Genomic DNA, 263,594 nt, shown 5'->3' on the forward strand with positions numbered 1-263,594 from the left:
AGCAGTTCCTTGAAAAATTAAAAATAGAATTACTGGCCGGAGGTGGTAGCTCACGCCTGTAATCCCAGCACTTTGGGAGGCTAAGGTGGCAGATCCCTTGATCTCAGGAGTTCAAGACCAGCCTCAGTAACATAGTGAAACCCCTTCTCCACAAAAAGTACAAAAAAATTAGCCAGGAGTGGTAGCACGCGCCTATAGTCCCAGCTACCTAGGGGGCTAAGGCAAGAGAATCAATCACGAGCTTAAGAGGTCGAGGCTGCAGTGGGCGGAGATGGCCCCACTGCACTCCAGCCTGAGTGACAAAGTGAGATCCTGTCTCAAAAATAAAAAAACATAGAATCACCTTCTGATCCTGCAATTCCACTTCTGTATACCCAAAATAATTGAAAGCAGGGACTCAAACAGACTTTGTTTCTCCAGAGAGAGGGAAAGGTTTTTATAGCTTCATAAACTCCAGGAAAAAGCCCTAGGACAGCATAGCCCAGTTCCATCTCTAAGCCGAGAAACCTTAGAGAAAGTTCATGCCTCGTTTCTGCATTTATTCCACTTACAAAAACAAGAATTTCATATTATGCAACCAACACATACAAGAGGTAAGTGAAAGACAGGGCGCTGCCTACTCTCCCAGACTGGAGACTCACCGCCCAGCCCTGTTTCCTCATCTGTCCCTGCTGGGGCTCTGAATGACCCGCGGCTCCCATGGCTGGGTGGAGGAGCCATGTGACCCCAGAGACTCCCAGAGAGCCCTTCTATCAATGGATCCCGGTTCTGGGACCAGGAAGGAGAGAGCTCAGTCACTCAACACGACTCACGGCTTCAGCGGAGGCCCTCGCTAAAATGACTTTTTAATAACCTTGGCCCAGCCTGCCTAGGGGACCCCCTCTCCCCCATCTGGTGGAGGCCACTACCCAGAGCTGGGGATCTGCGGAAGAAGCCACCCTCATGGTGATGGACACACATTGCCTAGTCCCAGTGGTTGCAGTATCTTCCTTCCGCAGGTGCCAGGAGGGCAGGCTGAGAGGCCAGAGTGCCTTCTGGGCCTCAAGTGCATTAGCAGGATGGAACCAGCACACGTGGGACTCGAGCTGCAGAGCACTGAGCTTTATTTACAAACTTCCACAGAATCCCTCACCCTCCACCCCAGGGTCCTCCCTCTCTGGAACTCAGGCAGCAGACAAGCCTGGGTCCACCCACCTGCCCAACCTAGGACAGCCGGGCCTGAGCTGGGCGGGCAGGGGATTCCATCTCCTGGGTGCGCCTGCCAGAGGGGAGAGGCTGCAGGCGGTGGGAATGCTGTTCTCCCCCAGGAGTCAGTCCTCAGGGCTTCTGCCGTGGGACGTGGGGCTGAGGGACCTGGGGCACTGACCAGGTCGGGATTGGGGGCAGCACCTGCATTGGTGAGGCCTGGATGGGGAATAGGGAAGTCTCAGGGGGGCCACTTGAAAGGGACAGGTCATCCCCAGTTCCAGCCACATTCCCTCCTGCTGGATCTTGCAGTCAGGGTGGCCTTCCTGGGTGGAGCAGGGCAGGCGGCAGGGAGCAGAGGAGTTCCGAGGGATGGCTAGGGTCAGGGCTGGAGGGCTGGACCCTGCAGAGAGACACTCCCAGGCTCCATCCTCCCCACCTCAATCCTACCCCCCAGGAGGCTCTGCAGTCCCCAGGCCTGCTGCAAGGTCTCTGTCCCTCTAGGGGGCACCCCAGGCTAGGATGTGATCTGGACCGTACCGGGTGAAAAGGGCTGCTGGTGCCTGACAGCTTCTGGTGCTGGGCCTCAGCGGAGACAGAGGACCAGAGGTCCAGGTTCCTGGGGGCTGAGCTTTTCTCAGACTTCGGAGGAAAAATGTCCCAGCCCAGCAGGCAGTGCTGTGGAAGGCAAGGGGTTAAAAGTGCCTGACCTGGGACAGGCTCCCCGCTGACTGGGCACACCCCCATCAGGGAGGGACTGTGCCCCCCATTAGGAAGGAGGCCCCCACCAGGGCAGGGCCTGTGTCTACCCACAAGATTACCCCAGCTCTCCCCTTTCTTATCCTGGCAGATCCAGCCATCCCTGGGGCCCTGAGAGCTGAAATGGGAGGAGGATAGGACAGTGACAGTGACATTCACAGGGTACTTCCTGCTGTAGGCTCTCCAAGCACCCGCATGGATTGCTTCACTCAACAGCCCCACCTCACCACCAACATCCCTGAGGATGGCGCTGTTATGTCCATTTTACGGACCAGCAAACTGACTTTCCTCTGCATCCTTCTCCTCCTCTGACCCCAGCTGCCCTACTCTCAATTTAGGAGTCAGGGGGAGTTGCCACTGGCACCCCATCCCGACCTGGAGACACAGGAAAGGACATTTTTTTTTTTTTTTTTGAGATGGAGTCTCACTCTGTCACCCAGGCTGCAGTGCAGTGGCAAGATCTCAGCTCACTGCAGCCTCTGCTTCCCAGGTTCAAGTGATCCTCCCACCTCAGCCTCCCAAGTAGCTGGGACTACAGTGGAGGCTGCAGTGAGCTGAGACCGTGCCAGTGCACTCCAGCCTGGGCAGTAAGAACAAAACTCGGTCTCAAAAAAAAAAAAAAAAAGCAGCAGCAGCAGCACAGAGACCTAGGTTCGAATCCCAGCTCCTCCACCAAGGCGCCTCCCCCTCTGCTTCGGTCTCCCCACCTGCAGGGTGGGAGTACAGCAGTGCCTACACTCCTGGCTGCTGTGGGGGCTCCATGAGATAAGCCCCCTAAGGACTGTGCCTGCAGTATACAAGAGCGCAATAAACAGGACCCATTCATGTCACGCCAGCCTGCAGGCAGATCACCCTGGAAGCCCCGGGGTGCGTGGAGCGGGGGTCCTACCTCCCTTAGGTACAGGTGTGGGTGATGCAAGAGGCCCAGGCTGTGCTCCAGAGACTTGGGCGCTCACCCTTGTCGAGCCCAGTCTCGCTCTGTGACCCTCCCTGGGGACCTGGGCCAGTCTGAGCCAGCCCCGCCCTCATCGCCATCCAGCCCCACGTGGGTGCTCACCCGGGGCAGGGCCAGTGTGTCAGAGGCGTCAAAGCTCTTTCGCCGGTGGATGTGGTACCGGTGCGGGGGCTCCAGGATCGACAGCGGGATGCTCACCCTGCGGAGGGGGGCAGTGGGGGACCCCTGAGGAGCCTCCCAGCGGTTGGGGGCCCACACCCAGGCCCATCTTTTCTTAAAACCAGTGGTTCAGGCTCTGTCCCCCAAGGTGTCCCAATACTCTGGTCACTCACCTGACCTGCGCTGGCTGCGCCAGGGTCCCAGGGCCCTGCTGGTCTCGCGGTGTCCTGCACAGGCGGCAGGGGGTACCGGGATCCACAGGCACCGGGAACAGGCGCCGGTTGACACGGTAACAGTACACGCCTGCGAGGCCCATGAGAAGCCACAGCTCTCCTTGAGCCAGGAACCCAGGTCCCCAGGCTCCGTGCTGCCCTCAGCGGCCCCCAACCACACAAGCTGCCAATCCCTCTGGGAAGCCCTTTGGCCCATTTCCTCCTAACCCCTTTCCTCCCAGAACCTGGGGCCCACGCCCTAAGGGGTGGGGAGGGACATCCTCCTGGGGCTCTCAGGAGCTGGGATGGAGTCCCACCAGCACAGGGGCACTGCTGGGGAGGGTGGGATGGTGCCACACAGGGCAGCCCCTAATTCGGTGGCCAGGCCTTAGCTCACTCCACCCCTACCAGGGCTTGGCCACCCTGTCCAGACTGCAGGCCTCCCTCCATGAGTCTCAACATCTCAGGGGCCTCCCCAGGCCCCAAACCTCAAATGGGACTGCTCCGGGGCAGGGGAGGCCAGGGCAGTGCGAGGCTGGACTACTCAGCAGCCGAGGGCCCGCACTCACATTCATGGTCTTCCTCCACGCCGCTGCCACTGCTCTCACGCAGGCCTAGCAACTGGGGTCTGAGAGGGCGAGGGGGATGAGCAGGCTGGGGGATGGAGCCACTCAGCCACCCTCGCCCACCCTCGCCCGCCCCTGCTCACTCAGGATGGCTGCAGATACACTCCTCCTTGTTGGTTTCCCGAAACTCCTGCAGCTTCGAGAAGAAGGCCTCAGGCTGGCTGGTGATGGAAGAGCTGGTGTCCAGAGACCCTGGTGTGGGCAAAGCACCAGGCAGCTGACGGGAGAGGGGCTGGGGGCTGCTGTGTGGCCACCGGCCAAGGCTTGGAGAGACGATCAGCCCTGGCACCCCAGGCCACCTGCTTCATCCCTACTGTGCCTCAAACAGGCCAGGAGAGCCCCTCCAGTCACTGGGACTGTTGGTTGGTTTCAGTGTCTGTCTACCCTGATGCATAGCCAACCATCCATGGAAAAAATATCGACAGAGCCCTTATGACAGGGCTAGATGCTGTTTCATGTGCCAGGAACTAGACAGACAAAGCCCCTGGCCTTAATGAGGCTTACACTGTAAGGTGGCAAGAGATGAACTAGCCACCAAAAAAAAACCCGTGATACAAGACTGAATGCTGACACCTGCCAGAAAGCAAGAGAGCAGCGTCAGAGCCTAGTACGGCCGGGCAGCCATACCAGGGAAGGCCTCTCCGAGTGAGATGACCCTGAGCAGAGACATGGAGAAGCCACAGAGACCTCCCAGGAAGGACATTGCAGGGAGATGAAAGAGCAAGCGCAAAGGCCTCGGGGTGGGCATGTGCATGGTTCAGCTGAGGAACAGCCAGGAGGGGAAAGTGGCAGGAAGGCAGCGAGGGTGGAGGAGATGAGGTTAAGAAGCCCAAGGAGGGTCTGGGGAATGGGAGGGACACAATCACATCAGCCACATATTTTTACAGAACTCCTCCTCTGGCTGCTTCAAGTTGAGGGGAAGCAGAGGCATCGGTTAGGATTCAGCTGGGGACAGGTAGGGGCAGCCCCCAACTTACCATGATTCGACTTAGGATGTTTCTTTTTTTATTTTTTGAGACAGAATCTCACCGTGTTGCCCAGGCTGGAGTGCAGTGGAGCGACCTCGGCTCACTGCAACCTCTGCCTCCCAGGTTCAAGAGATTCTCATGTCTCAGCCACCTACAGAGCTGGAATTACAGGCGTGCGCCACCACACCCAGCTAATTTTTGTATTTTTAGTAGAGACGGGGTTTCACCACCTTGGCCAGGCTGTTCTCAAACTCCTGGCCTGATCCACCTGCCTCGGCCTCCCAAAGTGCTGGGATTACAGGCGTGAGCCACCGCACCCGGCCTAAACAGTATTTTCAACTTATGTTGGGTGTATCAGGATGTAGCTGGATGGTAAATCCAGCAAGTTTATGGCCTGACCTATTTAGTATGTGGAGTTGCCATTTATGGAGACAGGAAAGACTGCAGGAGGAGCACAGCAGTGGAAATCAGGACCTTGATTTCGGACAGAAGGTTAATAACTTCATGGTGATGTGGAGAAGACAGTGGGATATACAAGTCTGGAATTCGGAGGAGAGGTGTGGGCTAGAGATACAAATGGAGAAGTAGAGAAAGTGTCCAAACACCTCAGCGTTTGGGAGATCATAGAGGGAAGATAGAGAGGAGGAGTCAGAAGACCGAGTCCCAGGCCTAGGGGTGTAGCAGTCAGAACAAGGACCTTTCCTTCCCCAGAAGCCTGGGAAGGAGCACCAACAGAGATGGGGGAGAACCGGGAAGCAAGTGGCTGGAAGTTCAGGGGAGAAAGTGCTTCAGGGAGGGAGTGACCACTGTGTCCCCTGCTGCTCAAAGGAAGATGTGGATGAGGGCTAAGCTGGGGAGTTGGCACCACGGAGGCCACTGATGACCCAACTGAGGGCCATGTTGATGAAATGCTGGGAGCTGAAGCCTGATTTAAGAAACAGTAGTGGAGCCTGGACACAGTGGCTCATGCCTATAATCCCAGCACTTTGGGAGGCCAAGGCGGGCAGATCACCTGACATCGGGAGTTCCAGACCAGACTGGCCAAGATGGCAAAACCCTGTCTCTGGCTAAAAATACAAAAATAAGCTGAGTGTAGTGATGCATGCCTGTAATCCCAGCTACTTAGGTGGCTGAGACATGAGAATCACTTGAACCTGAGAGGCGGAGGTTGCAGTGAGCTGAGATCACTGCTCCACTGCACTCCAGCCTGGGTGAAAGAACGAGACTCCATCTCAAAAAAAAAAAAGAAAGAAAAAGAAAAGAAATAGTAGTGGAGAGAAATTGAAGTCAACGAGGCTAGACAGCCCTTTTGAAGAGGAAGTTTTGTTATCGAGAAATTAGGCAGTCACTGGAAGCAAATGTGGGCTAAAGGTAGAAATGTGGCATCGGGATGAGAAATAACAGACAGCGGCTTTACCCCGACTGGATGTGAGCTGCTGGTAAGATTCTGTCTCACCGGGCCTCAGCCTTCCCATCTGTGAATGGGCACCATGGTGGTGCCTACCTAATAAGCTTATTATGAAGGGCAAAGGAGTCAGCGGGAGGAACAGGAAGCACAGCTCAGAGCGGTGCCTGCTGCAGGGAGCATGAGATACAACCAGCTCCCAGAATGCTTCCTGCACGTTCACGCTCATGCTAAGGGGCAGGATGAGGATGCAGGACAGAGAGGGAGAGGATCACAGGAAGGAAACCCTGGAGGAGCCAGAAGCAGAGGGGCGGAGCACGCTGGAGCAGGGCCAGGGTCCAGGTGGCAGCATGGACAGTCACCTCGGCAAAGGCAGGGGAGCAGAGCGCATGGACCAAGAGCAGGTATTGGGACAGGCGCCTCCATTTTCCCAGAACCAGGAAGGAGGGCAGTGAGCTGAGAGTTCAAGAAGTACTCAAGGGCAGGGCCTGTGTCCCCGCCACCACTTGCTCTCAGCAACTCCACAGTACACCTGTCTTTGTTTTTTGAGACAGAATCTTGCTTTGTCGCCCGGGTTAGAAGGCAGTGGCTTGATCTCTGCTCACTGCAGCCTCCACTTCCTGGATTCAAATGATTCTCCTGCCTCAGCCTACTGAGTAGCTGGGTTTATGGGTGCCCGCCACCACACCTGGCTAATTTTTGTATTTTTAGTAGAGACAGAGTTTCACCACGATGCTCAGGCTGGTCTCGAACTCCTGACCTCAAGTGATTTGCCCACCTCGGCCTCCCAAATTGCTGGGATTACAGGCGTGAGCCACCATGCCTGGTCGTGGCCTCCTTTCTGGTCCTGCCATGCCTGTGGCCACTCCATTATGTGTGTAATCCCAGCACTTTGGGAGGCCAAGGCGGGCAGATCACCTGAGGTCAGGAGTTCAAGACCAGCCTGGCCAACATGGTGAAACCCCGTCTCTACTAAAAATACAAAAATAAGCCAAGCATGGTAGTGGACGTCTGTAATCCCAGCTACCTGGGAGGCTGAGGAAGAATTGCTTGAACCAAGGAAGCGGAGGTTGCGATGAGCAGAAATAACACCACTGGACTTGACTCTGGGCAACAGAGAAAAAAAATAAAAATAAAAAAGGAGGAGGCCGCGAGGCTGGAAGAAAGACGGGAGGTCACATCATGGGGCCAGTAGAGGCCAGATCATGCCTCGTAAGTCTAGGTAGGGATTTTGGATTTTACAGTAAGTGCTGGAAAAAGCCCATGGGGAGGTTTGAGTAGGGGAGTGACGTGATCTGATTCCCATGTTTAAAAATTCCCTCTGGCTGCTATGTCAAAAATGACAGTGCACAACCATGTCACCAGCAGCATTATTCCCAACAGCCAAGAGATGGAAAGCACCCAAGTGTCCATCCCTGAATGAACAGATAAACAATATGTGGCATCTACACACAACGGAATGTCACTCAGCCTTAAAAAGGAAGGGAATTCCAGCCAGGCACAGCGGCTCACACCTGTAATCCCAGCACTTTGGGAGGCCGAGGCAGGAGAATCACTTGAGTGCAGGAGTTCGAGACCAGCCTGGCCAACACAGTGAAACCCCATCTCTACTAAAAATGCAAAAATTAGCTGGGTGTGGTGGCGCACACCTGTAATCCCTGCTACTCGGGAGGCTGAGGCACAAGAACCACTCGAACCCGGGAGGTGAAGGTTGCAGTGAGCCGAGATCACACCACTGCACTCCAGCTCGGGAGACACAGTGCGACTCTCTCTCAAAACAAAAAAAAAAAACGACAAAAAAAAAAAAAAGGAAGGGAATTCTGACACACAGTACAACATGAATAAATCTTGAGGCCGTTATGTTAAATAAAATAAGCCAGTACAAGAGAACAAAGGCTATATGATTTCACTTATATGAGGTCCCTAGAGGAGTCAAATTCATAGGGACAGAAAGTAGAATGGTGACTGTCCAGGGCTGGAGGGAGGGGGAATGGGAGTAATTATTTAATGGGGAGAGAAGTTTTTGGGAAGATGAAAAAGTTCTGGAGGTGGATGGTAGTAATGAGATAGCTCAACAGTGTAGACATACTTGACGCCACTTAACAGTCCACTTAAAAAACGCTACATATGGCTGGGAGCAGTGGCTCACGCCTGTAATCCCAGCACTTTGGGAGGCTGAGGCGGGCGGATCGCCTGAGGTCAGTTCCAGACCAGCCTGGCCAACATGGTGAAACCCCTTCTCTACTAAAAATACAAAAATTAGCCGGGTGTGGTGGCAGGCACCTGTAATCCCAGCTACTCGGGACGCTGAGGCAGGTGAATCGCTTGAACCCAGGAGGCGGAGGTTGCAGTGAGCGGAGATCACGCCATTGCACTCTAGCCTGGATGACAAGAGTGAGACTTCATCTCAAAAAAAATGCTAAAGTGGTAAATTTTATGTTATGTATTTACACAAACACACATACACATGCAAAGGACAGCAATGGGACATAGGCCAGGGGGAAACCAGCCAGAAGGCAGCTGAGGTTAGGTTGCTGTCGGGGAGAGCAGGACAATAACGTGAAAAGAGCTGGCATTGGTATGAAGTTGTGCAGGGGCCTGGCACATAACAAATGTTCAAACATACGGCAGCTGGGACTCATTCATTCATTCAACAGATGCACCGTCTCAGTGCCTGAGGTTGAGAGAGCAGATACGGCTCAGAAGGTGCTCAGAGGCTGGCGTGAAGGTAGTGAGTTATCACAATTGTATACTCACAGTCAGTGACAGACCAAACTCTTTGTTCTACTCTTTCCCCCTTCTTCTCACTGCTGCTCATCTCGTTTTTTTTGTTTGCTTGTTTTTTGGAGACGGAGTCTCACTCTGTCACCCAGGCTGGAGTGCAGTGGTGCAATATCGGCTCACTGCAACCTCCGCCTCCCGGGTTCAAGCAATTCTCTTGCCTCAACCTCCCAAGTAGCTGGGATTATAGGCCCGTGCCACCACACCCGGCTAATTATTGTATTTTTAGTAGATACGGGGTTTCACCATGTTGGTCAAGCTGGTCTCAAACTCCTGACCTCGTGATCCACCCACCTCATCCTCCCAAAGTGCTGGGATTACAGGCGTGAGTCACCGTGCCCGGCCTGTCTTCTCTTAAAAAGCAAAGAAAAAAAAAAAGCCGGGCATGGTGGCTCATGCCTGTAACCCCAGCACTTTGGAAGAGCTAACTGAGGCGAGCTAACACGGTGAAATCCCGTCTCTACTAAAAAAAAAAAAAAATACAAACAAATTAGCCAGGCGTGGTGGCAGGCGCCTGTAGTCCCAGCTACTCGGGAGGCTGAGGCAGGAGAATGGTATGAACCTGGGAGGCAGGGCTTGCAGTGAGCCGAGATTGCGCCACTTCACTCCAGCCTGGGCGACAGAGCGAGACTCTATCTCAAAAATAAATAAATAAATAAATAAATAAATAAATAAATAAATAAATAAATAAAAAAACAAAGAAGGTGGCTCTGGGGGGCGGTGGCTCACTCCCGTAATCCTAGCACTTTGGGAGACCAAGGTAGGTGGATATCTTGAGCTCAGTAGCTTGAGACCAGCCTGGCCAATACGGGGAAACCCCATCTCTACTTAAAATACAAAAATTAGCCGGGCGTGGTGGTGCTCGCCTGTAATCCCAGCTACTCGGGAGGCCAAGGGATGAGAATCACTTGAACCTGGGAGGTGGAGGTTGCTGTGAGCCAACATCGCACTACTGCACTCCAGCCTGGGGGACAGAGTGAGACTCCGTCTCAAAAAAAAAAAAAAAAAAAATAAGAGGGTGCTCCCCACAGAGGATGGCACGGTCAGAGAAACAAGCAACAGCACTGGGTGGAGGCTCAGACAGGAGCATGGAGGATCCCAGGCCTCCACCTCCCACTCCCAGGCAAAGTGTGTGCAGGGCAGCAGCACGCCTTACCTGCAATCCAGTCATAGCCCAGGTATGGCCTGAGGCGCCAGCTCCTCTCTGGAACTGCAGACTCCTCAGAGAAGGTCACCCTGGGCTGAGGAAGGAAGCACAGAGGGACAAGGACTAAGCCAAGAGGCCTGGCCCAGAGGAAGCTGCAATTCGAGGGACAGAGAGACTGTGTCTTAACTTACACCTTGACTTGCAGCCCAGGGCTCAGCCAAGGGCACAAGAGCAAGAAGGGAAACGTTTGGTCCCACTTTATGTGTGGCTGTGAACAAATCCTGGCCTCTTCTCAAAGCACTGTCTGAGAAACTCACAGCTACCACCTAGCGAGCATTTAGGCTGAGCCAGACCCAACTCACAGTATCTCCCAGGAGCCTCTTATTCTGCAAGGGAGGCTGCCCACAAGCACATGTGTCAGATAGGGAAACTGAGGCCCAAGGCAGCTCCTCCCATCAGCAGATGTCCCACTCTCCCATGTTACCTTGGACAGCTTGCTCTGTTGAGCCAGGATGGACCTCAGGGCCTGTGCCTCCTGGGGTCCCAGATCACCCAGCCTCCCTGAGGGCTCTGGGTCCCTCAGGCTTGAGGTGCCCAGCGAGGGTGCTGAGTGGGGTCTCGGTCGGCCCAGGGACTCCTGGTGCTGGCATTTGGCAGGTGGGAGAGAGGCCACCCCTGATCTGGCCACATCACGGAGGTCCCCTTGGCAGGCATCTGGTGGGCCCCACACGGAGGACCGGCCCTGTGGGCAGGAGGTGCTCAAGGAAGTTGAGGACGTCTCTGGGGTCGATGGAGTCTCTGAGTTGTAGCTGCTGCTGGATTCCAGGCTTGACTGGAGAGAGGGGCCGGGTCACCCAGGGAGTGGCTGCCAGAACCTACCCACCGGGCCTACGCCAGGCACCAAGGCAAGCATCCTCATCCTGCTCCGGCCTCAGCAGTGACCAAGGCCAGTCTCTTCCCTCCCCAGCCCTCAATGTCCCATCATCAGTAAAATGGGTGTATTGAACAAGATGAGCCCAGAAGCCTGGATGCTGGCCTGAAGGTCAGGTAGCCCCTTCCTCTGGGGTTCCCAAGGCGGGCACACACCTCCGAGGCTGCCCTGGCCACTGACCGCCGCACAGCATCCTGCCCCACCCACAGCTGCCTCAGGAGCTCCAGATTGAGCAGCCGCAGCTGTGCCAGTTCCTCAGCCTCCACCATTCTGGGCCTCTCTCAGCAGGTGTCACTTGCCCCTGGGCCGCAGGATGTCCTCAGGGCTGGGTTCCAGGCCCAGCTCTTCTACCTGAAGTCAAGACAGCAGGACACGGGGCTCAGTAGGGTGCCCTGTGGTGCCAGAGACCCCCATTTGACACTCTTTAACTGTACTGCCTCAGGCAAGTTATTTAACTTCTCTGTGCCTCAGTTTCCTCATCTGCTGGACGACAACAGTATCTACCTCATACGATTGTTGTTAGAATTAAAGAAAGCATGTTAAGCCTGGACAACATTTGTAGAAACATTTTTTTTTTGTTTTGTTTTGTTTTTTTTTTGAGACGGAGTCTTGCTCTGTCGCCCAGGCTGGAGTGCAGTGGCGCAATCTCGGCTCACTGCAAGCTCCGCCTCCCGGGTTCACGCCATTTTCCTGCCTCAGCCTCCCGAGTAGCTGGGACTACAGGCGCCCGCCACCACGCCCAGCTAATTTTTTGTATTTTTAGTAGAGATGGGGTTTCACCGTGTTAGCCAGGATGGTCTCGATCTCCTGACCTTGTGATCCACTGCCTCGGTCTCCCAAAGTGCTGGGATTACAGGCATGAGCTACAGTGCCCGGCCAAAAAAAAAATTTGATTAGCTGGCCATGGTGGCACTTGTCTGTGGCCCCAGCTACTCAGGAGGATAGCTTTAGCCCAGGAGACCCAGGCTGCAGTGAGCCATGGTTGCATCACTGTAAAAAAAACAAAAAACAAAAAAACAAAAAACAGGCCAAGTGGCTCACGTCTGTAATCCCAGCACTTTGGGAGGCTGAGGCAGGAGGATCACCTGAGGTCAGGAGTTTGAGATGAGCCTAGCCAACATGGCGAGAGACCTCGTCGCTACTAAAAATGCAAAAATTAGCCGGGCGTGGTGGCACGCGCCTGTAATCCCAGCTACTCGGGAGGCTGAGGCAGGAGAATCACCTGAACCCGGGAGGCAGAGGTTGCGGTGAGCCGAGATAACACCATTGCACTCCAGCCTGGGCGACAGGGTGAGACTCCGTCTCAAAAACAGCAGCAACAACAACAAACAATTAGCCGGGTGTGGTGGTGGGCGCCTGTAATCCCAGCTACTCAGGAGGCTGCTGAGGCAGGAGAATCGCTTGAAGCTGGGAGGTGGAGGTTGTAGTGAGTGGAGATCACACTACTGCACTCCAGCCTGGGTGACAGAGCAAGACTGTCACACACACACACAAAATACAAAAAACAAAGCACTCAGTACAGTGCTTACTTAATACAGTGCTTACAGTGGTATATAGTAAGCATTCAATAAACGTCTATTATTACCAAAATGGCTGGGGCAAGGGCATGCTTCTTTTCTTGGCTCACTGCAACCTCCGCCTCCTGGGCAGTGGTTTGGACAAGCTTGCTTTATAACTGGTGAGTCCAATACAAATCAGGCTTCAAAAGGGATTCTTCCTCCTTTCCTGTCCTCCCTTCCTCCTTCACTTTCTTTTTACATATGAAGAAACCAAAGCTCAGGGAAGTTAAGCAACTTGCCCCAAGTCACACAGCTAGCAAGAGGCTAGATCTGAACCACAATTTGACTCCAGGGTCTATGAGTTCAGGGTTCTTGGAAAGCCTTTCCCTGGAAGTGTAGGGGAGCCTGGGAAAACTCCGCCTCCTCCTCCCAGCCCTTGCCCCCCACCTCCAAGGATCCTCAGGATCGGGTGCAAGGTCTGCAGCACAAAGTAGCCGACTACCCCGGAACCTCCCCACACGTATATTACCCCGCAGGGCTGGGGGGCACGGAGATGCAGTCCAGAGGGGCCAACTGTTTGATCCGCAGGACAAAGATCCCGGCCCCCACCCCTAACTGGCCAAGTGGCTCTGGGCCACACCCCTGTAGTCAGAGGGTCGCCGTTTTCGCACGGGGTCAAAGGGCACAGCTGGCCTTGCCCTCCCCTGGCCCCGGCCGCGCTTTGGAAAGGGAAAAGCTGAGCGGAGACACCGGGAAAGCGACGCTCCAGAAACACCGGGGCCGCAGAAGTAACAGAGGGCGAGCGGGCGGACGCCGAGGCGGGACCCCGGCAGAGGCAGATGCAGCCTCCCCTTCTTTTCCACTGCGGCCCCCGAGCCCCTCGCGGGAATGCACGTGGGGCCTCCTGCCGAGCCCTTCCGCCCCACCCCAGTCCTGGCGCCCAGCACTCACCCGGCGAATCCCCTAGCCTGCGCCGCCGTAGCCGCCGCAGCCGCCTGAGCGGTTCCAGGGACCTCGGCCGGCCGTCTTGATTGGTCAGGTGAGGGGCAGGGCCGGGACGCCTGGTGAGCGTTACTCGGCGATCCGAAGTGGCAGTTTCAGCGTGGGGGCGGGACTAAGAGCAGAGCTACACAACCGATTGGTCAATTTTCGAGGCCGGTGCGGAGGTCGATTCCTGGAATGGGGCGGGCCCCGGAAGGGCGGGCTCCGATTGGTCAGCTGCGGGACTGGATACGCTGAGTTCAGCAGCGGCAGTTTCAGTCAGGCTCGGCGGCCTAGGCTCGGCGCAGGGGGCAGTCCGGAGCGGCGGGGTAGGTGGGGCAGGAGGCTGGCTACTCATTGTACTCATCGTTTCATACTTTTCTTTTTTTTTTTGGAGACGGAGTCTCGCTCTGTTGCCCAGGCTGGAGTGCAGTGGCGCGATCTCGGCTCACCACAATCTCTGCCTCCCGAGTTCAAGCGATTGATTCTTCTGCCTCAGCCTCCCGAGTAGCTGGGACTACAGGCGAGCGCCACCATGCCCGGCCTTTTTTTTTTTTTTTTTTTTTTTTTTTTTTTTTTTTTTTTTGTATTTTTAGTAGAGACAGGGTTTCACTATGTTGGCCAGGTTGGTCTCGAACTCCTGACCTCGTGATCCGCCCGCCTCGGCCTCCCAAAATGCTGGGATTACAGGCGTGAGCCACCGCGCCCGGCCTCCTTTATACTTTCATTCAGGTTTTTAGCGAGTGCCCGCTTTGCGCCAGAAGATAAGGACTACGCAGTAAACAAGAAAGTGTAGTATTGGGGCCGGCCGCGGTTGCTCACGCCAGTAAACCTAAAAATACAAAAATTAGCGGGGCGAGGTGGCCGGCGCCTGTAATCCCAGCTACTAGGGAGGCTGAGGCAGGAGAATCGCTTGAACCCAGCTACTAGGGAGGCAGAGGTTGCAGTGAACAGAGATCGCGCCACTGCACTCCAGCCTGGATGACAGAGCAAGACGCAAGACTCCATCTCAAAAAAGAAAAAAAAAAAAAGATACCCAGCCTGGGCAACATGGCAAAACCCCGTCTCTACAAAAAATGAGCCAGGCACGTACCTGTAGTCCCAGCTACTCGGGAGGCTGAGATGGGAGGATCACCTGAGTCCAAGAGGCTGAGGCTGTGGTGAGCTTTGATTGCACCACTGCACTCCAGCCTGACTGAGAGACCCTGTCTCAATAAATAAATTAATTTAAAAAAGAAAGAAAGTGTGGTATTGGCGTCCAGGTAGACAAATGGATCAATGCAACAGAATAGAGTTCCGATATGTGAGCAATTAATTTTTGACAAAACTGAAAGTGCAATTCAGTGGAGAAAGGATAATGCCTTCGGCCCGGGGCGGTGGCTCACGCCTGTAATCCCAGCGCTTTGGGATGCCGAGGTGGGCAGATCGCTTGAGGTAACGAGTTACAGACCAGCGACACCCAGCACCCCCCTACAAAAAATTTATTTTATCAATAATGTGTGTGGAAACGTGGAAAAACAAGAAAAGATGGTGTCTTCAACAAATGTTGTAGGTATAATTGGATATCCACACACTCATCCTTAAAAAAAAAAAAAAGAAACCCATATGCAAAAATTAACCTAGAATGGATCATAGATCTAGTTGTGAAACCTAAACTATATAACTTAGAAAAACTGGGGCCGGGCGCAGTGGCCCACGCCTGTAATCCCAGCACTTTGGGAGGCCGACGCGGGTGGATCGCCTGAGGTCAGGAGTTCAAGATCAGCCTGGGCAACATGGCGAAACCCCGTCTCTACTAAAAATACAAAAATTGGCTGGGCGTGCTGGCTCACGTCTGTAATCCCAGCACTTTGGGAGGTCCAGGCAGGCAGATCACCTGTGGTCGGGAGTTCCAGACCAGCCTGACCAACATGGAGAAACCCCGTCTCTACTAAAAATACAAAATTAGCCGGGCATGGTGGCGCATACCTGTAATCCCAGCTACTCGGGAGGCTGAGGCAGGAGAATCGCTTGAACCCGGGAGGCAGAGGTCGTGGTGAGCCAAAATCGCACCATTGCACTCCAGCCTGGGCAACAAGAGCGAAACTCTGTCTCAAATTAAAAAAAAAAAAAAAAAAAGAATGAAAAGAAGATAGGTAGCCCCTCTACCTCCAGAAGAGTCGAGGGTGATAACACCAGGCACCGAGCTAGCAGGAAGCCCTCCGACTCAAGAAGATGGCTGATCCTTGGCAGGAATGCATGGATTATGCAGTAACTCTAGCAAGATGAGCTGGAGAGGTAGTTTGTGATGCTCTAAAAAATGAAATGAGGCCGGGCACGACGTCTCACGCCTGTAATCCTAGCACTTTGGGAGGCCGAGGCGGGCGGATCAGTTGAGGTCAGGAATTCGAAACCAGCCTGGCTAACATGGTGAAACCCCATCTCTATTAAAAATTTAAAAAAATTAGCCAGGTGTGGTGGCGGGCGCCTGTAATCCCAGCTACTCGAGAGGCTGAGGCAGGAGAATGGCTTGAACCTGGGAGGCGGAGGTTGTAGTGAGCCGCGATTGTGCCACGGCACTCCAGCCTGGGTGACAGAGTAAGACTGTCTCAAAAAAAAAAAAAAAAAAAATATATATATATATATCTATATATCTCTCTCTATATATATAGATATCTATATATATGAACCCACATTCACTACTGGTGGGGATATAAGACAGTATAAACACTTCGCAAAATCTGTAGAAGTTAAACATGAATTTACCATATGGCCCAGCAAGTCCAGCCTGAGATATCTACCTACAAAAAATGAAAACATCTGCCTACACAGAGATTTGAACACTAATGTTCCTAGCAGAAATACGCATAATGTTGTCTAGAAGATCACCAGGGTGGCTAAATAGCAGAAAGGAGCACTTTATTGTTGATACTTGTTTGCAATCCAGGAAGAGACGGTCTGCAGCATGCACTGAAGGTGCTCTCTTCCAAGAGAGAAAGGACAGGTTGGGTTTTATGCCTCACAGGGCCCATATTCATACATATTTAGCAGGTTTGAGGGAAAAGCTGTATACATATTTATGAGAGGAGGTGAGCTCATGTGCAATGGCTAAACAGGTTGTTCACAGCTTCTGTAAGCTGGCTGAAACTGGCTTAAGTTCTGCAGTTGCTTATCAGAAAAGAATGTTTATTGGCTGGGTGTGATGGCTCATGCCTGTAGTTCCGGAACTCTGGGAGGCTGAGGCAGGAGGATCACTTGAGCTTGGGAATTAGAGGCCAGCCTGGGCAACACAGTGAAATCCCATCTTTTTTTTTTTTTTTTTTTTGAGACGGGGTCTCATTCTGTTGCCTAGGTTGGAGTGCAGTGATGCAATCTCGGCTCACTGCAGCCTCCACCTCCTGGGTTCAAGTGATCCTCCTACCTCAGCCCCCGGAATAGCTGGGACTACCAGTGCACACCACCATGCTGGGCTAATTTTTGTATTTTTTGTAGAGACAGGGTTTTGCCAGATTGCCCAGGCTGGTCTCAAACTCATGAATTCAAGCGATCCTCTCACCTCAGCCTCCCAAAGTGCTGGGATTACAGGCATGAGGCACTGTGCCCAGCCAACATACATCCTCTATTTGAAAAATTAAATTAAATTAAAAAAAGAAAAAGAATATTTGTGTCCAGACATGGTGGCTCACACCTATAATCCCAGCACTTTGGGAGGCCAAGGTGTGAGGATCATTTGAGATCAGGAGTTCGAAACCAGCCTGAGTAACATAGTGAGATCCCTCGTCTCTACAAAAAACAAAAAATTATCCAGGCATGGTGGCGCACACTTTTAATCCCAGCTATTCGGGAGGCTAAGGTGAGAGGATCACTTGAGCCTGGGAGGTCAAGTCTGCAGTGAGCCGTGATTGCACCACTGCACTCCAGCCAACAAAAACCTACCTCAAAAAAAAAAAAAAAAAGTTTGTCAGACCGGTCCCCTATGTAATCAGAGGCATAAGGGTTTGGTTTGTAAATCAAGACTTGAGATAATTTGCCTGATGGCTCCTGATGTTAGGGAGTTTAGCGAGTATGTTGTTTTTCTTTGTAATTGAAAAAGGTTACTAATCAGTGAGTGAGATTTTTGTTGTTGTTGTTGTTGTTTTGAGAGGGAGCCTCCCTCTGTTGCCAGGCTGGAGCGCAATGGCATGATCTCGGCTCATTGCAACCCCCACCTCCCAGGTTTAAGCAATTCTCGTGCCTCAGCCACCCTAGTATCTGGGATTACAGGTGCACGCCACCAAGCCTGGCTAATTTTTGTATTTCTAGTAGAGATGGGGTTTCACCATGTTGGCCAGGCTGGTCTTGAACTCCTGACCTCGTGATCCGCCCACCTCCCAAAAGTGTTGGGATTACAGGTGTGAGCCATCGCGTCTGGCCCCAGAGGCAGATTTTTATCCACCTTAGTCACTGCTATATCTCCAGTGCTTAGAACCATGCTTAGCACATAGTAAGTGCACAAATATTTTGCTGAATTAATGAACTTCCTCATTTGAGGAAATTAGGGAAAATAGACCATTGGATTTTGAGATTAGGGCTCATGCGTATGAATGTCTGACATACTAAACTCTCAAAGTTCGCTGTTCTTATCTCAAGCCTAAGAGTCCCACTTAGACACAGGAAACCATCCACTTGAGGACACGGTGAACAACTTAGCTGACATCTGCGAGGAGGGCCCTGCTTCTGAAGCCACATTATGAAGCCAGATGCTCTCCGAGAGAGCTGCCTGGGCTGTCACCCCAGTGCTTGGGACACAGTGGAACATTCCTGACTACCTACTTTTTGTGATTAAATAGGGACATTGTTACCAGAGGGCTAAAACTTCCAGCCTCTCAGATTCGCCAGTGGACAGATGAGGTAGTCAGAGAAAGCACAGGAATGAGGCTGGCCTTGACTGGGAATAACTAAGCAGCATTTGCATAAGGCAAGAAGGCCCTTTTTCAAACTATGGCTCATCACCCGGGATGGTGCTGTTGTGAACAATTTAGTGGGTTGTACATAACATCTTGTTAATGACAGAAACTACTTGTTTTGTGGATTGCAAAAAAAAAAAAAAGGTAATGATTCATTTTTTTTTTGTTACCTGAGAAAGTCTTTGGCTGCTGCCTTGAAACAGCCACAAGATGGCGAGGATAGGCGGGGACAAGGCAGGAACAGGAACCTGGATCTGGGCTGATGGTTATGATGGAGGTGAGGAAACTGGGCAGGGTCAACAGACTTGGAAGACAGCAGGTGACAGATTTGGTGCAGCACGTGTGACCGTGGACTCGAGGGTGATGCCCCAAGTGTGTAGCCTGGGAATCTGGAAGGATGAGGTTGCTATCAGCTGAGCTGTGGCCTCTGTGGGCGAGCAGGGGGGACACTGGGCAGCACCAGAGCCAAGAGGACAGCTGTAGGGGCGGGGAAACTGACTGACTACCCCTGTATCTACTCCTGAGGACCCTTAAAAAAAAAAAAGAAAAAAAAAAGCGGTGGCTCACACCTGTAATGCCAGCACTTTGGGAGACCGAGGCAGGTGGGTCACAAGGTCAGGAGTTTGAGACCAGTATGGCCAAGATGGTGAAACCCCGTCTCTACTAAAATACCAAAATTAGCCAGGCCTGGTGGTCGGCGCCTGTAATCCCAGCTGCTTGGGAGGCTGAGGCAGAGAATTGCTTGAACCCGGGAGGCGGAGCTTGCAGTGAGCCGAGATCGTGCCACTGCACTCCAGCCTGGGCGACAGAGCGTGACTCCATCTCAAAAAAAAAAAAAAAAAAAAAAAGAATAGTGGCAACCAAATTCTCAGAAGGCAAAGCAGGATGGAACAGTGAGTCATTTACTTTTTAAGTGAAAAATTGTCTGGAGTTACAGAGAAATCTGTAAAGAAATCAGTCTCGATTTCCTGATCCTTAAAGATCAGTTAAACCATTTGTTCTTTTGAGAGTATCAAATTCCTTCCAAGAATAAGGAGCCAGATTATAGTGGGAACTTCCCCAAAGTTATGGTCACTTCAGAATACAGCTGGCCATGTCAAAGAGGAGTTTGTACAAGAACCCAAAAAGACAGAGATCTCACAAAGGATTTCCAACTAGGTTTTATTTTAGTTTCCAATATTATGAGCAATGATACAGGAGTAACTCAAGCAAATACATCACCTTAAATACATCAGAGAAAACTCACTGTGTCAGCACGTCTTGCGCTCCAGCAAATGAACGTAAAAACAGAACAATGTCAGCAGCATTAAAGTGCTTTTGGCCATACTTCTTTCAGAAAGGGTCTCTCCCTCAGTGGTATAAATTTAATTTTACTTATTGAAGAAGCTCAAAATTTCATTCATTCCCCAGGGGCTACATTGAAAAAAAATTCATGTTTACGCTAAAGATTTTTTTTTTTTTTCAAAAAGAGCACAAAATCCATTGGAATTGTGTGACAGTGATTTTCCCTGACATGCTGTGAAGTGGCCCCTGTCCATTCAGGCCCGGCACACACCGGGAACATCCACCCACAGCATGTCCACCTGGCAGAGTCCATCACTTCGCCCCACACAACAGGACAGACTGAGGGCTTTAAATACAAGCAGGTATGTGAACAGGACATCACCTGTGATGTGGCCACCAACCAGTGCACAGAGGCTACCAACTCATTTCCTCAAAGATGAGTGATGGCTGGGCTGCTGGGCCCCTGCCTTGTGGGCTGCTTTTTGGGAGAGGTGTTATTTGTGGGAAGCGATCCAACTTGTGCCACACAGGATCTGTCACCCAAACTGCTTTTCTCACACAGTCAACACCTTGGTGACAGGCATCTGCCCCCACTTCAACCAGTAACAATCCCAAAACTCAACATCAGCATAAAGACAAGGGGGTCAGTCGAAGGTTCTGGAGATCAGGGAGGGTGGAAAGATGGGCACTGGGTTTTCCACATTGTCCCTTGGCCAACTGCAGTCACTGGCACAGGAAATTTAGTCCAGGGCACTTGGGGGAAGGTTGGGGGTGGGGTGGAAACATGTCTCTTAAAGGGCACAACAGGGATGCAATCAAGCCTAGGGGGTGGGGGCTCTCAGACCCATGAGCCCCTCGCAGAACGAGGCCAAGTGGACGGCCCATTCTCCAGCTGTCCTGTGTGGGGCCCATGCACCTCAGCCAGCCACCAACGTCCCCACCTTCCACCATCCTTCCTTCTACTACATCCTTCAACCACCTAGACCATGCCATCTTCCAAAACAGATCTACACAAAACAGGCCTGCACAAGTCCAGGACTGACACTAAAGCAAAGGACACAATAATGAGAAGAGAGGCAAGTCCCTCCTTGTCCCAGTGACCGCCACCTGCTCTGCCAGCTCCCCATACATCCAACAGCCCTCCCCTCTGAGCTACTCCCACTCCTCCAGCTGCCTCAGCAGCATCCTTTCTACCACCCCCAGCACAGGGCCCGCCTCAGCCTAAGCCCAGGGGTAAATGAGCCTCACCACCAAGACGTGTCTGAGGCTCTGCAAATGGGATGAAGCACTGAGCCAACAGGCGAGATGGACACACACAAGCCACAGACCTTCCGGGACAGACTCTCTGGGAAGAAACTCCAATTGTCCCTTACACCTACAGGTGTGCTGGGCTGCAAGGAAGGCAGGTGCGCACAGGCTGGAGGAAGGTGGGGGTGTCTGTGTGATACCCTCAAAGGCTTCCATGAGGCATTATGCAATGCTGAGATCCTGAGGCCTTATCAAGCAATCAAATGAACCAGAGAAAGCTGGAAAAACCCTCAACTTAACTCTTTGGTACCATGCTGTCCATAGCTGTCACTGAAAGTGTCCTTTGGGGGTATGAGCCAGCTCTTCCAGCAACAGCAGGCAAAGGTGGGGGAAAATAAGTAGTGCTGGAGGGCTCAAAATGGTACGAGACTGGGTGCTTCATTCTCTTGGCAGTGGCCAGGGGGCAGGAGCCACACGTGCCCCTGGGGGAGCCCACACGGCACTTAGGGCTGGCAGCACCGCCCCTCTCCACGCAGACTCCGCCTCAGGTGCCCACTATCTGCTGGGCTGCAGGTACTGGTGTGTGAACATGTTGAGCTCACTGTCCAACCAACCGGCTTTATTCCTGCAAAGAAATGGTTCTTTTGTAACCATGATAGCTGATGACAGGCAGTATTAGGACTACCCGCCAGGCACCATCCTAAGGACACTTGACACACACCCTTACATAATCCTCCAACAATCGTGTTTATCCCCGTTTCACAGATGGGGAAAAGGAGGTCCAGAGGGGTTAAATAACTTCCCAAGGCCACACGGTTAATAAGCCAGGGAGCTACAAGTTAGGCTTTTCTGATTCTCAAGCCCTGTGTTTCCTTCACCCAGGACCATGTGCAAGTCCCTGAGCTGTCGGGAACTCAGTTTCCCTGCTTGCCAAGCAAGGGGTTGAGGTGCTGACAGGAGACCCTTTCCAGGTTCAGCTGTGTCACTGTGGCTGACAAGCAGCAGTTCCCCCCATTCCCCCTTTCTGAGAGTCCCCAGAGGGCAAGCAGTGTGTCCCTAGGAAGCAGCTGTCCCCAGGTGGGGGTGCGGGGGGGCACATCCGCAGTCGAGGGCAGGGAAAGCCCAGTGATCTGGTAAGGGTTGGAGCTGACACCCTCTGATCCATCTCCCCTCTGGCTCTGCCACCCTGCAGACTCTGACGTCAGGGGCGAGGGCAGGAAGTGCAGGGTCCCCGTGTGCTGATGCTATCATGGGCTGGGCAGGCCGAGGACTTCTGCAGGGTCCCCGTGTGCTGATGTTATCATGAGCTGGGCAGGCCGAGGACTTTTGCAGGGCACTTTTACATTCAGTCATGCAGCTGTGTCATGAAATCTTACTCCCATTTTACAGATGAAAATAATGAGACACAGGAGAGTTAAGAGCTTGGGCCAAACGTGAGTGGCCGGAGAGAACCCAGGACTCCAGACTCCTCAGACTGATGCTCTTTCCAGCAAATTATTAATGAAAGCTCCACAGAGACCCCATGGAGATCTGAGTTCCAATCCCAGCTCTGCCAGTCCCCAGCCAAGTAACCAGCTTCTCTGTGGGTAAATGGGGGGCTATGCCCTCTTCATGGGTCCAAAGAGCGGCAGGTAAGGAGAATCAGAGTGTGGGGGCTGCTGGAGCCAAGTACACCTGGGCTCCCCTCCTAGCCTGGCCATTTTCTGAGATGCCAGACAAGTTCCCCAACTTTTCTATGTAGAAAATGGAGGGATAGGGAAGACTGAGTGAAATAGCACATGTAAAGCGCTGTAGGCCCTGCGGTTCAGCACAGGGCACTGTGAACTGCAGTCTCGCAGTACTGTGATGCCATCATGCCTTCAACTGCAAGTGCCTTGAAGGCAGCGACGCTGTGTCTTGTTGAGCCTCCAGCACCATCTGGCATCCATGAGGTACATGGTACACAACCATTTTTTTTTTTTCTTTTTGAGACAGAGTTTTGCTCTTGTCGCCCAGGCTGGAGTGCAATGGCACGATCTCGGCTCACTGCAACCTCCGCCTTCTGGGTTCAAGCCATTCTCCTGCCTCAGCCTGTCGAGTGGCTGGGATTACAAGCACACACCACCACGACCAGCTAATCTTTGTATTTTTAGTAGAGATGGGGTTTCACCATGTTGGTCAGGCTAGTCTCAAACTCCTGACCTCAGGTGATCTACCTACCTCAGCCTCCCAAAGTGCTGGGATTATAGGCATCAGCCACCGTGCCCAGCCCATGGTACACATCTAACACGAATGAGCTAAATCCCCACCAGAAAAATTTGTGTCCACACCCAAGACGCAAGCCCAGCAGCTGAGCCCCAGTGTGCCTGGGCTGCACCCTGGAGCCCTAACCTTTGGCCACGCAGGCCAGCCTCACCTGAGCAGCTTTGCTTTGCTCTGAAGTGAGTCAAGAACCTCAATTTTCTTGTTCATGGCGGCAATTTCCTGCTCCAGGTTCTCCCGGGTGACGTCAACTTGCTGACACAGATGAGCAAAGGTCCCAGACAGTTCCCTGGGGAGGAGAGAGAAGGGACCAGTTGGGGTGTGTGGAGCAAGATGCCACTGGTGGCTTAACCCACCCACAGTAGGGAGCAGCTGGGCCTGTCTATATCCCTGCCAGCAGCTCTGCCCTGAGCCAGGCCTGGTTTGGCAGAATCTCATACACCCTGCTGAGACTGTGAATAATCATAACAACCAAACACACTCAGCATCACCACGGCCTGAGAAGCAACAGCACAGAGCTGTGCACCCTGGTTTGGGCACAAGAGATCCTGACTCTGCTGCTCATCAGCCGAGTAGCAGGGGACACGTCAGTATTTTTCAAATCTCAGTTTCTTGATTTTGAAAAAGGAGATGGCCCTCTCCCTCTCCTCCCTCTCCCGCTCCCTCTCCCTCTCTTTCCATGGTCTCCCTCTGATGCCGAGCCGAAGCTGGACTGTACTGCCGCCATCTCTGCTCACTGCAACCTCCCTGCCTGATTCTCCTGCCTCAGCCTGCCGAGTGCCTGCGATTGCAGGCACGCACCGCCATGCCTGACTGGTTTTCGTATTTTTTTGGTGGAGACGGGGTTTCGCTGTGTTGACCGGGCTGGTCTCCAGCTCCTAACTGGGAGTGATCTGCCAGCCTCGGCCTCCCGAGGTGCCGGGATTGCAGACGGAGTCTCGTTCACTCAGTGCTCAATGTTGCCCAGGCTGGAGTGCAGTGGCGTGATCTCGGATTGCTACAACCTCCACCTCCCAGCCGCCTGCCTTGGCGTCCCAAAGTGCCAAGATTGCAGCCTCTGCCCGGCCGCCACCCCGTCTGGGAAGTGAGAAGCATCTCTGCCTGGCCGCCCATCGTCTGGGATGTGAGGAGCCCCTCTGCCCGGCTGCCCACTCTGGGAAGTGAGGAGCGCCTCTTCCCGGCTGCCATCCCATCTAGGAAGTGAGAAGTGTCTCTGCCCGGCCGCCCATCGTCTGAGATGTGGGGAGCGCCTCTGCCCCGCCGCCCCGTCTGGGATGTGAGGAGCGCCTCTGCCCAGCTGCGACCCTGTCTGGGAGGTGAGGAGCGTCTCTGCCCGGCCGCCCCGTCTGAGAAGTGAGGAGCCCCTCCACCCGGCAGCCGCCCCGTCTGAGAAGTGAGGAGCCCCTCCGCCAGGCAGCCGCCCCCGTCTGGGAAGTGAGCGTCTCCGCCCAGCAGCCGCCCCATCCGGCAGGTGGGGGGGCAGCCCCCGCCCGGCCAGCCACCCCGTCTGGGAGGGAGGTGGGGGGTCAGCCCCCGCCCGGCCAGCCGCCCCGTCCGGGAGGGAGGTGGGGGGTCAGCCCCCGCCCGGCCAGCCGCCCCGTCAGGGAGGGAGGTGGGGGCGCCTCCGCCCGGCCGCCGCCCCGTCCGGGAGGTGGGGGGGCGCCTCTGCCCGGCCGCCCCTTCTGGGAAGTGAGGAGCCCCTCTGCCCAGCCGCCACCCCGTCTGGGAGGTGTACCCAACAGCTCATTGAGAACGGGCCATGATGACGATGGCGGTTTTGTCGAATAGAAAAGGGGGAAATGTGGGGAAAAGATAGAGAAATCAGATTGTTGCTGTGTCTGTGTAGAAAGAAGTAGACATAGGAGACTCCATTTTGTTCTGTACTAAGAAAAATTCTTCTACCTTGGGATGCTGTTGATCTATGACCTTACCCCCAACCCGGTGCTCTCTGAAACATGTGCTGTGTCCACTCAGGGTTAAATGGATTAAGGGCGGTGCAAGGTGTGCTTTGTTAAACAGATGCTTGAAGGCAGCATGCTCGTTAAAGAGTCATCACCACTCCCTAATCTCAAGTACCCAAGGACACAAACACTGTGGAAGGCCCCAGGATCCTCTGCCTAGGAAAACCAGAGACCTTTGTTCACTTGTTTATCTGCTGACCTTCCCTCCACTATTGTCCTATGACCCTGCCAAATCCCCCTCTGCAAGAAACACCCAAGAATGATCAATAAAAAAAAAAAGAAAAAGGAGATGGCTATAAGACAACATCTACCTCCAAGAGTCAGAGAAATAATTAGGTGCAAAATGTCTAGAGCAAAGGGTCTGCCACACACAATAAAAAAAAGGAAGCGAGGATATTCATCCCCACCACCCCAGATTAGGCAATAGATTCCCACCTGACCTAAGATGTGCACGAAGAGCAGGCTGGGTTCAAAAACTTCAAAACTACATCCACAGCCCAAGCTCTTCAAGGCAACCTCTAAAACTCCTACTAGGAATATCTCTTGCCTTCCCATTTCTTCCTCACCAAGGGGCCCAGAGGCCCTACCCCGTCCCAGCCCAAGACGCAAAGTGTCCCTGGGAGACCCCTCTCCCCATCACTGGCCTCAAAGCTGGCCCTGCACACCTGAAGGCCCAGGGTCTACGATGCTCAGGACCCAGTGGCTTCCAGGCCAGTGTGGAAGAGAGATGGGGCTGACCCTGCCTAAAGGAAGTCCCCTGCTGGGGTCCGATAGGGCCACTCACTGCTGGACTTGGTGGCTGCAGTTGGAGCCAGTGTAGCTGATGACAAGCTGCAGCTTCTCGCTGGCATGCTCCACAAACTGGCGCTTGAAGGCCCTCTCCTTGGCCTTGGTGGTCCAGGTCAGACGCTCATAGACGTAGAGGAGGCCGTAGAGCCCAAAGGAGAGGGCAATGAGCCGCCAGCCCACTGCCTTCCACACCTGCAGAGCACATGGTCAGCCTGGAGTGCAGCCTCTCTGTGGCCCACCCTCCTCTGGGGCCCATCACTACCAGGGCCATCTGAAGGGCCCCAGTCAAGGAGCCTTCATATTTCTACTCTGAGTTCCTCTTTCAATGTCTCCTTTGATCCCACTGAGGCCAGAAGGTCTGGGACCATCTCCAGCAGGAAGTGAGGGTAACTTGGTGAGGGAGTAAGCGCTCCCCATGCAATCACAGAGGAGAAAGTATGCAGTGGACTGTGGAGTGTGGCCCAATGCAGGGGCCACTGCAGGAACCTAGCCCTCAGGCCCCGCCCACCTGCCCTCCGCCCCCACCTTCCCGAGCAGAACTGGTCACTGACCACTCCTCCAACAACAAGAATGCCCATGGAGGTCCTGGATGTCAGGGAGGCCAGGCCGGTAACCATGGAAACCATGAACTCCTCCTGGGTGAGCGAGCCCTGTGGCAGTGGGGGCATGCTGGGGTTGGCTGGCGTCAGAGGGATAGGACGCTGGACCTGAGGAGAGAAACATGAGAGGGGTGAGGGGGACGTATTGAGTCTCTCATTCACGTGAACCCTCAGTGTTGCCCTAGTCTGGGGAACAGGGACACAGAGTGGCTCTTCAATTTCCAAAAGGCAAAAAGGGGACAACTAGCTTCGGATGTAGCAGAGGAGACCCTCAGGTGAGCACCACGGGACGTGCAAAATGTGAGCAGGAGCCATCCTGACCCGCCTGGCAGCTTCCCCGAGTGTGGGATGTGTACAGAGGGCAGTACATGTGACAACTCAAGTGGTTTAGAGATGAATGTTTTTAAAATCTGAACTTTAAAATAGTTGTATGTAGGTGGTTATTTTTAAAGTCGTCTATTTTTAATAGTTACATACTTACTTTAATGTGTATTAGAGAAAAATACTAGCATCTGTCATTTCACAAGTATCACTGCTTAGAACAAATCCAGGTCAATCAGTAGCAAAAATTCTGTCTGTGGTATACTGGGTGGTGGGGCACACCACCACAGCTGCTGACCTTAGGGAACCCCCGTTTTAGAATGGTTCCCGTGTCTGGAGGCGGGGTACAGACTGACCCCCCACAATGCCCTTGAGGTGAGGAACTTTGCTTGCCTGGTCATTGTAGCCCATCAAGGCCCGACGGCTGTTCTTGGGGCCCAGGAACCTATTCACCAGCATGGTCCATCCGAGAGAGAAATGGAACTCAATGTCTTCCTGGAAGTCAGCACACAGCTTGTCACAGTTCAGGTCATAGTTGAGGGAGAAGCACTGGCGCGGGACCAGCATGTCTATCTGACTCCGCACAGACACAGGAAGGAGGGGTTTCAAGCCATCTGTCAGGAAGAGAAATGGAGGAAAAGCTTATCAGCTCAGCCCTGCACCACAGCGGCACCAAGCCTTGGAGACAGGGCTCTACCAGCTACTGCCAGGGATGCTGAACAGCTTTGCCTGGGAACCACACCCCAGCCAAGTTGGCCCATGAGACTGAGCATGCCTCACTTGAGGCCAGCTCTCCCAGGCAAGTGTGGACTCAGATGCCATACGGCTAACACTTATGCCTCACGTGGACTTAAAGGAGCAGGCCCAATTCTCAGCCTAGGGTAGACCCATGTAGTAGCACAAGATGGGCTCCCCAACCCTGTGTACAGAATGAGTTCACAAGGCCAGGCCCGGTGGCTCATGCCTGTAATCCTAGCACTTTGGGAGGCCAAGGCAGATAGATCACTTGAGGTCAGGAGTTCGAGACCAGCCTGGCCAACGTGGCAAAACCCCATCTCTACTAAAAATACAAAAAAATTAGCCAGGTGTGGTGGTCACGCCTGTAGTCACAGCTACTCAGGACGCTGGAGCAGAAGAATCACTTGAACCTAGGTGGCAGAGGTTGCAGTGAGCCAAGATCATGCCACTGCACTCCAGCCTGGGTTACGGAGTGCAACTCTGTCTCAAAAAGCAAACAAGAATGAGTTCAGAACATGTACCCAGAACCTGAAGGTATCGAGTTGAATCATCATTAAAAGTGACAGATAAGGAAAGTCCTGATTTCTTTAGCTTGGCCTCCGCATCTGATCTTTGGGCAGCCCAGGGCCACAGCTCCCCAGTTCCCCATGGGCACTAACCTATCATGTCCTGCTGCATGGTCTGCAGGGAGTTGGTGATGGCCGTGGAGCAGCGGTCAGACATGTTTCGGCCCAGTCCTTCCTCTATGTGGCGGTGCAGCTCCTGCCACCAGAAGAGGGAAGTTAAGAGAAGCATGTCCATCAAAATTCCCTTCAGGCCACATCCACCAGGTGACCCCAGAAGGCTGACGGAAGCCTGGGCCTTGTCTCTGTGGCTTCTACTGTCACTGCTGGGGGGCCCTGACCCAGACCAACAGGGGTTGAATCACTTTTGGGGGCCTCCTGCCAAGAGGACCTGTTGCTCCATGACTCACATTCTTATAAACCTTGAGGACTACTGGAGAAGGGTGGAAGTCCATCTGGTAATCGTCCACCAGTACAGAGAGGCGCCTGATCTCCTCGGCCATTGCAGTCGACACCTACAGCAAAAGGAAGCACACTGTTAAGTATCAAGGAAGACCAAAGTTCACTCCTGCAGCACCAGGAGAGATCCTAGCAGACGGCACATCCTTCCTCTCAAACCAGCAGCCTCCTCAGCTCCTCTATGGAATTAAAGCCTCTGAAGTGAGAGGGTCTGGGAAACTGGCTGATCAAACGCCCACATGATCTGTGGAGGTCCAGAGGAAGGGGAACATGCCCAGCATCACACAACCCGACAATGGAACCCAAACGGCAGCTCTGTATTCTTGAAACAGGGCCACAACTTTCTTCTGAAAGGCTGAGAAGTCCCTGAGAGGAGGAGGTCTGCTTTCTTCTGGACTCTACTCGGAGTCCAAATCTTCCCAGAATGCCTCCTCCTCATTTCTCACCTGCCTCTCCACTTCCTCCGTAATCTGCTTAATTCGCAGCTTATAGTCTTGAGCCAAGAGCTCCAGCTGTTTGTCAATAAATTTCAGTCGGTCTTGCCGCTCTTCACGCATTTCCTCGCAGTAAACCCTGAAAGCAGAGTACTGGTGAGAAATCCATGTTCCTGTCTGACTAAGCAGAGGAGCAAGAGGGGATGCCAGAAAGCCCACGCCGCCCTGCCCGCTATCTTGCCTGGCAGGGCTGCACACACGCACCCAGGGGCATGGCCTTCCCCTTCCCAGGTAAGAAGAGGACCCTGCAGCCAACCATGCACTCTTCAGTCTTCCATGTGGGTCAGGTGGTGGGCACAAAACAGGGAGGGCGCTTTAAGGGGGTTTAAATAAATTCTGCCAATTAATATAGAGAAAAAAGCTCAACCTCACTAGTAATCACAGAAATGATTTTTTTTTTTTTTTTTTGAGATGGAGTTGCCCAGGCTGGAGTGCAATGGCACGATCTCCACTCACTGCAACCTCCACTTCCTGGGTTCAAGCGATTCTCCTGCTTCAGCCTCCCGAGTAGCTGGGATTACAGGCATGCGCCACCACACCCAGCTAATTTTGTATTTTTAGCAGAGACAGGGTTTCTCCATGTTGGTCAGGCTGGTCTTGAACTCCTGACCTCAGGTGATCCACCCACCTTGGCCTCCCAAAGTGTTGGGATTACAGGCGTGAGCCACCATGCCCAGTTGTAAATGAAATTTTTAAAGGCACTATTTTCTACCAAGGCCTGGCAAAAATGACCAGGTGTGAAGTTCTGGTGAGGGCTGAGGAAATGGAAAGCCTATGGACAGTACTGGTCATGCAATGAATGGGTACGGCTGTTCTGAAGAGCAATCAAGAAAACTGACTAAAACTGGAAACGCGTGTACCCTAAAACAGAATCGCCACACCCCTAGGAACTCACCCCAGGAAGACTCTTAAAAAGGTGCACAAGGGGACACATGAACAAATGTCCACTGCAGTAGGGTTTCCAATAGCAAAAAAAAATCTAAAATTCCATCCATAGGAAAATGAGGCATATTCACAATGGAATATACCACAGCAGTTCCTATTCATAAACAAACTACACATACTAACAAGGATAGAGGGAAAAATGATGTTGAGAAAGCAAAGCCAGGTACAGTGACAGACAGTGTCATGCCACATCTGTACATGTGAAGCATGTAAAAACCTGACATATTCCTCAGCATTTATGTAAAAAGTACTGTTTGGGTGATAGAACAATGTAAATTCATGATTATGGTGCCTCTGGGCAGAGTGACACTGGGACAAGTGCAAAAGAATCAAAAGGGAACTGAACTTTTTAAAATTTTAACTTAACATAAACAATTGAGAAAGTCAATTCTGTGTGATAGAAGCAAGGTGTTTTCATATTATTCTTTAGTGACAGGGTCTCACTCTGTTGCCCAGGCTGGAGTGCAGTGGTGCGATCACAGCTCACTGGAACCCTGAACTCCTGGGCTCCAGCGATCCTCCTGCCTCAGCCTCCCAAGTAGCTGGAACTACAGGTGTGCGCCACCACACCCAGCTGATTTTTAAAATTCTTGGAGAGATGGGATCTCACTATATTATCTGGGCTGGACTCCTGGCCTCAAGCAGTCCTCCTGCCTTGGTCTCCCAAAGTGTTGAGATCACAGGTGTGAGTCACTGCTCCTGGCTGGAATGTTGTTTTGAAAAATGTGTTCAGGCTCTGAGAATGGCTGCAGAGCTCAGCAGGGCATGGGCCAAGACCTCCAACACAGGGAATCGTGCTGCACAGACCAGGTGGGGTGATGAAGCACCCAGCCGCCCTCCTCACCAGGCTGTCTATGTGGTTCTAACACGGTCTGGTGGCCAGGGAAAGGGCTCTGGATGGGAGCCCAGAGACTCAGCCCTGCCATCAAGGCGTGTCCTAACTGCCCAAGGCAGGGGTGGAGCACCCTCGTCTCGGCAGCCCTCTCCACCTATCTGCAGTCTTGGACTCTTACTGCTGCTCCCGAGCCGCCACGTGCAGGGAGTCCATGATGAGTCGAACCGCCTCTGCAATCTGCTTGGCCCGGACCGTGTGCTGCTCAAACTTGGTCTTCACTGCAGACTGGGAGATGCACTCCTGGAACACACAGAGGCACAGAGGGAGGTGGGGGCCACCAGGGGCCTACAACCAAGGGCCAGACTCTGGTTTTCACCGCCAGGGACACAGCCAATGGGAGCTGGGGAGGCACAGAATCGCCAGATACCAGAATCAGAGGACTCACCTCAAATCTCCTCTCAAAATTCTGAAACTCAAACATCCTCACTTGAAAGCCTTCTGCGAGAGCGCCCCCTAGGAGGATTGTACTGCATTAGTCCAGAAACAACTTGGCAGCAGAGGAAAACAATGAAATCCCCAGAAACCAAGCCACTGGCTAAAGAGCAAGAGCCTCTCTGCTCTTCTCAGCATCCCCTTCTCAGAAGGATTTTCTACTGACAGACTCCTCAGCACGAGACAAAATGTCTCAAACATCAAAGAAAAGGAGGACATCTGTTCTCATCATTACCTCCTTCAGGCATGCCCTGGGCTTTCTGAATCCTGGCGTTGAGCACCTCCTTAGCAGACACAAAGAAGATGCGGTCCCCGGCCTGGGATCGATCCACCACGCCCAGCTCATCCACCAGGAAGCTGGTACAACGCTCCATGTGCTGCCGCCGCACCTGGAGCCCAAACAAATGTGTCCAGAGTGAGTGTAGGTGGCCCCACAGCCCCCACCTGCCTCTTTTATTAAAAGAATAGGTCATAAGAGGCTGGGCATGGTGGCTGACGCCTGTAATCCCAGCACTTTGGGAAGCCAAGGCAGGTGGATCACTTGAGGTCGGGAGTTCAAGACCAGCCTGGCCACCATGGTGAAACCCTGTCTCTACTAAAAATACAAAAAAATTAGCCAGGCATGGTGGCAGGCGCCTGTAATCCCAGCTACTCAGGAGGCTGAGGCAGGAGAACCGCTTGAACCTGGAGGCGGAGGTTGCAGTGAGCCAAGATAGCACCACTGCACTCCAGCCTGGGCGACAGAGTGAGGGAAAAAAAAGAATAGGCAATATATTCACATGGCTCAACAGCCAAAGGCACAAACACACACACAGTGTAATGTCTCCCACTATTCCGCTCTCTCACCACCAAGTTTCCCAGACCAACGTGTGGGGGTTACTTGGCAGTGAGCGTGCCAAAGATATTTTATGCATATACAAGCAGAAATGCTTAAACGTGCCCTAGACTGCCTCTTGTTAAGCCTATATAGTGCCTCACTTTGGTGCCCTGGCAGGAAAGGAACCCTGAGGTCAAGAAACCTAAATCTGGGACCTATACTCTGACAAGCTGTGTCCTCCTGGGGCATTGTTTATAAAAGGAGTGGGCATCACTAGAACATCCCTCCTGGCTCTGACATCCTGGGGTTCTACCGATAAAATGTGACAATAGCTTCTTGTAGACACCTACCACATGTCAGGTGTTTTTGACAGATTTCATCCTCTCAACAAGTCTATTTATCACACCATCACACTGGCGAGGAAATTGGATTACCAGAAGGGTCAAGGAAGCTAACAAAGTCATACTGCCTAGTGTCAGTCACAAGCGGGCACAGTGGCTCACGCCCGTAATCCCGGCACTTTGGGAGGCCGAGGCGGGCGGATCACCTAAGGTCAGGAGTTCAAGACCAGCCTGGCCAACATGGTGAAACCCCATCTCTATTAAAAATACAAAAATTAGCCAGGTGTGGTGGCGGGTGCCTGTAATCCCAGCTACTCGGGAGGCTGAGGCAGGAGAATTGCTTGAACCCTGGAGGCGGAGGTTGCAGTGAGCTGAGATTGTGCCACTGCACTCCAGCCTGGGTGACAAGAGCAAAACTCCATCTCGAAAAAAATAAATAATTTGGACTCTGGCCTACTGACTGCAACTGCATGTTTTATCATCCCATATTGCCATATTATCAATCTTATTACCCTTTATTTGTTTAATTATTTTTTTGTGAGACAGAATCTCGCTCTCTCGCCCAGGCTGGAGTACAGTGGCACAATCTCAGCTCACTGAGAGCTCCACCTCCCGGGTTCACGCCGTTCTCCTGCCTTAGCCTCCCGAGTAGCTGGGACTACAGGCGCCTGCCAGTATCACACCCGGCTAATTTTTTGTATTTTTAGTAGACACGGGGTTTCACCGTGTTAGCCAGGATGGTCTCGATCTCCTGACCTCGTGATCCGCCCACATCGGCCTCCCAAAGTGCTGGGATTACAGGCGTGAGCCACCGCGCCTGGCCTACCCTTTATTTTTTTGGAGATGGCGTTTTGCTACGTTGCCCAGGGTGGTTTCAAATTCCTACTCTCAAGGGATCCTCTCTCAGCCTATAGGTGTGCACCACCATGCCGTTTGTTACCCTTTTGTCTTTCATTTCACATATTTAAAGAGTTGTGAGGCCAGGCGTGGTGGCTCATGCCTGTAATCCCAGCACTTTGGGAGGCTGAGGCAGGTGGATCACTTGAGCCCAGGAGTTCAAAACCAGCGTGGGCAACATGACAAAACCCCATCTCTACCAAAAATACAAAAATTAGCCAGCCTCATAACCCAGTCTCTAAATAAATAAGTAAATAGCTAAGAGTTGTAAGTCACCAGTAAGAACCAGTTATTCTCCATTCCTCTTTCCAGCCTCTTTCCCAGAGGCCTCCCTAGAGCTGAGCCTGTTCCGTATTAATTCCTCAGAAACCAAACTGAGCACCGGCACTGAAGATGCACTAATGCAGCAGGGATCCTTTTTAGGCCTAGGGGAGAGCGGCTTGAAGAGGGGGTGCATCCAGCAAAGTGGATGGGAGAGGGGAAAGACCACCAGAAGATACCACAGAAGAGTATTTGGAGAATTCTTTGGCAATAAAATTAATTCAGGGAAGTCACTAGATCCAGGGGTGCATGAAGTGGCCCCAGTGGCAGGCAGTGCTCCCTCGGGGTTGCATTCCCCAAACTGCCAAACAGAAGCACGAACCTCCTCCATGTACTCAGGCTCTGAGGCAGATGCATCCCAGCGGTTGTTCAGGATGAAGATGTTTGGCCGGGAGAGACGCTCACTCACCTTGTGGAAGAAGTGCTTTTCCTAGATAAAGGGTAAGACCTCGGTGGAGCAGGAGCTTGACAGCCAAGGCCCCATCAGCTGCCTGCCCAGTGGGTGCTGGGAGCTTGGGAGAAGGCAGAGGAGGAGTTACCGTCTGCATCAGGGTGGACTCTGAGTTGGCCACCAGCACAAACACATCAGCATCCAGACAAAACTTGTCAATCCAGCTGTCCAGTTCTGTGGTGACATCAATACCAGGGCTAAAGGTGACAGGGGCAAACCAAATCATCAGGCAGAGCAGGAGCCCTATTCTTCCTGCTGAGAACAGACCTGGGACTTGTGAGGCAGGCAGGTCATGGAGGAGAAAGCCAGGGACGGGAGAGAAATCAGGCCTGGCCCTCATTAACGGATTTTACTTCCCATTTCCTATCCTTCCAGATTGCCTGGAAATGAGTGTTTTGTTTTGTTTTGTTTTTGGATATAGAGTCTTGCTCTGTCGCCCGGGCTGGAGTGCAATGGCACGATCTCGGCTCACTGCAACCTCCGCCTCCCAGGTTCAAGCGATCCTCCTGCCTCAGCCTCCCGAGTAGCTGGCACTACAGGCACGCGCCACCATGCCCAGCTAATTTTTTTGTATTTTTAGTAGAGACAGGGTTTCACCATGTTGGTCAGGCTGGTCTCGATCTCTTGACCTCGTGATCTGCCCGCCTCAGCTTCCCAAAGTGCTAGGATTACAGGCATGAGCCACCGTGCCTGGCAGAAATGAGTGTTTTTAAACACATATATCTATTGCTTTTATAAAAACAGAATTACTTGTAATTCTACTTTAAAGATGATATACCAGGCGGGGCACAGTGGCTCATGCCCGTAATCCCAGCACTTTGGGAGGCTAAGGTGGGCTGATCATGAAGTCAGCAGTTCGAGACCAGCCTGGCTAACATGGTGAAACTCCGTCTCTACTAAAAATACAAAATTTAGCCAGGCATGGTGGCGGGCACCTGTAATCCCAGCTACTCCAGAGACTGAGGCAGGAGAATCGCTTGAACCCGGGAGGCGGAGGTTGCAGTGAGCCGAGACTGCACCACTGCACTCCAGCCTGGGTGACAGAGCAAGACTCTGTCTCAAAAAAAAAAAAAAAAAAAAAAAAAGATGATATACAATTAAGGTGAAGTTGTGACTTGATGTGAGTCCAGATAAACGCTACAATACTGTACATGTTGCTATAGTTATAACCAGTCCACCAAGCCAAGGCAAAGTGTTTCTTCAAGGGAAATAAAATACACCTCTGACTCCGCCACAACTCCCCACCCCCAGTACACATGCTGGCACTGGGCTGAGATTGAGAACCTCCCCCGCCAACTTCTGAGCATCCCTCCTATCTTTTACAGACCATCCCTGGGACATCTGCAGGGTACTGATAAATAGGTATAGTAACCAGACTCCAGAGGAAAGCCAAGAGGCCAGAGGATTTGGTTGAGCCCATCTGAAAGGTAGTAATACTTAAGCGGAGCAAGGATGGGGCCCAGGGACCCTGGCCTAGATTATCCAGAAATGGAAATCTGGTGCCTTCCAGTTTGGACCTCCTAGGAGGGCACCTCCCTCTTACCTGTCCATCAAAACGAGGTCATCCTTCAGAAGTGGGCACTTAGAGTTGGGCCACATCACACTCACTAGGCTGCCGGCATGGAGCTGCTTGTCCTGGTGGAGGGCATGGGCCAGCTGGTTCACAGTCTGATGGCAGAGGAAGGAAAGAAAGAGGCTGAGGAGGAACCACCAGGCCAGGAGATTTCCTGTGCCGCTGCATCCCAGCACAGTGGCTGGGAATGCTGCCCATCTGTTACCCTTTCTTCTTCCACATATAAAAAGTTAACAGCTGGGAGTTGTCAATCAGAACCCACTTTCTTCACTGCTCTTTTGAGCTTCTTTCCCGGATATCACCCTAAAGTCATCTGTTCTGCACTGATTGATTCTTTTTTTTTTTTTTTTTTGAGACGGAGTCTCGCTCTGTCACCCAGGTTTGGAGTACAGTGGTGTGATCTCGGCTCACCACAACCTCCACCTCCTGGGTTCAAGCAGTCCTCCTGCCTCAGCCTCGCGACTAGCTGGGATTACAGGCGCCTACCACCAAGCCCAGCTAATTTTTGTATTTTTAGTAGAGATGGGGTTTCACCATGTTGGCCAGGCTGGTCTTGAACTCATGACCTCAAATGATCCATCCACCTTGGCCTCCCAAAGTGCTGGGATTACAGGCGTGAGCCACCGTGCCCGGCCAACTGATTCTTTATGAAGCAAATTGAGCATCTGGCCCCCAACAAGAATGCAGCTGCCTCTCAGAAAACTCAGAGTGTCGGTCCCTGACTGATAGGTCAGAGACACACAGCAAATGCAGGAATTCCTCTCTGGCAATATCCCAAGGAAGAACACAGCACATACTGTCTTCCTTAATTAGTGAAGAGAGGTCAGTGGCCACTCAGAGCTGTATGAGGAACAGCAGGGTCCTCATTCTTGGTGATCCACGTTTCTGAAAACCGCCTCCGCCAGCCCCCAGAAGCTCTTACATCCTTCAAAATGTTCATCTAAAATAGGGTCTCCGATTCACCTCCACAGGGTGGTGCTGCCCCCTCCTTAGAGGTGAGGTCAGCCGTGTCACAACGGAAGACTTGCTCCACCAGCAGGCACAGGGCTGACAACCAGCCTGGCACCCTCACCTTGGCGCTCCTCTTTTCCTCTGAGCCCTCGGTAAGGAGAAAGGCCTCATGGCCATCTGTGCCCTCTACCCGCAGGAAGCAATTGGTGGTGTGGCCAATCCCAGAGGGCAGAACTTTGTCCCAGAGCATGGCATTGATCACAGTGCTCTTCCCATTGCTCGTCCTAGAAGGAAGTAACAGCTGTCAGCAAAGCCACCAGTATCTGACCTGAATTACTTTCACAATGCAGATACCAGCCTGGAAGGCCAAAGCCCTATTCACTGCAATGTTGCCAGTGCCCAGACAGTGCTGAGAGACAAAGAGTAGGCGCTGTTTATTAAAATGAATAAACACCCCCAAGCCCAAACATCTGACATGCCCCTGGTTCATCATTTCAGATCAATCTACAAGAGGCTCACTGCGCGCTGTCTGCCCTTTGAATCGCACAGCCACCCTCAGCAACACTCATAGAGACTGTCTGTCTGTCTCCAAAGTTTAATTCAGGCCTACCTGAAACACCGACTAACCCCCAGAGTGTCTTCCTCAGTCTAAATGACCCCAGTGTTTCCTACACAGGGCATGTTTCGCTGCTTTTCTCCCATCACGCTCCTCCTTACACATGAAGCTCCACCTTGTCAGTCCCAGCTGACAACTGCCAGGCTAAAGGGAAGGTTACTTTCTCATTCTTTTTTTTTTTTATTGTTATTTGAGATGGAGTCTCACTCTGTCGCCCAGGCTGGAGTACAGTGGCACGATCTCAGCTCATCGCAACCTCCGCCTCCTGAGTTCAAGCAATTCTCCTGCCTCAGCCTCCCAAGTAGCTGGGACTACAGGCGTGTGCCACCATGCCCGGCTAATTTTTGTATTTTGAGTAGAGACAGGGTTTCACCATGTTGGCCAGGCTGGTCGCGAACTCCTGACCGCAGGTGATCTGCCTGCTTCAACCTCCCAAAGTGCTGGGATTACCGGCATGAGCCACCATGCCCAGCCTACTTTCTCATTCTTACCTATCACACCCCTTTCATGTATTCTGGTGGGGTTTTTTGTTGTTGTTGTTGTTTGTTTTTTTTGATATGGGATCTTGCTTTCTCGCCCAAGCTGGAGTGCAGTGGCGTGTGGCATGAATACAGCTCACTGCAGCCTCGACCATCAGGGCTCAATGATCCTCCCACCTCAGCCTCCCAAGTAGCTTAGACTATAGGTACCACCTATATATAGACTATAGCTGCCACCACGCCCAGCTAATTTTTAAATTTTTGGTAGAGATGGGGTCTTGCCATGTTGCTCAGGCTGGTCTCAAACTCCTGGGCTCAAGCAATTCTCCTGCCTCAGCCTCCCAGTGCTGAGATTACAGGTGTGAACCACTGCACCCCGCCATTTCTGCTTCTTGAGAATAGCTCTGCTCAGCAGACTCATCTGCTCTGAGTCTCAGAGCTTTCAACCTGTGCTAAACACAGTGTTTCTCATTCTGAGTTGAAGTTTCCCAGCCATATCACTAGAGCAGAACTACAATGACCTTACCTGCACCCAGTGAGACAGGAAGCCCACTAGCTCACCCAAGTAGGGGGTCATACCTCCCAGGTGAGGATGAAGAAATGATAGTTCAGAGGAGTAGAGGACCACATCTGAGGTTACAGTTCATCAGGGTCAAGACTCTAGGCACAGTGCCTATTCCCCAGGCTACCACTATGTGCCTAGCATACAATCTGTCTAGATGCCTTTTTTCTTGTATTAGATTTTTTTTTTTTTTTGAGATGGAGTCTCACTCTGTCACCTAGGCTGGAGTGCAGTGGCGTGATCTTGGCTCACTGCAACCTCCACCTCCCAGGTTCATGCCATTCTCCTGCCTCAGCCTCCCAAGTAGCTGGGACTACAGGCGCCCGCCACCACACCCAGCTAATTTTTTTTGTATTTTAGTACAGATGGGGTTTCACCGTGTTAGCCAGGATGGTCTCAATCTCCGGACCTTCTGATCTGCCCGCCTTGGCCTCCCAAAGTGCTGGGATTACAGGCGTGAGCCACCATGCCTGGTCATTATACAAGTTATAAATGTTTGGCATAGTACTTTGGGTACATTGTGGCTTCACAAGGGCCAGTGTTAAAACTGCTTCCATGTCAAAGCAAAGCAAACTGCCTACATATTGGTTTGTCCTGGTGGGGAATAAAAAGGATCATTGGTTCCAGTCACAGGTATAGTAAATGTGGGTACTTTAAGGTTTGGAGCACTTACAAGGCTGTGGTAGAAACAGATACCCCATGGTTATCACATGTTAAACCATGTGTATCTGTGGAATACTCAATCTCAATGTGCACACCTTTGACTACAGCTGTGGAAGTGTTCCTTTAAACAAAGTTGTGACCCATTTTAATCTGGATAAGGGCAGAAATGGTTCACACTCCATTATTTGTAAAGTTATCTGCTGTTAGCTTTCATTATTTTTGCTACACTCATTTTATTTGTATTTAAAATGTTTTAGGCAACCTAAGAACAAATGTAAAGATGCAGGAAAAATGAATACTTCATGTATATCAAGCTAGCAGTAAAACAAAACAAAAAAAAACACGTATTTAACTTATTTTTAGATTTTTTTTTTTTTTTTGAGACGGAGTCTCACTGTCGCCCAGGCTGGAGTGCAGTGGCCCGATCTCGGCTCACTGCAGGCTCCGCCTCCTGGGGTTCACACCATTCTCCTGCCCTAGCCTCCCAAGTAGCTGGGACTACAGGCGCCCGCCACCTCACCCGGCTAATTTTTTGTATTTTTTAGTAGAGATGGGGTTTCACTGTGTTAGACAGGATGGTCTCGATCTCCTGACCTCGTGATCCGCCTGCCTCGGCCTCCCAAAGTGCTGGGATTACAGGTGTGAGCCACCATGCCTGGCGTATTTTTAGATTCTTTGCTTTTGTTAATTTTTTTTTTTTGATGCTTGCCTAACATGCATGTGCTATAAAAATAGTTAACAGGGAAATAACCTGAGATGATGGCTAGCTTTGTTTAATGTCTTACGAAATTTTCATGAACAATACAAGCACAATTGTTAAGAACACGTGTATTAAATTCATGTAAGTGGAATAAAAGTTTTATGAATAGAGAAAAAAACCCAAATACTGTATGATTCCACTTACGTGAGACATCTAAAATAGTCAAATTCATAGGAACAGAAAGTAGAATGGTGGTGGCCAGGGCGAGGGACATGTGGGACAGGGAGTTATTGTTTAATGGCTATAATACAAGCTTCAGTTTTGCAAGATGAAAAAGCTCTTGAGACTGGTTGCAAATATACCTACTAGTGAATTATATGCTTAAAATGGTCAAGGTGGTAAATTTTATATTATATGCCTTTAACCTTAATTAGAAAATAAAAAAAAAATAGTCAGGCTTGATGGCATGCACCTGCAGTCCCAGCTGCTCAGGAGGCTCAGGTGGGAGGATCACCTGAGCCCAGGGAGGTCGAGGCTGTAATGAGCTTCCAGCCTGGGTGACAGAGAACCCTGTCTCAAAAATCAAATAAATAAATAAAATATAAATTAAGAGGAAAGCAATGAATTCTGAAGCATGTCCCTGCCAGCCTGGGTGACAGAGAACCCTGTCTCAAAAATCAAATAAATAAATAAAATATAAATTAAGAGGAAAGCAATGAATTCTGAAGCATGTCCCTGCCTGGAACGTTCTGTGACCTTGCGCAAAGTGCCTCCCTCCCTCCTAGCCAGGAAGAAAGAAAGGGTGGGTGCCTCAAGGACTTACCGGCCAAAAAAAGCCACTTTCATGTGCCGCCGAGCCAGCACCTCACTGATGCCTCTCACTTTGGATAGGTAACCTTTGACGTCCAGAACCTGTTCTTCTGTGGTAACGGGGTCCAGTTCTGCATTCCTGTACGTGTCTGGAGGTGGGGATTGAAAACGGGTCACCACATGGTCAGAGGAGTTCCACAGTCACAAGTCTGGAAGGGCCAGAGCGCCGGCCCTGCTTACCCTAAACGAGTCCACCTCTGGCACCCCGCAGCCGACAGGCTGAGCTCCAGATCCTCTATGGTGGCCCCACAGTGTGGGGGTTAAGAAGATGGCTCAGGAGCAACACTGCCTGTTTTTGAAGCTGGTTCTTACCACTTTCTAGCTCTGTGGCCTCAAGCAAAAGAACCTTTCTGGGTCTTAGTTTCCTTAAGCACAAAACGGAGATAACTACATTATCTACTTCATGAGACCATCGTGAGGATCAAACGAATCGAAACACAAATGCTGTGAATGGTGGCTGGTAGAAGATGAATACTTAAATGTTAACTGCCTTCCTTGTTTATTTTTTCTTAACAAATATTTACGAAGTTCTTACCACATGCCAGGCACTGTTCCTTTCACTTTTCAAATTCGTTCTCTCCTTTGGTCCTCTTTATTAACATGGCTCCGGAGTTAGTAAAAGGCAGAGCTACGATTTGAATTAGGCAGCCTGGCTCTGAAGTCCAGGCTCTTAACCACTCTGTGTCACTTCTTGAGGCCCTCCCTGCCCTGGCCCTGTTGGCCTCTTGCCACCCGCTGCCTCACGGTCTCCCTCACCATATCCCCAAACTCACCAGCTTCCTCGGCCCTCTGGCTCCACTCCCTGCTGCCCAAACCCCTTCCCCACTCTCTGAAGAACTGACACACTACACTGCCTTGGGGCAGCGTGGCTCATTCTCACTTGGCCTCCAGTCTAGCTTAGACAGCACTGCCCCCAGGAAGCCTTCTCTGACCACCCCTCTAACCTGAGTCAGGACCCCGGACCCCTTCTCTGTGTGCCCCAGCACCCTGCACTTCTCCCATCTCAGCTCTCACCTCACCATAAGGTAACTGTCCAGCTCACCTGTCTGTGTCATCTGCCTCATGAGGGCCACGCTATCTGATCCCAGCACCCAGCAGGTGCACAAATGTTTGCTACGTGAGCAGACCTTTGGATCACTGCACTGCTTTTTCCCAGTGCCCTTAACAGGCAGATGGCCAACAAATTACTCCATACAGGAGCAACTGAGTGAGATCCCACCACTGTCCTGTCTAGAACTCGCACCAGACAGGTGCTTCAGCTGGCTGGAACACAGACGGGTGTTTAGCCCCTCTGCACACTCCTGGGAACTATGAGGCTGACAGGCCCCAGCCCTGAGGACACTCCGAAAGCATCTGAAGCATGACAAGGGCCTGCCCAGTGAATTTCCCCTGCAGCCAGCGCCATGAAAGGAAGTGACCAAGTCAACAACACCCCCATCTCCCCTCCCGCTATGTCCACCGGTCACCTCTGCCCCAGATGCATCAATATTCCTCCCTTATATGGGCACCTGGGCATGGCCTTTGGAATGTCCCTCGGAGGAAGCTGGCTCTCAAGCATGTGACTACACTTAAAAGCGAGAGCCAGCAGGCCAACAAGTTCTTGTTACCTGCCCGTTAGAAACAGTCCCCAGGCAGGAACCATTCTTTCTCTGACCCAGCACAGCTCAGGATCACTCCAGCTCTTTCCCTTCCATTTAAACAACAGGGAAGGCCTCATATTTTCACACACAGAGAAATCAAAGCATGCATCACATAAACACCTGCATTACGCATGTGTTTGTCCACAACATCATCTGAGTAGGTGACTCAGAGCTTCCAAGAGGGTTAGTCTGGGCTCCCAGAGGGGAGCGGCCTGATCTACCCCATCTCTGCATGCCCAGCACCTGGCACACGGCTGGCACACCATAGCCACTGATAAACAGGCAATGAGTTGGGATTATTTCAACTACCAATCATACTACTTTAAAATTCAGATTTTAGTTCAACAAGTATTTAGGAAACACCTTCTGTGGCATCAAGCGCCATGCAAAGGGCAGGGCACAGATGAGGGCATGAAGTTGGACAGTCTCTTTCTTCAAAGGGAGCCTCGTGTAGCAGCCTGGCATGTAAAACAACAAGAAGCCAAGCTGCTCTATTTGAAAGCAGAATGGAAAGAAGGTGGCCCCCCTGAGCCAGGGGCCAACCCCCGAAGCACCACCACTGAACTTCTAGGGTTCTGCAGACTAGAATTTGAAACCACTGTTCACACCTGAGCCCCACTTTCACAAGTGAGGAAACCAAGGGCAGATAAGACTCAGTTACTGGGTCTCCACAGACAATCTCAGGACCTGGCGCCAAAGTGTCCTTCTAAAGAGGGAGCCTGAGGAAGCCAGTGCTGGAGTTGACACTCAGACGAGCGGGGCCCTGGGAACCAGTCCTTCTCTGCTGATAGACAAAGAACTAGAGGTTGGGCTCAAATTAGTAACTAGTAGAAAAGGCATAGGTGACGTGAGTTTCCTATAGTTCTGTCACCAATCTAAAAATATCAAAGAAAGGGCGCCCTAGTCAGGGATAACTGACACCCAAACAGTGCCTGGTATTAATGGCAGCCAGAACTAGGCAAAGGAAAACACGTGGGCTCCGGAGTTGGAGACACCTGGGTAAAACCCTGATCTATTACTTACAGGGTATCGGACAACTCTCAAACCTCAATTTGCTTGCCTTGTAGATGGGGATAAGATTCACCTATCTTTCATGATTAAATGAAACAAAACATGTGGACTTCTTAAAGTAATTACTAAATGGCAGTTCCCTCGTCTTCCTGGCCTCATCTCCCCAGACTCCAATTCCACATGATTTCAAGAGCAGAGCATTTCTAAGGCTATCTGGTTATGACTTCCCTGGGAGCAGAGATATACTTCCCCACCCGCAAATCCCACTAGCTAAATATCTAAACAGGTAAGAGGCGGGCCTGGCTGAGCTGGTGCCCCCTTACCTTCAAGGAAGGTGGCGCTCTCCTGGATGTAGGCCCCCAGCTGCTCAAAAATGCCATTGATCTTCTTCTTGGCAGTGACAAAGTGCTTAAGTGGGGATGCATTCACCTCAGCCATGTGTCTCTTATCTTTCTTGACTGTGACGATAGAGTTGCATCGAGAGAAGAGCAGGGACATTGCGCTGCAAGAGAAGCTAACGTGAGCGAACCCAGCAACACCTACCTCGGGACATCCTGCTAGGGAGATGGTGGAATGCTTGGGGGAGAATCAAGAATATGGGGATCTCAGGTCACTGCAACCTCCAGAACTAGAACAAAGGACGGTGAGATAAGAACAGTGTCTCAGCCCTGTAATCTCAGAACTTTGGGAGGTTGAGGCAGGTGGATCAACTGAGGTCAGGAGTTCAAGACCAGCCTGGCCAACATGGTGAAACCCCCGTCTCTACTAAAAATACAGTAATTAGCCAGGCCCAATGGCACACACCTGTAATCCCAGCTACTCGGGAGGCTGAGACAGGAGAATCGCTTGAACCTGGGAGATGGAGGCTGCAATGAACCAAGATCATGCCATTGTACTCCAGCCTGGGCGACAGGGCGAGATTTTGTCTCAAAAAATAAAACAAAATTAGCATGACACAGTGGCATGCATCTGCAGTCCTAGCTACTTGGGAGTCTGAGGTGGGAGGGTCACTTGAGCCCAGGAGTTTGGGCTGCAGTGACCTATGATCAGTCCACTGCACTCTAGCCTGGGAGACAGAGCAAGACCACATAAAAACACTATTGGTTAGGGGCCAGGTTCAGTGGCTCATACCTGTAATCCCAGCAGTTTGAGAGGCCAAGGCAGGCAGATCGCTTGAACTTAGGAGTTCGAGACCAGCCTAGGCAATGTAGGACCCCCGTCTCTATTTAAAAAAAAAAAAAAAAAAAAAAAAAACAGCCAGGCATGGTGGATTATGCCTGTAATCCCAGCACTCTGGGAGGCTGAGGCAAGTGGATCACAAGGTCAGGAGTTCAAGACCAGCCTGGCCAACATGATGAAACCCCGTCTCTACTAAAAATAAAAAAAATATAGCCGGGTGTGGTGGTGGCTGCCTATAATCCCAGCTACTTGGGAGGCTGAGGCAGAGAATTGCTTGAACCTGGGAGGCGGAGGTTGCAGTGAGCCGAGATCGCACCACTGTACTCCAGCCTGGGTGACAGAGCCAGACCAAGTCTCAACAAAGAAAAAAAAACACACACACACACACACACACACACAACTATTGGTCTATTTTAGTATAGCACAGGTGTGCTACAGAAAATTTGGAAACTGAAGGGGAAAAAAACCCATAACCCCATCATTTTGTGATAAGCAATGTTAACATTTTGTTTATTTACTTATTTATTTTTTATTTTGAGACAAGATCTCGCTGTTACCTGGGCTGGAGTGCAGTGGCACAATCACAGCTCACTGCAGCCTCAACCTCTTGGGCCCAAGCAATCCTCCCACCTCAGCCTCCTGAGTACGTGAGACCACAGGCATGCACCACCACGCCCCACTAATTTTTTTTAAATTTTTTGTAGAGACAGGGTCTTCTTATGTTGCCCAGGCTGCTCCCAAACTCTTGGGCTCCAATGATCCTCTCACTTTGGATTCCCAAAGTGTTGGGATTAAAGTGCTGGGATTAAAGGCGTGAGCCACCATGCCTAGCCAACATTTTTTTTTTTTTGAGACGGAGTCTTGCTCTATCGCTCAGGCTGGAGTGCTGTGGCATGATCTCGGCTCACTGCAACCACCACCTCCCGAGTTCAAGCTATTCTCCTGCCTCGGCCTCCCAAGCAACTGGGACTACAGGCACTCGCCACCATGCCCGGCTAATTTTTGTATTTTCAGTAGAGGTGGGGTTTCACCATGTTGGCCAGGTAGGTCTTGAACTCCTGACCTCAAATGATCCACCCACCTTGTCCTCCGAAAGTGCTGGGATTACAGGCATGAGCCACCGCGCCCGGCCCAACGTTTTGTTTAATTTTTTTTTTTTTTTTTTTTTTGAGACAGAGTCTCACTTTTGTCACCCAGGCTGGGTGCAGTGGTGCAATCTCAGCTCACTACAACCTCCACCTCCCAGGTTCAAGTGATCCTCCTGCCTCACTCAGCCTCCTGAGTAGCTCGGAGTACGGGCATGTGCCACCACACCCAGCTAATTTTTGTATTTTTTGTAGAGACAGGGCTTCACCATGTTGGCCAGGCTGGTCTCAAACTCCTGACCTCAAGTGATCCATCTGCTTCGGCCTCCCAAAGTGCTGGGAATACAGGCGTGAGCCACCGCACCCAGCCATATTATCACAGTCTATTTTTGTGTGACTGTCTCTCTTGCTCTCACTCAATCCTACATATCTTTGTAGCTTATCTTTTCATATAACAACATTTTAGAGGTCATGAGACTTGACTCCAAAGTCCTAGAGGTCTTTGGTCAAAGGTCAAAAGAGGCTGGGCATGGTGGCTCACACCTATAATCCCTGCACTTTGGGAGGCCCAGGCGGGTGGATCACTTGAGACCAGCTTGGCCAACATGGTGAAACCCCTTCTCTGCTAAAAATACAAAAATTAGCCAGGCATGGTGACAGGCACCTGTAATCCCAGCTACTCGGGAGGCTGAGGCACAAGAATTGCTTGAACCTGGGAGGTGGAAGTTGCAGTGAGCTAAGATCGCGCCATTGCACTCCAGCCTGAGCAATAGAGCAAGACTCCATCTCAAAAAAAAAAAAAAAAAGATCAAAAAGAGGCGTACACACCAGAAGGAGTGCCCAGGGTAAGACTGGGAATTCCGACCCCAAAAGTGGACCCCTGCCAGGTCCCTCAGAGGTCCCACCACGGCGAAAGCTACTTCTTGAGCAGAGCCCACCGATCCCAGGAAGTCAAAGGGCAAAGGCCCTCCTGGATGAGGGGGTGTGTGCACAGCTGACTGTGCCTGGGTCTGTCACTGCCTCCCCAGCCACCCTAATCTTACTGCTCAGTTCTCCACCCAGCAGTAAGCTCACTCTCTCTAGATTGGAAATGAGGTGTTGCTCCCCAGCAAGCACACGTGAAAAACTTCCAAATGGGGCCAAAGTATGTTGCACAAGGTCCTGAAAAGCAGAAAGAACACCCGGAAGAGGTACATGAAGACCAAATGCCAAAACGGACTTTTAGTAACTAACCATCCCAAAGAGTGGGCAGAAGACAGACCGACCCAAAGCGGGATAGGGACCCACATGTGTGCCCAAACCAACAAGTTCTTGTGCAATGTTAATGATTCCTCTGGAGACAAGGGAAGGAAGTGACCCCACTTCCGTTTCTACTTTCCTCCTCAGCATGATGCCACAGCTATGAGAGATGTTTTCTCAGCATGGAAGCCATATGTCCAGGGCTTAAAGACAGTACAGCTCTGAGAAAGGAAACTGCAAAGAAAATGCTACTCTCACTCTTCCAAAGCAGCAAAGGAGAGTGCGCTGAAATCAGGCTTGCCATGGCCTGGCAGATCAGACTGTTCGAGAAAGAGGGGATGTGGCAGGCACAAGAGGAAAGCCATCCAAAAGGAACAGAAAAGGGATCAGGGGTCAGGCACGGTGGCTCATGCCTGTAATCCCAGCACTTTGGGAGGCCGAGGCAGGCAGCTCCCCTGAGGTCAGGAGTTCAAGACCAGTCTAGCCAACATGGTGAAACCCCGTCTCTATGAAAAATACAAAAAATTAGCTGGGTGTGGTGGCGCATGCCTGTAGTCCCAGCTACTCCAGAGGCCAAGGCAGGAGAATCACTTGAACCTGGGAGGTAGAATTTGCAGTGAGCCAAGATCTCGCCACTGTACTCCAGCCTGGGTGACAGAGCGAAGTCTCTCTCTTTAAAAAAAAAAAAAAAAAAAAAAGGGATCAAGGATGGGGCATGATATAGCATTACCTATGACAGGTTTTGTAATCAGGCAGAGCTGGGTTCAAATTGTGACTACATTATTTCTGGGCTGCTTAAACTTAAGCAAGTTATTTCATCACAGAACCTTGGTTTCTTCATGTGTACAACAAACAAGACACCTACTGGAGAGAAAAACTGTCTCAAATTATCTTTTTTCTCTACTCTCACACCATAATCATCAACACAAGAGACTTCTGTGACCAAATGTGAGGGGGTTTCTTCCCCACACACCAACCAGCAGACAGCAGCTGGGTATCCTCTCATTCAGTTCCCATGCTGTCTACCTGGAGAGAGTGTCAGATCCCACAGGTTGAGGGCTCAGTCCCCAGGACTGCCCCGCCTCTCCACCACCACCCCTCAAACATACCAGTTGTAAGTCTGGGCCTCCAGAATTTCTCACCGACTGGCTTCAGGCTGGGGTTCCCATGACCCCCTCTTTGAGTTCAATTAATTTGATGGAGCAGCCTACCTAGCCCAGGGAAACACTTACTTACGTTTACCAGGTTATTATGAGGGATATCGCAAAGGATACAAATAAGGAGACGCTTAGGGCGAGGTATGGGGGAAGAGGCGTGTAGTTTCTGTGCCCTCCCTGAGCAGGCCTCTCTCTAGGAACCTCCGCGTGTTCAGCTATCCACAAGCTCCCTGAACTCTGTCCTCTTGGATTTTTATGGAAGCTTCATGACGTCAGCATTCCTTCCCCCAGGATACAGGGTCCACCCCTCTCAGGGGAGGGTTTTAAGGCCCACAATCAGAAAGGTGGGGAAAGATTAGGGTGGAAGGAGAGCAGAAGGTCAGAGGCCTGCCCCTGAGGCCTAACACACCTAACATTATATCAAAAAACCATAACAAGGGCTGTGGATAGGAGTTATGAGCCTGGATCCGTGGATGAAAACCAATATCCTAATACCACAATACCATCTAAACTGTGAGAAGACTAAAGTTGATGATGCAAGCAACATGCTTCACTACAGTAAGAGCTAAAGGTAGCTTCACATGTTATAAAACAATAACAACAAACTCTACCAGCAAGATCACAAGACTCTCTCCATGAACACCCAGCCTTCAGGAAGGGCAGAGGCAACTCCGCCAACTCACACCACACACACCACTCCCTTACCCGCTATCACGGAGATCAAAAAAAAAGGTCAGCTGGGGAAGGATCAGCGATACCCACTCCAGAAGTGACTTGCTGCAGGAAGCAAGTTCCCTGCCATCAGAAGCAGGTGCTTTTAAGTTCTGGTCAATGTTTGCAAGCCCAGGAGATATAAAACCAAAAGCATTAGTGCTCACTAACTGCAAGACTCAACAGCGTGTACACCAGTAGAAGCTTGGGAGCTCCAGGTTACAAGGTCTGCTGGGAGCTCAGCCGGTCCAGGAGCCTCCCTGCTCTCACTAACACCCAGCCTGCAGCTGCCTCCAAACCCCTGGCGTAAAACCTACTGTCAACCCCTCCAAACTCTGCCTGATTTATCTGGCTCTGCTAACTTGCAAGCTGAGATTCCACATTTGTGTTGCATGAGCTGCTTTCTGCCTGGAATCCTCCTTCCTTTTCCACCCATTTGGCATACTCCTACTGTCCTTCCAGACCCAACTCAAGTGTCACCCGCTCCATGAAGCCTCCTCTGATGCCTCATAGAGAACAAACAACATCACAGACTTCTGGTTTTTATCACATCCTGTGTTCCCCAATTATCTCAAGGCTTTGACTGCTGACTCCCTACTCCTCCAGGGTGATGCAGGGCAGCTGGGTTCCTCCTCTGCCTCTGGAAAGCCTTGATAATCTCTGCTTCACCACAGACCTCGCCACAGGCACGTGGGGACCATCCCGCAAGCATAGCCTGAGAGCCCAGCTCCAACATCAGTGACACACTAAGCGTCACACTTCAAGCTGTGACTGCCTCATAAGTGCTCTGGAGATTACTGTTTTGGGTAGTTTCTGGCAGCACTTCCCAAAGCGTGGTCCACAGTACTCGACTTGCACCCAATATCCCATGTAAAGAAGGTTCAATAGTAGAATCAATTTGTAAAACACCATATGCTAGGCCAGGCGCGGTGGCTCACGCCTGTAATCCCAGCACTCTGGGGAGGCCGAGGTGGGTAGATCACAAGGTCAGGAGTTCGAGACCATCCTGGCTAACATGGTGAAACCCCATCTCTACTAAAACTACAAAAAATTAGCCAGGCGTGGCAGCATGCACCTGTAGTACAGCTACTCGGGAGGCTGAGGCAGGAGGATAGCGTGAACCCGGGAGGCAGAGCTTGCAGTGAGCCAAGATCACGCCACTGCAAGATCGCACCACTGCACTCCAGCCTGGGTGACAGAGCAAGACTCTGTCTCAAAAAAAAAACAAAAAACAAACAAACAAAAAACACCATATGCTACCATTTCCCTCAGTGGAGCACGTGAGCACAGCAAAAGAGTTTGGGAAGGAAGCCTTGTTGTAAAGACACTAGTTTAACTGTGTTGAATTCAGCATTTCACAAATATATTCAATGAAAAAACCCTTCTGTGTAATAGCTTTTAAAATCCCGAGGATCACACTTTAGGGAAAAGCCCATTCTTTCTGGTACTCTCCTGCCCCTACCCCCAAAAAGTGCCAGGGGCACAGTATTAATAAATATTAACCTAAGACCAGAAATGAACCCAGTTCTAAATGGAAACTGCTATTAGCCCTCCAAGGTGGTCAACAGCTTTGCCTCAACCTAGGCTATTAGTTGAGGAGTATTAGGTATCTTGGGTGTAGAGACAGCAGTAGCAAAATTCACTGCAAGGTGTGTTTGGATCCCAAGCACAGTCCCTGAATCCACACCACCTCCTTACCCAGTGTTATGTACAGCAACTCCTAGCAGGGAAAATAAAATGGATCCACGGATCGTCTGCTGGCACAACTGGAAAAGAGAAGCTGAGAAATCGAAACAAAAAGAGTATACAGGGTAAAGGGGACAGAGCAGAGTCTTAGAAGAGCAGTGACAAGGAGCCAACCTGTGCTGGGCCAAGATGGGGAAGAGCCAGCACAGCAGAGAAGACCAAATGAGGGAGACAGAGACTAATTCTTCAGGGACCCCAAGAGATCCCAGCCACTTCTGAACTGTCAACTTTTAAACAGGCTCTCTAAGCAACCAGCGAAATCCTTCACGGAAGTAAAGAGATACGGTAGTTTTTCAACACAAGTTAGAAAGCTGTGGCTCTATACAAAGAGGATGCCATCCAAGAGACTTGCCACCAGAGGTCCAGGAGAGCACACCCCTGTCCACTCAGCTCAAATCCAGGGTGCCAGAAGTCACAGCTACTACTTACTTTTTTGGATGGTGAGAGATCTTCACAGGGCAGGCATCATGGACATGGCTGAAGTCCAAAAGACAAAAAGATTCTGAGTTCTCTTCTGTCCTGTCTCAGGTTGAGGTTGGCTATTGATTGACTGTGTTGACTCCACCAGTCCTGACTTATTAGAAAAGAAAAGGGAGATGGATCAGGTGTCCAAAAAAAAAAAATCCACTGGTGTACAAAACATGTCTAATCAGGTTTCAAGCCAAACAAACTCATCCCTGAGGGAAGCTTACTCATTGAGGTATTGGGGAGTTGCGCTGGCATGTGAGGAAGTGCCCTGGGGAAAAAAACGCAGAGGTGTGGGACCAATCCTGGCTGTGCACACGTATTCCGCCATGTGCGGGTTTGAGGCACCACGGAGGTCCCTGCAGGAGCCCTGGGAAAGGTACATCCAGAGAGGGGAGAAGAGGACAGAGCAAAACTAGGAACAAAACTGGGCTTGAGGACTGTGGAACAGCTGACTATTGAGGAACAGAAGAACTGACTGAAAGCCAATGTGTTCAGCTACTATAAAGTATCTCACTTAATTCTCTATTCCATGGGACAGAGGGCTGGAATACTTGAAGATTTATAGACTGTTAGTCAATTGTCTAAGCTGGGATCTGAAATATTAGCTCCCTTTGACTCCAAAGCTCCTGGAGTGCAGCAGCGCGATCTCGGCTCAACCTCCACCTCCCGGGTTCAAGCGATTCTCCTGCCTCAGCCTCCTGAGTAGATGGGATTACAGGCGTGTGCCAGCAAGCCCGGCTAGTTTTTGGTTTTAGCACAGACGGGGTTTCACCATGTTGGCCAGGCTGGTCTCGAACTCCTGACCTCAGGTGATCCGCCCGCCTCAGCCTCCCAAAGTGCTGGGATTACAGGTGTGATCCACTGCGACCGGCCTCCTTTCTTTTTTAACTACATTGAGCTGCCTTCCTCCCCCAAGCCCCAAACCTTGGGACACCAGAGGCGGATAACCAGAGCCCGATAACCAGAGCCCTTTTCTGGGTAGAAGAGAGATAACCAGAGCCCTTTTCTGGGTAGAAGAGAGAGAGAGATGATTGAGAATTTAAAGAGGGCAATGAAGGATTACGAGAGGGGGTAACGGGCAGTTCTGCCTTCGTGCGTCTTAACAGCTATTTATTCAACATTTTCTGTGTGCCTTCTCTGTGTGTGTCAGGCGCCACGTTAGAAATGGATAAGAAACAGTCCTGCCCTCCAGGGCCTTATAGTCCGGTGAGAAGTCATACAAGTAAACAGGGTTGAACGAGAGGGCAGTAACTGCCCAAAGTGGGGATGGCAGGGCGCTCCCGCGGTGAACGTGGACACCTATCAGGTGCTGAGTAAATGCTAGCAAAATGAAGACAGGATGAAAAATAGAGAATGGGGCAGGGGTAGAACATGGCCGTGAAGGGTGGAAAGGCGGGGGCGATGAGAAGCTACAGGGGACCCCACCGCCAGTCCCAGGTCCCGTGGCCCGCCCCCTCCTCTCAGGGCCGGGGAGGGCCCGGCGGCGAGGCCGGAGAGTGGGGACCCCCGCTTGACTGCATCCCAGACCCCCGTGGCCCCAGAATCCCGTCGGCCCACGCCGAGCTGCTCAGGACTCGCCGGGCCGGGCCGGGCCAGTCCCCGCCACCCCGGCTTGCTCGCCCTCTCACCTTCACCTTCCCGGCCTCGCGGCGGCCATCACACTCACTACGTCACCAGCGAGCGCCACCCCGGGGGGAGGCGGGAGGAGGGAAGTGGATAAGCGCGTCACCAGTCGCCTCAGATTGCCCCTCGACCCGGGTGAGCTGGTGGACCCTGAGCCCAGCCGGCTCGCCCCGCCTACTCCTTACGCCTCTGCTGCCCCGCGACTCGGCGCTTCGAGCGGCGCCTCAGCGCGCCACTCCTCCGCCGGCGCGTCCCAAGCGGACGACGCAGAGGCTCGGACTCCCACTGCATCATGGGGGCTGTAGTTCCGGTGGGCGTCGGCCGGAGCTGGGGGGCGGGGCAAAGCGGGGCGGAGCCTCAAGCTGTCAAGGGGCGAAAAACCAGGGGCGTGGAGTAGAGGTTCCCGCTTTTTCGCCGGTTGTCCTAGAGCCTGACCCTGGGGCCTCTGCCAGCTCTGGAATCCAGATTTGCATTCTGTAATCTTAGAGGAGTGTTCTCTAGAGGGCCAGGCCTAGGGTGAAGTGACTCATCGGGCAGACAGAAGCGAGCATGGGCCTGCTGCCCTTCAGTCGCCTTTGAGGAAAGAAGAGCAGCAACAACGGGGAATCAATGCCAGTGACTGAACTGCGTCTCTAACATCCACCGCTGTGTTTAACGTCCACAGCAGTCCCAGGAGACGGAGAGGAGAGGTTACCCAAGCTCACATGGTTACCCAGATCACCGGGCCCCAGTGATGCGGCAGACACTACTAGGAAACCGCAGCAAACAGATCCCTTGCAGGACTTGCCCTCCGCAGGGAAGGCTCCAAGCCTGAGCGCGCCAGAACAGTAGGCACTAGCCACGTGTGGCTCTCGAGTCCTGAGCCAGTGCAAACGGAGATGCGCTATAAGACTTAGGACAAAAAAGGCTGTTAAACTATCTCAATTTTTAGGGAAAAAAAATATCGACCGGGCGCGGTGGCTCAAGCCTGTAATTCCAGCATTTTAGGAGGGCGAGGCGGGTGGATCGCTTGAGGTCGGGAGTTCAAGACCAGCCTGGCCAACATGGTGAAACCCCGTCTGTACTAAAAATACAAAAATTAGCCAGGCATGATAGTGCACTCGGGAGGAAGAGGCAGGAGAATCGCTTGAACACGGGCGGTGGAGGTTGCAGTGAGCCGAGATCATGCCACTGCACTCCAGCCTGGGCAACAGAGACTCCGTCTCAAAAAAGAAAAAAAAAAATCTATCTTTGAGCCAGAGTCTCACTCTGTCACTCAAGCTGGAGTGCAGTGGTGCAATCACGGCTCACTGCAGCCTCGAACTCCTGGGCTCAAGTAATCCTCCCACCTCACTCAGCCTCCCAAGTAGCTGACCACAGATGCTGCAGCCATGCCTAGTATTTATCTTTTGTAGACATGGGGAAGCATTTCACTTTGTTACCCAGACTGGTCTCCTGAACTCCTGGACTCCTGGAGTCAAGCAATCTTCTCCTGCCTCGGCTTCCCAAAATGCGGGGTTACAGGTACCTGCCACAGTGCAGGGCTATTAGCCCATTACTATTTATATGCTGATTACATGTTGAAGTGATAATATTTTGGGTCATTTGGGTTAAATACATTACTAAGATTAATTGTACCTGTTTCTTTTTAAAAATGTGGCTACTAGAAAATTTAAAATTACATAAGTAGCTTGCATTTGTGGGTCAAACTGTAATTCTGTGGGATGGTGCTGCTCTATAACCATGGTAGAACAACCTCAATTTATTGCCACAAACAACCTCAAGAGGCAAATCAGTACTCTGATATAGAAATGACTGGTTTATCAGTCTCATGAGGATGGCCAAAGGGAGCTGTCCTGCCCACACTGCCCTCTGAGTAGCCTAGTGTCCCGCAGGTCTGACTGAGGACTGTGGGGCCACAAGCAGACTCAGCCTCAGGGTGTAGACAGGGCCCTGTCTGGGATGTAGCATGCCTTGGGGCCTCAGCTGCTAGCTGCCTGGTACTGGGTCGGATTGTTTCCTCCTCCACAATCTCTGGACTCTCTAAGGAGAGGAACTCTAAATTCCACTTCCATTCTCTGAGGGCAGGAACTATAAATTCCATTTCCTCTTTTTTTTTTTTTTGAGACAGAGTCTCGCTCTCACTCTGTTGCCCAGACTGGAGCGCAGTGGCACCATCTTGGCTCACCGCAACCTCCGCCTCAGGCAATTCTCCCGCCTCAGTCTCCCCACTAGCTGGGATTACAGGCGTGCACCACCATGCCTGGCTAATTTTTGTATTTTTAGTAGAGATGGGGTTTCACCATGTTGGCCAGGCTGGTCTCAAACTCCTGACCTCAGGTGACCCACCCGCCTCAGCCTCCCAAAGTGCTGGGATTACAGGTGTGAGCCACCACGCCCAGCCTTCCTTTTCCTTCTTTAGCAGAATCTTGCCCAAGTCAGGTGAAAGCCTGGATGTTCTCTCTCCTAAACATCTCCCCTGCCCACTCCCTCCTCTTCCCTAAATTTCCCTGCAAGCGTTGGTCTAGGTCCTGGTCACTTGCCTGGACTGCTGTAGGAACCTCTGAATCCATTCCCAGCCATTTAGTCTTGTACTCTGCCCAGCAGCTGGGCTTCATCTCTGAAACACATCTGCAAACTTGCCCAGCAAGTAGAGGAAATCTCACAGTTTGGAGATATGTTTCAACCCATTAACATGTGTTTCTTATTGAGATGGCTGAATCCTCGTTTCAACCCTCGGGATGACAAAACTCCTAGCAGTGCTGAGTGTTACTGGGAATGGGTGCAGAGCACACTGATGTACAACTCCAGGAGACCTTTCTTTCTTACGTTTTGTTTTTGTTTTTTTTTAAGACAAGAGTCTTGCTCTCTCACCCAGGCTGGAGTGCAGTGGCGCAATCTCAGCTCACTACAACCTCTGCCTCCCGGGTTCAAGCGATTCTCGTGCTGCAGCCTCCTGAGTAGTTGGGATTACAGGCATGTGCCATAAAGCCCACCTTATTTTTGTATTTTTAATAGAGACAGGGTTTTGCCATGTTGGCCATGCTGGTTGAGAATTCCTGGCCTCAAGTGATCCTCCCACCTCAGCCTCCAAAACGCTGGGATTACAGGTATGAGCCACTGCACCCGGTCCATATTACTTTTTGTTGTTGTTGTTGTTGACAGGTTCTTGCTCTGTCACCCACGCTGGAGTGTAGTGGTGCAATCTTGGCTCACTGCAACCTCCACCTCCCAGGTTCAAGTGATTCTCCCAGCTCAGCCTCCCAAGTAGCTGGGATTACAGGCACCTGCCACCACACCTGGCTAATTTTTGTATTTTTTTTGTAGAGATGGGGGTTTTGCCCTGTTGGCCAGGCTGGTCTCAAACTCTTGACCACAAGTGATCCACCCACCTCAGCCTCCCAAAGTACTGGGATTACAGATGTGAGCCACAGCATCCGGCCCCCCATGTTACCTATTTTGTTTGACTTTTTCATGGTGAAGATGCGTTTGTAATCAGAAAAAAGTTAACAGTTAAAAACAACCCTATGCCGGGCACAGTGGCTCACACCTGTAATCCCAGCACTTTGGGAGGCCGAGGCAAGTGGATCATCTGAGGTCAGGAGTTCGAGACCACTGTGGCCAACATGGTAAAACCCCATCTCTACTAAAAATACAAAAACTAGCTGGGCGTGGTGGCGGGTGCCTGTAATCCCAGCTACTCGGGAAGCTGAGGCGCGAGAATTGCTTGAACCCGGGAGGCAGAGGTTGCAGTGAGCCGAGATCATGCCATTGCACTCCAGGCTGGGCGACAGAGTGAGACTCCATCTCAAAAACAAAAACAAAAATAACCCTAACATACACAAACACACACACAGGCTTGTGTCGGCACAAACCAGCTCAAAAACATTCAAAAAACAGATTAGACATGGTGGCTTTCAGAGAGAGGAACTGAGCAGCTGGAGGGAAAAGGATGAGAGAAAGATTAAGATTTGTGCTGTTTGAATTTACAATGAGTCAATTTTGAAACTGAAAAGACTCAAAAATCTTTTTTTTTTTTAATTGAGATGGAGTCTTGCTCTGTCACCCAGACTGGAGTGCAGTGGCCCAATCTTGGCTCACTGCAACCTCCGCCACCTGGGTTCAAGCGATTCTCCCGCCTCAGCCTCCCGAGTAGCTGGGATTACAGGCGCATGCCAACACAACCGGCTGATTTTTTTATATTATTAGTAGAGACAGAGTTTCGCCACGTTGCCCAGGCTGGTCTCAAACTCCTGACCTCAGGTAATCCGCCTGCCTCAGCCTAAGTGCTGGGATTACAGGTGTGAGCCACTGTGCCTGGCCTCAAAAATCTTTTTTAAAAGACTTTCAGGCCTGGAATGGTGGCTCACGCCTGTAATCCCAGTACTTTGGGAGGCCAAGGCGGATGGATCACCTGAGGTCAGGAGTTCGAGACCAGCCTGGCCAACACGGTGAAATGAAACCCCGTTTCTACAAAAAATACAAAAATGTGTCGGGCATGGATACCTATAATCCCAGCTACTCAGGAGGTCAAGAGGCTAGCATGACCTTTCTTAAAGGCTCTAAAAAGAGGGCTCTTGGCCGGGCACGGTGGCTCATGCCTGTAATCCCAGCACTTTGGGAGGCCGAGGTGGGTGGATCATCTGAGGTCAGGAGTTCAAGACCAGCCAGACCAACCTGGTGAAACCCTTTCTTTAATAAAAAAACAAAAATTAGCCAGGCGTGGTGATGGGTGCCTGTAGCCCAGCTACTCGGAAGGCTGAGGCAGGAGAATTACTTGAACCCAGGAGGCAGGGGTTGCAGAAAGCGGGGATCGTGTCATTGCACTCCAGCCTGGAAGACAGAGTGAGACTCTTAAAAAAAAAAAAAAAAAAAAAAAAGAGGGCTCTTAAAACCTCTCCCTGCAGACACTCACACCAAGACACACACACACCCACTCGCCCTGAGCATCTTCCCTTCAGTGGTTTAAATGACCTTTAATAGAAACTCTCCAGTTTCTGATGGTCTGTCCCTCTCTTCAGAGGCATCCAGGACAGGGTGACCCAGTGTGGTGTGTGGACCTGTCACTCCCCTCCCCACAGGCAAGTAGAAGATCGAGCTGTGCACAGATGCCTCTTCTGTCTCCCAAGAGGTTCTCTGGAGTCGCTGTCTCCAGGGGACTATGGTTTGCTCTCATGACCAGCCATGGAGGCAGAAGTCCCAGACTCAGGGCAGCCCTTGGAGTCTGATCCAGGTGTCTTTACCCCAAAACTTGAAGCAGAAGTCCCTGGTGCAACACCTGTGCCTGGGAGAAGCTCTGGCCGTGGCTTCTCACCCAGACAGTCTTTCTGGGCAACTTGGGGAAGCCCCTGTTCTGCTCAAGTCTCACCCCATGGAAGAGGTGGGGGAAGGGGGCCTTGGTTTTTCAGGAAGACAGGTTGGAGAGCACGAGTCACTACAAAGCAGTAAAAGTGAATGGTGTCTCCAGGGGCTGGGTCCAGAGCACCACGGAGAGCCCCAGCCATGGAGGTGTGTTCCGCCTCTGGCCTGCAGGAATCTCTTTGAATCTCTTTGATTGGTGGCTCCAAGAGCAATGGGAAGTCAAGAGCCAGGAGGCTGGACTGGGTTCCCTGGGACCCCGAGGTCCCAGAGGCTGCTGGGCAGTGGTTGTCGGCAAAGAAGAAAGGTCCAAGAGGGTCAGGCCTGGCCAATTAGGGATCGACGAAGGAGACTGCGATGTAGCGGGTGCCCCTGGTGGTGGGGAGCCCCTCGTGGTAATGCGTGAGTCGTCCAGGGTGCATGAGGGTCCAGCCCTTCCTCGGGGCTCGGACGGAACAGTTGTAGCGCAGGAACCGACAGCCCCCACCCTGGGAGACAGAAAGCATCAGTGGCCTTTCCCCACCGCCCCGTGCCCGTCTGCTCTCCCGTCATGATCTCCTGTCATGGCCAAGTGGCCCTCAGCACTGCCTGCCTGGGGATGCCTTCTGGAGTGACAGCCACAAGCGCTGCTAAGGAAGACACTAAATGAAGAGTAGTGGCCAGGAGTGGTGGCTCACACCTGTAATCCCAGCACTTTGGCAGGCCAAGGCGGGTGGACCACCTGAGGTCAGGAGTTCAAGACCAGCATGGCCAACATGGTGAGACCCCATCTCTACTAAAAATACAAAAACCAGCTGGGCGTAGCAGCGTACGCCTGTAATCCCAGCTATTCGGGAGGCTGAGACAGAATCACTTGAACCCAGGAGGCAGTGAGCCGAGATCGCGCCACTGTACTCCAGCCTGGGCAACAGAATGAGACTGTCTCAAAAAAAAAAAAAAAAAAACAAAGAGTAAGTGATCAAGAGCTCTGGCCTTGGAGTCAGGCAGCCCTGGGCAGACATCACCTCCACTCTTTACTAACTGTGACCAACCTGAGCTTCAGTTTCCCCTTCTATAAAATGAGGGTTAAACAGAACAGGGTAGTGAGAATTAAATGAGATGTTACAATTGAGAGCTGAGGATCAAGCTTCCCAACCTCACCACTATAGACACTTTGCTGTGGAAGGCTGTCCCAGGCATCTCTGACTTCTACCCACTAGATGCCAGTAGCCCCTCATAGTTGTAAAAACCAATTATGTCTCCAGGTACTGCCAATGTCCCTTGCAGGCCACAGTTGCTCCTGGTTGAGAATCTTTGGATTAGGGATGCCTGATATGTTTGTTGTAAGCTCTCAAAAAATTATAGCTCCAGCCTGGGCAACATAGTGAAACCCCATCTCTAAAAGCAAGAAAAAAATTAGCTGGGCATGGTGGCACACGCCTGTGGTCCCAACTACTTGGGGGGCTGAGGTGGGAGGATTGCTTGGGCCCAGGAGGTTGAGGCTGCAGTGAACTGTGATCATGCCACTACACTCCAGCCTGGGTGACAGAGCAAGACCTGTCTCAAAAAAAAAAAAAAAAAGATTATAGCTGTTTTTATGAGTGTTCTTCACAGCACCCAGCCCAGGGCTAAGTTCAAAAAACCTCTTTTTGTTTTTTTTTGGAGACAGAGTCTCGCTCTGTTGCCCAGGCTGGAGTGCAGTGGCACGATCTCGGCTCACTGCAACCTCCACCTCTTGGGTTCAAGAGATTCTCATGCCTCAGCCTTCTGGGTAGCTAAGATTACAGGCGTGTGCTACCACGCCCAGCTAATTTTTCTATTTTTAGTAGAAATGGGGTTTCGCCATGTTGGCCAGGCTGGTCTCAAACTCCTGGCCCCAAGTGATCTGCCTGCCTTGGCCTCCCAAACTGCTGGGATTGCAGGCATCAGCCACCATGCCGAGCCCAAAAATCTCTTAAAATAGTAGCTTAAGAGCCTGGCCCCTCCTCCTGCTAGACTGTGAAGCCTTCCAGGAAGCCCTCCCACAGACCCACATCCTTTTTTTTCTGGTTCTCTGGCACTGGTTACCTGGGGCCCCTCTGCCTCAACCACCCTGAAGGCTCTCCCCAGCCAGCCCTCCTCATCCCCATTGCCGGCCCCTTGACCCCGGCTGGCTCCTGCTCACCTCGTAATCTACCCCGACTCGGTTCAGGGCGATGTTGATGGTGAAGGTGGAGGCATCATGGTGTGGCATCAGTGAGGGCTGCTCATCAGGCTTGTAGCGGACGACAAAGGCCAGGTCAAACTGGGCCTGTACCAAGGCAGGGGGACAAGAGAGCCTGTGTTAGTTAAGGAGGACACAAAGGCCAGGAGAGGCGGGTGCACACATGGGGCCTGGTCTGGCCTGCTGCAGGTCAGCTTACAGGGGCCAGGTCTACATGGGGCTCTATGCTCCAGTGCCTGCAACTACCTGGCACAGAAAAGGTTCTCAACAAAAATGTATGGACAGAGGGGAGAGAGGGAGGGAAGGAAGAGAACGGAGGGGAAGGAAGAAAGGAAGGGAGGGAGGGAGGAAGGGAGGAAAAGGGAAGAGAAGAAATGAAAGGGAAGAGAAGAAATGAAAGGGAAGGAGGCCGGACATGGTACTCACGCCTGTAATTCCAGCACTTTGGGAGGCCAAGGTGGGTGGATCACCTGAGGTCAGGAGTTTGAGACCAGCCTGGCCAACATGGTGAAACCCCATCTCTACTGAAATTACAAAAAATTAGCTAGACATGGTGGTGGGCGTCTGTAATCGCAGCTACTTGGGAGGCTGAGGCAGGAGAATCGCTTGAATCTGGGAGGCGGAGATTGTAGTGAGCCAAGATTGCGCCACTGCACTCCAGCCTGGGTGACAAGTGCGAAAGAAAAGAAAGAAAAAGAGAGAGAGAAAGAGAGAGAGAAAGAAAGAGAGAGAGAGAGAGAGGAAGGAAGGAAGGGAAGAAAGGAACGAAGGAATGAATGAAAAGACAAAGACAAAGGGGGGCATCCAATCCTCACAACCCTTTCTGGCAACTCTCCAGGCTGGATTCCCTGAGGCAGGACCCAGGCACGCCATGGGCAGGTATCTGGAGAAACCAGAGACCAAGGAAGGAACTGAGTGAGGACTGGAGAAAGCCAAGGTAGCAGTGGACAGACACATGAGTGATAGCACTGGAAAGAATTGTGAGAATTAACCGAGGCCAGCCAGGTAATTGTTTCCAGGGAACCACAGTAAGCATTCAAGGGATGAATGACAACTGTCAGTAACAGGAGTTCAGGGTTTTCCTCACTATTGGAAGAAGGCTGCTTCGGACGAAGCAGGGCCCAGGCGTGGGGCACAGGCTTGTGGCTAGGGAGGGAGTGGGCACGCTGGCCGGCTAAGGTGGGCAGGGGTGCTTTTTTGGTGGGCTGGTATAGGAGCCACTGAGGCAGGGTTAATGACAAGGAAGAAAGATTCAAAAGGGCTGAGGTCGGCCAGGCACGGTGGCTCATGCCTGCAATCCCAGCACTTTTGGAGGCAGAGGTGGGCGGATTACTTGAGGTCAGGAATTTGAGACCAGCCTGGCCAACATGGTGAAACCCTGTCTCTACAAAAAATACAAAAATTAGCCAGGCGTGGTGGCAGGTGCCTGTAATCCCAGCTACTCATGAGGCTGAGTGAGACTCCAGCTCAGGCTAGAGGCCAACTAGCCGGCCCTAGAGGCCCAGCCCAGCACCCTGTCTTCCCACACGCTACTAGACGGAGGGGGTGTGTGCGGTGAGACCTCACTCCTGCCTGGGGACCAAATACCCAGGCCTCTCCCATAAGCTGGGATGTTCCTCCACCCCTACTCCAACCCAACCCCTTCCCCAGCCCCTCCCCTTGCCAGACTCTCCAGCCCCCACCCACCCCTGGCCCTTCCACCCAAGCCCCCCACTCCACCCTACCCCTCCCACCCCATCCCCCTGCCCCACACTGGCCTCCACCTCCCCACCAACTCCTGCCCCTTCCAGTCTCTCCACTCCCTCACCCCTGCCCCCCCGCCCCTCTAGGCTTTCCACCCCCACTCACCCCTGCCCCTCCCATGCTCCCTACTCCTCCCCACCCCTCCCAGCTTCTCTACCACTTCCCACCCCACCCCTGCTCTTCCCAACCCCATCCCCACCCCTCAGTCCCTCTACCTCATGCCCCACCCTTGCCCCTCCCACGCTCCCCACACCCCCACTCCACCTCGGCCCCTCCCAGTTTCTCCACCTCCCACCCTACCCCCACCAGTCCCAGCCACTCCACTGACACCCCACCCAACTGTCCCCGCATCCTGGCTATGCCCCAGGCTTGCCCACCCTGGTGTAGTAGCCGGGGTAGAGCTTCTCCGTCATGGGCGCAATGTACTCCAGCAGGAATTTGTGCCACTCCCGCTCAAAGCCGATCTGGTTCATGTGGATGTCAATAGTAGGCACGTTCTCGTAGCCACCCTGGATGCGGTTGTCCTGGAGGTGACCGAGGGGAATGTTTAGGCAGAATTCTAGGATGGCCCCCAGGCTCTGTCTACTCCCCTCTCTTACACCCAGGAATGTGACCGGACCACATTACATGACAAAACTGAACAGGCTTTGCAGATACAATTAAGGCCCCTAATCAGTTGACTTTGGGTTAATCAAAAGGGAGATTATCCTGGGGGGGCCTGACCTACTAGGTGAGTCATCTGCAGGAAGACCTTATTTTTTGAGACAGGGTATCCCTCTGCTGCACAGGTAAGAGCGCAGTGGCGCAACTTCAGCTCACTGCAGCCTCAACCTTCCAGGCCTAAGTGATCCTCCCACCTCACCCTCCCGTGTAGCTGGGACTACAGGCACGCATCATCACACCCAATTTTATTTTTATTATTTTTATTTTTGTGTGTGTGTGACGGAGTCTCACTCTGTTGCCCAGGCTGGAGTGCAACGGCGTCATTTTAGCTCACTGCAACCTCCACCGCCTGAGTTCAAGTGATTCTCCTGCCTCAGCCTCCCGAGTAGCTGGGATTACAGGCGTGCGCCACCATGCCTGGCTAATTTTTTTTTTTTTTTTTGTATTTTTAGTAGAGATGGGGTTTCATCATGTTGGCCAGGCTGGTCTCGAACTCCTGACCTCAGGTGATCTGCCCACCTCGGCCTCCCAAAGTGCTGGGATTACAGGCGCGAGCCATGCACCCAGCCACTAATTTTATTCTTTGTAGAGATAAGGTCTCACTATGTTGCCCAGGCTGGTCTTAAACCCCTGGGCTCAAGCGATCCTCCCGCCTCAGCCTCCCAAAGTGTTGGGATTATAGGCGTGAACCACTGTGCCTGGCTAAAGGAGGATCTTGAAGAGAGATTCTGTCTCTTGCTGGCCTTGAAGAAGCAAGTTAAGTTCTACAGCTGCAGGGGAATGAATTCTGCAAAAACCAAGTGAGTTTGGAATGGAACCTGGGCCTCAGATGAGACCCCAACCCCAGCTGACACCTCAATGACCCAGCTAAACTGGGCCCACATTCCTGACCCACAGAAACCAAGAGATAACACACGGGTGTTATTCTGAGCCACAGTCATTTGTTACAGAGCACTGAAAACTGGTTCCAGGGCCAGAGTCAGCTGGGGTCCAAGGTCTGGCCCTGTCATTGGAGGACAAGCATCAGCCAGCCCCCAGAATGCACAGGCTAGTCCAGTTCCTGGCTTCTGGAGATCAGCTCAGCAACCAAAGCATGTGGATTAGGAAGATAACCAGAACTTCAGGTTAGTCCAGTTGCCAGGTCAGAGGTTGGCACACAGGTCCAGGGTCTCATGTGCCTTTAAAAATGGTGCCTTAAACTTGGGAACACACATTTCTGTTAAACAACTTAGAAAATGAGGCCAGGCACGGTGGCTCACGCCTGTAATCCCAGCACTTTGGGAGGCCAAGGTGGGTGGATCACCGGAGGTCAGAAGTTTCAGACCAGCCTCACAAACACGGTGAAACCCCTGTCTCTACTAAAAATACAAAATTAGCCAGGCGTAGTGGTGGGTACCTGTAATCCTAGCTACTCAGGAGGCTGAGGCAGGAGAATCACTTGAACCCAGGAGGCGGAGGTTGCAGTGAGCTGAGATTGTGCCATTGCACTCCACCTGGGTGACGAGCAAAACTCCGTCTCAAAAAAAAAAAAAAAAAAAAAAAAAAAATTAGGCATGGTGGCCAGCACCTGTAATCCCAGCTACTTGTGAAGCTGAGGCAAGAGAATCGCTTGAACTCAGGAGGCAGAGGTTTCAGTGAGCCGAGATCGCACCACTGCACCACTGCACCACTGCACTCCAGCCTGGGTGACAGAGCGAGGCTCCACTTCACCAAAAAAAAAAAAAAAAAGGACGTAGAAAATGAGAGGTGGGGTGCCCGGTGCGGTGGCTCATGCCTGTAATCCCACCACTTTGGGAGGGTGAGGCGGGTGGATCACATGAGGTCAGGAGTTCGAGACCAGCCTGACCAAAATGGTGAAACCCGTCTCTACTAAAAATACAAAAATTAGTCGGGCATGGTGGCAGGCGCCTGTAATCCCAGCTACTCGGGAGGCTGAGGCAAGAGAACTGCTTGAACCTGGGAGGCGGAGGTTGCAGTGAGCTGAGATGGCGCCACTGCACTCCAGCCTGGGCGACAGAGCGAGACTCCATTCAAAAAAAAAAAAAGAAAAAAGAAAATCAGAGGTGGGTTGGGGCTTGAAGTACATAGGAGATATGAATGTTGTAAAACTGTCAGGGGACGAAAAATTCCTTTCTGAAGTTTCTCTTCTGTGAAAGGGCTGAGGACAGAGTTTGCTTACTAGGTAATGTTGCCTTTAAGTACAGTGGTGTATTTTTATTCAAGATTGTGCTCTTTTATCAAAATCCTATGGAAATAAATGTTCTGGGATCATTAAAATAAAAAAATAAATAAAATAAAAAGGTGCCTTAGGCCAGACATGGTGGCTCACGCCTGTAATCCCAGCAATTTGGGAGGCCGAGGTGGGTAGCTTACCTGAGGCCAGGAGTTTGAGACCAGCCTGGCCAACATGGTGAAACCCAGTGTCTACTAAAAATACAAAAATTAGCCAGGGATGGTGGCACACGCCTGTAGTCCCAGCTACTGGAGAGGCTGAGGCAAGAAAACTGCTTGAACTTGGGAAAGGAAGGTTGCAGTGAGCTGAGATCATGCCACTGCACTCCAGCCTAGGTGACAGAACGAGACACTGCCTTAAAAAAAAAAAAAAAAAAATTTACACACACACACACAATTAAATAAATAAAGAATACAAAGATTAGCTGGGCGTGGTGGCACACGTCTATAATCCCAGCTACTCGGCAAGCTGAGGCATGAGAATCTCTTGAACCTGGGAGGCAGAGGTTGCAATGAGCCAAGATTGCGCCACTGTACTCCAGCCTGGGTGACAGAGTGAGACTCGGTCTCTAAATTAATTAATTAATTAATTAAAATAAATAAAATGAAATTGTGCCTGGTTCACAACCAGCCTGGGCAACACAGCCAGACCCCGTCTCTATTATTAAAAAAAAAAAATATATATATATATAAAAATAAAAAAAATCTATATATATTTCTTTTCATATATATATGAAATATATATATGAAATATATATATGAAATATATATATGAAATATATATATGAAATATATATATGAAATATATATGAAATATATATATGAAATATATATATGAAATATATATATGATATATATATGAAATATATATATGATATATATATGAAATATATATATGATATATATATATGAAATATATATATGATATATATATGAAATATATATATGATATATATATATGAAATATATATATGATATATATATGAAATATATATGAAATATATATATGAGAAATATATATGAAATATATATATGAGAAATATATATATGAAATATATATATGAGAAATATATATATGAAATATATATATGAGAAATATATATGAAATATATATATGAGAAATATATATATGAAATATATATATGAGAAATATATATATGAAATATATATATGAAATATATATATATGAAATATATATATGAAATATATATATGAAATATATATGAAATATATATATGAAATATATATGAAATATATATATGAAATATATAGATATGAAATATATATATGAAATATATAGATATGAAATATATAGATATATGAAAAGAAATATATATATATATGAAAAGAAAAAAAAAATGGTACCTGAACTTTCCAGGACAGGAACAGGTGTTGGGATTCTCACAGAGAGAACACAGGGCCTAGCACCCTCAGCAGGCCACCTGCTCCTGCTGTCTGATGAACTTGGACCCGACAGCCCTTCCTAATGCCCCTCATCCCACCTTGGCCCTTTCCTCCCCAGCTCCACCTGGGGGAAGTCTAGGGAACCAAGCTAAGCCATTCCAATAGCAAACCAGGAACTGAAAACCTAGTAGCTTACGGTCAAGGCAACTCAAAAGCCACACGGTGGCAATAGCAGCTCGGGGACCAAACTCCATCTCAGGTTTCTCAATCCCTCTACTCCTAACTGCCTGCAGATACCCATGCCAGCACCCCTATGTCAAGAGTCCCAGAAAGGGTGGCCAGGCCAGCTTGCCAGAAGATCCCAGACAGTGAGCGGCACTGATGGAGAGGCAGCCTCCCTGCGGCCCCAGCCCAGGCATCAGGGTCCCACCTTGTTGTTGCCCAGAGACCACTGGCCAAAGTGCTCCATCTCCTCCACCAGCTCATCACAGGCCACCTCCGTGAAGATGGGGAACCAATAGACATCCGGGCAGGGCTGGGGAGGGCAGGGACTCAGTCAAGGGGGTCCACAGTGGCACCACAGAATCCTCCTCCCTCTTCAGGGCCACACACCCAAGCCAGGGAGCCCTCCCAGTGTCCCCGGGGAGCAGGGCCTTGTCAATCCTGGAGAGACTGAGTTGGGAGGAGGAGGCAGAGCCCAGAAACAGACTTTCCCAGCCGAGGTCACAGAGCTACCAGCACCAAGGTCAGACAGAAACATGGGCATGGAGGGAGGGAGGGGGCAGAGGCTCCAGGCTCGGGGGAAGCAGACATTAGTGAGTGGAGAGAAGCAGCCACTCCCCGAAGTGGTCCAGGCATGGTGGGCCACAGTGGCCATCACACCCAGGATGTTTTCCTCCTTCCTGCCTGGGCCAGGTAGAGAGGCCCTGCAGACCCCCACAGCCTCCAGCAGGAAAGTGCCAACAGGTAGAGGGGCCCTGCAGACCGCCACAGCCTCCAGCAGTTAAGTGCCAACAGGTAGAGGGGCCATCCTGCCTCCCCCCACCCCCATCCCACCACCCCCCACTCCCATCCCACTGCCCCCCCATTCCCATCCCGCCACCCCCAACTCCCATCCTGCCGCCCCCCAACTCCCATCCCTCCACCCCCCACTCCCATCCTGCTGTCCCCCACTCCCCAGGGCAAGCAGTTTCCCTTCTGTGCCCTGCCCCCTGCAGCAGGCAAGGCTGGTCCAAGAGGGTGTCCATGGCCCTTACCGTCTCCACCAGCTTCCCTGCCAGGGCCTTGGTGTAGTTCTGGTGGATGTACTTCTCCTTCCAGTCCTGTGGGAAGTGGGAAGCAGGCTAGGGTCCTCACCATTGGCTCAACTGCCAGGGATGCTCCGAGCAGACCCCTCAAAGTGGGAGTGAAGGTGTACGTGCTTGACGGAGGCAGGTGTTCACCTGCGCCCACTGGGTGCGTGTGTGTTGTCTGGGTGCACAGGTGTGCCCATAGGAGGTGGTGTTTGCACATGTATGTACATGTGTGTGCTTGTGTGTACATGTCTGTGTGCAGGCATGTACTTACACCCATCAGCTGCGAGCTCCCAACGTCTAGAAACAGTCACAACTGTCTCCCCTTCTGATCATCACAACACCCTCATGGGTAAGACAGGCTGGGACAGTGTACCCATTTTGGAGCTAAGATAACTAAGGTCCCCAAAGCTGGAAGGCTCAACTAAGTCCCAGATGATGGCAGACCTAGGCCACAAACCCAGGCCTCTTGAGTCCTGGTCCCTCCTCCAATAGATGGTATTGCCTCTCTGGACACCCTTCTCTCCCTACCCAAATCCTGTCCTATAGCCTCCTGGGGTGAAGGGAGGGTGGCAGGTGGCCCACAGGGGTCCTGGCTATTGTAAGACTCTGAGAGGGAAGTCTCTCCGACTGCAGGATCACTGGGCCCCTTCTGCTCCCAGCCCCTATGTGCCCACCCTGGCCTCACCTCGGGGTTGCTGAACACCTCCCAGAGATCGTTGTGCAGGTGGGTGGTGCGGTAGCTGTCTAGGGAGAGCAGATGACCAAGGGTGTGCCGGTTGGTCAGGAACATGAACACATCCTGGGGAGGACAGGCCCAGTGGAAGAGGCGCTCCCCCACCCCTCCCCTGCCCTCACGCCTCCCCTGCACGCTCCCAGACGGGCAACAGTGCAGCCTCCTCCACCCGCCGAACTGAAGTTCCCAATATCAGAGACCAAGTGCAGTCACCGCTATGTCCCCAGGGTCCAGCCCAGGCCTGACACTGAGAATGTGATCAGGGAAGTCTTCCCAGAGGACTGAACACAGAATGAAAGAAAAAATGCATAAAAGAAAAGGAGCGTGTTCTGGTCCTGAAATGTTGGTCACAGGGGAAAACTTCATCTTGCTGCATGTTTAAAAAAAAAAAAAAAGTCACAAAAATATATGGGGTGGGGCGCAGAGACAGGGTGAGGTGTCTCTCGGGCACATCACTTGGAGTACCTTTAGGTGGAAAGTTCCGTTTTCTTTGGGCTATGCCAAAAATGTAAATAAAATAGATGGTATAAAAACCAGGTCAGCTAAAATGGTCCCTGCAGACCTCTGAGGACCAGCCCTCGTGCCCGACGGCCCCCATTCCTCCAGCAGGCCCTGGTGGCTTCCGAGATGCCCTGCTGGAATCTCTGGAGCTCCCAGGCCTATGGTGACAAGGCGGCCCGCCATGAGGGTCAGAGCTGGAGGCCCACCTTCCCGCCTGCCCCATCCAGAGGGCGTCCTGTGCCACCCGCTCCTGGCTGACCTGCTGCCGGACGTTGGCACAGAAGGCCATGTCAGGGTCCAGCTTGCTGTGGTGGAAGAGATCTGGGGACTGCAGCTCACCCCGCAGGGCACTGCCCTTGATCAAGTAGATGTTTGAAATATAGGGCACATTCCAGACACCACTGTGGGAGAGACAGAAAGAGGGTGGGGGTCAGAGGCTGGTGGTGGGGAAGATGGAGGGGGTCACAGGGTGGTGGTGGGGAGTCATAGCCTGGAGTCTGGGTGTGAGAAGGGAAGTCACAGGCTAGGGGGGCACAATTGTGCTGATTTGATTCCCCCGCCCTGGACACATGGGCCTATTTGTCAGGAAGTCCTTCTGTGTGTCTAACTGAAGTCTTCCTTGCTTCAGGTTCAACAGGAATTTGAGGGTAACAAGAACAGGAATAATAGGGAGGGAGCCCCACAAGCCCAGGCAGAAGCCAGATGAAGGTGTCCCCCACCCACCCCCACCCTGCAGGTACTCACACACGCCGCCCCTGCACAATGTCCACATAGTCCTCGGAACGGGCATAGTAGCCATCTGCACTGAGAGCCCCCCAGAAGTTCGACCACAGCCTCCCATGCCGGGTCATCAGCGGGGCAATGACGTTCCTGAGGGAAGGGAGCACCTCAGTAGGAGGTCGCTGTACACTGGGAGTAGGAGACAGCACTAACCAGGGATGGGGGGAGGTAGGTGCCCCTCAACCTGCACGCAGGGATCCCCAAGCACCTCACTGGGACAGGCAGTGCCTTGGCCGGGGTGTCGGGGGTTTGGCTCTTCTGGTACCTGCTCCCTCCCATGGGGCAGCCAGGAGCAGACAGGGCAGGACACCTTCTCTATCAGAACCTGGGGTGTCAGGCTGGGGATCCACAGCTCTGGGTAATAGGTGAGGCCAAGGAGGAGGAGGAAGAGGAGGAGGAGAAAGAGGAGCAGGAGGAGGAAAAAGAGGAGGAAGAGGAGGTGGACGAGGAGGAGGAGGAAGGCAAGGAGGGCTCCCACCCCAGGACCAGGCCAGTCCTGAGCAGTGCTGGGCGCAGACCGAGCAGCCTCACTTGTTCTGTTGGATCAGCAGCCGCAGGCTGTTGGGCTCGGTCAGGGCCACGTCAGCATCCACGCTGAAGTAGTAGGTGCAGCTGCGGTCCTGCCGGCACAGGTCTCTGCAAGGAGGAGGACACAGGGTCAGTGCACCTGATCCTGGAGCTACTGGTGGCTGCTCACATCTGTGACCACAGTCTGGCTTCACCACATATCAGCCAAGGGGCTTCAGAGAGGTCACACCAGCAGCCTCAAAGGTTCCTCCCGACTCTGAGTCCCAAACCCCTGGACTGCTGGGCTCTCTCACCCAAGGCCCAGAGGTTGGCAACTGGTATCAAGTGCCCTGAAAATCCTGGTACTGGGAAGAACACAGCCCACAGGTGCCTACATGGCCCAGGGTGGGGAGTAAGATGGGGCTGCCTTTCTGAAATGCAATTTGGTAACTTGTACCAAAAGCCTTAAAAATTTGTGTTACTTTTGTCTATCTGGTACAGGACTCAGCAAACGAGGGTCTGTGAGTCAAACTCTGGCCCTGCCTGGTTTTGTACAGCTCATGGGCTAAGAACAGCTTTATGTTTTTCTTTTTTTTATTTTTATTTTATTTTATTTTTTTGAGAACGAGTCTCACTCTGTTGCCCAGGTTGGAATGCAATGGCACAATCTCAGCTCACTGCAACCTCCACCTCCCGGGTTCAAGCGATTCTCCTGCCTCTGCCTCCCAAGTAGCTGGGATTAGAGGCATGCACCACCATGCCAGGCTAATTTTTGTATTTTTAGTAGAGACAGGGTTTTACCATGTTGGCCAGGCTTGTCTCGAACTCCTGACTTCAGGTGATCTGCCCGCCTCGGCCTCCCAAAGTGCTGGGATTACAGATGCGAGCCACTGCACCCGGCCTTTTTTCCTTTTTTAGAGATGGGGGTCTCACTGTGTCAGCCAAGCTGGAATGCACAATCATAGCTCACTGCAGCCTCAACTTCCCCAGCTCAAGCAATCCTTGGCCTCCCAAAGTGCTGGGATTACAGCCACTGCACTTGGCTGATTTTATGTTTTTAAGTTGTTTCAAGAAAAAAAAAATCGGCAGGGCGTGGTGGCTCACGCCTGTAATCCCAGCACTTTGGGAGGCTGAGGTGGATGGATCACGAGGTCAGGAGATCGACACCATCCTGGCTAACACGGTGAAACCCCGTCTCTACTAAAAATACAAAAAATTAGCCGGGCGTGGTGGCGGGCACCTATAGTCACAGCTACTCGGGAGGCTAAGACAGGAGAATGGCGTGAACGTGGGAGGCAGAGCTTGCAGTGAGCCAATATTGCACCATTGCACTCCAGCCTGGGTGACAGAGCGAGACTCCATCTCAAAAAAAAAAAGAAAAAAAAATCAAAAGAAGAAGATGTAAAAATTATGTGAAGGTCATCACCAGGTGCAGTGGCTCATGCCTGTAATCCCAGCACTCTGGGAGGCTGAGACGGGAGGATAACTTCAAGCCAGGAGTTTGAGACCAGCCTGGGCAACATAGCAAGATCCTGTCTCTACAAAAAATAAAAATAAATAAATTAACCAGGCGCAGTGGCTCACACCTGTAATCCCAGCACTTAGGGAGGCCAAGGCGGGCGGATCACTTGAGTTCGGGAGCTTGAGACAGGCCTGGACAACATGGTGAAACCTCGTCTCTACTAAAAATACAAAAATTAGCTAGGTGTGGTGGCAAGCACCTGTAATCCCATCTACTTGAGAGGCTGAGGCAAGAGAATGGCTTGAACCTGGGACGGGGAGGTTGCAGTGAGCCAAGATTGCACCACTGTGCTCCAGCCTGAGTGACGGAGTGAGACTCAGTCTCTAAATAAATAAATAAATAAATATTTAAAAATTAACTGAATGTGATGGCACATGCCTGTAGTCCCAGCTTCTTGGGGGGCTGAGGCAGGAGGATCACTTGAACCCAGGGGTTTGAGGCTACAGTAAGCTATGATCCTGCCACTGCACTCCAGCCTGGATGACAAGAGTGACACCAAGTCTCAAAAAGAAAAAAAAATAAATGACATGAAAGTCAAATTTCAGTGTCCATAAATGAAATTTTGCTGGAATGCAGCCTCTGTGCTACTAGGGCAGAGCTGAGGGTTGTCACAGAGCCGGCAGAGCCAATTTGCAAAGATTTATGATCTAATCCTTAGCAGGAAGTTTGCCAACCTTTGATCCGGACTGTCTGACTCTTCTACAAGCAACACAAATTACTTCTTTCTTTGTTTTTGTTTTGCTTTATGAGACAAGGTCTTGCTCTGTTTCCCAGGCTGGAACACAGTGGTGCAATCATAGCTCATGCAACCTCGACTTCCCAGGCTCAAGAGGTCCTCCTGCCTCAGCTTCTTCAGTAGCTGGGACCCCAGGTTCAAGCCACCACACTTGGCTATTTTTTTTTTATTTTTGAAGAGAGAGGGTCTCACTATGTTGCCCAGGCTGCTCTCGAACTCCTGGCCTCAAGCAATCCTTCAACTTTGGCCTCTCAAAGTGCAGGGATTACAGGCATGAGCCACTGCTCTCGGCCTTTTTTTTTAATATATAATAAAGTAAAACATTCAAGGTTGGCTCACTAATAGTCAGCCTTTGTCTACTTCTGCCCCCAGTCCTTCCTCTTTCTCTGATTTGCTTCCTGAACCCAAATAACATGGCTCAGCCCTGCCCAGGAGCCCCGGGGGTTGGCAGGACAGAGGCTATTTCCCCTTTTGACAGATGGAAACTCCAAGGCCCAGAAAGGGGCAGGAACTTGCTAGAGCACACACAGCCTTCTGAACTCCTGTCACTCAGCCTGCTGCTCCTTACCACAGCCACAGCTCCCCTGCCCGCCACTGTCAGTGCAGAGTACTGTGGCCCAGAACTCACGCGCCCATGTTCCTGGCATCTGCATTCGCCATCCGCACCTCAGGGCCCACCAGCTTCACAGACTGGTACTCGCTGCCATGCTCTGCCAGGAACTCTTCCACCTGAGCCTTGTGGTGCTGCTCCTGGGGTTGGGGATGGGGAAGGGGATGGGGGGGTGAGGAGGAGGACACAGCTTCCACCCAGGGACTGCAGCACCTCCTGTCACTGCCAGGCTGTGCCCCTTCATCTCTGGCACCCCGGCCATCTGCTTTCCTGTCTCCAGACCTTTGCCCATGCCAGCCCTGTGCCAGGAACACCCTTCCCTGGCCATCCTTTGCCCATTCTCCTCTGACCAGGCCAGGCCTCCTAAGAGCCTCTGTCATTAGGATAGAGCTCCGCCACCACGCTCAGGATCCCACATCCAGAGACATTGCTGATTCCTGGGTGTGGCCCAGGGATCCACTTTGTTACAAAATGTGCCAGGTGATCCTCAACTTCGCTTTGAAAAACAACAGTCCAGGCCAGGCACAGTGGCTCACGCCTGTATTCGCAGCACTTTGGGAGGCCGAGGCGGGTAGATCACCAGGTCAGGAGTTCAAGACTAGCCTGGCCAAGATGGTGAAACCACGTCTCTACTAAAAATACAAAAATTAGCCGGGCATGGTGGCAGGCATTTGTAATTCCAGCTACTCGGGAGGCTGAGGCAGAGAACTGCTTGAACCCGGGAGGCGGAGGTTGCAGAGGCAGAGAACTGCTTGAACTTGGGAGGCGGAGGTTGCAGTGAGCCAAGATCGCACCATTGCACTCTAGCCTGGGAGACACAGCAAGACTCCATCTCAAAAAAAAAAAAAAGGAAAAACAACCGTCCGGCTGGGTGCGGTGGCTCATGGCTGTAATCCCAGCACTTTGGCAGGCGGAGGCAGGCAGATCACGAGGTCAGGAGATCGAGACCATCCTGGCCAACATAGTGAAACCCCATCTCTACTAAAATACAAAAAATTAGCCAGGCACGGTGGCAGGCGCCTGTAATCCCAGCTACTCGGGAGGCTGAGGCAGGAGAATGGCTTGAACCTAGGAGGCAGAGGTTGCACTGAGCTGAGATCACGCCATTGCACTCCAGCCTGGGCAACAGAGCAAGACTCCGTCTCAAAAAAAAAAAAAAAAATACAAAAAATTAGCCAGTTGTGATGGCGCATGCCTGTAGTCCCAGTTACTTGGGAGGCTGACACAGGAGAATCGCTTGAACCCAAGAGGCAGAGGTTGCAGTGAGCCGAGATCGTGCCACTGCACTCCAGCCTGGGTGACACAGCGAGACTCTGTCTCAAAAAAAAAAAAAGAAAAGAAAACCAATTTGACTGCCACCAGGTACAATTAGGAAGGTAGGAAGGATTAACAGTGACAGGGATGGAAGTGAAGATGACAACAGTTAGAAGCAACTAGATGCGTCCTGTGCACCAGGCACCTTTTACGAACTTCGCATGTCAACTTGCTTAGCCCTTGCAGCAATTCTGTGTGATTGCACAATTATTATCCCTATTTTATTTTATTTATTTATTTATTTATTTTTATTTTTTTTGAGATGGAGTTTTGCTCTTGTTGTCCAGGCTGGAGTGCAATGGCGCAATCTCGGCTCACTGCAACCTCTGCCTCCCAGGTTCAAGCGATTCTCCTGCCTCAGCCTCCTGAGTAGCTGGGATTACAGGCATCTGCCACCACACTCAGCTTAATTTTGTATTTTTAGTAGAGGCAGGGTTTCACCATGTTGGTCAGGCTAGTCTCGAACTCCCGACCTCAGATAATCTGCCCACCTGGGCCTCCCAAAGTGCTGGGATTACGGGCATGAGCCACCGCGCCCGACTTTTATCCCTATTTTATAGATGAGAAACTAAAGCACAGAGAGGTTGAGTAATGTGCCCAAGGTCACACAGCCAATAAAATAGCGGCGCTGGGATTCAAACTCACCCAGTCTGACTCCAAAGTCAACTCAGTGATTTGGGGACACAGTCCACTGGTGATTGTCATTTGGCCCAGATAAGCTAGATTCGGTGAGACCCTCAGAGGTCTCGGGCTACCTTGTGAAGCTGGGCCCTGGATCTAAGCCACATGACGACCCCACAGAGCGCCTGTTACTCACGTGGTTGTGGATGAAAAGTCGCATGTGTTTCTGGGGGTAGTGGAGCCGCAGGAGCCGCTGGAAGAACAGGGACACGAACGGCGTGGGCTGTTCGATGAACACGCCGACCAGGACCGTGGGCAGAGCTTCATCCTGCACCAGGGAGGGCGGCACGAGAGTCCAGCAGTGTCCAGTCACAGCACTGCCACTCCACCCCAGGGTGGCCCAAGGGAGTCAGAGCCAGAATCAGAAGCATGTAGACTTCCCAAGAAAGGTGCCTGGGCCGGGGAACTCCAGGCAGGGGGTACGGGGGGGCAGGGAAGCAGCAGGAGGGTGCCCCGGGGAGAGAGCAGCAGGAGCCCAGGCCTGGAACAAGGACTCGGTTGAGGGCCTGCTGTCAGGAGATCGTGGCTGGCGTGGTGTTCGAGGTGAGTCATAAATGAGGATGAGGTTCATGGGATGGGGAGGGGGCTGCAGGAGAGCCTGAAGGACCAGAACCTGGACATCTCGGGGGAAGCTAGAGACATGCAATCTGAGAGGGCTTCCAGGAGGAGGCACTTGGGTGGCAACCGGGATAGAACCCCAGGCAGGGAGGTGACCCCTTCACTTTCCACCAAAGACAATGGAGTCTATTCCAGAATCACCCATCTCGCCGTCTCAGGGGACTGAGCCCCCCGTGTCCCTCAGGCACAGGCCTGGGCGCAGCCTCACCCCAATGCCCTTGAGGCTGCGCAAGCCTTCGTCACACACGGTGCAGCCTGTTTCGAAGGTCCAGAAGCGCGGGATGTAGTTGCCCAGGTAGTTCAACTGCAGCTGTCGGGGAGACGCGGGGTCACAGAGAAGCCAGCCAGCCCCACCCGCCATAGCCCTGACTCACATCTCCCTGGGCCCCCCAGTGGGTCAGCACCATCCAGCCCCCTCCCACTCCCTAAGAGGGTCTTGGAGATAATGCTCCATCCCCAGGAGATCACCAAGCCGCTCTGAGAGAGGGCAGGGGAGGGCTTGGCGCTCTAGTGCTTCTCCCGAGAGCTTGTAAAATGCAGATTCCTGGGTCCCACCCCGCTCAGAGATTCCATCTGAACAGATCCTGGGTGGAATCAGCAAATTTGCATTTTAAACACATCACATCCTCCTTCCTCTCCCTCATTCCAGCGGTGAAGGACCACACTCAAATATGCTATGAGCTATGAGCCAGTTCCCCAGGGACCAGTGAGGTCCATTCTGTCCCTGGCTGCATCTGCACCCAGTCCCTTCTGTCACCATGAATGCAGGACATCTGTCCTGCTTATGACTATGTCTTACTGTCCGGTGCAAACATGAAATAAAGGTTTACTGAGTGAATAAGTGACTCTGCCCTGGGGTGACAGTGCAGATGGCTCTGGTAGCCCAGCCTAGGCCTGGAAGGGGATGGCAGCCTCCTACGTGTCCTGTGACCAGCAAGAACAGACAGAGTACCACTGACCACCACAGCAGGAAAAGAAGGCATCACGCTGAGCTCAGATGTGAGGACAGAGGCAGTGAGTTCATAGCAGGCCCCAGGAAGGTGGCCCTGGCCCCAGGGAGACACTGTGGGGTCACAGTGAGAATGAAATTAGGGCTCTGGCCCCCTCCCACACTCCCCAGGGGCTGGGGCCCCCCTACCTTGGTTGGCCCGTTGCCATGGATCAGGACCGGGAGGGTGTCATAGGCCAGGTTCCTCGCTCTCACATGGCCCATTTCAAACTTGAGCACGACCTCATCTGGGGGTCAGAAAGCACAGCCCCACCCAGCATCAGACCCAGAGGTCAGGCTCAGGGTCCAACCAGCTGGGCTCAAATCCCAGCTGTGCAGTGAGTAGATTATGTCCTCGGGCAAGTCACTTCTCTCTAAGCCTCAGTTTCCTCATCTATAAAATACGAATAATCCCTTCTTCATGGGGTGAGGGGGAGGATTTGTGTTGAGCAAGCGTGGGGCACCAAGCCTGGCCCATGATGAGCACAGAATCCACGGCAACCCCTGTACTTGTTGTGGTTACTTACAGTCAGAAGCAGGGGCTGGGAGAAGAACGAAGACCTGGAACATCCCAGCTCCAGGCACCTCAGAGAAGCCCCAAGAGAAAGGGTCTGGGACGCGCCTTCTCTGAGTAGGCAGAGCAGCACTGAGAAAATGCCAGAGCCACATGCAGGGGAGGCCTGGGCATGATCAGGACAGATCTTGTCCCAGTGGAGGGAGCCCCTGCAGCAGGGTTCCAATACCCATGTTTTTTGTGTGTGTGTGTTTTTGTTGTTGTTTTTTTTTTGAAATGGAGTCTCATTCTATTGCCCAGTGTGGAGTGTAGTGGCATGATCTCGGCTCACTGCAACCTCTGCCTCCCAGGTTCAAGTGATTTTCCTGCCTCAGCCTCCTGAGTAGCTGGGATTACAGGCACATGCCACCACACCCAGCTAATTTTTGTATTTTTAGTAGAGACGGGGTTTCACCATGTTGGTCAGGCTGGTCTTGAACTCATGACCTCTGGTGATCCACCCGCCTTGGCCTCCCAAAGTGCTGGGATTACAGTGCCCGGCCCCCAATACCCATGTTTGACCCTATTAGTCTGCACATAGGAAAATGGGTATTTCAGCTGGGCACGCTGGCGCACACCTGTAATCCCAGCACTTTGGGAGGCCAAGGTGGGAGGATCACTTGAGCCCAGGAGTTTGAGACAAGCCTGCGCAACATAGTGAGACCCTGTCTCTATTTTAAAAATTAAAATAGGGCTGGTCACGATGGCTCACGTCTGTAATCTCAGCACTTTGGGAGGCCAAGGCAGGTGGATCACCTGAGGTCAGGAGTTCGAGACCAGCCTGGCCAACATGGTGAAACCCCATCTCTACTAAAAAAATACAAAAATTAGCCGGGCATGGTGGTGTGCGCCTGTAATCCCAGCTACTTGGGAGGCTGAGGAAGGAGAATGACTTGAACCTGGGAGGCGGAGGTTGCAGTGAGTCGAGAATTCGCCACTGCATTCCAGCCTGGGCGATGGAGCAAGACTCCATCTTAAAAAAGAAAAAAAAAAAAGGAAAACAGCTCCTGACCTGCGTGGATCTGAACTCAGTGCTTCTTAACCCCCAGAAATCACAGGCAAAGGGCATTTTCTGCGTTTCTCTGGGAGCAGAACCGTAGCTTTCATCAGATTCTCAAAAGGGCCCATTTATCCACAAAATCAGCAATCAGTGGATCCAGTTCACTTCCCTTTTGTAAAGATAAGAAAACTGAGTCCCCTGTGGGGAGGAGGTGTGACTTGCCTGAGGTCACTCAGGAAGACAGGAAGACCTGCGGCAAAGCAATGTCATCACCAGCCACAGACATGAGGCCAGGCCCAGGGATGTTTGTGGCATCAAGGGTCAAGTAGCCTTTTGCTTCCCAAGCTGCCTGTCCCACCAGCTGAGTTCCTGCCCCTAGCCCAGGACTCCTTCACCTGGAAGGTGGGCGGGCTGGGAAAGTGGGGAAAGAGGGCCCACCTGTAAGGACCTGGTATGCAGGGCAGGGGGTCCAGCACCTGCTGTGCGCATCCCCCAACTCCTCCCAGGCTGAATGCTCACTTGTCCCTGGCCCCCAAGAGAGACATGGCTCTGCGCCAGGATATCCAAGTGGCCCCTGGGGACCTGGGGATGAGGCCAGTGACCTCTCAGCACAATGGCCAGAAAGAAGCAGCCCATTTCTCCTCCCTGGGCTCGGGCCCTGCCTGGAATTCTTCCTATCACCCCTCTGAGGATCCACCCCTCCCTGTGGGGGCTGCTCACCCAAGGCTCCATCCAGGTTCTGGAAGATACGGCAGCGGTGGTCCAGGGTGATATTGATCTGCTCCTGCAGGAAAGAAGGTACCAGACTGCAGCAGGGACAGGCCCTGGGGGAGGCTGGGGCTACATCTCACCCAGTGTGGGGAATCTGTCCCCAGGTTCAGCCCTCTCTCCCCACACCGACTCTGCCACGTCACATCAGGGCAGCTAGGTGCCCAGAGAAGGCCAGCAGCCAAGCTCCCGGGGTCTACAGTCTAGTGGCTCTACTCACAGAAAACCAGGGACTCTGAACTGGAAGGAATCTAAGAATGCAGCCGGCTCACCTACAACAATGACGGCCGTTAAGAGTAACCAGCACCTGCCAAGCACTCCACTACACGCACATAGCTACTCCAAATATTCTTTTTTTTGAGACAGAGTTTCGCTCTTGTCACCCAGGCTGGAGTGCAATGGCACGACCTCGACTCACTGCAACCTCCGCCTCCTGGGTTCAAGCGATTCTCCTGCCTCAGACTCCTGAGTAGCTGGGACTACAGGCATGTGCCACCATACCCAGCTAATTTTTTTTTTTTTTTTTGCTAGAGATGGGATTTCGCCACATTGAGCAGGCTGGTCTCGAACTCCTGACCTCAGGTGATCCGCCCCCCTCCGCCTCCCAAAGTGCTGGGATGACAGGTGTGAGCCACCGCACCTGGCCGCTACTCCAAATATTCTACACGAGTCGGGTGCGGTGGCTCACTCCTGTCATTCCAGCACTTTGGGAGGCTGAGGCAGAAGGATCACTTGAGCCCAGGAGCTTGAGACCAGCTTGGGCAACATAGCAAAACTTCATCTCTATAAAAAAATTTTAAAATTAGCCAGACATGGTGACGCAGGCCTATAGTCCCAGCTACTCAGGAGGCTGAGGTGGGAGGATCGCTTGAGTCCGGGAGGCTGAGGCTGCAGTGAGCTATGTTTCTGCCACTGCGCATCAGCCTGGGTGACAGTGAGACCCTGTCTCAAATAAATAAATAAATTATTCTACATATATTAATCAATTTAATCCTGACAACATCTCTGTGAGAAAGTATTATCATTATTGCTTTTTTTTTTGAGATGGAGTCTGGCTCTTGTCGCCCAGGCTGCAGTGCAACGGCACAATCTCGGCTCACTGCAACCTCCGCCTCCCAGATCCAAGCAATTCTCCTGCCTCAGCCTCCTGAGTAGCTGGGATTACAGGCACCCACCACCATGCACGGCTAATCTTTATATTTTTAGTAGAGACAGGGTTTCATCATGTTGGCCAGGCTGGTCTCAAACTCCTGACCTCAGGTGATCCACCCGCTTTGGCCTCCAAAGTGCTGGGATTACAGGCATGAGCCACTGCGTCTGGCCCATTATTGCATTTCATAACGGAAAAAACAAGGGACAGAGAAGTTGCCCAATGTTACACAGCTAGTAAATGGTGAGCTGGGATTGGAACCCAGGCAGCCTGGCCCTGAAGTCCTTATTCTGAACCAGTGAACAATGCTGCCTCTTTAAGACCCGACAGCCGGGCACGGTGGCTCACGCCTGTAATCCCAGCACTTTGAGAGACCGAGGCGGGTAAATCACCTGCGGACAGGAGTTCGAGACCAGCCTGGTGAACGTGGTGAAACCCCGTCTCTACTAAAAATACAAAAATCAGCCAAACGTGGTGGTGCACGCCTGTAGTCCCCGCTACTCGAGACGCTGAGGCTCGAGAATCGCTTGAACCAGGGAGGTAGAGGCTGTAGTGAGCCGAGATCGCACCACTGTACTCTAGCCTGGGCGATACAGTGAGACTCCATCCCAAAAATAAAAAAATAGGATTAGTGTCCTTATCAATGAGGCCCCAGTGAGCTCCCTACCCCCTTCCACCATCTGAGGACACAGAGAGAAGTCAGCTGTCTCTGTACCAGTTAGAGGGCTCTGACCAGAACCCAACTGTGATCTCACCCTTCCGGCCTCCAGAACCATGAGAAATCCACATCCGTTGTTTGGGAGCCACCCAGCCTATGGCAGTTTGTCAGAGCAGCCTGCATAGACTAAGACACCAACCCAGGGGTTCAGGCCTGAGAGGAGCTGTTCCCGTGCAGCCTGGCCAGTGGATCCCCAGCCCCCTCTCCTTGGCCCGCCCACTGCCTCTTACCCTCTTCTCCGGGTCCAAGAAGATCTTGGTGTAAAACAGCTGATCGCTGTCGCTGTCCTGGCCCTCCCACTCGGCCACCAGTTTGCTGAGGTTGGGGGCATAACCGATGAAGCCTGAAGGTTGGTGGGTGGGGACACCAAGACGGACCCTTAGCTTCCAGCCTCTAAGTCAGGGGCCTCCTCCCACCCTTCCCTCTTATCCACCTCCACTCATATGCCCACAAACCCTGTCACCTCTCAGAAGTCCTCCTGAATTGACAGGAGGTGGGGCTGCAGGTTTGAAATGGGCCTGCCAGTGAATGTCATTTATTAATGAGTTCCTAATGACCCCAAGAATAAGACCAATGGAGCCCACTAAGCTGTACTGTTCAGTGCTGGGCACCATATAGGTGGTGAAGAAACGGATTGTACGAGGAGCCCCTGGAGAGCAGGGCTGGGAGGATACAGGCCTGGTGTCCCTTTTTACAGTTATCTGGGAAACCTGGCCCAGAGAAGGGAAAGGCTGGGCCAAGCTCACAGAGTGCCTTGGGGGCTGAGACCTGGCATAGTGGGGAAGCCCACATGGGCCCCTGGCTAGAGTACAGACTGGTGACAAGCAACCACAAGAGCAATGGGACATCCCTACTCCTGGGCCTGGGCCAGGGCAAGGCCATCTGGACTGTGCTTACTCTGGACCAGTGGAAAAAAGTGTCTGTTGAGGGCAGATGGCAGATCCCCATCTAAGGTTGAAAAGAGGCCTGTGGATTTTATTCTCCGTGCAGTGGAAAGTCATTAAGTGATGTGTGTGAATTTGCATCTTTATTTATTTATTTATTTTTAAGACAATGTCTCGCTCTGTCGCCCAGGCTGGAGTGCAGTGGCACGATCTCGGCTCACTGCAAGCTCCGCCTCCCGGGTTCATGCCATTCTCCTGCCTCAGCCTCCCGAGTAGCTGGGACTACAGGCGCCTGCCACCACACCTGGCTAATTTTTTGTATTTTTAGTGGAGACGGGGTTTCATCGTGTTAGCCAGGATGGTCTCGATCTCCTGACCTCGTGATCCGCCCACCTCGGCCTCCCAAAGTGCTGAGATTACAGGCATGAGCCACCAATATATATATTATATATATTATATAAATTATTATATATTATATATTTTACATTATAAAAAATAATATAGTATTATTTTTTATTTAAAAAAATTATTTATTTTTTTGAGTGCAGTGGCACCATCTCAGCTCACTGCAACCTCTACCTCCTGGGTTCAAGAGATTCTCCTGCCTCAGCTTCCCAAGTAGCTGGGATTACAGGCGTGTACCACCACGCCCGGCTACCTTTTATATTTTTAGTAGAGATGGGGTTTCGCCATGTTGGCCAGGCTGGTCTTGAACTCCTGGCCTCAAGTGATCCTCCCACCTCGGCTTCCCAAAGTGCTGACATTACAGGCGTGAGCCACCGCGCCTGGCCTTGGATTTGCATCGTTTAAAGACACCTCTGGCTGCTGGATGGAGAATGGCCTGGAAGGGCATGAGGGTAGGGATTGGCGGAGCAGTAAGGAGGCTCCTACCAACGGCCAGGAGCCCAGTGAGAATGGTGGCAGTGAACTGTGGGCCAGAGAGAGCAGATTCCAGAGATCTTTAGGAAGTAGGAGGCAGGTGGCCAGGTGTGGTGACTCATGCCTATAATCCCAGCACTTTGGGAGGCCGAGGCAGGTGGATCACTTAAGGCCAGGAGTTCGAGACCCACCTGGCCAACATGGCGATACCCCATCTCTACTAAATATACAAAAATTAGCTGGGCATAGTGGTGCATGCCTGTAATCCCAGTGACTTGGATGGCTGAGGCAGGAGAATTGCTTGAGCCCAAGAGGCGGAGGCTGCAGTGAGCTGAGATCCCACCACTGCACTCCAGCCTGGGCAACAGACTGAGATGCCGTCTCAAAATTTAAAAAGTAGTAGACAGGTGACTGGCATTGGACGTAGGTGGAGGAGGGCAAGGGAGGAGTCAGGAGTGACTCCTGGGTTCTGTCCATGGGGCTGCGTGTCTGTTGAATGAGATCAGAACTGCAGGGGAGCACATTTGGGGTTGAAAAGTCAGGAGCTCTATTCAGGACATTCTGCACTGGAGACCTGTGAGACACCCAGATTGCACGTCAAACAAGGGGGATCCTCACAAAGGCAGTAGATGGACCCCTCTGCTGGGCCAAGCGCCCTGCACCCAGGTCTCTCACCTCCAGAGCCCAGGAACCTCTTGCCATCGGAGACCACCGGATACTTGGTCTCCAGCCTGCGGTCTGGGTAGATGAGCTCCTCAGCAGAGAAGACCACCTGGCTCCTGGCCTGCCGGAACTTCTTCAGGAGCTCCCGGGGCCCCGATGCAAACAGCACGTCATAGCTGTGGCCAGAGCAGCGAGAAGACGGAGCAGGGCAGGGGTGAGCAGGGGCCCAGTGAGGGCACAGACAGGAGGGACCAGGGATCAAGTGCTCCACAAATGGCCCTCTGCCCACGCCAGCCTGGGCCACCATCTGGGAAATGGACCTGTCTCCGTCTGCAGCCCTGCCTGCCATGTTCCCACCCGCACCCTGGGCAAAGAGATGGTCCCCACAACATGTCATTCTTCTCTTACTTAAAGGGGGCCCATCACACGCATGGGCCACCTCCTCTTTATCTTTTCACCAAGCCTGGGAATGGGCTTCACTAAGACCGGGAATGGACACCCTAAAACTAGGCAACCTTAGCTAGAGTGGTCCCCCTTCTTCCCCGATGTTCTGGGAGGGCCTCATTTTAGAATATTCTTCTATCTTCCGCGGAGGGGCCCAGGCTAGGAAGCCCTGACCCACCTACCTGTCTGTGAAGAGAATGACCAGATCCTCCTTGTCCGCGTGCTTCTCCAGAGCTTTCTTCAGCAGCCGGACCTTCTGCCCTCCACCTGCCGACGTCCCCTTGTCCACATTCCAGTCCTCCCCTAGGCCAAGCGCCTGGAGAGAAACACCCCTTAACACGGGCTTTTGGTAAAGAAATATTTTTCCAGGGCTGGCCGTGGTGGCTCATGCTGGTAATCCCAGCACTTTGGGAGGCCGAGACGTGTGGACCACCTGAGGTCAGGAATTCAAGACCAGACTGGCCAACATGGCGAAACCCTGTCTCTACTAAAAACACAAAAATTAGCGGCGTGTGGTGGCACATGCCTCTAATTCCAGCTACTCGGGAGGCTAAAGTAGGAGAATTGCTTGAACCCGGGAGGTGGGGGTTCCAGTGAGCCGAAATCGCTCCATTGCACTTCAGCCTGGGAGACAGAGCAACACTCCGTCTCAAAAAAAAGAGAAAAAGAAATAATTTTTTTGCTTCTGTGGGTCCAGCAACTCTGACCCTCCCCTGTAAGGAAACCATTCTCCACCTGTATGAGGCTTAGCCAGTTCCTGGTGGTCATGTGACCATGCCTGTCCAATCAGAATGTCCCACCCTTCCTGCCCTTCCCACATCCGGAGATTTGAGCATGTGACCCCAGCATGGCCTATCAGCGCCTTCCCTGGGACTGTTCTGTGAAAAACGGAACAGTCTGCAGGCCTTTCCTAAAAAGGAAAGGCTGTCTCCTGCTGAAGTTGAGAAACTGGGGCACATGAATCTGTGGCTGGTGGTCATCTTACCACCACGATGAAAACAAACAGGGCCTAGAGATGGAAACACAAGGCCCTTACTTTGCTGCTTGAATCCCTGGATCCAGCCATGCCTGAAGCAACCCTCTGCTGCAACCCTCATTCATGTGAGCTGATACACTTGCTTGCTGACTTAATGCCACTAGATTGCAAGCTCTGTGTAAGCAATGACATGTTCTGTATTGTCCATCACCCTATTGCCAGTGCCCAACCTTGTGCCTGACATAAGGAAGCACTCAGGATACTCGTCTCCCTGCAGGGCTCAGCTCCATGGACTGCACACAGACGACACCAAGCCCATGCCAGTGGTTGATCGGGCATTAGCTCATGTTTCTTTTTTCTTTTCTTTTTTCTTTTTTGAGACAGAGTTTCACTCTATTGCCCAGGCTGGAGTGCAGTGACGCCATCTCGGCTCACTGCAACCTCCGCCTCCCAGGTTCAAGTGATTCTCCTGCCTCAGCCTCCTAAGCAGCTGGGATTACAGGTGTGTGCCATCATGCCCAGCTAATTTTTTTGTATTTTTAGTAGAGATGGGGTTTCGCCATGTTGGCCAGGCTGGTCTCGAACTCCTGACCTCAGTGGATCATCAGACTCCCAAAGTGCTGGGAATACAGGCGTGAGCCCCTGCGCCAGACCACTCATGTTTCTTTAGAGCAGTGTTTATAATACCGGGAAGATGTCCAGACCGTGCCCATCCCCAAATTACGGGGTGGTACTTGTAGAAATGCTGATCCCGAGGCCCTGTCCTCTAAACTAGCCTCTCAGCTGAGGCTCCTGCACACTAACATCTGAGCATTTCTTTAGCCAACTCTTTCCCTCTCCATCACCCCCTAGACTCATGCTGTGTCCTCTGCTGTGTCTTCCCATTCCCGACTAACTCATTTTCATCCTTCAGGCTTCCAGAAGCCTCCCCTGTGGCCCCAAGTCTATCTTAAGAGATGTGGTAGTTTGGAAAGGACACTAGCTCCTAGATCCTCCTGCCACCCCTCACTGTCTCTGCCTCACCCAGGAAACCCCTTACCTGGATCTTGTAGTTGAAGAACTGAGCTGAGCGCTTGAAGCGACGGAATCCCTCAGTCTCCTTAGTGGCCACCGTGAGGACTAAAAGGTTGTCTGCAGACAGAGGAGGGTATGGTGAATGGGAATGGAGGATGAGGGAGGTGACAGGGAGGAGGTCTTTGTTCCCAATGACCTGTCAAATTCTGGCAGGAAGTGTCTTCATGTCAACCCATTACAGAACAGGGCCCAGGGAGGAAGGGATGATAGAGCAGGAAATAACCCAGGTCTCCTGAGTCTCCTCCAGGGCTCCGTCCACCCAATAACTGACTGATATAGTTGGATATTTGTCCCCTCCAAATTGCACATTGAAATGTGATCCCCAGTGTTGGAGGTGGGGCCCAGTGGGAGGTGTTTGGGTCACAGAGCTAGATCCCTCATGAATAGCTTGGTGCCATCTCTTTGGTAATGAGTGAGTTCTTGCTCTGAGTTCATGTGAGAGCTGGTTGGTTTTTATTTTTTTGAGACAGAGTCTCACTCTGTCACCCAGGCTGGAATGCAGTGGCATGATCTCAGCTCACTGCAACCTCCACCTCCTGGGTTCAAGCTATTCTCCTGCCTCAGCCTCCCAAGTAGCTGGGACTACAGGCGGGTGCCACCACACCTGGCTAATTTTTATGTTTTTAGTAGACACGGGGCTTTGCCACGTTGGCCAGGCTGGTCTTGAACAGCTGACCTCTGGTGATCTGCTTCAGCCTCCGAAAGTGCTGGGATTACAAGCATGAGTCATCATGCCCGACCAAGAGAGCCGGGTGTTTGTTTTTTTTTTTTTTTTGAGACAGCATCTCACTCTGTCACCGAAGCTGGAGTGCAGTGGCACAATCTCAACTCACTGCAACCTCCACCTCCTGAGTAGCTGGGACTACAGGCACTCGCCACCATGCCCAGCTAATTTTTGTATTTTTAATAGAGGCGGGGTTTCATCATGTTGGCCAGGCTGGTCTCAAACTCCTGACCTCAAATGATCCACACACCTTGGCCTCCCAAAGTGCCGGGATTACAGGCATGAGCCACCGTGCCCAGCAGAGAGCTGGTTGTTTAAAAGAGCCTTGCACTTCCTCCTCTCTCTTGCTCCAGCTCTCACCATGTGACATGCCTGCCATGAGTCAAAGCTTCCTGAGGCCTCACTGGAAGCAGAACAGATGCTGGTGGTATGCTTGTACAGCCTGTAGAACTGTGAGCCAAATAAACCTCTTTTCTTGAGAAATCACCCAGCCACGGGTACTTCTTTACAGCGACATAAAACAGACAAATACACTGACCAACATGTCATGAAGCATGTGCTGTAGACAGGAGAGGTGTCTACACCCTGCATTATAGGACTGAGTTTCTGGCTATAGAGGGTGTGGAAGGAAGATTACTCTGAATGCTGACCACCAGGAAGATCTCTCTGGCCAATGATAGACAATTAGCCCAGGGACAGCAAATACATGGCTCACAGGTCCCTGCTCTCCATACCTAACCCAGGACAGACATTGCTAATCTATCCCACAGTCTTTCTTGCTGAGTATCACACGGCTCTAGATTCTCCCAACACCATGCTTGAGGCTCTTACAACCAATGAGTCGGCCCAGAGTGGAAACTGACTTGAAATCTACTGGTCCACTGCTGACCTTTGGCCAGGGCAGCCATTCCTACGATTTTAACAAGGAACCTCTCCCAGGCTCTGTAGTGTGGCCTGCCTCTGCAACAGAACCTTCTGGAAATAACTCCCCAGAGAGCATCTCAGGGAGCCCTGGGGAAGCCCCTCTCAGAGCACACTTTGAAGCTGTGTTCTCTGAGAAGCGAGGAGTCTGGAGCTAGCCTGCCTGGTTAGAATCCTAGCTCTGCTCCTTAATAGCCATGTGACCTGGGGCAAGTCCCTAGCCCTTCTGAGACTCAGTTTCCCCCTTGGAAAGCAGGGATAATAATAGTACCTACTTCTCAGGGCTGCTGGAGTAATTAAATGATAAATAAATGAGATCAGGCATGTAAAATCCTTATTGGGATGCTCGGCACACATGAAGAGGTATTACTGAAGGCTGGTCACAATGGCTCACACCTGTAATCCCAGCACTTTGGGAGGCTGAGGCAGGCAGATTACTTGAGATCAGGAGTTCGAGAACAGCCTGGCCAACATGGTGAAACCCCGTCTCTACTAAAAATACAAAAATTAGCTGGGCATGGTGGCATGTGCCTGTAGTCCTAGCTACTTGGGAGGCTGAGACAGGAGAATTGCTTGAACCCAGAAGGTAGAGGTTGCAGTGAGCCAAGATCGCACCACTGCGCTCCAGCCTGGGTGACAGAGCAAGACTCCGTCTCAAAAAATAAATAAATAAATAAATAAAAATAAAGAGGTATTACTGGTGCTGATTAATGAGAAGCAAATGCCTTGGCCTGGCATTCAAGGCCCTCTCTGATCTGGCGGGTGATATACTCATCCCTCTCCATCATGCAGGCCTTCCTCCAACTGGAGGGGGGTCTCTCCTTGCTGGGTTCCTCCCATGCAAGGGACCATGCAAGGGACCTCCCATGCAAGGGACCATGCAAGGGACCTCCCATGCAAGGGACCATGGTTCCCTCTGTGTCCCCTTTCTTGTTTTTGTTTTTTGGTTTTTTTTTTTTTTTTGAGACCCAATCTCACTCCCGTTGCCCAGGCTGGAGTGCAGAGGCACAATCATGGCTCATGGCTCACTGCAACCTTGACTTCCTGCACTCAGGTGATCCTCCCACCTCAGCCTCCCAAGTAGCTGGGAAGGACTGCAGGTGCACCCCACCAAGCCCAGCTAAATTTTTTAGTGGAGATGAGGTTTCGCCATGTTACTCAGGCTGGTCTGGAACTCCCAGCCTCAACCAATCTGCGCACCTTGGCCTCCCAAAGTGCTGGGATTACAGGCGTGAGCCACCACACCCGGCCTGTGTCTCCTTTCTCTAACCTTCCTCCAGTTTCCAGGGCCAGTGACAATGACGTCCCTTCCACCTCTATGAAGCCTTCTCGGATTTCTCCTGCCCTCTCTGGCCTCCAAGCCACAGAGGCAAGACCCACACTGCGGTGCTCAACATTGTTTCCCTGGGTGAGTCTTAGCTCCCTGAGGGTCTGCAGCTTACACTTTTCACCTGGTGGCCAGCTAGACAGCAGGCAGGTAAGGCCCTCCCCTCCCACCACCTCAGGAAGTCAGGAGGAACCTAGACTGTAGGAACAAAGGGGCCTGGCTTGCCAGAGCTGGCGGGGCAGGGTTAGCTGGGGCAGGGGTAGCCGGAGCAGGGAGCTGGCCCCAGGGCAGGGGGCTGGCGCCAGGCAGCCCAGCAGGGATTGGCAGGGATCAGCTGCGGTCCTGGGGGAGGAGGGGGTGGATACACCAGGCAGGTGTGGGAAGGAGAGGCCTCACTACCTGAACCTGGGATCCAGAAACGAGGGGTGCTGCTCACACTTGGGGAAGGGCTCCCCCCAGCTCCTGCCAGGACGGTGAAGTCTCTCCCCAGGTGAAGAGAACCAGAGCCACCAGCTCTGAGGCCCTCTTGGCAACAGGGGGCTGCTGGGGACAGGAAGAGTGTCACATTTCATGGATGGAAAAAGCCAGCGTGAGAGCATGTGAGTGAGTGTGTGTGTGTGTGTGTGCGCGTGCATGCGCAATTCAGGATTCTTGATGGAACAGGCTCTTGAACTCCAGCAGCAGGGGTGGGGGAAGGGGATGGGGTGGCGTGGCTCAAAGCCCCTTTCTCAAGTTCCTGCTTCTCAATAACAGCAACAATAATGGCTTACCTTCATCGAGCATTTTCTGTGTGCCAGACACATTTTTTTTTTTTTTTTTGAGACAGAGTCTCGCTCTGTCACCCAGGCTGGAGTGCAGTGGCTAGATCTTGTCTCACTACAACCTCTATTTCCTGGGTTCGAGCGATTCTCATGCCTCAGCCTCCCTAATAGTTGGGATTACAGGTGCCGGCCACCATGCCCAGCTAATTTTTTGTATTTTTAGTAGAGATGGGGTTTCACCATGTTGGCCAGGCTGGTCTCAAACTCATGACCTCAGGTGATCTGCCTGCCTCAGCTTCCCAAAGTGCTGGATTACAGGCATGAGCCACCGTGCCCAGCCAATGCTGTTCCAAGCACTTCACACATACTAACCCCCGACTTTCCAGTTAGGAAACCAAGGGTACAGCTGGCGAGTAATGTGCCCAAGGGAGCTAGGAAGCAGCAGCACCAGGACTTGGACACAAGCCTGAACCCAGAGTCTCCTCTCTTAACCTAAATGCATGCACTGCCCAGCCAGGGACGGTGGCCAGGCCATCTGTTGAGAGGGCCCTGTCTCTCTGTGTATGTAAGGGAGCTGTCTAGCTGTGCCCTCCCCACATGCCCACTTTCCTCCCCATAACCTGTCTATTCCCTGTTTTCCAGGGAAACAGTGCTGCTGAGAGCCCACACTGGGACCTTAACCCCCAGGTTCCGTGGCCAGGCGTGGTGACTCACGCCTGTAATCGCAGCACTTTGAGAGGCTGAGGCAGGTGGATCACCTGAGGTCAGGAGTTTGAGAGCAGCCTGGTCAACATGGTGAAACCCTGTCTCTACTAAGAATACAAAAATTAGCCGGGCATGGTGGCACATGCCTGTAATCCCAACTACTCGTGAGGCTCAGGCAAGAGAGTCGCTTGAACCCGGGAGGTGGCGGCTGCAGTGAGCAGAGACTGTGCCATTGCAGTCCGGCCTGGGCGACAAGAACAAAACTCTGTCTCAAAAAAAAGAAAGAAAGAAAGAAAAAGCCGGGCACGGTGGCTCATGCCTATAATCCTAGCACTTTGGGAGGCCAAGGCAGGTGGATCATGAGGTCAGGAGTTCAAGACCAGCCTGGCCAACATGGTGAAACCCCATCTCTACTAAAAATACAAAAATTAGCTAGGCGTGGTGGTGGGCGGGAGCCTGTAATCCCAGCTACTCGGGAGGTGGAGGCAGAGAACTGCTTGAACCCAGGGGGCAGAGATTGCAGTGAGCCGAGATAATGCCACTGCACTCTAGCCTGGGTGACAGAGCAAGACTCCATCTCAAAAACAAACACAAAAAACAAAAAACAAAACAAACAAACAAAAAAAACTCCCGGGTTCCTTGGGCCACGCAGAGCCTGCCTCTCTGGTTGAGGATCCCACGTGATTGTCCAGTTCAGAGGGTCCCAAACCTGCCCACACATCAGCATCACAAGAGAGGTTGTGGAATCCAGGCTCCTAGGCCCCAGGGCTAGGGGTCTGAGGTGGGCCCAGGAGTCTGGATTTTTCCTACCTTTCCCAGGTGATTTCTGATGTCAGCCACATTTGGGAATCACTGGTCCAATCCATCCCCTTGGTCCGCTGACACTGGGCTGCAATGCAGGGGTCTGGGAGGCGGTTCACAACGAGAACTGAAGGCAAGCCCTCCAACAAGAGACCCTGGCATGACCTCCTAACATCCCCAAGGAAACAGCCTCAGTAAACCCAGCCTGCACCCCATTACCTTGACCTGTCTGCAACACACATTCCTTCCCCTAAGGAGGCCTCCAGTCTACCTCCTCCAGGAAGCCCTCCTTAATCTCATCCCATGTGGTCACTCCTTTGCACGTGCAGTCTTGGTTTGCCCAGTAGTTGACATATTGGTACAAACCTGCTCCTTCTCCCTCTGCCAGGCCAGGGCCACATCTTTATTTCCTTGGTCTCCCTCTCCCTCACCATGGCTGGGACTGGGCATGACCAAGACACACTGTACATTCTGGCCTTAAGCAGCTACGTGAGGCCTGACACAGTGGCTCACACCTGTAATCCCAGCACTTTGGGAAGTGAGGGGAAGCTCAGGCAGGCAGATCAGTTGAGATCAGAAATTTGAGACCAGCCTGGCCAACATGGTGAAACCCCGTCTCTACTAAAAATACAAAAATTAGCTAGACGTGGTGGCAAGAGCCTGTAGTCCCAGCTCCTCGGAAGGCTGAGGCACGAGAATTGCTTGAACCCAGGAGGCAGAGGTTGCAGTGAGCCAGGGTTGTGCCACTGTACTCCAGCCTGGGCAACAGGGTGAAACTGTCTCAAAAAAAAAAAAAAAAAAAAAAAAAAAGGCCGGGCACAGTGAGTGGCTCACACACCTGTAATCCCAGCACTTTGGGAGGCCAAGGTGGACAGATCACCTGAGGTCAGGAATTCAAGTCCTACCTGGCCAACATGGCAAAACCCCATCTCTACTAAAAATACAAAAATTAGCCAGGCAGTGGTGCATTTTACATGGTGCAAGTTATACGGTGGTGCATGTAATCCCAGCTACTAGTCCGGGCGCGGTGGCTCACGCCTGTAATCCCAGCACTTTGGGAGGCCTAGGCGGGCGGATCACCTGAGGTCAGGAGTTTGAGACCAGCCTAACCAATGTGATGAAACCCCGTCTCTACTAAAAATACAAAAAAAATTTAGCTGGGCGTGGTGGCAGGCGCCTATAATCCCTGCTATTCAGGAGGCTGAGATAGGAGAATTGCTTGACCCGGGAGGCAGAGGTTGCAATGAGCCCAGATTGCGCCATTGCACTCTAGCCTGGGCAACAAAAGTGAAACTCCATCTCAAAAATAATAATAATAATAATAATAATAATAATCCCAGCTACTTAGGAGACTAAGGCAGGAGAATCACTTGAAACCAGGAGGCAGAGGTTGCAGTGAGCCAAGATTGTGCCACTGCACCCCAGCCCGGGTGACAGAGTGAAACTCCGTCTCAAAAAAAAAAAAAAAAAAAGGCAGCAACATGGAAGGTACTTTTAGGAACAGCTACCACCACTGAACCCCTGTGAGATACTGTGTGCTGTATGAGGCATGTTACATTCATTATCTTATTTCACGGTCAACACTCTACGAGGAAGGTGATATTTTTATCCCTGCTTCTTCGGGTGAGGAAACCGAGGCACAGAGAGGCTAAATACCTGACCCAAAGTCACAGAACCTTTAGGTGAAATGGGAATGAGTTGGAATTCTAAATGCCCATGCTCTTGTCTTCATTTCCCTGTCCAAGAGCCCAACATCCTAAGATGCCAGACTCCTGGCTGCAGACAAAAGCCAGTGCTTCCAGTGCCTTCCCTCTGGCCTCTGCAGCACAAGCACCCAACTCCAGTCATGTGGTGAGGTCTTTTCCCAGCTCACTGTTAGGCCAGGCCAGAGAAACCCTTAAGGCATGGATGTGGAAGATTCATTTTCGAGCACCAAGGCCCCTCCCATCTGCTTTCTGTCTGGTCCAGCCAGCTGCCTTGGGCTAAGGCCAAGGCCTGGCACCCAGAGCTCTCAGCCCTCCCCACCTATTGCCCAAAGTCCAGCAATGACTTCCCCAGATGAACCCGTGATCCAGGAACAGCAGAAATCAATGAGATACAACAGAGAGGGTACTAAAGACAGATTGCTGGGCAGGGAACTTAGCCTCTCCGTGCCTCAGTTTTCTCATCTGTAAAATGGGAATAATACAGATGATAGTACCTCCCTCCAGAGACGTTCATGAGGATTCATTGAGCCAATGCCGTAAAGCGCTTGGCACAGTGCCTGCCTTGGTAGCTGCGGGGGGGTTCTGGCGACAGGGTGCCTCCCCTAAAGGGGAGCTGTGTCTTGGTAGATGCTGCCCTGGGGGTCAGGAATAAAGGGGAGCTGCCTTCCTGAGAGCAAGAATGATGCAGAGGGTGGGGTGGCTCACATCTGTAATGTCAACACTTAGGGAGACCAAGGCAGGAGGCTTATTTGAGGCCCTGAGTTCAAGACCAAACTGGGCAACAAAGTGAGACCCTGTCTCTACAAAAAATTAAAAAATTAGCCAGACATGGTGGCACGCACCTCTAGGCCCAGCTACTCAGGAAGCTGAGGCAGGAGGATTGCTTGAGCCCAGGAGGTGAAGGCTGCAGTGAGCTATAGTCATGCTACTGGGCCACAGGAATTAGCCAGGTGCAGTGGCTCACACCTGTAATCCCGGTCTTTGGGGGGCCAAGGTGGGGATGATCACTTGAGCCTGAGGGTTCAAGACTAGCCGGGGCAACACAGTGAGACCCTGTCTGTACAAAAAAATAAAATTTAGGAAAACTTTTAAGAGAAGAATGATGTGTGCGGTGGCTCACACCTGTAATCCTAGCACTTTGGGAGGCCAAGGCGGGTGGATCACATGAGGTCAGGAGCTCGAGACCAGCCTGGCCAACATGGCGAAACCCCATCTCTACTAAAAATACAAAAATTAGCCGGGCATGGTGGTGGGCGCCTGTAATCCCAGCTACTCGGGAGACTGAGGCAGGAGAACTGCTTGAACCCAGGGGGCAGAGGTTGCAGTGAGCTGAGATCATGCCATTTCACTCCAGACTAGGCAAGCGAGACTCCATCTCAAAAAAAAAAAAAAGAAAAAGAAAAAGAATGATGTGGAGAGACTGACGGTGAGGGCTTGGTTGGGGCGTGCGTATGTGATGAGCTCCTGGAAGAATGGGACCTCTGGGCACCCCTGGTTTGACTGTGCCACCGGATGCCCCCTCCTCCCCAAGCAGTCCCAGCCCAAGGCGTGGGTGGTCACTGTGTGGCCTGAGTCAAGGCACAGTCATGACACACCCAGTCTGCTCCCTGGGGAGGCGGGAATGAATGAAGCCCTTCCGCCCTCTCCCCTCCCCCATCCTTCATCCCCACCCCAGGCTTGAACTGAAGCCAGGAACAGGGTCTGGCAGGAGCTTGGGATGCCCCGCACCTGGGAGCCAACCTTGGCCTCCCCGGGGCCAGCTGCCCACTTAGGTCTCCCCAGACCCGGCCCCACCCCCACACCATCCAGTGCAGCCTGACTGACTCCTGGGACCCTTCTGTTCTCTAGTAGGGAACAGCATGACCTGAACGGCCAGCTGAGCCTCTGATCTCTGCAGCTGTCCTTCCCTCACCACGGCCAAATCAAGGCCCACAGGGAAAGGCAGGAGCTGGAGATCTGCTAGAAGTTTCTACAAACAGGAGGACTGTGGGACATCTGGCCTTGGCTCTAGGGATATCTGCCTGTTTGGATGTTGCCTTTTATTCTCCCAGTTCCCTGTGATGGAAGATGTTGCTTTGTTGAAGCCTTCTTGTGTCTCCCATCTTGTTCTGGAAGCCTCCCCAGGATGGCGCAATATCTCTTCCCTCAGACGCGGGGTGTCTACTGAAGTGAGGTGCTCTGTACCCCCCTCTGATTGGGAGCCCCCTAAAAGTGAAAACGGTCCATGTTTCTCTCCATGCACCAAGGCCATGCGTTTTGGGTGAGGGGACAGACAAGCTGCCAACAGCGCCCCACCCATCTCACTCCCCGAGACTCCACAGCAAATCCCCTTCCCTACTCCAGCTGAATCCACCTCAGTAGCTGCCCCCTCCCATCCATCTGCCAGGGAAAGGGAAGAGCTGGCCTCTTTGGGGGCTGCTGGGGTACCCCCCACCAAACACACACACTAGTCAGTGGGATGCTCAGGCAAGACCTGCAGGGAAGATGAGCAACCCACTCTGTCCTCCTGTCCAGCTGGCTAAAGGTCACACCTCAGCTGGGTCTGGGGGAGCTGAGCAGGCTCCCCCCAGGCAGCATTTCCAGGCAACAGCACCCCCTTCCCGTCCAGAGGTGCAGAAATGAACAGTAGGTCTGAGTTCCAGACAATGACCCCACCTCCAACCAGCTCTGGCAATGAGAGACCAGATGTTTAACCTACCAGGACCTCAGTCTTCCCGTCTCCAAAATGGAGTTGATGATTCCTTACTTAGCAAAGGGATCCTGGCCGGGCGTGGTGGCTCAGGCCTGTAATCCCAGCACTTTGGGAAGCCAAGGTGGGCAAATCGCTTGAGGTCAGGAGTTCGAGACCAGCCTGGCTAACATTGCAAAACCCCGTCTCTACTAAAAATACAAAAATTAGCCAGGCATGGTGGTGCATGCCTGTGATCCCAGCTACTTGGGAGGCTGAGACAGGAGAATCGCTTGAACCCTGGAGGTGGAGGCTGCAGTGCGCTGAGATCGTGCCACTGCACTCCAGCCTGGGCGACAAAGCAAGACTCTGTCTCAAAGAAAAAAAAAAAAAGAAAATGAAAACTTAAAAAAAAAAAAAAAAAGGAAAACAGGGAGGGATCCAAATGGAGAAGGGAAGCAAAGGGCCCAACTCAGACTGGCCTGACATTAGCCCCAGGCCTGGGGATCCGCTCTCTTGTGCATCAGTGAGCACAGATGTGCTTTCTACCTACCAGGTGCTCTACCTGGGTTACCTCAGTAGCACACTGATCCTGTCCTCCGCCCATAGCAGCACCCTCTGTGAAGGCTTCCTTGGATCTGCTCTGCCCTCCTCCTGTCACTTGCTGGGGATCAGGGTGCCTAACGCCCTGTCATCAGTCTGGTCCCTCTTCAATTCAACTCACCGGGCTTCATCATGGGCAGCTGCGGTTTCTCTCCTGGGATGGTCTGGGATGCAGGCACCCCATGTCAGCAGAAGCAGGGGGATCAAAGGCCCAGAAAACAAGGCCACAACAGGGCTCCTGGCCAGTGAGGGGACCCAGGCCGAGAGCCCTTTGCACAGCCCGGTGGTCAGCGTTTCCATCACTGGACTTTCTGAGCTGTCTTACTGCCCTGCTGTAAGCCAGCAGCCCTGGGACCGGGAGAGAAAATGCCCTTTGCCGAGGGCCTTTCATGGGCCAGGCATTGAGCTGAACTCTCCCCAGCTTCATCCCCTGGAATTCTTGTTAGAGCTCCAGGCGTGAGGTAGTATCACCGGGTCTTACAGGCTAGAACACCAAGCCTCACAGAGAGCAAGCACTGCCAGCTTTACCACTGGGAGACGTGGGGCCTTGGGCACAACCTGGTCCAAGGGAGGTACTCAAGAAATGGCGGTTCCTGGCCGGGCGCGGTGGCTCACGCCTGTAATCCCAGTACTTTGGGAGGCCGAGGTAGGCAGATCACCTGAGATCAAGAGTTTGAAACCAGCCTGACCAACATGGTGAAACCCCGTCTCTACTAAAAATACAAACATTAGCTGAGCGTTGTGGCATCCGCCTGTAATCCCAGCCACTAGGGAGATTGAGGCAGGAGAATCACTTGAACCTGGGAGGCGGAGGTTGCAGTGAGCTGAGATCGCACCATTGGACTCCAGCCTGGGCAACGGGAGTGAAACTCTGCCTCAAAAAAATAAAAAAGAAAGAAAAGAAAAGAAATGGTGGTTCCTGGCTGGGCGCAGTGGCTCCCACCTGTAATCCCAGCACTTTGGGAGGCCGAGGCAGGAGGATCACTTGAGGTCAGGAGTCTGAAACCAGCCTGGCCAACATGGCAAAACCTCGTCTCTTCTAAAGATACAAAAATTAGCTGGGCGTGGTGGTGTAGGCCTGTAATCCCAGCTACTTGGGAGGCTGACGCATGAGAATTGCTTGAACCCAGGAGACAGAGGTTGCAGTGAGCCAAGGTCACGCTACTGCACTCCAGCCTGGGGGACACAGCGAAACTCTGTCTCAAAAAAAAAAAAATTAATAAAATAAAATAAATGGTGGTTCCCATTCCTGACTCAAAGAACCCGGGATCCTTCTGGTGGTACAGTTTCAGGTTCTCCAGGAGGGTAGGCTGAAGGAGGAGAATGCCATGGAAAGTACCGCCACTTCTGCTTGGCTTTGCTGGGACTGTCCGCAGTCTATGCCCTTCTCGGGACAGCCCTGGAGATGGCCCATGCCAGGGAGGGCTGGGGAGGAGGGAAGCACCCACTCAGGACAGTGGGGCACACACTGCAATCCAATCTGCCTTGAGGAAGTAGAAAGAGCGCTAGACTGGAGCCCAGCTGACCCGGACCAACCACCTCTGTCTGGACCACCCTGGACAGTCACTTCACCTGTCTGGGCCTCAGTTTCCTCAAGTATAAACTGCAGAGAGGGCCAGGTGTGGTGGCTCACACCTGTAATCCCAACACTTTGGGAGACCAAGGTGGGCTGATCACCTGAGGTCAAGAGTTCAAGACCAGCCTGGCCAACATGGTGAAACCCCATCTCCACCAAAAATACAAAAATTATCTGGGCATGGTGGCACATGTCTGTGATCCCACCTACCTGGGAGGCTGAGGTACAGGAGTCGCTTGAACCGGCCGGGCGCGATGGCTCACGCCTGTAATCCAAACATTTTGGGAGGCTGAGGCCGGCGGATCAAGAGGTCAGAAGTTCAAGACCAGCCTGGCCAGCATGGTGAAACCCCATCTCAACTAAAAATACAAAAATTAGCTAGGCATGGTGGCGCGTGCCTGTAATCCCAGCTACTTGGGAGGCTGAGGCAGGAGAAACACTTGAACCTGGGAGGTGGAGGTTGCAGTGAGCTGAGATTGTGCCACTGCATTCCAGCCTGGGCGACAGAGCGAGACTCCATCTCAAAAAAAAAAAAGAATTGCTTTTACCTGGGAGGCAGAGGTTGCAGTAAGCCGAGATCGCATACTGCGTTCCAGCCTGGGCGACAGAGCAAGACTGTCTCAAAAATAAATAAATAACTAAATAAATAATACATTAAATAAAATTAAAAAAATAAACTGCAGAGAGGAAGACTACCCTGGCAGGGGCTAAGCAGACCACAGGGGACATGTGTGAAAGCACAAACTTATCCACAAAGTGAGCCACACCTTCTACCCCCATTCCTCCCCTGTCCCCCTCAAGACCCCTCATTCCCATGGTCATGAGGCCTCCTGGCTCTGGAACCAGACACCTGGGTGGGTGGGGTAAATCCTGGTTCCAAGGCCCACAAGTTGTATGATCTTGGGCAAGTGAATGAACTCTGGAGCCTCAGTTTGCCCAGCTGGAAAACGGGGATAATAGAAGGAAACACTTACCAGGGTAGCAATCATGCCTAACTGATGCCTGGCCCATAGTGACCACTGGGCAGAATAGCCATTGTCGGTTATTATTATGAAAACTATTATTATTTGAGCCTTTCTGTGCTGAATGGGACTCAGCTGTCACCCTTTCCTTCCCGAAGCAGGAACCGCAGCCCCAAGAGGGGAAGTGATTTGTTCAAGTCACCAGCGATTAAGTGGACAAGGAGCCGGAACCCAGACTCCCTCTCCAGCCCAGGCCTCCCATTCAGGTCGTTCCCAGGGAGGCAGCCCGACACCAGCCCTCCCGCCCGGATCCGCGCTCCCGCCCCCGGCCTTCGCTCCCTCACCCTCCGGCTTGGCGTCGCCCTTCGCTTCGGCCAGCAGCAGCCAGCCCAGCAGGGCCAGTAGCAGCAGGGGCCGCATGGCCGAGGTATGGGGGACGATCGGCCGACCCGGCGGCGCTCGCAGGGCTGGAAACTTCGCGACGGGGCCGCAGGTCCCGCTGCCACGCACTGGGCCCGCCCCGGGGGCGGCACCACCCCGCCCCTCCACGCCCTCCCCCGCGCCTGCCTAGCGGGGAAGGGTTTTTCTGCAGATATGCCCAAGTCCGGGCCTCTCCTTATCGGGGCAGCTCCCTTCGCCTGTCTGCGCAGCTCCCGGGGCTTCCGTCAGGCCCTGCCGTCTCCCTCCCTTCTCTGGGGGGTTCACTCCGACCAGAAAGAGGGCGGTGAGAGAAGAGCGAGGCCACGATTTCTAGACCCCAGGTTCTGGGCCAAGGCTCCATGGCATCGATAGCCGCGAGCCCCTGTTTGCTCGCCTGAAAAGTGGGGCTTATGATAGCGTCTGTTCATTGGGTCTTGCACGGGTTAATGGCGTTACCTGTAGCGCACTTAGAGCAGCCCCAGGTCAAGCCCCAAGGAAGTCAGTTTTCATGATTTCATTAGTCCTTCCCAAAACCCAAGGGGTGAGGGTGGGCACGGATGCGTTCAGAGACACGGACACCCCTACGTGGCCCACCCAGGCACTGGAAATGCAGGAAGCCCGTCTCCACTCTCCCCAAAAGGCAATCGCTTGATCTACCTTTGTGTCCCTGGGAGGCAAACCTCTGAGCCAAGGAAAGTCTTGCTTCTGAGGTTTTTTTTTTTTTTCCATTTTTTTGAGACAAGGTTGCTTTCAGTTGCCCAGGCTGGAGTGCAGTGGCGTGATCACCGCTTACTGCAGCCTCGACCTCCCGGGCTCAAGCGATCCTCCCATCTCAGCCTCCCAAGTAGGTGGGATCACAGGCCTGAGCCACCATCCCTGGCTAATTTTTCTACTTTTTTTTTGAGACGGAGTTTCACTCTTGTTGCCCAGGCTGGAGTGCAACGGCGAGATCTGGGGTCACGGCAACCTCCACCTCCCGGGTTCAAGCAATTCTCCTGCCTCAGCCTCCCGAGTAGCCGGGATTACAGGCATGTGCCACCATGCTCAGCTAATTTTGTATTTTTAGTAGAGGTGGGGTTTCTCCATGTTGGTCAGGCTGGTCTTGAACTCCCAACCTCAGATGATCCACCCGCCTTGGCCTCCCAAAGTGCTGGGATTACAGGCTGAGCCACCACACCCTAGAGAGATTAATTGTTAAATGAGTAAACGAATCGATGAAAGTTTTTAGGGCCTCTTCACAGATACCCAAAGCCCAACAAACAACTCAACGGTCTCTAGAGTAAGGGCTCCTGGACCAGATGTCAGACAGGGGCAGCCACCTCTGAACAAAAATCCTTCCTTCCTTGGAAGAAACCTCAGACAGAGGCCGGGCACGGTGGCTCACACCTGTAATCCCAGCACTTTGGGAGGCTGAGGCGAGCGGATCACAAGGTCAGGAGTTCAAGACCAGCTTGACCAACATGGTGAAACTCTGTCTCTACTAAAATACAAAAATTAGCCAGGCGTGGTGGCGCGCGCCTGTAATCCCAGCTACTCAGGAGGCTGAGGCAGTAGAATCACTTGAACCCAGGAGACTGAGTTTGCAGTGAGCCAAGATTGAACCACTGCACTCCAGCCTAGGCGACAGAGTGAGACTCTGTCTCAAAAAAAAAAAAAGAAAAAAAAGACCTCAGACAGGGACCCAGGAGCCTTTTCCCAGCTGATTAGGCTCCAGAGGAGTGGGTGGCAGGTGTAACCCTAGGCTGGCAGGGGGTTCCCTGCAGGGGGCAAAGGGGTGGGAGAGAAGGAATGTCACGAATGTCAATGGACGACAAAGAGCAGGCTATGCGTCTGTGCTGGGAAAAGATATTAATAAATCAACAGCATTCAGATGGGCTGGGTGCGGTGGTTCATGCCTGTAATCCCAGTACTTTGGGAGGCCAAGACAGCCAGATTGCTTGAGCCCAGGAATTCAAGACCAGCCTGGGCAACATGGTGAAACCCCTTCTTTACTAAAAAAACAAAAATTAGCTGGGCATGGTGGCATGTGCCTGTAGTCCCAGCTACTCAGGAGGCTGACTGGGGAGGATCACTTGAGCCCGGGAGGTGGAGGTTGCAGTGAGCATGATCACACCGCTGCACTCCAGCCTGGGCAAGAGAGTCAGAACCTGCCTCAAAAAAAACAAGCAAACCAAAAAATAAAAATAAAAACAAAATAGCATTCAGATGCTGCAGCCAGAGAAATACACTACTCATATGAGTTAAGTGGAAAAGCAGAATATATAGTATGGTTCCACTCAGTAAAAATACCTTCTTTTTTTTCTTTTTGAGATGGAGTCTCACTGTATAGCCCAGGCTGGAGTGCAGCGGCACAATCTCAGCTCACTGCAACCTCCGCCTCCCTGGTTCAAGCAATTCTTTGCCTCAGCCTTCCGAGTAGCTGGGATTACAGGTGCCTGCCACCATGCCTGGCTCATTTTTGTGTTTTTAGTAGAGATGGAGTTTCACCATCTTGGCCAGGCTGGTCTTGAACTCCTGACCTCGTGATCCACCCGCCTCAGCCTCCCAAAGCGTTGGGATTATAGGCGTGAGCCATCGCGCCCAGCCAAAAATATATTCTTATCGATGTATACATGCATAGAGACAATGCTAGGAGAAAATTATGGCCAAATATTTACTGTGATTATTTCCAGGTTGTGGGATTATTTCATATTTATATAGACAATTTTTGATGTTTTATATTATTTCCAGGTATTTATTTTGTTATTTATATTTTTCTTTTTTTTTCAATAAATATATACTATTTGTAAAATTCAAACAAAATCGGCCGGGCATGGTGGCTTATGCCTGTAATACCAGCCCTTTGGGAGGTGGAGGCAGGCAGATCACCTGACGTCGGGATTTCAAGACCAGCCTGACCAACATGGAGAAACCTTGTCTCTACCAAAAATACAAAATTATCTGGGCATGGTGGCGCATTCCTGTAATCCCAGCTACTTGGGAGGCTGAGGCAGGAGAATTTCTTGAACCTGGAAGGCGGAGATTGCAGTGAGCCGAGATCGCACCATTGCACTCTAGCCTGGGCAACAAGAGCAAAACTCCGTCTTGAAAAAAAATATATATATATTCAAACAAAATCAATACATGCTATTTTTAGAATATAGGTCCAGGCCGGCACAGAGACTCATGCCTGTAATCCCAGCACTTCGGGAGGCCAAGGCAGGAGGACTGCTTGGGCCCAGGAGTTCCAGACCAGCCTGGACACTATAGCAAAACCCTTCCCCCATCTCTATTAAAAAAACAAAGATAGAGTCAGTCACTGGGAACCTTGGAAATCATCTCATTGTGTGGAAATCATCTCATTGTATGGAGTTGTGCTCATTGCACAGATAGCACAAGTGATATCCATAGGCATGGGGCAGCAAGCTCAAGGTCCCAAGGCAAGTAAAAGGAAGAGGCCTGAGCAGAATCCAGGGCCCCTACCTCCCAGCTGGGATCCAGGGCTGGGAGTTTCAGCATCTGGAGACAGGACTTGGTGCCAGAATCCACCGGATGTTTTGGATTCAGGAGGATGCAGACTCAGACTCCAGACCCCTGGAGGAAGAGGAAATGCCAGGAGGAGCAGAGGGAGGAGAATGAGCATTTGTTGGCTGGTTCCATTTTCTCTTTTTTTTTGAGACAGGGTCTCACTTTGTTGCCCAGGCTGGAGTGCAGTGGTGTGATTACAGCCCACTGCAGCCTCAACTTCCTGGGCTCAGGTGATTCTCCCACCTCAGCCTCCTGAGTAGCTGGGACTACAGGCATGCACCTTGCCTGGCTAATTTTTTTTTTTTTTTTTTTTTTTTTTTTTTTTTTTTTGTAGAGACAGGGTTTCACAATGTCGGCCAGGCTGGTCTAAAACTCCTGAGCTCAAGACATCTGCCTTCCTCAGCCTCCCAAAGTGCTGGGATTACACGTGTGAGCCAATGCTCCCGGCCCCTGGTTCAGTTTTCAAAACTCTCCCTCATTCCCTGCTCGCAACAGCCTTGCTAATTAAACAGTATTGCCCCATTTGCAAAATGAGAAAACAGACCCAGAGAAGTGAAGCAATCTGCTCGATGCCACACAACTGATGCAGAACTACAGTAAGGGAGGCAGCATTAGAACCCAGCTCTAACCCTCCATTTGCTGTAGTCCAAGGAGAACCTCAATGGTGATGTACTATGAATAGAAAAAAAAAAAAAAAAACCTTGAGGCCAGGTGCCATGACTCACGCCTGTAATCCCAACACTTTGGGAGGCTGAGGTGGGAGGATCCTTTGAGACCAGGAGTTCAAGACCAGCCTGGGCAACATAGACCCGTCCCTCCGCCCCCACCCACCTCCCGTCTCCACAAAAAAAATTAGGAGGGCATGGTGGTGTGCGCCTGTAATCTCAGCTTCTCAGGAGGCTGAAGTGAGAGGATCATTTGAGCCCAAGAGGTTGAGGCTGCAGTGAGCCGTGATTGTACCACTGTACTTCTGCCTGAGTTACAGAGTAAGACTCTGTCTCAAAAAAAAGGAAAAGAAAAAACCCCTTGGGCAGTGGGAGTCCCATGCCCAAAAGTCATTTTAAGTCAGGAGGGGGAATCAATCTTGGAGGCTGCTGGCCTCTCTGGGAGAAAGGATTCACTCTGGCAAAGCCTGCCCTCTCCTCCTTTGGTATCTGTTTCCTGTTCCCTTCACCAAATTGCTGAAACTTGAACCCTGCCCAAGCTTCATGGAGAAAGGGGGCCTGTCTCTTTAACCAGTGGTGGCTGCCGTCCAGATGTTACTTCTGGTACGTGCTGCACATGCTGTGGACAGTTAAAGGCGCAGGACTCAGATTTCTAGGGAAGGTGTAGAAAGGATAGCTGGCCTGGAGGGCAGCTGCCCGGTGACATGAGGGGCTTTTCTCATTTTCATCCTTTTCTTTTATTCATTTCCTTTTTTGGCCCCAGGAGGAGCAAGGGCTTCGGTAGGATGGCCATATTCTGTGCTGCTAGATGGATGATCACCTCTCACTAGCACTTAAGCCTCCCTAATAATAATAATAGTAAAAATAAATCATAATAAAATGTCATCTTTCTTTTTTTTTTTTTTTTTTGAGACAGAGTCTCACTCTGTCTCCCAGGCTGGAGTGCAGTACCTTAAGGCTGGGCACGGTGGCTCACGCCTGTAATCCCAGCACTTTGGAAGGCTGAGGCAGGTGGATCATCTGAGGTCAGGAGTTCCAGACCAGCCTGACCAACATGGAGAACCCTGTCTCTACTAAAAATACAAAAAATTAGCCAGGCATGGTGGCACATGCCTGTAATCCCAGCTACTCGGGAGGCTGAGGCAGGAGAATTGCTTGAACCTGGGAGGTGGAGGTTGTGGTGAACCAAGATCGTGCCATTTCACTCCAGCCTGGGCAACAAGAGCGAAACTCCATCTCAAAAAAAAAAGCCTAAACCTCAGCATCACACAATATCCCCTTGTAATAAACCTGCACATGTACTCCCTGAACCTAAAATAAAAATTGAAAAAAAAAATAAAGAAGGTTAAGTGTGGTGGCTCACACCTGTAATCCCAGCACTCTGGGAGGCCAAGGTAGGAGGACTGCTTGAGTTCAGGAGCTCAAGACCAGCCTGGGCAACATGGCAAAAACCTGCCTCTCCAAAAAATACCAAAAAAAAAAAAAAAAAAATTAGCTGGGCATAATGGTGACGGCCTATAGTTCTAGCTACTTGGGAGGCTGAGTTGGGAGGATCACTTAAGCCTGGGAGATGGAGGTTGCAGTGAGCTGTGATCGTGCCACTGCACTCCAGCCTGGGCAACAGAGTGAGACCCTCTCTCTAAATAAATAAATAAATAAATAGGACTGGGGGTGGTGGCTCACACCTGTAATCCCAGAACTTTGGGAGGCCACGGTGGGCAGATCACAAGTAAGGAGTTCCAGACCAGCCTGGCCAACATGGTGAAACTCCATCTCTACTAAAAATACAAAAATTAGCCAGGTGTGTAGGTTCCTGTACACCTGTACAGGCAGGTTCCTGTAATCCCAGCTACTCAGGAGACTGAGGCAGGAGGACTGCTTGAACTCAGGAGGTGGAGGTTGTGGTGAGCCGAGATCGCGCCACTATACTCCAGCCTGGGCAACAAGAGTGAAACTCTGTCTCAATAAATAAATAAATAAATAAGGCAGGCGCAGTGGCTCACGCCTGTAATCCCAGCACTTTGGGAGGCTGAGGCAGTTGGATCATCTGAGGTCAGGAGTTTGAGACCATGCTGGCCAATGTTGTGAACCCTGGTCTCTACTAAAAACACAAAAATTAGCCAGGTGTATTGGCTGTAATCCTAGCTTCTTGGGAGGCTGAGGCATGACAACTGCTTGAACCTAGGAGGCAGAGGTTGCAGTGAGCTGAGATCGCACCACTGCCCTTTAGCCTGGGGGACAAAGTGCGACTCTGTCTCAAAAAAATAAAAAATAAAAATAAATAAAAAAAAATAAATAAAATAAAAATGGTAAGCAGACTGTAGGACCACTTGGACAGTTCCTTCTAAAGGGCACTGGCCTCAGCAAACATTTCTGTGTCTGCTCACAGCCCACCAGAGGCCACCTCAAATGACCGTTTAATTTCCAACAACTGGGAAGCACTGTCTGGCTTTGGAATGTACTGAAACCAAAGTGGAAACAATCACCCATTGTCTGCCTCTGTGCTTATATTGAATTTTTTTCCCAAAATACAAAGCAAAATTTCTTTTTTGCATCGATGATTCACAATTTAAAGCCATTTTCAAAGTATGAGACGTTAGTGTCTTATGTTATTTAATAAGTTAAAACTTAGGACGGACATCAAGAAGACGATTTGGTGTAGTGGAGACATTGATGGCCCTTGGCTGGATTTGTGTCCACGTGTGGTGTGCATGCAGCTAGACAGGTCTGTTAACAAAATATTTTTTGGGAAGTCTAGTTTCTGGTGGTTAGTTTTTATTTTATTTTTAATTTTTTTAGACGGAGTCTCGCTCTGTTGCCCAGGCTGGAGTAAAGTGGCGCGATCTCGGCTCACTGCAACCTCTGCCTCCCGGGTTCAAGCGATTCTCGTGCCTCAGTCTCTCAAGTAGCTGGGATTACAGGCGCCCACCACCACGCCCAGCTAATTTTTGCATTTTTATTTTTTTATTTATTCATTTTTTTTATTTATTTTTTTTTGAGACAGAGTCTCCCTCTGTCACCCAGGCTGGAGTGCAGTGGCGCGATCTTGGCTCACTGCAAGCACCGCCTCCCGGGTTCACGCCATTCTCCTGCCTCAGCCTCCCGAGTAGCTGGGACTACAGGCGCCTGCCACCACGCCTGGCTAATTTTTTATATTTTTAGTAGAGACAGGGTTTCACCGTGTTAGCCAGGATGGTCTCGATCTCCTGATCTCGTGATCTGGCGGCCTCGGCCTCCCAAAATGCTGGGATTACAGGCGTGAGCCACCGTGCCCAGCCTAATTTTTGTATTTTTAGTAGAGACAGGTTTTCACCATGTTGGTCAGGCTGGTTTCGAACTCCTGACCTCAAGTGATTTGCCCATCTCAGCCTCCTAAAGTGCTGGAATTACAGACGTGAGCCACCACTCCTGGCCTCTGGTGGTTCCCCTTCCCCTCCTCCTCCCTTTTCCTTTCTTCTTCTTTCTTCCTCTTCTCTCTCCTTTTTTTTTTCCTCCACTTTTTCGTATTGTTCCAAGTGTTTCTTTGCAGTGAGGATAGTCTTTTTTTTTTTTTTTTTTTTTTGAGACAGAGTCTCACTCTGTCGCCCAGGCTGGAGTGCAGTGGCGTGATCTCGGCTCACTGCAAGCCTGCAACCTCCGCCTCACGGGTTCAAGCAGTTCTCCTACCTCAGCCTCCTCAGGAGCAGGGATTACAGGCATGCGCCACCACGCCCGGCTAGTTTTTGTATTTTTAGTAGAGATGGGGTTTCACCATGTTGGTCAGGCTGGTCTCAAACTGCTGACCTCGTGATCCGCCCGCCTTGGCCTCCCAAAGTGCTGGGATTACAGGCGTGAGCCACCGCGCGCGGCGAGAGGATGGTCATTTTTACAGAAACAAAGTTGTTGTGTGTGTGTGTGTATGTTTTTAAATTTTGGGGCTGTTGAATCCATCAGTAGCAAAGGGGCCCAACACGTGTTCGGTTTGGCTGGCTCGATGTTTTTTTCACGAGTGAATTGGATGCTTCCAGTCCTCCCCAGACCCCTGCACTTAACTCCACTGGACTTCACTCTTCCGGCCTGGGAACGGGTGGTCCCGCCCCCGGCAGCTTCTGTCCCGCCCTCGCCGTGGCTCCGCCCCCTTCTCTCCGGCCCGCCTCTCTCTCCTCCCTCCGCCATCCTGTTTTCCATCTGTCGTAAAAGACACGGCGACGCTTGACGGCCGGCGTCGTTTGACGGCTGGAGGCCACCGAGAAGAAGGAGGAAGCAGGGGTGGCGGCTGCTGCGGCGGTTGCGGCGGGGGCCGGGGTGGGCGCCGCGGTCCGGGCCGGGCAGTGAGGCGCGGGCGGCCGGGCCGGTGGGCTGGGCGGCGGGCCCGGCGGCCGCCCTCGCGCCCTTGCCCGCGCCTGGCGGCCCGATGTGGCTGCAGCAGCGGCTCAAGGGGCTGCCGGGACTGCTGTCGAGCAGCTGGGCCCGCCGCCTCCTCTGCCTGCTTGGCCTCCTGCTGCTGCTTCTGTGGTTTGGGGGGTCCGGCGCGCGGCGGGCGGCGGGCGGCCTGCACTTGCTGCCCTGGTCCCGCGGTGAGCCGGGCGCCGCCGAGCCGTCTGCCTGCCTGGAGGCGGCCACCCGCGCCTGGCGCGGCCTGCGGGAGCGCGGTGAGGCGGTACCGCTGGGCCCTGGAGTGCCGGCTCTGGTGGCCAACGGCTTCCTGGCCCTGGACGTGGCTGCCAATCGGCTGTGGGTGACTCCCGGGGAGCGGGAGCCCGCCGTGGCGCCCGACTTTGTGCCCTTCGTGCAGCTGCGCCCGCTGAGCGCGCTGGCTGAAGCTGGAGAGGCGGTGCTGCTGCTGCGGGAGGGGCTTCTGCGCCGCGTGCGTTGCCTGCAGCTGGGGTCCCCAGGTCCTGGCCCCGTGGCCGCCGGCCCCGGGCCCGCCTCCGTCTCTGGCCTTGCCGCGGGGTCCGGCCGCGACTGCGTGCTGCTGCAAGAGGACTTTCTGGCGCACAGGGGCCGACCTCACGTCTACCTGCAGCGCATCCAGCTCAACAACCCCACGGAGCGCGTGGCCGCGCTGCAGACTGTGGGGCCCACTGCCGGCCCAGCCCCCAAGGCCTTCACCAGTACCCTGGAGAAGGTCGGAGACCATCAGTTCCTCCTCTACTCAGGCCGGTCCCCGCCTACGCCCACTGGGTTGGTGCACCTGGTGGTGGTGGCCGCCAAGAAGCTGGTGAACCGCCTCCAAGTGGCTCCCAAGACGCAGCTGGATGAGACGGTGCTGTGGGTGGTGCACGTCTCTGGCCCCATTAACCCCCAGGTGCTCAAAAGCAAAGCAGCCAAGGAGCTCAAGGCGCTGCAGGACTTGGCACGGAAGGAAATGCTGGAGCTCTTGGACATGCCAGCGGCGGAGCTGCTTCAAGACCACCAGCTCCTCTGGGCTCAGCTCTTCAGCCCAGGTGAGTCCTGGCCAGCGCTTGGTCCACCCTAGATATGTCCCTCCCAGGTCTGCAGAGGTGACACTGAAGGTGATGGTGGGGTGGTTAAAACTTGGGCTTGGCGTTTCACCAGGGGTTGAATCTGCTCAACTGCTTAGTGTCTGTGCGACCTTTGGATTCGTCGCCTAATCTCTCTGGGCCTGTATTTAATAACAATAACGCCTACCTCAGAAGGTTTTTATGAGACTGTAGTGGACAATTGAGTGTAAAGGTCAATTCTTTCTGTTACTTGTTTTGGTAGATGGGGCCTGATGTGAGCAGAGTGAAGTGTTTTAGAGTCAGTTTGCAGAGGTGAAACCAGCAGGTGGATCCCCTGATTTTTGCTCAGCACCGCAGTCGGCCTGGTGACAGACGTGGGCTTCTTGACATAACCCCTGCTAGGCTGAGGTGCGTCCTGGCAGTTGTGGCTGCAACTGGTTCACAGGGAGGTTGGAGAATCCCTTTTAGCAGGTTGAGATGCTCCCGCCCGATGAAAACTCTCCTCTCGTTGACTGTTAAAGAAAAGAAAATCCTGTTCTGGATGAGAGAGGGGTTTTGGTTTCCAGGGTTCCAATTGTCTGAACCTTTGTGTTTGGTTGCTCAGAGAGTTGAGTTCATTCAGCAAGTATCTATTGAATGCTTCTGCCAGGGCTGTTCTATGCATGGGGGGGTGCAGATGGGAACCAGAGTTCCCGTTCTCATGGTGCTTGCTTAAATTCTGGTTGGGAGGAAGACAGACATTAGAAAAGTGAAAATTAAAATTAAAATAAGGCATCTTTTTAGGCTAGAATGTGCTGGCTGGGCGCGGTGGCTCACGCCTGTAATCCCAGCACTTTGGGAGGCTGAGGCAGGTGGATCACCTGAGGTCAGGAGTTCAAGACCAACCTGGCCAATGTGGCGAAACCTTGTCTGTACTAAAAATACAAAACTTAACCTGACCTCATGATCCATCCACCTTGGCCTCCCAAAGTGCTGGGATTACAGGCGTGAGCCACCGCGCCCGGCGAGAGGATGGTCATCTTCACAGAAACAAAGTTGTGTGTGTGTATGTTTTTAAATCTTAGGGCTGTTGAATCCATCAGTAGCAAAGGGGCCCAGCACGTGTTTATTCAGCAAGTGTCTATTGAATGCTTCTGCCAGGGCTGTTTTAGGCATGGGTGGTGGCCTGCACCTGTAGTCCCAGCTACTCAAAGGCTGAGACGGGAGAATCACTTGAACCTGGGAGGCGGAGGCTGTAGTAACCTGAGATCGTTCCACTGCACTCAAGCCTGGGCAACAGAGTGAGACTCTGTCTCAATAAACAAATAAATACATACATACATAAAGCTACAAGACTGGAGAGAGAAAGGACAGAGAGGAGAAGTGGCCTGAGACTGGCCTCAGCACTGGTGACTGATCTGGCGCAGGATGTCTGATCATAGGGTTGGTGCCAAGTCCTGGCTAAGTCTGTGTTCCTCTGGGCTCTGGCACCAGGCCCCGCTGCTTTTTAACAGGATTCTAGATTTCAGGCCCACAGGCTCAAGTTGGTCGGGTAAACAAGACAGGCAGACTTTCTTCTATACTTTAGGGAGATGGGCACCACTGTCTTTATCATTAAGGCACAACACCTCACTCTTCTGCTGCCCTTGGTCTTTATTTCATATGCTCTGCCTCCCAGCTGTCCTTCCCCCTTAACATGCCACTTTCATGGTGTTGCAGGAGTGGAAATGAAGAAGATCACTGACACCCACACGCCGTCTGGCCTCACCGTGAACCTGACACTCTATTACATGCTCTCCTGCTCGCCAGCCCCGCTGCTCAGCCCTTCCCTGAGCCACAGGGAGCGAGACCAGATGGAGTCGACGCTCAACTATGAAGATCACTGCTTCAGCGGGCACGCCACCATGCACGCCGAGAACCTGTGGCCGGGGCGGCTGTCCTCCGTCCAGCAGATCCTGCAGCTCTCTGACCTGTGGAGGCTGACCCTCCAGAAGCGTGGCTGCAAGGGGCTGGTGAAGGTGGGTGCCCCAGGCATCCTGCAGGGCATGGTGCTCAGCTTCGGGGGGCTGCAGTTCACAGAGAACCACCTCCAGTTCCAGGCCGACCCCGACGTGCTGCACAACAGCTATGCATTGCATGGCATCCGCTACAAGAACGACCATATCAACCTGGCCGTGCTGGCGGATGCCGAGGGCAAGCCCTACCTACACGTGTCCGTGGAGTCCCGTGGCCAGCCTGTCAAGATCTATGCCTGCAAGGCAGGCTGCCTGGACGAGCCAGTGGAGCTGACCTCGGCGCCCACGGGCCACACCTTCTCGGTCATGGTGACACAGCCCATCACGCCACTGCTCTACATCTCCACCGACCTCACACACCTGCAGGACCTGCGGCACACGCTGCACCTCAAGGCCATCCTGGCCCATGATGAGCACATGGCCCAGCAGGACCCCGGGCTGCCCTTCCTCTTCTGGTTCAGCGTGGCCTCCCTAATCACCCTCTTCCACCTCTTCCTCTTCAAGCTCATCTACAACGAGTACTGTGGGCCTGGAGCCAAGCCCCTCTTCAGGAGTAAGGTAGGAAGCCGCCATCTGGTCGAAACCCGAGGCCTTGGCATTGCTCTCAGCCCTGTGTCTCGGAAGGGGCTAGCCTGGCGAGGGGGGGTGAGGCCTGGGCAGGAATGGGTGTCCTGATGCCCTCAGCCCTTGACACCAGAGAGCGCGTGCAAGTGTTTTGAGAGGAGACGACGAGGAAGGGAAAGCTGGAAATCCAGGTGTGAATTGATGGTCTTCTGGCTTTCCAGGGCAGCCCTCCCCTCCTCCCGCATCATAAATCTCAGCATTTAAAAATAACTGCAAGCTGGGTGTGGTGGCTTGTGCCTGTAGTCCCAGCTACTTGGGAGGCTGAGATGGGAGAATCCCTTGAGCCCAGGAGTTTGAGGCTGCAGTGAACTATGATTGTGTCATTGCACTCTAGCTTGGGCAACAGAGCAAGACCCTGTCTCAAAAAAGCAAAAAACAAAACAAAAAAGCAAATAAAAGTAAAAAAAAAAAAAAAAAAAAATAGAGGCAGGGCCTGGTGGCTCATGCCTATAATCTCAACACTTTGGGAGGCCGAGGTGGGAGGATTCTTTGAGCCCAGTAGTTTGAGACCAGCCTGGGCAGGATAACGAGGACTTGTCTCTACAAAAAATTTAAAAATCAGCCAGGCGTGATAGTGCACGCTTGTAGTCCCAGCTACTTAGGAGGCTGAGGTGGGAGGATCACTTGAGCCCAGGAGTTTGAGACTGCAGTGAGCTGTGATTACACCATTGCACTCCATCCCAGGTGACAGAGTGAGACCCTGTCTAAAAATAATAATAATGAGGCTGGGTGCAGTGGCTCATGCCTATAATCCCAGTACTTTGGGAGGCTGAGGCGGGCAGATCACCTGAGGTCAGGAGTTCAAGACCAGCCTGGCCAACATGGTGAAACCCCATCTGTACTAAAAATACAAAAATTAGCTGGGCATGGTGGTGCATGCCTGTAATTCCAGCTACTCGGGAGGCTGAGGCAGGAGAATTGCTTGAACCCGGGAGACGGAGGTTGCAGTGACCCGAGATCATGCCAGTGCACTCCAGCCTGGGTGACAGAGTGAGACTCTGTCTCAAAAAAATAAAAATAAATAATAAATAATAATAAAATAAAAATAACTGCAACAAGCCCCTAGATTGACTTGAAGCCTCTGTCTGAACTGCTGGCGGGATCCCCAGCTTCTCCCCATGTGCCTGTTCATGGCATGCAGAGGTCAGCCCCTTGCTCCAGGCCTCAGACCAGAGTGGCCATCTCGTTAGCATAGGACACAGGACAGAAGCATTGCCCTCAAGTTTCCTGAGACATGTTTGCCCCTGGAAGCGGTGATTTTGGCCATCATTGCTGCAAGACTGTCATCGGGGCAGCATCTTAGCATCAGCATTGCTGTCGCGGGGTGAGGCTGCCTACTGTGCCCTGCCGCCCGGCCTTCTGTGCTTCCTCAGGAGAAAGACCAGCAGGGATTCCAGGGGGAGGCCTTTGTTAGCAGTTGTAGAAGAAAATGTTTCCCAAAGAGCTGAGCTGTTTCCCTTTCTCTTCTCTCCTCCCGTATCCCCCGTCCTCCCCTCCCCTCCCTTCTCTTCTTTTCTCCTTTATCTTCTCTTTTTAAACTGTAGTGACAGTAGAGAGGTATATTAGGCTCTGCGTCTGTGCCCCCAAGTAGTCAGAAAGCCCAGATCCCACCCTGGAGAAATGGGAAGTGTCCCATCACATCCACAGGGATGCCTGCGGCTTCTAGTTTCTGGCCCAAGACGAGGACTTGGAAAAGGAAGCAGAACTTGACCTGAAAGAGCAGAAGAGTGGGAGACAGGGCTGAGTTCCTCAAGTTCGAAGAAAGATCAAAAGTCAGATCAAAAAGGACCGCACAGAGGCCTTCCTTGTGAGCCGCCTCTGAACTAGCTGCACTAGGACAGGTGCCAAATGTGCATCGTGTGGGTTTTGCCGTCTGTTTGGCAGGCGGCTGCTTTTCCCTGCTGCTTGGTGGCTTCTCTGCCCTCGCTCTTGAGTGCACCTTCGGTTCCTCCCACAGTTGGGCAAATGAGCCAAACTACCTTCATGGGGTACTGACCGATCTCTCCTCGACTCAGGCTCAAGCTGGGCCATGCCAGAGTGGAGCCAGTGAACACTCAGCTCCAGAAGGGCCCAGGCCACTGAGTCCGTGGTAATTCTGCAAGGCTGGGTCAGAGCCAGGGTGTGGTGCCACTAGGGTTGTCTCCGTAGCCTATTTCTGTAGCTGGCCACTGGGGTTGGCAGTGAACAGTAATCACACTTGTTTTATGAATTGAACAGGAAGATCCCAGTGTCTGAGTGAACTAACAGTCCTGCTTTCAGCCACCATTTGCACAAGACACCCAGCACTGAAAGTCCCGCTGCCAGGAGCAAGGGATCCTTTGGAAGCACCCGCCCTTTGTGCCTTGTTGGGGGAAACCAGTGACGCAGAAGTGAGTGTGGATACACCAGAGTTTGCATTGGAAGGAATGAGTGTCACGTGGGGAGGGAAGGGGCCAGTGGACCTTTTGTAAGCTTTCCACTCAATAAAATGAACCTGTATGGCAAATACTTGAAATGGAACTCACTCCTTCCGCTTTCCCCCTTTCTTCTGTCCCAGGAAATAGATCGTCTTTTGAAAAGACTCTTGTCTAGGAAAAGTTGTGTCCTTTTCCTAATTTAACGTGTTCTTTCTTAATGAAGTTTTAATTTATTTTTGTTGAGATTTTGCTAGATGGCTTTTGCATCCCCTGTAGATGGTGAGTGTTGGCGGTGATGTCCGTCTCGGCGTTCGGAGGCCCCACGGTCCCGAGGCTGGGCCGGGGCCCCCCAGGGTGGCTGTGCTGCTGCCTGTAGGAGGGTGCGGGTTGTGCTGTCATCCTCGGGTTTGCACGCCCTTTTTTAGGAGCCTGCGGACATCTGTGGTTTTGTACTTTGGGGCTTCAGGGGAGGTGTTTAACTTTCTAGTGATTGATGATTGTCACGTTTTGAAATACCAAAGCTTTTTTGTTCTGTTTTTAAATAAATATCTTTCAAACTTTCACGACCGGTTTGTGTGTGGTTGAAACCTGGAGACATGCACCACGTCTGCCCTCAGCACTAGATCTGTCAGAAGCAGGACACCCACCCGGCCCCTCTGTCACAATGCTATTCCTTTCCGGTATGTTCTACCTCTCTTCAAAGGAGTCTGCCCAGAAGATGTGTTGTTGGCCACCTTTCTGCTCGCCAGGGGGTTGCTGAGTGGCCCTGCCGAGTGGGTTGCTTCTGGCATTACCCTAGCTCCTTCCCTGCTAAGGTGCCCTCTCCCCCACCTGCCCTAAAGAGCCAGGGTTCTCCTGCCCTGGGTTTTGCTGGCTATAGGACGTCAGCAAGACAAACCCTGAGTGGTTCTTCTCCAGGTTGTCTGCTGAAGCCACCATCGGATGCCTCCCCTCTGTGGGGAGAAGGGTCCACTCTGGGTACCAAAAAGGGGCCGAGCCGGGCATGGCAGTCCACCTGCGGGGCTGTCCTCAGCGTCTTGGCGTTTAGACTTTCTCTGCGTTCCCAGACAGCATTTTAAGCAGCATGACTCACCGGGAAGCCTGGTCTGCCTGCAAAGCAGCCAAATGTCTGGCCCACAGCCGATGGTTATGAGAGTAAACTCAAGCTCTGCTCTTAGTGGCACTGGTCACCCACTTACTTCTGTCCATGCAGCACCTTCTCCCCCGGCTCGTGCAGAGCTCTGACATGTGATCTTCCAGCCGTGGGCCACCGGCTGGTTCACCTATTACAGAGTGGGAACCTCCTGGGGTGCAATTGGTGTCATTTACAGTGTGACATTAAACGGAAAGCTGTTAGACCACAACAACTGCAGCTCCCATTCCTTCTTGAACTTGGAACTGGGCATGTTGTAGGCTCCCATAAATGTAAAAGAAGACCGGGCGTGGTGGCTCACGCCTGTAATCCCAACACTTTGGGAGGCTGAGGTGAGCAGATCACCAGAGGTCGGGAGTTCGAGACCAGCCTGACCAACATGGAGAAACCCCGTCTCCACTAAAAATACAAAATTATCCAGGCGTGGTGGTGCATGCCTGTAATCCCAGCTACTTGGGAGGGTGAGGCAGGAGAATCACTTGAACCTGGAACGCGGAGGTTGTGGTGAGCCGAGATCGCGCCATTGCACTCCAGCCTGGGCAACAAGAGTGAAACTCCATCTCAAAAAAACAAACCTTTGTATGTGGTGCCTGAGAAATACCTATCGAATGATTAGAATGTCAATAAACTGAGGTTTGTAAAGTACAGCTCTCATTAAGTGCTCACCATACGTGTTAGATATTTCACATCAACATGGCCTTTTGGGACGAAGAGGTTGCTGGGGGTTAAGATCCCAGTTTGAGAGATGTGGAACCTGGACCTCACACAGTGAATCATTTGTCCAAGGCCACGCGACCGTGGAGTGACTGGAGTGCAAACTCTGCCTCGATGCCGGTGCAGGCTTGCTTGGATCCCCACACTGCCATTTCTCCCCATGGTGTGCGTCTGATGGCTTCTGTGGCATGGCTCAGTGTCCACAGGGCTTCCAGCTGGCCACCATGGTAGAGAGGAGATGCTGGTGGTCCATGGTGGAGCGGGCCAAGCTGTAACCCTGGTGGGTCCCATCTGCATGGTCCAGTGGAGGCTGTGGCTGCACAGAGAGCCTTTTTCTTTTTTTTCTTTTTTTTTTTTTTTTGAGACAGGGTCTCGCTGTCGCCCAGGCTGGAGTGAAGTGGCACGATCTCGGCTCACTGCAAGCTCCACCTCCCAGGTTCACGCCATTCGCCTGCCTCAGCCTCCTGAGTAGCTGGGACTGCAGGCGCCCGCCACCACGCCTGGCTAATTTTCTGTATTTTTAGTAGAGACGGGGTTTCACCGTGTTAGCCAGGATGGTCTTGATCTCCTGACCTCGTGATCTGCCCGCCTCGACCTCCCAAAGTGCTGGGATTACAGGAGTGAGCCACCGCGCCCGGCCACAGAGAGCCTTTTTCAAATTGCTTTTTCAGGGCCTGAAATCTGGCGTGGAAAATTTAATTGCATACTATCTGAAGCTTCCCAACAGCCGAGACATTGGTTTGGAAATGTGTTCACTCCCTGAAAATCCACCTGCACCTCATACCTCTGTCCCATCTCACATCCTCTCAACCACCTCTTTTTTTTTTTTTTTTTTTTTTTTTTTTTTTTTTTTTTTTTGAGACCGGGTCTCATTCTGTTGTCCAGGCTGGAGGGCCGTATGGCAGTCTCAGCTCAGTGCAACCTCCTCCTCCCAGGTTCAAGCGATTCTCCTGCTTCACTCAGCCTCCTGAGCAGCTGGGATTACAGGCGTGTGCCACCACACCTGGCTAATTTTTGTATTTTTGGAAGAGACGGGGTTTTACCATGTTGGCCAGGCTGGTCTTGAACTCCTGACCTCAGGTGATCCACCCACCTCTGCCTCCCAAAGTGCTGGGATTACAGACTTGAGCCACCACACCCGGCCTCTCTCAGCCACCTTGACTCCTGCCATTGTGGCGACAGCCAGCTCTGCATGGGTCTGAGTGTCCTGGCAGCACCCAACATCAGCCTCTGTCATCTTTAGGAAGCTGCGAGGCACTCAGGCATATGTAGCCTTGAAGCATGTGAATGATAACACCGTTTGGGGCCACCCTTCACCCGTGGGACATGGAGCCAGTAGACACAAGCTCTCCTCTTCTGTCCCTGGCGTGGACAATTCGGAGGCACATTTTATTCGACTCCTCAGAAGGTGCTACGGTTTGGATATGGTTTGTTGACATTTGGCCCTCAGTGTGGCAGTGTTGGGAGGTGGGGCTTTGTGGGAGGTGTTTGGGTCACGAGAGTGGATCCCTCATGGATGGCTTGGTGCCTTCTCTCAGGAGTGAGTGAGTTCTTCCTCTTGTGGGAATGGATTAGTTCCCGAGAGAGCAGGTTGTTATAAAACCAGGAAGCCCCTCGGGTTTTGCTTCTTTACACATGTCTGCTTCCCCTTCAACCTTCTCCACCATGCTACGAGGCCAGGCAGATGCTGGCACCATGCCCTCGAACTTCTCAGCATGCAGAGCCGTGAGGTAAATAAACCTCTTTTCTTGACTGGGCATGGTGGCTCACGCCTGTAATCCCAGCACTTTGGGAGGCCAAGGCGGGTGGATCACGAGGTCAGGAGATCGAGACCATCCTGGCCAACATGGTGAAACCCTGTCTCTACTAAAAATACAAAAATTGGCCGGGCGCGGTAGCTCATGCCTGTAATCCCAGCACTTTGGGAGGCCAAGGCGGGCGGATCATGAGGTCAGGAGATCGAGACCATCCTGGCTAACACAGTGAAACCGCATCTCTACTAAAAATACAAAAAAATTAGCCGGGCATGGTGGCGGGCGCCTGTAGTCCCAGCTACTCGGGAGGCTGAGGCAGGAGAATGGCGTGAACCCGGGAGGCGGAGCCTGCAGTGAGCCAAGATTGCGCCACTGTACTCCAGCCTGAGCAACAGAGCAAGACTCCGTCTCAAAACAAAACAAAACAAAGCAAAAAAAAAACACACAAACATTAGCTGAGTATGGTGGCACATGCCCATATCCCAGCTACACAGGAGACTGAGGCAGAAGAATCGCTTGAACCAAGGAGTCAGAGGTTGCAGTGAGCCAAGATCATGCCACTGCACTCCAGCCTGGCGACAGAGCAACACTCCGCCTCAAAAAAAAAAAAAAAAAAAACCTCTTTTCTTTATAAATTACCCAGCCCCAGGTATTCTGTTATAGCAACATGACATGGACTGAAACAGAAGGTCCCCACAAGATCAAGCCCCGGGTAGGAGACCCAGGCTAAGGCACTAACCAAGAGGCCTGTGGCTCCTCTGGACGATTTTTCCAGGAGGAAGTGGGATTCTCCGTGGCCACTGACATGGGCTGAATTGTGTCCCCTCCTCAAATTTCTATGTTGAAATTTTTTTTTTTTTGAGAACTGTGAGTGCACCCAGGCTGGAGTGCAGTGACGTGAACATGGCTCACTGCAGCCTCAACCTCCTGGGCCCAGGCAATCCTCCTATCTCGGCTCCCCAAGTAGCTGGGACTGCAGGTGTGCACTACCACACCTGGCCAGTTTTTGTATTTTTTGTAGAGATGGGGCTTTGCCATGTTGCCCAGGCTGGTTTCAAGCTCCTGAGCTCAAGTATTCCACCTGCCTCAGCCTCCCAGAGTGCTGGGATGACACGTGTGAGCCATCATACCAGGCCCCTGTGTTGATGTCCTAACTTCCAATGTGATAGGATTAGGAGGTGGGGCTTTTAGGGGGGTTCTTAGGTCATGAGGGTAGAGTCCTCATGAATGGGATTAGGGCCCTTCTAAGGGGGCCCCACAGAGCTGCCTCACCCTCTTTCGCCATATGAGAATGCAATGAGAAGACAGCAGTCTGCAACCGAAAGAGGGGCCCCACTAGAACCCAACCATGCTGGCACCGTGATTTCGAACTTCAGTCTCTGGAACTGGGAGAAATCAATTTCTGCTGTTTTGAAGCTGCCCGGTCTATGGTATATTGTTAGAGCAGCTGGAACACACCAATACGGGCATATCCTTCCAGCGGAGAAATGGAACTCTTCTCTGGTGATAACAAACCAAGAATACAGAGAGTCATAGGACCCTGGATGCTGCTTTTTTTTTTTTTTAGACAAGGTCTCGCTCTGTCGCCCAGGCTGGAGTACAGTGGTGCAATCACAGCTCACTGCGGCCTCAGCCTTATGGGCTCAAGCAACCCTCCCACCTCAGCCTCCTGAGTAGCTGGGACTACTCAGCCTGGCTAATTTTTTTTATATATCTTGTAGAGACGGGGTTTCACCATGTTGCCCAGGCTGGTCTCAAACTCCTGAGCTCAATCGATCCGCCCACCTCAGCCTCCTAAACTGCTGGGATTATAGGCGTGAGCCACCGTGCCTGGCCAAATAAATCTTAGGGTATTTTTGGTGCAAGAGTAACCAGATTCTGACTGAGCACAGTGGCTCACACCTATAATCCCAGCACTTTGGGAGGCTGAGACAGGAGGATCTCTTGAGCCCAAGACTTCGAGACCAGCCTGAGTGATATAGTGAGATCTTGTCTCTACAGAAAATTTTAAAAGTTAGCTGAGCATGGTGCTGGCGTGCACCTGTGATTCCAGTTACTTGGGAGGCTAAGGTGGGAGGATCGCTTAAGCCCAGGAGGTGGAGGTTGCAGTGAGCCAAGATCATACCACTGTACTCCAGCCTATGTGACAGAGTAAGATCCTATATCAAAACAAAACAAAAACAAACAAAAAAACCCACAAAATCAAAAACTGGTTAAACAAAAGGAAGAGTATTGGTTCACATAACAGTGTAGCTTAGTAGGAGCTTCAGGAATGGTTTGATCCAGGACTCAAGTGATTTAGGGATGCATTAGTATCTCTTAGCTCTGTTTCCTGTAGATTGGCTTCCATCCTCAGACTGGCTACCCTTATGGTAACAAAAATGGCCACAGTTATCACAAGCTTGATGCCCTCCTAGCATTAAACCCAGTGGAATCCAAGTCCTGGTGTTCCTACCCAAAAAGCTGAGGCTCACCTCTGCACAGCCCAGCCCTAAGTCAATCACTGTAGCCAGGGTGAAAGGGATATGCTAATTAGGATAGGCTGGCCAGGCCGTCTCAGAGCTGGGGTAGGGTCAACCTCCAACCACTGAACAGACACTAATCAGAGAGGAGCAGCTTCCCAGAGGAAATTGTGGGTACTCTTGTCACGGATGAGGGCGAATAGATGTTGGCAGCGCAGTACAGACCTCCAGTATTCCTGCAAGGCGAGTGTCAGTCCTGTTTTACAGATGAGGAAAGTGAGGCTCCCAGACGATAAGTCATTAAGCCAAAGTCACATAATTTGTGGAGTCAGGGATGCGTTCCCAAGTCTGTCCAGCTCCAAAACTAGATGCTCCCACTACTAGCTCAAGTGATGGCAGACACATTTTGGAAACAGCCACCTGCCCTACATTTCCAGAAGCAGCATCAATTTCTGCCAGGCAGGGACGTTTTTCCTTTCCATCCAGGAATCTCTCTGGGCAGGGAAGGCTTGAGGAGCCTCTGAAGAGCAGGCAGGACATTGGTGGACGGCACTTACTTCCAGGCTCATGAACCTGGTGGGAGGAGCTTAGCCCTGGCGTGAGAGCGAATTCTCTCTAGGAATCTTTTTTGACTGGAACTCAAAGGGGAACAACACAGACACACCTCAGCGAATGCAGCCTTTAGGAGAGACAGACGAGTGTGGACGGAGGATTACCCAGGTGCCGAGGCAAGAGACTGAAGGCACAAACTGTTTCAGTATAATAAAATAGTTAGAATGAGAATAGTTATAATACAAATTAGATATAGAGATGGACATTATAAATCATTAGTATAAACATTATTAATCATTAACTTTTAATATTACTCTTTGTTGTATAACCAAGGAATAACCGGCGGGTATAGGGACAGGTGCTGAAGGGACATTGTGAGAAGTGACCAAGAAGGCAAGAGGTGAGCCCTCTGTCACGCCTGCATCAGGGCCGCTTGAGGGCTCCTTGGTCAAGTGGTAACGCCAGTGCCTGGGAAGGCACTCGTTACTTAGCAGACCGTGAAAGGGAGTCTCCGTTTCCTTGGAGGAGTCAGGGAACACTCTGCTCCACCAGCTTCTTGTGGGAGGCTGGATATTATCCAGGCCTGCCCGCAGTCATCCGGAGGCCTAAACCCCTCCCTGTGGTGCTGTGCTTCCATGGTCACGCTCCTTGTCCACTTTCATGCTCTTCCCGTACTCCTGGTTCCTCTTTGAAGTTCTTAGAAGATAGCGGTAGAAGAAATAGTGAAAATCTTAAAGTCTTTGTTCGAATTTCTGATAAGTGCACAGAAGAAAACGCTGACGTATGCTGCCTTCCCTCTCTGCTTCGGCTACCTAAAAGGAAAGGGACCCCTGTCCTATGATCACGTGACTTGCTTGACCTTATCAATCACTTGGACAACCCACCTTCCTTACCCTGCCTGCCCCCCTTGTCTTGTATACAATAAGTATCAGCGCGCCCAGCCATTCGGGGCCACTACCGGTCTTCGTGTTTTGGTGGTAGTGGTCCCCCGGGCCCAGCTGTTTTCTATTTATCTCTTTGTCTTGTGTCTTTATTTCTTACTATCTCTGTCTCCGCACATGGGGAGAACACCCGCCAAACCCCGGAGGGCTGGACCCTATAGATGAGAAAGTGGATGATGATACTGCAGTCAGGGCTGCGGGACTATGGGGCAGGGACATCTAACCTCCCCTTGAAAGTCAGGGAGGTCTTCCTGGAGGAAGGTGAAACCTCCAATCTGGAAACCGAAAGATGATGGGAGTCAGCCAAGCTAAGCAGTGGAGAGCCTGAGTGAATGAATGAATGCACAGAGGTGGGTGGGTGTAGGGAAGCCAGGGAGCCTTTATTTTGAAACAGGGTCTCCCAGGCTGCAGTGCAGTGGTACAATCATGGCTCACTGCAGCCTCGAGCTCTTGGGCTCAAGTGATCCTCCCACCTCAGCCTCCTGAGTAGCTGGGACCACAAGTGCATGCTACCACACCCGGCTAATTTTTAAAAAATGTTCTGTAGAGATGGGGCCTCGCCATGTTGCCCGGGCTGGCCTCAAACTCCTGGGCTCAAGCGATCCTTCCGCCTCGGCCTCCCAAAGTGTTGGATTACAGGTGTGAGCCACTGCACCCACCCAAGAATTGGATTTCTTCGCCCACATCACTGACCTCTAGGGACAAAGGGTGGGCTCTGGCCCTAATTCACGGCAACAGTGACATTAGAGATCATCATTCCTCCCATGGACGTATCCCTTCTTCTCTCCTTATTACTGTCATAATTTTAGCCAATCTACAGCTTCCCTGAAAACCAAAGAACGGTTTTATCACCATGTTTTACAAAGTGCAAATTGAGACCCGGTGAAAAACACTGACTTGCTAAAGGTCAAAGAGAGGTCACTCATGGAGTTGGGTGGTGGCACCCTTGCAGGATGTACCCCCAGCCAGTGGTGTGTTAATCATTACCTCTGCTAACAGCTTGTGATGGTTAATGGTAAGCGTCAGGAGTTCGAGACCAGCCTGGCCAACATGGTGAAACCCCATCTCTGCTAAAAATACAAAACATTAGCCGAGTGTGGTGGCGGTTGCCTGTAATCCCAGCTACTTGGGAGGCTGAGGCAAGAGAATCGCTTGAACCTAGGAGACGGACGTTGCAGTGACCCGAGATCGTGCCATTGCACTCCAGCCTGGGTGACAGAGAGAAACTTCATCTCAAAACAAAACAAAACAAAAAAACAGTGTCAATTGATTGCATCGAAGGATGCAAAGTATTGTTTCTGGGTGTATCTGGATGTTTCTGGACGTGGCCAGAATAGATTAACACTTGAGTCAGTGGACTGGGACAGGAAGACCCACTCACAGTGTCGGGGGCACCATCCAGTCGGCTGCCAGCACAGCTAGAAAAAGCAGGCAGACGAAGGTGGAAAAAGCCGACTTGCCGGGTCCTCCGGGCTTCATCTTTCTCCTGTGCTGGAGGCTTCCTGCCCTTGAACATCAGACTCCAAGTTCTTCACCTTTTGGACTCCTGGACTTACACCAGTGGTTTGCTGGGGGCTCTCAGGCCTTCGGCCACAGATTGAAGGCTGCACTGTCAGCTTCCCTACTTTTGAGGTTTTGGGACCTGGACTGAGCCACTGCTGGCTTCCTTGATCCTCAACTTGCAGGCGGCTTATCATGGGACTTGACCTTGTGATCGTGTGAGTCAATTCTCCTTAATAAAGTCCCTCTCATATATACGTAGATCCTATTAGTCCTGTCCCTCTAGAGAACCCTAACACACACGTGGAGGAGAGCTCTGAAAACCCGGGCCAGGGACCAGTGTGACTGCTCTGTGGCTGTCCTGGGAGATGGCAACACTGGGCAAGTGAGCTCGTGAGAAAGGCTGGGGCTCCTCTCAGAATAAAACCATGGGAAGAGACAACTACACAGCATTCGCAGGGGCTGGGCGCAGTAGCTCACGCCTGTAATCCCAGCACTTTGGGAGGCCGAGGCAGGCAGATCACCTTAGGTCAGGAGTTCGAGACCAGCCTGGCCAACATGGTGAAACCCCATCTCTACTAAAAATACAAAAATTAGCCGGGCATGGTGGCCCACACCTGTAATCCCAGCTACTCGGGAGGCTGAGGCAGGAGAATCGCTTGAACCCAGGAGGCGGAGGTTGCAGTGAGCTGAGATCGCACCACAGCACTCCAGCCTGGGTGACAAGAGCAAGACTCCATCTCAAACAAACAAAACCTTTCTCTTGTCATGTAACCCATACATACACATGCTATGTACCCACAAACATTAAAAATCAAAAATTTAAGACAAAACAAAAGCAACAGAAAACCTTTTTTTGAGGAGTCCCTAAGGCTTCACCAGTTTGTCAAAATTGGAGCTTGATTGCTGAGACTTTATTTGCATACCCACAATGCATTGTGCACCAAATAATTTTCGTCTTTAAAATTACTAGAGCCCCTTTTTCCTTCAATCTATCTTTCCCAAAACTGAGATTGCTGTTCCATAATTGTCTGAAGAAAAAGGCAGAAGTCAACAGCTCTTTTGGGCAGAAAGAAATTTACCATTAGCCTGTTGGGAGTAGCCATTACCTGAGAACTGAGTGCCGCCCACAATGTCTTTACTCTAGTTTCTCTTCATATCGCATAAATCTTTCGCCTTTTACTAAAGATTTCCGTGGAGAGAAACAACTCTTGAGTTTTAAACCAATTTTTTTGGAGGTCTTGCATTTTTTTTAGCAAGGCTTACTTGAGCGTTCTAAAAGTAGATGTACTTAGTCATTACGACGGTTCGTATTTGTTCTGAAACAAAAAACACACTCACGACTCAGAGAAAACATTGTTTCCTAGTATTTGAGTCTGAAGGACCAGAGCTGGCTTCTAGAGGAGCAGCTGGCGGGGGAAAAGGACAATTTACCCTTCTACGTAGCTTGAATGGGGCTTTGAGTCGCGGGGCGTCGCGGGGCGTCGCGGGGCGTCGCGGGGCGTCGCGGGGCGTCGCGGGGCGTCGCGGGGCGTCGCGGGGCATGGCGGGGCATGGCGGGGCGTCGCGGGGCATGGCGGGGCGTCGCGGGGCATGGCGGGGCGTCGCGGGGCATGGCGGGGCTGTGGGCGGCTGCTTCACGGCCTGAGCCTGGGGTAGATTTTTTTTTTTTTTTTTTTGAGACAGTCTCGCTCTGTCGCTCAGGCTCGAGTGCAGTGGCGCGATCTCGGTTCACTGCAACCTCCGCCTTCCAGGTTCAAGCGATTCTACTGCCTCAGCCTCCCGAGTGGCTGTGATTACAGGCATGCGCCCTCCTGCCCGGCTAATTTTTGTATTTTTAGTAGAGACGGGGTTTCTCCATGTTGGCCAGGCCAGTCTCGAACTCCTGACCTCAGGTGATCCGCAGGTGATCCGCCCGCCTCGGCCTCCCAAAGTGCTGGGATTACAGGCGTGAGCCACCGCGCCCGGCCTGGGGGTCAGGATTTTTTGCGATGGATTTCCTCCCTCCTTTACTGGGACAGACCCTGCTAGTTTTTCCTCCCCAGTATTCAACCTCTCTCTAGAATCTCCCATCGCTAGCAGGGCTCACAGCTACCTGAAGGCATGACTGCATTTCCCAGCCTCCCTTGCGGCTGAGACGAATTCTGGCCAATGGGAGTGGCTGAAAATTCACTTTCTCTTGCGTTTCATCAAACCGGTTGGGTCGGGGGAGGACTAGCTGCGCGCCTGGCACGCCTCAGGCGGGGATACGGGGCAGAAGAGCCCTTGGGACTGCCTTCTTCGATTCTACACGGAGAAGCCGGCGGGAGCAGCGGGGAAGCTCGCCCCGAGTCCCTGCTTCATTTGATCGGATAGTCCAGCGGTCCCCAACCTTTCTGGCACAAGGGACCCAGTTCATGGAAGGCAGTTTTTCGAAGGGCGGGGGAAGGTGGGTAGGGGGTGCGGACAGTTCCAGGTTGAAACTGTCCCCCTCGTCATCAGCCATTAGATTCTTAAAAGGTGCACGCACCTAGATACCACGTATACGCAGTTCACAATAGGGTTCCCGCTCCTAGGAAAATCGGAGGCCTTGCTGCCCTGACAGCAGGCGGACCTCAGGCATTAATGCTCGCTTGTGAGTCGGTAACCCTCCCTCAGTCAGTGGCTGGGGTTAAAAACCACTGGTGTAATCAACCAACAAACCCTACTTCTTGGTTAAAAGCAGTAAGCCACCCCAACATCTTAATGCTATAACTGTCCAGAAATACAATGCAACTGATACCACATACCTTAACAAACCGGAGAGCTGGATAAACCTTAACTGCCCAGAAAACTAACGCAATCGATACCACATACCTTAGCACAGCGAAGAGGTGGAAAAACCTTAATCCGCGTTTGTTCTATAACACCCCTTACACAATTTAGTAAAATTACGTCTGTTTTTAAAAACGCTTAAGATAAGCCCCGCTAAAAAAGCAAGGCCTCAAAAAATTGGTTTCAGACTCAGAGTTGTTCCTCTCCACGGAAATCTTTAGTAAAAGGCGAAAGATTTATACGATCTGAAGAGAAACCGCAGTATACCTTCAATGGTCGGCACTCAGTTCTCAGGTAACGGCTACTCCTAAACGGCTAATGGTAACTTTCTTTCCGTCCAAAAGAGCTATTGACTTCAGCCTTTTTCTTTAGACAATTCTGGGACAGCAATCTGGGTTTCGAGAAAGATATGTTGAAGGAAAAAGGGGAAATAATTTTAAGGACGAACATTATTTACTGCGCAATGCATTGTGGGTATGCAAATAAAGTCCTACCAATCACGCTCCACTTTCAGGAAATACCTTAAATGGTTCATACGTTTTAGCGCTGCGCCTGAGGCCACCACCGGGGGGCAGAGCAGGGTCTGGTCCCAGAAGAAAAAGGCTGACTTTACCTACTTTACTTACTGTGCGCGAGCTATTAGATCGGTGCAAAAGTAATTGCGGTTTTTGCAATTTTTTTTTTTTTAATTGCACAATTAGCCTAATAAGTAAAGATTTTTTTGAACTTAAAAAAAAAAGTAAAAAAAAAATTATCTTGGCTGGACTCCGTGGCTCACCCTTGTAATCCCAGCACTTTGGGTGGCTGAGGCGGGCTGATCGCCTGAACTAGGGGTTCGAGACCAGCCTGGGCAACATAACGAGAGCGTGTCTCCAAAAAAAAAAAAAAAAAAAAAAAAAATTCTAGCCACTCCAGACCTACTGCAGGCCTGGGGATTGGGCCCAGCCTCCTGGGTCTGAACTCATCCTCCATGTGATTCTGATGGAGGCCACATTGAGAACCTCTGTTGGCAACTGTTCTGCCTGAAATACGGAGAGTGAGGAGTTTGGGAGACAGATTACTGGCTGAGCAGGGGAAGGCCTGGGAAAGGCTGTGAAATGAGGAGAGAAAAGGCCAGGGAACGTCCCTGGGGGATAGTGGCATAAAAGGAGGGGACAGTGCAGGAGCCTATGAAAGAGATTAGAGAAATTGAGGGAGGCAGGAGGAAAACCTGGACTGGGAGCCTCACAGAAACTGAGGGCAGAGAGGAAGTTTCCTGGCCGGGTGCGGTGGCTCACGCCTGTAATCCCAACACTTTGGGAGAGAGGAAGGAAACAGCAGGTGAGGAGGGGCAGGAGATGGGGAGGGGGCGGTAGCTGGCTCCTGGTTGCAGATGGGAAGGAGAAGCGCTGCAGGTGCCTCCCCGCAGTGATCGTGGTCCATGGAGCCTGGGCCCCCCCACTACCCCTATTCTCTCACTCCCCTGCAGCCCCTCCTTTGCTGGCCCCTCTTTCCTTCCATCTTCTCACCTGGGAAGATCCCAGGGCTGTCTTTCCAGCCTCTGCCCTGTAGCAGCTGAAGTGCTGGAAAAATTCCACAGCAACAGAACCTCCCATACAGGCCTCCACTTCACCTGTTTCTCTGATTGGCTCCATTTCCCACCTCAAGATGTCCTTTTTAGGCCGAGTGCGGTGGCTCACGCCTGTAATCCCAGCACTTTGGGAGGTGGAGGCAGGCGGATCACCTGAGGTCAGGAGTTCGAGACCAGCCTGGCCAAAATGGGGAAACCCTGTCTCTACTAAAAATACAAAAATTATCTTGGTGTGTCGATGCGTGCCTGTAATCCCAGCTACTTGGGAGGCTGAGGCACGAGAACCACTTGAACCCAGGAGGCGGAGGTTGCAGTGAGCCGAGATTGCACCATTGCACTCAAGCCTGGGTGAAAGAGCAAAATTCCGTCTCAAAAAACAAACAAACACACAAACACCCCTTTTAATCCTTCTCTCCCTTCAGCTTCCCCCTCTGCAACTCACCGTGTCAGCCCACGACATCCCAGGGGCTTCCTTGAGAGGCCAGACGCCCTCATCTTCCCAGCCCGCCTGCAACCGCATCTGCCTCATCTTCTGCCTCCTCCCATGAACGGCCCTCCTCCTGGGCTTTGAACCCCAACTCCACAAATATGGCTCCCCTCCCATGCAATCCCCCAGCAGCACCCTCCGTGTCCCTCCCGCTGTGGTCTGAATGTCGTGGCCACTCACACATCCACAGGCTGAAATGTAATCTCCAAGGTGATGGTATTGATAAGTGGGGCCTCTGGAAGGTGGCTGGGTCATGGATGGGATCAGTGTCCTTATAAAAGGGTTTGAGGGAGCGAGTTTGTCCCTTTCACCCTCCCATCAAGTGGGGACACAGGGAAGGCACCGTCTATGAGGAACAGGCCTTCACTAGACGGCAAATTTGCTGATGCCTTGATGTTGGACTTCCCAGCCTCCAGAACTGTGAGCAATAAATAACTTTCTGCTGTTTGTAAATTATCCAGTTTAAGGTATTTTGTCATAGCACCTGAACTAGGACACCCCCCCTACTGGCTCATCTTCTAGACGGATAAGTAGGCTTCCTCACCTCCTAACCTGAGAGAGAGAGAGAGAGAGAGGAGTGAAGGAGGAAGTGGGGAAGGAAGAAAGACTTCCTAAACCTCATCACCATCAGCCACAACAAAGCAAAGCACTTTTACTTTGTATTTCTATTTTAGAAAAAAATCTGATGGAAATCTCTTTAGTAAAAAGAAACTTGGGGCCGGGCGCAGTGGCTCAGGCCTGTAATCCCAGCACTTTGGGAGGCCAAGGCGGGCAGATACCCTGAGGTCAGGAGTTCGAGACCAGCCTGGCCAACATGGTGAAACCCCGTCTCTACTAAAAACACAAAAATTAGCTGGGCATGGTAGGCCCCTATAGTCCTAGTTACTTGGGAGGCTGAGGCAGGAGAATCGCTTGAACCCAGGAGGCAGAGGTTGCAATGAGCCAAGATCATGCCACTGCACTCCAGCCTGGGGGACAGAGCAAGACTCCGTCTCAAAAAAAAAAAAAAAAAAAAAGATTTCCAAACAGGGACTCAAACAGATGCCTCTACATGAGCATTCATAGCAGCGTTGTTCATAACAGCCCAAAGATGACAACAATCCCAGTGTCTATCCGCTGATGAGTGGATAAACAAAATGTGGTTTACCCATACAATGGAATACTATTCAGCCATAAAAAGGAGAGAAATTCTGGTACACACTACATTGTAGATGAAATTTGAGGATGTGTGCTACATGAAAGAAGCCAGCCACAAAAAGGCATAGATTGCGTGACTGTACTTAGGTAAAATATCTAGAAGAGGGGATAATAGGAGTTATTGGGTAACGCATAGAGTTTCTGTTTGGGGTGATGAAAAATTTTGGAAATGGATGGCAGTGATGGTATTACAACATTGTGAATGTTTTGAATTTATTTTTAGTTTTTAGAGATGAGGTCTTGCTCTGTTGCCCAGTTAATTTTTAATTTTTAATTTTTTAAAAATTTTTTTAGAAACGAGGTCTCATTATATTGGCCAGGCTTAATTTGTTTATTTTTATTTTTTGTGAGCTGTAATCTTGCTATGTTGCTCAGGCTGGTCTCAAACTTCTGGCCTCAAGTGATCCTCCTGTCTCAGCCGCCCAAAGTGTTGGGATTACAGGTGTGAACCACCATGCCTGGCCCATTTTCCCTGATCAGGGAAAATGCGTTGTTATGTGTGATATTTGGTGTGAGGTTTTTTTTTTTTTTTTTTTTTTGGCGGAGTCTCGCTCTGTTGCCAGGCTGGAGTGCAGTGACGTGGTCTCAGCTCACTGCAACCTCCAACTCCCTGGTTCAAGTGATTCTCTTGTCTCAGCCTCCCAAGTAGTTGGGATTACAGGCACACGCCACCATGCTCAGCTAATTTTTGTGTTTTTAGTAGAGACGAGGTTTCACCATGTTGGCCACGATGGTCTCGATCTCCTGACATCATGATCTGCCTGACTCGGCCTCCCAAAGTGCTGGGATTACAGGCATGAGTCACCGCGTCTGGCCTGGTGTAAGATTTTAACATACAGCCTGTATTAATTATGTTAGGGAAATTTCCTTCTATCATCAGGTTTCTCTGTGCTGAGTTTTTTTATCAAATGCTCTTCAGAATCTATTGAGATAGTTGTATAAATTTTCTCCTTTGAATTCAGCAATATGGTGAATTACATTGCTAGATTTTTTTTTTTTTTTTTTGAGACAGAGTCTCACTCTGTTGCCCAGGCTGGAGTGCAGTGGCACGATCTCAGCTCACCGTAACCTCCGCCTCCGGGTTCAAGCGTTTCGTGTGCCTCAGCCTCCTGAGTAGCTGGGATTACAGGTGTGCACCACCATGCCTGGCTAGTTTTTCTATTTTTAGTAGAAATGGGGTTTCGTCCTGTTGGCCAGGCTGGTTGCAAACTCCTGACCTCAGGTGACCCACCCACCTTGGCCTTCCAAAGTGCTGGGATTACAGGTGTGAACCACTGCTCCTGGGCCATTGCTAGATTTTTGGATGTTAATTATTTGCATTCCTGAGATAAGGCCCATTTAAGTCATAATACATTTTTCTTTATAATTTGATTTTTCCTTTTTCTTTTTTTTGAGACAGAGTCTTGTTCCGTCACCAAGGCTGGAGTGCAGTGGCACAATCTCAGCTCACGGCAGCCTCAACCTCCCAGGCTCAAGCAATCCTTTCACCTCAGCCCGCTAAGTAGCTGGGACTACAGGCATGCAGCACCACACCCGGCTAAGATTTTTCCTTTTTGAAAATGAAAAATGCAAGACTCAAAGATCAAAACTATGTAAAAACATATACTCAGAGAAGTCCCACTCCTGTCCCTAGCCCCTTTGCCCAGTTTCCACTCATCCCCATTTTCAATAGTTTCTTTATTTAAAGAAAATTTGTTTACATTTTGTTATTTGTAATAGAGATGGGGTCTCAGTATGTTGCCCAGGCTGGTCTCTAACTCCTGGGCTTAAGTGATCCTCCCAACTCCCAAAGTGCTGGGATTACAGGTGTGAGCCGCCGTGCCCGGCCCTCGGCATAATTTAAGTGGGAAGCCCAGTGTTATTATGACTGTCTCCGGTCATTCCAAGGCTGGGCACCTGCTTCTGGCTGAGTCTTGACCCCTCTCTTCTTCTTGGTGTGCCCTCTGGCCCTGCATGTGTACCCACCCACCTGGCACTCTCAGAAGAGTGGCTGTGACTCACTTAGACAAAAACTGCATTTTCCTGTCCTGATAGTCGAAAACTGCTTGGATGAGCCTAGACAATTTAGGGATTTGAAGGAGTTTCCCAAGCCCCTAATGTGTTCTTCCCTGGCTGAGTGGAGTGAGCCAGCCCCATGGGGCCCAGTGCCCTGGTCTCCCCACCATCACCTGCACCAGCCGGTCTCTGTCTTCCCCCTCCCCACCCCATCGTGATCAATGGGACAGGCCCTCAGGTTGCAGGGCATGAACCCATCGGAGGAGCCAGACCTCGGGCCCTGAAGGGAGCTCTGGCCACTCACAGTCCCTCCAGGGAGCCCCTGGGTGTGGGGTTTGGGCTCTGACTGCAGCAGGAGGAGGCCCAGGAAGGCCCCACCCTGGCTTTTCTCCTTTCCAGTGTGTCTCTTTCCCAGAAAAATATGGGTCCTAGTGGCCAGTGTCCCTGGGAGCTGTCGAATCAAGCTTCCTGGATACCTGCCACTCGGCCAGCTGGTGGCACCTTTAGAGGGCTTTTCCTGCCGCTGAGAACACGAATCTGTTGGGGAAAAGACTGCTAGATGAGCCCTGCCAGGTCCCGACACACTGCCTGGCTGTTGCCTGGGACCACAGTCTTTGCTCACCTCTTGGCTAAGCTTTAGCCTCCTTCCAGGAATGCTTCCTGGATCTCAGCCCTCTGGAGTTGTGTGTCTTCATCTGCCCCTAGTTTGCTGTGTGACTTCAGGCAAGTGGCACAACCTCTCTGCTCTACTCGCTTAGGATGCCTAGAAGAATCTGAGCAGAGCACTCTGGAAGGGACTGTGACAGAGGCAGTGGAGAAAGGGCTGGTGCAAGGAGAATGTTTATGTGGCAGCACCATGAGTAGCATGAGGCCGAGGGCTGGGAGCCCGATTTCCTGTGTTCGAATTCCAGTTCTAGGCTGGGCACGGTGGCTCACACCTGTAATCCCAGTACTTTGGTAGGCCGAGGCGGATGGATCACCTGAGGTCAGGAGTTTGAGACCAGCCTGGCCAACATGGTGAAACTCCATCTCTACTGAAAATATAAAAATTAGCCAGGCATGTTGGTGCATGCCTGTAATCCCAGCTACTTGGGAGGCTGAGGCAGGAGAATCAATCTCTTGAACCCGGGAGGCGGAGGTTGCAGTGAGCAGAGATCGTGCCACTGTACTGCATCCTGGGTGACAGAGCAAGACCCCATCTCAAAAAACAAACAAACAAAAACAAAAAACCCACCAAATTCCGGTTCCATCGCTTGGCAGCTCCATGACCTTGGGGACAATTATAGCACCTACCGCATAGGGTGGCTGAGAGGATTAAACAAAATTACGCAAGAGATGCACTTGGCACCATTGAAATGTTCAGGAAAGGCCATTGTTAGGATTGGTACCTGAACAGCATGGAACCTGCCAAAGGAAGAGAGGAGCTCCCGGGGCGCAGGTGTCAGCTCACCCACGATTCCTACAGGTGGAGCTGCGGCTATGAAGCCTTGATTTCCAGGGGTTGGGGACCTGGATTTGAGTCACTTTCGTTTGTGCCATGCCTGAGCATGGCAGATCCCCAGGGAGGAGACGGAAGTGGGCTCTCGCAGGACCCCTGCCATGGTGGGTGCTGTGAGCTGCCCTCCCAGAGGTGAGTTCTCTGGGTCCTGCCACACAAAACACATGGCAGGGGCGTGGATCCCTACACCCAAACCCATACAAGGCCTTGGGCCTGTGCTCACCAACTCAGATCACGGGGATGCAGGGGGTTCACCTTCTCCAAGGAAGGGCCAGGGACACAAGAGAAAACAGGGAGCTATTTTGAGAAGGTGTCAAGGCTGGGACACTAAAATTAGAGGCTTGGTTCCTAAAAAGACATTGGCGCCAACCGAGGCCTTGAAGAGGGGCTCTTCAGCACGGAATGTGACCCCAGGAAGCACGCTCACAATTCTGGACAATGAGGTCAGCCTGCAGGGCGCATGGGACCGCCCAATGGCCGGTGGGCATGGGCACCTCTCCCCCCGCCAGCCCCACCTGCAGAATGCTGGAGCTGGCTCCAACCGCTTCCCGTCTACACTGAGCCAGCGCAAGGGCGAGCGGACAGAGCCTCATGTTCCCGGTGCTGCTGCCCTTCCAGGCTGCCTTCCTTTTTTGACTGTCCTTTTGGCTTCTTATGCTTTTGGCTCCATTCTGGATGTGCGTCACGGGGTGGGATGCAGAAGAAGCAGCCAGCTTGGAGGCTGGTGTTCCTGGAGGCTGAGGGCGGGATGGGGGGAAATATGAACCAGGAAAGGGCCTGGTATCCCCAGCCCAGATGGGCCTAGGCTGCTGTCCCCCAGGGACAGGGAAGCTCAAGACTTTCTTTTTTTCTTTTTTTTTAGGCAGAGTCTTGCTGTGTCTCCCAGGCTGGAGTGCAGTGGCACGATCTCAGCTCACTGTAACCCCCATCTCCCAGGTTCAAGCGATTCTCTGCCTCAGCCTCCTGAGTAGTTGGTATTATAGGCATGCGCCACCACACCCCACTAATTTTTTGGATTTTTTAGTAGAGATGGGGTTTCGCCATGTTGGCCAGACTGGTCTCGAACTCCTGACCTCAAGTGATCTGCGTGCCTTGGCCTCCCAAAGTACTGGGATTACAGATGTGAGCCACTGTGCCCAGCCCAAGACTTTCTTTCTTTGTCTCCTCCTCTGGCCTCAGAGGAAGCTGGGGAAGTCCTTACAGAGCCGACTTCCTGGGGTGAGGCGCCAAAGGGCTCTTAGTCCCGCTGCTCGGAGATGGAGGCGACTCCTCTCCCTCCTCTCAGGGCCCCGGCCTAGAGTCCAAGTCTTCGTCATTTGCCTTTCCCTCAGCCCAAGGTGTTTTCCCTGGGGAGGGAGGGTGGCAAATTTGATCCTGTCCCCATACTCCTGTTTAAATTCCCTTAGCGACTGCTCATGGCCCTGGGATGGGGTCTGAATTTATCACCGTCTAGAAGGCCCCACAAATTCCAGCCCTGCCCAGTTCTCACTCCAAGCCCTAGAGCCGTGACCATCTCTCCTGTTTTCCAACACACCAAGCTCACACCCTCTCCTCCTCGCCCAGCTGAGTCCCACTTACTCAATGTAATGTGAGACAATGTAAATGTCCCTTCCCTAGAGAGGCCTGCCCAGGCCAGGACATTAGGCTCAGGCTTATTGCCATCTGTTCTTGTAGGGCCCTTTTTGCTGTGTGCTGGTGCTCCCCATCAGAACATCAGCTCCATGGAATCTGCCCGCTGTTGTAACTCCAGTGCTTGGCACAAAGCCGGGGCTCAGAGACACACATTGCCCTCGTTGAGGTGGAAACCAAGAGGGAAGTGCCCTGGTCACTCTTGGACAATGGGGCCTTAGAAATGCAGGGAGGTGGCTGTCACAGACAGGCTACCTGGGCAAAGGAGACTTGGTCTACCAAAGGACGCCAGGAGGATGACACCATGGGAGGGTGCACTGCTGGAATGGGGCTTGGGGACAATGTCCACCGGTCTCACCCACAGGGCTGCCCGTGGCTCAGTGGTCAGCCCCAGCAGGTCCCCTGTCCTGCCCTGCTCTTTAGCCTGACTCCGTGACACCTCTCCGAGACCAAAGCCGACAAGCAGATGGGCCTTGAATCAGGCTCGGAGGGTGAGCTGGGGTTTCCGTAGCAAAGGTAGACGGAAGTGCTCAGGAAAATGATGAACATGTTTCCCCAAAGCCTGGCATAGTTGTTCCCCTCAGAACCCCCATACTGTCTCCTGGATATGAGTAGAGATGGCTCAGTGCCTGTGGGGGCTCAGAGCCTGACCCTCCCTACCCCAGGTCCCACTGTCACATGCTTAGGTTTGTTAAACAGACAGGTGTGGTGGCTCATGCCTGTAATCCCAGCACTTTGGGAGGCCGAGGCGGGAGGATCGCTTGAGTCCAGGAGTTTGAGATCAGCCTGGGCAGCATGGCAAGACTCCGTTTCTATTTTTTTAAATTAAAAAATTAAAAATTAAAAATAAAAATAAAAATAAAACACACCCAGAAAAGCTGTGTTAAGTTGAATGGGGCTGCATCAGCTTTGCTTGGTTGGCTCTCTCCCAGCTCCTGCTAAGACACATTTGTCTGGGGCAGTTCTGGTTTACATACATCCATTGCAGGGCTTTTTAACACAACCCATGTCATACCAACGCATCCTGGTTTGGAATTTATGTTACATGGTTATGCTATTAGGTCTAAATATGTTCATGTGGAATTATCTCTAAGACAATTTAGTAATTAAATAACTTAATAATTTAAGTAGTACAAATATGCAAAAACATTGCGTGTGCTTGTGCTGTAGAGGAAAATTCATGAAGGAGGCATAAGAAATTGATCAGCGATGCCTGGGAGGGGAGTAGGTGGGAGCTGAGGGACTGGGAGTTCGATGGGAGGGAGTTACCTTTAATTGTGCGTCCTCTTCTATATATACAGGATATATAGAACCATATATATATACATATATGGGTGTGTTTTTCTTGTTTTTTGTTTTTTGGTTTTTTTTTTGAGACAGAGTCTCACTCTGTCACCCAGACTGGAATGCAGTGGCATGATCTCAGCTCACTACAACATCTGCCTCCCGGTTTAAGCGATTCTCATGCCTCAGTCTCCTAATAGCTGGGACCACAAGTGCACACCACCATGTCCGGCTAATTTTTTGTCTTTTTATTAGAGATGGGGTTTCACTATGTTGCTCAGGCTGGTCTCAAACTCCTGGCCTCACGCGATCCTCTGGCCTCAGTTTCCCAAAGTGCTGGGATTACAGGTGTGAGCCGCCATGCCTGGCATGATTTCTACTACTTTTTGAGAAAAGTAAGCTTGAGTTACTTTTTCTCAAAATAAAATAAAATAAAATAAAGGGCCCGGCGCAGTGGCTCATGCCTGTAATCCCAGTGCTTTGGGAGGCTGAGGCAGGCGGATCACAAGGTCAGGAGATCGAGACCATCCTGGCTAACACAGTGAAACCCCGTCTCTACTAAAAATACGAAAAATTAGCCGGGCGTGGTGGTGGGCGCCTGTAGTCCCAGCTACTCGGGAGGCTGAGGCAGGAGAGTGGTGTGAACCCAGGAGGAAGAGCTTGCAGTGAGCCAAGATGGCGCCACTGCACTCCAGCCTGGGCGACAGAGCAAGACTCCGTCTCAAACACCAAAAAAGCAAAAACAAACAAAAAAACCCCCGCTGCCTGCCCCTCACCCCCCTAGCCTGAACCCCCAGGTTTGTATTACATGGCTTGGGGCTTCTTACTTTGTTATTTTTCTACCATTGATTTCTGAGGTTTGGTGGGGAACTTGGTGACATCTGGGCTTTGTAATTAATAAAATACAAAGCAAAAAACCCGACAAAACATGTTTGGTCTTTCTCTGTTTTGACTACACATTCCTCGAGGGCAGGGACATTTGGGGGTCGCCTTCGTCCAACAGTGGTGAGTTTATGGTAGGTGTGAACAGGTGTTTGCTAAACTAAGCCCAGGACGGTGAGAAGGGCGAGCGGGTCCCTCACCAGCAAGAGCCCTGGAGGATCTCTTAGGGGTGCCTGTCCCTGGCTGCCTGCCCACCTTTTCCAAGAGGCCTTTCTAACTCTCCTACCAGGGCCGGCAGACTGGGTCCATCCTGGAGCCCGCTTGGTGGGCTGTGGTGAGTGGAGGTTTTCCACGCCACGGGAAGTAGCCCAGGCTTGATGAACGATGACTTCCCGGGCGAGGGATGGAGAACATTGTACCCACTCACGTGTGGGCACAGGTGATCCCGGCTGGAGCAAAGACTGTCATAGTTTGCTTCCTGCTTGGCCGTGACAATGACCCAGGCTCTCAGCCCCCATGCACTTGCACACTCCCCTCAGGGCCACATGGGGTGGGCTGGAGAATCCCAGGAATGTGTTGGAGCTGCTGACAGCACTTCATGCTCTGCGTGTGATCGGCCCATGTGACTTCCTCAGGGAACTGTGTGCCTGGTGGGCTCCAGCACCCCTATCCTGAATCTCCCAGGTCTTCTGATCCCCAGCGCTGGTGCTGAAGAGCGGGATGGGGTTGAGGGGATGCAGAGATGAAATGTAATGGGCAAATCTGCTTGCCCATGGCCACTCCACTTTGTTCTTCATCCAGGGAGGGGTGGCCTAGGCATGGTGGCCAGGGCTTGGCTGTGCACAGGGAACAGGAAGCCATGAGTGGGAGTGGCCAGGGGAGGCGGGTGGCGCTCACTGCCTACAGCAGGTGTGGCCATGGTGCTGACAGGTCCACCTTATCAGGGCTGGAGGCCCAGGCTCCAGACGTGCAGGCTGTGGGGCTTTATCAGCCTTTAGAGCGCCAGAGTTTGTGGCAATCCTGCCAGCCATGGGTGCTGACAGCCAGGAGCTAGGCGGAGTACAGCTTCCTCCCTTGGCCTCCCTGCTCCCAGCCTCGAGGCCAGGGTTCACATTGCAGGGACATTTGAGGAGAGGAGAGATGGCAGGGAGGAGAGGGAGGAGGAGATGGGCCCAGAAGCTTGTTTCTCCTTCCGAGATTTTATTTATTTTATTTTTAAAGGAAATGTCTCTGAGTTATATATATATATATATATATATTTGTTTTTTTGTTTGTTTTGTTTTGTTTTTAAAGACAAGGTCTTGCTCTGTTGCCTAGGCTGGAGTGCAGTAGTGCGATCACAGCTCACTGCAGCCTCGACCTTCCGCAAGGTTTTAAAACGTGTTCATACCTTCACAAAAACTGACACCTGCTTACTGCAACAAGTGAAATTATTTTAAAAGGGCTGAGGAGCTTTGAGGGGAGAAAGGAGGAGGTGAATGAGAGGGGGATGGAGAAGCACTAAGAACAAAATCCAGCCCCTTCCCCCTTTCCCCAGCTGCCTCCTAAGCTGTCTCAGAGCTCTCCTCGAGCTGCCCTCCATGTGAGTTTCCTAAACCGTCTCGAAGCTCTCCTCCTGCGTCTGTGTGAGTTTCCTGCGGCTGCTGTGTCAAATTGCCAACAACGCGGTGGCGTAAAACAAGACAGATGTATTATCTTATAGCTCCGGAGGCCAGAAGTCTAAAATCAGTATCCCTGGGCTGAAGTCGAGGTGTGGCAGGGCCGCCCTCTCTGGAGGCTGTCAGGGGAATACGTCCTGGCCTCTGCCGGCCTCTGGTGGCTCCAGGTGTTCCTTGGCTTGTGGCTGCATAACCCCAGTCTCTGCCTCCGTGGTCACACTGCCTTCCCTGCTTCTGTGTGTGGTGGTGTCGCCCTCTGCCTCCCTCTTGTATAATAAGAACACTTGTGATCATATTTAGGGTCCATTGCATAATCCAGGATGGTCTCCCCATCTCCGGAGCCTTAATTTAGTCACCACTGCAAAAGTTTAGTCACCTCTGCAAAGTCTGTTTATTGGCATATAAGGTGAGATTCCCAGGTTGCAGGGATTAGGGAGTGGACGTCTTTGCAAGGGCATTAATTAGCCCACCCTACCCTCCCTCTCCAGCCCCACCGGCCTGCCAGGGCTCCTCAAACCACTACATCCCTTCCACCCCTGCCTCCTCAAGTGCTGGCTTTGGCTCTGTCCTCTGCTGGGATGCTCTTCCCCGAACCCTGGCTCCTCCTTATCCCCCTGAGCTCAGTTTAAACATCACCTCCTTGATGACAATCTCTGACCCATTCCAAGAAAAGAGGTGTGCCCAGTTACCCTTTGTGCCTGGCACATAGTAGCTGCTCAGTGCAAAAGTGTTGGTGACTGAGAGGCGTAGAAACCTGAGCACTCGACAGCCCTGAAGGGGAAGCCGGGCTTCCTGATGCCTGGAACATTCCTTGAGCCTTTCCTTGCCTTTGTTCTCCCACACCTGGGCAGAGGCCATCCATGTTGGGCAGAGTTCGAGGTCTATGTCTGCACTGGCCTAGGCCTCAGGGGATGGGGCCTTGGTTTTTTTCCCACCAAAGCCCATAGAGTAGAATGGGGTGGGGAGGGGAGGGGAGCGGAGGCGAAGGGCAGCACACCTGTCTAGCTTTCGCTGTGGGCCCTGGACAGGAAAGGTCACTGAAGGGACAGCGTCTCAGGGCCCAGCTCAGCAACATCTGGCTCACAGCCTGCCTTCCCAGCATGTCCCAGAGGCCCTCGAGGACAGAGTGGCAGGTGACAGCACTGACATTAGTGCCAGACTTCCTGGGCCACTGCCACCCACCGGGAGGGGCTTTGGGGAAGGCATCTGGACTTTCTGTGTCCAGTATAATAAAAATAAGAGCTGACTTTTATGGAACACTGACTCAGCTCCAGGCTGTGCTCATTCAGTCCTCGCGGTCACTGAGATAATGGACTTCAGTGTGTAGAACCATTCGTGGCAGCTGATATGTGCCCAAGAAACACTGACTTATTTCCTGGGGGCTCTTTGAAGGCTCTTGGTGTTTATCTGAACACAGAAGATGGAAGGGGGGAAAGATGGAGTGGGGAGGGAGGGAGAGAGGGACCAGGCTGCAGGGTCAAATGTCCGGAAATAAGTGCTTCACTTCCCTGGAGGTGATTTCTGGATGATTTGTCTTGCTCTGGATGATTTCTTTATGTATTTATTATTATTATTTTTGGCATTAGCTCTCTGTTTATATAGACTCTGGTTCTAGAAACAACTCGCCTGCAGCCGGCTGGCTGGACCAGCACACGCTGACAGGGCTGGGCTATTTACAGGCCCATTGCGGGCTGTACCTTGGTCACCTCCAGGGACAGTGCTCAGCTGTGACCCCAAAATAAGTTAGGGCCAGCTGGGCGGGGCAGGGCGGATCAGGGGCGGGGGCTGTATGCACCATGTGCTGGGGGCTCGGGGCCTCAATATTGCTGAAGGCTGGGGCAGTAAAGATGGCTGGGGCGGCCCTGCCCACCCCTAGTGGTCAGTAACGACCGGAAGCAGAGCAGCTGGGCAGGGCCGGGAGGCTCAGGTGTCTGACAGGCAGCTCTGGATCCCGTCCACCCACTGCTGGGCCAAGGGCATATCCTGGGCACAGATGTTGTAAACGCAAAGTGTTGTCTTCACGTCAAAGAAGCCCTTCTCATCCATGGTCTTAGGGCGTGCCAGTGCCACAGCCTCCACCTCCGCCAGTCGATGACACCCCTGCACTCTGTGTCCACGCCGTGGTTGTAGTAGCACAGCTGGTGTTGGTCTTGTCCAACATGAACCAGCGGGCCTTCCAAGGCTTCATGAAGGCCTCCTTCTTCTACAGAGTGCCCTCGTTGGACCCGTTCTCACTCTCAGCTGTCTCGAACTGGCTGCACAGGGTGCTGGTGCTGTGGCGGGCAGCCTGGCAGGAGCCAGATGCTGTCAAGCCACTACTCTGGTCGCTGTCCAGGCTGAGGCTCAGGGTGGAGCCCACGGGCCCCTCCGGCAGTCACACACCCAGGAACGGTGATGGTAGGGTGCAGTGGACACTAGAAGGGAGCTAGGGGTGCCACTTCTGTCTGGCCAGCCTTCCAGGCGCTGTGCAGCCTTCACCTGGTCCCAGGTGTCCTTCCATCACTGAGGGCATTAGCCCAGCTCTGTCTCCAGCCTCTGCAGCTCCTCCAGGAGAAGTGAGATAGCGTCAGGCTGGGGTCAGGGGCAGCTGTCGTAGCAGGGCCACGTCACGCGGTGCCTGCACTGGGGAGCACCTCCGTCAGACCGTTTTTCCTCCGGGGGCCCAGGGGGCCCCTGGGCCAGTTCCCAGTCATAGGGAGGGCCCTCGGCCAGTATCTCCTCAGCGTAGAAATCCCACACCTTCAGGTTGGACACGTTGCTGTAGGGCTGCGGGAGCTCTGTGTCCTCGGGTGCATGCATGTAATTGTAGAACATGGGGGTCCTCTTGCTCAGCCGGTCCACACACTCCCACAAAGACCTGCACAGCAGCTGGCCCCTGCATTCCCCCTTCTCCTCATACAGCAGCCCCAGCTCAATGCTCTCAGGGTCAGAGTCAAGTAGGAAGGTCCGAAACGGCGGGACATATGGTGGCAGCCGAGGAACCTGAGGTAGAACTGGCTGAACTCAAACTCCATGGAGAACTGCAGATGGACCTGGTGTTACGCAGTCCAGGAACTACAGGAAGGCCGGTTGTGAAGCCGCTGCTCTGCCCAGCCAGGGTGTGGGCTCCACCGTGGCTGAAGGGATGACTGAAGGACAACCACTTCTTGTCCACTAGCAGGCAGAAGCCCTCCAGCATGCAATAGAAGGGGTCTGAGAGCAGCTGCACCAAGGATACCACCTGGGAGGTGATGTCCCAGCCATCCTCCAGGCCCACCAGCACAGAGGAGTCTGAATCCAGGGGCTCCACCACCAGCACTGACACCTGCAGCAGCTTGTGGATTGGGGTCAGCCGCTCCGAGTCCTCCAGCAAGCACAGGAAGGAGGCTGGGCTGGGCTCAGCAGCGGGGCAGCCCGGGACACATGCCTTCAGCAGCTTCTTGAAGTTGGCCTTCACCTGCTGTTCCTCGAATACCTCAATGGGCACCAGCTCCCACTGCTACAGGTGGTCTGGCGGCACACCCTTGAGCTGGGCTTTGTTCCCGAGGATGTAGAGGGCTACTCGCTGCAGCCGCAGGAAGCCCGGGTGGGCGAGGGGGCCCTGTTGCCTGGGGTGGGGCCAGCACGTCTCTGCCAACTAACCAGGAGCCCATATTGGCGCCAAGCCCACTGCTGCGCCCGCTGGTCTGGACACTGCCCCACTTACTTCGGGGTGCAGTCCATCTGGAGGGCAAGGGCGCCATGGGGTTGGACAGTGTGATGACCCTGGCTCTGGGGCTGGGAGTGTGACTGCCCATGTGGGCTGAGGAGAAGCCGGTGAGCATGTTGCGTCCCGACGCGTCGGCATAGTGGGGCATGGAACTGACCACAGCCTGCAGGTACTTCTCCTGCTCCAGGCTACTCGAGTCCACCTGGGACTGGCCTGGAGAAGGTGTGTTCTGGGCCTTGAAGAGGCCGAGGACACCTCTGCCCTGCAGGCCCCAGAGCGCAGCAGCACTGCCTTGGACCACCCGCTGCACCAGCAGATTACAGGGAAGCGGTTCTGGTAGTAGCAGTGGGACACCCACTGCAGGGCGTTGTCCTGGACACCCTGGGGCACGATCAGCAGCCCCGGGTAGCTGCAGCAGTTGGTGGTCAACATGCGGTTGTCCAGAGAAATGCGGAAGGGCTTTGGCCCAGCTCAGGCTGCTGCTCAGGGTGCCCAGCCCGAGGCACTGCTAGTTGCGGCAGCAAGCCTCTTCCACCAGGCTGCTGATGGTCATGCGGTCTGAGGGCTTCAGAGCTGCGGCCGGGGTCAGCGTGCTGGGCTCCAGCTCCTCTGACACTGAGATCTCGTCCCCTTGGTCTTCAGGGGGCAGCTGGCCCAGGTGCTGCCAGCTTGGGGGGTTGTACTTCTTAAGAGAGACATGATGGTGCCTGATGGTCTTCTTGGCGTTTTTGACCAGGTTGTGGGACAGGGTTCTGAGGGAAGGACCCTTGTCCTTGGTGACTTGGGGTGGCCGGCCAAGTGTATAGGCAGAGCCCAGGGTGAATACAAAGGTGGCTCTGATGTCCGGCGGGTATCGCAGCTTATGCAGCTGCCTGCGGAAGTTGCTCTGGATGATTTTTAAAGCTCCCTTTGGCCGGGTGCAGTGGCTCATGCCTGTTATCCCAGCACATTGGGAGGCTGAGGCAGGAGGATCCCTTGAGCCCAGGAGGTCAAGACCAGCCTGGGCAACATAGGGAGACCCCATCTCTACAAAAAAAAAAAAAAAAAAGAAAAGTTAGCTGGGCTGTGGTGTTGCACGCCTGTAGTCCTGGCAACTCAGGAGGCTGAGGTGGGAGGATCACTTGAGCCCAGGAGTTTGAGGCTGCAGTGAGCTGTGATCATGCCACTGCCCTCCACCCTGGGTGACAGAGCAAAATGCTGTCTCTGGAATAAATAAATAAATAGTCCTTTTCATTCTTGTTTGTTCATTTGTTTGTTTTTGAGGCTGAGAACAGCGGACCTGTCTTGGTGACGGGGACCAGCCTGTGGGCATGAACTTAAAAACTCACCCAGACAGAAGGAACTGCTCGCTCTCAGAGCACAGCAGACAGCTCTGCTGGAACTGGGATCTAAGTCAAGCAGGGAGTCGTGTGGTTCTTGAATAAATGGCTTGAGTATGACCCTCACCCCACAGTCAGAGACAAAAAAACAGACTGATGGCTGATGGGCTCCCGAGAACAGGAGTCATCTGTCACTTATGATGAACAATTTTATATATATATACACACACACACACACACACATATATACTTACATGAACACACACATATATATATATTTACATGAACACACACGCACATATATATGTGCATATATATGTGTGTGTGTGTGTATTTGAGACAGAGTTTTGCTCTGTTGCCCAGGCTGGAGTGCAGTGGTGCCATCTCAGCTCACTGCAACCTCCACCTCCTGGGTTCAAGCCATTCTCCTGCCTCAGCCTCCTGAGTAGCTGGGACTACAGGCGTGCGCCACCACACCTGGCTAATTTTTGTATTTTTAGTAGAGATGGGATTTCATCATGTTGGCCTGGCTGCTCTCGTACTCCTGATCTCAAGTGATCTACCTGCCTCGGCCTCCCAAAGTGCTGACATCATGGGCGTGAGCCACGGCGCCCAGCCCAAATGGTATTTTCAAATGATCTCTCTAAGGTTTGGAGTTCTGTCCAAAGCTACTTCACATCATGCTAGAAAAGTGATCCCATTAAGATAAGCACAGTAGGTGCTGGGGAGCGAGGCAAAAGCTCTTGGTTGGCTTTATTCCCCAAGTGCTCACACCCTGGGACATTCCCGCCACTCTCCTCCCTCCTCAAAGCTTCCTCTGGGAGCCCAAGTGCCTGATGCTAACCCCCAACAATAGGGTAACGTGGGGCAGAAAACACTGTCTGCCTTCTTCGCCCCGGGGATGGAGCTGAACTTCCAACGGGAAGGGTTCAGTTCTCTCTCTCACCTCCACTGGAGGAAGAAGCTGGGGTGAGAGACAAGAATTCAGCCTCAGAGGACTTTCTTTGTAGGGTGAGAAAGCCCTGGGCATTAGGATCACAGAATTGAAGATTAGATTAGATTAGATTAAAGTTCAGCCATTACTAAGCCTGTCTGTATCTTGTGCTCCAAAAATGAGGGGTCCTGTTTTCCTTGTTTCTGCTGTGATCCCAGTGCTCAGACAGTGCTTGGCACACAGCAAGCACTCAATAAATAGTTGAATGGATGAACGGATGCCTCATTTTCCTCATTTATACAACAGAAATCATGGTACTCCCCTGTATTCACTATCTGTTGCTATGTAACAAATTAGCCCCAAATTACTTGGTGGCTTAAAACAACAATCATTTTATTCCCACTCTTGGTTTCCATGGGTCAGGAATTTGGGATTTTTTTTTTTTTTTTTAAGACGGAGTTTTGTCCTATCACCCAGGCTGGAGTGCAGTGGCGCGATCTCGAGTCACTGCAACCTCTGCCTTCCCAGGATCAAACAATTCTCCTGCCTCAGCCTCCCCAGTAGCTGGGACTACAGGTGCCCACCACCACACTCGGCTAATTTTTTGTATTTTTAGTAGAGATGGGGTTTTGCCATGTTGACCAGGCTGGTCTCAAACTCCTGACCTCAAGAGATCTGCCCGCTTGGCCTCCCAAAGTGCTGGGATTACAAGCGTGAGCTGCCGCGCCTGGCCAGAATTTGGGATTTTGTGTGGCTCCGTCTCAGGGTCTTTCATGCTACTGCAGTCAGACAGTGGCTGGAGTCGGAACAGGAGGGGACTGGCCAGGCATTTCTCTTCATGGAGTCTCAGGGCTTCTCCAGCGGTGGCTTTGGGCTTCCTCACACCATGGTTGCCCCAGGGCTCCCAGGCAAGTGCTCTGGTGAGGAAAGTGGAAGCTACTTCAATGCTATAACCTAGTCTGAGAAGTCACAGAGCGTCACTTCTGCCACAGGCCCAGGCCCGTCCAGATTCAAGAGGAGGGAACGTGGACTCTGCTTCTGATGGGAGGAGTGTCGGTGTCCCATGGTGGGAGCACATGGGGTGGGGCAGCTCGTGGCCATCTTTGGAGATTCAATCTGCCACCACTAGGAGGAGGCCGGACTGACATTCGAACCCAGGCAGGCCGAATGCAGTTCCTGACTTCTGCATCACCGCTGCATGGGGCTGCCCCAGGACAGGCCAAGTCTCCCAAAGACCTAAAGCAAAACTAAGGATGCAGTGAGGCCCACAGCAAATACCCTTTGCAAATACAAGATGCCTGGGTTCGTTTACTGTGGCTGTCCTAAGAAAGCACCGCAAAGTGGGTGGCTTCAAACAACAGAAATGGTCTCCTTACGGTTCCAGAGGCCAACAGGCTGAGACCGTGGACCGGGCCATGCCTTCCCTGAGGACTCTAGGGAGGGGCCGTCCTTGCCTCTCCCAGCCTCCAGGGTTGCTGGGAATCAGGGGTGTTCCTTGGCTTGTACATGCATCGCTGCAGCCTCTGCCTCGGCTTTTACTCGGCCTCCCGCCTGCCTGTCTGTGTCTGCATCTCTCCTCTTCTTACAAGGACATCAGCCGTATTGGACCAGGACCTACCCTAATCCAGTATGATCTCATCCCAACAAATGATATCTGCACAGATCTCTTTTCCAAACAAGGTCACACACTGAGGCTCTGGGTGGACATGAATTTTGGGGACATGATTCAACTCACAATGGCCCTGTCTGATTTCCCAGTCATGGCCTGCCTATGTTCCCAGCCCCTCAGGCTCCGCACAGCCCTTTAAATGGAGGGACATGGCTCCTGGGTCATCAAGCACACCCAGGAGGATGCAGCCAGCCTCGGAGGGCCTAGAACGCAGAGCCCGAGTGGCAGTGGCCACCTTCACTGGGGAGTAAGGTCGGGGAAGAGAGGCAGCCAGAGGGCCTTTGGTAGCCTGCCAGCGCCTCCCTCATTTCCCACATGTCACAGGACTTCTTACGGTCCAGCCGGCTCTGTTCCTCGGTTGTCCCTCCCAAGCACAGTGCGTCCTCTCCTGGGACGGCTCTATTAATAACCCTCATGTGGATGTTCTGGGACGGCCATTCATGCTTCCTGTCCTCACGTGTGGCCCCCACTCTATGCCATTCATGAGAGTGACCCCCAGGCGTGGCTGGCTCCCTCCCTTTCTCCACTGCCAGCGCGTCTGCAGGATCCAAGGTGCCATGTGTTTGCTGTTCACAGTGACCCATGAGTGAGAGGCAGCGGCATTCACACCATAGTTTAAGTTAACAATGCCCGGCTGGGGTGTGCGCTGTGTGACCCTCCTCGGGGACTGCAGTGTGGCAGAAAAAAACACCCTGAGCTTCCTCTCTTCTCTTTCTCCTGCTGATATTTTGCTGCCCCTAACAATCATTGGATCCAATATAAGCTATAAAAGGCAGCCTCACAAGTGCTGAGCAGGGGAGGGAAGGATGGAGAGGGGTCTGCAGGGGCGACTAAAGATTCCCAGCACGAAAGGCAACCGCTATCTATCAAGGCTATTCATCCATCTAACAGGGATAATAATTTATCCTAGGGCTGTTGCTAAGGCTGAGTTAATATAGCTGAAGTGTACTATCAAGGTTAATGGCACCCACCTGAGTTCAAATCTTTGCACACATCCTCACCTAAATGTAAAAACTCAACAAAGAATGCAAATGAAGCCATGACTCACTCCTTCAACATTACTAGGTGACAGAACCCAACAAACTTCAAATAATCTGCAGGTAGAAAAAAACCACCAAATACCAGCAGACCTCCACTGCCTCTGTAGGTCATGAGCAGGGTCAACAGGTCAAGGGAGGCTTAAAGGACTCAGTACAGGCCAGGCACCGGGGCTTACGCCGGTAATCCCAACCCTTTGGGAGGCAAAGGTGGGAGGATTACTTGAGCTCAGGAGTTTGAGACCAGCCTGGGCAACATGGTGAAATCCCGTCTCTACAAAAAAAAAAAAAAAATCCCCCCCAAATTAGCCAGGTGTGGTGGTGCTTGCCTGTAGTCCCAGCTACTTGGGAGCCTGAGCGGGGAGGATCACTTGAGCCCAGGAGGTCAAGGCTGCAGTGAGCTGTGATCACGCCACTGCACTCCAGCCTGGGTGACAGAGCAAGACCCTGTCTCAAAAAACACAAAGCAAAAAAACCTGTACATAGATTGTTAAAATATGGATTAAAACATGTAAATGTAAAATATGTAAACATAGTAAACATTGCTCAGGCAACACACCTTTGGTGAGGCTCCTTCCATGTGTCCAGTCCTGCACCAGCCATTCCAAGTACATGTCCTGTGCAGCTTCCATCCCAGAGGGGGAAACAGACAAGCCACCGAAGAATGTACTGAAAGGTGGCCTCCAAAAAGATATATTCATTTCCCAGCTCCTGGAATTTGTGAGTGTGACCTTATTTGGAACAAAGGTCATTGCAGATGTCATGAAATTAAAGATCTCGAGAAGAGATCATCCTAGATCTAGGGTGGGTCCTAAGCCCAGTGACAGGGGTCCTTATAAAAGAAAGGGAGAGAGACATTTGAGACACAGAGATGCAGAGAAGGTCATGTGAGGACAGAGTCAGAGATGGGAGTGGTGCATGTATGAGCTGAGGAACGCCTGAAGCTGTCAGGAGCTAGAGGGGCCGGGAAAGATCTCCCCTATAGCCCCAGAAGCAGCTCGGCCTGGACAGCATCTGGATTTTGGATTTCTGACTTCCTGAATGATGAAAGATGCTTTTTTGTTGTTTGAAGCTGCCGAGTTGGTGGCCATTTGTTATAGCAGCCCTGGGAAACAAATGCAGGGAAGGCATTTTCCTTGCAACCAACTTCAAGATCATTGCTTGAGGCTGGCACAATGGCTCACACCTGTAATCCCAGCACTTTGGGAGGCTGCGGTGGGAGGATCATTTGAGGCCAGGAGTTTGAGACCAGCCTGAGCAATATAGAGACCCCATCTCTACCTGCCCCCAACCCCCCCACCAAAAAAAAAAAAAAAACAGAAATTAGCTAGACGTGGTGGCACCTACCTGTAGTCCCAGCTGCTAGGGAGGCTGAGGTGGGAGAATGGCATAAGCCCAGGGGTTTGAGGCTGCGGTGAGCCATGATCACGCCACTGCACTCCAGCCTGGGTGACAGAGGGAGACCTAGAGACAAAGTCTTATTCACAGTTGGATGTCTACCATTGAGAGTGCAGCCAGGGTCCACTTGGAGACAGGAACCATGCCAGTTATTCTAACAGAGAGAACTTAGTATATAAAAGTGTTAACTAGATATTGAAAACATGAAAAGGCAAAGAGAAAACACTAAGTGTCACGGACAGAGAAACTGCAGGAAGTAGCTACCGTCCTTGGACAAGGGCAATGAAGGAAAGAGGCTGAAGTTGTTAAAACTTAGAAGCTTGGAGGAGGAGTCCCTTAGGGCTGGGACGCAGACCTCTGAAGGGGATGGAAAGAATCAGAAGAAGCCAGATATTGGGGCCAGCTCTCCAGACAGGCATGGCCACACTTAATCAAAGTCAGATCATATTTCTCCTTGGCTCAATACACTCCATGGCTGGTCGGGCATGGTGGCTCATGCTTATAATCCCAGGACTTTGGGGGGCTGAGGTGGGCAGATCATGAGGTCAGGAGTTCAAGACCAGCCTGGCTGACACAATGAAACCCTGCCTCTACTAAAAATATAAAAATTAGCGGGGCGTGGTGGCAGGCACCTGTAATCCTAGCTACTTGGGAGGCTGAGGCAGGAGAATCGCTTGAACCCAGGAGGCGGAGGTTACAGTGAGCCGAGATCACACCACAGCACTCCAGCCTGGGTGACAGAGCGAGACTCCATCTCGAAAAAACAAACAAACAAACAAACAAACAACAACAACACACTCCATGGCTCCCATCTGACTTGGAGTAAAGTGACTCCGCGTCGTACCTGGAAGGCTGTGCTTTGTCGCACCTTGACGGCTTCTCTGAGCCCATTTCCTACGTGTCTCTCCTCACTCACTTCACTCCCCAACACTGCCTTCTGGTTCTTGGATGTTTCAGACACACGCAGGGCCTTTGCACTGGCTGTTCCTCCTCCCTGGAACACTGTTCCATCAAATATCTTCTAAATTCTCTTTTATTTTTATAGACATAAGGGTCTCGCTGCTATGTTACCCAGGCTGGGCTCAAGTGATCCTCCCGCCTTAGCTTCCCAAAGTGCTGGGATTACAGGCATGAGAAACTGTGCCTGGCATGTGCCCTTAAATATATATATATATATATATATATATATATTTTTAGGCAGGGTTTCACTCTTGTCACCCAGGTTGGAGTGCAAGGGTGCAATCTTGGCTCACTGCTGCCACCTCTATCTCTCAGTCTCAAGCGATTTTTCTGTCTCAGCCTTCCAAGTAGCTGGGACTATAGGGCACACCACCACCCCAGCTAAGTTTTATATTTTTTGTACAGATGGGGTTTCACCATGTTGCTCAGGCTGGCCTTGAGCTCCTGGGCTCAAGTGATCCACCAGCTTCGGGATCCCAAAGTGTTGGGATTACGGGCATGAGCCACCGAGCCTGGCCTGTTCCCTTAAATATCTTTTAAGTCTTTGTTCCAACACACCTCCTTAGTGAGCTCTTCCCTGACCTTCCTGCTAAAAGCCCAACTCCCAGCAGCCCCTCCCTTCACTCTGCTTCATTTTCCTCCTTAGCAAGCATGGACACCTTCTCCTTTTTTTGTCTTACTCTGTCCCCCAGGCTGGAGTGCAGTGGTGCCATCTTGGCTCACTGCAACCTCCGCCTCCCAGGTTCAAGGATTCTCCTGCCTCAGCCTCCCTAGTAGCTGGGATTACAGGCACCCACCACCACGCCCAGCTAATTTTTGTATTTTTAGTAGAGACGGGGCTTTGCCATGTTGGCCAGGCTGGTCTCGAACTCCTGACTTTAGGTGACCCACCTGCCTCGGTCTCCCAAAGTGCTAGGATTACAGGCGTGAGCCACTGCACCTGGCCAGCATGGTCACCTTCTAAGACACAAAATACTCTAGTGATTTGGGTTATTGTTCATCTCCCCTCCACTAGAACAGAAGCTCCCCCAAGACAGGGATGTTATCTCTTTTGTTCGTTACTGTATCCTCAGTATCTAGAGCAGAGTAGGCATTCAGTAAATCTTAGTGGAATGAATGAGTGAATTAGGGCCTTTCCAAGGATAAATGCAGCGACTAGGGAAAGAGAGCTTGTTGGGTGCCACCTCTGAGTGGCCCTGCCTGCCCTCCCTGTCCCTGTCAGGACACAGGTCACAGGGGCTGTTCTGTCCTGGGGAGAACTGGAGGCTGGCCAGCTGCTCCCTGATCCATGGCCATCTAGAGGCATCTAGAGCCTCTGAGCCCACTCTGGCCCCTCCAGCAGGAAGAAGATGTGAGCGCCTGATGGCCCAGCTCCAGTGCTACAGGCCAGAGCAGCCAGGCTGGGAAGGAGAGCTCAGTGGAAAGGTATGTGTGAGGCACCCTCACTCCCCCAGACTGTATGTCCTGGGAGCCTTGCGGGAGATAGTGGCTGCGGGTGGTTGACAGGCCTCCAAGAGCTACCTTAAAATAAGTCCCTAGCAGAGCCATCCTGTGACCACCCTGGCTTCCTCCTGCCCCATTTTCAGGCCTGGGATGCTCCCTTCTCCCCAACCCAGCGGGCTTAGCTCAACCAGCCCTGCCCCGACAAACTATGAGAATTGTCCAAACGGCAGGCACAGCGGGTATAACTGGGAGGAACAGCCACCAACCTCAAGCTCAAAAACATGTGGTGGAGGTCATGTTGATGGCCACGATGATGGTGATGATGATAAAGGTATCAGTGAGGGTCCTAGCCGAAAACCAATAGCACACTCACATTAGGACAATTCAAGAAACGTTAATAAAGACTTTACAAAGATGTAGGCATAGTGTATAAAGGCATTCAGAGGCCAGGTGAAGTAGCTCATGCCTGCTATCCTAGCACTTTGGGAGGCTGAGATGGGAGGATCCCTTGAGTCCGGGAGTTTGAGACCAGCCTGGGCAACACAGTGAGACCCCATCTCTAAAAAAAAATAAGAAATCAGTGAGGTATGGTGGTGCATGCCTGTGGATTCAACTACTTGAGAGGCTGAAGCAGGAGGATCACCTGAGCCCAGGAAGTTGGAGGCTGCAATGAGCCATGATCACACCACTGCATTCCAAGCTGGGTGACAGAGTGAGACCCTGTCTAAAAAAATATCAAAAATAAAAATAAATTAAGGCACATAGATACAGAAACCACTAGAAATTGTGCCCAGGGAAAACAGCAGCAGCCAGATTGCCACCCTTAAGTCTGCAGGATCCTGACACAGAGAGAGCTGGGGAAGTGGTAGGTGCCAACGCTAGGTGGCACGGCAAGTCAGAGCTGGCAGAAAAAAACACCCTGGACTCCCTCTCTTCTCTTTCTCCTGCTGATATTCTGCTGCTCACCACCATTCATTGAATCCAACATAAGCCATAAAAGTCAGCCTCATGAGTGTTGAACAGGGGAGGGAAGGATGGAGAGGCGTCTGCACGGGCGACTAAAGATTCCCAGCACGAAAGGCAACCACCATCTATCAAGAATATTTATCCATCTAATGGGGGTAATAATTTATCCTAGGGATGCTTTGAAGGCTGAGCTAATACAGCTAAAGTGTACTAGTAAGGTTAATGGTGCCCATCTGAGTTAAAATCTTTGAATGCATCCTCACCTAAATGTATAAGGTCAACAAAGAATGCAAATGAAGCCATGACTCAATCCTTCAACATTACTAGGAGACAGAACACAATAAACTTCAGATAACCCGCAAGTAGAAAAAAGCCACCAAATTCCAGCAGACCTCCTGCTGCCACTGTAGGTATTGAGCAGGGTCAACAGGGCAAGGGAGGCTTAGAAGACTCAACGCAGGCCGGGTGTGGGGGCTTACGCCTGTAATCCCAGCACTTTGGGAGGCTGAGATGGGAGGATCGCTTGAGTTCAGGAGTTCGAGACCAGCCCGGGCAACCTGGTGAAACCCTGTCACTACAAAAAATACCAAAAAATTAGCTGGGTGTGGTGGCACAGGCCTGTGGTCCCAGCTACTTGGGAGGCTGAGGTGGGAGAATCACTTGAGGCCAAGAAGTGGAGGCTGCAGTGTGCAGATGATTGATCCACTGCCCTCCAGCCTGGGGGACACAGCAAGACCCTGTGTCAAAAAAAAAAAAAAAAAGAAAGAAAGAAAGAAAGAGAGGAAAAAAAAGGCACAGTATCAAGAGGAGGGAGAAGGGAGCAGAGTTAATAAACAAAGTACACACAGAGTCATCTTCAGAAAGAGAAAGGCCGGCACTGAGCGTCCAGATACCAAACACAGGTTTGGGACTCAGTGGCTCACAGCGCCAGCTACAAGAAAGAAGCTTGAAAGTGAATGGCTCAAAGCCAGCAGCCTCAATAACGCATTGCCTCTGGAAGAGAATCTGATTAATGGATGAGGTCGTTCATCTTCAGGATGGTGGCCACCAATTCTCTCCTTTCCTATAGATGCATGTAGTTCCCCACTGAGAGGCAGAATCCATTCCTCTACTCTCTTATGTCTGGGTTTCCCTGTGACTATTTTTGTTTTGTTTTGTTATGGGATCTCACTCTGTCGCCCAGGCTGGAGTGCCGGTGATCCTCCCACCTCAGCCTTGCAAGTAGCTGGGATTACAGGCGCAGGTCACCATGACCAGCTAATATTTTTGTTTTTATTTTTAGTGGAGATAGTGTCTGGCTATGCTGGCCAGGGTGATCTCAAACTCCTGGGCTCAAGCAATCCTCCTGCCTTGGTTTCCCAAAGTGCTGGGACTATAGGTATGAGCCATGGTGCCCGGCCCCCGGGACTGTTTTTTTTTTTTTGGTTTGGTTTGGTTTTTTTGAGATGGAGTTTTGCTCTTGTTGCCCAGGCTGGAGTGCAATGGTGCGATCTTGGCTCATCACAACCTCCGCCTCCCAGGTTCAAGCGATTCTCCTGCTTCAGCCTCCCAAGTAGCTGGGATTACAGTCATGCACCACCACGCCCAGCTAATTTTGTATTTTTAGTAGAGATGGGGTTTCTCTATGTTGTTCAGGCTGGTCTTGAACTCCCGACCTCAGGTGATCTGGCCATCTCAGCCTCCCAAAGTGCTGGGATTACAGGCATGAGCCACCGCGTCTGGCCACCTGTGACTGTTTTAACCAATAGAAAATGATGAAGGAGACACCGGGCCAGTTCCTAGAAGAGGACTGGCAGCTTCCACTTTGGACCACTTGCTGTGGGGAAGGCCATCACCACTGAGGAATTCAGGCTGGCCACACAAGGAGGCTGCATGGAGACAGACACGATGGACCAGCCTCCAGCTGTCCTCGCCATTGCAGCCCAGGTAAGAGGCATGGATGAAATCTTCAGGTGACTCCTGACTCAGCCGCCATCTGACTACAACCACATGAAAGACCCCAAGTGACAGTCATGCAGCTGAGCCTCATCCACCCCTAGGACCACGAGATACAATCAAGTGATTATTCTTTTAAGCCACTAAGTTTGGGGCGGTTTGTTGGACATTGAAAATCATCAGAACAATAGAGAGTGGTGGTGGCCCTTGGAGATGTGGCAATGAACAGAAATGAGGGAGTAAGGGGGTGTAATGAACCGAACTGAACTGTGTCCCCCCAAATTCGTATGTTGAAATCTGGCTGGGTGTGGTGTCTCACGCCTGTAATTCTAGCACTTTGTGAGGCAGAGGCAAGAAGAACGATTGAGCCCAGGAGTTCGAGACCAGCCTGGGCAACATAGGGAGACCCTGTCTCTACAAAAAATCTAAAAATTGGCTGGACGTGGTGGTGTGTGCCTGTAGTCCAGCGGCTCAGGAGGCTGAGGTGGAAGGATTGCTTGAGCCTGGGAGGTCAAGGCTGCAGTGGACCATGATTGCACCACTGTCCTCCGGCCTGGGCAACAGAGTGAGATCCTATCTCAAAAAAAGTTAACCTCAGTATCTCAGAATGTGACTATATTTGAAGACAGGGCCTTTAAAGGGGTAATTATCAGGTTGGTTCAAAAATCATTGCAGTTTGCCATTACGTTTCATGGCCAAAACCACAATGACTTTTGCACCAACCTATACTTTGAAATGTGGTCATTAGGGTGGGCCCTAATCCAATATGACTGGTGTTCTTATAAGAAGAGGAGGCCAGGCACAGTGGCTCGTGCCTGTAATCCCAGCACTTTGGGAGGCCGAGGTGGGTGGATCACCTGAGGTCGGGAGTTTGAGACCAGCCTGACCAACATGGAGAAACCCTATCCCTACTAAAAATACAAAAATTAGCCGGGCGTAGTGGTGCACGCCTGTGATCTCAGCTACTCGGGAGGCTGAGGCAGGAGAATCGCTTGAACCCGGGAGGTGAAGGTTGCAGTGAGCCGAGATTGCGCCATTGCACTCCAGCCTGGGCGACAAGAGTGAAACTCTGTATCCAGAAAAAAAAAAAAAGAGGAGGTTAGGACACAGATATGTACAGAGGGAGACCACGGGAGGACACAGGAAGAGACGGCATCTGCAGCCAAAGAAAGAGGCCTCAGGAGAACCAGCCCCACCCACACCTTGATCTTGGACTCCCAGTCCCCAAAACTGATAGACAGTACACATCTGTTGTTCAAGCCCCCATCTGTGGTACTTTGTTACTGCAGCCCTGGCAAACAACTACAGGAGGAAATTATGGATCCTGTAGAAACTAACCAGGAAGAAGATGCCCCGACCCCTTTCCTCCAATACTCCCCATCATCATCATTCATTTTAAGACCACGCTTTCGGCTGGGTGCAGTGGCTCACACCTGTAATCCCAGCACTTTGGGAGGCTGAGGCAGGCGGATCACTTGAGGCCGGGAGTTTGAGACCAGCCTCGCCAATATGGCAAAACCCTGTCTCTACTAAAAATACAAAAATTAGCTGGGTGTGGTGGCACACGCCTGTAATCCCAGCTACTCAGGAGGCTGAGGATGAGACTCTGTTGAACCCGGGAGGTGGAGGTTTGTTGCAGTGAGCCGAGATTACACCACTGCACTCCAGCCTGGGTGATAGGGCGAGATTCTGGGACGGACCTCTCATCCTTTCTCCGGCAGCCTCACACCTGCTGAGCCATGCCCCTGCTGTTGAGAGACGTGAAGAAAGCCAGGCTTCTGATTTTTCTCTCCAGCTCCTTAAGGTTGTTGAACACATTTTCTGCTTTTTGTCTGACCAAAGGGGACTAACTCACATTACAAAAGGAGAGAGTTAAATCAGACAATGTTCAGGACATTTGTCTGCAAAGACTCTGAGACTCCGGCTGTTATCGAGGGCTGAAATATCTTGTTTTCAAACATTTCTAAGAAAAAGGCAGGCAGTTTCTTTTGGAGACTGTCAGTTAAGAATCTTTAGAATGGAAGTGACAGAAATCTAACTTAAGTTGCTTTGGGGAAAAAGAGGTCGAAGGGGCAGATTTATTGGCTCACATAACTGCAAAGTCCAAAGTAGATTGACATCAGGCATTGCTGGATCCAGGGACTTGAATGCTGTCACCAGAATGCCAGCGATGGGGAAAATATGGGTGCAGCACAGTTCTTTCTGGAGGTGGTAGGAAGGATAAGGTGACCCTTTCAGAGTCCCTTGTTCCTAAGCAAGGGGAGGGAGGGAGGAAGTGGGGGGCGGGGGAGACAGAAAGAGAGAGAGAGAATATTACCTGGCAACACACAGTAATTTCTATGCTCAGAAATTGCTGATGAGGCTGGACATGGAGGGTTGGAAGTTTTTGGTTTTGTTGTTGTTGTTATTGTTGAAGACAAGGTCTCACTCTGTCGCCCAGGCTGGAGGGTAGTGGGGTGATCCTGGGCTCCTGGGCTCAGGTGATCCTCCCGTTTCAGCCTTCCAAGTAGCTAGGACTATAGGTGACACCACCATACCCGGCTATTTTTAATTTTATTTAATTTCTTTCTTTCTTTCTTTCTTTCTTTCTTTCTTTCTTTCTTTCTTTCTTTCTTTCTTTCTTTCTTTCTTTTTTGTAGAGGCAGGGTCTCATGATGTTGCCCAGGCTGGCCTTCAACTTCTGGGTTCAAGCAATCCTCCCACCTGGGCCTTCCAAAGTGCTGGGATTACAGGTGTGCACCACCACACCAGACTGAGTGGTGGGAATTAGTAATTATTTTCTTTCAAGCTGCCAAGCACAGCCCTCCCTCTGTTAACCATGTCTAGAGATTTACTTCAAGAGCAGAGAAGGTCTACAGACCCATGCTGGTTTCCAAAGCACCCCCTAACACACACACACACACACACACACACACACACTTGTGTGCACACCTGCATGTCTGCCACAGCTGTGAAGGGCCTGATGGTCCTATGCAGGTGGTTTCTGGCTTTTGGAGGAAGTCTAAGGGTCACAGAAGACAGAGGCACTACTGGGGAAGTGGGAGCTAGCAAACTCACCTATAAAATGGGGTAAGCTGGCCAGGCGTGGTGGCTCACAGCAGTAATCACAGCACTTTGGGAGGCCAAGGCAGGAGGATCACTTGAGCTTAGGAATTCAAGACCAGCCCAGGCAACATGGCGAAACCCTGTCTCTACAAAAAATATGAAAAATTTCTAAAAGTTAGCCAGGTGTGGTGGTGCATGCCTGTAGTCTCAGCTACTCAGGGGGCTGAGGCAGGAGAATCGCTTTAGCCTGGGGGAGTCAAGGCTGCAGTGAGCCAAGGTAGCCCCACTGCACTCCAGCCTGGGTGACAGAGTGAGACTCTGTCTCCAAAAAAAAATGTGTATAGTATACATATAGGGTGAGTTGACTTATTACAGCTAGGGCTTTTGTGCCTGGCAGAAACCTTAGTCTAATCCTTTCACTCTACACAAAGGGAAACCATCCTAGAACAGAGAAGCAAACCGAGCAGAATCTTCGGAACAGGCCGGGCGCGGTGACTCACATCTGTAATCCCAGCAATTTGGGAGGCAGAGGCAGGTGGATCACCTGAGGTCAGGAGTTCGAGACCAGCCTGGCCAACACGGTGAAACCCCATCTCTACTAAAAATAAAAAATTAGTTGGGTGTGGTGGCACGTGCCTGTAGTCCCAGCTACTCGGGAGGCTGAGACAGGAGAATTGCTTGAACCCAGGAGGCGGAGGTTGCAGTGAGCTGAGATCGCACCACTGCATTCCAGCCTGGGTGACAGAGGAAGACTGCATCTCAAAAAAATTAAAAAAAAAAAAAAAAGAATCCCTGGAACAGAGCCACACTGTGAGTCAGCCACGGGCAGAGACGAGCCTGCCTCCTGCCTCCTGGGTCAGTGCTCCTCTGTTTCCTCCTTTGCTTCCCCCAGGTGCCCAGTGCTCTCATACCATCCACTTTGGCTGCCCAGGACTAGACTGGAGATTGAGGCCAGAGGGAAGCTACAGAAAAATCTTGCAGCTGGAGTCCTGCTCTCTGACTAGTCAAACCTTGTATTCTGCACAGCTTCTTCCTTCTGCAGAGAGCATAGGGGTGGTACCTGATCCATTAACCAGCCCTTCTAGCCTCTGATTGTGCATCTGCTCTGCCCAGAGTGCCCTCCCCATCTTCCATCTTCCTTCTTGTGGCTAACTCATTCTTATCCTTCAAAGCCTTAGCCCAGCCCCACCTTCTCCAACAAACTCCCTTCTCGACTGCGCACTCCTGCTGTGCTCACAGAGCATCCAGGACTCGCTGCCACTGTATCTGTCACTCACTGTGGCAGCCTGGGGAGCCTGTGATTGTGCCCATCTTTCCCCCTGCACTGTAAGCTTCTCAATGGCAGGGACTTTCTTGTCCATTATGTATCCCCACCTTCCAGCAGAAATATTAGATTTTCACCTGCACAGTCTCATTTTATGCTCACAACAACCCTATGAGGTAGCCATGAGAAAACAAGGACAGAGATGAAGCAACTTGCCCAACACACAGAGGTAGCAAGAAGTTGATGTGAAATTGAGTCCAGACTGTGATTTCAGTCTTGGCTCTGGGCTACTGTGACCCCAGGGTCTCGGTGAAAGTTTGTTGAATGACTTAAGGGTCTTATTTCTTTCTTTGTGGCCAGATTAAGCACTTAGAGTTGGATGGTGGTGGGGAACCAATACTTCTACCACAACAACCTTTGCTGAGGGCTTACTATGGGAGAGATACTATGCTTGGCATTTGACATATACTCTGTTAATTTCCCATTGCTGCTGAAACAAAGTCTCACAAGCTTGTTGGCTTAAAAGAACATGATTTTATTTTCTTACAGTTCCAGACATCAGAAGTCTGAAATCTGTTTCACTGGGCTAAAACTAAGGTATTGGCAGGCCCATATTCCTTCTGGAAGCTCTAGGGAAAAATCCATTTCTTTGCCCTTTCCAACTTCTAGAAGCTGATTACATTCCTTGGCTCATGGCCCCTTCCTCTATCTTCAAAGCCAGCAGTGTAGTCTCTTCTCTCCTCTCTGACCTGTTGCCATCCTTACATTTTGTCCCTCTGACCTTGATCCTCTGGCTTCCCTCTTATAAGGACCCTTGTGATGACATTGAGCCTTCCTGAATAATCCAGGAGAATCTCTCGACCTTGAGGTCCTTAACTTAACCACACCTGCAAAGTCCTTTTTACCATGTAAAGTAGTATATTCACAGATTCTGGGGATTAGGATATGGACATCTTTTGGGGACTATTATTCAGCCTACCACAGACATCATCAAATTTAATCCTTGTACATTAATGCTCCAACAGAGGTGTTATGATTAGCTTCATTAAATAGACTTGGAAAGCACATAGCATATGACAGGCCCTCGATAAATGTTGATGGGGCTGATCTGGTGTGAGAGTTGGTTGACAACATATCCTCCTCCCTGGACAGCAGGCCTTGGAGGATGTGTCTAGTTCTGTGTCTTCCTCAAGTCTTCTCCCACAGTCCCCTCCACTGGGGACAGATAGAAACTCTGTCAGAGTGTATGACACTTAGACACTTAATTGTCTCACTTGGGGTCACTTTGTCTCCCCAGTGAGATCACAATCTCCTTCAGTGTAAAGACCAACTCTCTTGTACTACTAATTATTTGGCCCTTTATACAGTGCCACGGGATTTTGCAGACATCATTTTTTTCCTTTTAGTCCTTGCAAGGACTGTCCATTTTGCCAAAGAGCAAAGTGAGGCTCTGGTGAGATGCAGAGTCAGTTTTTGATGGTGCTGGTTGATGAATCCTGCCTTGCTCTGAACCCTTTATCTCATGGTACCCACCATGAGGGGCTCTCAGCACCCTCAGCAGCCTCTCACCCACTGACTCCCCTCTGCACTTGGCTGAATTTTCTTACCTCTTTAACTTCCTCTTAGCCTTTTGATACTCTTACTGTGGCATGCTCATGTGCGCACACACACACACACACACACACACACACAAAACTACCCCAGCCCCCCAGAACATTTCCAGCACTGGTGTCTTTACACAGCCCTTACCCACCCACCTCCATTTATATTTCATCTGCAAAATGCTCATCTGAGCCACTTCCCATTCTTTCTCCTGCACACACAGTCACCACTAGACTTGCACATCCCCCACAGCACAGCTCCCAGAGCCTTCATAGATGACAGGGGATTCACCTAAGCTTGCTTTTTCTAGAAACACCTTGTGATCACCCTGGCAGTGATTATGAGCTTCAGGTCTGGAATCAGACTGCCTGGTTAGACTAATCAGACTGGTTAGAATCCAGGCTTTATCATGTGTCAATTGTGTGACTTTTGGAAAGTAGATTAATTCATGAACACCATTTCCTCCTCTGAAGTGAGGAATAATAACCGTGCTTTTCTCACCTCAGGGGCAGATGCTATTTTTTAGGCAAGATCTGCTTAGAGGTCCTAGTTTCTTATTGCTGCCCTTCTCTGCTGTAACTCTTCTCCCCTCATAGACAGCTCCACTCCTCCAGCCTGCTGCTTGTTGACACCAATTCTCTGGAAGGGGAGTGACATCAGTCATATATGCTTTAGGGGGTTATTTAAGCTGCTATGACTCTTCCCAGGGGCATTTCTCTTCAAAGCCTCACTTCTAACCACAGACAGGAGGACCAGGCCACCTGCTAATGAGAATTAGATCATGGGTGGTCAGATGAAGGAGGCACTGGGAGAGGGGAACTCCCCATATCTCTGGTATCCCAGCAAATAGATAACCATCATTCCAGCCATCCTTTTGTTTTCTTTCTTTCTTTCTTTCTTTCTTTCTTTCTTTCTTTCTTTCTTTCTTTTTTCTCTCTCTGTCACCCAGGCTGGAGCGCAGTGGCATGTTCTCAGCTCACTGCAACCTCCATCTCCTGGGTTCAAGTGATTCTCCTTCCTCAGCCTCCCGAGTAGCTGGGACTACAGGCGCCTGCCACCATGCCCAGCTAATTTTTGGTAATTTTAGTAGAGACGGGGTTTCACCGTGGTCTCGATCTCCTGACCTCGTGATCCGCCCGCCTCAGCCTCCCAAAGTGCTGGGATTACAGGCGTGAACCACCACGCCCAGCCTATCCTTTTGTTTTCCATCCTGTGTTGGCTTGGTGGGGGAGAGGAGGTGTTGACACCTGGAGGACACACATATAAGGCATTCTTGGGTGACTTCGTCATCACTGGACCCTATCTCTCAAAGTTCCAGCGAAATCTGCTCTTCCCTTTAAGGAGTGAAAGAAGGGTCAGCATTCCAGGAGTTCCTGGTCATACCCAGGCTTTTAATGAATTGCCACTGGGGAATCAGCATCCCGTTGCTGTAAGGGCTATAGGATGGCGGGTTGTGAGAGCATAGGGAAAGGTCTCGGAGGTCTCTTGTCCTTGCTCCACGCAGGTCTTTCTGGCCTGAAAATCCCGTTGAAGAGAGCAGCTCTTGAGAGTTTGCTCCAAGTTCCCTCCGGGTGATCAGCACCACGGACAGCGGCTAGGGCGCCCCCGAGGACCCGCAGGCAGGCAGGGTGCACAGCGGCGAGCAGGTGCTGCGCTACGTGCGGGCCAGGGAACTCGCGCGGGGAGGGGAGAGGCGCCGCGGGTGGCGGGGTCTTGGCCGGGGCTGTTTTCGCTGTGAGTCACCCCGTGCTCCCCGCGCTCACGTCGGGCCTCGGAAAGCCGGGGTTCTCCCTGCCTTTTCCAGCAACGGTGGGGTGGGGAGGCGGGAAGAAAGCGCCAACCTAGGACACCCGGACATTTGCAGGAAAGGAAGAAGCGGGAGACGGGGACTTGTCTGTGTCTCCAGCGCGTTCCTGCCCCCGGCCCGACCCGGCCCATTGCTATACAAGGTCGGCTTTGCCAGGTCTCCACCTCCCACGTCGCAGGCGCGGAGGGGCTCATTCCCGGGCCCTGATCTCAGAGGCCCGGAATGTGGCTGATAAATCAGAGATAACACTGCATGGCAGGGCAGGCCCGACACTCAGCTCCAGGATAAAAGGCCACGGTGTCCCGAGGAGCCAGGAGGAGCACCCCGCAGGCTGAGGGCAGGTGGGAAGCAAACCCGGACGCATCGCAGCAGCAGCAGCAGCAGAAGCAGCAGCAGCAGCCTCCGCAGTCCCTCCAGAGACATGGATCCCCAGACAGCACCTTCCCGGGCGCTCCTGCTCCTGCTCTTCTTGCACCTGGCTTTCCTGGGAGCTCGTTCCCACCCGCTGGGCAGCCCCGGTTCAGCCTCGGACTTGGAAACGTCCGGGTTACAGGTGAGAGCGGAGGGCAGCTCAGGGGGATTGGACAGCAGCAATGAAAGGGTCCTCACCTGCTGTCCCAAGAGGCCCTCATCTTTCCTTTGGAATTAGTGATAAAGGAACCAGAAAATGGAGAGACTGGGTGCCCTGACCCTGTACCCAAGGCAGTCGGTTCACTTGGGTGCCATGAAGGGCTGGTGAGCCCAGGGGTGGGTCCCTGAGGCTTGGACTCCCCCATTCATTGCAGGAGCAGCGCAACCATTTGCAGGGCAAACTGTCGGAGCTGCAGGTGGAGCAGACATCCCTGGAGCCCCTCCAGGAGAGCCCCCGTCCCACAGGTGTCTGGAAGGCCCGGGAGGTAGCCACCGAGGGCATCCGTGGGCACCACAAAATGGTCCTCTACACCCTGCGGGCACCACGAAGCCCCAAGATGGTGCAAGGGTCTGGCTGCTTTGGGAGGAAGATGGACCGGATCAGCTCCTCCAGTGGCCTGGGCTGCAAAGGTGAGCACCCCCTGCCACCCCGGCCGCCTTCCCCCATTCCAGTGTGTGACACTGTTAGAGTCACTTTGGGGTTTGTTGTCTCTGGGAACCACACTCTTTGAGAAAAGGTCACCTGGACATCACTTCTTCTTGTTAACAGCCTTCAGGGCCAAGGGGTGCCTTTGTGGAATTAGTAAATGTGGGCTTCTTTCATTACCATGCCCACAATACCTTCTCACTACCTCCTACCTCTTATCAAAGGGGCAGAATCTCCTTTGGGGATCTGTTTATCATTTGGCAGCCCCCCAGTGGTGCAGAAAGAGAACCAAACATTTCCTCCTGGTTTCCTCTAAACTGTCTATAGTCTCAAAGGCAGAGAGCAGGATCACCAGAGCAATGATAATCCCCAATTTACAGATGAGGAAACTGAGGCTCAGAGAGTTGCATTAAGCCTCAAACGTCTGATGACTAACAGGGTGGTGGGTGGCACACGATGAGGGAAGCTCAGCCCCTGCCTCCATCTCCCACCCTAACCATCATCACCCTCTCTCTTTCCCTGACAGTGCTGAGGCGGCATTAAGAGGAAGTCCTGGCTGCAGACACCTGCTTCTGATTCCACAAGGGGCTTTTTCCTCAACCCTGTGGCCGCCTTTGAAGTGACTCATTTTTTTTTAATGTTTTTATGTATTTATTTGATTGTTTTATATAAGATGGTTTCTTACCTTTGAGCACAAAATTTCCACGGTGAAATAAAGTCAACATTATAAGCTTTATCTTTTGAAACTGATTTGTCTTGGCGCATTAAAAATAATCCCTCATTTCAAAGAAACCAACCCAACTAAAACCACAAAGCCCTGTGATCTCAAGGCATCTTCATGGTGGGATGAGGATGTGGCCTCAGAGGTAGCAGGCTTTCTTTTCTTTCAGAGTTTTTAATGCTCTGAAATGTTATTAAATATCTCAAGCACTTGAGGCACTTGGGAGAAACTGCTTTTCAAAGCAGGGCAGTTTCTTCCTAGGTGTGGAATGGCCCTGAAGTACGTGTGCAACCTGAGGGCACGTATCCAGCCGTTTTCTCCACTCGTCCTTGCTCTGCCTGGAATTCCACCATTAAAGCACTCTCCCTGGGGATTATTGCTTTCAGGTCTCAGCTAAAATGTCAGCGATTGGCGGTAGTGTGTGTGGGTGTGGCTCATCTACATTCCCATACCGGGGTGAGCCCTCCATCCTGCCCCAAATATCAGCTTTGAAACTCCAATTCCTGGGGTCATCCTGCAAAGGAGCCTTCAAAACTCCAACCCACAAAGTGAGAGGGGTCTGGCAATCAGCCCAGCTTTCCAGGGTGCCCCTCCCCTGGGGCTGCATCATCTCTTCTCTTTGCCTTAACCAGTGGGGAGGCTGTCTCTCCTATGGGTCCCCTTCCCACACACCCTGCAATCCAGGCCTCCGCAGTGCTGAGTTCCTCTCCTTTCAGATTCCTGGGAAGGGCCTCATGTCATTCGCTTTCTCACAATGCCATTTATAATTCCAGCTCAGCTGAGGGGTAAGGCACCATGAGGTCCACTATTATTATGTCCATTTTCCAAATGGGAAAACTGAGACCCGGGAAAACTGAGACCCTGGAAAACCAAGCGTCCTATCCAAGAGCACACAGTGACTAAGCGCTGGTGCTGGGAACTGAGCGGAGATCCAGGTGACTTTTGAGCCTGTGCTCTCTGACTCTTGAGCCCCACACTCCTGCCCTTGAACTTCATTCTTAAGTCTTTTCTGATGTTCTCATCAGATGTTTCTTTGAATGAGAGGGACCCAGAGGGTGGAACTTTGTGTTATTTTTCATTTTCACCCAGTGTGCATCTGAGGATTTATGGATATCTAATGACATCAATTAAGATTGTTTAGACTGGGTGCGGTGGCTCACGCCTGTAATCCCAGCACTTTGGGAGGCCGAGGCCAGAGGATCACCTGAGGTCAGGAGTTCGAGACCAGCCTGGCCAACATGGTGAAACCCCCTCTCTACTAAAAATACAAAAATTAGCCAGGCATGGTGGTGTGTGCCTATAATTCCAGCTATTCAGGAGGCTGAGGCAGGAGAATCGCTTGAATCTGAGAGGTGGAGGTTGCAGTGAGCTAAGATTGCACCACTGCACTCCAGCCTGGGTAACAAGAGTGAAACTCCATAATCTCAAAAAAAAAAAATTGTTCAAAAACGAGGTTTTAGGCCAGGGATGGTGGCTCACACTGTAATCCCAGCACTTTGAAAGGCCGAGGCAGAAGGACGGCTTGAGCCCAGGAGTTCAAGACCAACCTGGGCAACATAATGGGACCCCCATATCTTCAAGAAATGAAAATGAAAAAAATTATCTGGGTGTAGTGGTGCATGCCTGTGGTCCCAGCTACTCAGGAGGCTGAGGTGGGAGGATCGCTTAAGCCTGGAAGGGGGGAGGCTGCAGTGAGCTGTGATTGTGCCACTGTACTCCAGCTTGGGTGACAGAGGGAGACCCCGTCTCAAAAAACAAACGAACAAAAAAAGAGAATAAAAGAAATAAAAAAGAGGTTTTAGGGGCAGCTTATTTTTCCACCAACTGTGAATCATGTCTAATGTTTCCAAACCGGGGAGAGCAATGAGTAATTAGAATAGTTAATATTCATAAAGGCCTCATTCATGTACTAGGCACAGTCATATAGACCTCACAACAATGAAGGAGTTAAATTTCTTTTTTTTTTTTTTTTGAGACAGGTCTCACTCTCTCATCCAGGTTGAAGTGCAGTGGTGCAATCTCGGCTCACTGCAACCTCTGACTCCCGGGTGCAAGCGATTCTCTCGCCTCAACCTCCTGAGTAGCTGGGAGTACAGGCATGCACCACCACCCTCAGCTAATTTTTGTATTTTTTGTAGAGATGGGGTTTCATCATGTTGGCTAGGCTGGTCTCGAACTCCTGGCCTCAAGTGATCCACCCGCCTCGGCCTCCCAAAGTGCTGGGATTACAGGCTTGAGCCACTGCGCCTGGCCTGGAGTTAAAACTCTTACATCCCTCTTTTTACAGATGGGGAAACCAAGGCACAGAGATATATAACTTGTCAATGTCATGTAGTTAGCAAGTGGCAGAGCCAAGATTCGAGGACCCGTACCCCTAACCACTGTCCCACCCAGCTTTTTCCAAGCCAGTGAATTAGGCTTGTGGGTGGGATGGAGGTCCCCCTCCTGGTGGCATCACTCAGTTCAACATCTGGGGCCACTGCCTGCTGGTGGCCTTTCCCCTCTGCTCAGGTGATGAGGACACACCCCTCCCAAAATACTCCCCAAACCCAGCCAGCACTTTCAAATTCCTGCAGATGAGTCTGGCTCATCCATAAATGGGGCTCAGATGGTGGAGGCTGTATACACCATACATCCTGTTACTTGGGTCCTTTCCCTAAGCAAGGAAAGAGGACCCCAAAGTGACCTGCGAAGGAGCCAAATGTGACAGTTGGAGCTGGGTAGCGGTAGTGGGCCGCCTGCTGTACCCAGTGAGTGACATCTCATCAAGCTCTCCACGTGGTTGGTGTTTGCAGGCAGCTTTGTGGTACACACACCGCATGTAGATGCCCTTAAAACCAGCCCTCCCTAACCATTCCCCACATAGCTGTAGCCATGGCCTTAACCTCCCTGACTCCCCGTTACCAACCTTGTCTCCCAAAGAAGCTGCCAAATGATTTATCTCCATAGACACTTTTTTTTTCCTTTCTTTCTTTTTTTTTTTTTTTTTTTTTGAGACAGAGTTCTCTGTTGCTCAGGCTGGAGTGCAGTGGCATGAATACAGCTCACTGCAGCCTCAACCTCTCAGGCTCCAGCAATCCTCCCACCTCAGTCTTCCAAGTAGCTGGGACCACAGGCTCATGCACCACGCCTGGCTAATTTTTTTTTACTTTTAATTTTTTGTAGAGATGGGGTTTCACCAGGTTGCCCAGGCTGGTTTCAAGCTCCTGGGCTCAAGCATTCCTCACACCTTGGCCTCCCAAAGTGCTTGGATTACAGGTGTGAGCCACTGTGCCCAGCCTTACGCTTGTTATCATTTTATTTTTTATTTATTAATTATTTTTTGAGACAGAGTCTTGCTCTGCTGCCCAGGCTGGAGTGCAGTGGCACAACCTCGGCTCCCTGCAACCTCTGCCTCCCGGGTTCAAGCAATTGTCCTGCTTCAGCCTCCTGAGTAGCTGGGACTAGAGGCGTGTACCACCACACTTGGCTAATCTTTTTGTATTTTTAGTGGAGACAGGGTTTCACTGTGTTGGCCAGGCTGGTCTTGAACTCCTGACCTCAAATGATCTGCCTGCCTCGGCTTCCCAAAGTGCTGGGATTACAGGCGTGAGCCACCCCACCCGGACTCTTGTTATTTTAATCTTTCCAGAAAGACATGTTGGTGAAAACAGACTGAGGAGATTTAGTCCATGGCTTCAGAGCTGCAAGAAGCTTCAATAGAGAGTGAACTGGTTTTTTCAGGTCTCCAGTGTTGAAGTCACAGAAGTCAGGACCACGTTGGGCCTGAAAGCTTCATCTCATGTCAGTGATTTTGCACCTGGGATAGTCTCGAGGAACACTGAGCCCCTCTCCCTCCCTCTTATGGCTGATTTGACCCTTCGTTGTTGTGTTTTGTTTTGTTTTGTTTTGTTTTGTTTTTGAGATGGAGTCTCACTCTGTTGCCCAGGCTGGAGAGCAGTGGTGCGATCTCGGCTCACTGCGACCTCTGCCTCCCAGGTTCAAGCGATTCTCCTGCCTCAGCCTCCCGAGTAGCTGGGACTACAGGTGTGCGCCACCACGCCCGGCTAATTTTTTTGTATTTTTAGTAGAGACGGGGTTTCAGTGTGTTAGCCAGAATAGTCTCCATCTCCTGACCTGGTGATCCGCCCTCCTCGGCCTCCCAAAGCGCTGGGATTACAGGCATGAGCCACCGTGCCCCACCTGCTTTGGCCTTTCTGAGAATGATTTGTGGCAAGGAAAAAAAATGCATTTCTCTTCCTGCAGAGCTGGGTCTAAACCATGACATGAACTTGGCCATTTGTCTTTGTTCATGTTGTAGATCTCAGCCTCTCTCTAGGATTTTTCATCCACTGCCTTAGCTTAAATAATCAGTCTTATTCCACCAAGTGATCCATTTTTCCCTTGGGGTCTGGAGCCTGCCCCATACAGCTGCCTTGAGCGTTTCTAGAACCAAACTCAGTATCTGCCCTTGGACACTGGCTCCCACCCTCCTGCCTCTAGCTGTCCCGTTTCGGGCACGGCAGAGGCCCGTAGCCCCTGATCTCCAGCACACATCAATCTTTTCATCCAGCAGCACCGCACTTTTCTGCCTAAGAACTTTCTCTGGCGGCCGCAGCCCACTCAGCTCCTTGGGGCCGGCAGGAAGTGCTGGGGAATTGACATTGACCTGAGCAGTGCTCAACCAACATCTGACAGGAGCTGGCTTTTTTTTTTTTTTTTTTTTTAAATAGAGACAGAGTCTTGCTCTGTCACCAAGGCTGGAGTGCAGTGGCATGATCATAGCTCACTATAACCTCAAACTCTTGGGCTCAAGTGATCCTCCCACGTCAGCCTCCCAAGTAGCTGGGATTACAGGAGTATGCCGCCATGTCTGGCTAATTAAAATAATTTTTTTTTTTCTGTAGAGATGGAGAGTCTCACTATGTTTGCAAGGCTGATTTTGAACTCACGGCCTCAAGCAATCCTCCTACCTTAGCCTCCCAAAGTGCTGGGATTACAGGTGTGAGCCACTGCACCTGGCCAGGAGTTGGCATTTAAAGACCCAGCTCACGCCTGGTGCAGCAGCTTACACTTGTAATCCCAGCACTTTGGGAGGCTGAGGTGGGAGGATAAATTGAGTTCAGATGTTCGAGACCGGCCTGGGCAACAAAGAGAGACCTCGTCTCTACTAAAAATAAAAGAAAAAAAATTAGCCGGGTATGGTGGTGAACATCTGTAGTCCCAGCTACTCGGGAGGCTGAAATGGGAGGATCACTGAGCCGGGAAGTCAAGGCTGAAATTACCACTTCACTCCAGCCTGGGTGACAGAGCAAGACTCTGTTTCAAAAATAAAATAAAATAAAATAAAATAAAATAAAACAAACACCCAGCTCCCTTGAGTCATAGGTGGCATGTGTCTCTGTTCTCCAAACAGAGAACCTGTTTGGAGTTCTCTGTGGGAGGAGGATTAAGCACCTACTGCCAGAGGTGGTCACTGACTTCTACTTTTTCTGTATCACTTCCCCACTCTCCACTGACATTTCCTGGGTTTGTCTCCAAGATCAGCCACTAATACTGGAATCCCTGTCTCCGGTTCAAGAGAACTTAAACTAAGACACTCCCAAATAAGTCAACCTTCCTGCAGAGCCCTGCCCTTCATGATTCTCCTGCCTCAGCCTCCCGAGTAGCTGGGACTACAGGTGCACACCACCATGCCTGGCTAATTTTTGCATTTTTAGTAGAGACGGGGTTTCACCATGTTGGTCAGGCTGGTCTCGAACTCCTGACCTCAAGTGATCCACCCACCTCAGCCTCCCAAAGTGCTGGGATTACAGGCATGAGCCACTGCTCTCAGCCAGTGTCACCTTACATTTGCTTTCCTTCCTTCTCTATTTGTGTGGGCAGTGCTTTCAGAAGGCCCCCAAAGATCCCCAACCTCCTGGTCTTCATACCCTCTGTAACCCCCTCCCTTAGAGTGTGAGTAGAGACCCAGAGACTCGCTTCTAAGGGACACAGAACAGTACAACATGAAGAATGGGATGTCACTTCTGAGATTAGGTAACAAAGAGACTGTGGCTTCTTCCGTAACTTCTCTTTCTCGCCTGACCTAATAGAAGACAGTTGCGTCTCCATGGAGAGACCCACGTGGCAAGAAACTGATGTTTCCACCAGCCACCAGCAAGCGAGAACCTGTGGCTTCTGCCAACAGCTGCAGGAGTGAGCCTGAAAGCCTATCCTCCCCCAGCCAAGCCTTGAGATGACTGCAGCCGCAGCCAACGCCTTCATTGCCCAGGGGCCCCAGGCCAAGCAGGGCCAGATCCCTGATCCACAGAGCACAGAGGTGATGAGATAATAGATGTGCGTTGTGTGAAGTTGCTAAGGTTTGGGGTGACTTGGTTTTTATTTTGTTTTGTTTTTTGTTTGTTTATTTATTTATTAAAAACAGGGTTCCTTATGTTGCTCAGTCTTGTCTGGAACTCCTGAGCTCAAGGGATCTTCCTGCCTCAGCCTCCCAAAGGGCTAGTATTACAGGCGTGAGCCACCATGCCTGGCTTTTGTTCTTTTTGAGACAGGTTCTCACTCTGTCACCCAGGCTGGAGTGCAGTGGCTTGGTCATGGCTCACCGCAGCCTCAACTTCTTGGGCTGTGGTGATTCTCCCACCTCAGTGTCCAGGGTAGCTGGGATGACAGGCACGCACCACTGCACCCAGCTAATTTTTTGTATTTTTAGTACAAATGGGTTTTTGCCATGTTGCCCAGGGTGGTCTTGAACTCCTGGGTTCAAATGATCCTCCCAAAGTGTTGGAATGACAGGCGTGAGTCACCACGCCCAGTCTGGGGTGACTTGTTACCCAGCAGTAGTTAACTAAAACAGCCTCTCACTCCCCCTCACTCTTGCTTCCTTTGAATAGGAACCCCCACAAAACTTTAGCGACTGACCTTTTGCCTTGGGCTTCGTTTTCTAGGGAAACTGTCCCCAGTATTCAGCCCTTAGTGACCTCCATATTAAACCAAAGAAACAAAACATCATTTTCAAAGTCAGCAACGATCATCCCTAAATATGAACCAATTTTTCCCAACTGGGGCTTCTGCTTTAGACCATCTGGGTCCCGCAGAATCATGCCACGAATGTGTTGGGGATTTCGTGCCAGCTCTGCACGCGGGTGACACTGCACACTCTGGGGCTCCCTGCAGCAGCCCAAGGCATACCCCCAGAGAATCGTGAAGCCAAACTCTGGGCTGGAATCTGGCAACACCCGGATTCTGGATTCTCCCACCCGTTTGCAGTGCTCCGCCCGTTGTATGACTAAAATGACTTCTTTCCAGTGATAAGGAAATAAAAGGCTTTTGATTTTTCAGCCGTGGAAGAGGTGGGGATGGAGGTGGGCCTGGCTTTCTGTGCCTGTTACTTTTCTTCTCTCTCACTCCTACAGGCTGCTTCTAACCACCCCATGAAATATTAGATCCCCACCTACAGACAACCCCCAAGGCTTGCCAAAGAGGGTCCCTTTTATCTTAGAATAATATCACCCTGGATACCTCTTGTGACCTCTAGTCACTTGCTGCCCTGATTTCCAACCTTATGGCTGCACAACGTCCTGTTCACCTGGTCAGTCATGAGGTCAGCACACCTGGGGACAGATCTGGCCAGCCAGGACAGAGCTGTTCACTCAACACACATTTTCTGAGCTTCTAAGGAGTGGATTAAAACACATTCGGTGTAGAAATAGATCAGGAGAGCAGCCAACACACACAGACTTGGTAAGTGCACAAAAAAGCTACAGCCTCAGGGGCATGGGGAAGGTGAAGGAGCTCCCTTGGGGCATCTGAAAGATGGGGAATGGGGGTTTAATTGGGGAATGCAGCTAAGAGGTAAGGTGGCAGCTCTCTACGTGAAATAGGCTAGGATACAGACATCAGCGTCAGACCTGGGGATCCAGTCCTGGTTCCGCACCTAGTGGCCTTGGGCAAGTGGCATAGCCTCTCGGGCTCAGTTCTGTTCCCTTGTAAGCAAGGACAATGCTATCTACCACCTGGGGATGGTGATCAAAATAAAATCATTTCCATAAAGTTCTCAGCACAGTGCTAGGCATGCTACAAGCAATCAATAAAGACAACTATGATGGCCATCTTGCAGGGACTCAGCACTGCACACTTGTTATGTGTTGACACGTTCTCAGCTCACTTGGGCTCCACAACAATCCTGCAAGGTAGGCAGGGAAGATTTCTACTTTATTCATTCATTTATTTATTTATTTTTTGAGACCGAGTCCCACTCTGTTGCCCAGGCTAGAGTGCAGTGGCGCGATCTTGGTTCACTACAACCTCCGCCTCCCAAGGTCAAGCAATTCTTTTACCTCAGCCTCCCTAGTAGCGGGGATTACAGGCACGTGCCACCACACCCAGCTAATTTTTATATTTTTAGTAGAGACAGAGTTTTGCCATGTTGGTAGGGCTGGTCTCAAACTCCTGGCCTCAGGTGATCCACCCACCTTAGCCTCCCAAAGTGCTGGGATTATACGTGTGAGCCACTGCACCCAGCCGGTTTTTAACATTCTTTCTCATTTTACACACAAGGAAAGTAAGGCTGTGAAGAGGTATGCAACTGGTTTGTTTTGGGCTACAGTACTGGTCTCTCAGCCCTTCAAATTTAGAGTTTTCCCCCAGTATACATTGCATTGAATGGTAATGGCTAACACTGAGTTCAGTGCTTAGCAAACAGGCCATTCATTAAACATAGACAGACTTGCTACCTGTTATTTCTCTTTTGGGGGCCAGGGAAATTGTGACCTTGGTGGCTCGGTCACTTGCCACTTGCCACATCCTCAGGGAAGGATGTAGAAGGCATTGAGGGAAACTGACTATACCTCCTTCACCCCCACCTCCCTCCCTCCATTGGTCAAGTTGCCATGGGCACAAGCCCAGGAAGGGCAGGGGGATGTTAACAAACTTCAGACACGAAGAGTCTGAGCATCTATAAACAGCAACGGAAGAAATGAAATTGGCCGCGTCCTCTAAGCCTGTCCCCGCAGCATGCTGGAGGAGGGTCACAGGGGATACGGAAGAGGAGGAGCTTTGGAGAGAGGATGCTTGTGCTCCCCCGCCTTTTCTTGGTATTTCTATTTGGGGGTTGGATTCCTGGGAGCTTCATCACATTTGGTTCTCAGCTGACTTTATATACTAAAAAATAACTTCCTTTCGCCTGACCATGGAGAGGGACTGCCAGGGGTGAAGGCAGCCCTGTCTGAGGCCAGAGGTCTGCCCACGTGGCGGATGAGGCAGGTGTGAGGCCAGCTTGAGCATCTGGATCCATTTGTCTCGGGCTGCTGGCTGCCTGCCATTTCCTCCTCTCCACCCTTATTTGGAGGCCCTGACAGCTGAGCCACAAACAAACCAGGGGAGCTGGGCACCAGCCAAGCGTCACCCTCTGTTTCCCCGCATGGGTACCAGCGTCGAGGAGAAAGAATCCTGAGGCACGGCGGTGAGATAACCAAGGACTCTTTTTTACTCTTCTCACACCTTTGAAGTGGGAGCCTCTTGAGTCAAATCAGTAAGAATGCGGCTCTTGCAGCTGAGGGTCTGGGGGGCTGTTGGGGCTGCCCAAGGCAGAGAGGGGCTGTGACAAGCCCTGCGGGATGATAACTTTAAAAGGGCATCTCCTGCTGGCTTCTCACTTGGCAGCTTTATCACTGCAAGTGACAGAATGGGGAGGGTTCTGTCTCTCCTGCGTGCTTGGAGAGCTGGGGGGCTATAAAAAGAGGAGGCACTGGGCAGCTGGGAGACAGGGACAGACATAGGCCAAGAGAGGGGAACCAGAGAGGAACCAGAGGGGAGAGACAGAGCAGCAAGCAGTGGATTGCTCCTTGACGACGCCAGCATGAGCTCCTTCTCCACCACCACCGTGAGCTTCCTCCTTTTACTGGCATTCCAGCTCCTAGGTCAGACCAGAGCTAATCCCATGTACAATGCCGTGTCCAACGCAGATCTGATGGATTTCAAGGTAGGGCCAGGAAAGCGGGTGCAGTCTGGGGCCAGGGGGCTTTCTGATGCTGTGCTCACTCCTCTTGATTTCCTCCAGGTCAATGAGGTTTATCCCTTTCCCTGTATTTTCCTTTTGTAAAGAATTTGCTGGACCATTTGGAAGAAAAGATGCCTTTAGAAGATGAGGTCGTGCCCCCACAAGTGCTCAGTGAGCCGAATGAAGAAGCGGGGGCTGCTCTCAGCCCCCTCCCTGAGGTGCCTCCCTGGACCGGGGAAGTCAGCCCAGCCCAGAGAGATGGAGGTGCCCTCGGGCGGGGCCCCTGGGACTCCTCTGATCGATCTGCCCTCCTAAAAAGCAAGCTGAGGGCACTGCTCACTGCCCCTCGGAGCCTGCGGAGATCCAGCTGCTTCGGGGGCAGGATGGACAGGATTGGAGCCCAGAGCGGACTGGGCTGTAACAGCTTCCGGGTAAGAGGAACTGGGGATGGAAATGGGATGGGATGGACACTACTGGGAGACACCTTCAGCAGGAAAGGGACCAATGCAGAAGCTCATTCCCTCTCAAGTTTCTGCCCCAACACCCTGAGTGCCCCATGGGTGTCAGGACATGCCATCTATTGTCCTTAGCTACAGTCTGCTGAGAAAATGCTTAAAAAAAAAAGGGGGGGCTGGGCACGGTGGCTCACGCCTGTAATCCCAGCACTTTGGGAGGCTGAGGCAGGCGGATCATGAGGTCAAGAGATCAAGACTATCCTGGCCAACATGGTGAAACCCCATCTCTACTAAAAATACAAAAATTAGCTGGGTGTGGTGGCGGGCACCTGTAGTCTCAGCTACTTGGGAGGCTGAGGCAGGAGAATCACTTGAACCCAGGAGGCAGAGGTTGCAGTGAGCAGAGATCGCGCCACTGCAGTCCAGCCTAGGTGATAGAGCGAGACTGTCTCAAAAAAAAAAAAAAAAAAAAAAAGGCCAGGCACGGTGGCTCACGCCTGTAATCCCAGCACTTTGGGAGGCCAAGGCGGGTGGATCACGAGGTCAGGAGATGGAGACCATCCTGGCTAACACGGTGAAACCCCGTCTCTACTAAAAATACAAAAAATTAGCCAGGCGTGGTGGCGGGCGCCTGTAAGTCCTAGCTACTCCAGAGGCTGAGGCAGGAGAATGGCGTGAACCCGGGAGGCAGAGCTTGCAGTGAGCAGAGATGGCGCCACTGCACTCCAGCCTGGGCGACAGAGCAAGACTCCGTCTCAAAAAAAAAAAAAAAAAAAAAAGCAACTGCCACTAGCCCTGGGAAATTAAAATATTCATAGAGCCAAGTTATCTTTGCATGGCTGATTAGCAGTTCATATTCCTCCCCAGAACTGCAAGATCCTGAAGGGCTTAAGTGAAATTTACTCTGATGAGTAACTTGCTTATCAATTCATGAAGCTCAGAGGGTCATCAGGCTGGGGTGGGGGCCGGTGGGAAGCAGGTGGTCAGTAATCAAGTTCAGAGGATGGGCATGCTCATACATGAAGCTGACTTTTCCAGGACAGCCAGGTCACCAAGCCAGATATGTCTGTGTTCTCTTTGTAGTACCGAAGATAACAGCCAGGGAGGACAAGCAGGGCTGGGCCTAGGGACAGACTGCAAGAGGCTCCTGTCCCCTGGGGTCTCTGCTGCATTCGTGTCATCTTGTTGCCATGGAGTTGTGATCATCCCATCCAAGCTGCAGCTTCCTGTCAACACTTCTCACATCTTATGCTAACTGTAGATAAAGTGGTTTGATGGTGGCTTCCTCGCCTCTCCCACCCCATGCATTAAATTTTAAGGTAGAACCTCACCTGTTACTGAAAGTGGTTTGAAAGTGAATAAACTTCAGCACCATGGACAGAAGACAAATGCCTGCGTTGGTGTGATTTCTTTCTTCTTGGGAAGAGAATTCAGGCCGATATTCCTTGTCGTTTTACTCTTTGTCAGAGGAAAGAATGCTGAGTTTTTCTTCTTCCTTTCATTTCACCCTCCTTTTTTGGTGGGTGGTTGGGGAGGCCTCAAATTCCACTCCTAGTGGGGTTTTTGTTATTTTTAGGGGGGAACATTCAGAAAATGAGAGTATTAATTAGATTTTCTCTGGTACATTTCGAGAGAGTTAGGTTCTACAGCTAAGTTAATGGTGCTTTTAGTTTTGAAAAGAGTAAGCAGAGTGTTGAATTTAAAAGCTGAGCAGGCCGGGTGTGGTGGCTCACTCCTGTAATCCCAGCATTTTGGGAGGCCAAGGTGGGCAAATCACTTGAGCCCAGGAGTTCAAGACCAGCCTGAGCAATAGAGTGAGACCCCATCTCTACAAAAAATTTAAAAATTAGCCAGGCATGATGATGTGCACCTGTAGTTCCAGCTATTCAGGAGGGCGAAGTGGGAGGATGGCTTGAGCCTGGGAGGTGGAGGCTGCAGTGAGCTGGTATCGTGCCACTGCACTCCAGCCTGGGTGACAGAATGAGACTTGTCTCAAAAAAATAAAAACTGAGCAAAGTGAAGAAAGGTTTGCCATGCAGACAAACTACAAGTTCATGTGCCTTTTGTGTACTAACAAGTATTTGGAAAACAGCCATAGTCTTTGCCTAATCTGGGTCTGAAGGGCCTGGGCTTGTATTTTACTAAGATAAGAGCTGCTGGAGAAGATGCCGGCTTTTTGTATCTGCTCCTGAAGAGGGTATTTGCTCTGAGCACAAAACACCAGGCAATAAGTTCACCTTAAACAGAGTAAACTGTTTTCCCACCTGTTACCCCCATGGATCCCAACCTCATCAGATTCTATGACACTCCAACACCCCACACCCACACATGCCGCTGTGCCTTTATTTCTGCTGTTCCTTCCACCTGGGGTGTCCTTCCTCTGGTCCTCCCAAGGACATTGTACTGATTTCTTAAGGCTCATATGAACACTACTTCTTTCCTGATACCTCATGCCTAGTAACAATGAGTCCCTTCGTAGGCAGCGTTGCACATGTAACCGTTATAATAGCACACAACACGAGTTGCCTATGTGCAATTGCTTGTGTCTACGTCCCTAGACTGCAAGCTCTTTGAGGGCAAATGCCCCTTCGGCACTCTCAGAGTTGACGCCCCATAAATGTTGGTCAAATTGCCTTGGTCTTGTCCAGAAATTAGGAAAAGAGGAAATGAAGTAGTAACTTGCTCCTTGCGGAGGAAAGGGGGAGGCTCCCAGTGAACTGATGGCAGGGGGTGGAGGTGGGGGGAGAGCCTCATCTAACCACCTCCAGTCAAAATCTTCTCTATCTGGACTTTAAATACCAGGAAAACCAGAGGGTAGAGAATGACAGGGATGAAAGTAAGAGCGACAGGAGACAGCACTGGCCCAAACCTGGCTCCTGAGGTCTGGGATGGTGTTGCGGGTTGCTAGGAGGGGAAGTAGCCCATTCTCAAGGTGTCACCGTAACACAGGGAGTTCTCATTGAATGGAACTGACTGAAAAATGACAAAAACACAAGGCAGAAGATGCCCCTGGGACTTTCAGAACACTTGCGGATGGATGCAGGAGCTGAACTGGCTGCGACCACTGATGGAACGGCCACTTCTCTCACTGATGGAATGATGATTTGAAGCAGATCAGAGACAGAGGCCGCGCTTCTTGCAAAACCAAAAGCAAGCGAACAAAAAGCAATGGCAGATGGCAACAACAGAAGCTGGCCATGGGTCTTCACCTCTCCAGACCCAGCAGCAGTTTCACTTCTTCTGGTTGGACATCGGGGCAATCTGTTTGTGGGGCAACTTCCTAAACACTAGGAAGAAACAGAATGGATTCCCCATCCGCTGCTCCTCCAGGACGTGGCTGCTAGCAGGAGGAGATGAATTCTAGAGGAGAGGATCAGGAAGAGTGTTCATCTGAAGGGAGAAACAGACAACAGTGACCTCTGCTAAGATCCACAGGATGAAATCTGTTCTTATTAATGTCACTGTCTAATACAGAGAAGTGGACCCGCAAGAATGAAGAGCCCCGCTGCCCAGCTGCATAGAGAGAGCTCTGAGACTCTAAAACTACGTCCTAGTGTAATTTCCACACATCAGAAAGAGGGGGAGTAAAATAAAAAGCAAGTATCCCTTGAAAGAAAGAGCAGCAGGGCCGGGCGTGGTGGTTCACGCCTGTAATCCCAGCAGTTTGGGAGGCCGAGGCGGGTAGGATCACGAGGTCAGGAGATCGAGACCATCCTGGCTAACACGGTGAAACCCCATCTCTACCAAAAATACAAAAAATTAGCCGGGCATGGTGGCGGGCGCCTGTAGTCCCAGCTACTCGGGAGGCTGAGGCAGGAGAAGGGCGTGAACCTGGGAGGCGGAGCTTGCAGTGAGCCGAGATGGCACCACTGCACTCCAGCCTGGGTGACAGCGAGACTCTGTCTCAAAAAAAGAAAGAAAGAAAGAAAGAAAGCAGCATGGAGACAAAAGGCTAAAGGAGACAGAGGAGACAGAAGACATTTTATTCTCACATGTTAGGGTTACAATGAGAACTCCCAAGTTCCAAAGGTTCAAATAAAAATAGCATTTTACAAATTAAAAAAAATACAATTTATATACACAGTGGAATTAGCTAACATCATACAAACAAAGAGTGCAAACAGAAAAAAGGAAGCTGCGACTGCGGCAATGGCCAAGGTCCGCAGAGCTGTGGTGCAATACTGCACATCAATACTGCAGGGCTGGCGAGGCCACCTTGGGCCTCTGGAAAGGCTTTCCTGTCACCCAGGGTCATGTCAGTGCATAATTCTGCATCACAAATGCCATACAGTGGACTGGGTCCTGAAAGTGTCCCTTCCAGCTGGGAACTGTTAAGTTAATCAAGGTCAGGAGCAAATCATCCCTCAGCACAAGGTCCCAAAGCCAGGGCCGGGGGCCCACTGGCCCCACTCCCTGATCACCTCGCCTAGGGGCCATGGAACACCAAGCTGGAGATGAAACACAAACCACCACCTCTTGCCACCCGTAGGCTCCCGGTCCACGGATCTGCTTTACTGAGGCGCCTGATCACTGGGTGATGGGGCTGCTAATGGGTGAGATGCTGAAAAGGCTGGTTTCTAATGGACAGAAATGGAAGGAGCGAGGCTCACAGTTGATTTGTCATGAGTGGCGAAGTTGCTGTCTTTGGGCTTATCTGGAAAGCGCAGATGCAGAGAGAGGAGAAAAGGAAACCACGTGCCTTTGCATGGGGCCTGGGTTTGGGGCCTCCTTGGCAGCCGTCCAGTCAGTTTAGGGGAGGGAGGTATTTGCATTCTACTGTCTATCTCTGGGCTAAACTGATGGGAACAAAATATCTGGTGACTTAAACACAACAGGATGTGCACGAGGGATGAATTCCAATAACATTCACCGGGGCAGCCTCAGGGCAGGCGGCTGCTGATCCAGCCCTCGAGAGGCCGGGGTCCTCCTGCAGGGCGTTAGCTCTGCCAGCTCCGGGAAGGGGCGGGGAGAGGGGACGAAGTGTCTGTGACAGGTGATCACACCATTCTCCTGACTTGGACAATTGGCTTCCTTCTTAATAAAAGGAAGAAATAACATGATCAAGCTCTGAACACTGCCATAAAACACAGCAGCAGCTGGCCAAACAGTAACATTTAAATAAGAATTGCCTTTTTGGTCCTTGTGATGTCCTGCATTATTTCCTGGGAGTATTATCCCCATTTCATAAGTCGAGTGCATTCTGGGAAGCAGAAACATTTAGAAGTCAAAGCAATTTTGGTCAGGGAGATAAGAAAATGGGGAAAATGGAGGGGCCACAATCAGCTAGAAAAGACCTCGAAGCAGCCCCATCTCTGGAGTGGAATTATTCCCTAGAGTGTGCTGAGCGCAAGATCTGGACCAGCAGAGCCAGGACTGATGCTCACCCCAGGGTGAAAGGCAGACTTGGCCAAGGAGGTCGCCCAGGGCTGGGCCTGAGAGAGCTGTGCTGCCAGGGCCAGGTGCCGAGGCCCGTGGGCAACCTCCACGGTTTTAAAAAAAACTAAACGTAAATGAAGGCCATCTTGAGCCAAAGCACGTCTGCCCCAGGTATGCCTGCTGGGACTGATACCATGTAGAAGGTGGGGGAAGATAAGCGCGAATGCCCAATGCCCAGATGCTCACTTTGGGTGCCTAGTCAGAGGGGGCGGGCCAGCCTGGAGAAGAACGACGTCCCTGAACAACAGGGTGTGCTTCCCATGCTTCATGTGAAACCTTCAGGCACGTGCTGGCAGGAAGCATCTTCCTCACGCACCCTCCCTGCGGCACAGGAGGCCCTCCTGAAGGGCCTCTGTATGTAAGCTTGGGACAGCTAGTGCAGGGGAGAGAGAGGTGTTTGTGAAGGGCAGACAGCCTCTTCCTCAAATAGGCCATCTGCTTTATCATAGCACATACCTTTCAGTGGTCACTGGCTCAGAAGTGCTTCCTTTCTACCTTGGAAAAAAAATGGTAGCATTCCCCAGAGTTGAGTGAAGCTGCTTTATCTAGGAGTGCCCTGCTTTCAGCTAACTTTGGTGGGTGATGCCAAGATCCTCTGAGCTCTGCCTGCTTCATCAGGAAGATGGAGATCAAAACTTAAGGAAATGAAAAGGATCTGGGCACAAACGTGTTACTGGGAGACTGGGAATAATCTGCAGATGGAGAGAAAGCTGCAATGTTAAGGATTAGGGTAGACGTAAATCCGATCCTATTATCAGATTGACCATCCAGGGGCTATTAGTGTGATTTTAATCCTTTGTGTTTCTGGTGGGTGGTGGTTCTAAGGAGAGTCAAACCACAGGGCAAGACCAGAGCCTCTGCTCACACCCAGGAGCAGAGTGTTTCCCTTAAAACAAACTAGCGAGGATACCGTGTTAGGAGTCCCAAATAAGGGAAGGCCTCTCTGAAATATGGAGAATTTTCTCAATGCCCAATTCCTAAATCTAGTCATGAACTGAATGTTGTCACTGGCATCTCCCTAGCTTTTGCCTTGGCCAAGTCCCTCTCACACATTTAAGGCAACAGCCGGGTTCTCTAGGAAAGTAGCAAAGATGGCCAGGAACACTGCTCGGAGTGCAGCCCGGGGCCCGCCTGATTCTACCTCTGCTTCTGGCTCTGGTGGAGCCAGGGGTGGGCCTGTGCCAACACTGGAGGGTGGGAACACAGGGAGCAGGAAGTGGGAAGATCCTTGCTGGGGAAGTCAGAAAAGTCCAAGCTCTGATGGTTCAAAACCACCCCCAGGACCTCTGACCAGCAAGGTGTCCGATGACTCCCGGCTTTCTGAGTGAGTGGGTGACTGGGAATCTTCCATGCCCCGGAACAGCCCCAGCCAGCTGTGCCTGCCGGAGTGAGCATGATTTGCCTCCCCAGGCAGCACCGGGAGAGGGTGGGCTGGGCTGTCAGATGGTCTGGTAGTGCTGCCTCAGCCGGGCCTGCAGAAATTCATAGGTGAGGTTGTGCCGTGTGATGATCCCCACGATCTAGGGCAAAGAGAAGAAAGCCTGAGTCACCTTCAGGGTAAAACCCGCTGGCGAGAACAGGAGTGACAGGAGCCGGACCTGTTAGTTTGTCACAGAATGTGGAGGCCTGGATAGTGCAGAGCCAGACACAGCTTGATTGGGATAAACAGATAACGAGGGCTCACACATTGGAGGCCGAGGGGACAAGGTTAGCTCCAAAAAGGGCTTGGGCCAGCTGGCATCTGAACTAAAATGTCCTTCCACAGGGCACATGCTCAGCGCTCAGCTCCCATCATGACCAGCCTGCTTCACAGATGTGCAAGCGGTGGGGCCCTTGAAGTCTCCTGAGATTATGACCCCTGCCACGCCTCATACTCACCACCTTGCAAAGTGACCTATGGGAGTCATTTGTTACAGGTCATTACAGTGGTTCCCACGTGTCACTGTTGTTGGGAACTCCAAAGCCACGTCATAAACTATGTTAGGACTCTGTCAGTGTAGTTGGCAATTACATTTCAAGGGACATAAGTTAATCTACTGCAACAAAACCTGTGTAAGTACGCACTATGCATGCCAGGGTTGTGCCGCGTAGAAGAAAAGACTGAGGCCGGGTGCAGTGGCTGACGCCTGTAATCCCAGCACTTTGGGAGGCCGAGGCAGGTGAATCACTTGAGTTCAGGAGTTCAAGACCAGCCTGGGCAACATGGCGAAACCCTGTCTCTACCATAAATACAAAAACTAGCTGGGCATAGTGGCGCATGCCTGTGGTCCCAGCTACTCAGGAGGCTGAGGTGGGAGGACTGCTTGAGCCTGGAAGGTCGAGGCTGCAGTGAGCCGAGATCTTGCCACTGCACTCCAGCCTGCGTGACAGAGTGAGACCCTGTCTCAAAACAACAACAACAGCAACAACAACAAAAGACTGAGAGGGTGGCCTTGAAAAGTTACCAGGGCTACCGCGACAGGGTAGGGACGAGGGTTTGGTTTTTGCTTGTTTTTTGCTCATATGTGTTTTTGTATTTTCCTACAATGAAATAATATTTGTGTAATAAGAAAATAATATTTGTGTAATAAGAAAATAATGAAGTTCTAAAAAGAAGAAAAAAAGGAAAGTCTGCAGCAATAATTACTAGGTGTTTTATATCTTTGTAAAACTCAAAGTATTTTGCTTGAAATTCTCTCATCAAATGCGCAAATCCCCACACAGGTGGAGAACCAAGGAACACCAGTGGTACGGAGTGAAGAGCAACATTTCAGGAGGAAGACACAGCCTGGTAGAGGCGCGGCTCTGGCTGGAAAGGACGGCCAGTGGGACGCTGCTGCCATCTGCTGGCAGGCAGGGGAAAGGGTCCCGAGTGCACGGAAGCCGAGCAGGGTTCAAAGCTAGTGTTGGGCCACCCTCTCCCCTCCTGGTGGGATGCCTATGTTTCTGGTGAGAAGCCTGGGTGCACAAACAGCACCTGGCTGGGGGATCCTCTCTCAAAGGTGGGGGCAGGGCTGGGGCCTCGCTCACCTCTCCCACAGCGTTCACCACGGGCAGGTGGCGCAGGCCCATCGTTCTGAACAGGTTGAAGACTTGGGAGACGTGGGTGTTGGGCGAGACGGTGAAAGGTGAAGGGTTCATGTATGGGGTGACATCCTGCAAAGAGACCATGTGTCACTGACTGCCTGAGACGCCAACGGCACGAAGAGGCAGCTCCGCATGGGACAGGCCGGGGCAGCCCTTCTCACCACGATCATGCGCGGGTTGAGCAGCGTCAGGTCCAGGTCGTGGATGTCGGGGTACCGCGGGTAGTCCTCGGCCATCTCGGCATAGGAGAGGCGCGGCTGGCTGGCGCTCTGCAATTCCAACCCAGACACTGTCCGTGCTCAGGCAGCAGTGGCCAGCAGGGTCACCTTAGAGCCCCTCCCCTTGATGCCTGAATACGCCCAGCTCCAGGCTGCTGAGGCAGGTGGTGCAGCAGCAGCAAGCGCTCCAGAGTGAGAGCTCTCCAGTCAAACCAAGTCCTTGGCCAAGTCCTAGCTGTGGCACCCTGGGCAAGTCCCCTGATCTGTCTGCACTCCCTTTCTTCCTGATTCATGAGATGCAAATGGCTTATTTGGAAGTTTAAGTGAGAAAGCACTAAGTAAAGTGGCTGGGGGGTGAATGTCTCCCCCCACCAAAAGATATGGCCAAGTCCTAAGCCCTAGTACCTATGAATGTGACCTTTCTGGAAACAAGGTCTCTGCAGATGTGACCGAGTTCAGATGAACCCATGCTGGATTAGGGCGGGCCCCAAATCCGGTGACAAGCGTCCTTAGGGAAAGGAGAGAAGATACATAGGAGAATGCCATGTGATGACAGTGGCGAGGATGGGGGCTGTGTTCACAGTCAGGAGCACCAAGGTCTGCAGGCAACTCCCATGAGCTAGGAAGGGGCAAGGACAGCACCAGACCCAGGGAGCGCTGCCCTGGTGACACCTGGATTTTGTACTTCTGGCCTTGAACTATGAAGGAATAAACCGCTGTTGCTTCTCACCACCCGGCTGTGGCGACTCCTCCCCTAAGTCCACTCTGCACTTCTCGCCTTGCATTCAGCTTTCCCTATGGCACTGTTCACGGCCCGCCGGGCAGCGCCCAACCCCTCGAGCTTCGTCAGGCCTGGCCTGGCTGATTTCTGCCTCGGAGAGACTTACCGACTGGCTTTCAGAGTAACAAACTCCTCGGACAAGCAGGGTGACAAGCTGCGACCGAAGGATCAGGCCGTGGAAGGTCAGAGGGCGGAACCGCTCCTCCATGGTCCAGTCTTCACTTGGGGACTGGTCAGGGTATAGGTTGGGGTAGGGAGTGTATCTGTTACACAAAAACCAGATGCTGCCTGGGATACCCTCAGCGGGAGCGCTTCTGATCCATGTTCCCAGCCCGCTCCCCATCCAACTTTCCCAGGAAACTCAGGAGCCACCTCACAACATCTGAGCCAAGGGCTCACCCCACCGCCGTGTAGCCCTGTGGGCAGTGGGGGCCCCGCCAGGCTCTCACCTCCTTTCCAGCATCTGCTGCAGGAGGTCCTCCTTCTCGGCTGGCTCCTCAGAGGCGATGTGCTCATCACACATGTTCCGTAGCTCGCTGGACGGATAGGACTTCATGGACTGGCTCCGTTTGCGCTGCTCGCCGGCCCGGGTGAGGATGCTGGATTTCTGTGGGTGGGGAGGCCACAGGCTACTGTGCGTGGGCAAACGAACATAGCAGTACTGATGGAGCTTAAGGATTTGGGTGACAGGGAGGGTCAGAAGCATATCCGGACGCAGGAACTTAAAGGGGCTGAGGTTCAAAAGAGTGGCTCAGGCTGGTGGTTCAAAGGAGCCTGAACCCTAGGACCTGGCTGCAGCTTCTGTGGTTTCCTTTAATCTGGGAAGAGCAGCTTGATTCTCCAGAGGGGAACAAGCCATCTCCTACATCCTGTCTTGATAGAATTGTCAATCAACGTGCCTGCCCCCAAAGCCAAGGAGTGGCACACGACCCAAGTGAGGCAACAGGATACCCCCTCTCCCTGGATTCTGAATCGGAATCAGGAGGAACCCAGGGCCAGTGCTCCTTCCTCCTGGTACCCAAGGGATGTCTGCTAGACCCTGCACTGCTCCCCACAGCACATGGTTCTGGTCCTTCAGCTTTCCCAGCTGTCCTGAGCTTTCCTGTGGATTTCTTTCTCTTTCTTAAGGAGGTCGAAGTCCATTTCTGTTGCTGGCATCTCTAGAACTCTCCCTGATACTCTCACACAGTAAACAAACCATGAAAGCTGCTGACTTGAAAAACAGATCTGTCCACATGCTCATTGCGGCAAGAACGCACACACATCTTCACGGCCTGATAAAGCTGCCCCTGCTGTCAAATCTACTCTCCCTGTCGCGTGTGATGAGAACAGTGCCAACTTCCCCTGAGAGCCGGTAAGTCCACCCCAGCCAGGGGTGGGCAAAGCACTAAGCCGTGTGAGACGGGACCGCTTGTCTCTCACCTGCCTTTCCTCTCATGCCGTTTTCTTTACCTTGAACTTGATGTTGTTGCTGATGAGCTGGTTGCCCTTCATGAACTCCTTCTCGTTACCGCGGTTCTCTGTGACCACCGGGAAGGCGTGGTGGACCGTGGTGCGCAGGATGCTCACCAGAGACTGGATGCGGGTGTGCGGGTAGACGTAGGTCAGGTTGGGCTCCATGATGTCGCTGGCTCTCAGCCTGGGGGAGGAGGGCAAGTCATCCAGCCTCGTGACAGAGCCCGCAGGCCCCTGGGAGCAAGCTGTGCTGGCTCTCCAGCCCTGCTCAGACCACGGGCGGGGTGGGGGGCTCTTCTGAACTGCCCCAGCTCTCCCTCAAACCCGATGCATTCCTTTGTACTTCTATCCCCCGACACATGCTGTTCCCGCACCTGGAATGTCGTTCCCTGCTGTACCAGGCTGATGGGCTCGGGCTCATCCCTCAGCTCAACAGCAACATCCCCTCACCAGGAAGCCCTGGCTGCTGGTCCAGGGGCTGGCCACGCCCTCCTCGGTGCCCTGCAGCACGCTCCACATACTACCCCTGAACCGCTAATTGTGCTACAGCATTTACCACAACTGGGTAAATGGGTGGGCTGGGCGCAGCGGCTCACGCATGTAATCCCAGCACTTTGGGAGGCCGAGGCCAGCAGATTGCTTGAGCCCAGGAGTTCAAAACCAGCCTGGGCAACACAGCAAAACCCCATTTCTATAAAAAAAATGTTAAAAATTAGCCAGGTGTGGTGGCACGCGCCTGTGATCCCAGCTACTCAGGAGGCTGAGGTGGGAGGATCGCTTGAGCCTGGGAGGCATAGGTTGCAGTGAGCTATAATCATGCCACCCTACTCCAGCCTAGGCGACAGAGTGAGATCCTGTCCCAAAAAAGAAAAACAATAATAATAAAATAAACACAGCACTTGGGTCCCCCTTTAGATCAGGGCACAGCAAACTGTAGCCCACCGATCAAGTCCGTCACGCTTACTGCTTTCCTGCTGCAATGACAGAGTTGAGTAGTCGTGACAGAGACCATACAGCCCGGAAAGTTGAAAATAAACTCCTGTCTGGCCCTCCACAGAAACGGCTTGCTGGCCCCCGTGTTAGCCCGTAAGGGCCTTGCCTGCTATCTAGACACAGGAAGCCCAGGTACCTGTGGATTAGCAGGTGGGTTATGAGGTGATTATGCCCAGAACAATCCCGGCTGGCAGTAGGGCATTCTGGTGGGCACATGTGAAACAGGCTATTCTCACTCCTGGGGCTGGGCATACCCTTAAACATTCAATCACATCACGAACTTGATCCAGAGACCTCACCTCATATCTAACCAGAATGCCATGGGAGTCAAACCACCACGAAGAGGCCCTGCCCACTGCAGTCCCAAAGTGCCTGTGTCCCCTGCCCTGCCCCCGCAGCCCCCAGCCCATGGGCTGCTCCATATTCTCACACATGCTCAGGAATGGGTGTGTTGCTTCTTTCAGCCCAAGAAAAGTGAGTTACTGTTTCCTACCCTAATAACAACATTCCTTAGGCCTCAGAGCTTATATATTCTGAAACTAGGACATGAGCAAAATCATGGCCTTACTTGTCCATTTCCACCTCTGTCTCCCATTCCAGAAGCGGCACGCCTCGCAGGCCCACGTGGATATCATAAATGCCCTTATTGAAAAAGTCCCCTGTCCATTTGGCCACCTGAAACACAAAGCAAAGACCTAAAAATAGGTCCTATGGGGCGGACGTGGCCCTGAGCCTGACAGGGGCCTGGAGGGAGTGTGCTCACCATCAGTGTGACCATGATGGGGAGCCCGTAGGTGATCTCATTGGTGGACTCGATCAGGATGACCGTGAGGCTGATGGTCATGCGGACCACCCCGCCCAAGAAAGCCGCTGCACCAATCAGGGCAAAGGTCCCCGAATAGATGTGGCCCAATCCAATGTAGCTAGTGAAGGAAAACACCGAGAACATGGCTTTGAACCACACCGATAGGCTGTGGGGAGGACCTACAGCTCATACTCTTGTGCCTATGCACATATGTGCATGCATGGGCACAGACACATGAACGCACGCACACGCACACACATGCGTACACACGCACACGTGCACACACATGCACATGCGCACACACACGCACACAGAGTACCTTTTTAGGACATTGGCAACTAAACGTCCAAAAGCAGCTCCACACAGCAGAGAAGGCACAAAAAGGCCACTTGGAACAGAAATGCCGTAAGTCCAACATGCAAGCAAGAAATAGAGAACGAAGAACAAGGCCAGAGTGACGGGGCTGAAAGTACCTGCAAGGGAAGAGCCAACCTGAGTCCCACTACCGGATGTCTGCCAAGGCCCAGTAGACCTACCGGGCCCGACCACACCCCATACCAGTTCCCCTTCCAACACTGGAGGCAGAAACCAATCTTTTGTCTGGGTGGGCGTTACAAAGAAGTCCTGGTCTTGCTTGGAATGAAGGGCAAGCCTGGCTGTGTCCGAGATGACACCAATCACCCACGATTGGGCTGCAGTGCAGACACTCACCATCCTGGTGGAAGAGCTGGAGGATGGCAGACTCCTGCGGGTTGAAGAAGAGTGTGGCCATGTCATTGTAGGTATCATTGGGACAAAAAAATGTCTTGATACTTGAATTCACATCTTCTGTGACCTAAGAAGAAGGAATCAGAAAATCAGTACAAGGACACCTGACTTTGAGTCTTCAAGTGGGATGTCTCCAGCCGGGTCCAAAACAGGTGGCTGCACAGCTTTCCCCATCAATCAAACAGGCCAAAAACTGACCTCTACCAATGGCAACCACGCGGGCAAGTGTATTCTTCACATTCTGAATGCACAGATGAAAGAATCGGGATAAGGGCCTTTTGTTCATCCACACTCATGATGAAAATGTCACTATGGCCGTGATTCACCGTGAATTTGGTTCTGCTTCCTCTCCCGGTGCTAACTTTCTAAGTGATGCTGCTAGAAGCCTGGCCTGAGAGCCCTAGGACTGGGGGAAGATGAGGCAGGTGAGAGCAAGTGACTGGGAGTTGACAGGTATCTGGGGAGGAAAATCCAGGGCACCACTTGACCGAAAGCCCCAACTCTGGTTCCAAATAAAAAAAGCCTTTGATTTTGCTGCAATTTGCTACAAAAAAAAAAAAAAAAAAGCGCCTGAATTTGCTGCAAAAGAAAACCCACCTCCATAATGCCTGGAGAGCAGACCCAGTCCTCCAGGCTGCCTCTCCTTCTAAACCCCATCTGGGGAACAAAACCCAAACAGAAAAAGAGATTATTTCTTCTACTACTTCTACACATTTTAGACCTCATTTTCTTGCCATCATTCTGTGTGGGAAGATGGGATCTTTGCTAGAGGGCAAGGGTGTTTCAAGTGTGCTGTTTTATTTTCTAGTTGACAGTGTACAACGGTACAAGGTTGTACTTCACACCTATCACTGTGCATGCAAATAGGGAGTCTTATTACAAAGGTTAATCAAGGCTATGGGTTTCTTCTGGATGACACAGCTGTGGAGATGCCATTATGTGGACGTGCTAACAATACCAGGGGGTGGTTTGTGTGACCCCGCCAGGTGAAACGGGCTGGGCAATATAGACGTATGCAGGCTGCTGTGAAAACAGCACGGCACTGCTGACTGGCAGCACCTGGCACTGGTGAGCCATGTGCAGAGCCTCAGCGTTGTGGAGTGCACGGGGGATAAGCTCAGCTGATGGCTTCATAATAGACACATGCAGTGTTTCCCAAACTGTCTGGAGGAAGTTCAGTCCTGAAGGCTTTCCAGAGAGTCCTGTGGTCAACTGCATTGAGAAACATCCTAGCAATTCTTGGAAATCAGTGTGTCTGCTAAAAGCTGAGCACAGGCTCCAAAATCAGATGGCTTTGTCTCTAAACTCTGCCACTCTCTAGTGACGTTGAGAAGGATATTTCATTTTGTGAGTTTCCTCACCTATAAAATGGTTAACAACACCTACCCTCTCACTATATATGACTAGCTGAAGGTTTTTGGTCAAGACCACACTGTGCCTCAGCTTCCTTAGCTGTAAAATGGGGGCACAGCTACTGGCCAGCAAGCACAGTGCTGATAAGGATTAAATGAAATCATATAAAGTACTCAGTGGAATATCTGGTACACAATACAGACACCAAACATTTATAAGACTTATGGGAATAAGGCCCTAGAAGTTCTGTACTAAAGGAACGTATTTAGGTTGGGTGCTGTGGCTTGCGTCTATAATCCTAGCACTCCTAAAACAGGAGATCGTTTTAGGCCAGAAGTTCGAGACCAGCCTGGGCAATAAAGTGAGATCCTGTCTCTATAAAAATAAGCTGGATGTGGTGGCATGCACCTGTAGTCCCAGCTACTTGGGAGGCTGAGATGGGAGGATCGCTTGAGCCCAGGAGTTTGAGGTTACAATAAGCTATGATCACACCACCGTACTCCAGCCTGGGTGACAGAGTGAGATCCTGTCTCTAAAAAGATAAAGAAGCATATTTAATTCCTAGCCCATTTGACCATAGAATCGTTTTTTGTATGCTTTAAATCACACGCATCAAGGTATCTGTCTGGTAATGAGCTAGGCTTGGGAATAACTAGTAACAGGGGTCGGCAAACTTTTCCATAAAGAGCCAGACAGTAAATATTTTAGAAGTTGCCAGTGACGTACAGTCTCTGCGGCATATTCTTTTTTTTCCCTCAACCCTTTAAAAATATATAAACCAGCTGGACACGGTGGCTCACGCCTGCAATCCCAGCACTTTGGGAGGCCGAAGTGGGCGGATCACGAGGTCAGGAGTTCAAAACAAGCCCAGCCAAAATAGTGAAACTCCATCTCTACTAGAAATACAAAAATTATCTGGGCATGGTGGTGCGCGCCTAAAGTCCCAGCTACTTGGGAGGCTGAGGCAGGAGAATCGCTTGAACCCAGGAGGTGGAGTTTGCAGTGAGCCGAGATCTTGCCACTCCACTCCAGCTTGGGCAACAGAGTGAGACTTTGCCAAAAAAAAACAAAAACAAAAAAAACACATATATATATATAAACCAGGCTGGGCGTGGTGACTCACACCTGTAATCCTAGCAATTTGGGAGGCCGAGACGGGTGGATCACTTGAGGTCAGGAGTTCGAGACCAGCCTGGCCAACATGGTGAAACACCATCTCTACTAAAAATACAAAATTAGCTGGGCATGGTTGTGGGTGCCTGTAATCCCAGTTACTCGGGAGGCTGAGGCAGGAGAATCACTTGAACTTGGGAGGCAGAAGTTGCAGTGGGCCAAGATCGCGCCACTGCACTCCAGCCTGGGTAACAGAGTAAGACTCCGTCTCAAAAAAACAAAACAAAACAAACAAACAGAAATATATAATATGTGTGTGAGTGTGTGTGTATATATATATAGTGTGTGTGTATATATATATATATAATATATACACGTAACTGGGGACACTGAAGAGGCTGTCCTCCAAGACAAGGGCCCCAATGGGGATCTGAGAGATTCAAGTGGTTACAGAGAAGCAACAAGAAAAGAGTACAGTTGTTCCTCAGTATTCACCAGGGATAGGGTCCAGGATCCCGATGGATACCAACATCCAGGGATGCTCAAGTCCCAGATACAAAATGGTGTATATTTGCATATAACCTATGTAGGTCCTCCTATATACTTTTAAATCATCTCTAGATTATTTATAATACCCTAATACAATGTAAATGCTATGTAAATAATTGTTACACTGTACTGTTTTTTATTTGCATTATTTTTTACTGTTGTCTTGTTCTTTTTTATGTTTTTGCATCCTGAATATATTTGCTCCACAGTTGGTTGACCCTGCGTAATTCCATGGATGCAGGACCCACAAATGTGGATGGCCGACTGCACTTAGAGAATGCTCACCTGTCTGCAGCCAAGGGCTGGAATCACACATCTGGCTGACTCACTGAACCATAGGTGTAGCTCTCAGAGCCTCCGGGTTGGACCGAAAGAACACAGCGTGGAGTAGGCTCCACAGACTACCTCATGGGACCACTCCTCAGGGAAAGCCTCTGGAAAATATCGCGCCCTCCAAGAAGGGAAAAGGAGGAGTGCAGGAGGGTGGCGCACCCACAAAGGACCCAACGCCGGGAAGAGGCAGAGGATGCTGGGAAGACAGAAGCCTCCTTACCCTGACACAGACATTTCTTCCTCTCAAGAGTGACTGTCATAGTCACAGAGGCCATGAGGTGGGTGCTGAGCCTCTGGGCTGTGGCCCCTTCAGGCAAGGGGAGGTGGAAGAGTAACTGGGGCTCAGAAAGCACCTTGCTGTCAGCTTTCCAAGTGTCTGTTTCCCATGAGTGTTGTTCAACAGAGAGGAGTTGCCCTCTGTGATGCCAGGCTTGCTCCCAGGTTCCCCTCTGTGACGCCAGGGTTGTTCCCAGGTTCCCCTCTGTGACGCCAGTGTTGTTCCCAAGTTCCCCTCTGTGACGCCAGGGTTGTTCCCAGGTTCCCCTCTGTGACGCCAGGGTTGTTCCCAGGTTCCCCTCTGTGATGCCAGGGTTGTTCCCAGGTTCCCCTCTGTGACGCCAGGGTTGTTCACAGAAGTGGCAAAGACAGAGGGCATGTGGTGTGCACTTTCTCTGAGGTAAAAAGACGACTACAGATTCCCATATCTCTCAACGCTCGGGTAATGGGTGTGGAAGGATGAACCCAACACATCTATTAGTTCTCAACAGAGGAAGGTCATACATTTCTGGATTCTTCCTCGTGGTATGGGATAAAGGTAGCAGGTGCACTGGGGTTACCTGGAGCTGGAATGAGTCATTACCGATTTGACTCGAAGAGGACATCTGTCGGCATTCTCCTAACACCATCGAGGCCACAAACACCACCACGGTGGTTACCAGAGACACAAGGAGGCTCTCTAAGACTCTAGGAGGCAAAGCACAGCTGTTGTAACGCTACAGAAAGAAGCTCTGGTCTCAGGAATTCAAAACATAACCCTGCCTACCCCCAGCCCCGATTTCTCCAAACAGCATTCACAGCAGCCCCTGGACAGTCAACATGTGTGCAGAACTGATCCGTGATTTGCTGTATTCCAGCAATTTGTTTGTAAAAAGTGGACAGTTAAAGTGGGCTGCTACGTCCACATCATCTCTCTCCAAGGAATGAATGGCTTTCCATTATAATAAGTCCTGGGGTGAGAAGCCTCCTGAGAGCAAGCTGCTCAGCAGGGCCACGGTGACCCTTCTAACCTTATCATGTGTCCGAGTGGCCAAGTCAGGACAGGCAGGGAGTCAACCAGCAACTCTGACATCAATTAAGCTGGCTCAGCCCTTTGGCCTGTCAAGTAGGGAAGATGCATGGCCGTGTTTAGATTCTCAGTCTTAGATGAGAAATCAAAGCCGTGGAGGCAGGGTCTGCTCCTCGGGAGAGATGGCGCGGCGCACACCAAGCTCAGGGAGCCGCAGCAGGCTGGGGGGAGGCGACTGTGCAGATACCTGACGAGCTTAGGTTTCGGGTGCACGTTTCGCATACGGTACTTTGCAAGCCTCTTGTTCAGACAGTTGAATGTGGCTCCCAGGAGGCCCCCAATGACCCCCATCACGACGAAGAAACCCAAATCCATAGCTGTCCAGAGATGACATTTTTTATCAGAGTCAGAGCACTGAGAGAAGGGGAAAGGGAGAGGGAGAGAAAAACCATAGCAGCCATGAGAACCGGAAGAGACAGAAGAGAAGACAGAAGCAAGAGTGGGGCTGCTTTCCCGCACGGCAGAGGCTAATTGGCGAGATGTGCCCCTGGAAGTTGTACCTAGCCCTCTGCTCATTTCTCTCTGGTCCTTCACTTGAGAGGAAATTTTCATGGGTCAAATTAAAAATCCTTGGGGAAAGGACAAAACATACCTTAAACTCGCCAAAGTTCAGCAATCCAGGGAGCTGGAAGGAACCCCAGCTTCCAAACTGAATCCCAGAACGGAAGAAGTTGAGGGTGAAGGTGGCAGACATGGAACAAAAGAGCTAGGGGAGAGGTGACAAAAGACAAGAAGGTTCAGGAGTGGTATGTCCTACTCTCTCCCAACCCTTCCTCCTGGTACCCACTGCTCTATGCAGAGACCTCCGGAATCCACATCCGGGTACAGAGATCTAGTGACCCTTACAGTAGATACACCCCAGGTATGACCAACTCTAGATTGGGCTTTAAGAAGTTTCCGTTCCAGCAGCCTACTGTACTATGAGAGCCTATTTACAGCCTTTACAGACCAGACCTTGCACCAAAAGGAAGGATCAATGCAAAGGGAAGGACAGCCTGCTCTGAGGGAGGAGACCGGCTCCAGTCCAAGCCCCATCACTTCCTGCTTTATGACAACAGCCAGTTTCACATTTTCATGTCAGGTGGTTCATCAAGAAAGGATAACAAGGCCAGGCGTGGTGGCTCACGCCTGTAATCCCAACACTTTGGGAAGCCAAGGCGGGTGGATCACCTGATGTCAGGAGTTCAAGACCAGCCTTGCCAACGTGGTGAAACCCCATCTCTGCTAAAAATACAAAAATTAGCTGGATGCGGTGGCACGTGCCTCTAATTCCAGCTACTCATAAGGCTGAGGCAGGAGAATCGCTTGAATCCAGGAGGCAGAGGCTGCAGTAAGCCGAGATCGCGTCACTGCCCTCCAGCCTGGGCAACAGAGCAAGACTCCATCTCAAAAAAAAAAAAAAAAAAAAAAGGTAACAGTGGTTTGATTTGGGGTTAGGGAGGGTATTGATATGAGAAGTACAGAAAGTCCAGTGTGGAGGTTATGGGCACAAGAGGAAAGCTGTTTCTGATCCAGTCGACCCCCCAGTCTCATCAAAACTACCATTCCATGTACCGAGTAAGGGACACCCAGTGTAATTCGGGGGGTGTGGTTAACGCTTTCACTGAAGGTCCTCCTCACCACTTTCCACGTGAGCCCTTGGTTCCAGAAGGACGATCCCTCCTCTAGACTGAACAAGGTACCCCCGATTGGCGCCCCGAAAGCTGCAGCAACTCCAGCAGCCGCTCCTGCTGATACAAAGTCTCTCTTGTCTCTGAGGAGAGGAGAGAGACGAGTTATCCAATAAAGAGCCCTCAGCCCACAAAAGGCGGTTTCTGACTTCCTTATCATGAACATTTTCTCACACCTGTGAATGAATAGGCAGGGATCCTGGAAGGGCAGGTCACTGGTGAGGCAGCCTTTGCCGCGAGTGTGTCCACCCGAGAGCCACACACCTTAGCACCAGAGTCCCTTTCAGCACGGCGGCTACTCCGCCTGGGAACAGGAGCCCCTGACCTCTGTGTTTTCTGTGATCTCAGAATCTCAGCCCCCAGCTCAGGGGGCAGATCAAAGATCGGCACGATCACTGCTGCACCATGTTCCCACCGGATCTTCCTTCCAGAAAACCCTGGCATCAGTAAAAACATCAAGGTGCCTTCTGGGTATGTGCCGAACTTGCAGGAATACAAAAAGAAGGTGGTCCGTGACTCAGTCAAACTGAGTCTCTGATTGAAAGAGCCTTACGAGGCGGGCAGGTCAGTAACACACACATCTGACACAGGGCTAAGAAGTCTACTAAGAGTACCTTCTGACCCAGGAGGGTGGCTGACCAAGTGAATCACTGGGGAATACAAAACGCCTTCCTAAGAATATGCCTGTCTGTGGCCTTTCTTGGTTGGGTTTTTAATCTGGGACCATCTTCATTTGCCTGAGATGATTCTAGGCCTTATGGCATGACAAAATAAAAGTCACGATGCCAGCCTGGTGCTTTGGCTTCTTATTTCCAGAAGAAAAGTTCAAAGCCCGCCCCCTTCTCCCACAGTCGGGTTTCCCCGCAGGGGATACTGCCAGGCTAGAGCAAGTATCGAGTCTGACCCGCAGCGCATGAACATGTTGTTTCCAAAAAAAAAACCAATTTCTAACCTTTCCATACCTGTCGCTTCGGAAATAGGGGAAGTTAAACTGGATCTTCCGTAAGGAGATGCTCTGAAACTAAAGCAAGAGAAAAGAGAGCCACTAAAGAGCCTACTCATATAACCAAATACTACCTGTACCCCAGTAATTATGGAAAAAAAAAAAAAAGAACACAGGTCAGGGGCAGCCTAGGACTGAAACTATGGGAATCCACGGCATCAGGGGAGGCCCCTCTGCTTGAGCACACCTGGGTAAGTGTGCTGCAGGAAGGAAAGTCCAGAACAGCAACTTGGGAAAAAAGGAGGCTGGGCGTGGTAGCTCATGGCTCACGCCTGTAATCCCAGCACTTTGGGAGGCCGAGGCGGACAGCTGATTACCTAAGGTCAGGAGTTGGAGACCAGCCTGGCCAACGTGGCAAAACCCTGTCTCTACTAAAAATACAAAATTTAGCCAGGCGTGGTGACATATGCCTGTAATCCCAGCTACTCGGGAGGCTGAGCCAGGAGAATCGCTTGAACCCAGGAGGCGGAGGCTGTAGTGAGCAGAGATGGCACCATCGCACTCCAGCCTGGGCAACAGAGTGAGACTCCGTCTCAAAAAATGAAAATAAAAAAACTTGGGAAAAAAGGAGATTACCCCCCACCCTTGGGAGGAGCTTATTTTTCCTGCCCTCGTGTTTCTAGGACCTTCTGAAATCCCATTTTGTGCAGAGTCAACAAGTCTGAAAGAATAAAGGCAAATGGCTGAGCTGAGGGAAGGGGAAGCGGAAGCTGTTGCAGAAGACCGAGTCTGCTCTGCTCAGCAGCGCCAGGAAGAGAAGGGCCCAGAGCCTGTCCTCTGTCTGCCCCACAAAGGTGCACACTGATGCCCACTCCACGCCTGGCCTTCCACCCCTTGGCTCACTTCTGCCAGATCTGGTGCTCAAGGCAGTAGTAGGAGAGAGACCAAAAGACGAGCTCTGGACGAAAGAATCTTCCCTCCTTCACCTCAGAGACTCCCAACCACAATAACTCCCTCTTCTCAGGACTGGAGAGGGAAATGACTAAGAGTGACAGTTCACAGGGAACTGAGACTTCTCCAACAGCAGCCAGGGATCTGGAGTAGCCCCCAAGAATGGGAGCTTTGAGGTCTCGAGCTAGTACCTCAACCTCTCTAAGCCTCGGTTTCCCCATCTGAGGATGGGGGTAATAATAACAACGAATCATTGAAGGTGGCTATAAGGAGAAAGCAGTTAGTATACATGGCGTCTGGCACACAGACCATAGTTAGCAGCAGTTATTATGACTGTACCACGCCAACTAGAATCAGCATGGAACTGTGCCTAAAACCATGTCAGTCGATGCTTCGAGCCTCTTGGATCTGGCAGCACTGAGATGATCCACCCAGCCACCCTATATAGAGGCGCCTGGTGATGGCTATGGAAGCACCCAGTGACTTTCATCCGCCACGTCACAGTTTTTCTCTATGTCTCATTTTTGCTCCTAGGGCTCGGTAGGGCATCATTAAAACTTCCAAGTATAAGTTATGCCCTTTCCTGAGAGATAGACACATGGTTTACACGTGAAGCCAGAATGGCACCAGGTTCCAATGTGATGTCAGGGTGTCCCAATGGATTTGGCCCAGTGTAACCACAGACCTCCCACTAGGCCTGCCCAGAGGCCCACACCCTCTCAGCCCATCTTACCTGAGGGAGGCCAGCTCCCACCACCGAACCACTGTGGATCATGGGGCCTTCCTTCCCCACGAAGAGCCCTGGGCAGGGTGAAAAAGGAAAGACCAACAGTCAGTGCAGAAACGCCCCTGGGTCAGGAGACCTTGGCTACAAAAACCTTCCTCGTGACAACTGAACAGAGATGATCCTAAGACTTTATAAGAGAAAGAGCCAAATTCCCACCAAATAAGCTCCATTTCAAGTCTTGCTAGAAGAGAAAACACTCTACATTCTAAATTGTGTGTCAGCAAATGAGAGCCTGTGAGCCCAGACCACCAGCTCCCTCCTGGTTTTACACGGCCTGAGAACTAAGACTGGCTTTTACGTTCTTAAATGCACAAATGTAAATAGTTACATAAACATCTACATAAGAGCTTCCATTCTGATTCTTGGCCCACAAAGCCTTAAATATTTACTATCTGGCTGTTGACACAAAAAGCTTGCTAATTTTGACAAAAGCTAATTCCACAAGCTAAATTCCAAATCCCAAAACTGAAGAGTGTGTTTGTCAGGTATCTGAATGGTAACATACGAATAGTGTCTGCATTTAAAAACAGCCCATCAACAAAAAGTGCAGACATCAGCCGTTTGAGGCTGGGCCCTGCAGTCCAAATCTAATAACTGAAATACATCATGCTTCTTGTTGTCTCTGCCCTTTGAGTATTTGAAGGATACAAGTTGGACCCTTCTTACCTCCAGCCACACTGAACAGCACTCCAAGGACCTTGCAGAGCAGGGTCCGGAGACGGACGATTCCTGGCACCTTCACGCCATTCAGATAGCATTTGACCTCGGGTATCCCAGAACCTGCTGCCACCGGCTGATGGAGGAGAGCAGGCACACCCATAACTCAAAATCCATTGGTTCTCTGGCTTACCCTCAACAATCTGGGCAGCGGAAGAGGGAGAGCTGGCCACCTTCATTAGCAGCGTGAGCATCACCTGGAGGGCTTGCTAAACCACAGCTGCTGGGCCCCACTCCAGAGGATCTGACTCAGGAGGTCTGAGGGGCAATGGGAGGACTTGCACTTTTTTTTCTTTTTTTTTTGAGATAGAGTTTCACTCTTGTTGCCCAGGCTGGAGTGCAATGGCACAATCTCCACTCATTGCAACCTCCGCCTTCTGGGTTCCAGCAATTCCCCTGCCTCAGTCACCCGAGTAGCTGGGATTACAGGCATGCGCCACCACGCCCGGCTAATTTTGTATTTTTACCGGCTAATTTTGTATTTTTACTAGAGACAGGATTTCTCCACACTGGTCAGAATGGTCTTGAACTCCCGACCTTAGGTGATCTGCCCGCCTTGGCCTCCCAAAGTGGCCAGACTTGCATTTTTTAAAGAAAAATAATTTCCACTTTTATTTTAGGTTCAGGGATTGCATGTACAGGTATGTTACGAGGGTATATTGCATGATGCTGAGGTTTGGGACATGAATGATCCTGTCACCCAGGTAGCGCGCATGGCACCCAACAGTTTTGTTTTCAGCCCTTTCCCCCTTTTTTCCTCCCCCCAGAATCTGTACAAGTTCCCTGTGAGTGAGCATCACCTGGGAAGCCTTTCTTCTTTAATCTCACCAGAGGTGAAACCTTTACCTTTAGCGAACAAGAGGCCACTTTCTGCAGGAATCTGCATTCCCAGTTTCCTGACATTCTGGAAGGAGGTGGGGAAAAGGAGTGCGGGACTCTAAAACCTCCTAAGCGAGCAGGTGAATCCAAACCACCTCACCTCAATGAGAACAAGGAGGCTTGCCAGGAAGACAAAGGTGAGGTTAAAACCCAGGAGTTCAAGGAGAGACAGAGCGAGGCAGCCTTTCTGGCTGCACTCCTCCACCGCTGCAGAAACTGGGTTAAGGAAACTGTTCATTAGCCGAGGGGTGTCCCCGTCATCACTTGAGAGGGTGCAGCTGCTTCTCCTTTGGATCATGCTGGCTGCTGAGTGCACTTTTTCTCCATATATAAAAATTTTTAAAAAACTGCCTGAGATGACTGGGTGCAATGGCTCATGCCTGTAATCCCAACACTATGGGAGGCGGAGGCAGGAGGATCACTTGAGCCTAAGAGTTGGAGGCCAGCCTGGGCAATGTAGTGAGACCATGTCGCTACAAAAAGTACAAAAGGTATATGCCTATGGTCCCAGCTACTCAAGAAGCTGAGGTGGGAGGATTGCTTGAGCCTGGGAGGCTGCGGCTGCAGTGAGCTGTCATTGCACCACTGCATTCCAGCCTAGGCAACAGTGTGAGGCCTCATCTCTTAAAAAAAAAAAAAAAATTGTTTGAGATGCCTTTGACATTAGGAAATACTTCAAACATTACAAAAAGTAACGAATACCCATACCCTCACAACTTTAGCTTTAACAAATCTCAACAATATGCCATGTGTGCTCCAGGTATTTTTAAAAAATAAAACATTCAGTACCAGTTTAAGAAACAAAACCAAAAAAAAAAAAAAAAAACAGTTTTCCTTCCTCTCTCCCCTGGGAGAAACCACTAACCTGAAATTATTCTGTGTATTTCAAAAGTGTCCACACTGTTGTACACGGCACTTGTATATTCTGTAACTTGCTCTTTTTTTCTCAACATTAAGTCTTTGAGAATTAGCCATGTTGATACACACAACTCTGTGGTTCATTCACTTTCACTTCTGTCTAAAATTTTTATTTTACAATCTACAGAAATGACATGATGTCTAAAATGATACCATATGAATGTACCATAATTTTTCCATTCTCCCATTTGGTGACTCCAGCTTTTTGCTATCATAAAGCTATAATTACCACCTTTGTACATGTCTACGGTTCAAATTTCTAAGAGGAATGTATGAGTCACAGGAATGTGCACCTTCCTTTTTCCAGAGGTTTACCGGCCAGTTTTTCTCTTTTGAGAATTCCAGTTCACATCCTGTGCTCGTTTTCCTTCTATTGGACCATCTGTTGTTTTCCGATTGAGTTGCAGGAGTTCTTCCTGTATTATTTGTTCTGAATCAGAGTCTCACTCTGTCACCCAGGCTGGAGTACAGTGTTGCAATCTTGGCTCACTGCAACCTCCGCCTCCTGGGTTCAAGTGATTCTCCTGCCTCTGCCTCCCAAGTATCTGGACTAAAGGTGCACACCACCACACTCAGCTCAATTTGTATTTTTAGTAGAGACAGGGTTTCACCATGTTGGCCAGGCTGGTCTTGAACTCCTGACCTCAAGTGATCCGCCTGCCTCGGCCTCCCAAAGTGCTGGGATTACAGGCGTCAGCCACCACGCCCAGCCTCTTCCTGTATTCTGGATACTAATTATCTGCCTCTTAAATGCATAGTAAATAACCTCTCTCACGCTGTGGACTTGTTTTCACTTTATTTATGGTGTTTTATTGTTGTTATTTGGAGTTTCTGTCTTTATAAATACAATATGTACTTTGATGTGGTCAAATTTATTGATTTTGTCTTTTTTTTTTTTGAGACAGTTTTGCTCTCGTTGCCCAGGCTGGAGTGCAATGGCGTGATCTCGGCTCACTGCAGCCTCTGTCTCTCGGGTTCAAGCGATTCTCCCACCTCAGCCTTCCAAGTAGCTGGGATTACACGCACCCACCACCATGCCCAGCTAATTTTTTGTACTTTTAGTAGAGATGGGGTTTTGTCATGTTAGCCAGGCTGGTCTTGAACTCCTGACCTCAGGTGATCTGCCTGCCTCAGCCTCCCAAAGTCCTGAGATTACAGGCATGAGCCACTGCACCCAGCCATTGATGTTTTTGTTTGTTTGTTTTTGAGACGGAGTCTTGCTCTGTCACCCAGGCTGGAGTGCAGTGGCGCGATCTTGGCTCACTGCAAGCTCCGCCTCCCAGGTTCACACCATTCTCCTGCCTCAGCCTCCCCAGCATCTGGGACTACAGGCGCACACCGCCACGCCCGGCTAATTTTTTTGTATTTTTAGTAGAGATGGGGTTTCACCGTGTTAGCCAGGATGGTCTCAATCTCCTGACCTTGTGATCCGCCTGCCTCTGCCTCCCAAAATGCTGGGATTACAGGCGTGAGCCACTGTGTCCGGCCCCATTGATGTTTTTTCTTATAGTCTGTGCCTTCTGGAGTTTTAAGAAATTATTCCCTACTCTTGACAACATATAGTCTCCTGAAGTTTTGTTTTGCATATTTACATCTTCATCTGGAATTTATCTTATTTATAGTACGAAATAGGAGTATAACTATTTTTCCATATGGATCACCCATGTCCCAGCATCATTTTTTTTAAGACAAGGTCTTGCTATGCTGCCCAGGCACAATCATGGTGCATTACAGCCTCAAACTCCTGGGCTCACCTCCTAAGTAGCTGGGACTACAGAGATGTGTATCTTTTATTTATTAAATAACACAGCGTCTTTTATTAAATCATTCATCACTCCCTCACTGATTTGTAATATTAACTGTCATTCACCAAAGTTCCATGTATGTGAGGACCAGTTTCTGCTTCTCTATCATTTTCTGCTGTCTAGGTATTCCTGCACCAATATGACCAACTTCAATGACTGTATCTTAAATTTTATGACTTTTTTTTTCCTAACTCCCCAAACTTGTTAATTTTATAAGACTTGATATCTGACAGGGTCAAGTCCACCTTCTTGTCATTTAGAACTATACTGACTGCTTTTGGCCCTTTACTCGTCTACACAAATTTACAAAGAATTTCTGAGTTCCACAACAAATTCTATTGGAATTTTGATTGGAACTACATTAAATTTACAGATTAGGGAGTACAGGCATCTTTGCGGCATCTGTAATCTTATCAACCACAAACATAGGTATATGTCTTTGCTTATTAAAGTCCTTCTTTTGTGTCCTTCAGTGATCATTAAAAATATGAAAGCTGAATAGCTAATAAGCGGCCCTTCTATTACCATGCTTACTGTTAAACCCATTTCTATGTAAGAAAGAATCTTGGTGACCACTGAAGTCCACGAGCACCAGGAACCGTGAAAAGGATACATGTCTGTACCACTCCGAACTTGAGTTGGGTGAAGAGTCGCACAAAAAAGTCCACAAAGAGACCCACCTGTGAAGAGCAAGAGATCTGTCACACAGCCTTATTTCCAAGTGTAGCACAAGTATAGTACAGGTGTGCTCCTCTTGAAGGCATCTCCTCCCCCACTGCACGTACGGAGGCTGCTCACCAGCCAGCAGTACGTGAATGCACAGCAGAAAAGCGCAGGAGGAGGAGATCCCTTCTCCAGCCCAGTCCCACTGCCCCTCCAAAGAACAAAGGCAGAGGGTACAGCTAAGTTGAGTGAAGCAATGGAAAACAAAGAGGGAAGCAGGTGCAGAAAAAGATGTGAGACCAAGAAAGACTACTGACACAGGGGTGTCTACTCTTTTGGCTTCCCAGGACCACACTGGAAGAAGAATTGTCTTTGGCCACACATAAAATACACTAATGATAGCTGATGAGCTAAGAAAAGAAAAACTCAGAAAAATCTCATAAATGTTTTTAAAAGGTGTATGAATCTGTGTTGGGCCATGGGTTGGACAAGCTTGCTTTAAAACACAACATTCATTTAGGTGTATGTGCTTTTTGCATGTTCCTTATTAGCAAGTTCTATTTTGTAAGTCATTATTTTGACTTGAAATCATCTTTTTTTGAGATGGGGTCTTGCTGTATTGCCTAAGCTGGCCTTGAACTCCAGGGTTTAAGAGATCCTCCTGCCTCAGCCTCCCAAGTAGCTGGGATTACAGGCACACCCCACTGTGCCAGGCTTGACTTATAACCATCTTATAGTCCATAGTTACTCTGGGTAGAGAAAACAACCAAATTCCAGTATTCCACTCTCCAAAGTGCTCAGGGCTTAAAGGAGAACTAGAAAGGCTTCTAATTTTATGGATTCAGGATCAAAGCTTCTTGCCTTTAACTCTGGCCTTCCCTCAAGCCAATGCCTGGAGGCTTTTTGATACTGAAGCCATAAAGTGGCCACACATCAATGGACAAGAGTTGGGAGTGCTATGTCATAAAGGCAGGTGTGCCTTCCTAAAATACAAAGGTAGGAGGTAAAGTTGCTTCAGCTTGAGTAACACTTATCTGAAATGCTTGGGACCAGAAGTGTTTTGGATTTCAGATTTTTTTTTCGAATATCTACATTATACTGATTAAACATCCCAAATCCAAAAATTTGAAATCCAAAATCTGAATGCGCCAATGAGTATTTCCTCTGAGCATCGTGTCAGCATTCAAAAAGTTTTGGATTTTGGAGCATTTTGGATTTTCTGATAAGGAACACTCAACCTGTAGTACTGACAAGTGGCAGCTCCAAAGAGTTTGCTATAAAAGTAGCACAAACACTAACAACTAGAGGCCCAAGGACTATGATTATAGAGAAATTTGCAACCAGAAACATATATAGCAAAATAAATACCCTGAGATTTTTTTTTTTTTTTTTTAATTTTTAAGGAGACAGGGTCTCCCTACGTTGCCCAGGCTGGTCTCAAACTCCTGGGCTCAGGCAGTCCTCCTGTCTCGGCCTCTCAAAATGCTGGGATTACAGGTGTGAGCCACCGTCCCTGGCCCACCACCCTGAGATTTAAATAAAACAATAAATCAACCCAAGTTTCCCCAAAATGGTATCCATCAGAATATCACTGAAGAGGGCTTCTGAATGCCATCAGTCTTACCTAGTAAGATGTTCCTTTACTTGTGGATTTACTATAGTAAAAATTTGATGCATGCCATGAAAATAAAAATTGTGGTTGGCCCCTGTGGCTATATTATACCGAACACATGTGTACGTTTTCTAGGCATATCATGTCAAATTAAGTAGGAGGCTTGTGGCCAGTTCAAGATAAAGGTGGTCAACAGGCTGTTACTGAGGACAGATACCCTATCCCAACACTGTACTGACCGGAATCAGATTTGACATGGATCTTTTTGACTGATGCTGATTTTTCCAGCTTCTCTTCTTCATATTTAACAATGTGAAGTCAGCAGTTTTGGTTCCAGACTTTTTGCTATCCTCATCTTTGGCCATGTTTCCAACCTTGCCCTGTCTTTGATTCACCTGTGAAGTTGCTGCCTCCACCAACTCTGTTCATACGGGCATATCCCTTCACTCACAGCTGCTGGCTCTATCTTCTAGATAACATTAACGACGTACGGGGAGGAGCCCAGGATAGCACCATAAACTCCCTGCATGAGATCAATAGCTATGGTGTGCCACCCTGTTCACTGGCACGCTGTGCTAAGTGAAGGGCATGATGTTCACAGTTCCGTACCCATGACTTTGCTTTTTCCCTAAAGAGCGATCTCATGCCTGCCTAGAGTCCTAACCACTCGGGAGGCTGAGGTAGGAGGATCACCCAAGCCCAGAAGGTCGAGGCTGCAGTGAACTATGATTACGCCACTGTGCTCCAGCCAGGGTGACAAAGCGAGACCCTGTCTCTATTTAAATTAAAAGAAAAAAAAAAGTAACTTTAACATCCATTATTTACTCTACCCAATGCATTATCTACCCATTAGGGAGACATCTAGTTTACTAGGTAAATTATAGATTATGATCCATAATCATATCATAAAAGATAAGTCCTGCCCAAACCTTTGAGCGCTTCAAGAGCACCATCGTCATGTGTCTCGCTTTCATTTCACAAAGCAAAAGCAGGGGAAGTGTGAAAAACTGTGCCAGGATTATTCATTTAAAAAAAAAAAAGGGAAAAAAGAAAAGGCACTCTTGATTATAATGACAAGTGTTATTGCATTATAATGTTATAGATGTTATAATGACAAATGACAATGTTATTCACCAGGCCAGGGCTTTCCCTGTAAGCCCCTCCAGCCCTATGGCCCACCATCCCTCCAGGCCCTGCCTCCTCACCAGGCCAGTGCAGACTCCAATGGCAAACACCACCATCCACTTCACCGCCTCATACCTTCGACCTTTCTGTTCACACAGGAAAAGAATGATTCAGTTTACAGGGTTATGGTGGCAGAGGGGAAGAAACACATCTTGGCCAACCAGTTTTAAGCTAAATTCCACGTGGAGAGCAGGCACAGTAAAGATGATGTTGGGATTTCAGGTGCTTTACAGTGCAAAAATGATGGACTCTTAAGAGGCTGGGCAAGGTGCACTGACAGGGGGAACTCTGGTTGGCAGGATAAAGGCCTAGGGAATAAATGCCAACATAGGCCTACCTTGCAGATAGCATGGGTTTGGTTCCAGACCACCACAATAAAGCAAATATCACAATAAAGTGAGTCACACGAGTGTTTTGGTTTCCCAATGCATATAAAAGTGATGTTTACACTATACTGCAGTCTATAAAGTGTGTAATAGCATTATGCCTACAAAAATGTACCTAACTTAATTAAAAAATACTTTATGGCTAAAAAATGCAAACAAAATGCATGCTATTGGAAAAATGGCACCTTGCTCAACACAGGGTTGCCACCAACCTCCAGTTTGTAAAACCTGCAGTATCTGCGAGGTGAAATAAAGCAAAGCGCATAAAGTGAGGTCTGCCTGTATCGCATGAAAAGGTTCAAAAAACAAGGTGTAAAGATGTTTACTGGGGCCTTTAGAAGAGAAAAAAAATGCCATGTTAAGACTGATTTGATCCCCAGAGATGAAAAAATAAGACCCACCTTATTATCCATGGTCTCCAAAACTTCCAGGTAAGGGTCATTGATACAGCGATCATAATCCAAACTCTGAAAAGAGGCAAAGTTGAGTCAAAAGGTCACGTCAGGTGAGAAGACCTGCAAAGGGACAAACCTCTGGGTTCCTGCTACTCAACGTGTGGATGGGCAGAGCAGTGGTAGCTGCAGCACCCAGGAGGAGCTGGTTCAAAATGCAGAATCTGGCTGGGTGCGGTGGCTCATGCCTATAATCCCAGCACTTTGGGAGGTCAAGGCAGGTGGATCACCTGAGGTCAGGAGTTCAAGACCAGTCTAGCCAACATGGTGAAACCCTGTCTCTACTAAAAATACAAAATTAGCCGGGCATGGTGGTGCGCACCTGTAGGCCCAGCTACTTTGGAGGCTGAGGCAGGAGAATCACTGGAACCTGGGAGGTGGAGGTTGCGGTGAACCGAGATCGCACCACTGCACTCCAGCCTGGGTGACACAGCGAGACTCCGTTTCAAAAACAAACACAAAAACAAAATGCAGAATCTTAGACTCCTGCAGCCCTGCAGCCCCAGATGACTCAGATGCACATTAAAATTTGAGTGGTGTTGCTTTAGGTTCATACTTCATGCTTTAGGAGAAGTTTTAAATTACCTATTTTTAAACTTCCTGTTTTGGCAAAATATTTAAAGACCTTCAGCTATCATCAGCCTTATGAAACTTACTCCATTAGATATGAACAAAAGTTTCAGTTGGCCAGAACCAAATTAATTTAGAATGTCAATTAGTTATAATTATCTTTTGTAGTTAGTGTCTATGGAAATGAGGTTAGTCACAAGACAAACTAATACGGAAGGTATTTTTAAAAGCAACTTCCACTTTTTTTTTTTTTTTTGAGATGGAGTCTCGCTCTGTCGCCCAGGCTGGAGCGCAGTGGCACAATCTCAGCTCACTGCAAGCTCCGCCTCCCGGGTTCACACCATTCTCCTGCCTCAGCCTCCTGAGTAGCTGGGACTACAGGCGCCCGCCAACACGCCCGGCTAATTTTTCTGTATTTTTAGTAGAGACGGGATTTCACCGTGTTAGCCAGGATGGTCTCGATCTCCTGACCTCGTGATCCGCCCTCCTCGGCCTCCCAAAGTGCTGGGATTACAGGCGTGGCCAACTTCCACTTTATGTTAGGAAGAGGCACAGATTCAGCTTGGCTCTCGGCTCCTAAAACTTCTACATCTGAAGTAGCATCCTTTACAACATGCATCACAAAACACAGAAATCCTGCAGCAACTTGCAGGTATGCCACAGACATTTAGAGAAACAATTCAGAGGAAATCATTTTAGTTGTCTTGTTAGAGAAGCAGCAGTCTGGGCTGGGCGCAGTGGCTCACACCTGTAATCCCAGCACTTTGGGAGGCTGAGGCAGGAGGATCACTTGAGGCCAAAAGTTCGAGACCAGCCTAGGCAAGATGGTGAAACCCCATCTCTACTAAAAATACAAGTTAGCTGGGAGTGGTGGAGCACGCCTGTAATCCCAGCTACTCAGGAGGCTAGGGCAGGAGAGCTGCTTGAACCTAGGAGGCGGAGGTTGCAGTGAGCCAAGATCATGCCACTGCACTCCAGCCTGGGCAACAAAGCGAGACACTCTCAAAAAAAAAAAAAAAAAAAAAAAAAAGACGCAGCAGTTTGGCAACAAAGAAAAATAATGGTCGGCCATCAGCTCTCCTTCCCACAACCTGTTCCTACCCACATCAGCTGGACATTGGCTGGGTGGCAGCCACACTCCCAGACAATAGTTTCACGTCAGCCAAACACATGTGATGAGTGACAATTTATTCTATCTATATGACTACCTATAGTCCAAATTCTTTTTTTATGAGTCCTGGAGTACCAACAAGTGACTGAGTAAATCAATTATACATCCAAATATAGTAGATTATACATCAATAAAATGATTATAGTTAAGTCTATATAGAAAGATATGGAAAATGTCCAAAAATTATTCAGCAAAAGAGCAAGATGCAATTAAAAAATAAAAATAAAGCAGGATGGAGAATTAAAAGTATAATATCCCTTTTTGATTAAACAAAATTAGGATTATTTGTACATCAGCATTCATAATGGGAAAACATCCGTGAGGTAGTGCTTAAGGAGGTATTTGTTTCTGGGTGTTGTCTGAAATTCTCATGGCACAAATGGTGTGCTTTTTTATATTTTAAAAAATGATCGGCTGGGCGTGATGGCTCACGTCTGTAATTCCAGCAGTTTGGGAGGCCGAGATAGGTGGATCACTTGAGGCCAAGAGTTTGAGACCAGCCCGGTCAACATGGTGAAACCCCGTCTCTACCAAAAATACACAAATTAGGTGGGTGTGGTGGCACACACTTGTAATCCCAGCTACTAGGGTGGCTGAGGCAGGAGAATCGCTTGAACCCAGGAGGCAGAGGCTGCAGTGAGCCGAGATTGTGCCACTGCACTCCAGCCTAGGTGACAGAGTGAGACTCTGTCTCAAAAAAAAAAAAAAAAAAATCTTTTTTACTGATCAGAAAAGAAACACAGTGAGGAAAAAAGTACTTTTAGAAACTAGACTCATCCATAAGTGATTAAACATATATGCACCTACATATGTATTGTAGCGGCCAAGAGGAAAAGCTTCCCCTTTCACTCTCTAAAGGTCTGCTGAAAGTGAACCGACAAAAGGCAGATTAATGGGAGCAAAGGCATCCACTTATTTCACATGCATTGCACAGGGGAACTGCAGAATGATTACCCAATAATGCCAGCGAGGTACAGACGCTTCTATACTCTTCTTCACAGGGGAAGGGGAGATGGGGATGTGGGAGGAAATAATTCTTAGTGGGGAATGAATGGATCTGGGAAGCAGATATCATCTTGTGAATGATTCTCTTTGGAAATTGTATGGGACGGTGAACAAACAACGGTTGGGACAGTTTGTCTGGGCTCTAGGTATGTTGTTTGGTCTTCAGTCTCCTCTGTAAGATGAGTTTTAACGTTCCCTGGTTAATGACATTTCAGGAAAGGGATCAAAGACAACTGTGTTCCTCTCTGGTAGGTCCAGTTTCTAGGTAGATAAGGGAACGGCAGAGAAGAGCCTCATCCTGTGCTTTGGGAGAGACAAAGTGTGAGGGTGGAGAGTTCAGCATATCAAAGCACCATATTTCCAGGTATCATTTTCTGAGCCCCAACAATACACACACACACACACAAACATACTTTGTCTTTTTTCTTTTTTTTGAGCCGGGGTATCTTTTGTTTGTTAATGAGATGAGTGGCGGCTGGGGGCCCTTAGATGGCTTCAGAAAAGGGGCTGGTCACCAGGAAGACCAAGGCAGGATTAGCGGGGTGGGACACCCATCCCTCCAGGGAGGAGACCGAAGCTGAAGGTTAAGCTGATCACCAAGGGCTGGTGATGTAATCAATCATGACTGCATAAAAAAGCTTCCATAAAACTCCAAAATGACAAGGTTCAGAGAGCTTCCAGACAGCTGACCGTTTGGAGGTTCCTGGAGGGTAGCGTGCCTGGAGAGGGCATGGAAGCTCCGCGCCCCCTCCCACGTTCCTTGAATCTCTCCATCTGGCTGTTCTTCTGTATCCTTTATGATATCCTTTATTAATAAACTAGCAAATGTAAGTAGCATTTCTGTGTTTTCTGACCCGCTCTAGCAAATTAACCAAACTCAAGGAGGGAGTCCTGTGAACCTTCAATTCACTGCCAGCTGCTGAGAAATGCAGGTGACAACCTACTACTTTTTTTTTTTGAGATGGGGTCTTTCTCTGTCACCCAGCATGGAGTGCAGTGGCATAATCTCGGTTCACTGCAACCTCCAACTTCTGGGCTTAAGCCATCCTCCCACCTCAGCCTACTGAGTAGTGGGGAAACAACCTCCACATATCGGTGTTCGCAGTGTTGCGCGAGTGGTGCCTGAGAGCAGAGGAGAAACAATACTCTTGCCTTCATCCAAAATATGTATGGAAATTACTGGTCAATTACTTCATTGATGGTTCCATCTAATAATGATATGGTTCCGTAAACATTTAGAAGGTTTTTAGATATCTAGAATAGGCAAATAGACAGAAAGGAGATCAGTGGTTGCCTGGAGTCAGGGGCAAGGAGAACAGGCAGTGGCTGCTAATGAGTGCAGGATTTCCTCTCGGGTGATGAAAATATTCTAAAATTGACTGTAGGAATTAGCTGGGCGCGGTGGCTCACGTCTGTAATCCCAGCACTTTGGGAGGCCGAGGCGGGCGGATCACCTGAGGCCAGGAGTTCAAGACCAGCCTGACCAACATGGAGAAGCCTCGTCTCTACTAAAAATACAAAATTAGCCGGGTGTGGTGGCAGGCGCCTGTAATCCCAGCTACTTGGGAGGCTGAGGCAGGAGAATCGCTTGAACCCAGGAGGCAGAGGTTGCAGTGAGCTGAGATCACAACATTGCACTCTTGCCTGGGCAACAAGAGCGAAACTCCGTCTCGAAAAAAAAAAAAAAAATTGACTGTAGGAATGGTTGTACAACTCTGTGAATATACTAATTTTTAAAACCCCATTGAATTGTACACTCTACATGGGTGAACTGAATAGTATGCCAATTATAGTGCAATAAAACTGCTAGGAAGGGCATTTAGAAACAACCGCAACGCTAGAACACCAGAATCCCTTTTTTTTTAGTCAGGGTCTCGCTCTGTCACCCAGGCTGGAGTGCAGTGGCGTGATCACAGCTCTCTGCAACCTCCGTCTCCTGGGCTCAAGCAATTCACCTGCTTCGATCTCCTGAGTAGGTGGGACCACAGGTTAGCCACCACACCTGGTTAATTTTTTTGTATTTGTTGTTGAGATGGAGTCTCGCCATGTTGCCCAGGCTGGTATGAAGTCCTGGGCTCAAGTGACCCACCTGCCTCAGCCTCCTAAAGTGTGGGGGTAACAGGTGTGGGCCACTGCACCCGGCCCCCTGCTAATTTTTAACAAATTTTTTTGTAGGAACAAAGTCTCACTTTATTGCCCAGGATGGTCTTGAACTCCTGGCTTTAAGCGATCCTCCTGCCTTGGCCTCCCAAAGTGCTGAGCATATAGGCATGAGCCACTGTGCCACGCCTTTCTTTTTTTTTTTTTAAATAAATTAGTTGAGTTTGGCACTTTGTAAATATGTACCAATGGAATATATGAACTATTATTATAACCAGATACTGTTACCTCTCCTTTGCTATGACTAACTTTTTATTTCTGCAGTATATGTTGCTCTTTGGTTTAGGGGACTAACAACTTTTTTAAAAAATAAAATGTTATCTGTGTCTTGCAGGGCTGTTACAGGGGGTTACGAGCAAAATGGCACCTGGCTGGGAGGGAGGTGCGGGCTGAACCAGCCCCAATTCAACCAGGAAGGGGCATCTTAGTGTTCACACCAAAACCACCTTCAACTGGTTGTGAGCTAGGGGTGCTGCTATGGCCAGTGGGGGAGGCCTTTAATTCTAAGTCTTACGTTCTGAGTGTGCCTCTTTCTAATTCAAAGGTACAATATAAATAGACTGTGTGACCTGCATGAAAACATTCCTGTTTGTAATGGCACATCTCACAGAAAGTTACCATTTTTCAAACCACCTATAATGAGAATGGATGTCAAAATGGGATTCTAACATTTTGTAAGACCCCAAATTTATCAAATAAAGAGTCAAATATGTGCAATGAACTCTTCCTGAGACAGAAGAAGGGGCACTTTTTAGAAAGATATTCAACAGAAGGGTTTTCTAGTTGACTGACTATCAAGGTAGAGAAAACCCTATAACCCCATTCATTAAAATATGACTATTAACACCTTACTAAATATCCTTCTACATCCTTACCCACGTTTTTATACACATGCTTTTAACACGTGTTTTAAATAACAAAAATGAGATTCCACTAAATCAACTATTTTAACCTGTCCCACTCACTCCCCTCTTTATTATACTTTTTGTGTCAAGTTGATTTATTTATTGAATAAATAAAATCCAGACTTTTCTGTTTAAGTGCCTGAATGAATTTGTTCTTACACAAAGCAAGTGCTCTCAAGAAGCTCATTCTTGAAGATGGTTGAGAAATATGAATGACTAATATGAAAAGAACATTAACCCATGAAATGTACATGAATATGGCCACGCGCGGTGGCTCACGCTTGTAATCCCAGTACTTTGGGAGGCTGAGGTGGGTGGATCACCTGAGGTCAGGAGTTCAAGACCAGCCTGACCAACATGGTGAAACCCCATCTCTACTAAAAATACAAAAATTAGCCAGGCATGGTGGTGTATGCATGTAGTCCCAGCTACTTGGGAGGCTGAGATAGGAGAACAGCTTGAACTCAGAGGCGGGGGTGGAGGTTGCAGTGAGCCGAGACCGTACCACTGCATTCCAGCCTGGGCGACAGAGTGAGACTCTGTCTCAAACAACGACAACAACAACAAAAATTTACATGAATATGCATATCAGTTGAAGGCAAGCGCATTACAAATGTAAGTACAATTTAGTAGAAGGGGTGAGGGAGCCTGGGTGTCAATGGGGAAGCCTTGGTGAGCTCCTAGAAGTAGGATGAAGGCTGTGAGACAGTCTCAGTCCTGGTGATACAGTCAGGATGATGTAACAGGGTTCAGTGAGGGAGTGCAAGGTGACAGAACAATATGGAGTATCTTATACTAATTCCTGCAAACTTCTCAACTATGTACAAGAAAACAAATACTTACGAAACAGAAGAAAATGGCCAGGTATAGTGGCTCATACCTGTAATCCCAGCACTTTGGGAGACCGAAGCAGTATCACCTGAGGTCAGGAGTTCGAGACCAGCCTGGCCAACATGGTGAAACCCTATCTCTACTAAAAATACAAAAATTAATCGGGAGGCTGGGGCAGAAGAACCGCTTGAACCTAGGGTGGGGTGGAGGTTGCAGTGAGCTGAGATCGAGCCATTGCACTCCAACCTGGGCACTAAGAGTGAGACTCCATCTCAAATTTTAAAAAAAGAAAAAAAAAAAGAAATAGAAGAAAACACAGCAGTGGATATAGTGCTTTTTGGTTCATTCAAAGCAGTCCCATCAGAGTGGCATATTAAACTATACAAACGGCTCCAAATGGCAAAATCTAGACAGTAGAAAATCCCAGGGTCCTAATTATGTTGTCAAATAACTTACAAAAAAAAAAAAAAGATGAAGGAAGAAGCTACAGATTAAAAGAGATTTAACAGATTTATCAAACAAATAAAAAAGGACCTTTTTTGGAACCTAATTCAAATAAAGTTAAAATACATATGACATTTACAAGAAAACTGGAAAATCTGGACAGTAGATATTTGATATCGAGAAATTCCTAATTTTTTAGATGTGGTAATAGTATTGGGTTATGCTTTTTAAAAGTCCTTATCCATTAGAGATGCATATAGAATTATGGGTGAAATAATATGATGTACAGAATTTCTTTCAAAATAACATGGGAAGGGCGGCCAGGTATGGTAGATCATGACTGTAATCCCAGAACTTTGGGAGGCTGACATGGGAGGATCGCTGGTGTCAAGGAGTTCGAGAACAGCCTGGGCAACATAGGGAGACTGTCTTTACTTTAAAATACACGCACACACACACACACACACACACACAAACACACACACACAATAAAAAATAATAATAATATGAGAAAGGAGAAATGGATAACGAAAGCACAGACAAAAGAAGACTGGGCTTGAGCTAAATCACTGTGGAAGCTGTGTGATGAGGACAAGGGGTTTCAACAGATTATTGTTTTTGCATATAGTTGAAATCCTTCATAATAAAAGTTAAACAAAAAAGTGCTACAAATCCTAACGTTGACACTAAATTCTACAGCATGAAGAATTTATGGAAGAGTGAGACTCTGTCAAAAAAAAGAAAAGATTGTGGAAAATTACCTAATGATACAAAAAGTATAATAAAGGGGGTGAGTGGGACAGATTAAAATAGATGATTTGGTGGAATCTCATTTTTGTTACTTAAAAAAATCATGTATCATGTATATAAAAGCATGGGTAAGGATGTAGAAAGATACTTAGTAAGGTGTTAACAGTCATCTTTTAATGAATGGAGTTATAGGCTTTTCTCTACCTTCTTTATACCGTTTAAGAATTTAATGATAAAAAGTCACGCATGTTGTTTCACCCCAGCAGTGTTGGCTTTACTAAAAACACATACTCTAAGAATCCCATACATGAAAGTTGGAACTTAATCAAGAACATGTCAGAGAGAAGCTGCTTGAGCAAGAAAATATCTGAAAAGCAAGCTCTCCTAGAAGAGAAGCAAGGCCTCCTTAACAGTTTATGAGCACACACCTGTTAGGCGCACATACTGCCTGCCAGTGCCTTTCACTCTAAGTCTCTCTGTAAGCTGTAAAAGCAAACAGTTTAATGGCAAATACATACTCTATCCAGGTTAAGGTGCCACAGATTTATAAACGTGTAAAAACACCAGACCTTGTTTTGGGGTTAAGGTGAGAAAAGGGCTTGCTAAACAGTCTCTTTCCTAGAAGGAAGTTCTCTTACCCACTCACTCCCTGGGCCAGAAGGTCAAAGAGCATCTCTGGTTGGAATCATAATGCTTCGGCCTGAAGTGACCAGGCCACTCACTACTTTAGTTGCCCAAGCAGTATCAAAGGAGCTCACCTCATAGTCTTTCCTGGGAAGAATCTCATCCTCCTCCTCCTGTGTTTCTCCAAGGATGGTCTAGAAAAACAGATCCGCAGAGGGAGCCTTTTTTAGTGGTTAGGAGTGGAAGGAGGCAGAAGTATTTACTGAAATCAGTGGCTACCTTCTAAATCATCTGGAGCCATTATCAAATAGGAACCAGCCCTCAAAAAAAACCTTTCGGGGGTGAGGGACCATGTGGGTGAGGATCTACAGCCATCAGCTGAGCTCTTCATTTCCACTGATAGTCTCCAAATAACCACCCTCCTCTTCAGGACACCTCAAAGATGTCCAACGCCAGCTGAAGAGGGGGGTAAAAATGCAGGTTCCATTTGACAGTGTGACGTATCTGAAATCAGAAAGGACTTGTCAACTCTGGGAACACAACTCAAGTTTTCCCAGGATGCTTTGCAGGGGGAAGCTGGACTGTCAGTGACCCAGAAAGGGTGAGGGATAGAGTGAGAAAGGACTGGAGAAGCTAAAACAGCAGCATGATAAGCACAAAGTCCTGTGAGGAAGCTCATTCTGAAAACGCTTGTTTCATTCCAAACTCTTTTCAGATGGAAATAAAAGGAAACATGGGTGGGATTTACTGGAGCTGGCCTGGATTCTCCCTCAGATTCCAGGAGGGGTTATGAGAAAAGACCCCAGACTTAGGCACGTGAAGCAGGGTAGACGCTTCGAGAGCCCGGGCTGCGGTCCCCAGGCCCCACCCGCTGCCACCTGCGGGCCCAGATTGGCCCGGCCCCACCCCCGGTAACGCCTCTCTCAGTCCCTTAGCAACCGCCCCCTCCCCAGGCCGACTCCGCCGGCTTCTTACCAGCTCCTCGGGGGTGCGGGTCTCACGCTCACCGCAGCAGCAGCACCACCTGCAGCAGCAGCACAGAGACCCCCTGCACCCCGCCATCTTCCTCTTTTACTGCCACTCTGGACCCCTCTAGCAACCCCCTCCCAGCCAGGATCTGCGCCTCACGTGACTGGCCCCGGGACGGTCACGTGGCCCTCTCGAGCTCTGGGACTGAGACCGGGAGTGGCTGCAGACGGGTGGGGCGAGGACTCGCGTCACATGACGATAAAGGCACGGCCTCCAACGAGACCTGTGGGCACGGCCATGTTGGGGGCGGGGCTTCCGGTCACCCGCGCCGGTGATTTCCGCCCTGTAGGCCCGCCTCTCCAGCAACCTGACACCTGCGCCGCGCCCCTTCACTGCGTTCCCCGCCCCTGCAGCGGCCACAGTGGTGCGGCCGGCGGCCGAGAGTTCTGAGTCACCCGGGACTGGAGGGTGAGTGACGGCGAGGCCGGGGTCGCCGGGAGGGAGATCCTGGAGCCGGCAAACAACCTCCCGGGGGCAAGGACGTGCTTGTGGGCGGGGAGCGCTGGAGGCCGGCCTGCCTCTCTTCTTGGGGTGGGGGCTGCCGCCTCCCCTGCGCACCCTTCGCGGGATTAGTGTAACTCCCAATGGCTACCACCTCCAGCGACCGCCAACCCTCAAGCGAAGACTGACTTTGGCTCCCTGCCTGGACGGAGGGGCCCCTGAGCCAGGGGTGACGATCCCGCCCCTCTGACCGGCCCAGGCCCGTGTCCTCGCCCCCATCGGTGACTCAGTGACCTGGTGACTGGATTCTCGGCCACCTGGGCGCCGAGACGGCTTCCGGCTCCTGCCTTTTAAACCTGCCTCCCCGGGGAGCACCTGGAGAAGAGCGCTGGGCCCGGGGCACTGCGGTCCCTGGCGCCCACTGCGTCCCGCTGCGCACGGGGGTCCGCCGGGACCTTTCTGGGAGTCGTAGGCTTAGTATCCCAGTGCTTGGCGCAGACTAGTTGTTCAGTAAATGGCAGAGGCTTATTTTGAGAGAGTGGCAGCACCTGGCCCTTTGGCGCTCAGTGAATGTTGGCTATCGCCGTGTGCCAAACTCTGGGGATACCCCAGGCAGGACACCGGTCCTGGTCTCAGGGAACTGGGGAAAGAGAAAGGAGACAGGCCTTTTCACCCACAATTACAACCCAGGGTGCTATGGGAGTCCAGCTGATAACGGATAAATCGTGGGAGTTGGCTTACAAATATGGCACATGCCTGGCATATACTAGGAATGCAATAAGTCTTTGAAAATCAGAGGATTTACAGGTGGTTCAGCTTCCTCCTACTCTAGGTTCTGTTCCAGCAAGCAATTAACGAGGTGCGCCCTTAAACGCTGGAGGAAAGCCAACTGGCTGCTCTTGCTGTTACTCCTCCCCTCCGCCCCCGTTCCTCACTCCCCACAGCCATCCCCACTGAGAATCTGGAGTTTGAGGTCAGAATGAAAGAAAGCAGCCCTAGAGGGAGAAAGCTTTGGCCCAGGGTTCTTAGTCTGGAATCAACTCCTTGTCTTTGGATGTATCCCCGTGTAGTCTGTGCACCTGTGTGTGTATTTCAGGGGAAGGGAGCAGTGCATTTAATCAGATTGTCAAAAGAGTCTAAGACCCCAAATGGTTAGGTACACAGGGTTAGTGGTGGACAGTCTGAAAGAAATGAACCTCACCTGGGCTTTCCTCTGTTGTGCCATGTCACCACACACCCATTCACTACTGTGTGTTTGCCTATTGCTGTGCAAGTGTTTTGTTTGTTTTTAAGTGTTTGTCTTATTTTCTTAACCAGACTGCCAGATGGCCCTATGCCCTCTGTTGGCCTGTCTGTGCCCTGGTGGCTCTGATTACTTGTTTCTGTTTTTTGTTTTTGTTTTTTTTTTTTTGAGATGGAGTTTTGCTTTTGTCGCCCAGGCTGGAGTGCTATGGCACAATCTTGGTTCACTGCAACCTCTGCCTTCCGGGTTCAAGCGATTCTCCTGCCTCAGCCTCCAGAGTAGCTGGGATTACAGGCGCCCGCCACCAAACCTGGCTAATTTTTATATTTTTAGTAGAGTCGGGATTTCACCATGTTGGCCAGGCTGGTCTCAAACTCCTGGCCTCAGGTGATCCACCCACCTCGGCCTCCCAAAGTGCTGGGATTACAGGTGTGTTTTTTGTTTTTTTAAGAGATGGAGTCTCGCTATGTTGCCCAGGCTGGCCTTGAACTCCTGGGCTCAGGCAATCCTTCTGCCTCAGCCTTCCCAGTAGCTGGGTCACTGTGATGATTTGAATTGAATTCTGTGATGTGTAAGAAGAGCAGCCTGCAAGGCAAGCACAGATGGGGCAGCTTTTGCTCTGAGAAATTCGTGCCTTTACTGAACTTGGGTCTGGCTATTTTTGGAACATGGCCAGCATCAAGTTCTAACCCACAACACGGTCTTTTTGGAGTAGCATGAATTCAGGAGAAATCTGGCTGCATAGTCAAGCCCTCACCCCTTCCATCCTGTGCACGAACTGTTTCAAGTAACAGATGTTCCAGGCAGAGCCAGCCAGAGTGAGCTGTTCCTTCTCTGGAGGGTGATCTGGTATCCCTGAACGCCTGTTGGCCTCATCTCCACCAACCCCTGCAGTCTCTGCCCCTGAGTCCCCCTCCTTCCATCCGCCTCCCCTTACTAGAGCCTCAGCCCTCCCTCCTCGCCTGGAAGCCTTGCCCCCGCCCCCTTGTGCTGGCTGGAGCTCAAGCCTCTTCCTTTGTCGCAGCTCCGCCCAGTTGAACACACCCGCTGGGGAAGGTGCCTCTGTTCCCTCCCCACGCACTCTGGGCCTGAGCTGACAGAGATGGACCATCGAAAAGCCAGGGTCCTCCCAGCTGGGCACTACTGCCCCTCGCTAGGAATATGGGCCTCGCAGGTCGGCAGCATGAGGTCCTCTGTGCCACCTTCCATCAGGTAGCTGTCACCGAGGAGCATGTTGCAGTGCCGGGTGGGGGCTGCCTTGCATGCAAGGAGCCTGGCAGCAGCGGAGGGCAAGGCTTTGAGTGAGGCGGCCCCGACAGCCATAGCTGAGGAGCATGGAGCCACTGGGAGGGGGCAGTGTCACCTTTTTTGGCCTTCTTCCTGTGTGGAAATACAGCACCTCCGGCTTGAACCTGCCACTCAGGTGTCTTGATGTGTCGGGGGTGTGGCTGCCTGCCCCCTGATGCTCCCTGCCCCACCCTGTGCAGTAGGAACCCAGCCATGGTGAACGAAGCCAGAGGAAACAGCAGCCTCAACCCCTGCTTGGAGGGCAGTGCCAGCAGTGGCAGTGAGAGCTCCAAAGATAGTTCGAGATGTTCCACCCCGGGCCTGGACCCCGAGCGGCATGAGAGACTCCGGGAGAAGATGAGGCGGCGATTGGAATCTGGTGACAAGTGGTTCTCCCTGGAATTCTTCCCTCCTCGAACTGCTGAGGGAGCTGTCAATCTCATCTCAAGGTAAACTCATGCAAGGTTAAGGTGGGAGGGGGGAGTGGTGGTGCCTGGGGAGCGAACTGTCAGCCCTGAGGCTGGGCTGCCCTTTAACCCGGCAGAAAACAGCAGCCGGAGGGGGCGGGAAGGAGAAGGCAGAGTGGGTCATCTGATCTGCAACTTCTCCGTTGCCTGTAAAAGTCCCTCCACAGTGTCAAGGTATTTTAGACACACTCTTCAATGGGTTAAAAATGTTGATTCTCACACTGTATTCTTTGAGGGAACTTGGGGGCTGGATCACGAGTGCAGTTTACGAAGTCACAAAGCAGTGAGATTGTTTTCAGCAAGTTAGAAATTTGGATTATGCTTCTTGAACTCTAGAAATGCCAACTGAATTACATTAGCACTTCATGAATTGCAGTTTTTTTTTAAGTTTATGCCTTTTACTGTATGCACGTCTCACGTGTCACTCCCAAGTTTTTGAAGTTTAAATGCACAAGGATGTTTAAATACACCGTTGATAGCTTGTAACACAAGTACTCGTGCACATCCAGGCTTTTTTTTGAGTCTCGTTTCGGAACTTGGCCTTGGTCTGCACAACTGTAAGCTGCTGCACAGGGCTTGGGGGGTGGCATGAAAGAAAGTGAGTCTGCTGACCCTCTTTCTAACTGTTCCTACAGCGAGGCTGTGCTTGCCACAGTTAGGATTCCCCTAACTCTCAACCATGATGTCTTAACTCACCTGAGATAATAAACAGGCAAGCGCTGTGAAAAGTCTGAAGTGCTGCTCTCACACAAAATGATAGCGCTGTTGTTGTGTCTTACCTCTGTAATAGTGATCATAACGGCACCTCACATATACTGAGTATTCGGTTTGTACACCAGGCACTGTTCTAAGTTCTGTGGAACCAGCTGCCGTCATATTCTCCTAGTGTTATGGTTTGTTGTTGTTGTTGTTGCTTTTTTTTTTTTTTTTTTTTTTTGAGACAGAGTCTCATTCTGTGGCCCAGGCTGGAGTGCAGTGGTGTGATCTTGGCTCATTGCAACCTCTGCCTCCCAACTCAAGCAATTCTCCTGCCTCAGCCTCTCAAGTAGCTGGGATTACAGGCGCCCACCACCACACCCAGCTAATTTTTGTATTTTTAGTAGAGATGAGGTTTCACTATGTTGGCCAGGCGGTCTGGAACTCCTGACCTCAAGTGATCCACTCACTTCAGCCTCCTGAAGTGCTGGGATTACAGGCGTGAGCCACCACGCCCAGCATCGTAGTGTTATTATGAAGTGGGTACTACTATCTGCCGTGTCTTATAAATAATGAAACAGAACTCACAGAGATTAAGTAATGTACCCAAGATCACACAGCTATAAGTAGCAAAGCCAGGATATGAACGCTGATTGGTCTGTCTCCAACCTTCATTGATGCTTCTCTAACTCCCGGGCCCCATGGGAAGGCAGTGACGGATGGTATTTCTCCTGGAACCTCTCTTCAGAAACAAACCCCCTACAGGTTTGACCGGATGGCAGCAGGCGGCCCCCTCTACATAGACGTGACCTGGCACCCAGCAGGTGACCCTGGCTCAGACAAGGAGACCTCCTCCATGATGATCGCCAGCACCGCCGTGAACTACTGTGGCCTGGAGACCATCCTGCACATGACCTGCTGCCGTCAGCGCCTGGAGGAGATCACGGGCCACCTGCACAAAGCTAAGCAGCTGGGCCTGAAGAACATCATGGCGCTGCGGGGAGGTGTGGAGCCAGCACTCCCCTACACTCTGGGTTCTGGCTTTCCCGGAGGCCACTTGGTAGCCTGAACTTGGTTCCTGAAATGGTCCTTTACTTCTTCCTGGGCCCCACGCTGAGGATCCGCAGGATCCCATCCCCGCCGGTATTGTCAGTAGGCATTGTGGGTAGTGAGTCATCCTGGGCACCACACACAGGCAGCCACCTCTCCCACCTCTTGACCTCGACATAGGAGTTCCGTCGGGATTGCAGTCGCGGCCTGATAACCCTCTGCCTTGCCTACACCACTGCATTGATTGCTGGCTGCACCCAGCACTTGGCCCAATCACAGAGCAACAGAGTATCCAGGAGTGAGAATAGCCGGTTAGGCCTCTGGTGCCTGCTGTTGTCAGGCCACCTAAGAGTGGGAAGAGGGAGCCTGATGGGTGGGATCCTATGGCCTCATGCTCCCCACCACAAGACCCCTTCACTTGAGATGAGTAGAAAATTCTCCCAGGAGGCAGGAGCCCCAAGGCCGTGGGATGGGAGAGGGTGGCAGGCGTGCCCAGGTAGAAGTAGGGAAGGGCTCTCCAATCCTCCAGGCACAGTGAGGAGCAGCGGTGGTCTCCTATTCTCCACCGCCAGCACAGGGTCAGCATGCAGTGAATATTGAACTGGTGGGCTGCTTTTTTCCCTCCTGCTGTCTTACCAAGTGCTAGAAAGAGACGAACCAAACCTAAATAATATGAAGTTTCTGCCTTCCAGGGACTCGCAGTCCTGGGTGTCGGGGCTAGGTAGAGGGAACAGAAAGGGTCTCTGGAGGTTGGGTGAGACCCAGTGACTATGACCTCCACCAACCCTGCAGACCCAATAGGTGACCAGTGGGAAGAGGAGGAGGGAGGCTTCAACTACGCAGTGGACCTGGTGAAGCACATCCGAAGTGAGTTTGGTGACTACTTTGACATCTGTGTGGCAGGTGAGTGGCTGGATCATCCTGGTGGCGGGGATGGAGCTAGGGAGGCTGAGATGCCCAGAGAGCCTGTCGGTGTTCGGTTCAGGACACAGTGATCAGGGGCACTCATGGGTCCATGCTGGATGAAGGACATGCAGAGGTGAACTGCACCGTGTCCTTGCTCCTTTTGTATCACCCACTCCCCTCCTGGGCCTGCCACCATCGACCCCTAGCTTTTTGTTCCTCTGCCTGGCCGTGCTCTTAGCCTGCTTGGCCTTATTCTTTTCTTTAAAACGAAAGAGGGGTCTGGGCGCGGTGGCTCACGCCTGTAACCCCAACACTTTGGGAGGCCGAGGCAGGCAGATCACCTGAGGTCAGGAGTTCGAGACCTGCCTGGCCAACATAGCGAAACCCCGTCTCTACTAAAAATACAAAAATTAGCCAGGTGTGGTGGTGCACGGCTGTAGTCCCAGCTACTCAGGAGGCTAAGCCAGGAGAATCTCTTGGACCCAAGAGGCGGAGGTTGCAGTGAGCCGAGATGGTGCCACTGCACTCCAGCCTCAGTGACAGAGCAAGACTCCATCTCAAAAAAAAAAAAAAAAACAACACCCCACAAAAGAGGGATATTTACTTACAGGATTCCAGAGGGCAGGGAACCCAAGGTCAGGAGATGGCCTCAGACCTCACGAGGCACTGGAAGAGGTCAAAAAGCAAGGCCCTCCCTCATTCCCTCTGGGGCCACAGGGTCCCCCATCTCCGCTTCCCACTGCACATCTGTGCTTCATCTGGGAGACCTGATACCCATGCTTTTCCACACACTTGGCCTGCTCCTGAGTGTGCAGAGTGTCAGTTCCAGCCAGTTCCCCAGGCTAATGGACAGGCCTCCGTTCCAAATTCCCAGGAGAGAGAATCACCATTGGCCACAGCCACAAGACCAGGTTCCCCCAACAGAAATGGGTGGGTTGGACTTCTCTTCCACCCTTGAAGCTGAAGGCTGGCATTGAGCCCTCAGCGTCTCAGACAGGGCTCAGGTATGGCAAGACAGTGTGCACCAGGGACAGGAAGTCCCGGGATTGGCACATTTTCTGGGATGACAGTTTTTTTGCCAATATTCTGGGAGAAATCCTACCATTTTTACACTAAACATGGCTATGTTATGGAGTAGCATCTAAAGTGATATGAACTAAAAAAAAAAAAAAGGCCAGGTGCGGTGGCTGAAGCCTATAATCCCAGCACTTTGGGAGGCCAAGGCGGGCGGATCATGAGATCAGGAGTTTGAGACCATCCTGTCCAACATAGTGAAACCCCGTCTCTACTAAAAATACAAAAATTAGCCGGGCGTGGTGGCGCGTGCCTGTAGTCCCAGCTACTTGGTAGGCTGAGGCAGGAGAATCGCTTGAACCCAGGAGGCGGAGCTTGCAGTGAGCCGAGATCGCACCAATGCACTGTAGCCTCGGCAACAGAGCCAGACTCCGTCTCAAAAAAAACAACCCAAAAAACAAACCACGTGGCTTCAAGAAAATTACATGTTGTGAGTGACTTTGGCCTTGTCCCTAACCCCCGATGGACATGTCCATTCTGTCAACAGGGGTGTTTAGGTGCTAAGTCTGGGAAGCGCTGATTAGGAGTCAGAGAACAGACATTTCCAACTGTTAAATTGTCATCGCTTGTATCAGCCATTATATAGTCAGTTACTGGGGGAATGTGCACCCGTGATGGGCGTTAGGTGATAATGATTGGAAACTAGTGAAGCTGTGAGCTCACAGTTGCTGAATGGTTTCTTACTTTGCTTATCAAGTGGGTAATGAAGATCAGTGGATTAGAAAACACCAACCTGTTGGGCATGGTAGCTCATGCCTGTAATCCCAGAGCTTTGGGAGACTGAGGCAGGAGATCAAGACCAGCCTGGGCAACATAGTGAGACCGTGTCTCTACAAAAAATAAAAACATTTTAAAAAAGAAAGCCCTCAGCTGTTCATGATAGAAAAATAGAGTAAATGGCAAAATCTATACGTAATCAAATGCTAGATTTGTTCGGTGATATTTAGGTATTGTAGCTATAGTTTTCAGCTATTAAAAAGCCTTGTTGTTTCTGAAATTTCTACTGGGAAAATAGCTTTGTTATTGCAAGTGTGAAGCCCCATTGCTTTATCCCCCACTCCCTTACCCCTTGAAACAATAGTTTTTATATTCATTTTTGATGACTCTGGGTTTCTTAAGAAGGGAACTGCCTTATCAGAGCAAAGCAGCTTGGCTTTCCGCCTGGCTCAGAGTCCTGCCCTGGGCTTGGGCTGATGAAACCAGCACTCCATGTAGTTTCATGAAGGCCTATGGTCATCCTGCTTGCCTGACCGAGCAAGGCTGCTAGTAAGTTTAGTCATTGAGGAAAGGGGTCAGAGAGTTCACAGAGCCAGTAAGGAGCCTATGGAACATCTGATCCCACCTCCTAAGCAATTCTGGAATCTCGTCTTCGGCATCCACTGCCCCTGTGTTTTCAGACTCCAGGAGCTCATTGTTTTGTGGGTGGCTTATAGTACTCTAGCCAGCTCTCTGAACCGGATGCTGGTTCTGCCATTAGAAACAACACAGAATATGACTAATAAAGAACTTCACTAGGGGGCTGGGTACAGTGGCTCATGCCTGTAATCTCAGCACTTTGGGAGGCCAAGGTGGGAGGATTGCTTGAGCCCAGAAGTTCCAGACAAACCTGGGCAAGATAGCAAGACCCCATCTCTAAAAAATAAATAATTAATTTAAAAAAATTTTTTTAATTAGCCAGATGTGGTGGCTTGCATCTGTAGTCCAAGCTACTCAGGAGACTGAAGTGGGAGATCACTTGTGCCCGGGAGTTCAAGGCTGCAGTGAGCCATGATTGCACCACTGCACTCTAGCCTGGGTGACAGAGCAAGACCCTGTCTCTGAAACAAAGCAAAACAAACAAACTCACCTATGGTGGATCCTTTTTCCCCAGGACAGACCTTTGGACATTTGAAAGGAGTTTCTGTATTCTTTTCATTCTTTTTTTTTTTTTTTTTTTTTGAGACGGAGTTTCGCTCTCGTTGCCCAGGTTAGAGTGCAATGGTACGATCTCGGCTCACTGCAACCTCTGTCTCGTGGGTTCAAGCAATTTTCCTGACTCAGCCTCCTGAGTAGCTATTACAGGCATACACCACCACACCTGGCTAATTTTTGTATTTTTGGTAGAGACGGGGTTTCACCATGTTGGCCAGGCTGGTCTCGAACTCCTGACCTCAGGTCATCCTCCTGCCTTGGCCTCCCAAAGTGCTGGGATTACAGACATGAGCCACCGCACCCTGCCATCCATTATTTTCTTTGAAGAAAACATCACTTTCTTCAGTTCTTCCTTGTGTAACTTGGTTTTTAGCTTTTCACTATCTTGGACCCCTGAGTAATTTCAATGTTACATTAATAACAATGTTTAATCCGGTGCCTAGAGAAAAGTCAAGCTTAGTACCCCAGATGCTGCCCAGCCAGTGCTAACTGTAGCATTTTCTCTTTTCCATGGCCACCAAGTGCAGGCCTGATTTGCTTGGCTGCTCAAGGCAGGACAGTGTGGGAGTTTGGAGCAATCCACCCCCACTCTTGGAACTGGGCTCTGAGCCACCTCCCCTGAGAGTCATCTCTGGGGTCAGAAGCGTATCAGTCATGAGCCCAGCCACTCACTGTTTTAGTTCAGGCCGTGCTGTGCTGTTGGAAGGTGCAAGATCGGAGCCCCCAAAGCAGAGGACTCTCTCTGCCCAGTCCCTGTGGTCTCTTCATCCCTCGCCTTGAACAGGTGGAGGCCAGCCTCTCCCGACTGTCATCCCTATTGGCAGGTTACCCCAAAGGCCACCCCGAAGCAGGGAGCTTTGAGGCTGACCTGAAGCACTTGAAGGAGAAGGTGTCTGCGGGAGCCGATTTCATCATCACGCAGCTTTTCTTTGAGGCTGACACATTCTTCCGCTTTGTGAAGGCATGCACCGACATGGGCATCACTTGCCCCATCGTCCCCGGGATCTTTCCCATCCAGGTGAGGGGCCCAGGAGAGCCCATAAGCTCCCTCCACCCCACTCTCACCGCACTGTCCTCGCACAGGCTGGGGGCTCTGGGTGGAGTGCTGAGTTCGCTGGGTTCTTCCCAGATCTCCTCTCAGGTCCAGAACTTGCACAGCGTTGCTTGGCCACCCCGTTTTGGTTACCTCTAATTTTCCCCCCAAAACCCAGCAACAGTGTCTGTTGAGGGGTTTGTTGTACTTTGGCCGACAAGCATCACCAAAAGGGATTCTAATTCTCATTACAAATCCTGCTTAAATCAGTGTTTCCCAAAGGTGGCTGTCATCAGAACCACTTGATAAGCTTTTTCAAAAAATGGATCTCCAGGTCCCACCCCTGGAGGTTCTCACTCAGTAAATCTGAGGGAGGTCCTCGGAATGTGTGTTTTACTTCTTGAGCTTGGCAGGTGATTCGGATGATCAGTGCAGCATGGGAACAGCTGGGTTAGATGACACCATGTTACCAACAGACACATCTAGGGCTAAAAGGCTGGCTCAACCCAAGGCTGGAATGCTTAGGGCAGCTGCTCTACTCTGTAAAAAGTGGGAAGGCTGGGCATAGTGGCACGTGCCTGTAGTCCCGGCTACTTGAGAAGCTGAGGCAGGAGGATGGCTTGAGCCCTGGCGTTTGAGAGCAGCGAGACTCAGTCTCTAAAAACAGAAAAAAGAGGAGAAAACGGCAGGCCAAGCCCAGGTGTGCTCCTGGAATATGATCGGACTTTCGTGGGTCCCTCTGCCTGACACTGTGGTTGGCATGGAGGATGGAAGGGGGAGAAGTATTTAGGGTGGAAGACGGGCTGGCCAGCAGCTGCCACAGCCCCTCATGTCTTGGACAGGGCTACCACTCCCTTCGGCAGCTTGTGAAGCTGTCCAAGCTGGAGGTGCCACAGGAGATCAAGGACGTGATTGAGCCAATCAAAGACAACGATGCTGCCATCCGCAACTATGGCATCGAGCTGGCCGTGAGCCTGTGCCAGGAGCTTCTGGCCAGTGGCTTGGTGCCAGGCCTCCACTTCTACACCCTCAACCGCGAGATGGCTACCACAGAGGTGCTGAAGCGCCTGGGGATGTGGACTGAGGACCCCAGGTGAGGGCAGTGGCCCAAAGATCCCCAGAGGAGGGTCCAAGAGCAGCCCCAGCTGCAGTGCTGGCTCCCCACGGTGGTACAGACGGATGTCTGTGCCATGGCTAGCTGGGCACATCGAAGGCTCCAGTCTCAGAGGGCATCAGATGGAAGAACCCAGCCTCAGTGGTGCTCCCTTGCTTCCGGCTCCCTCTAGCCAATCCCTTGTCTCAATTCTCTGTCCCCATCCTCACCCAGGCGTCCCCTACCCTGGGCTCTCAGCGCCCACCCCAAGCGCCGAGAGGAAGATGTACGTCCCATCTTCTGGGCCTCCAGACCAAAGAGTTACATCTACCGTACCCAGGAGTGGGACGAGTTCCCTAACGGCCGCTGGTGAGGGCCTGCAGACCTTCCTTGCAAATACATCTTTGTTCTTGGGACGGGGAGGGCAGAAGAAGTTTGCATGCTTGTGGTTGACCTGGGAGGAGTCAGGGGCAGAATTTACAGGAATGGCCTCCTGGGCATGTGGTGGCACTGCCCTCTGTCAGGAGTGTGCCCTGACCTCTGGGCACCCCTCTGCCAGGGGCAATTCCTCTTCCCCTGCCTTTGGGGAGCTGAAGGACTACTACCTCTTCTACCTGAAGAGCAAGTCCCCCAAGGAGGAGCTGCTGAAGATGTGGGGGGAGGAGCTGACCAGTGAAGAAAGTGTCTTTGAAGTCTTTGTTCTTTACCTCTCGGGAGAACCAAACCGGAATGGTCACAAAGTGAGTGATGCTGGAGTGGGGACCCTGGTTCATCCCCTGCCCCTGGCCTGACCCCAGCTGCAGGCCAGGCTGCGGGGCTGTGACTTCCCCATCCTGTGCCCTCCCCTCCATGCTGTGGACATGGCAAAGGGAGAAGGGTAAGTTGGGAGACCTCCACCTGGAAGGGCTTAGGGAGGCAAAGACAGGCTGGGTCTTTGTTGGGGGCCGTGAGAGGGACTCAGGGTGCCAAACCTGATGGTCGCCCCAGCCAGCTCACCGTCTCTCCCAGGTGACTTGCCTGCCCTGGAACGATGAGCCCCTGGCGGCCGAGACCAGCCTGCTGAAGGAGGAGCTGCTGCGGGTGAACCGCCAGGGCATCCTCACCATCAACTCACAGCCCAACATCAACGGGAAGCCGTCCTCTGACCCCATCGTGGGCTGGGGCCCCAGCGGGGGCTATGTCTTCCAGAAGGTGTGGTAGGGAGTCACGGGGTGCCCCCCTCTCTTGACCGGCACCCGTGGGTTCCCCAGAGCTTAGGGCAGAGCAGCCTGCCTCTCCTGGGCTCTTAAATTTTGAATGAGCATGGATTGGAGCAGATGGGAGCTCATGCTTTAAGTCAGATAGACCTGGCTGGGCACGGAGCCTGGCCAGCACTTTGGGAGGCCAAGGCGGATGGATCACTTGAGCCCAGGAGTTCGAGACCAGCCTGGGCAACATGGTGAAACCCGTTCTCTACAAAAAATACAAAAATGACCGAGGCATGGTGGTGCACACCTGTAGTCCCAGGTACTTAGGGGGCTGGGGTGAGAGGATCGCTTGAGTCCAAGAGGTTGAGGCTCCAGTAAGCCATATTTGTGCCCCTGCACTCCAGCCTGGCCCACAAAGTGAGACCCTGTCTCAAAAAAAAAAAAAAAAAAAAAGATTGGCTGGGCTTGGTGGCTCATGCCTGTAATCCCAGCACTTTAGGAGGCCAAGGTGGGCAGATCACAAGGTCAGGAGTTCGAGACCAGCCTGACAAACATGATGAAACCCCATCTCTACTAAAAATACAACAATTAGCCGGGTGTGGTGGCGGGCACCTGTAGTTGCAGCTACTTGGGAGGCTGAGGCAGGAGAATCGCTTGAACCCGGGAGACGGAGGTTGCAGTGAGCTGAGATCATGCCACTGCACTCCAGCCTGGGCGACAGCAAGACTCCATCTCAAAAAAAAAAAAAGATAGAAATCAGACCTATGGAGGCAGGTCACTCGACCTCTCTGAGCCTGGTTTTCTCGTCTGTAAAATGGGATGTAGCTTGTGTTCTGGGCATGAAACCTAACAAAGCATGTAACGTGCTTGGCACATGGTAAGAGCAGGAAGCACTCCCTGAAAGGCAGCTGCTGTTACTATCCTGAGTTGACACCTTTCTCCCAGGGCTGCTGGAGTTAACATTATGTTCTGATCTAAGGCCCACGGGCCCTGGAGCAGAAAGACCTGAGTTTAAGGACCAGCTCTACTGTATACTGTCAGAGTAGCCAACGTGCTCAACTTCCCTGAACCCACTTTCCTCACGTGGGGATCACTGTGCCCAGCCTCCAGTATTATCAGCATTCTAGCAAATGAGTTTGAGTAAACCCAGCTTAATCCCTGATAGGCACTGGTTCTAGAGGAGATGTCAATGTCATTGTCACCTTGCACTGGGGAGGATGGAATGTGTGGGGCCTCTCTCCCATGACTCGGCCTGTCAAATCAGTTGCTGCTGTTCAGAAATGGCTTCTTCGTGGAGTCTTCCCTGACTGATTGGGAGAGGGGTGGCCGATAGCCCTCAGACCTGTCCAGACTGAGAAACTCACGTCCCCACTCACCCTTTGCTTATGGACGTGCCAACGCCACAGTTCATTATTCCGCCCACATGGCTGCCAGTAGTCCTGATACCTTAGGTGTCTACGAAAGGGCGTCTGGCAGGGCTGGGGTTGGTGACAGGCACCTGTCTCTCCCACAGGCCTACTTAGAGTTTTTCACTTCCCGCGAGACAGCGGAAGCGCTTCTGCAAGTGCTGAAGAAGTACGAGCTCCGGGTTAATTACCACCTTGTCAATGTGAAGGTAGGCCAGGCCCCAGGGTTCCCACAGAGTACCAGGCCCTTCGTTCAGCAAACACCCAGCACCTAGCCTGGGCTAGGCATTGTGCAAGACAGAGAGATACAGGCAGAACTGGGGCCCTGCTCTTAAGGAGCTCCCAGCCTAGAGTGAGGGAGGCAGATCAATGTGTGACCACCAGCCAGTGTAAGTGGGAAAATCAAGTTCAGGAGAGGATGCTGTCGGGTCCAGAGGAGGGATATCTCACCTGGGAGGCCAGGGAAGGCTTCTCAGAGGGTCATCTGTGGGAATCACTGAGGACAAAGAGGAGTTGGCCAACAGGAGAGAAGGGTATTCCTGGGACAGGGCAGAGGACAGGCAGAGGCAGTGAGCTGCACCATCTGGGGAAACCAGGAACATGAGCAGGAGGAGGCGGGAGTGTTAAGCAGGGGCCAGGCCCTCAGGGATCATGGTTGTCCTGCTGGAATTTGAGTTTTCCCTCAATGCAAGGGAAGCCTTTCTCCAGCAGTGGGGTGGCTTGGTTCCTGCTTTATTTTAGGCAAATCACAGTGGATAGTCATACGGATGAGAGAGATTGGGGACGGCTAGAGCCGGGGAGGCCAGCAAAGAGACCCCTGGAGTGACCCAAGCCAAACACAGTCCTGGAGGTGGGCTAGACAAGAGGGAGTGGATCAGAGAGTGAGCAGCGGGTGCTCAAGGAGGAGAGGGGAAGTGGCCAGGACGCCTCTAGGTTCAGGCTTGTGTGGGGAGAGATATCATTCACAGATGCAGGCAGAGGAGGCCAGGAGCGGAGGCACAGGGAGAGGGGAGTGGAGGCGCAGGGAGAGTGGAGGCCGGGAGTGGAGGTGCAGGCAGAGGGTATTGAGCCCAGACAGCCCCATTGAGCCAAGGCTGTCCAGGCAGTGGGACTCCAGTTGCCCTTGGCCCAGGTCTTACCCCCACCCCACATCCCCTCAGGGTGAAAACATCACCAATGCCCCTGAACTGCAGCCGAATGCTGTCACTTGGGGCATCTTCCCTGGGCGAGAGATCATCCAGCCCACCGTAGTGGATCCCGTCAGCTTCATGTTCTGGAAGGTAAAGGAGCCGGGGGCAAGCTTGCCCCGCCCACCTGGAAAACCGTGGGGAGGGATTGGGACCAAGTCCCAAGCGTGTGCTGAAGGCCACACTGGACCCAGCCTTCAGGGCACACCCAGCTCTGACTCACCCGTGTCACTGCTGACGCAGGGTGTTTATTTCTGGGCAGGGGTGGGAAGTGATACTGGCAGTGGGCCTTGTTCTATTCCGGGAAATGTCCTGTTGAGCAGAGCCCTTGGAGAGCCCTGTTAATCTTGCCTCTGTGTGTGTGTGCGTGTGTGCGGGGGTATGTGTGTGTAGGACGAGGCCTTTGCCCTGTGGATTGAGCGGTGGGGAAAGCTGTATGAGGAGGAGTCCCCGTCCCGCAGCATCATCCAGTACATCCACGACAACTACTTCCTGGTCAACCTGGTGGACAATGACTTCCCACTGGACAACTGCCTCTGGCAGGTGGTGGAAGACACACTGGAGCTTGTCAACAGGCCCACCCAGAATGCGAGAGAGACGGAGGCTCCATGACCCTGCGTCCTGACGCCCTGCGTTGGAGCCACTCCTGTCCCGCCTTCCTCCTCCACAGTGCTGCTTCTCTTGGGAACCCCACTCTCCTTCGTGTCTCTCCCACCCCGGCCTCCACTCCCCCACCTGACGATGGCAGCTAGACTGGAGTGAGGCTTCCAGGCTCTTCCTGGACCTGAGTCGGCCCCACATGGGAACCTAGTACTCTCTGCTCTAGCCAGGAGTCTGTGCTCTTTTGGTGGGGAGCACTTCCGTCCTGCAGAGGACCACAGTGGGTGGCACCTCCTGAGAAGGCGAGGAGCGTGGTTGTTGCCAACTAAGCCCTCGAACCAAGGCAGCCTCCAGAGCCAGCCTGGGACTCCCAGTGAACTTACACTTGGAGCCCGTGCAGTACAGGCAAAACACGCAAGGGCATCAGGCACTGGTGGCATCGTAGATGTGGCAAAGTGCTGTACCCTTCCACCTCCTAGAGGTGGGCAGCTGGGCCCCACCTACTTGTGACTGAAGGGGCACACCACTGCCCTGCCTGCCCACTTAGCCGTCCACGGCACCAGCCCCCTAGATGGGCATTGGGCTGACACCTACCATGCTGCTTTTTGGCACAGTTGTCTATTCTGAGCCTTGAGAGAAAAAGTGCCCCTTAAGGGTTGAAGGCAGTCTGAACCCTTGTGCTTGGTGGGGCTCGTGGTCTTCCCCTTTTGCCTGGCTGTGGAGGCCTGATGCTGCCCCGTTCCCTGTCAGAGGCCAAGATGAGATTTGCCAGCACAGGGGCCCCAGATCTGCCTGGGCCTGTGCAGCAGCCCAGCTTCCTGGTGTATTTTTCAGGTAGGCCCTTGTCCTGCCAGCTGCCTTCCTCATCCCCTCGTCCTGTCCCAGAGGTTATCTGCCTGGCCTGGCTCCCCACGAGTCACCTGCAAGCCCCATGGCCTGGGGGCAGTGACTGGCAGGTGCAGATGGGCTGTTTTGTGTCGTGGAAGAGCAGCCTGATGGCCAAGGGGGTGGACGCAATTGTGGGATGTCCTCTTTACTCCCTTCCTGGCCTCACTGGCTGGGGCAGAGGGGCAGCCGCTAGGAGAGACTGAAAGCAGCAGCTAGGACTGAGGAGTGGGTTTTATTGTCCTTCAGAGCTCTTCAAGCTGTCCCCTCTGTCATCACTCCCTGGATGTGTGGGGCATGGTTCCTTCCCTGGGAAGGCTAAGTTCAGTTCAGTTCTGCTTTTTATTCTATGAGAACAAGTCACAGCTGCAGCTGGGCCCCATGCTGTGCCCCAAGCCCCCAACCCCGCGGTGCTCCGGCGGCTTCCTGTCCACTCTCGGGGCCCTTGGGTCCTGGCTTGCTCCAGGGTCTCGGGCTACTGGCAGCTCCTCTCCTTGGGCTCCTGGCTGCCAGGTGTTGGTGCCACTTCTTCAAGGCCTGGAACCAGGGAGAAGAGGAAATGCTATTGTTGTGGGCTTTCTCCGGGGTCTGTGCTGTGCCTGCTAGAGCAACCCCTGTACCCAGCTCCTTTTGTCCCCAGGGCCCCTCCCTCTGCCCCAGGCAGCCAGCCAGTCTTGCCCAGGCCAAATGCACAAGCTCAGAATAGATCTGATGGTGAGCTGGGAAGCTGTACTCAGAGCAGAGCAAATGAGGGAGGGGGCGCTCAGGACCCAGGCCCTCCATGGGCTAGTGTGAGTGGCAGCCATGCCTCATGCCACACCTTCTTCCCAAACTGATGGACCAGGTGGGCCTGGCCTGAGCTGGGGCCACAAATCAAATCAAGGGCTCCAGCATCCAGCCTGTGTGTTCTGTAATGGAACTGACCCCCTCCCCTGAAAACGAAGGGGCCCCGGGGCTGGCAAGCAGGGAAAGCTCCGCGGTGCGCGGCTGTGGCGCAGACTTCTGGAAGGCTGGCTGAGTGGAATGCAGGGAAGAGGGCAGTACCTGGGAAAGGACCCACCCATCTTCCTGCTGCTGTAACTGCTGAGCCACTCGCAGTCGCAGGATCCGCTGCCACCACGTCTGCCAGGCCCATCTCAGGTGCCACTCCCTGAGCTTTGGGGACAGTTGGCAGAGAAGGCCTCTTGTGCTCACGCTCCCCCGCAGTCCCCAGCCCTTCTGCCTTTCTCCCCCAACACTGTTGCACCAGAGTGAAAGGGCTATGGCAAGGGGGTGCCATCTGAGGAGTATTAAGAATGCAGATTCCTGGGCCTGTCCCCCAACGTTTTGGAGTCAGTAGGTCCAAGGGCCATACTTTTGAGAGGGGTTTGGGTTAAGTATGAGGTGAAATGGGAGATGGTCAGTGTGGAGAGGGGTGCGCCCACTCACCAGGGTCCGCACCAGCTGCTCTGCCCCTTGGGCATCCACCCAGTGCTGCCATGCCACTGCCAGGCACCTGGCCTGCTGGGAACCCCGCAGCCCGTGAAGCAGTGCCTCGAGGCACCGGCGCTGCAGGTACTTCCTCCTGATGGCCAAGAGCATCGTGACCCTTCAGGGCCAGAAGGAGGGCAGAGCCATGGGCCTGGGCCTGCTTTTCCAGGATCCTGCAGGAACGAGCACTGGCCAGAGAGGGCCCAGCTGTAGCCATGGCTCAGGCAAGCCCCTCAGCCCTTGCCCCCATCCCTCGGACCCACCAAACTGCACACACAGCTCCTCTTACCGTAGCCTCCGTTTATGGGCCTCGCTTTGGGCTTTGCAGGCTCTGGGCTCAGGGCTGGAGTGCGCTCTTGGTCCCTGGTCCCTCGTCCACAGGGGCAGGCCTGGGACCCAGCTACTCTGTCCAGGCCACTGTGGCCAGAGCTGGAAGGCAGGGCAGAGGGAATGTTCCCTGCACCCTGGAAAGGGGAGTTGAGTCGCAAGAGGTTAAGGTGGGTCCAGGAAGGCAGCTGCTCTTAGTGCCCGCCTAGGAGTTGAGTACAGTGAGGAGGGTGGAGGAAGGTGCTGAGCTCAGCCTTGTGCCCTGCCCCCATCTCCCCAGGCCTCCAGCCTCTCCTGGCTGCCGCCCAAAGAGAAATCACAGGGGCGGGGCAGGAATGCAAAGTGTTTTCTCAGAACAGCTGAAACATTCCGAAGAGGGAATGGATGGGGAGAATGGTCAATACACAGAAGACCGTGTCCCAAGGAGCTGATTTCCAGGCCCCTGAGGACTGGAGACCGCTTCACCCCTACACTTCAGACACCGTTTGTCCCCCGGGGCAAGGTCTCCTTACTCTGAGCCCAGGCCGTTCCCCTTGGCTTCCTCCGTCCACCCGGGCTGCACTGCAGTGATGGCGCGGGAGGCACCAGCTCTGTGGCCTGTGTCCAGCAGCTGCAGGTCTGAAGGAATAGCCAGAGAGGAGCACCTGAACCCCATGGGCTTGGACTTCCTGGGGCCCCGCTGGGATTTCTTCGCTGCTCTAGCTGGCAGGACACATCCCGGCCTCTTCTTCCACCCATTCCCTCATGTGGCTGAAGACATTCCAACAATGGGGTGGGTCCATAATAGTTAGCCCTCAGTCAGTGCCCGGAGCACAGCCCTGGGAGGGGGCTATTTCTCTCCCCACTGAAAACATTTCAAAGCTGAGTTACTTGTCTGAGGCCTCATCCCTCGGAAGCCGTCTGACTCCAGAGTCTGAGCCCCCGGCTAGTACTCTATAGAGAGGGGGCTCTCCAAAGGGGCTGCTGGGGCATGTGTGCCTGTGGCAGAAAAGAGGAGACCCTGGAATTCAGCACCCTGGGTGCCATTCCCAGCGTTTAGTTTCTAGAGGCCTCAGTTTCTCCATCAGCTTATGGGATCCTTGTCTTTACTGACAAGAATGGAATAGAAATGTAAAAGTACTCTGAAAAGCAATTGCCCTGTAACTTATCTAGAAAGAAAAGACCCTGAGACTCCAGAATCTGCTGTTGCCATAGCCCCGTATGTGTGAATTCTGCAACTAGCCAAGGCTAGTTCCTTTCAATTCCATTTAAAAAACAAAAACCAGCAGGTGTGGTGGCTCATGGCGTAATGGGCCTGCCCAATGCTTTGGGAGGCCAAGGCAGGTAGATCGCTTGAGCCCAGGAGTTTGAGACAAGCCCTGGCAACATAGTGAGATCCCATTTCTACAAAAAAAAAAAAAAAAAAAAAAAATTAGCCGGGTGTGGTGGCACACGCCTGTAGTCTCAGCTACTGAGGTGGCTGAGGTGGGAGGATCGTTTGAGCCCTGGAGGTTGAGGCTGCAGTGAGCTGTGATCGCACCACTGCACTCTGGCCTGGGCGACAGAGTGAGACACTGTCTGAGAACAAAAAACGACTTGAAAAAAAAATCACCTTAGCTTTTTCTCTTAGAATCTTCTCTAAAATGTATTCTTTGTGGCATTCTGAAATAGGATTCATGATGATGCCTGTTGATCTTAGGGACACTACCTCACCTGCCAGTATCTTTGGGGCTGTGTCCTTCAAGGACATGTCCCCAGACTGCTGTGCAGTGTCATTTTTTGTGTTTGGTTTGGTGGTGGCTTCTTCCCCCTTGCTAGGCTATCAACCTCTTATCACCATTTGTTGGTGTCAGAACTAACTGCTTCTGGTCTGGAGAGGGACTGACCGATGCCTTTGGGTAGAGAGAATTATGAAAGAAATTTTGGTATTTTTCTACTTTATATTTTCTGAGGTTTCTGTAATAAGCATATTTCACTTTTCCAATAAGAAAAAAAAAAAAAACTTGGCCTGGCACGGTGGCTCACACCTGTAATCCCAGCACTTTGGGAAGTCGAGGTGGGAGGATCACTTGAGTTCAGGAGTTCGAGACCAGCTTGGGCAATATGGTGAAACCCCGTCTACTAAAAATACAAAAATTAGCCAGGCGTGGTGGCGTGCACCTGTAGTCCCAGCTACTCAGGAAGCTGAGGCGGGAGGATCACTTGAACCCGGGAGGCAGAGGTTGCAGTGAGCTGAGATCACTCCTCTGCTTCAGCCTGGGCAATTGAGCCAGACTCTGTCTCAAAAATAAACAAAAAAACTTGACAAAAAAATGCTACTGTCCTCGTGTACCTATTCTGATCCTCAACTGCACCGTGAGAAAGCATGCATTTCAATGTCTCCCTAACAGGCTGTGACCCAACATGCTGGTCTTTGCGGCCGGACCTGCAGTGGCCTGGCACTCGACAGGTGCCAGGTTCATCTTTGCTGATGGATTCAGAGTTGCTTGTCAGAGGCTGACTGAGAACTGGGGAGAGGTGGTGCATACGAGGTTGCTGGGCCCCTGGGGAGGCATCCAGCCATGCTGCCACCACGGGCTGAATCAAGCTGATTCTAAGGCCGGTGGTCCGAGGGTCATTTTTGGACCTCCCGCCCTGCCTAGGCTCCCTTCACCTGTTTCCAAGGGGCTGGGGCGTCCAGCAGCAGGCTCCCCCTGCTGGCCATCCAGGGCCAGAGCGTGAGGTCAGTCTGGGGCTTGGGGCGTACCTTGCCGGCCCCTGGCAGTCCCAGCCGCACCCTGAGCTGCGCTGTCCGCAGGAAGCGCCTGAGCTCAGCCGGCTGGAGCTGGGTGAGGATGGCTCGCTGGACACCGCCGCGCACCGCCGACTGCGCCGAGGCCTCTAGGACCCTGCGGGAGAGGGAGGAGTCTGCAGCCTGGGCCATCAAGGCCAGGACTCTCTGCAGGGAGCCCCCCCGCCAGTGCCCTGCGGGAGGGGGCCCTCCGGGCCCAGCCCCAGGCTGGGGCCCACCCACCTCCCACACTCCCTTTTCTGGAGGGAGAATCTGGGTAAACAGGATGGAGAGCGACCTGGAAGGAGAAAATCACAGACGGGGACAAGCATCCTGTTTAGGGGCAGAGAGGGGACAGTCCTGCCAGTGCCACTTTGCCTCCCCTTCCCTGGCAAGAGCGCGTTTATGGCGCTTGCTGAGTGGCTGGCTGTGCTGGTGACTGCAAGGCATGACCATTGGAGACTTCCCCAAGGAGGGGACACACAGCAAGAGGCGGTGCCAGGATGTGGCCCAGGACTAGATGGCCAGGGCGGCCTCTCCCTGTCACCCCCAACCACCCTCTTGAGCCTTTGCCCTGCCACCCAGCCACAAATTACGCTCTACCCCTGCCAAAAACAGGCTCGAGGCCTGAGCTGGAAGCACAGAGTGGGGCTGCACTTAGACCACAGCACTCACCAGGCTCGCGGCTTCCAGGAAGCATGGGCTCGGCTGACCTGGCCCCGACAGGACTCACGCACCCACAGAGCCCAGCACCAAGTCCAGCACTGGGCTGCCTGGGCCCCAGCGCTCTCTCCTGCCTGCTGCTGGGCCTCATGGTGCATGCCCGGGGCCACTGGCCATGCTGGGAAGGCCTGTGGGGCCCGGGCCTTCTTCTGCTGCCCATCTTCCTGGCCTTGCTGCCCGCAGCTTCTCCAGCGGGCAAGGGAGGCCTGGGCCACACGCTGCTCCTGTGCCCCGGCTGCCACTTCCTGGGCTTCCCGCCATGTGGCAAACACGGCCCCCAGTGCTCTTCTCCTCAGGCCATCCTGAAAGGCTTGATGCTGGGCCCGGAGCACCCCCGTGTCTCTTACAACCTCACACCAGGCCTGGAAGTAGCTGCAAAACAGACACATTGGGCCAGGTGTGGTGGCTCATGCTTGTAATCCCAGCACTTTGGGAAGCCAAGGTGAGTGGATCACCTGAAGTCAGTTTGAGACCAGCCTGACCAACGTGGTGAAACCCCGTCTCTATTAAAAATACAAAAATTAGCCAGGCCTGGTCGTGGGCACCTGTAATCCCAGCTACTTGGGAGTCTGAGGTGGAAGAATTGCCTGAACCCAGGAGGCAGAGGTTGCAGTAAGCCGAGATCGTGCAAGTGCACTCCAGCCTGGGTGACAAGAGTGAAACTCCAACTCAAAAAAACAAAACGAAACAAAACAAAAACAGATGCATGGGAGGGCTTGTCTCGTTCTCAGAGTCAAAAGTCACATTTATTCAAAGTTACACCTGCAAATCTCCCACAAAACAGTAAACGACCAGTAACAGGTGAAAGCACTGGCTTTCCATCTTGCAACCTCAGCCTCAGAGGGCAGGGGCTGCCCTGCGAGGGGATGGGAACCAGCAGTATGGGTTCAAGTCCCACATCAGCCATGCCCTGCCTCCCATCACATGCCCAGGTGGTTGGTGAGGGAGAGGAACACCATCTCTCACTCACTGAGAAGCCAAGAAAAAAAACCGTCTACGGCCAGGCACAGTGGCTCACACCTGTAATCCCAGCATTTTGGGAGGCAGAGGCGGGCGGATCACCTGAGGTCGGGAGTTCGAGACCAGCCTGACCAACATGGAGAAACCCCGTCTCTACTAAAAATACAAAATTAGCCAGGTGTGGTGCCACATGCCTGAAATCCCAGCTACTCGGGAGGCTGAGGCAGGAGAATCACTTGAACCCGGGAGGCGGAGGTTGTGGTAAGCCGAGATCGCGCCATTGCACTCCAACCTGGGCAACAAGAGCGAAACTCTGTCTCAAAAAACAAACAAACAAACAAAATAACCATCTACACCCTCAGATGCAAAAGCACAGACGTCAGCCATTCTGTAGCCAACAGTTCACTGCCCCTATGGGGACACTGAACATTCGCAAATTTGTACTGAACTGTGGGAGGAGCCATTCTGTGTCCTCTGCTTGGTTTTACAATATGCATTCATGAACTGTATACATGTTCCACCAGAACATCTTTACTTAAATGAAGATTTCACTCTCTTCTCTTAGCGACGGTGTACAGCAGAATTCTCCTTGCTGTAACTCCTCACAATGGGCGTTATGGTAGATTTCTGAGGAGTGGATTTCTCCTTCTCCTTTTTTTTTTTTTTTTGAGATGGAGTCTCACACTGTCGCCCAGGCTGGAGTGCAGTGGTGCAATCTCGGCTCACTGCAACCTCTGCCTCCCGGATTCAAGTGATTCTCCTGCCTGAGCCCAAGTAGCTGGGACTACAGGCACCTGCCACCATGCCCGTCTAATTTTTCATATTTTTAGTAAAGATGGGGTTTCACCATGTTGGCCAGGCTGGTCTCGAACTCCTGACCTCAAGTGATCCATCTTCCTTGGCCTCCCAAAGTGCTGGGATTATAGGTATGATCCACTGTTCCCAGCTGATTTCTCCCATCTTAATCATATCCTCTAAAACCAAAGAACTGACCTGGCCAGGAGCTGGACTCCCGGGGCTTGTTGGGGCCACAGGTTAGGGGTGGGGTTTGCCACCACTCCCAAAATAAATAATAAGGTGTCAGTGGTCATGGCCCTCTGTTTCCAGGCTAGGATCTCCCTTCATGCCCCTTTTTTCCCAGGCCACAGGCCTCCTATCTGGGCCACCGTCTGAGCTTCCCACCCCCTGGGTGCTCTCCTTGCTATTCCTTGGGTGGGGAGGACCAACACCCTCCCACCCCCAGGCCCACCCACCTCTGCAGTAGCAGCTGCTCTGGCCGGGTCACTGTGCGTCTCTGATGAGCTGCTGCCTGCTGCCAGCTCCGGAACACCACCTTCTGCAGGCCCTGGAGGTGGACCTGCACCCATGTCTGGCACTTTTCATGCAGGAACTGCTGCCCTGGGGCCAGAGAGATGCTGAAGAGCCACTGGGTGCTCACCCCAGCCTCTTCCCATGGGCCTCTACGCAGCCAGCCCTTCGCCCCCTACCAGGTGGGAACAGAGGAGGCTACCCTGACTGTCTGGGTTAAAAAGCCTCTATTATGGGTGTCCTGCTGGTGACCAGGCCAGCCCAGCTCATAGAGTTGTTGGGTTTGTTTTTGTTTGTTAATTTTGCCACAGTGTTTTCAAATCTGGAGAATTCAGGTAAAAATCTAATTTTCTATTTTTTTTTTTTTTTGAGACGGAGTCTCACTCCGTCGCCCAGGCTGGAGTGCAGTGGCCCGATCTCAGCTCACTGCAACCTCTGCCTCCTGGGTTCATGCCGTTCTCCTGCCTCAGCCTCCCGAGTAGCTGGGACTACAGGCGCACACTACCACGCCTGGCTAATTTTATGTATTTTTAGTAGAGACGGGGTTTCACCATGTTAGCCAAGATGGTCTCGATCTCCTGACCTCGTGATCCGCCAGTCTGGGCCTCCCAAATTGCTGAGATTACAGGCGTGAGCCACTGCACCCGGCCCAAAAATCTAATTTTCAATTTTTCTGTAAAAACTAGAAGTTCTGGAAACACTGGCTCAGTGTTCCTGCCGGGGAATGATTGGGCTGCATAAGCAGCTGTCTCCAGCAGACAGGACATGACTTTCTAGAACCACCACAGCCCTGCCTGCCAGCTCATGAATGCGATATGTCGGTGTAGTGGGCAGCCTCCAAGACAGCATCCTGTGTTCGTGTCTTGGGCAATGCCCCGCCTTGAATACGGGCTGGGTTTAATTAGCTTCTAACAGACAGAATTTGGCAGAAGCAATGGGATGTCACTTCTGATATCAGGTTATAAAAAGACTGGTTGGGGCCGGGTGCGGTGGCTCACGCTTGTAATCCCAGCACTTTGGAAGGCCGAGGCGGGTTGATCACTTGAGATCAGGAGTTCGAGACCAGCCTGGCCAACATGGTGAAACCCCGTCTCCACTAAAAATACAAAAATTAGCCAGGCGTGGTGGCAGGCGCCTGTAATCCCAGCTACGAGGGGAGCTGAGGCAGGAGAATTGCTTGAACCCAGAGGGTGGAGGTTGCAGTGAGCCAAGATCGCACCACTGCATGCCTGGGCAACACAGCGAGATCATCTCAAAAAAAAAAAAAAAAAAAAGACTGGTTGGGCCATGCAACAGCTCTTTTTGCCCAGAGGCCAAGACCCAGAGAGCAAGCCTGCCTTGGGACCATCCCTCCTCCCTTCACTGGCCACATTCCTCAGGGCTTCTAACACACTGCACCCTCAGCCAGCTCTGCAAATCCAGTCCTTCCCACTGCCCTATTTTGCTGACCCCTTCCCACGCCTCAACTTCTCTCGCCACTGCTCTGCCCGCTGAGCCCTTCTCACCTCCTCCTGGGACCCTCCCTGACTAACTCTGCTGGCCCCTAAGGGCACCATGACTCTGCCCACTTCTCTCCCAACTCAGGGCTCAGACCAGTGACTCCTAGAGGCCAGGTGAGGATAAGGATGAAGATAAAGGTGATGACGTAGGGACTACATTATCCCCATTTTACAGATGTGTAAGCTGAGACTCAGGGAGGTTAACTAGGTTGTTTAAGTTTCACACAGTCAGGGTATGGAAGAGCAGGGATTCAAACTCAAGACTACAGAGTCCAAGCCCCCAGGTTCTGCTCTGCCACCTGACTCCTGGGTGTGCCCTGTGGGGGTCTCATCACCAGACTTTGCTAGGGGATGGGAGGGTATGGGGGGTGGTGAGGCACTCTGCAGAGTCACTGTCCCTCTCGGAAATTTCACAGCTGAGGTCTATTCATTTGCTCATTCATAGCACAATGTGTAAGAGTTGGTCAGCCTGTTTTCTTTGAACCCAGCTAGGTTAGTGTCACAGCTCAGCAGACCTCTCTGATCAATTGCATTTGTTAGCTATGGCTGTGTAACAAATTACCCAAGTACTTATTAGTTTTAAACCACAGATGTTTGTTATCTCACAGTTTCTATGGGTCAGGAGTCCAGATGTAGCTTAGCCTCTGCCTCAAGTTCTCCCATGAGGTTACAGTCAAGTCGTTGGCCAGGGCTGCAGTCTGGGTCTCAGACAGACCCTGGCCCTGCCCTCACCCACAGTGCCCCCGACCAAGTCTCCACTCACCCTGCCAACAGGAGTGCCAGTGGCATAGGGCATCTCGTGCCAGCCACCAGCCCCGCTCCTGGGCCCACCGCTTCACCAGCCGTGACTGCAGCAGCCGCTGACGCCACAGGCCCAGCACAGCCCTGCAGGTCCGATCCCAGGCCCGGTGGGAAGCCAGCTCTCTCCAGCGGCTCCAGCTGAGGAAGATGCTGGGAAAGGGAGGGTCCACCCTGAGGATGGCCACTGTCCCCCAAATCCCAGGCCAGCCCTGCCCCGCCCTCCTTTCTCTTCCTCTCCCCAGCAGCAGGAGGCTCTGGGTGACTCTTCTGTTTCCATTATGGGAGGGTGGGTTGCTGGGGACTGGAGGGGCCAAGCACCTCTCCCAGGGTCACGATGATGAGTGGTGGGGATAGGGTGGGATTCTAGACCCCCACTGCCAAGTCCTGTGCTCAACCACTACCCATAAACATTGCTATGGACTGAGCACTCACAACGTGCCACACACGGCATTGGGGAATGTATGTGCCGTGCCTCGCCATTGCCCCACTGGAGCGAGTACTATTAACCCCATTTTACAGATAGGCAAATAGGGCACAGAGAAGTTATGCAACTTGCCCAAGATCACACAGCCAGTGAGGGGCAAAGCTGGGATTAGAACCCAGGGAGACCAACTCTGATGCATTGTGCTATAAATGAATAAATGAAGGAACCTCAGCTGCGAAATCTCCAAGAGGAACAGTGACTCTGCAGAGTGCCTCACCACTCCCCGACACCCTCTCAGTAGGACGGGGCAGGAAGACAGGAGGAACTGAAGCCCCCTGAGGTGCAGACCCCAAGGGGCTGCTGCTGTGAAGGCCAAGGGTGGATGGGAGAAGGGGCCGGGAAACAGTAAGTCCATAGAGTGGCGGGCGGATGGGGAGGGATCCCTACCGCCTCTGGCGGGTATGCTGGTACCACCTGGCTGTGCCCTGGAACTGCTGGGCCCGTGCCTGCCAGAGCAGAAGGCACTGCCCCTGCTGCCGCTGCCCAGCTGCCCACAGAAGGCTCCCCTGGAGAGTATCCGGGAGGGTGGGGGCCCTGGGAACCTGGGGAAGGAGATGTGGAGTCCTTGGTCCCCTACCCTGTCCCCTTCCCACAATCTCCACCCATCCACCCCTACCTGCCCCAGCCCCTCCCCACCCTCCTACCTCTCACCTTCTCCAGAGAGTCTTGGAGTGTGCTGCTGCCCAGTGGCTCCAGAGCCGAGGGGGTCTTGGTGCAGCTTGATGTGGCATCTGGGCCCAATGCCCTCAAGTGCCACCATCTCAGGCTGCGCTGCAGCATCCGCTGCTGCAGGCCCTGGAAGAAGGAGCTAGAGAAGGGGCAGGTGAGTGCCCCACCCAGCCTCACCCTCAGGCTGTGCAGGGTGGCCAAGCAGGGGCTACCCTACCCTGGCCGCTGTGAAAGAGATGGGCTGAAAGGGTGCTCGCCACAGGCCAGACGCTGGGCTAGCGTTCCACGCTGCTGCCCCCCACAGCGGCTGCATGCTGGGATCACTGGGGGCTTCAAGAGATACCGATGCCCACCAGGGTCCCACCCTAGATTCTGCTAGATTCTGACTTAATGGTCAGGGTACAGCCTGGGCTTCCAGACTTTTTCTGGGGTTCTCTGAGTGACCTCAGTGAGCAGCTGAGACTGGGCTGACTGGGCTGATGCTTTTTTTTTGAGACAGGGTCTGGCTCTGTGACCCAGGCTGGAGTGCAGTGGGACAATCTTAGCTCACTGCAACCTCTGCCTCCTGGGTTCAAGCGATTCTCCCGCCTCAGCCTCCCGAGCAGCTGGGATTACAGGTGCGTGCCACCACGTCTGGCTAACCGAGCTAGTGCTCCACCTGCTTCACTGGCTGGCCTCATCATGCTCCCGGGGTGGCTGGGAGCCCATGCAGCTGATCAGAGGTGGAGCTGGTCCCCAGGCCCAGGGATCCCAGACTCCAGAGGCCACCCCTACAACCACACCAGTACTGCTGCCTGCACTCACTTATAAAGATAAGAAAGCTGAGCCCGGGGGAAGATCATTTCCCCAAACTCCAAATAGCAGCAGACCTGGGACTCATCTAGGCCCAGGAGGGTGCCCCAGGAGAGCTGCCAGGAGATATGAACTGTGCCCTGAAGTCCAAAGGCCAGAGGATGGGCTGGAGAGGGAGGGCCTGGGGGTTGTGGGGCAGGCATGTGAGCAGTGCCCCCATATTCTGAAAGGTCACGGTGAACTGAATTCCCCTGAAGTTGCAGGGGTACACTGAAAGAGGCTGAGGGTCCAAGTGGACCACGTGGGTGTATGGCTTTCAAAGACAGAATTCCTTTTTTTTTTTTTTGAAATGGATTCTCGCTCTGTCGTCTAGGGTGCAGTGGCATGATCTTGGCTCACTGCAACCTCTGCCTCCTAGGTTCAAGCCATTCTTCTGCCTCAGCCTCTCAAGTAGCTGGGATTACAGGCGAGCACCACCACGCCTGGCTAACTTTTGTATTTTTAATAGAGATGGGGTTTCGCCGTGTTGACCAGGCTGGTCTCAAACTCTTGACCTCAGGTGATCCACTGGCCTCGGCCTCTTAAAGTGCTGGGATTACAGGTGTGAGCCACCACGCCCAGCCAAGGACAGAATTCTTAACCCTGCAACTGCTCGCTTCCATTCCTCCTGACATCCCCTCCGGGAAGCTGGCTTCTCCTGATCGCCACCCTCCCCTCACCTATAGCCTTCGTCTGGGCTCCGAATTCCAGCAGTGACCATCTTGTGTGGGGGCAGCACCCAGGTCTCAACACAGGACCTTCTTGCTCCTGACTCCCACTGGGATTTACAGCAAGCTGCTCCAGCCCTCTGAGCCTCAGTTTCTCTAGTTGTGTAATGAGGCCAATGGGAGAGGAGATAAAAGCTTGATACCTGGCTCCTGCCCTTGTTCCTTTACAGTATTTATTCTGTGCCTGCAACATGCCAGGCACCTGCAGGGAGCTGGGAGCCAGCGGTGACAGCCAGACAGACATGGTTCCTGCCACCAGGGACTTACACTTGGCAGAGAGACGGGCATTCACTAGGGTTCCGGCCACCCCTGTAGAGCTCCATGTCTGTGTCTCTGGCAGCCCCCTGGCCCCCAGTGGCCCTCTGCTCAATCACTGTTCCAGTGTCCCTAGGCCACCTCCCAGGGCCTGACATCGGCTGGGCACCGCAGTGTGCCAGGCCCTGTGCAGGGCCACAGGGAGGAGTGGGATGCAGTTACTGCCCTATGGGATATTCCTCCCGCATTCCTCCTGGTGCTGAGCACTGCTCACGTGCCCACCCCACAGCCCCCAGGCCCAACCCCAGGTCACAAGCTCGAGGACACCTACTTGGCCCACTGGCGCTGGAAAAGCCGCATCTTCCACAGCAGCAGCGCCCAGCAGAGGGCCAGTGTCCGGCAGGCATCCTGCAGGGAGCCCCGGCCTTGCTCCTGCAGCCTCTGGGCCTGGCCCACTGCACCCAGGCCACAGGCTCCAGGGCCTGCGGTGTAGACAGCCTCACGTCCTGAGAAACCGTCAAGAGTCCAGTCAGCTGCCTCCCCACTGACCTCACTCTGCCCACAGCCATTGATAGCTGCTGCCTCGGGCCCCTCTTGGGAGCTCTCCCCTCTTGTCCCGTCCCACCGCTTCCAAGCCCTCCCCTCCAGGTCACCTCAAAGATCCCATCTTCCCCAGTTAAGTGTTTTTTATTTTTTATTTTTTATTTTTTTGAGACAGAGTTTTGCCCTTGTCGCCCAGGCTGGAATGCAATGGCATGATCTCAGCTCACTGCAACCTCAGCCTCCTGGGTTCAAGCGATCCTTGTGCCTCAGCCTCCCGAGTAGCTGGAATTACAGGCATGTGCCACCACACCCGGCTGAGTTTTGTATTTTTAGTAGACACAGGGTTTCACCATGTTGGCCAGGCTGGTCTGGAACTCCTGACCTCAGGTGATCCACTCTCCTCGGCCTCCCAAAGTGTGGGATTACAGGCGTGAGCCACTACACCAGGCCCCTAGTTAAGTTTTGGGGTGGGGATTAGGGCTGTGTGTCCCCCATCACACCAGGAGCTTCCCAAGAGAAGGGCCCACATCCCTTCTGGGCAGGATCTGGGATACCAGCACCGAGAGAGCCTGCAGTGGGAGGAGCAGAACTAAGTCTCTCACCCACAGCAGCTCATAATGGGACATAGGGATGTGGCTCAGCCGGGGCCTGCCCACTCTGGGACCCCTCCTGCACCCTCCCAGGCCTACAGGCTGCCCTCCTAGAAAGCCCCAGTTCTATCACCTCCCACAGGAATTCACATATTCAACTGGGGACCACTGAAGAAGGGGCTTAAGTGACACGGTTTGCTGGGGCGGAAGCCAACACTAGCTCACCTGGTTTCTGCCGGCAGAGGGACAACTGGGTCACCTTTGCCCCATCTGATTCCCGGAGCTGCTTCATCCGCACCCACTGTTCCAGGCATTTCCTCAGGGTCCCCGTCCGGCGGTCAGCCAGGTGGTCTTGGTACCGGGACCCTCTTTGCACGAACTGCTGCCACGCCCCGAAGCACCTGGGAGAACAGAGGGAAAGTACCCATGTCAATTGCAAGATCTGATGACTGCGGCTCCAGCTGCCTGCCGTTGCCAGACACACTACCCAGGCCTTGGGCAAGCCACTTCATCTCTCTGAGCCTCCGTGTTTTGTTGTTGTTGTTTGTAGACGGAGTTTCACTCTTTTGCCCAGGCTGGAGTGCAATGGTGCGATCTCTGGTCACTGCAACTTCCACCTCCTAGGTTCAAGAGATTCTCCTGCATCAGCCTCCCAAGTAGCTGGGACTACAAGCATGCACCACCATGCCCGGCTAATTCTTTTTGTATTTTTAGTAGAGATGGGGTTTCTCCATGTTGGCCAGGCTGGTCTTGAACTCCTGACCTCAAGTGATCCAGCCGCCTTGGCCTCCCAAAGTGCTGGGATTACAGGCTTGAGCCACCACGTCTGGCCAAGCCTCCGTTTTCTCATCTGTAAAATGGGGCTGCTTTGAAGATGCATTGCATGTCACCTGCTCAGGCCATGACACTATCACCTCTGGCAGCGTGGTGGCCTCAGCAGCCTCTGACCTGGCCTCCCTGCATCCACTTTCGGCCTCCTCCAGTCATTTCCTATTCAGCAACCCAGTGGTGTTTTTCCAATCTCAAATCAAATCATCAGAGTCACCTGCTAATCCTCCAGCGGTAGCCTCCTTGCTCTACCATCAAATTTCAACCCCTCCCCACGGCCAACAAGGTGCTGATCTGGCCCCCACAGATTTTTCCAATCTCATCTTCAACTACCCTCAGCCCCCCTACCCTGTACTAACAAGGGTCCAATTCGGCTCTGCTACGCCTCAGGATCTTACACTCCTGGCCAGAGGCCTCTGAACACTCTACCCTTCTCTGATCTTCCTCCACCAGGCAACTCTTCATCCTTCACATCACCACTGAACCTTGGTCTAGGTCAGCTTCCTGCACTAAAAATTCTCACAGAAAACTTCACCAGGGGGATGTAGTCAGCAAAATGCAGACAGTGGGAAACTAGCAGGCAAGCAAGTTGATTTCTTCAACAAATAACGTGCAATCAAAAAAATGAAGGGGAGCCTATAGTTTACAAAGATTTTAACAGGCCGGGCGTGGTGGCTCACACCTGTAATCCCAGCACTCAGGGAAGCCGAGGTGGGAGGATTGCTTGAGCCCAGGCTGGAGTGCAGTGGTGCGATCATGGCTCACCAGTGGGACTCTGTCTCTACCAAAATTTTTAAAAATTCGCCAGGCATGGTAGCTCACACCTGTAATCTCAGCACTTTGGGAGGTCAAGGTGGGCGAATTGCTTGAGTCCAGGAGTTCGAGGCCAGCCTGAGCAACATGGCAAAAAATTAAATCTCTACAAAAAATTTAAAAATTAGCCAGGTGTGGTGGTACGCACCTATAGTCCCAGCTACTTGGAGGCAGAGGTGAGAGGATCCCTTGAGCCTAGGAATTTGAGGCTACAGTGAGACATGATTGCACCACTGCACTCCAGCCTGGGTGACACAGTAAGACCCTGTCTCTAATTTTTTTTTTAATTAAAAATAAAAAGACTTGAATGACTTATCAACCAACTGCCATACATGGACCTCATTGCAAACTCTAATATAATATATACTTGCAAATGTGAATACTGGCTAGATATTCGTGAGTATTAAGGAACAGTTGTTTCATTATTTTTTAGTTGTGAGAGTGGTATTGTGGTTATGTTTTTATTATTTATTTATTTACTTATTTCTGAGATGGAGTCTCACTCTGTCGCCTAGGCTGGAGTGCAGTGGCACGATCTCGGCTCACTGCAACCTCTGCCTCCCGGGTTCAAGCAATTCTCGTGCCTCAGCTTCCCGAGTAGCTGGGATTACAGGTGTTCACCATCATGCTCAACAAATTTTTGTATTTTTAGTAGAGACGGGGTTTCACCATGTTGTCCAGGCTGGTCTCGAACTCCCGACCTCAAGTGATCCACCTGCCTCGGCCTCCCAAAGTGCTGGGATTACAGGCATGAGCCACCGCGCCCGGCTAGTGGTTATGTTTCTAAAGAGTCCTTATCTTTTAGAGAGGCATATAAAAATATTTATGGATGAAATGGTATAATGCATGGGATTTGCCTCAAAATAATTTGGAGCGGGGGATGTATTTGGAGTACACATGAAACAAGCTTCAAGAGAGGCTGATTTTGTTGAAGCTGGGTGATTGGTGCGCTGGGGTTTATTATCCTATCTGCTCTACTTTTGAGTAAGAAAAATGCCCCACAGGCTGGGTGCGGTGGCTCATGCCTGTAATCCCAGCACTTTGGGAGGCCGAGGTGGGTGGATCACCTGAGGTCAGGACCAGCCTGACCAATATGGTGAAACCCCGACTCTGCTAAAAACACACAAAAAATTAGCCGGGCGTGGTGGCATGTGCCTGTAGTCCCAGGTACTTGGGAGGTGAGGCAGGAGAATCGCTTGAGCCCAGGAGGTGGAGGTTGCAGTGAGCCGAGATCGTGCCACTGCACTCTAGCCTGGGTGACAGAGCGAGACTCCATCTCAAATAATAATAATAATAATAATGCCCCATAATAAAAAGTTAACCACCAGGGAGCAAAAAAAGAAACTCATAGATCTGTGTTCCTTCTCTTCACAACACTTAAGCCAGGTGGTATTCACATACACCCTTGGGACTGCTAGTTTCCTGTCTGTTCCCCCACCAGCCATGGGTTCCACTGTGATGATGGGCAGAGGTGGGAGGCCGGGACTAAGCTTTGCTTATAACCAAATCCCAGCCAGTGGGGCGGGCTAGCATGTTCTAGGCATGCTCAGTCGATGGCTGCTTTCATTTCCTATTTGCATCCTTGCCTCTCAATACTAGGAGTCAAGAGCTGACTTAAAGGGAAGTGGGGGCCAGGCATGCTGGCTCACGCCTGTAATCCCAGCACTTCTGGAGGCCAAGGTGGGCAGATTACTTGAGTTCAGGAGTTCGAGACCAGCCTGGGCAACATGGTGGAACCCTGTCTCTATCAAAAATACAAAAAATTAGCTGTGCGTGGTGGCGCATGCTTATGGTCCCAGCTACTCCAGAGGCTGAGGTGAGAGGATTGCTTGAGCCAGGGAGGTGGAGGGTGCAGTGAGCAAGATGGTGCCACTGTACTTCAGCCTAGGTGACAGAGTGAGACCTCATCTCAAAAAAAAGGGAAGGGCATCCTACCTGCACAGCCAAGCTCTCTGGTGCTGGGGGCTCAGTGGGGCCACCCAGGCTACACCTGCAGCAGTAGAGTGCCAGGCCTGGGGGAAGCTCCCTGTCCTCTGTGTGGCCCTGGTGGCCTTCCGCAGAGTCTCCCTCTCCTGTCTGGCCCGTTTCTTCTGCTGGCACCACAGGAAGAACACTAAGGAGAGAGGGAGGAGGGAGAGAAAAGAGAGAGTAAGCAGATGGGAGGATCTGAGCCAGGAGGGGCCCCTGACACGTGGGGTGCCTGTCGCAGGGCATCCCCTATCTCTGAGTAAGTGAAGTCTAGCTCCAATACTCCAGCCTCTGGTGTGGGCCTGCATCAGCATATCAGCCCAGAAATGCAGGCCGTGCTCCTCTCATGCTGTGTGTCCTCAAACACGTCGCTTAACTTATCTGTGCCTCAGTTCCCCATCCGTAAAATGGGCACAGTTCCTCTTGGGGGTCACTGTGAGGCTCAAATGAGATTGTCTCTGGGAATGTGCCAAAGCAGAGATGCACAACAAACATTCATTCGCCCAGGGTCCCCCGCCCCTGCCCAGTGCGGAGCTCAGGCCCTGCGTGGCCAGGCTCCATCTCCCCGCTTTCCCAGCACCCCACGTCTCACCAGCCAGTTGCAGGGCCTGCAGGATCTGGTATCTCTCGTGTCTGCTGTCTGTTCTCTGCCTAGGATGTGACAGAAGCCACTGAGCTCTCTCCTCCTCCCTCAGACTTCCTGGACTAAAAGCAAAGTTGCCCAGAGAGAAGCTGATGACCCGGGAGGAAGGGCACATGGTCCCAACCTGTCCGCCCCACCCCAGGCAGGTGCGGTCTGCCCTTGGGAGCAGGGGGCGCTGAGTCCCCCTACCCTCTTCTGGACAGTTTATTTTATGTCGGATTTAAAAGCTATTGCTGGGGGGAGGTTCTGCTCTTGATTTATTCTCTTTAATACTATTTGGATTTTTTTTTAAACAACAAACTTGTATTAAAATAAATATCATTTAAATAATTATTTAAATACATTTGTTCAATTTAAAAATAAGAACATGGCCAGGCATGGTGGCTCACACCTGTAATCCCAGGACTTTAGGAGGCTGAGACGGGCAGATCACTTGAAGCCAGGAGTTTGAGACCAGCCTGGCCGACATAGTGAAACTCCGTCTCTACTACAAAAAAAAAAAAAAAATATATATATATATATATATATATATATACACACACACACACACACATATACACACACACACTGCTAGAGGTGATATACACACACACACACACACACACACACAAATTAGCCAGTGTGGTGGCACACACTTGTAGTCCCAGCTACTCAGGAGGCTGAGGCATGAGAATTGCTTGAGCCTGGGAAGCACAGGTGGCAGTGAGCAGAGATCGCACTACTGTACTCCAGCCTGGGTGACAGAGCAAGGCTCTGTTTCAAAAAAAAAAAAAAAAAAAACCCAACTGTAGTAGAAAATTGGGGAAATAAAGAAAAAAATAACCAGAGGCCGGGCGCAGTGGCTCACGCCTATAATCCCAGCACTTTGGTAGGTTGAGGCAGGCAGATCACTTGAGGCCAGGAGTTTGAGACCAGCCTGACCAACATGGCGAAACCCCATCTCTACTAAAAATACAAAAATACAAAAAAAAAAAAAATCAGCCAGGCGTGGTGGTGTGTGCCTGTAATCCCAGCTACTTGGGAGGCTGAGGCGGGAGAATCGCTTGAACCCAGGAGGCGGAGGTTGCAGTGAGCCAGATTGTTCCACACACTCCAGCCTGGGCAACAGAGCGATACTCTGACTCGAAAAAAAAGAAAAAAGAAAAAAAAAGAAAAATATAACCGAGTTTAATCCCACTGTCCCAGAGATAAGCATAGTTTCCATTTTAGCATTTTTAAATGAAATATCTTTTACTCCTTAATTGTGGTAAAATACACGTCAGAAAGTTTACCATTGTAACCATTTTTAAGTGTACAATTCAGCAGTGTTAGGGATTTTCACATTGCACATTTTCACATTTTCAGGTTTTTTTTTTTCCTTTCCGGTCCTTTTTCTATGCACCATGTGGTTTCTATGCAACTATGTGGTTGGGAAAAATATTTTGGATACATTTTTATGCTCCTTTAAGAAAAATTTAACATTGCCACACCATTTTCCCTTGTTTTTTAAAAATGCTATGCAAATATTCACAAAAATACTTCCAGGGAGGGGGCTATGAAAGGATGAAGCTTTCAAGTTAATTAATATACTTCCAACTATTTGGAATATTTTTCAAATTGAGCATGCATTACTGCTATGATTGGAAACATAACCAGTAAAAAATCTTCCTGGCCAGGCGCGGTGGCTGGCTCATGCCTGTAATCCCAGCTCTTTGGGAGGCTGAGGCGGGCGGATCACGAGGTCAGGAGATCGAGACCATCCTGGCTAATACGGTGAAACCCCATCTCTACTAAAAATACAAAAAATAAGCCTGGCGAGGTGGCGGGTCCCTGTAGTCCCAGCTACTCGGGAGGCTGAGGCAGGAGAACGGCATGAACCTGGGAGGCGGAGCTTGCAGTGAGCTGAGATCGCGCCACTGCACTCCAGCCTGGGCGACAGAGCGAGACTCCATCTCAAAAAAAAAAAAAAAAAATCTTCCTAAACATCATATTGGATGGTTGCTAATTGTTCATCACATGGTCAAACCATCATTTCCTCACTCACTGTTGAGCATTTAGGCTGCTTTTCAGTTTATTTTTTTGAGACAGGGTCTTGCCCTGTTGCCCAGGCTGGAGTGCAGTGGCATGATCATAGCTCACTGCAGCCTTGATTTCCTGGCCTCAAGTGATCCTCCTGCCTCAGTCTCTAGAGTAGCTGGGACTACAAGCATGCCCCCATGCCTGGCTAAATGTTTACATTTTTTTGCTAGAGATGGGGTCTCGCTATGTTGCCCAGGTTGGTGTCTAACTCCTGGCCGAGGCCTCCCAAAGTGTTGGGATTATAGGTGTGAGCCACCGTGCCTGGCTGTTTTGAAGTTTTTACAATTATAAATGATGCCATGATGGACATCTTTTTTGCATAAATCTTTGCCCACATCTGCTTATTTCATTCCCATTCTTTTGTGGGGATGAGGAAGTAGTGGGGGCAAGGCAGGAAGTTGTGGGAGGAAGGCCACCGGCTTCCCAGGCAACACTGACCAACCTGGTGTGTTCCAGCCTGCTTCTCTGGGCGGGGTCCACCACTGTGCTTCTTCCCAAGGAGAGGCCTTTGCCCTGGGCTCTCCTGGAGGGCGGGGACCCTGGCCCAGCCTGCATGTGGGGCTGCACTTGTTTCTGCTGTAAAGCCAGGTTTCTCCACTGGCTCAAGAGAGAAGGGGAAAGGAGATGTTGGCCTTGAATCTGCCTCCCAAGGGAACACCAGGCAGGGGCGGGGACAGGAGTAACACATGCCTATCAGATTCCACAGCCTGTGGTCTTAACCATTACTCTGCCTATTCATTCCTTCTTTGGGAATGAAGGAATGAATGAATGAACAAATATAGAGCGATGCATCCCAAGAGGCAACGCTTTCCTTAAAAGATGAAAGCTGCGACTGGACCCTCTCAGAGCACCCCTTTCCCAAGGAGGGAAGGACACAGATGCTCCCTCCCAGCCCTGGCTGGCAAACCTCTAATAAAAAATAGCAACCACTTATCTACTAGCTTGCTATATGCTAGGCAGAGTTCTGAGTCCCTTATTAATTTAATCTCACAACGACCCTGAGAGAGGTATGTTCTGTTATCATCATCATCCCATTTTAGAGAGAAAGAGACTGGGGCACAGAGAGGTTAGGTAACTTGCCCAAGGTCACGCAGCTAGAAGTGGTAGAGGGGGCAGGATTTGAACTCAGGCAGAGCTGATTCAGGTGTGTGGACTCACAACTACACCCTTTACTGCTGATCATTCATGAGGTGCAACCTATGCCCAGTGGGTGTCCTCTCCGTAGACTGAGTCTCCTCCCCAGACACACCACTGCTTCACACAGCCCCCTGGCCCAACCTGGAGACCGCTGACCTCTCGGAAGCTCCGGACCAGCAGAACCTTTGTGTACTGCCCCCATGCTGCCTCCAGCTGAGCCTCCCAGAGCCACAGGGCCTGAAGGCCCTTTCGCAACAGCTGCCAGCGGCCCAATGCCACTGCCGCCGCCGCTGGCTCCCGCTGCCTCTTCACCAAGTGCCTCCAGGATCGAAAACATCTGGACAACAGCTGCCAGCTGGGGACAGACCAGGGCTGATCAGGGTGTGGACTGCCCTCCTATCCCCAGGGACAGCCCAGTGGCTGGATACCCTCTGAGATGCCTTTCCAGCAATCAGTAGGGTGATGACCCACGCCACAACAGGAGTATCACACTGCAGACTGGAAGAACTTCCCTCTTACTGATGGCTGGACTTGGAAACCCCACACAAGCAAGGCCCTGGGGGTGGGAGAATGCCCTCTTTATTTCTTTTATATACATACAATTTTGAGACAGAGTCTTGCTCTGTCACCCAGGCTGGAGTGCAGTGACATGATAATGGTTCACTGCAGCCTCGACCTCCTGGGCTCAAGTGATCCTCCCACCTCAGCCTCCCGCGTAGCTGAGACTACAGACATGCACCACCCCACCCGGCTGATTTTTGTAATTTTTTTTGTAGAGACGGGGTTTTGCCATGTTGCTCAGGCTGGTCTTGAACCCCTGAGCTCAAGCAATCTGCCTGCCTCAGTCTCCCGAAGTGTTGAGATTACAGGCATGAGCCACCGCATCCAGCCAGAGATTGCCCTGTTTGCCGAAAACCCAGGGTGGCCTTGGAAGTTCAGGACACTCAGTGTCCCAAACCCATGAGCATCAGTCCCTTCGTTCTTGTCCCTGGGGCCCTGGAGGCTCCCTTCATTCCCCAGCAGGGACAGGTAGTAAGTTCCTCTTCCTTGAAACCCTGCCTCCTCTCCATCAGGCCCTCATCTCCATTTGGACAGGCAAATGGGAGCGGAGTCCTGAGCATGTGTCCCCCAACTCCAACCCCTGTCCCCACCCAGCCATGGCCTCACCAGATTGCCTCAGACTCCGGGGCTGTGATGTTTTGTGCCTTGTTCTGGGAAAGCAAGAGTACATAACACAGTTCTCAGGCCAAGCAGCAGGCAGGACAGGGCACCCCCTGCCAAGCCTCCCTGCCCTGGAGCAACACCTCCCACCCCCTACCCCACCTCCAGCCTCCCCGGGCCTCTACCTTCGACGCACTGCTCGCTGGGACTGTGTCTGACAGATGGAAAGCTGTCCTCTCCTCCTCCCTGTGGACCCGCTCCCTCGGGGCCCCCTCCTCTCCTTTCTGCTTGGGTGAGACTCCCCAGGCTGTGTTGGAGAAGGCTGAGGAACAGGGGTCGGTCCCCCTGCTTCCCACCCCTCGAGGGAGACTGGAGTCACCCCTCTGTGCCCTGCCATCTTGAGACCAGGGGGAGCAGCTGTCCCCTGACCCTAGGGGGTGGGCAGGAGGGAGCCCCTGCTCAGGATTAAGGGAATCCTTGGTCCGTGTCCCCAAAGTGGTCTCAGGTGACATTAGCTTGCTTTGTGCCCAAGAGTCTGAGAGACTAGCCGGGGTCTCCAAGAAAGCCGCAGTTTCCCTGTGGCCTCGAAGGCGTCTCCTCCTCCCATCCGAGGAAGCAAGGACAGGCTGGCTGGGCTGGGGGTGGGCGGAGAATGGCTGGCCGCTGCTGGTCCAGAGGTCCTGCTGCACAGCACCGGGGGGTTCCTGGGGTGCCTGGCACCTGAGTCGGGCTGCCTCCTGCGCCAGGCAATGTACAGAAGCCAGCAGCTGGTGGACGGCAGCATGGGATGGGGCCTGAGTCTGGTTCTGACTGGGGACAGCCAGGTCCTCCAGGGTGAGAGGTTCCCCCACCAGCCTGGACCTCCAGCTCCCCAGACCACCCCAGGATCTGAGGCCTGGCTGTGTGTGCCCATCGAGAGGGGCAAAGGCTTCAGTGGGCCTGAAGTCCCCGCTAGGGATGCCTGGGGCCGGCAGCCTGGACTGCCTCAGGCAGGGAGATGGGCGAGCCAGTGGCTCTTGGGATAGGAGAGGACCCCAGGGCAGCTTGCGGGGCCCAAAGCTCCCCCCAGGCTCTGGGCAGAGGTGGGGGCTGCTGGTCTCGTTGATGCTCAGGTTGCTCTGCTGGATGGCAAACTCTCGGGCCTTCCCTTGGCGCCTCCTGGCCAGGGACTGCAGGTTGCTCTGTTGCCAGAAGCTTGAATTGACCAGTTGGCCAGTCGTGTCCTTCAGAGCTAGGCCCAGGCGGGGACCAGGGCTGGCCAGGTTGGTCTGGACTCGGCAGGGCTCCTGGTCTAGCACTGCCCCTGGGGAGGGTGTGGCAGCAGGCCCTCCCCTCTCCACCTGGCACCCGGGCACCCACTGGTCATGTCTACCACTCAGGCCGATGCCCATGCTCCTCTGGAATCTTCGTTGCTCTAAAGAGAGGAGAGACAGTCATGACTTGGGTGGCTGGCACTCAGGTGAGACAGGCGAAGCTGTCCAGGCCTCGGAGCCAGGGAGGGGACGGGGCCCCAGCAGCGGGAGGGAGCTCAGACTTCCAGGGTCTGCTGCCAGCTCTGTCTCCCTGGGTGAAGCCATGGGCAGCCCCTGGGGCTCTTGGAGTAGGGGGGTCTTGGAGCTGGACAGAGGGAAGCAGAGAGATATTTAGGAGGCTGTTGAGGGGGTCCCAGGAGAGAGATGACGGTGGTTGGGATCGGGGTAGCAGGTGGGTAAAGAGAAGATTCAGATAAACTTCAGAGATGGAGCCAGCGGGCTTGGAAGAGTCAGGTAATAAAGGGGAAAAAAAGAAAAGAATCAAAGGGGACTCCTTGATTTCTGGCTTGAGCAAAGAGGTGGTGGGGGCAGCGGGCTGGGGTGAAAGCAGGACTCCATAGTGCAACGGCTAAAGGTAAGCTGCTCTGGGAACATGGAGAGGGGACTTGGAGCTCCTCCCCAGCCCCCAAGCCCACTCCACAGGCACAGAGTCCTTGTGGGGATGGATGAGGTACCGGGAGGTTCTGGGCGCAGGGCCTGGCAGGTAGAGTGGGCCATAAAAGTTACTGCCTTTGTGGATGGGAACTAAAGCTCAGAGAGGTCAAGCAACTTGCCTCATGGTCACACAGCTGGAACACGAAGAAACTGGGATGTGAATTCAAGAATCTACATTTGTTCTTGGGCTGCTCCCCTTCTTGGCTGGCCCAGCTCTGTGGCTTTCTTTTTTTCTTTTTCTTTTTTTTTTTTGAGACAGAGTCTTGCTCTGTGGCCCAGGCTAGAGCACAGTGGTGCCATCTCGGCTCACTACAACCTCCACCTCCTGGGTACAAGTGATTCTCCTGCCGCAGCCTCCTGAGTAGCTGGGATTACAGGCACCCGCCATCATGCCTGGCTAATTTTTGTATTTTTGTAGAGACGCGGTTTCACCACGTTGGCCAGGCTGGTCTTGAACTCTTGACCTCAGGTGATCCACCCACCTTGGCCTCTCAAAGTTCTGGGATTACAAGCGTGAGCCACCACGCCCAGCCCTCTGTGGCTTTCTTAAAGCCTCAGCAGCCTGAGAAGGGATGTCCCCAGGACCGAGCTGTGGGGGCCCCATCTTAGCCAGGGGCACCAGCCAGGCCTCTTCCTGACCTCACTCTCCCAAGACCCCCCTCCTTAGGCCCCAGGCTGGGAAGACTCTGTCCTATGTCCAGCCGACCGTGGGTGGCTGATCTCTGGAATTAGCCAGGCCCTATAGGCTGGCCTGCCTGGGAGGGGGGCTCTGGGCCAATACCTAGAGGGGGCCCTGCTCCTGTAACCGCCCATCCAGGCCCACTAAGCCTCTTGCCTGGCTTCAGGAGCACTGCAGGCTTTGGGGACACATTCTCCTTGTGGCTGGCATCAGACCTTAGCTCCATGGGCTCAGGGACAGGAGTATCCTTGGTCCACTCCACAGTGAGTGGCCTGGTCTGTTTAATCAGATGGGCCCTGCGGGGAGAGGACGGGTTGCCCTGGCTCTCATTCAACCCCACCCCATTCTGATCCCTACCTCCTCCCTTTAGCAGTACTCCTGGCTGCTCTTGGCCTGGTCCCAGCTGCCTGGGGCCTGCCCCTCACTGTTCTGGTCTCTCAGGGGCTCCTCTCCCTGCCCTACTTATCATCCCCCTTTCCATATTAAGTGTCCAGGTCAAATGCTGCCCCATCCTGCCCCCCAGACCTCTCGGCTGATCTGCATACAGGTCGGAACATGCAGGTCCAGCGACCTCCTCCACGCCTACCCGGATGTCTAACAGGCATCTCAGCATTAATATGTCCAAAACTGAACTCCAGCCGTCCCCGCAACCAGCTCTCTCCCATCTCGGTGCCCCCCTTTTCCACGGATGGCAGCTCCGGCCTTCTGGTGGCTCAAACAAAAATCCTGGAGCCACCCCGATTCCCCTTCTCCCTCACACCAGTGGCTGCTCTGACAGGCTCTGCCTCCCACACGCATCCAGGATCTGACCCCTGGAGCACTGGCCGGAGTGGCCCTCACCTGCCACCTCCCAACTGGTCACCCTTATTCTGCCCTCATCCTCACGCCCGACAGCCTCCTCTTCATGCGGCGGCAGGGTGATCCTGTAAACACTGAAATCAAATCATGCCCTGCCTCAACTCTAATGCCACAGAAGCTCTCCAGCCCCCTCAGTGCCCCGTGAGCCTTCAAGGCTGTAGGCCAGAGGTTAGCAAATTACTGCCTGGGCCAGTGGTCTATTATGTGAATAAAGTTATATTGAAACAAAGCCCATTTGTTTACAGACTGTCTGCTTTCCAGCTGCAATAGCAGAGCTCAATAGCTGCAAGATACCTTAGGCTGCAAAACCTTTTTTTTTTTTTTTTTTTGAGCCGGAGTCTCACTTTGCCACCCAGGCTGGTACAATGGCGTGATCCCGGCTCACTGCAACCTCTGCCTGCCTCCCTGGGCTCAAGGGACCCTCCCGCCTCAGCCTCTAACAAGCTGGAACCACAGGCACATGCCACCACGCCAGATTAATTTTTGTATTTTTTGGTAGAGACAGGGTTTCACCATGATGGCCAGGATGGTCTCGAACTCCTGACCTCAGGTGATTGGCCCGTCTCGGCCTCCCAAAGTGCTGGGATTACAGGTGTGAGCCACCACACCCAGCCCCGCAAAGTCTTTAAAATCTGCCTGCCAGTTATGGTCCTCCCCAATTCCTCTTCCCCTTGCCCACTGTCCTCCACACACACCAGCCCCCTGGCTGCTCCTCCAAATGGCACACACGACCTCACCTCAGCGCCTTTGCGCTGCTGTCCTCTCTGCCTTCAAGTCTTGCCTCCCACATCTCAGTGAGCCCTCCCTGCCCACTGTCTCTCCAACTGTAGCAACCTGGCCTCTCCTCACTCTCTTTGCCCTGCACTTGCGGCCACCTAACATAGTGAAGAAATTAGTGTATTTCTCCCTCCAGTGGCCTAGGAGCCACACGAGGGCAGGCTGGTTTTTTTGTTTGTTTGTTTCCCTGCTGGATTTGCAGCCCATAGAACAATGCCTGACCCCCAGCAGGGGCTTGTAAATGCGCATTGAATAAATGACAACCGTGCTAGGCACCTTGCAGCCTTCAGCAGGCGTCCTGCCATTTAGTCTGCACTGCAGCCCTGGGACTTAGGTTCCCTGTTTTAGAAATGAGCACAGGAGCTTAGAAGGGCCTGTCCCACCCAAGGCCTCAGAGGGAGCACCCCAGGGCTGGCTCCACAGCGCAGACTCCTAACCAAGAACACCCCACCATCCCCTCTTGCCCAAGTTGACTTGAGGCCGCTCAATCCACAGGAGACCTTCCTGCACCCCTGCCCCTCACGCCGGAGCTCTTCGGTCCATTTCTCCGCTCCTCGTCCCCCTCCCTCAGACTCCCCCCTCCCACTCCACCCCCACCCCTGTCCACTTAAGGGGGCTCACAGCCTCCCTCCTCTTGCCACCAAAAGAGTCGGAGGTCAGTTTCCTGCCCTCATGGATCTGCCCTCACGTGCGTGGGTCCTCCTCGGGTCCTCCTTCACCCAGTCGGATTTGAATCTAGACGGGGGCTGGGACCGCTAACGATCCCCGCAGGTCGGCAGGTCGCGGGCGGGAGGGGACGTCGGAGAGCAGAGCGTGCTGCCCCGCGCTTGGCCCCGCCCAGCCCTGAGCCGTGGGCGTGGCCACCGACGTCCTGGTACAGGTTTTGCGGGGTCCTCCGCAGGCAAGGCACGTGGTCCCAGGGCAACTTTTGCACGTGCAAGATGAGCGACATTCTCTTGGCCATCAGGTCCCCGGGAACCTCCTCCACCCTCTGCCCCGAATCCTGTGGCAGCATCATTGGGGTCTGGGCTTCCTCCACCAGGCGTGCCTCCTCTTGGCTCCTTCCCGCACCTAGAGCTGCCTCCTGGAGCTCCCCCCACATCTGGGATACCCCCAGCCATGTCCCCACCACCTATGCCTCTTGGGGCTGCAGGACATGCCCCCGGCTCCCACTGGTAGGAACTCCAGGGGCAGGACATCCGGGTCATGGACACTCACATCCTCACCCGTTCCCAATAGGTGCGATGTCCCATCCAGGGATGTCTCAGATGCAGCTGGCACACCATGGCCCTCGTGGCTGAGGACACCCCCGTGATGGGCCCCCAGGATCTGGGGGGCAGCCACCACCCTGATCACCACCTGGAATGCCTCATCCTGGACCTCCTCCAATGAGCATGTCCCCCAAGGGGTCTCGGTCTGGATCTCCCATGGGTCACCCATGTCCTGTGCCTCCATGGTATGTGTGGACCTCCTCCACCGATGCTGCCTCATGGATACACTGGCCCTCCCCAACACCCACCCTATGGCTTCCGGGGGGGACTCTCTCTCCACCCAGACCCACTCCGTGGCCTCCAGTTCCCCCTCAAGGCCCACTTTGGGGCCCTCTCCCTCAGTAAATTCACATTCTTCTTCCTCCTGTTATATCTTCCCAATATCTTTTTGATTCCTTGGACCAGAGATGCTGCAGCTCCTTGCAACTAAGGCACAAATCCCTTTCAGCCTTCCCATCTTCCTTTTTAATGCCATTTTTTTCCCCATAGAAGGTATTTCTTTTTCATGTTGGTCCTAAGTATTTTGCAAATGCAAAGGAAAATAAAACTATAACAAATTTCTTGTTAAAAGAAAGAAAGAAAGAAAGGCCAGGCACAGTGGCTCACACCTGTAATCCCAGCACTTTGGGAGGCTGAGGCGGACGGATCACAAGATCAGGAGTTCAAGACCAGCCTGGCCAACATGGTGAAACCCTGTCTCTACTAAAAATACAAAAATTAGCCGGGCATGGTGGCGGGCACCTGTAATCCCAGCTACTCAGGAGGCTGAGGCAGGAGAATCACTTGAACCTGGGAGGCAAGGGTTGCAGAGAGCCAAGATCCTGCCATTGCACTCCAGCCTGAGCAACAGACCAAGACTCTGTCTCAAAAAAAAAAAAAGAAAAGAAAAGAAAAGAAAAGGCTGGATGTGGTGGCTCATGCCTGTAATCCCAGCACTTTGGGAGGCCGAGGCAGCCGGATCACTTGAGGTCAGGAGTTCAAGACCAGCCTGGCCAACATGGCAAAATCCCATCTCTATTAAAAATACAAAAAGTAGCTGGTGTGATGGTGTGCACCTGTAATCCCAGCTATTCAGGAGGCTGAGGCAGGAGAATTGCTTGGACCTGGGAGGTGGAGGTTGCAGTGAGTGGTGATCATGCCACTACCCTCCAGCCTGGGTGACAGAGTGAGATTCTGTTTCAAAAAAGAAAAAAAGAAAGAAAAGAAAAGAAAAAAAGAAAGAAAAACTCTCCCAGCCTTCAGGCACCTCAGAAACTGGCTGGACTCCACCTTAGTACCCAAGCTTTGCCGTGCCGTCAGCCTAGCTCGATCACACTTCCTTCAAGGCTGCAAAGGTCCGTCCACTTTCCACCTCCCAAACCTTTGCCCACATTGTTCCCCACCGTGCCCAGCCATCCCATTCCTTCCTCTGTCCAGACTGTATGTTTTCTCCTTTCTAAGCACCTGCTGGGAGAGGAAAGAGCACTCAGTCAGAAAACCTGTGATGAACTCCTTCTGCTGGCCAGGCGCAGTGGCTCACACCTGCAATCCCAGCACTTGGGCAGGCTGAGGTGGGAGGATCTCATAAGCCCAGGAATTCAAGACCAGCCTGGGCAACATTGCAAGACCTCATCACTACGAAAAAAAATACAAAAATCATCCGGGTGTGGTGGTGCACACCTGTGGTCCCACCTACTTGGGAGGCTGAGGCAGTAAGATTGCTTGAGCCCAGGAGTTCAAGGCTTCAGTGAGCTACGATCATGTCACTGCACTCCAGCCTGGGCAACAGAGTGAGACCCTGTCTCAAAAAAAAAAAATCCTTCTGCTGCTGTGTGATCTTAGGCAAGTCCCTAACCTCTCTAAACCTAAGGTTCCTCATATGTAAAAGGGGGATGGTTAGGCCGGATGCAGTGGCTCACGCCTGTAATCCCAGTACTTTGGGAGGCCAAGGTGGGTGGATCACTTGAGGTCAGGAGTTCCAGACCAGCCTGGCCAACATGGCGAAACCCCGTCTCTACTAAAAATATAAAAATTAGCTTGGTAGTGGTGGTGCGTGCCTGTAGTCCCAGCTACTGGGGAGGCTGAGGTAGGAGAATCTCTTGAACCCGGGAGGCAGAGTTTGCAGTGAGCCAAGATTGCGCCACTGCACTCCAGCCTGGGTGACAAGAGTGAAACTGTCTCAAACAAAACAAAACAAAACAAAAGTGGTGGGGGTGGTAACACCTCCCTCCCCTACCTCTCTGGCTTGATGTGAGGGTCAGATGTTTAACAAATAAATGCCAAAGAACTTTTTAAATGCTAAAGCAATTCTTGAAGAAGGAGGGGGTGATTACTGCTCCCTTCATAGGTCTGTGTGTCTAATCTTTCCTCCTAAACCTGGTGGATGGAAGCTTTTGTTCTTTAGGTTTATTTATTTTATTTTATTGTTTGTTTGTTTATTTATTTATTTGAGACGGAGTTTCGCTCTTGTTGCCCAGGCTCGAGTGCAATGGCGTGATCTTGGCTCACCGCAACCTCCACCTCCCAGGTTCAAGCGATTCTCCTGCCTCAACCTCCATAGTAGCTGGGATTATAGGCATGTGCCACCACGCCCGGCTAATTTTGTATTTTTAGTAGAGACGGGGTTTCTCCAGTTGGTCAGGCTGGTCTCGAACTCTCGACCTCAGGTGATTCGCCCACCTCGGCCTCCCAAAGTGCTGGGATTACAGGCATGAGCCACTGCACCCAGCCTATTTATTTTTTGAGAAGGAGTTTCACTCTCGTTGCCCAGGCTGAAGTGCAGTGGTGCAACCTTGGCTCACTGGAACCTCCACCTCCTGGGTTCAAGTGATTCTCCTGCCTCAGTCTCCCAAGTAGCTGCGATTACAGGTGTGCACCACCATACCCAGCTAATTTTTTTTATTTTTCATAGAGACGGGGTTTCACCATGTTGGCCAGGCTGGTCTTGAACTCCTGACCCCAGGTGATCCACCTGCCTTGGCCTCCCAAAGTGCTGAGATTACAGGCGTGAGCCACCGCACCTGGCCTGTTCTTTAGGTTTTGACTCTCTTTAATCTGTAGTAATATTTTTTGCCTTAAAGTCAAATTTGTGGGATATTAATTTAGCACCACCAGTTCCACTTTGGTCCCTATTTGCCTGGTATAACTTTTTCGTCCTTCTACCTTCAGCTTTCCCATGGCCATAATTTTAGGTTTGTCATTTGTAAACACAATATAGCTGGAATTTTAAAAAATCTGATCTGACAATGTATCTTGAGTTTAATTCTTTACAAATGTATGATTTTGACATATTTATTCTATCTTATTTTTGTGCTTGCTAGTAGCCAGAGTTTTCATATTTCTCCTTTCTTGCATTTTTTTTTCTTTTTTGGAGATGGAGTCTCGCTCTGTCGCCCAGGCTGGAGTGCAGTGGTGCCATCTTGGCGCAAGCTCCGCCTCCCGGGTTCACGTCATTCTCCCACCTCAGCCTCCCGAGTAGCTGGGACTACAGGCGCCCACCACCACACCCGGCTAATTTTTTTTGTATTTTTTAGTAGAGACGGGGTTTCACCGTGTTAGCCAGGATGGTCTCGATCTCCTGACCTCGTGATCCGCCTGTCTCGGCCTCCCAAAGTCCTGGGATTACAGGCGTGAGCCACCGCGCCCGGCCTCCTTTCTTGCATTTTTAAGAATTGATCAAGGTTTTCTTTTTCTTCAGGTCCCCCCTGCTCCTCACTGGCTTGGAAACTGCACATTTCATATCTATTCTTTCTGTGGTTATCCTACACACACACACACACACACACACACACACACGTATATTTAGAGACAGAGTCTTGCTCTATCCCCCAGGCTGGAGTGCAGTGGTGCGATCTTGGCTCACCGAAACTTCTGCCTCCTGGGTTCAAGCAATTCTCATGCCTCAGCCTCCCTAGTAGCTGGGATTACAGACACCTGCCACCATGCGTCTGTACATAATTTTTGTACTTTTAGTAGAAACCGGGCTTTGCCATGTTGGCCAGTCTGGTCTTGAACTCCTGACCTCAGGAGATCTGCCCACCTCGGTCTCCGAAAGTGCTGGGATTACAGGTGTGAGCCACTGTGCCTGGCTCCAAGATATTTTAATATGTATATTTAACAAAAACTAAAGTTAATTGCCAGTATTTAATCTCCTTTTAGGTCAAAATTACTATTTCCTTTGTGCATCTCAGATCTTCCTTCTGAGAAAAATTCCATGTGCCATCAAAAGATTCTTCAGATGTTTCTATATCAAAGATCTATGGGTGATAAACTCAACTGTATTTTTCTCAGTATCTTTATTTTACCCTCATCCCTGAAAGATGACCACAGGTGCATAATTTTAGGTTGACGGTTATTTTTCTCACCACTTTGAAGGTATCATTCCACTGTCTTCTGACTTCTATTGTTGCTGTTGAGACATCAGCTGCCAGTAATTGTCAATCTTTTTGAGACAATACCTTTTCTATCTGGCTGCTTTTGGGAGCTTAATTTTTGTCTTTGGTGTTCTGTAGTTTTCATTCATTCATTCATTCTACAACTTTTACAAAGCATTAACTGGGTGCCATGGGTGCCAGCATTGTTCTAGGTGTTGAAGGTATAGAAGTGAATTAACCATGTTCTGTTAGAATGACTGTCATCCAGCCTGGCTGGGTTGCAGTGGTGCCATCACGGCTCACTGCAGTCTCGAACTCCCTGGGCTCAGGTGATCCTCCCACCTCAGCCTCCTGAGTAGCTGGGCCTACAGGCACTACTCCCGGCTAATTTTTGTGTCTTTTGTAGAGATGGGGTTTCGGCATGTTGCCAGGCTGGTCTCCAACTCCTGGGCTCAAGTGATCTACCCACCTTGGCCTCCCAAAGTGCTGGGATTACAGGTGTGAGCCACTGTGCCCGACCTCTTTTTATTTATCCCGTTTGGGAATTGTTTCGCTTCTTGAACCTGAGCTTTGCTGTCTTTCCATTTTGGAAAATATTCTGACATGATTTCTTTGAATGTTGCTTCTCTCTCATCATCTCCTTCAGGAACTCTGGCTATATTTATATTGCTCCTTCTCACTCTATCCTTTGTGTCTTCTTTTTCCCCGCCACCCCCCCCCCACCCCCCCCCCCCCGCCGAGATGGAATCTTGCTCTATCACCCAGGCTGGAGTGCAGTGGTGTGATCTCGGCTCACTGCAACCTCCACCTCCCAGGTTCAAGCAATTCTTCTGCCTCAGCCTCCCGAGTAGCTGGGATTACAGGCATCTGCCACCACGCCCAGCTAATTTCTGTATTTTTAGTAGAGACGGGGTTTCACCATTTTGGCCAGGCTGGTCTCGAACTTCTGACCTCGTGATCTGCTCACCTGGGCCTCCCAAAGTGCTGGGATTACAGGCATCCGCCACCATGCCCAGCTAATTTCTGTATTTTTAGTAGAGACGGGGTTTCACCATTTTGGCCAGGCTGGTCTCAAACTTCTGACCTCGTGATCTGCTCACCTGGGCCTCCCAAAGTGCTGGGATTACAGGCATGAGCCACCATGCCCGACCTGTGTCTTAACTTCTTTTTTGTATTTTCTGTCTCTTTCTACTGCATTCTGGGTGATTTCTTCAAATCTATCTCCCAGGCTACCATTTCTCTCTTCAGATGAATCTATTCTATGAATTAACCTAGGCATTGAGTTTCTGATTTCAATC

At 51.7% G+C, this 263,594-nt stretch overlaps 9 protein-coding genes, 1 long non-coding RNA gene, 1 other non-coding gene and 3 pseudogenes across 66 annotated transcripts; 6 read left to right on the forward strand and 8 right to left on the reverse strand.

Annotated features, from left to right (window-relative positions):
- Positions 1 to 1,076: 1,076 nt before the first annotated feature.
- On the reverse strand, positions 1,077 to 13,888 carry MIIP (migration and invasion inhibitory protein). Of its 4 annotated transcripts, none has more exons than NM_001145656.1 (10): positions 13,579 to 13,888; positions 11,284 to 11,479; positions 10,682 to 11,029; positions 10,207 to 10,291; positions 3,980 to 4,088; positions 3,840 to 3,898; positions 3,232 to 3,361; positions 3,002 to 3,098; positions 1,726 to 1,863; positions 1,077 to 1,404 (listed from the first exon to the last, which is right to left on the reverse strand). In NM_001145656.1, the coding sequence occupies exons 2-10, from the start codon at positions 11,395 to 11,397 to the stop codon at positions 1,318 to 1,320; spliced, it is 1,167 nt and encodes a 388-aa protein (NP_001139128.1). In that variant the 5' UTR covers positions 11,398 to 11,479; positions 13,579 to 13,888; the 3' UTR covers positions 1,077 to 1,317. The 4 variants fall into 4 exon arrangements, with proteins under 4 accessions (NP_001139128.1, XP_009446427.1, XP_016778843.1 ...); XM_009448152.3 differs by having other exon boundaries at positions 1,087 to 1,588; positions 13,579 to 13,789; XM_016923354.3 differs by having other exon boundaries at positions 1,087 to 1,404; positions 13,157 to 13,580.
- Positions 13,889 to 19,677: 5,789 nt separating this feature from the next.
- MFN2 (mitofusin 2) lies at positions 19,678 to 52,911 on the reverse strand. 5 transcript variants are annotated; one of them, XM_016954183.4, is made up of 20 exons: positions 52,608 to 52,868; positions 50,941 to 51,085; positions 50,464 to 50,545; positions 43,718 to 43,896; positions 40,697 to 40,832; positions 36,975 to 37,137; positions 35,873 to 35,997; positions 34,418 to 34,526; positions 34,201 to 34,308; positions 31,738 to 31,891; positions 31,456 to 31,523; positions 31,189 to 31,310; positions 29,183 to 29,309; positions 28,688 to 28,792; positions 28,374 to 28,476; positions 27,370 to 27,590; positions 26,608 to 26,763; positions 26,052 to 26,248; positions 23,461 to 23,595; positions 19,678 to 21,690 (listed from the first exon to the last, which is right to left on the reverse strand). In XM_016954183.4, exons 4-20 carry the CDS (start codon positions 43,890 to 43,892, stop codon positions 21,621 to 21,623), a joined length of 2,274 nt encoding a protein of 757 aa, XP_016809672.1. In that variant the 5' UTR covers positions 43,893 to 43,896; positions 50,464 to 50,545; positions 50,941 to 51,085; positions 52,608 to 52,868; the 3' UTR covers positions 19,678 to 21,620. The 5 variants fall into 5 exon arrangements, with proteins under 5 accessions (XP_016809672.1, XP_063642149.1, XP_514395.3 ...); XM_063786079.1 differs by having other exon boundaries at positions 50,941 to 51,081; positions 52,608 to 52,734; XM_514395.8 differs by lacking the exon at positions 50,464 to 50,545 and having other exon boundaries at positions 52,608 to 52,911.
- A 4,631-nt stretch (positions 52,912 to 57,542) lies between these two features.
- Positions 57,543 to 98,848, reverse strand: PLOD1 (procollagen-lysine,2-oxoglutarate 5-dioxygenase 1). 2 transcript variants are annotated; one of them, XM_016954160.4, is made up of 20 exons: positions 98,656 to 98,811; positions 88,929 to 89,069; positions 85,523 to 85,614; positions 83,690 to 83,823; positions 83,076 to 83,239; positions 80,868 to 80,980; positions 78,722 to 78,785; positions 76,599 to 76,696; positions 75,669 to 75,770; positions 74,979 to 75,110; positions 72,866 to 72,987; positions 70,004 to 70,108; positions 69,437 to 69,562; positions 68,952 to 69,093; positions 68,144 to 68,257; positions 67,420 to 67,485; positions 66,594 to 66,698; positions 62,242 to 62,388; positions 60,083 to 60,208; positions 57,543 to 58,427 (listed from the first exon to the last, which is right to left on the reverse strand). In XM_016954160.4, the coding sequence occupies exons 1-20, from the start codon at positions 98,729 to 98,731 to the stop codon at positions 58,272 to 58,274; spliced, it is 2,325 nt and encodes a 774-aa protein (XP_016809649.2). In that variant the 5' UTR covers positions 98,732 to 98,811; the 3' UTR covers positions 57,543 to 58,271. The 2 variants fall into 2 exon arrangements, with proteins under 2 accessions (XP_016809649.2, XP_001142788.3); XM_001142788.8 differs by lacking the exon at positions 88,929 to 89,069 and having other exon boundaries at positions 98,656 to 98,848.
- An 8,257-nt stretch (positions 98,849 to 107,105) lies between these two features.
- On the forward strand, positions 107,106 to 113,924 carry KIAA2013. Of its 3 annotated transcripts, none has more exons than XM_016954158.3 (3): positions 107,106 to 108,329; positions 110,046 to 110,899; positions 113,183 to 113,924. In XM_016954158.3, the coding sequence occupies exons 1-3, from the start codon at positions 107,297 to 107,299 to the stop codon at positions 113,198 to 113,200; spliced, it is 1,905 nt and encodes a 634-aa protein (XP_016809647.2). In that variant the 5' UTR covers positions 107,106 to 107,296; the 3' UTR covers positions 113,201 to 113,924. The 3 variants fall into 3 exon arrangements, with proteins under 3 accessions (XP_016809647.2, XP_024212136.1, XP_024212134.1); XM_024356366.3 differs by lacking the exon at positions 113,183 to 113,924 and adding an exon at positions 112,510 to 113,176 and having other exon boundaries at positions 107,201 to 108,329; XM_024356368.3 differs by lacking the exon at positions 113,183 to 113,924 and having other exon boundaries at positions 107,124 to 108,329; positions 110,046 to 112,503.
- A 5,268-nt stretch (positions 113,925 to 119,192) lies between these two features.
- On the reverse strand, positions 119,193 to 125,773 carry LOC107974921 (uncharacterized). 4 transcript variants are annotated; one of them, XR_010154990.1, is made up of 3 exons: positions 123,547 to 125,699; positions 121,925 to 122,004; positions 119,193 to 120,692 (listed from the first exon to the last, which is right to left on the reverse strand). It is a non-coding gene; the product is annotated as an uncharacterized LOC107974921 (long non-coding RNA). The 4 variants fall into 4 exon arrangements; XR_010154982.1 differs by lacking the exon at positions 121,925 to 122,004 and having other exon boundaries at positions 123,547 to 125,773; XR_010154984.1 differs by lacking the exon at positions 121,925 to 122,004 and having other exon boundaries at positions 119,193 to 120,808; positions 123,547 to 125,773.
- LOC112206948 (U5 spliceosomal RNA) lies at positions 123,576 to 123,699 on the forward strand (annotated as a pseudogene).
- On the reverse strand, positions 125,377 to 125,495 carry LOC112206945 (U5 spliceosomal RNA). The gene has a single exon (XR_002941421.2). It is a non-coding gene; the product is annotated as a U5 spliceosomal RNA (small nuclear RNA).
- A 13,580-nt stretch (positions 125,774 to 139,353) lies between the features above and the next one.
- Positions 139,354 to 142,049, reverse strand: LOC469802 (myotubularin-related protein 5-like; annotated as a pseudogene).
- Positions 142,050 to 160,782: 18,733 nt separating this feature from the next.
- NPPB (natriuretic peptide B) lies at positions 160,783 to 162,290 on the forward strand. Its single transcript, XM_009448376.5, has 3 exons — positions 160,783 to 161,050; positions 161,283 to 161,538; positions 162,081 to 162,290. The coding sequence occupies exons 1-3, from the start codon at positions 160,919 to 160,921 to the stop codon at positions 162,095 to 162,097; spliced, it is 405 nt and encodes a 134-aa protein (XP_009446651.1). The 5' UTR covers positions 160,783 to 160,918; the 3' UTR covers positions 162,098 to 162,290.
- A 9,724-nt stretch (positions 162,291 to 172,014) lies between these two features.
- NPPA (natriuretic peptide A) lies at positions 172,015 to 174,098 on the forward strand. Its single transcript, XM_009448313.5, has 3 exons — positions 172,015 to 172,236; positions 172,359 to 172,685; positions 173,793 to 174,098. The coding sequence occupies exons 1-3, from the start codon at positions 172,114 to 172,116 to the stop codon at positions 173,802 to 173,804; spliced, it is 462 nt and encodes a 153-aa protein (XP_009446588.1). The 5' UTR covers positions 172,015 to 172,113; the 3' UTR covers positions 173,805 to 174,098.
- A 2,578-nt stretch (positions 174,099 to 176,676) lies between these two features.
- CLCN6 (chloride voltage-gated channel 6) lies at positions 176,677 to 213,466 on the reverse strand. 10 transcript variants are annotated; one of them, XR_679837.5, is made up of 23 exons: positions 213,328 to 213,466; positions 212,487 to 212,546; positions 203,842 to 203,907; positions 203,075 to 203,140; positions 200,208 to 200,274; positions 196,972 to 197,078; positions 195,942 to 196,068; positions 195,222 to 195,289; positions 193,557 to 193,615; positions 192,545 to 192,677; positions 191,517 to 191,630; positions 191,112 to 191,278; positions 190,416 to 190,542; positions 186,175 to 186,298; positions 185,783 to 185,936; positions 185,422 to 185,581; positions 185,227 to 185,333; positions 183,663 to 183,849; positions 182,660 to 182,817; positions 182,317 to 182,439; positions 181,373 to 181,480; positions 181,155 to 181,280; positions 176,677 to 179,665 (listed from the first exon to the last, which is right to left on the reverse strand). XR_679837.5 is itself a non-coding variant. In XM_001140805.6 (23 exons), exons 1-23 carry the CDS (start codon positions 213,412 to 213,414, stop codon positions 179,585 to 179,587), a joined length of 2,610 nt encoding a protein of 869 aa, XP_001140805.3. In that variant the 5' UTR covers positions 213,415 to 213,466; the 3' UTR covers positions 176,677 to 179,584. The 10 variants fall into 10 exon arrangements, 7 of the variants coding, with proteins under 7 accessions (XP_001140805.3, XP_063642242.1, XP_009446601.3 ...); XR_010148217.1 differs by having other exon boundaries at positions 192,479 to 192,677; XM_001140805.6 differs by having other exon boundaries at positions 182,317 to 182,473.
- A 61-nt stretch (positions 213,467 to 213,527) lies between these two features.
- MTHFR (methylenetetrahydrofolate reductase) lies at positions 213,528 to 229,627 on the forward strand. 7 transcript variants are annotated; one of them, XM_001141040.7, is made up of 12 exons: positions 213,528 to 213,789; positions 216,553 to 216,801; positions 218,281 to 218,519; positions 219,358 to 219,468; positions 223,281 to 223,474; positions 224,332 to 224,582; positions 224,817 to 224,951; positions 225,142 to 225,322; positions 225,591 to 225,773; positions 227,283 to 227,384; positions 228,336 to 228,455; positions 228,756 to 229,627. In XM_001141040.7, the coding sequence occupies exons 2-12, from the start codon at positions 216,566 to 216,568 to the stop codon at positions 228,972 to 228,974; spliced, it is 1,971 nt and encodes a 656-aa protein (XP_001141040.3). In that variant the 5' UTR covers positions 213,528 to 213,789; positions 216,553 to 216,565; the 3' UTR covers positions 228,975 to 229,627. The 7 variants fall into 7 exon arrangements, with proteins under 7 accessions (XP_001141040.3, XP_009446630.3, XP_063642260.1 ...); XM_009448355.5 differs by having other exon boundaries at positions 213,601 to 213,789; positions 216,556 to 216,801; XM_063786190.1 differs by having other exon boundaries at positions 213,671 to 213,789; positions 218,264 to 218,519.
- A 436-nt stretch (positions 229,628 to 230,063) lies between these two features.
- Positions 230,064 to 257,551, reverse strand: C1H1orf167 (chromosome 1 C1orf167 homolog). 28 transcript variants are annotated; one of them, XM_063786143.1, is made up of 23 exons: positions 257,362 to 257,461; positions 256,634 to 256,771; positions 255,879 to 255,970; positions 255,195 to 255,334; positions 252,578 to 253,806; positions 252,399 to 252,442; positions 251,388 to 251,586; positions 250,537 to 250,691; positions 247,986 to 248,098; positions 247,361 to 247,538; positions 244,010 to 244,185; positions 242,983 to 243,157; positions 240,820 to 240,976; positions 240,556 to 240,710; positions 239,647 to 239,834; positions 237,330 to 237,474; positions 235,069 to 235,488; positions 234,277 to 234,511; positions 232,157 to 232,262; positions 231,607 to 231,781; positions 231,276 to 231,411; positions 230,908 to 231,002; positions 230,064 to 230,384 (listed from the first exon to the last, which is right to left on the reverse strand). In XM_063786143.1, the coding sequence occupies exons 4-23, from the start codon at positions 255,262 to 255,264 to the stop codon at positions 230,378 to 230,380; spliced, it is 4,158 nt and encodes a 1,385-aa protein (XP_063642213.1). In that variant the 5' UTR covers positions 255,265 to 255,334; positions 255,879 to 255,970; positions 256,634 to 256,771; positions 257,362 to 257,461; the 3' UTR covers positions 230,064 to 230,377. The 28 variants fall into 28 exon arrangements, 27 of the variants coding, with proteins under 27 accessions (XP_063642213.1, XP_063642192.1, XP_063642228.1 ...); XM_063786122.1 differs by having other exon boundaries at positions 231,276 to 231,505; positions 234,370 to 234,511; positions 257,362 to 257,455; XM_063786158.1 differs by having other exon boundaries at positions 234,370 to 234,511; positions 257,342 to 257,424.
- LOC107973535 (splicing factor 3B subunit 4-like) lies at positions 257,346 to 258,289 on the forward strand (annotated as a pseudogene).
- Positions 258,290 to 263,594: the final 5,305 nt, after the last annotated feature.

The sequence above is a fragment of the Pan troglodytes genome, chromosome 1, assembly GCF_028858775.2.
Source record: "Pan troglodytes isolate AG18354 chromosome 1, NHGRI_mPanTro3-v2.0_pri, whole genome shotgun sequence".
Taxonomy (NCBI): Eukaryota; Metazoa; Chordata; class Mammalia; order Primates; family Hominidae; genus Pan; species Pan troglodytes.

What these genes read in the sequence shown, in the direction of transcription:
- MIIP (NM_001145656.1), bottom strand. Translation starts at nt 11,397, where the DNA reads ATGGTGGAGGCTGAGGAACTGGCACAGCTGCGGCTGCTCAATCTGGAG. An exon ending in TGGCCAGGGCAGCCTCGGAG is followed by an intron (nt 11,030 to 11,283) that starts GTGTGTGCCCGC and finishes CCCTCTCTCCAG; the next exon opens with TCAAGCCTGGAATCCAGCAG. An exon ending in AACAGAGCAAGCTGTCCAAG is followed by an intron (nt 10,292 to 10,681) that starts GTAACATGGGAG and finishes TTCCTTCCTCAG; the next exon opens with CCCAGGGTGACCTTCTCTGA.
- MFN2 (XM_514395.8), bottom strand. Translation starts at nt 43,892, where the DNA reads ATGTCCCTGCTCTTCTCTCGATGCAACTCTATCGTCACAGTCAAGAAA. An exon ending in GACCTCGTTTTGATGGACAG is followed by an intron (nt 34,527 to 35,872) that starts GTAAGAGGGAGG and finishes TGTCACCTTTAG; the next exon opens with CCCTGGTATTGATGTCACCA. An exon ending in CCAGGGCATGCCTGAAGGAG is followed by an intron (nt 31,524 to 31,737) that starts GTAATGATGAGA and finishes CAATCCTCCTAG; the next exon opens with GGGGCGCTCTCGCAGAAGGC.
- PLOD1 (XM_016954160.4), bottom strand. Translation starts at nt 98,731, where the DNA reads ATGCGGCCCCTGCTGCTACTGGCCCTGCTGGGCTGGCTGCTGCTGGCC. An exon ending in GGGCGACGCCAAGCCGGAGG is followed by an intron (nt 89,070 to 98,655) that starts GTGAGGGAGCGA and finishes TGTCCCCAGCAG; the next exon opens with CCCCCTGTTGCCAAGAGGGC. An exon ending in GATGCCAGGAACATGGGCGC is followed by an intron (nt 70,109 to 72,865) that starts GTGAGTTCTGGG and finishes TCCTCCTTGCAG; the next exon opens with AGACCTGTGCCGGCAGGACC.
- KIAA2013 (XM_024356368.3), top strand. Translation starts at nt 107,297, where the DNA reads ATGTGGCTGCAGCAGCGGCTCAAGGGGCTGCCGGGACTGCTGTCGAGC. An exon ending in GGCTCAGCTCTTCAGCCCAG is followed by an intron (nt 108,330 to 110,045) that starts GTGAGTCCTGGC and finishes ATGGTGTTGCAG; the next exon opens with GAGTGGAAATGAAGAAGATC.
- NPPB (XM_009448376.5), top strand. Translation starts at nt 160,919, where the DNA reads ATGGATCCCCAGACAGCACCTTCCCGGGCGCTCCTGCTCCTGCTCTTC. An exon ending in TGGAAACGTCCGGGTTACAG is followed by an intron (nt 161,051 to 161,282) that starts GTGAGAGCGGAG and finishes CATTCATTGCAG; the next exon opens with GAGCAGCGCAACCATTTGCA.
- NPPA (XM_009448313.5), top strand. Translation starts at nt 172,114, where the DNA reads ATGAGCTCCTTCTCCACCACCACCGTGAGCTTCCTCCTTTTACTGGCA. An exon ending in CAGATCTGATGGATTTCAAG is followed by an intron (nt 172,237 to 172,358) that starts GTAGGGCCAGGA and finishes CCTTTTGTAAAG; the next exon opens with AATTTGCTGGACCATTTGGA.
- CLCN6 (XM_063786172.1), bottom strand. Translation starts at nt 213,414, where the DNA reads ATGGCGGGGTGCAGGGGGTCTCTGTGCTGCTGCTGCAGGTGGTGCTGC. An exon ending in CCCGCACCCCCGAGGAGCTG is followed by an intron (nt 212,547 to 213,327) that starts GTAAGAAGCCGG and finishes CTGTTTTTCTAG; the next exon opens with ACCATCCTTGGAGAAACACA. An exon ending in TGGAGACCATGGATAATAAG is followed by an intron (nt 203,141 to 203,841) that starts GTGGGTCTTATT and finishes CTGTGTGAACAG; the next exon opens with AAAGGTCGAAGGTATGAGGC.
- MTHFR (XM_009448336.5), top strand. Translation starts at nt 216,168, where the DNA reads ATGGACCATCGAAAAGCCAGGGTCCTCCCAGCTGGGCACTACTGCCCC. An exon ending in CTTTGACATCTGTGTGGCAG is followed by an intron (nt 219,469 to 223,280) that starts GTGAGTGGCTGG and finishes CCCTATTGGCAG; the next exon opens with GTTACCCCAAAGGCCACCCC. An exon ending in GGGGCTATGTCTTCCAGAAG is followed by an intron (nt 225,774 to 227,282) that starts GTGTGGTAGGGA and finishes TCTCTCCCACAG; the next exon opens with GCCTACTTAGAGTTTTTCAC.
- C1H1orf167 (XM_063786093.1), bottom strand. Translation starts at nt 255,264, where the DNA reads ATGGAGCTAAGGTCTGATGCCAGCCACAAGGAGAATGTGTCCCCAAAG. An exon ending in CTGGCACTCCTGTTGGCAGG is followed by an intron (nt 237,475 to 239,646) that starts GTGAGTGGAGAC and finishes CTCTGGCCCCAG; the next exon opens with GGCAGCAGTTCCTGCATGAA. An exon ending in TCCTGGAAGCCGCGAGCCTG is followed by an intron (nt 234,512 to 235,068) that starts GTGAGTGCTGTG and finishes CCTCTCCCGCAG; the next exon opens with GGTCCTAGAGGCCTCGGCGC.